The 288358-nt window shown below is 42.1% G+C and overlaps 5 protein-coding genes and 1 pseudogene across 11 annotated transcripts; 4 read left to right on the top strand and 2 right to left on the bottom strand.

Moving 5' to 3' along the window:
- Positions 1-61616: 61616 nt before the first annotated feature.
- On the top strand, positions 61617-81461 carry Ivns1abp (influenza virus NS1A binding protein). Of its 3 annotated transcripts, XM_032914616.1 has the most exons (15): positions 61621-61844; positions 66378-66583; positions 67933-68061; positions 68614-68783; positions 68899-68974; positions 70967-71140; positions 71673-71798; positions 73168-73275; positions 76638-76767; positions 76971-77195; positions 77721-77842; positions 77933-78059; positions 78139-78270; positions 78466-78639; positions 80161-81461. In XM_032914616.1, exons 3-15 carry the CDS (start codon positions 67951-67953, stop codon positions 80412-80414), a joined length of 1929 nt encoding a protein of 642 aa, XP_032770507.1. In that variant the 5' UTR covers positions 61621-61844; positions 66378-66583; positions 67933-67950; the 3' UTR covers positions 80415-81461. The 3 variants fall into 3 exon arrangements, with proteins under 3 accessions (XP_032770509.1, XP_032770507.1, XP_032770508.1); XM_032914617.1 differs by lacking the exons at positions 61621-61844; positions 66378-66583; positions 67933-68061; ... (2 more) ...; positions 70967-71140; positions 71673-71798 and adding an exon at positions 72207-72341; XM_032914618.1 differs by lacking the exons at positions 73168-73275; positions 76638-76767; positions 76971-77195; ... (3 more) ...; positions 78466-78639; positions 80161-81461 and adding an exon at positions 72201-72341 and having other exon boundaries at positions 61617-61844.
- A 5875-nt stretch (positions 81462-87336) lies between these two features.
- On the bottom strand, positions 87337-146232 carry Swt1 (SWT1 RNA endoribonuclease homolog). 2 transcript variants are annotated; one of them, XM_032914811.1, is made up of 20 exons: positions 146080-146230; positions 141486-141584; positions 140173-140259; positions 137839-137922; positions 134762-134820; positions 132701-133388; positions 128970-129029; positions 126570-126708; positions 125107-125208; positions 124074-124262; positions 122465-122558; positions 118296-118441; positions 116078-116241; positions 114059-114197; positions 110205-110353; positions 106199-106386; positions 99715-99846; positions 95890-95956; positions 90265-90329; positions 87337-88189 (listed from the first exon to the last, which is right to left on the bottom strand). In XM_032914811.1, exons 2-20 carry the CDS (start codon positions 141537-141539, stop codon positions 88060-88062), a joined length of 2736 nt encoding a protein of 911 aa, XP_032770702.1. In that variant the 5' UTR covers positions 141540-141584; positions 146080-146230; the 3' UTR covers positions 87337-88059. The 2 variants fall into 2 exon arrangements, with proteins under 2 accessions (XP_032770702.1, XP_032770703.1); XM_032914812.1 differs by lacking the exons at positions 87337-88189; positions 90265-90329; positions 95890-95956 and adding an exon at positions 98715-99606 and having other exon boundaries at positions 146080-146232.
- Positions 146233-146416: 184 nt separating this feature from the next.
- Trmt1l (tRNA methyltransferase 1 like) lies at positions 146417-177977 on the top strand. Of its 4 annotated transcripts, none has more exons than XM_032914865.1 (15): positions 146418-146885; positions 151384-151494; positions 153476-153589; positions 157210-157274; positions 159970-160099; positions 160883-161006; positions 161339-161418; positions 166040-166283; positions 166858-167070; positions 169074-169264; positions 171748-171826; positions 174002-174168; positions 175005-175067; positions 177286-177412; positions 177495-177977. In XM_032914865.1, the coding sequence occupies exons 1-15, from the start codon at positions 146666-146668 to the stop codon at positions 177742-177744; spliced, it is 2178 nt and encodes a 725-aa protein (XP_032770756.1). In that variant the 5' UTR covers positions 146418-146665; the 3' UTR covers positions 177745-177977. The 4 variants fall into 4 exon arrangements, with proteins under 4 accessions (XP_032770758.1, XP_032770756.1, XP_032770757.1 ...); XM_032914866.1 differs by having other exon boundaries at positions 151384-151488; XM_032914867.1 differs by lacking the exon at positions 175005-175067 and having other exon boundaries at positions 146417-146885.
- A 9956-nt stretch (positions 177978-187933) lies between these two features.
- Positions 187934-215895, bottom strand: Rnf2 (ring finger protein 2). Its single transcript, XM_032914989.1, has 7 exons — positions 215688-215895; positions 196907-196995; positions 194868-195028; positions 194005-194220; positions 191196-191468; positions 190117-190288; positions 187934-189896 (listed from the first exon to the last, which is right to left on the bottom strand). The coding sequence occupies exons 2-7, from the start codon at positions 196991-196993 to the stop codon at positions 189795-189797; spliced, it is 1011 nt and encodes a 336-aa protein (XP_032770880.1). The 5' UTR covers positions 196994-196995; positions 215688-215895; the 3' UTR covers positions 187934-189794.
- Positions 215896-219186: 3291 nt separating this feature from the next.
- LOC116911624 lies at positions 219187-222819 on the top strand (annotated as a pseudogene).
- An 86-nt stretch (positions 222820-222905) lies between these two features.
- Positions 222906-223650, top strand: LOC116911137 (40S ribosomal protein S3-like). Its single transcript, XM_032914988.1, is given in 2 exon segments — positions 222906-223583; positions 223586-223650. Coding segments are annotated over 2 exon segments (720 nt in total). The 5' UTR covers positions 222906-222928.
- Positions 223651-288358: the final 64708 nt, after the last annotated feature.

Here is a 288358-nt window from a genome sequence, read left to right on the forward strand (position 1 = left end):
ACTCAATGCTGAGACCAACAGCCCTGGGTCACCCAGCTCTAAGTGATAAACGTACATCACAGATCCTGCATCTGTAACTCCAGGAAGGGCCATAATACCTGGAAATCTGTTGTGAAATAGTCTGTCCTAGAAATGGCTGCATAAACCAGACTAGAACGACAGCAATATAGATAATCATATTAATGTGGAAGGGTGAAAATTTTGAGGGGCCCTACCCTAAACGAAGAACTATAGGCAACTAATGATCACTGGGAGAAGAATTCACTTCTCCCAGGAATGATCTCCCCTATTATTTGTGGGATGCAGAATAGTGAGCGAGAAAAAAAAAGTATCCCACATGACAACAAAAATGGATTCAGTAGACTATATTTATATATATTTGTGCATCATGTATACATGGACATACATATGAATGAATCTATGTGTGTGTGTGTGTGTGTGTGTGTGTGTGTGTGTGCAGCAATAGTAATCAGAAAAGGAGGTTATAAACTTGAGTGTAGAGAGACGTGGAAGGGGCTTGAGGAAGGGTAGCTGTGAGGAAAAGGGGAAAAACAATAGAATTCTATTTCAATAAAAAACAATTTTAAAAAAATATTAGAAACTTCTAGTTAAAAATGAACTCATTCATCTTGGCCTCTATGAACCTTGGAAGGTCTCTGAAACCCTTAAGTGGTTATTTTGTAAAGGTCAGTGGGAATCTCTCGTGTAGTTTGCTAACAATGTGGATTGTTCCTTTCTATACTAATTCAGGAGATGTGAATCAAAAACATCCAAAACCCTGCCCTTTTAACATCCAGCTACCCCTGTGCAGGCTGCTGCTCCCCCCACCGATGCCTCCTTGGAGTTTTGAAAACCAAGAATTCCCTTAGGTGGGAATAACTGTACACTGGCTCTGAAGCTGATACCTTGGAGAAACAAACATACTGGTGGTCTAATGATGACATGAGATATTGATTATTGATTATCCCTTGAGACAGTTGTATCTGATCCTTTTTATAGTCCTGCAAGGTTGATCTCATCAGTTACATCGTACAGAAGAAATGGTCCTTAGCGAGGTTAAATGTGCTGCTCAAAACTTTCAGCATCTTTTCCAAACGCTCTGAGGCTCAGAAGAAACTCTTCGCAACACTCCAGCAGCCCAGCAGCCCACTAGTGGGCAGGACAACGGTGGTTGATCTCAGTGCTGAGTGCTGTATTCTAGTCACAGCTCCAGAGTGGCTGAGAATTGGACATTCTGTTTCTTCACTGCTGGCCTATTATCTTGTCTTTGTTCACCATAAGCCTGGAAAGTCCAGAGAGAGCTTACTGATGTTCTACTGTAATAATCTTCCCATGAAGAGGTATTATAAAGATAAGGACTCTTAATAGAAATACTCCAGAGTATTACATCGGGCTTCATTTCTCAGGCCCTCAACGCTGTCTGCAAAGTTGGAAGGCTTAAGCTAAATACCCACTCAACTCTTCAATCCCCGAACTTAAACAATTACAATAGACCTCAGGATTTCACAATGCAAGCGGTTCTTTATGTAAAAGTCTTTTGGTTTCCGTATCAGAGATATTACCCACTTTCCACATGTTTTCCAGTGCAAACTTTTGCTTTCTTGTAAAAAACCAGTTGAGCACAGTGGGGAATCCCATGCCATCCTCAACTACAGCAAGTGCTGTACTGGTACCAAGAGTATTAAAACCTCTCAGCTAAGCTGCGTCTAGATTCCCAATCCTCGGAAACTGTTGGTGAGACGACTCAGCGGTTAACAGCCTTGGCTGCTCTTCCAGAGGACCAGGACTTGATCTCTAGCATCCTCGTGTTGTCCCATCTGTAACCCCAGTCTCAGATCTGATGCCCTCTGTGGCTTGATGGGCACCAGGCATGGATGCAAACCAACCACCCAAACACATAAATTAAGAAAGAAAGAAAGAAAGAAAGAAAGAAAGAAAGAAAGAAAGAAAGAAAGAAAGAAAGAAAGAGTAAGATAATAACTCTCTGTTGTTTTAAGCTTAAATATATACATAATCAGCAATATTCTTAGCACTCATCACTAGAATAAATGAATCCAAGCCAACTCTCAGAGATGTGAAGCCTAGCCAGAATCCTAAAACAGTATTCTGTGGATTCCTATTTATGGATCAGCAATTCTCAAAGTGGCTAAGAAGAAGTAACATGTCCCTCCCTTCCTACAGAGCTCCTAATCATCAGGGGAAGGGTTAGGTGCAACCTTAGGTCTGAACTCCAACTCTAAACTCATGGCTACACTCTTCAAGATAACTGCCCTCAATTCTCAACATCTAGGCATATTCTAGAGTCTGCAAAACACCTAAGTTGGCTTATATGTTCTGTAAGGGTGACATTCACGTTGTCTGGCCATTGCTTTGATCCTATTCTGTTGAGATTCCTTGGAATTTACCAAAAAGACCATGTGTTTCATCTTGACTGTCCAAAGGCAATCAGTCAAAAAAGATTCTAGTCACTCAACTAAGTAATTTATGTTTGGACTTTAATTAATATCTGCTTTGGGGAGGGGTGGTATTAGAGATTGAGTGTATATTGCACCTCTAGAAGACCCAGCATTAGTTCCCAGCTCCTACATAGAGCAGTTCACAACCGCCTGTAACTCCAGTTCCGAGGGGTCCAAATGCCCTTTTCTGGCCTCTGTCAGCATCCATAAATAATACTTAATTGTGATCATAAATGCAATTGGAGAGTTATTTGCCTAGCACAGTTATCCAATGCAATAAGATAAGACTCATTCCTGCTTTTACTTGTTCCAGACTGCAGGTGTCCTTGCCACAGAGTTCATTCTCTAACTTCTAAGAGTTATGAGATTGTATCTCCTAGGAAATTCGGAAGCTACACCCATAAAGTCTCCTCAACATGACTGCCTAAGCAGGAGCTGAACAAGCACAAAAACAGCAGACATGCTAACACAGAGAGCAGAAGCCCACAAGGCCTCATCCCTACACAAAGAACTACAGGCGACTACGGAATGCCAAGAGGCTGAGAGCAGGAGAAATAGTCCTCCTCAGGGAAGAGCATGATTGATTGGTCAGTGTCAAACAGCCCTGAAAGCGTACATACAAGTAACATTATACAGACTGAGCAGTTTCTTATGCATTTATGTTTTGGCTGTGAAGCAGTGATACTTCTGAACTGAAAAATAAAGTTGAATATGCACCAATAAATACTGGCTTTTAAAAGATGGCTATTGGGGTTGGGGATTTAGCTCAGTGGTAGAGCGCTTGCCTAGGAAGCGCAAGGCCCTGGGTTCGGTCCCCAGCTCCGAAAAAAAAAACCAAAAAAAAAAAAAAAAAAAGATGGCTATTAACCAACCTCCTTTCCCATTTTGTTGTAAGTCATGGGTTTAGGGTTTTGCTGTTTTTTTTAAATGTGTGCTGTTGATAGGGTCTTGCCAAGACAACATCCAGTAGGTTTTTTGATAGAGAACTTTCCTTTTTAAGTTTCACTGTTCTTCACTGCATGCATTCTTCAGTGAGCCTCAGCAGTAACAGTATTCAGTGGTTTATCATCATTTAATTTCATAACTGTGATGGTTTGAATAAGAATAGAACCCATAGGTTTATATGTTTGAACTCTTAGTCACCAGGAAGAAGCACTATTTTAAAGGATTAGAAGGATTAAGAAATTTGGAGGTGTTAGAGGAAGTATGTCACTGGGGATTGAATTTGAGGTTTCAGAAGTCCGTGCAAACCCAAAGTCTCTCTCTCTCTCTCTCTCTCTCTCTCTCTCTCTCTCTCTCTCTCTCTCTCTCTCTTTCTCTCTGTGTGTCTGTCTCTGTCTGTCTGTCTCTCTCTCTGTCTCTCTCTCTGTCTCTCTCTCTCTCTGCCTATGGGTCAGGAAGAAGAGCTCTTAGCTACTTCTCCAGTACCATATCTGCCTGCATGCCACCATGACGCCCACCACAGTGATAATAAACTAACCTCTGAAACAATAAGTAAGGCCCACAATGAAATGTTTTCTTTTGTAAGAACTGACTTGGACAGGGTTCTTTTCACAGCAATAGAACAGTGGCTAAGGCAATAACCAAAGCAAAAGATGAAAGAACTGTTGACTTTAGAATTTAATGGTTGCTGTCTTTTGTGCCATAAAACTCTCTTTATTGTTCTAGAAAAGCGTCTGAAAGGAACTGTCTCCATCTTTATCCGCTGATGGATGCCCCACCTACATCCTTCGGAACAAGTCCAGACTAAGCCGTTGAGCCACTTGCCAGGTATGAAACACTGGTCCTCAATGTCTTCGACTTTACATGTGAAGATTTGGGTTTCATAGTGGCAAAGGTCTCATCCTGGACTATATTCTATAAAGACAGAATCTCTTTTCTGATATTTCTAAGTTTCTTAAGCAAAACTTATAAAAAATAACTCTACAGCAATAGCTGTGAAGAATCAGCTGAATGAATATAGTTTGTTCCAGACGGCTCCACATCACCTTCCAGGAATCCTTATTTGCATTTTTTCAGAGAATAAACCTTCAGTCTTGGCTCCTTTTTACCTTCCACTCAGGGAGAAATGGTTCTCTGCCCACTGTGTTCCTTGGCTGAGCAAAGTTTAAAACATACATACAAGTAACATTAAACAGACTGAGCAGTAAATGGGAGAGTTTGGAGGGAGGAAAGGGAAGGAGGAGGTAACATGATTATAATCTGAGAAATAAAAGAAATAATTGCAATAATAATAAAAACACCTTATTGTTGGTTCTTCCGACTGAACTGCTCTCTGTTTCTGTAGGAACTGACTTGCTATCATTCCCACCATGAGGTAAAAATCAGATAAACCTTGTCTTGGCCACCAGAAAGTTCTTTAGTTCCAGTCTCTTTAATTAATATCTAAGCTTCATTAACCTTGAAGTCCTAAGGCTCTAGGCAAACACACAGAACCTATGCCTATTGACCGACTTGAATATTCCCTCACAGGGAAATATTTACAGAATGCCTGTCCCTTACTTAACTGTTTTACTGCATGATTCCACCCTTACCTGAATTTGCAAGGAGTTATTCCTCCTTGCCTAATCCCGAAATCCTGAAAATACACTTCATGCAGAAGAGAATGGTGCTCCCCATCCCCACTGACCTTGTGTGTGTGTGTGTGTGTGTGTGTGTGTGTGTGTGTGTGTGTGTGTGAAGATCTTGAGCTGATCCTGTGTCTCAGTGGTTGCAGCTGTGTCTCAGTGGTTGCAGCTGTGTCTCAGTGGCAGCAGCTGTGTCTCAGTGGCAGCAGCTGTGTCTCAGTGGCTGCAGCTGTGTCTCAGTGGTTGCAGCTGTGTCTCAGTGGCAGCAGCCGTGTCTCAGTGGCAGCAGCTGTGTCTCAGTGGCTGCAGCTGTGTCTCAGTGGTTGCAGCTGTGTCTCAGTGGCAGCAGCCGTGTCTCAGTGGCAGCAGCTGTGTCTCAGTGGCAGTAGCCGTGTCTCAGTGGTGGAGTGTGAGCATGATACTTCACAAGGAATCAATATCCAGCACCTCCAAATAAAGTAAATGAAGACTACCAAACGTCTTATTGCCTTCCCTTTCCATTCTGAAGTCAGGCATGCCGCATCCAGAAAATAGAGCAGTGTGTCTCTGGCTCGTTATCTTTAGCTCAGCAAACAGCCCTTGACTGACCCTTCCTGAGTACATGAGCATCATTCATTGAGTAAACAAATGTTTACGTGAATAAACAGCTGATGCAGAAGGTTTATGTCGTTGAGCTGGGAGGAACAGAGTTCAAACCCTGCCTCTGCCTCAGCTCTGAGCTGGGAGGAACAGAGTTCAAAGCCTGCCTCTGCCTCAGCTCTGAGCTGGGAGGAACAGAGTTCAAACCCTGCCTCTGCCTCAGCTCTGCTCTTCCCTTGCCAGGCTCTCTCCAGCAAGCTGCTTTTCTGAACCTCATCGTACCCCCTCAGCACCTCGAAAGGTAACTGTGAGCGTTGGATGAGAGAAGGTAGCACACAGTAGGTACTCAATAAACAGTGGCTATGTGGAGAGCTCCCTCATGATAAAGCTTGCAAAGTGAAGAAAGAGTAGGGGAAAAATTCTTACATTATCTGTAAATGTCGGGGAGAACTGAAAGTTTTTAAGGTTTAAAGTTTCCTCAGTCTGATAAAAATCACACTCTTAGAAATCAGATTTTAAGATTTTACTTGAGTTTTCTGTCTATATTTCAGATAAGCAGAGGTCCTCATGTATCATTTCCTATTGATTACATTAATGCTTTTAATTGTATCTTATTGTGCATGTGCATATGGTGTGTGTGTGAGTGTGTGTGTGTGTGTGTGTGTGTGTGTGTGTGTTTGTTTCTACATGTTTAGGAAAAGGCTGACCCACGACATGGTATGGAGGTCAGAGAGCTAAGAGGTGGCTCAGCAGGCCGGAGCACATTCTCCCCCTGCAGAGAGTTCAGTCCCCAGCATCTACACAGGGCAGCTCACAACTCTAAGAGATGTGCCTGTAGGGATTTTTTTTTTCTTGTGAGAATTAACTGAGAGGAACGACCCTTCCCCAGAGTAAGTGGCACCTTCCAACTCTGACCAATATATAAAGAGGTTTGAGAAAAAAGTGTTGCCTTTTGCCTGCTGGTCTTTACTTCTTGCTTACAAGGAATCTACTGTGTTGCTTCTGCTGCTGCTGCTGCCACTAACCTATATCTACATCAGAACCCAGATTCTTGCCCTTGCAACAGTGACTGAAGAGCAGTGGCTCCCCAAGAATCCTCCAGGCCTTTGGCCCAAGGTTGGGATTCTGGGTAATCTACCCCTCAAGGATAAATCAGTTACCAGGTTCTCAGGCTCCACACTGTACAGATGTCCAGGGTGGGATAACTGTTATGGACCAAGAATGTTAATCTAATCAATATCGTGTGTAATATATATATTCATTCTATCAGTTCTATTCCAAGACATAACAACATGGGGGCGGGGAGGCTCAAAGAGAGCAAAGAGACTAATGTGGGGGTAGCTAAGCAAGCAAACTGGGAAAACGTGGAGGGGTCTGGCCATTTCAAGCTTTGCTTTGCCGCTCTGTGAGAAGAAAACAATTGGGGAACTGTGAGCAGGGCAGTGGCATGATTTGTGGCTGTTGCTTTTATTGTGGCTGTTGGGTTTGTTTGTTTTCTGAGATAGGGCCTCCTGTAGCCTCAAACTTGCTATTTATCTAAGGCTGGTCTTGAGTTCCTGATCCTCCTGCCTCCAGCTCCCAAGTGCTGGGATCACAGCACCTGGTACCCGACTCCATTTCTGAAAAAGAAGTTACAAGGTAACAAGTTCAGAGAGTGAAATTGTCTGGCAGTGAGCCGACTGCAAGAGAAAGAGAGGCATTAAGTAGCAATCCCGTTTCAGATCTGAGCTGGTGGAAGGCTGAGCTGCTGGGCTATGAATCTGGAGAATTATGGGAGAAGATGGGATAGGAGGAGGCAGAGACTAAGCTGTCGCCTATCCCACACCCAGAGCTTGAGAGACGTGCCGGAAATTCTGAGGAAGAATACATTGATTGTTCAACAGAACAGACTGAACGTACAAATCTATCAAAACAAGTGAACAGATGGTATCACTGTTGCTTCTGCCGCTGCTGCTAACCTATACCTATATCAGAACCCTGATCTCTGCGTCAGAGGTCTGAGGTAGAGAGTCACCAAGGAAGTGTGTGTGAAGAGAAGTCAGGGCTGGCAGTTACACAGGGCACTCTGGCTGATAGATTTCCAATGCCTGGAACGTATGGTGAAATATTTTAATAGAAAAGACATGTTATCATTGCTCATCAGGAGCTACTTCTAAAGTGAAGGACTAATGCTTAACTTTACATATTCCAGTCTTTCAAGCTAACTCCCAAACTGAAGGATTGCTCCTAACATCTCCTGAGAGAAAAGCTAAGGCCAAAATATTTAAAGTAATAATATCATGGATCACAGAGATTGACTAAAGAGTCCAATAATGAGATAATTTTTTAGTTTTTATTTTTTAAATCCAATCTTAACACGAACATCAGAGAAGAAGAGGCTAAAGCCTTGTGTGTTCAACCCGTAGGTTCCTGGAAATTACCACTCGGTCTGTAATTAGCTCATAGTCACACTACCAGTCTGGGGCGTACAGGCGACAGGCCAATTAATGAACTGTTTCTTCTGTCGGTACTCTCTCTGTCTTATTGAGAAATCCAAATCAGAATAAAAATTGAATTCTTGGGAAATAGACTTTGCAGCCAGGGGAGAAAGTCTACTTTTTCTAAATACTACGGATTCACAAAATCTACCCTGTGGACAGTCTATAGTCAGAGCAGATGCCTCTGTACTCGTAGAACAAAGCAAGGGTCCAGTAAGAGAAGGAATGTGCCGCTGTCTGAAGGACCTGATTTCTGTCCCTGGTGTGTATTCGAAAGAACCATCAAGCCGTTTCTCAGCAACCTATAAGTTGCCTTCTGACCAACCCCGCGCACGCGCGCGCACACACACACACACACACACGAGTGAACATACACAAATAAATGGAATAAAAATATTTTTATATTTAAAAATAATCAAGGCTTTGGTGCCACAATTATAATCCTACCACCTTCAAGAAAGAGGCTATGGGGTCTGAACTCCAGGGCAGCCAGGGCCAGAATAAGACACCCTATCTCTCTCTTCTAATTTTTACTTTTTAATTGTTTTTGGGGACAGGGGGTTATTGTTGCTTATTTGTTTAATTTGTTTGTTTGTTTGTTTGTTTTTGTTTTTCAAGGCAGGGTTTCTCTGCATAGCCCTGGCTATCCTGGAACATGTTCTGTCGGTGAGGCTAGCCTTAAAGTCGGAGATTAAAGGTGTGCACCTCCACAGCGCCTACCACCGCCACCCAGCCGATGCTGTCTCTCAAAATAGTACAATGACAAAAAAAAAAAAAAAAAAAAAAAAAAAAAGGAGCAATACTTGGCACTAACCTCAAAGAAGCAATGCCAACCCTGTTTAGAAGAGGTAAAATAAGCTCTCTGACGACCTCCTCAGCAGCTAGAAGGGAAGTGGACAGGGGAGTGGTCAGTGCTTGATTTGTCCAAGATGCTGTTTATCTCAGACAAAAAAGCAAGCCACCATTGAAAAAGCTGATGTTCGGCCTGATAGACTCTCCCAAGGGTATCCCCGTAAGGAGAATGGACCGTGCTTTGCCCGAAGAGGACGCGCCAATCTCCTCTTCATCCACGTCCTAATGCACACTCACAAGCCTGCACATTTATGTCCATGGAGCACGGGAGGAAGGTGAGACCTGCCAGGCTCCAACACAAACAGGAAGAGAAACAGCAGAAGGGGAAGGAAGCTGGCGCAGACATCGTTGAGTCACCGTGAAGGGACAGCATCCTGCCCGTGTCTCAGCCTCGTCCCTGTCACTTCCCTCTCTGTCCCGCAAGCAAGTACAGAAAGATGGAGTCACCTTAGGTCTGGCTTAGTCTGGGGGGTGGTGGGAAATGAGTAATAGACGCTCACAGTGAGTGTCTCAGACTTCAGACCTTTATTGGTCAGTAGTGCTGTCTTCGGTAGTGCTGTCTATGTTGGGAGCTGGCTTGGCAGTTAGGAGCACTACTCTTCCAGGGGATCTGGGTTCGATTCCCATCCTGCACGTGGCTGCTCACAACCATCTGTAAATCCAGTTCCGAGGAGTTTGGCAGCATCTACCCTTTAGGCACCAGGTATGCGTGTGGGTGCACAGACATACGTACATGCAAAACACCGCAAATTTTTTTTAAAAACGCATAATGCATTCTCTCCTCTGCCATACCATCTGCCAGGCCCTGGGCTGGCTTTCGGTGCAGGGAAAAAAAAAAAATACATAAGCTTCTTATTTGGTTACAATTTCCCAAAATGAGAATGATTTGTGTCTGCTTCTAGAATTCTTTTTTTTTTTTTTTTGGACTGGCTTAACAAACTTTAATGAGACTAGTCTCCTCGGTAAGTTCATCTGTGAGCTGAATCTGTGCGGCGTCGGTGAAACTGATGCTTCCAGAATTCTGTCTCATTTGTTCTCCATAAAATTACTCTGGAGACAGAAAATACTGTTTGCTGGTACAGTGGTTAGAGTTAATTGTCAATTTAACTGAATCTTCTGTCAGCGGGGAGATAGACTCGAACTATGACTAGGAGAGATTATTTTGATTACATTAGTCGATGTGGAAAGACTCATCTTAATTGTAAAGAGAACCATTCTGGGGATCCAGGACTGTGTAAGTGGAGAAAGGGGACGCATTGTTCTCCGATGCTGGCTGCCTCCAGATCCTGTGTTGTTGCCATTGTCCGCATGAACACTGCCATTACTGTAGACAATTGTGGAAGGCCTGACAGACAGCCCGATTGAACTGCTCCCAACTTACAACCTCCAAGGCCGGCATTCTAGAACCTTCTTGCCTTATAGTCGTCACACACTCACCTTACTTGGCCACTGTGAGGACCCAACTATCTGAGAACGAAGTGCGGAACCCCAGGGCACTGTAATATCCAACCCCATCTGTGGAAATTCTAGCTTAGATATATCAAATCTGCACTCCCTTGCTTCTGAGCTCTTGGTGTATCTACGCATCAGCTAGATCCAGTAAAGAGTGGAAGGATGGTTTTCCATTGCTTTCCCTATCTCTTCAGTAGGAAATGTCATACGAACTTCAGTGAACATCCTTCTTTCCCAATAGTTGTTAAGTTCCATATGAACGGCACAGAGAAAACAGTCAAAGCTGATACCCAGGCCCTTGAATAGACCACACTTTTGGCTTGATCCTCTTACAGCGCATCATGGCTCTCTGAAGTCCGAGACAGACACTGTTGAAGACTACACCTGACTCGGGTAATACAGTCAAGTGGAATTTTGGGCACTGGCAGAATGTGGGGATCTAAGTTTCCACTGTTCCACTGTTACCTATCTGGACCAACCAGTACCGTAATGCACTGTCTCAAAACAAAAACAATCAACAAACAAACAGAAAAGAACTGACATTAAAAAAAAAAAAAAAAAAAAAAACACCAAAAAGTCAGGCAGGATCCATGTTCCTGAATCTTAGCACCAGGGAGGCCAACAGAGGCAGATCACTGGGGTTTGCTGGCCAGCTAGTCTGTCAAATCGGTAAGTTCCAGGTACAGAGAAAGATCCTGTCTCAACAAGGCAGGTAACAACTAAGAAATCCATCTAATGTTGACCTTGGACCTCTACACAAATTCTTGCACATGCACTTTCGCACACACATATACACCAAAACCAAACACACACACACACACACACACACACACACACAAGCCCAATCTGGGAAAGGCTATTTTGAACCCTTCCCAACTTCTGTGGAAATAACAAATTTAGGCTTGTACCAAGACAAGCGACCAGAATCAGACAAGTTACAGAACTTTCGATAATTCCTTGAGGAGTTGTAGAGCTGACAACACATCCATTCATTTTCTTCCTCAGAAAATCATTCGCCGGGGCATGGAAAAACCCCAAATCCAGTACCTCTGCTTTCTTAAACCAGCCCCACTGGCAGCCTGGCAGGCCAGTCTGGAAACCATGATTAATCCCTAAGTAAACAGAGAAATAGACTCTGGAGCCCAGAGGAGACAAACCTGAGTCAGCCTCTGGAGACAGTCAACTGAGCTCCCGGCTCCTTCAGGAGCGGGCTCACTCTGCCAGGTGACTTCCATGGAATAGAAAGGCCTTCTGTAGGGACAGGGTGCCAGATGAAGCAGAAGCAGGCATCGTTGTAACGGACTGAATGTAAACTGGTGTAAGTCAGGTATATACAGGGATCAGCAGGTCCACACGGTTGGAGAACTGACCATAGTGTTTGGTTTGGGACCCTGGGGTAAGTAAGGGACTGAGGTGCATATTCTACATACTGAAGTAGATCTGGCCTCCAGGTTATCCCAGAATCCTTCAGTCCCTATCTGGCATACCCTGCCACCAGCCCTGAACTTTCAAACCCAGGGTCTGGGCTGCCCTTCCTCCAGAGGCTCCTCCCTATATAATCCAAACAATTTGCGTGCTCCCTCTCCCCCTCCCCTTCCGTCCCCCTCTCTCTTCTCCTCTTGTCCTGGTTCTCCTTCTCTGTGCCTGCATCCTTTCTTCCCCCTTCCCCCACCCCATGGCGACTCCCCTGGCCTCAATCATAAGGGCCAGTGAACTCTCCCGAGAGCAGCTTCCCAAATAAACCTGACTTTAATATAATCTAATCTGGCTTGAATTGGCCCATTTCAGCAGTGGAGAAATAACCTAGGAGTGTACCTAGGTGTCTCTCCATCGTCCTCATCAACGGCTTCCGTCTTGTCCAAGCTACGGGCTATGGTTGTTGCCGCTGCTGGACACGTCCAGAACCACTTCACTTTACATAAAATACTACAGATTCAAGCTTCAGATGAAATTTCCTTGTGTAGACGATTCAAGGTGATGAAAAGAATCATTAGAAAGCATCAAAACCAATTGTGAAGAACAATTTTTGGGAGGGGGGTGTCGGGAGTCTCAGAAGGAGTTGTTTAAACCCATGATCCTCCTGCCTCAGCCTCCTGAGTGTTGGGACCAGCAAATCCTGTTCTTAAAAGCCTTTTAACCACTTGGGTCCTGGAAGTTTCTTCTCTATGTGTATGTTTAAAATGGGCTGAGGGTGAGCTTGAACGCTTGAGCCTCCATCGACCTACACCTATCAGTGCCGAGATCACAGGCATGTGCACCACCCCCAACCACAGTATTTGGTATTCCGTTCTTTCTCCTACCTATTTAGTCCGTTACTCCTAGTGGTATGTTAGCCATGTCCAGGCTAAGAAGCACAGTTCAAAACATGCAGTAAACTCTCAGCAAAATACCTACTGCATTGAATGAAATAGAGCACGGTCTCTGAGCTACAGTACAGCATAATTACAGTAGCCATTCCTTACTCAGTTTAGCTCTTAACTTTCCATGGTTGCAATCACCAGTAAATGTTAGAAAGAAAATTCTAGAAATAACTATTGATTTATAAATTGCCTATCATTCTGATAAAATCTCAGCTGTCCCTGCCTAGGACATGAATCCTTTATTTTCCCAGGTATCCACCCTGTACATTATAATACCTACCTGTATATGCTCAGCCACACCTGGCTAAGAAGATCAATTTTATCCATTTTTTTTTAACATGCATTGGTATTGAGGGTGTCAGATCCCCTGGAACTGAAGTCCCAGACAGTTGCGACCTATGCTATGTGGTTGCTGGGAATTGAACTCAGGTCCTCTGAAACAGCAGCCAGGATTCTAAACCACTGAGCCAGCCCTGAAGGTCAACTTTAAAGCTGTAGATAAATTAATGGCACTCAAAGGAGCACCAGTACCATTGCCTGGGAATTGGTTAGTAATTCAGAATCTTAAACTTTACTCCAGATTTTCCAAATGAGAAACACAGCAGGAGGCCCAGCAAGCCATGCCTTATAGAATCTCTCGATGATTCTGACAGACGCTAAATTAGAGGACCACATCTTAATCCCTGGAACTTATATGTTTTGTTTTGTTTTGTTTTTGTTGTTGTTCTTGTTGTTGTTGTTTTAGAGGAAAAAAAAAACAAAGGATCTCTGCAGATGGAATTAAAGTCCAGAGGCAGTAGTTGTCCTTGTCACCTGGGTGGGTCACTGAATAGATGAGCTGTTTTGACTGTAGTGGTCTCAGTGTTGCAATGTGTGTTTAGATAATGTAGATTTTCCCACTAGTGAACCTACAGCACATGAAGTAGTGATGCCGGCCATTCTGCTGTGCAAAGAAAGACTTTAAGGTGCATTCTTAAAGTGAAATGGATAGAGAAGAAGGGTGGGTGGGTGGGGATATGTGTTATAGTTGCTAGGATTCACGGAGGAACAAGTTACCTGTCCATGGAAGTCTGAAGGGAAAAGGTACAGCTTGGCACTCACACCTCAAGCTGCAAAATGTGTTCAAATGCTTAGTTAAGATGAAAAAAGGCGTTCAAGCACAGGTCCAGGACTATCCGCAGTTTCAGACATCTACTGGGGGTCTTGGAATAGATTCCCCCCACAGGGAAGAGAGGGCTGTTGATGTTCTCAGATATCACAGTGGGCACCTCCAGGTCTGATTCTGGTGTTTTAGGTCAAAGGGTTTAGCAGAGGCACAGTCATAACAGAAGCAGGGTTGGTAGAAAAAGACACTTCAAGGGAGGAAGTAGGGAGCAAAGGCAGTTTAGCTCATCTGCCCTACAACACAAATAGGTTTTTTGTTTGTTTGTTTGTTTGTTTGTTTGTTTGGGGGAGGAGTTCCCCTCTCCCTTTCATGCACTTGTGTGTGACCTGTATGCACATGTATGTGCGTGTTTGCATGCTTGTACATGTGTACAGGTACAGCTGCACACATGCATGGGTGTGGCACATGCTTGATGTTGGGAATCTTCCTCCTTCGTTCTTCTACCTCATTCTCTGAGGCAAGCTTTCCCAGTGAGGCCTAGAGCTCATCAATATGGCTACTCTTGCTAGTCAACTTGCTGTGGGATGTCCTGTCTGTCTTCCAAGGCTAGCCGGAATTGCAGGCTGGTTGCCACACCTACCTAGCATTCGGTTACGTTCTAGGAATCAAAACTCCAGTCATGCCGCTTAAGCAGCAAGTGCTTTAACCACTGAGCCATCTCCCCAGGGCGTAGGTTTTGGGGTGGTCATTTGCATGGCATGGATTCTTTTGGCTGTGTGTGCTTTTCTGCACTTGCCTGTATCTGGCATGTGTAGTAACATATACAACTTCATGCACTGCACGTCTCATTAGCATCTTGAATCTTTACCCAGGGGTGTGTATTTTAATGTTGTAATGAGCCGCTGGTCACCTTCAGACACTCTGGGGAGCTCCTGCACCTGAGTCAGGGCCAGATTTAGTCAGCCCAACGGGAGATTTCCCAGCCCTCCTCTTCTGCAGCTGGTTCCTTTTGTGTGCTAATTTTGAAGCTTCAGGCAAAGCAAGGCTCAGAGCCTCACTCAGAGTCCTGTAACCTGCCTCTCTCCAGTAATCATGATTACCACTGGGGCCACCCAAAGAAGCCCAGGTCCCTGGACACAGAGTTGTGCAACAGTTGTCGATGGTTTCTCTGTTCTGCTGTTCACCTCGCATCACTCACTTAACTTCTCTAGGCACCTTTTTTCTTATCCGTAACACAATTTGTTTTTTAAATTTTGCTCTGTTCATATAGTAGTTACGTGAATTAAACGAGAGTATATATACGCGTGGGCCTCCAGTGCATCTGAGACACTCTACATATGAGACAGATAATGCATTTGGATGTTCCAGAAAGCTTTTTATAAACTTGGCTGATTTATCAAATAGCATATGTTATGTATATAAATTCTTTCCATATTTCTTATGAAGACTTCTCTCATGAATAAAAGCCACTTTCATTTCCCCCAAACCATTTATTTGTCTGTATTTGCCACTCGATTTGAGTTTGCTAACTTATGCAAATGTGTTCCCTAAGCAAAATACCTCCTGTTTTGTTTTTCTTTGTTGACTGTCATCAAAAGAGTTAGCTTCCTTTCCTGTGGAACTATTTATCATACGAAAATCAAGGTCATTAAAGGTCCTCTCTGATGCCAACCTCACTTTAACATCAATGGGAAACTGCACTAAACAACAACAACAGAAGCACTTTAGACGTGGCAAGCTGTACTCAGCACGAAGGAACCACTGCTTTTAGTGTCCTGAAATAACAAGTATAAGAATCCAGCATAAATGCAAATATTTTAGCCTATATTTCATCTTCCTTACTTCAGTATCTATTCGCGTCTTACAGTTGCTATAACAAATTACCACAAACTTTGTGGCTTAATGTAGCCAAAAATCATTTTTCTCATGATTCTAGAACCCAGAGATTTGAAACAAATGTTTTTTTAAAAAAATTTTTTTTCACTTTATGTGTGTGTGTGCCTGCTTGTCTGTGTGTGCACCACTTGCACACAAGCAGGTGCCCACAGAGTCCAGAAGAGGGGATTGGATCTCCTGGAACTGGGATGATGGGTAATTTTGTGCCTTCTAATATAGATACTGGGATGCAGAAAGAGAAAGACAGAGAGACAGAGAGACAGAGAGAGAGACAGAGAGACAGAGAGACAGAGAGAGAGACAGAGAGACAGAGAGACCGAGAGACAGAGACGGAGAGAGAGACAGAGAGACCGAGAGACAGAGAGAGACAGAGAGAGAGAGACAGACAGAGAGACAGACAGAGAGACAGAGAGAGATGGAGAGAGAGGCCAGCCAGGGCTGAGCAGTCTCTCCAGGCCCTTGTAATTACTTTCACTGGGATGAAACCAAGGCGCTCACAACTGCATCTGCTTCCCTTCTGTTCCCTTTCAGCTTCTGGTGGCTGCTGGCTTTATTCAGCTAATGACTGCGTCACCCAGGCTCTGCCTCCCAGGTAACAATGCTTCTTCGTCTTCAACATATTATCTCCCTCTATACCTTATTATGACAGTTAAGGCCCACCCAGGTGACGAGGGTCACTACTGTCTCCAGACTTTAATCCCATCTGCAGAGATCCTTTATTTTTCTTTCTCAAAAAATAAATAATAAATAAATAAATAAATAAATAAATAAATAAAAGTATTTATAGGTTCCAGGGATTAAGATGTGGTCCTCTAATTTAGCGTCTGTCAAAATCATCGAGAGATTCTATAACACATGGCTTGCTGGGCCTCCGGCTGAGTTTCTCATTTGGAAAATCTGAAGTCTAAGATTCTGAATTATTAACCAATTCCCAGGCAATGGTGCTGCTGGTCCTCCTTTGAGGACAAAATTGATCTTCTTAGTCAGGTGTGGCAAAGCGTGCCTATAATCCTAGTACTTAGGAGTCTGAAGCAGAAAGATGGCAGCCTCAAGACCACTCGTGTGCGTGCGTGCGTGCGTGCGTGCGTGCGTTGCTTCTTGCTTAATTTTCCCACTGCAAACTGTATGCTGCCAACTCTTGTGTCTACCTCTGTATGTGTTCACATCAGAGCTACTAATAAAGCGTTGTCTCTGTTGTCTTTCAGATACTGACAGCTTTCTTCCCCCCTTTAGACGTGTGCAGTGAGACAGGTCCTAGTGGCTTAAGTAGTGCTCCAGCTGGTTTCTGTGTAAGGACAGGATAATTCCTACAACCTGGTGCTCAAGCACCATGGTATTAGTGTAATCCATACCACCTCCTTGTAGCTAGCCTCTTTGGGACTCCCCAAATATCCTCTGCATGCCTCTCCCAAAGAAGAGACTTCCTCATGTCCCTCAGTCAGAAAGATTGTCTCATGTCGTCTGTCTTTAGCGAACACCCCTTGCCCAGCTGTTGGAATAATCTTCTTGTGTGATGTGTAAAGGTCGTCTTTGTATTATTCAAATGTTGATTTCTGTACCAGCCGAGAGCTGAAAACTGTCTGGACTTTGGTCTTATTATTTTTGTGAAACATCACCTGTCTCGGCGTTCTGTAAACACTCTTCTCCGTCACCTTCTGATTGGGTTAATAAAGAACTGATGACGTATAGCAGGACAGGAGAGGAAAGGTGGGGCATCGGGTAAGAGATAAGAACTCTGGGAATGAATAAGGCTCAGGGTTTCACCAGCCATCAGACAAGGAGGAAGGACCAGGTACAGGGACTGAAGGAGCGGTGACAACAGATCACATGGCAGAATGTAGATTAGAATAAGTGGGTTAATTAAGTCACCCGGGCTAGTTAGAAAATAGCCTAAGCCAAGGCCTGAGCTTTCATAAACAAAAATATGTCTGCGTGTTGTTACTCGGGTGCTGGCAGGTCAGAGGCGTCCAGCAATGCTCAGCAGAATCCTGATGTTCCCTAAGGCCCACCGCGTCTTCTTAGTCTCTCTTCCTCCGATCAGTATAGTCCTGCCCTCCACACAGCACTCTCAGGAACACTCTGGCAATAATATCTTCTATCACGAATCATAATTAGTCCTTGATTGACTATGAATGTCGCGGGGTAACATTCATGCTCACTTAACTTCCTGTCTTGTACAGCAGGTGAATCTGCAAAAAGAATGATGTCTCTCGTTTGGCATCTCCTCTAAGCTCTTTGCCGCTGTTGTGCACACAAAGGCTGTGGTTGTGTCTTTGCTTTGGTATGGGGACCGTGTTCCATACTTCCTTGGGTGAACACCCCCTGCCCCATTTTGCCTTTGGGACTCTGTTGATGCCTGTCCATTGAAGTACTTCCACACAAAATCCATCTTCCTCTCTGGGTCTGTCACAGACATGAATTCTTTTTCTAGGATTTAAAAAATAAGTCTCTAGAGAAAACAGACTCCTTTCTGTTGAGTTGTGAAGCTGGGGATATGTTTGCCTCTTGGGAGAAACAGGCTAGAGGGCCTGAGGGACTGCAATCAAGGGGGAGTACTGAGATTGGAGATGGGAGTCCTGCTACTCAGAGTTTCGGGCTATTTGCCTCCTTCATGATTTCTTCCTGTGAGCTAATTAGACTGCCATGGAGCCTGCTCTGGACTGTCGGGTTCTGCCTGACAGTTCTTGCATCTATAGGTCTCGGTAATAATTCATGCACGGGTTAAAGGGACTGGTTATCCTTTAAGACCTTCCTAAGTACTGCCTTCAAAGTCCTGAAAAGCTAACCCCCACGGCAGGGGCCTCTGAGCTCTTCCATATTAACATATGCCCTCTGACCCCTTCCATATGTTATGCCCTCTGACCCCTTCCATATGTTATGCCCTTTGACCCCTTCCATATGTTATGCCCTCTGACCCCTTCCATATGTTATACCCTGTCCAGCCCTCAAAGCTATTAAGTATGACTTACCATTTATAAACTTAATGGTAATGTCTGGAAAATATTTCTGCCGAAGTCCTGGCCAACATTTTTACTTTGATAACTAAAAAGCTCATGGAAATTAGATTGCTAAAATTCATTAATACATGTACAAAACTTCAATGAGTTTTTTTTAATTAAAAATCCAAACAGGAGAACACAAATATCCCATATAGAATAGTCCCCCTCGAGTGATTGAAAGCTCTGGGCAGAGAAACAAATTTAAAAGATTGCAGAGACGCATGCCAAATGAGATCTAAGCAGACGAATGCAGCACTCCCAACGCCTGTCTGCTCAGAGGCTGTTTGGGTTTGGGCAGAGCCTGTTAGCCGGACTGTGGATCAAGGCTCCTCAAGCTGCATGGCCTCGAACTGCACATGCCTAGAGGGGTACCAGGCACCAGTCTTCTGCACCGTTGCTGTCTTAGTCTACATGCTTGACTTCGGAATGAATTCAGAGTAGTCTCTAGGAAGGAAATCATGAAACAAGCATCTGCAGCTTGCTGGTCTTCTTTGGGACCTGCTGAAACTTAAGGAAAGGCTTTGGACTTAGTCTTGAGTCTCTCCTTAAAGAATATTCTCAAGGCCAAGAACTTCAATTAGGAACTGAATGACTCAGGAGCGTCCCCCTTGTGTTACCTCTCAGGATCAAATTGCAATTGTTACCAATCTTTACAGTGTTTGAACACTCACATAAAAATTCCCGAGGGTACCCTGAAGGGAAAGGGGCAATTCCAACAGCACTCCTGAAACTCACATCTCTACAGTAACACCAGCATCAGGCACCAGCCTCTCTGTAGCCCAGTCTTTGACGTTATTGTTGATTTGACTTGGGCTTCAGTTTTCTTGAAATAGGTTTTGTAGTACGTAGCCTAGGCTAACCTCAAGCCCAACCCAATCCTCCAGTCTCAGCTTCCTGAACGCAAAGATTATAGACATGGGCTGTCACCCGTGGCTGCCCTCCCATCCTTGCTCATGAGGAACGTAATTCTCCAGCCGCTAGTTCCACAGTCTTGTGTGGGCTGTGGTTCGCCAGCACACACTGGGCAAGGAGTCAGCTGCTGAGCCATGTCCTCTGCCTTCCCAGCTCACCCTCTAGAAATTAAGTAACTCTGACAGACGATGTTTCTTCTGCCTGAAACATTCATTTGCTTCTTCATTGCCTTTCTCTCCTTTGTCATTGCCTGAAAGAAAAAAAAATGCCTTTTTACATTTCACGTAGTGTGTGTGTGTGTGTGTGTGTGTGTGTGTGTGTGTGTGTGTGTGTAACCTCATGACCATGCACGTTCTACACTACACATGTGGAAGTCAGAGTCAATTCCTTCCCTCTACCTTGTGGGTTCCAGGAATCCAGCTCAGGTCTAAAGCTTGGTAGCAAGCACCTCTACTAGGTGAGCCTTCTGGATGGCCCCGATTTCTACGCTCCACCATGGATGCTGAAAGGAACAGTTTGCTCCTGCCCCGATTCTCAACTCATCCCAGCTCACGATCTTTCCCAGGCTTTGGGCGCCATCGTTAATAAATCTCTTCTAAAGATGCTTTTTCCATCAATCTAAATGTTTAGATGTCTCTAAAACAATAGACAAAAGCCAATAACTTCCTATAATTATTCCTAGTTAAACATTCATAGTACATGTGGAGGGTGCATGTTACGATGCCAACACAGGGAGGTAGGGGGTAGAAGAGTCAGGAGTTCAAGAACAGCCTTGGCCACACCATGAGTTTAAAGCAAAGTGGAAACTCCACACTGAGGACGGCAGAGCCACACTAGAAAACCCCTTCTGGCACCATTAAGGGGCCATAGTAGTCAAAGTCTACTTGTGCTTGGCAATTCGTGAAAAAGAAACTTACATCTTGCCTAAGATTCCTCTTCAGTCCTTTGTTTCAGGAGCTGGTACCCAATAGAAAGCTGTAGGAGGTAGCCACCGGTATCCAAGGACACCTCTGGAATGTCCCGCTGTTTTACAAATTCTACCTGTGCTTCTACATTCGCTCAGCTACAAAGATCGAGGTAGCAGCCGAACCACTTTTACCTCGAATAATAAATTAGTGGACTTTCTGAGTTTTCTGTTCGTTTGAGAGTTGAGAAACATGTGACATGTGGCGAGAGAAACGATGAAGTCCCAGGGGAACTGGCTGCAGACACCAGAAACTCACCCCAGCAGAGATTTTTGAACATGGAATCCATCACCCCTGCAGAGCATACGCTGTAGCTGCATGTATGTATCTGTAGAAGCCATTCCTTACCTTTAGTGAAAGTCCTGTAAACACAGACACGCCTGCCTCACATGGGTGCTGAAAGGACCAGTTTGTTCCTGCCCCAATTCTCAACTCATCCCAACAATAGAGCCAGCTTACAAGACAGGGAGGGGTTCTCCACCTGTGAGTCATGACCCCTTGGGGGGGTCACATATCAGATATCCTACACATGAGACATTTACATTACAATTCATAACAGTAGCAAAATTATAGTCATGAAGTATAATGAAGTAATATTATGGGTGGGGTTTACCACAGCATGAGGAACTATATTAAAGGGTCGCAGCAACAGTGGGAAGGTTGAGAACCACTGGTATAAGGCACTGGTTTTGCCACACTCTCCCTGACCATTACAAGAATCAAGGGAAGGTTCTGGAGACAAGGAAAGACCCACAAAGTCTAGAGTACCCAAGATCACAGCACAGCCCCAAGCCTGCCCCCCAATAACCCGTCAATTCTGAGCATATCTGCAGTCACATCAAATATCTCACCCCAATACTCTCTAAGTTCAGTGGGTCTGTTAGCTTCCTGATCACAGCAGCTAGGAAATTCTCACCACTGCACAATCTCCCACCACTATGTGGAAGGAGAGAGACAGAGAGAGAGAGAAGGGGGAGAAAGGGGAGAGAGAGAGAAGAAGAGAAGAGAGAGAGAGAGAGAGAGAGAGAGAGAGAGAGAGAGAGAGAGAGAATTTAAGGCATAATAAGGTATAGCCAAGCATGGTGATACAGACCTGTAGTTTCAACTTCTTGAGAGGTGAAGACAGGAGGTTCACATAAGCCCTAGTTCAAGATCAGCCTAGGCAACACAGTAAGACTCCCATACCAAGAATAAAACTCTAAGGTCCTTCTTATATAATGAGCTGTTCTAGGACATAAACAGTCGTATAGCTCTACACACTCCAGAACTCGGTCTATGAATTTTCTTCATTTACATTCTAACCTTTCCATCTAAAACATTTTAACATAACACTTCAAAACTTAGGGACTTTTAGAAAACTGCTACCTGAGCGGTCCTGTGTACACTTAACTACCTATATCAGTTTCTCCATTGCTAGATGCTAAAATCCTGTGCTGAGATCTTAAAACATTAAAGTTTACATTTTCTTCCATCACAAACATTTTTTTTCTTCCCACATAAAGAAATTATAATCAGAGCTTAAAAAATGCAATAGCTAGATGCAGGCACATTTTGGTTGTTCCTGTTTTGTTTCTAAGACAGTCTCACGGAACTTGCTTCAAACTTGGGTGACCTCGAACCCCTGATCCTTCTACCTCTACCTCTCTGGTACTAGAATTACAGGTGTCCATCATGGTGCCTAGCTTCCCAAGCTCAATTGTAGAGTAAAATTATTTTTAAGTGGATTTCCTACTTTAAAAAAAAAAAATCAAGGTACTCAAACTATACAATGCTGTTACCAAAAAGAGCAAATAAATGTTACTTTCCAGTCAAAACAAAGAGCCTGATGGCTTTTTAGTCTGAGAGGTGTGCCTTTGTGTGCTCTAGTTTGTATCGGATGTTTAGTTTGTATTCTGTGAAAATAATGAGTGACGCTGTGATACAGTTTTGTATTTTAGGAATACTAAAAACTCTAAGTTGGGAGCAAAGCAAACTTGTGTCGGTTGACATGATTTGCCTCTGATCTACACTGTTATCCATTTTATACATCAGCTGAGCAGAAGCCACTGGTTGCTAAGCAACATCTCTTCTCTCACTGGCCAGAAATAGAATACATAGAAGGCCATTTTTTTTCAAGACATAATATACACTATGTAAAGTTCTGTTTGCCCAGAACTGTCATATTAACTTCGTAATAATTCTGAATTTATTTGATCTCTGTATCTGAGAGTAACTACACGCTTGTCCTTCCAGGACCTTCTTGCTGCTGAAAAGCTCTGAAGAATTATAAAAACGAAGGGAAATGTTTTTCCTAGAAACTGTCAACCACCAACTAGGTTGTATGAAACCAGATCCCATCCAAAGCAGTAATACTCCTGCACCCCTGCCATCCCGCACTAAAACGTCACATGTCACAATCTGGGACACCCTCTGAGTGCCATTCACTTTGAACTCTGTATTTTTCACAGAGAAAACTGTTGGTGGCTACTGGACGTTTTACAAAGTGCTGCTGTCCTAAGGTCATGCTACCTGTCAGTTCGCGCTGAATTTTGTGGGTGGGGAAGAGGCAAGAGGACGCAGAAGACATGGAGCCTGTCTAGATGCTCCTGGGCCCCTCAGCTCATGAGGCTGCAAGTGCTCACCACTTCAATACTCCGCCTATTGCCTAATCTCCTCTCTGTCTCTCTGTCTCACAGAGAGAGAACGAGACAGAGAGACAGAGAGAGACAGAGAGAGACACAGAGACACAGAGACAGACAGAGACAGAGATTATATTTGGGAGTTCATTTTGTTAACAACTTTGCAACATTAGTTTCAGTTTTGTTTTTTGGGAGCAGGGACTAAAGGCATAAAGACAATCCAACAAGTAACTGTCAAGGAAACACACAAGAGTGGTGTCAGTTCAGAGAGAACTGAACTCCTGCTAGACTCATCTGCCTGTGGCCACACGCTGTGCTTACTCAAAATAGATCACATTACAGAAGTTTCTAGGGACTCTAAGTCAATACTACTTTGGGGGATTGTTTCCTTTTTACTGTATAGTGGGTTCTTTTAATTGTTGTTGTTTTAAACTTGATTTATGATACAGATATAGTGACATGTTACACATGCCTATAATCCCAGCAGAGGCATGAAGATCAGGAGTGCAAGACCAGCCTCAAATACATAGTGAATCTGAGGCCAGCTTAGGCTATAGAGAAAACCCTCCCCCTTTAAAAAGGGGGGGGGGAGACAAATGAAATAAACAAAAACCTCAACTCAGCATACAGAAATAAGTAATAATACAGCTGGAAGATAGCTCAGCAGTTAAGGCTGCTCGTCCAGAGGACCTAGGTTCAATTCCCAGTACCCACATGGCAGTTCCAAGTGCAACTCTAATTCCAAGGGACCCAACACCGTTTTCTGGCTTCTGTGGGCACCAAGTACACATGTCCACAAACCTTCATGCATGTGAAACACCCATATACATAACAATAGTAATAATACTAAGCAACTTTCTTTTTCTTAGCATATAAAGTGAGTATCATGTGATTATGAAATTATCAATTGTTCTGAAAGGGTCTGATGAGTTTGAGAAGACCTGTGGTCAGTGGAAAAGTAGACCATGTGAGGAAGACTGAGAAGTTACACTATTCAGTGTGTGTGTGTGTGTGTGTGTGTGTGTGTCTATCTGTCTGTCTGTCTGTCTGTCTCTGTGTGTGTAAGAGAGAGGGGGGAGTGGGTGTAGGGAAAGAGAGTATGAGTGTATACCATGGCATGCATGTTGGAGTCAGAGGACAACTATAGAAGTTAGCTTTCTTCTTCTACTCTGAGGATTCTGAGGATTAGGACATCAGTGTTAGTAATAAGTGCTTTTACCTGCTGAGCCATCTCGCTAGCCAACAGACTTTCAACATCATCTTACTCTCTCTTTGTAGTATCATTGAAACTTTGCAAAACAAGAACTGGGGGTGTAGAAACTACACCATGTACTTCACACACAACAGCATTCTGGGTTTGTCCGCAGCAACAGCAAAAGAAAGAAATAATAAATTCACTTCCTTAAAAAATGTGCTCAGGCTTTGAGAGAAGTATCCTGAGCGAGGCAGGAAGCAGCAGGAGCCCAGTGAGAGCCAGTGAACCCTCTAGTGCCAACTGACGTGAGATCCTGAATCCAATCAGAGGCTGATTATCCCCAAACCTGTGGATGTTCCATAAACCTGTGCTTCTCAGTTGCTGACCGGATACCAGAAAAACACCTAGAAGGGCCGGCACCTAGGCATAGGCAGGTGAGAGAGGATAGGCCTGGCCAGTGATCCTAATGAGGAAGACTCGGATCCTGTGTGGGCTGATGAGAAGATTTAGGAATCTGAGGTTAACGGTCACAAGTCCTGTATCTGAAGGGAAGGGGACAGGTTCAAACACAGCGAGTCTCACGTAACTCGAGCACAAGTGTAGGCAGACACAGCCCTCGGGGAGCTCCAGGCTGACCTAGCTAAGGAAGGCTGTGGATGTAAGACCAAGAAAGTTCCTTAGTGTTGTGAACATGAGGTCTAGTCTACAAAGAAGACCGTTGGGACTGCCCAGGGAGGAGTACACCAAGAAACAACACCAACCTTCTATGTCTGGTGACCTTGGTGATTCCATGAGTCACTCACTGATACACAGAAATCAACAAGTTTTGCTTTGTAACTCAGGCTTGATTAGAACTCAGTACACAGCGCAGAGTGGCTTGAACCTGTTGATTCTCCTCCTGAGTGTTAACAGTGTAGCTGTACAGTGAGCTTTAGTTAGCCAGACAAGAAGTACGTGTCTGAATTCACAGAGAGCACTAGGGAGGTGGGGCAAGACATGGGAGGACTGAGAGCTAACTTCATTACATAGTGAGGTTGAGGTCAGCCTGGGCTGCACAAGAACTTGTTCCCAAAAAGAAAAGAAAAGAAAAATAGAAATTGTAGGCCAGTGAGGTGGCTTATGGGTAGAGAGTATGCCGTGAAGCCAGATGACCCGGATTCCATCTCCAGATTCCATATGGTGAAGAAAAGGACTGCCTCCCACAAGTTGTCCCCTGACCTCTACATGCAATATGTCATCCATGCGTGTGCCAGACACACACACACACACACACACACACACACACACACACACACACACACGGGGTTCGTCTGGTGCTGCTATGTATTTATTCAAATGCTAAATACTGGCCCCCAAGATCTTATTGCCCCCGACAAGGAGATCCTCATGGATACCAAATGATGCTATGTAAATCTTGCCCCCCAAGTTATCCCTGATTGGTTAATAAAGATGCCTACAGGCTGGGCTGGGCAGAAGAGAGGAGGTGGACCAGAGGTTCCCTGGGGCTTAGGGTCTCAGGCAGGGACCACAAGGAGATAGAAGATGAGAAGGAAGGAGTTGGCAGGGATAGTGTGGATCGAGAGCACATGGCCACGGGGGTTAGCCTGCTGGAGCAGGGGCAGCCCAAGTGGAACTCGGGGATTTTGACAGGGAAGTAGACAAAATAGCATAGAGGACTGATATCTGCACAACTCTAGTGCTTTAAGGCTTATTATAAATCTAAAGGTCTCTGTCTTTTATTTAGGAACTAAATGGTCTGAAGTGGGGTGGAAATCCCTAATAGATATTTGAAGGCAAGAAGGGGGGTTAGCAACCCCCAAAATGATAATTACCATAACACAGTAAATAAATAAATAAGTAATGTAATAAAGCAGTTTTAAAATAAACATTCTAAAAGCAAACTGTATTCACTGAAGTTTTTATTCTTGTACCGGCCAGCTCTCCTCCCTCGCTTTGGACTCAGTGTAAGGAGGTGTTTGTTCACTTACAGTCCAGACAGAGATTATTTTCTCCTTGATTATTTCCCCCAAAGGAGGTAGACATTCAAGGTCAGGAAAAATGTAAATAGGGCTGGGGAAAGGTTCCTAAAACATTGTACAGTTAGAGTCAGCTTAAGAAGGAAAACCACAAATGCACTAATTAATCTCGGTTAAAACCAGGTCTTGTTCAAACCAGGTATAGCAGTTTGGTTACATCTGCAATCCCAGTACTAGGTAAGCAGAAACAGGAGATTCACCACAAGTTTAAAAATTTAGGACCAGCCAGGACGATAAAGAAAGACCAGCTATCAAAACAAAGCAAGAAAACCTCTCACCTCGTTTTTCTATTTCATCCCACACCCTCCATGCTAGACACACAGGACAGACAGACATGGTCCAAGTTCCCACACAGAAGAGGAAGCAGATACCCAGGCCTGAAAGGGCAGCTTAGAGTAAAAGTTGTCTCACAGATCAGGAAGAGGGCTCAAGGCCAGGGACTGACCATTAGGACAAAGAGAAGGAGAAATGCTTCCTACAAAAGGCTGCAGTGAGAAGCAGAATATGATGGATACACCTGTTACCCTGGCATTTGGGAGGCAGAGGCAGGAAGATCAGGAGTTCAAAGTCACCCCTAGCTACTGACCGCGCTCAAGGCCAGCCTGGGCCCCAGGAGACCTTGTCTCAAATAAGTAACTGATAGTGCAATGAAGCTGTGTCTGGAGGCATCAGCACAAAAATTCCAAGGAAAATAAGTTTGGGGCCCTGGTTAGGTTCTGTGCGCCTTTAATCCCAGCAGACAGACAGAGGGCTGTGGATCTCTGGGGGAAGCCTGTTCTACATGGATAAGTCCCAGCTGTACCAGGGCTTCACAGTGAGACCCTGTTCAAAAAGAAAATAAAAGGGAGGAGGAGGAAAGAAAAGGAGAGGGAGGGGGAGAGGAGGGAAGAGAAGAGAGAAAGGAGAAGGGAAGGAAGGAAGGAAGGGAAGGGAAGGAAGGGAAGGGAAAGGAAGGGAAGGGGAAAGGGGGGAGGGGAAGGAAGGAAGGGAAAGGAAGGAAGGAAGGGGGAAGGGAAGGGAAGGGGAAAAGAAGGAAGGGAAGGAAGGAAGGGGAAGGGGAAAGAAGGGAAGGAAGGGAAGGAAGGAAGGAAGGAAGGGGAAAAGAAAGGGGAAGGGAAGGAAGGGGAAGGAAGGAAGGGAAAGAAGGGGGGGGAAGGGAAGGGAAAAGAAGGGAAGGAAGGAAGGAAAAGAAGGGAAGGGGAAGGGGGAAGGGAAGGAAGGAAGGAAGGGAAGGCTCAGGAGATGGCACTTGCCACCAAACCTGACAAAGTTCCATTCCTAGAATACACATGGTGGGAGGAGAGAACCAGCTCCTGCAAGTTGTTCTCTGCCCACCACAAGCATGCTATGGCATGTATGTAAACACACATGCAGAGAGAGAGAGAGAGAGAGAGAGAGAGAGAGAGAGAGAGAGAGAGAGAATAAATGTAGTTTTAAGAAAGAAAATAAGCTCGAGTTTCAGAGTTAAAACTGACAATATGTACAAAATCCCAGGAAGACAAGGGGCCCCGGCGTGCTGGAGGTCAGAGAGAACTCCTCGTCCTGGAGATCTGGCAATGAAGATAGCACAGGGCCAGGCCTCTGAGGGTTTTTATTTTATTACACTGGAGAATTGGGACTTTATCCCAAGAGCAAGCAGGTGCTGCTGGAGACACTAGAAGGCAACGGAATGTGCTAGGGATGGGGACATTTTGGGGTGAAGACTACACCGATCTGTGAACATAAGGACAGATATTTAGAGTGTAATAGATTGAGCTGGCTTGGTTGGGGGTGGGGTTGTAGGTTCTTCTCCAGGATCCATGGCTTCCCCAGCCCGGGTAGCTGGCTAGATCTGCAGTACTAGGGCATGATTCCCCTCCTGTGAAGTGGGCCGTAAGACCAATTAGTCATTGGTTACTGCCAAAAAATATACAAAATGACTACAGTGGGGTTGGGGATTTAGCTCAGCGATGAGCGCTTGCCTAAGTAAGCACAAGGCCCTGGGTTGGTCCCCAGCTCCGAAAAAAAAAAAAAAAAAAAAAAAAAAAGGGTTGGGGATTTAGCTCAGCGGAAGAGCTTTGCCTAGCGCGCAAAGGCCCTGGGTTCGGTCCCCAGCTCCAAAAAAAAAAAAAAAAAAAAAAAAAAAAAAAAAATGACTACAGTACCTACGGCTCAAGGAAGTGGGGTAGAAAGACTGTAAAAGCTAGAGGATTAGAGAGTCGGCTAGAGACTGGGTCTCCTAGGAACCTCCAAAGTGACACCCTGAAGTGTCACCAACAAGACGGCCTAAACATGAGCTGAAGAAGGACAGCAGCACACGTGCTAGAGTGGGTGGAGGAAAGCCCGTGAAGCCTCAGTTCCATACAAAGCACTCCAGGCAGATAACAATACTGAATTGGAAGACACGGGCTTTCCCTAGCAAGAGCACACCAGCTAGTTATCCAATACAACGGCCCCGAAAGTGTGCGTGCATCGTATAGACTGAGCAGGTCACATTTAGAAATACATAGACGTACACGCATGTAGCAATAATTAATGGGGGGAAAAGGCCATGAACTTGAGAGAGATAAAGGAGTAGGAGATGGGGGAATTAGAGGGAAGAATGACAGGGTGAAATGTAATTACATTATAATCTCAAAATAAAAGAAACATGTTTTTAAAAAATAGAGTGAAAAATGATTGTGGAAGACGTTCACAGTCAATCCCAGGACTCCACGTCATGAGCGCACACAGTACCCACCCACCCCCTCACATGCCTCACACAAATACAGACACACACAAAGGGAAAAGATCACTGGGTGGGAATGCATGGAAATATTAACGGTCATTATCTGCAGATAATGGAATTGTGGGTTATGAGATAAATTTTTTATATTTTCATAAGTGCTCAGTTGCAAACAGATATTACTATTGTGATCCTTGGAAATTCTATTTAAAACAAAATAGCTCCCCTATCACTTTGGCAGTAAGCATGTGAGAAGGAGGAAGGTGGGAGAGAGGGGGAGGGCGAGGAGAGAGGCAGAACTTTGCTGTCGCCCCTGCAAAGGAGATGTAGTTAGGAAGGGTGGCTGAGGAGTCTTCAACCTTGTGTTATCATAGGGTGTAAAATTGGTGTTTTCTTCTGTTCCTTTTTCCACGTGAGGAAGGAGGCCGAGGAAGAGAGAGGGAAAGTGAAGAGAAGTGAAATAGTGGAGGGAGGGAGGGAGGGGAACGGAGGGAGGGAGAGCGACTACCCTGGACACAAGCTTATTTGGTAGCAGTCGATCAAGGTAAGTCTCTGGATTCTAATCAATCACCCCCCCTTCCAGAAACAGTCCCATCAAGCCCTAACTCGGACCTTATATATTCAAGAACCACCCAGTATTTAATTCGTTCTTTTCAATAAAAAACGGCAACTAACCTGTGAGTGGAAACACACCTCTGATTTTATTTATAAAGCTATTTCTAGTGAGATTTAAGTGAGAAGGAAAGACCCACCTAGAATGTGGGCAGCACCGTCGCCAGGGCTGGGATAGAAGGCTGAGTAAAAAGGAAAAAGCCAATGGGGTCCCGCCCTCCATCCCTCTCTACTTCCTGACTCCAGGGGCAAGGGGACCAGCCACTCCACACCCTGGCTGCGAGACTCCTGCCACCATGATGAGCTGCACCCTCAAGCTGTGAGCCAGGCAGGAACTTCTTCCTTGAGGAGCCCATCTTGTCTTCCTTCCTTCTGAGCTCCTCTCTTTCTTCTACTCTTCCTTAAGTCTGTTAGAGTAGATATAAAATCTTGAGCAACCCTCCATAAAAGCAAACTCCCATGAGTCTTCCTTCAGTAGTTTCTGTGGGGTGTATTGTAACACCAACAAGAAGCGTCACGAAACCTCCCCTAAGAGGGAATACATGTAGAAGGCGACCTGTAATTGCAATGGCAGAGATAGTGAATGGCAACGACAGTTCTCGGACGTACACTTTAGTTCCTGGCTTCACAAACAGAATCCGTTAACGTGTCTTGGAAAGTACATAGAGATGCAATACAATGAGCTGTAGAATTTTCCTTTTGGAGAGTTATATCCATGCTATCTATGGTAATATCTTTTTTAAAGGATGGTGTTCAAAAGCAGACAACTATTGAAAAGGACAGTTCTTTATTTGAAAGGAAACATTAAGAAAACGTGCCCAAATATCCTACCATAAATGCTGTTGGCTCGGTACCTGGCCGTGCCCTGCCTGGTGCGCAGGCGCACTACCCCTCTTGCTTCCTCTTGCATCACCATCTCCACCTGGGTGCTTCTTGCTGCGTACCGAACCTTCCCAGGGAGGCCTTGCGCCTCTGCTCTCAGAAGTAAGTCTCCGAAGGGATGTTTATCTCTGGTCTACATTCGGCTAGCTTTCGCTGGTATAATGAGAAAAATAGTCTTTAAGGCATACTCTAATGACACAATACAGACGCCCAAGGACTTCAAAGGGCTTAAGATAATTAGTACACATGTCACTGCTCTACCTTAGATACAGAAAACCTGAGGAACAAGAAATGGAAATGCTTTAATCATACGCTAATTGAGAAAAAGCGACAAGCCGCACTGTAAGTGCTAAATTAACAACCTAATTGTCTCCCCCCACCCCCTGCATTTCATTGTTTTTCATGTATATTAAGGGAGGCAGAAACTCTAACATCTGTCCTAATATTTGGAATGGAAAAATGTCACAGGAGCATTAAAGTCCCTTGGAAATAGCATCTTTGTGTTGTGATTATAAAATAAGATGACATCAACTACACTAAATGCAAACAAGAATGCAAAACAAGTTTTGAATATTTCTCGAAGTGCATCCACTAGACAAAGCCCTGTGCCTTCCTTTACAAGCCCTTTCCTCCTCCTATGCAAAACGCTCAGGCAGGGCTGGGTGTGGAGCTTGGTCCTGACCTTCCTGACCTGCACTAAGTCTTGAACCCTTGGGGATTTTCCTTTAGCATTTCTCAGTGGGTGTTTGTTTGATTTGACTTTTTTTCTTTCCTTTCCTTTCTTTCTTTCTTTTTTTCTCTTTCTTTTTCTTTTCTTTTTGAAATAGAGGAGTCTCACTCTGCAGCCCAGGAAGGACTCCAACTTGAGAGCTCCCCTTCTCGGTGTTCTGAATCCTGGGATGACCGTTGTGGAACACCAGGCCCAGCTTCCTTTGGCATGACGGTGTTAACGTGTTAACAGTTCTAGCATCAATCTACTCCAGACAGAAAATGGAGGTGGTTGGGTGGAAGAGACATGGGATTGCACACAGAGCATATCCATGGCCTGCTGTTTCTAAAAGTCTTATTACCTAGCCAGTCACAGAGAAGGCTAACTAGCCCTGCTTCGGAGAATAAACTCTAAATGTTAAGTGATCAGACCAAAGCAACAACATGACCAAGGTCTTTGGATCGCAGGACCAGATGTTAAATAATGGTATTAAACGCACCATTTCCCTTGCCTGCTTGCCTCCCGCTCTTCCATCCTTCCTTCTACTTAATCAGATTACTAGAGGTGAACATATTGGCTTATGGAAGAGTTAACATTCACTCACAGTCAAGCACTGTTACCTGGAGCAGAGAACCCACACTAAGAACAGGAGCAGAACAAACGTTCCCAAAACCAAAGGACCTCTGTCTCACACACCTCAGAGTCCCGTCACCCTGAGATGACGCCCCAGCCAAAATCCAACTCAAAAGACCTGAAACTGACTTTCCAATTGTCTGCAAATTGCATTTTTTATTTCCTTTTCTTGCATGCACACATACCTACGTGTGCCACACCATGTGTATGAGGACCAGGGGACAATTCTCTTCTTACAGCATGGAGGACCCCAGGGCTGATCTCAGGTCTTCAGCCCGAGCAGCTGGTGCCCTTTACCGGATGAGCCATCTTGCTTCCGCCTTTCTCTTCCTCATTTTCAAAAACTTGAGTGCAATTATGCCGGCTGCTTTTGCCTCCAGTGTGTTCCTTTACCCTTTCCTGCTGAGCTGTGGGCAGGGCCTTCAAGTCTGCTAAGTGTATAACGAATTCACACACGCACTTTTATTCCTAAAGACAGGAACTCTCAACCCTGAGTACAGCTGACCGAAAGGTTTTCAATCGAGTTCTGTGCCCCTCGATTCTAATTTTCGCCTGAAGAGGACTGTGCAGAAGACATAACTTTAAAGGCGGCACAGCCTTCATCCCAGTGCCCACTAAATGTTCTTCTTCAGTTGTTCACCTTCGGAAAGGCCTAAGGGTTGCTCCAGTAAGCACTGAACACATCTTACTAATAGGCCTGGCCTTCAGGATGGATTGTGACAGCCGTGATGTCAGAGGTACAAACACTATGTATATAAACAAGGATTCTGCTGGTCCAAAGGTTATCCCGGATGACTGTTCTGTACTTTCCCATAACCACTGCTGCCTTTGATTAGCCTAACTATAAATAAAAGGCAAACAAAAAAGTATTAAAGCTAAGTGCACTCTTTGCTCCTCATCGCCATCCCTTCCGATTGGCCTGAATCTAATTCCCCAAAGTGCTCATTTCCTACTGTGTGTCAGGCACTAAAACAGATCCTTTGGTAAACAGAGTAGGCATCTTTTATAAGAAAACAATGCTTTGAATGGGCCCGTAAACTGGGTGTGGCAGTTTACACAGCACTCTGGAAGTCAAAGCAAGAAGATTGCTCTGAATTTAAGACCAGCCTGGGCTACAGTTAGTGTGCACCGTGACAGCCTAGGCTACGGAGTAAGACCATCTCCTACCAACAGACATCCAGAACGAGAGAGAACTTTTGTTGGTAAAATAAAGCAGAGGGACGATCTCCATCACAAAGCCGACATCGGAGTAGAGGGGAAAATAGGATATGGAAAGAAGAAAACATCTCGGCAGGCTGACAGGATGCTGCTTTAAATGAGGTGGCATCACTAACGTGACATTTGAGAAAACTGATAGAAATGGGTGAGCTGTGTAAGCATGTGGGAGAGGGGTTCCAGAGAGAAGGAATAGCAAGGGCCAAAGTCCCAAGATGGGAAGGCTCTCTGCACCGTAAGATGCTGGAGAAACTAAATAGCAGGTGAGTGGTAGAGATGGGAGGCCGTGCAGCACTGAGTGGGCACTTCAAGGACTGGAGTTTAGTTCCGAGAAATGAAGAGGGCTTTTGGAGGCTGTTTGATGGCTGAGGGACTGATAGTCCGCTTCTTAGTACTCTCAAAGCATTGAGTGTAGAACTCCCCATAAAGGGATGTTCCCCAGACCTCCCTGAAGAAATCATTCAGGAGTGAAGAATCTGGTAATGATGTGGAGAATTCCCTCTAAGAATAAAGGAGAAACGTGAGTCAGAGCAGGCCAGAGCAGCCACCAGCTGGTAGAACAGAGAAGGAAGTCGGAGGCTTCGAAAGGCACCACATTCACCTGCACCCCGCCTACCGAGTGGGATGAGAGGAATATCCTTGAAGAACTTTAAGCAAGAGAATGTCAGGATCTACTCAAGCTTTTGTAAAGATTACTCTTACTGTAGCCCTGGCTAACCTGGAACTCACTCTGTAGACCAGGCTGGCCTCGAACCCAGAGATTCTCCTGCTCCTGCTTCCTGTGTGCTGAAATTAAAGGCGTGCTCCACCACAGCCCAGCCTGTCTCTTGTGTTTTTGTTGACCTCTTCGCCACCTATTTATGTGTGCTCGCTGACATACATGCAAATGTGTGGCCAGGTATGTGCCGCAGTCTAGAGGTCAAAGGATAACCTGACCTGTGGACGTTGGTTCTCTTCATCCACTCCATGGATTTTGCAGATCTAACTCACGCCATCAGGTTTACCAAGAGAACCTTGCAAGCCATCTCCCCAGTCCTTTTTGGTGCTTTCTCTATATAGCCTTGGCTGGCCTGGAACTTGCTACGTAGACAAGCTAGCCTCAAACTCATGGCAGCGATCCTGAGTTAGGCAGCCAAGGGCTGAGCTTCTGCAATGAGAACCCAAAGTCAGCTGCACGCTTCACTTCTTTTGTCTTTAACATGGGTTCTCTCTGTTTACCAGACTGGCTGGTCTCAAAGACATGGGCCCACGTGATCCTCTGGAGTACAGGGGACTGTCACCAAGCTGAAGGTCTCCTCTCTGTTCTGGCGTTCTCAAAGGAAAGATTCCAGCGGAGAGATACAGACAGCTCGCGCAATGGTTTGTCTAGGGAAACAGAACAAAGCATACACTCCAGAGACGCACTGGGCAAGCCGACCCAAAATGAGTGGAGCAGTCCATTGAGTTCTGCTCTGTGGATTCCTACTATTTTATTTGTGTGAGTGTTTGCCTGGAGGTGTCTGGGTACCATCAGCATGCATGGTCCCATCAGACGCTGCAGGAGCACATGGGATCCCCTGGGATTGGAGTTACAGATTTGTAACTCATCATGTGGGGTCCGGGAGCCTAACCTGGGTGCTCTGTAAGAACAACAGATGTTCTTAGCCATCTCTCCAATCCCCACTTTGTCGATTGTTAAAGGTCTTATGAATATTCATGAATGGATAGCATATCTATGGTAAAGTGACCCTTTTCCCCTCCTGAATTACAATGTACCCATTCTTCCACTTAGGGTGCTTTCCCAGTGACCCTCTTGAACAGCCAAGGAGGAGAATTCAAAGCCACAGGGCAAGTGACAGTATACTGAAAGCAGAATCTTTTAAAGAAATAATTTTGTAGTGTCACATGTGTATTGTTGTAAAAGTTCCAGGGAACTTTATTTTCTGGTTTAGCAAAAAGAACCCAGCTGAAGAACCTCAAGGCAGATAAACCACAAAGGGACATGCCAACCCTCGGGAGACACGGGTGCCAAGATCAGCACCAGTACCATTCAGTTTCCCCATCCAACTCCCTTCATAACCAGGAGACTTAGCTACCCAAGTGCAGTTTCTGTGGTTCCATCACATCTAACTCCCCACTCAAACAGGAAGACACAGTTACCAAGACGCATGTGCAGTCTCCTTGGGTCACCTCATATCTAACCTGTTGTGTGCCTGCCCATCTCACAGGAGCATCCCCGTGATGCCATATCTAGCTCAGGTTATTTGTACAACAGACTAGACTGTGTTTTAATTACCTACTATGTCTTTTATGTACTATAGAACAAGGCCTTACTATGTAGTCCAGGCTAGCCTTGAGTCTGAGATTCTTCTGCCTTAGGTTCGTGAGTTTCCTCGAGCGCACCACTTCATCCAGCTTAGGCAATTATCACAGGCCATAACTGCAGGCTATTGATAACTCACCGATCCAGGGACATTGAGCAAGCCTTAACAAAAGAAAAGAAAAGAAGACGCTAGAGAGATAGCTCAGAGATCAAGAGCACTTAACTGCTCTTGGAGTGGACTAGGGTTCAGATTTCAGCCCAGCAGCTCACGACCACATGTGTTCCAGTTCAGGAAATCTGATGCCCTCTGGCTTCTAAGGGCCCCTGCACACACACACAGAGTGCACATAAGTTTACATGGGCACACACACATACAAATAAATCTTAAAATCTGTGAAAAGAAGGAAGCATAGCTGTGTGCCTACATATTTTAAGTGACGGATTTTGGTTCTGTGTAAAAGTACATCCAGAGGCTGGCAGTTCTCTCATTAGAAGAAAGTGCTTATTAAAGTGGAAGTGTGGTACAATCCTGTTACAGCTAGTGCTGGCTGTGGGACTTGAAAGGGGAGAGAAACACATGGGTCTGGTCCCTACTTAGTATGTATGAAATAAAAGGAAGAGTGAAGGGGAAGCCCCAGATACCAGTGGATGTTGGCTGAAGACGAGAAGATGGGCTGCATTGAAGATATCGAAATGGAGACTTCCATTTTAGAAGGCATGATGAGGCTGGATATTAAGATCTGGGTGTGGTCCCTACCAACGCTAAAAATAATTTTTGAAGAAATTTGTGCTAAGTCCATAATATGTTGGAGTCATTCCACATAGTGTTTGGGGACAGATTTTTAAACAAACAAACAAACAAACAAACAGAAAACAGCCAGGTATAGTGGTACATACTTGTGTACTTGCAAACTCAGCACTAAGAAGACTCAGGAAGGTAGGAGGGTCAGGAGTTTGAGGCTAGCCTGGGCTACAAAGCAAAGTCAGGACATTCTTGGCTACATATTGAGACACTGACTGTCTTAGTCAGGGTTTCTATTCCTGCACAAAACATCATAACCAAGAAGCAAGTTGGGGAGGAAAGGGTTTATTCAGCTTACACTTCCACATTGCTGTCCATCACCAAAGGAAGTCAGGATTGGAACTCAAGCAGGTCAGGAAGCAGGAGCTGATGCAGAGGCCATGGAGGGAAGCTACTGGCTTGCTTCCCCTGGCTTGCTCAACTTGCTTTCTTAAAGAACCTAAGACTACTAGCCCAGGGGTGGCACCACCCACAATGGGCTTGGTCTCCCTCCTGATCACTAGTTGAGAAAATGCCTTACAGCTGGATCTCATGGAGGCATTTCCTCAAGGAGGCTCCATTCTCTGTGATAACTCCAGTTTGTGTCAAGTTGATACACAAAAGCAGCCAGTACAGTGTCTCAACACACACACACACACACACACACACACACACACACACACACACACACACACACACACAAACAACAACAAAACAACAACCCAGAATAATGTTCCTCATCTGAAATTCATTTCTGTTTGCTTTTGAGGCAGTCTTACTGAGGAAACCAAGACTGTCCTTAAACTCAGTTTGCATAGCCGAAACCATCCTCAAACTCATAATCCTCCCGGGGAGAGGCATGCATGCGCCACCAGTGTCTGTGGGATTTACAGGAGCTCCAAGGTTGACAAGAAGGAGTTAGGCTCTCATTTCATTGTGTGGATTCAGGAACTGAAGCAGACTTGGTAGCCAAAGCGTTTACCCGCTGAGCCATCTCGGCAGCTCCTAGGGGCAATCTTAATTAGAGTTCAAGTCACCTGGGAACACATACAGACAGACAAGCAGACAGACAGACATACAGACAGACAGAAAGTTAGGACATAATGATGATAATCCAAGAGAGAGGGAAGGAAACCCTGAAAGAAGCAATTTCATAAGGACCTTTTCCTGACTGGTAAAACCGTAAAAACCTCAGATATAAATGGGAATCATCAATCCTTGAACTAATTATAAGCACAGTGGGGTCCTGCAGAGTTCCTTTCATCTGGACCTGGATGATACCTGGAGCCCCACAGTGGCTGACTGACTCTGCTATGTGCCTCAGAGAGTGATGGCTCCTGTTTGCCCGTGCCAGAGTGGTGACTGCAGCTCCCAGAACACACGGCCTGGAGAGGGAGTTGGGAGCTAACCTTGTTGGACTATCCTTAAGGGACTTGTCTGAAAGGAAGAGTTCTTTTCCTTCCTTTATTCTCCCTCCCTCCCTCCCTCCTTCCCCTCCCCCCTTTCTCTTTCTTTGTTTCTAACTTCAGTACAACTTGCTCTCAGCATTGAACTTGACGTGAAAACAAATTCCGAGCGGTGCAACTTCTGGAAACGCTTAAGCCACACACCCAAGCCACACACATTTTCAGTATGTACGATCCAGGATCCGGGTAATGTGGCTTTAAAAGAAAGGCACCGAAAAACCAAAATAAATAAACACATCACAAGTATTTCAAAACACATTTTTTTTTCTTTCAGGGCAGTTGTGCCCCTACTGTTCTGAAGTCTCACTGAATACACACTGTAAACAGAATTTCTTGTCCTTGATCTTACAGTAAACACCGAGGAGCTCTCGGTCCTAGGGCGCTGACTCCAGAGGGCTCCCAGAAAAGGAGAGACCAAGCAGTTATATACACTTACTCTGCAAATGGATCATCAGGTCTAAAATGATAGCATCTTGGATTTTTGTACACGCAAATTTCATGAACAGAAATTATTTTAAAATCTGTAAAGAGATGTGCATCAGGAATATAAGTGAAGAGACGTCAGTGGCACCTGCCATTGGATCACATGACATCATTCACACTCAGATGAGGAAGAGCTTCAGTGGGGACACTGTGGATCGATCCTCTGTGCTGTCTGCCAAGGTCGCCAGTCAGTATGTTGGAAGGAGAGCTGAAACTCTTCAACACTTGTCATTCCCAAGTTTGTCAAGAGCAATCCAGTGACCAAAGGCCAATAAAGCATCAAGCATTGTGTGGACTCAACAGAAAAGAGGACACGACACGCCACAAGACACACACACACACGCACACACACACACGCACACACACACTATATTATAACTGTCTCTTTTTAAAGATAGCAGGGCAGGGCGGTGCTGGCATATGCCTTTAATACCAGCACTTGGGAGGCACAGGCAGGAGGATTTCTGAGTTTGAGGCCAGCCTGGTCTACAGAGTGAATTCCAGGACAGCCAGGGCTACACAGAGAAACCTTGCCTCAAAAACCCAATTAAAAAAAACAGTGGTGAGGCTGCAGGTGTGGCATAGTGAGAGTACATGTAAAGTGTGCTCAAAGCCCCAGGGTTCAATCCCAAGCACCCAAAAGAAAGGTATAGGTAAAATACATTCTATATTTATGAAGATGAGCAATAAAATGCATTATTGTGTAAAATGAATGTATGATGTGGTTAATAAAAACATTTTTTTAAAAGTAGCCCTAGCTGCTACTTAACAAACATCATGAGAGTCTGTCACTGCGAACTATCTTTCTCACTCTGGCTCAAGAGATGATAGTGTATAGAACTACTGACCTAAACCACACCAAAACTGTGGGGCTTGTCTGACCCTGACTTTCGGAGAAGTCAAGAGAGGAAGAGAGTGGAGGAAAAGAGTTGACACAATATAATGGGCTTTGCTACTTTGTTTCCTTGTTGTACAAGCTACTGTTTAAAGCTCACTGCCTGTGTCACTCAGCCTTGTACCTCCGTTTTTCAGATGGTGTTGACTGGTGAATTCCAAGTTAATCTAATTCAATCCCTGAGCTAAATGTGTTAGATTTCTCTGTTCTGGCGCCGCCTATGGCAATCTGCATGCTATGCAAAACCACTGAATAGTACCTGGTTTTTAAATTCTATTGTTAACATTTTTAATTAGGTCTATGTGTGTGGGTATATTCATGTGAGCGCAGATGCTTCCCGAGGCCAGAGGTGTCAGATCCCTCCAAAACAGGAATTACGGGTGGTTGTGAGCCACCTGATATGGGTGCTGGGAATTGAACTCAGGTTCTCTGCTAGAGCAGTAAGTACTCTTACCTGCTGAGCCCTCTCTCCAGTCCTGTTCCTGATTTGCTTGCTTGCTTGCTTGCTTGCTTGCTTGCTTGCTTGCTTGCTTGCTTGCTTGCTTACTTGCTTGGTTAATTGGTTAATTGGTTGGTTGGTTGGTTGGTTGGTTGGTTGGTTGGTTGGTTGGTTGGTTGGTCAGTTGGTGACTGGTTTGGTCTGGTTTTGGAGACATAGTCTCCTATGGCTGGCCAAGGCTGGCCTTAAATTTACTATGTATCCAAGAGTGATCTTCCAGCTTCTACCTCCCAAGGGTTGGATTACAGGCCTGTGCCACCACACTGGGTTTTACATAGTGCTGGGGATACACTATGGGTTTGGTGCACACTAGGCAAGCCCTCGATGGAAATCCATTCCCAGCCCGTGGGTAGTACATTTTAAGAGACAGTGGAATCTCACTCTGGCTTCTCCTCAACTTCCTAGCCCTTGTCTCTCCAGAAAGAACTGAAGCAAGACATACAGGGTGCAGGAGCAGAAGGCAGAGTTTATTACCAATTAAGGGGTGAGACTGCTGTCCCAGTGGTCATAGTTTAGTCAAATTTTACCTATTTCTTAACTTTCCTGAAATAGCTGTCCTGAGGGGCGTTTACCTGTCCAGGTAATTGACAGGCCCATATTGACTGTTGCGGATGTGGCCATAGTAGAGAGCCTACTGTGGATAGGAATCTTATACGGTTAGGGCTTTTGGAACCAGCTTGAGATAGGAATCATTTAATGACTGTGGAGGGGTATGACTCTGGCCTCTCCTGATCAGTAGAGCCCTGAAGTTACTGCCCAGGCAGTTGACTGTGAGGGAAAAGTCCATCATGTCCTCCTCCCAGCCTACTGATAACTAAGCGGGCACCTAACAGAAGCACTCCAGCAATTTTTTCAGATTTTGATTATTTGCTTGTTTTAATTTTTTTTTACTGGACTAAGAAAGAAAAAAAAACATCTGTTCTCAACATTTTTTCTTTAATTTCATCATTTCCTAAGGCAAAACTGAAGAATATTTAGCAGCCACTTCTAATTTCTTTCCAGTGCATTTTCTTCAGAGCGATAGCTGGCATTTCTGTACACTCCTCATACATGAAAACGGTGCTGGGCCATTGGGGGCTTTGGCTCCTGGCTTCTGGTCACTATTCAAGAGACTTCTGACAACATATTGGTGGGTATCTTCTTCTTCAGAGAGACTGGAAATTTTGTTCATTCTGCTGTAGCCCTTCTGGACCCCAGATGACACAGGGGCCAGTATCTGTCAGCTCAGAAATGGCTTTCACCAATGACAGGATGAGACCTCTCAGACTGACTAAAACAGCGTTTCTCACATCTCTCAACCTGTGGCTTGCAACCCCTTTGTGGATCACACATCAGATATCCTGCATTTCAGATATTTACAATGCGTAACAGTAGTGAACCTACAGTTATGAAGTAGCAACGAAATAATTTTTTGGCTGGAGGTCACCAGGACACGAAGAACTGTATTAAAGGGCCCAAGCATCAGGAAGGTTGGGAACCACTGGAGTAAAACAATACATCTTCAAGTAGACATGTGCTTTCTCTCTCCGGGTCTCCCTGAAGGCCCCTTACTCAATATCAGACACAGCAAGCAGAGGGTGAGGGCATCCTGCTTCAAGGGAAAATGTCCTTTGCTATTCCCACCATTGACTGAGGTCATGTAGCTCCCTGTTCATTCTTTTAGACCCAGGACTATAGCAGCAGCCTGTGTGGTCAGAGTGGAGAATTGATGACCACTGTCCAGTCAGCTTCTGACAGAAGATGCTCAGGGCCATCTCGATGTTGCTGGAAAGGAGTTTGCTTTCTTGCTTCTGCTTTGTTTTTGTTTTTATATAGTTTTTGTTTTTAGACAGATTCTCACTTCATAGCCCACACTGCCCTCCAATTCATGGCAGAAGCCCTGCCTCAGTCTCTTAAGTGCTGGAATTACAGGTTAAAAAGCATGAGCCACCAAGCCCAACAAATAAATCAAAAATATATGATTGAAAAACATAATAAAGATTTTATTTTAATTGGAAATAGTATAATGAAGTACTATTCCTTTTTGACTCAAAAAGATAAAGGAGAATACATTTAGTAAAACTATACAGAGACATAATCCTCTGTGTGTGTGTGTGTGTGTGTGTGTGTGTGTGTGTGTGTGTGTGTGTGTAGTATGTAACATGCACATATTTGAGGCAGAATCTTGCTGTGACTCCCTGCCTAGACTTGAATTTGAATTTATAATCTTCTTGTTTCCACTTCTCTAGTACTGAGACTCCTGGTTACATCTAATAACTTTTATTGAGACAGAAGCTTATCGTGTAGCCCAGGCTAGACCTTGATCTTTCCACCCTTCCTCCCATTAGCAGCATGAAACACCCTTACTTAGATTGGCCAGTGTGATGATTTGTATATGCTCAGCCCAGGGAATGGCACTTTTAGAAGGTGTGGCCCTGTTGGAGTAGGTGTGGCCCTTTTGGAGTAGGTGTGGCCCTGTTGGAGTAGGTGTCACTGTGGGCGTGGGCTTTCCTCACCCTAGCTGCCTGAAAGACAGTCTTTTTCTAGCAGCCTTCAGTTGAAGATGGAGAACTCCCAGCTCCCCCTGCACCATGCCTGCCTGGATGCTGCCATGCTCCTGCCTTGATGATAATGGACTGAACCTCTGAACGTGTAAGCCAGCCCCAATTAAATGCTGTCCTTATAAGAGTTGCCTTGGTCATGGTGTCTGTTCACAGCAGTAAAACCCAAACTAAGACAGCCAGCTACTGTTTTTTTTTTTTTCCTAAAGAGAAATGTTTTTTGTTTCTTAAAATACTTATGAGTAATTTGAAAACAAAGTATATCTTTGTTTGAGACAAGGTCTGGTGTTGTTCAGGCCTGCCTAGAACTCCTGATCCTCTCCACAAGTATGGACCACCACACAGAGCTCAAATGATCTCTTTTTCAAAACAAACTCTACTTTTAAGTGTTGAGCAAGATTATTCATCAGGTAAAGGTGCTGACCTGTTCAACCTCTGAACCCCACGTGGTGTAAGGAGAACACCGATTCCTACAGATTGCCTTCTGACCCCCCTCACATGTGCCGTGCATGCACACTCTCCAAGCACACGTACAAACAAAATAAATGTTTATAAAACATTTTAAAATAATTGCTGAATTTTTAGTTCTAGTGAATTTCAAGCAAAAACTAGAAAAGAATGCAGTCTGAACTCCAAGTCATTGTTTTTATGAAATATTACATCTAAGTAATCTAATATCTTTTAAAGATTTATTTTATGTATGCAAGTACACTGTAGATGTCTTCAGACACACCAGAAGAGAGCATCAGATCCCATTACAGATGGTTGTGAGCCACCATGTGGTTGCTGGGATTTGAACTCAGGACCTCTGGAAGAACAGTCAGTGTTCTTAACCACTGACCTATCTCTCCAGCTCCCATCATCTAATATTTTACATATCCATATATAAACACTTTACACACACTATACATATATATTTACATTATATATATTTACACTATATATATAATATATATATATATTTACTTATGTAGATACACATACATATGCATGGAATGAAGTCCTTTCCAAGAAGCCAAAGCTTGGGGTTGTGGATTTAGCTCAGCGGTAGAGCGCTTGCCTAGAAAGTGCAAGGCCCTGGGTTCGGTCCTCAGCTCCGAAAAATAGAAAGGAAAAAAAAAAAGAAGCCAAAGCTCCTTACAAGTTAGAGTCCCACAAAATATCGAAGAAGAAAACGATTCATGACACTTGTTAACAACAGTAAAAGCGGAGTGCTCAGGAGGAGCCGTGGCAGGAGAGAAGAGAGACTGGCTAACTCCAAATGTAAAGAAAAGCGAGGCCTTCCAGCCAACGTGAGCATCTAGGGATCGGCTAATGGATAAACGTGGCTACGAGAAAGCATCAAGGAACATGGAAGTTCTGGCTAAAGCAAGGGAGCCAGGGTCTTGCTGAAGGAACAGGATGGTGATTGGATGTTAGATGAAAGTGGACAAGAAAGGCCACTTCTTGGTCACTTCAGTGGTCAGATTTTGAGGGTGACTAGACACTGAGGCGGGGATTCTCGATACACTCATTCGAAAGGATTTTTACTAAAGCTAGGCTACCGGGGGGTGGCCAAGGAAGGGGCCTATCAGGCTGAGTAGAGATGGATGGAGACAGGGTCAGTAGTGCATGGCTCTGGAAAAGGTTCTGCAGTATCTCCCTCGATGAAGCTAGAAGCTACAAATGGGGGATGACCCACAAAGGCTGTAGCATCCTTTGGAATCTTCCCTTTTATTCACAGCTGGCCCTAGTTTAGATAACTAGAGGCGTCTGTTTGGTAGTGGGAGAAAAGCTGCCTTTAGCACTATGACTGTTCTAGTCTGGATCCTGAGTTACAAGTTACTAGTTCAGCTACAAGACTCAGGATGAGGCAGGCAAGCATAGGGAATGGCTTAGCAATGGAGATTCCACTTGGTTTGGGCCATACATGCAGCTAGCAACCTAGGACCCGCATGTATATCACACACATATGCATCCCTCTTTTAACCTGGGACCACACAGCATATAGGCAATAAAGAACGTTCCAGTGGTACGCTGTCATGTGCTGTTTGAGCTCATTGAGAAGCTGACTCTGGAAGCAGAATTGTCCCCACCTCATTTCAGACACTCGTCTCAAAGTGTCCTCCAAGGCCCCATGCCTGGGAATGGGCTGGTTCCTCTAACTCCGTGTCAGGGAAGAAAGAGAACAGCAAAACAGCCCCAGTTAAAACTTGGTGTCTTTAAAAACATCAAGGAAATCGAGGCTGGAGCTATGGCTTAGTTCAGTGGTTCTCAACCTGCGAGGTCGTGATCTCTTTGGGGTGGAACAACCTGTTCACAAGGGCTGCGTGTCAGATAGTTACATTGTGATTTATAACTAGCAAAATTACAGATATGAAATAGCAACAAAAATAATTTTGTGGTCCGGGTCACCACAACGCGAGGAACTGAATTAAAGGGTTGCAGTGTTAGGAAGCGCGAGATCTGCCGCCTTAGCTGTTTTCCTGTACTGCTCTCACAGAGGCCTCACGCTGGATTTTCAGCACCGGTGCCGGGAAGCTCACGACAGCCTGTAACTGCAGCCGCGGCGACCTGACACGCTCTTCTGGACTCAAAGGCACCTGCCCTCACACATGTACCTACCGCCTCCCAACATGAACATGATTTAAAATACTTTTACAAAGCAAACACGCAGACAGAGGTAGATTCTTTCCAGCTATTATTCTTTCTCCTGTGGTGTAAAAGTACCCACGGGAGAGAGAAGTGGAGGGTCAGCCTTGGCGTGCTCATCCAGGGAGAGAGAGCCCAATCTGGATCTCTAGCTGGCCATATCAAGGTTGCCGCTAGTTTTCTTTTTCTTTTTTTCGGAGCTGGGGACCGAACCCAGGTCCTTGAGCTTCCTAGGCAAGCGCTCTACCACTGAGCTAAATCCCCAACCCCTGCCGCTAGTTTTCTGCTGGATGTTGCGAATGCCTTATTAATGGGTTATCTCTCGTCTGTTGTTTTATTTCACCTGGGAGCCTTGCCCGCTTGGCTTTGCCTAGGACACTCCATGTGGAAGGATGTCCAATGGGCTGCTCTCATCAGGTTTCCTCAGCCAGTTTCTGCTGGCTGTTTGCAAGCCGCTGGATCTGATGGTACTGCCTTTCTGCTCTTTCTTGTTCTGTGACTTAGAAGCCCATCCGAAGGGACACTCCGCTCCATCTGAGTCTATTGAGAACTCCAGCTTGTCTCAATGGGACTTCCCCAGTGGATGTTTTCAGCCTCAGATAAAGTATTTTTCTTTATCTCTCACGGGGCTTCCATTCTTTTATTTTTGGCTTGCTATATACTTAATAAACTCATTCAAAACTAGAAGCACGAGTATGGATATCATAGATCATTCTCTGGACTGGACAGAACACAGATTTTTTTTTTTTTTTTTTTTTTGAGATCTTGAACTCTCTATGTACACCAGGCTGGCCTTGAGCTCACAGAGATCTACCTCCTGAGGGCTGGAATTAAACGCACACACCACCACACCCACCAGTCTCTTGGCAAGGCTCATCCTATTAGAAATGCGTTGTTACCCACCAGTGGGGTGTGCCTGGTGAGTGAGGAGCATTTTATACCCAGCTTCACACACCGCAGTCTGCCCGAATCTGAGTCAATCCTGTTTCACCGCTGAGTAGCATCGTAAGCAACTAGAGAATTAAACAAAAACAAAACCAATAAATGTAGAGAAAATGTAAAGCAATGCCCTTCGGAGAGCGTTTGCAAAGTACCTAGTCGGTGGTTACGGTTCTAGACTTGGTCGGAGAGCCTGAAGTGGAACGGAATTCCCCGTGTTCCTTTCTCATTTTGAGTGGACAGACTTCAGAACCCCTGACTATGCAACAGAACAACTTCCTTGGACCTCCATTTCTTCATATGTTTGATTAGGAAGAGCAGGGGCTGGGAATAGAGGATGAAGATGAAAAGGATTTTCCTTTTAATGGGTTCCAGTTTTTTAACTAAAGAGTAACTGGTGTTTCCTCCAGAGGATGCACGATGAGCTCACTAGAAAAGCTGGGAGATGCTGATTCACGGGTAGGATAAAGAAGAGTAGGGTGGGTTCCCACTCTACCCTCCGAGTGAATACAGCAACTCCCCAAGGTGTGTCACAGAAGTGATCTGGAATTCCTGTGGTCACTTTAAAAATGTATTTTAAATACATGTTATTTGTGTGTGTGTGTGTGTGTGTGTGTGTGTGTGTGTGCATGTGTGCACACTCATGTGTACTTAGAATCTCTTGCAGTCCAGGCTGGCCTTGAACTCACGATGTGGCCAAGGATCACTTTGATTTCCTGATTCTCCTGCTTCTACTTCTTCAGTGCTCAGATTTAGGTAACCAAGCCCAATACCTTGTGATGGTGGGGCTCCAACCCAGGGCTTTGTATGTGCCCAATGAGTAAGCTATCTCACCAGCCTGCAGTAAAGTTTTGACAAAGTTACACACTAATTTGTGTGTATACATGCCATGACACATGTGGAGGTCAGAGGACAGCTTTCGGGGCTCAGTTCTCTCCTCCATCTGGGTCCCAGGGATCAAACTCAGGTTGTCAGCTTCAGTGGCCAGTTCCTTTGGCCACTGAGCTAACTTACTGACCTCCCGCACTGATGTCTTTCCTTGGCCAAGTTAAAACTAATTTATCTGAATTTCTGAGAAGACAAGATTATAGAGACAGCAGCTGAATTTCCCGAAGAGGTCAGTTTCGACTGACATGATAACGCGTTCCATCTGCATTCATCCTTACACCCAGAGCAAGTAACTATGCAGATATGAACAAGTTGGTAGACTTTGTTATTTTGTTATTTTGTCTCCTTGTCTCTGTCTTCAGGAAAAGTGCTCAAAGCAGCCTGTCTGCATTTGTATCTGCAAATTGTATCTGCTGTGTCCAAACTTCTTTCTGTCTATAAAACCAGCCACTTTCATTTGCTTGTGGAGATATATATATACTGTTTTATGCCATGAAATGCCTGATTCCAATACAAGAGTGAGGCCAATTAAGACATTATAATTGTGCCTTTGACTCCACAGATGTCTGAGTAATGTTGCTCTTGGCATCTCATGCCCTCGGGCATCTTTTTCTAGGAGTTCCTGAGATTCAGTCTATGAACAGTCCAGTTGAATTAAAAGCCATCTTCTTCTCAATGAAGCCTGTGTATGTAACTGAGATGTGTGTAAACAAACACAGACCTTCCATCGGGCCAAGTTCCTTAAACCGTCATCCCGCTTACTCTCAAACCTCAAAGACTTCCATTCAACTGTGTGTATAGTTGTAAGTCAGCTGTTGAGCTCTCTGTGTTACAAAGGATCTGTCCTGATCTGTCTTCATCTCTTATTAAATACCGAATCCTTCAAAGCGCAGGGCTGTAGGCTTGTGACATTCAGCTCAGCCGGTGTTGGCGAAGAAAGTGGTAAAGTGGCAGATCAGATGAGACTCACCTTTCCTGTCAGAAAAAGTTCAAAGCCATGCCTGTCACCTCACTTCTGACTATGAGAAGCAGAGCCTGTGGCAGAGAGTAGGGGCCAGCAGTGCTGTGGCATGGTTTGCCTTGCTCTCTCCGTTCCTGGTCCTTCTCAACAGGTCTACACCCCCTGTTCCCTATGCTGTGCCCCAGAGGTGTCTACCCTGGAGCAAGCACCCCAAAAACTTAGGACTCAGTGGGGCACAGCTTTCAGTGGGGTGTGTGTGTGTGTGTGTGTGTGTGTGTGTGTGTGTGTGTGTGTGTGTGTGTGTGTGTTCAGGGTCTTCAGAGAGGTACAGGTGGCTGTAGCATTCTCCTCAGGAAAAGGTTACAAGAAGACAGGCAAGCTGACGATTTGAGCATTGATTTTTTTTTTAATTGTCCATGCCTCTGAACCCCAAGTTTAGTTTGAAGACCACTCCCTCTGTCCCCGCTCACTGACCCTAGCTGAGCTTGAGACATGCCCAGGCAAATGTGACTGCTGTTTTGAGCTTAGACTTCAGGTTTGTTGGCTATGTACAGTGTAGCAGGTCACATATACCGAATACGTATTTCTTCCTGAAGATCTTTTATTTTTAAATAGGGGTTGTCTTCTGAAGCAGGTGTTTATAGATTCTTGACATCCTAATCAAAGAATTGCAATACAAGTGCATACAGATTGCAAAATAATGAGCACATTTACTCAGGAGCAAAGTCCAGATCAGGTGCGTTGTCAGTAACAGCTGCTACCTGTCTTCTTTATGGGGTTTCAGGGGAAGGAGGGGCTGTTTGGTAAGGGGTGCGATCTGGGCAATTCTATATTTCGATTGATGGGTTTGGGCAATATAACTTTTTTTTCTGCTGTGCATGTTTCTCCCCATGATGCATCTGATTTTTTTTTTTTAAAAAATCATACATATTCTCAATTAAGCATGGTCAAAAAAAAAAAAAAAAAAGACAAATGTACTGAACCTGAAAAGGTTCATTCAGAGGACAAAGTTTTCTTTATTGCATATATGCTTCAAACCAATCTGAGCTGGATTGTGCTCCTGTGCCCATATAGATCCTGGAATATTTCTGCATAGAAAGTCTATGAAAGGAGAGTCTATGAAAGAACACACCACCATTTTCAGCCCCTTGTTTCCAGTAGCATCCCTCTCTTTGAGGCTGTTGACCATTCGGTGGACTTCATTCCATAGACTACACCAGTACTATTTTCTAGCTCAAGAAAGAAATTTCACTTAAAAATATATTTTATTGTTGTTGTGTGTGTGTGTTATTGGGGGTGGGGTGAGAGTGTACAGTAGCACACTTACGGAGATCAGCAGACAACGTATGAGAGTCATGTGAAGATTCAGAACAACTTTTGAGATTTGGCCCTCTTCCTGACACCGAGTCTGGGGATGGAGTTCCAGGCTTGCTCAGCAAGCACTTTTACCCACGGAGCCACCGCACAGGCTCCATGACAGCACAGTCCCCAGCTCTTTACATTGAGAACTTCATTAAGAATTTACAGTCCTGCGTGGCCCAAGGAATTCAATATATACACGGCAAAAGTGAATGAGTTCTCCAGGAGAAATTATTACATATGAACGGCATAAAATTGGCAGGTTACAATGTTCTAAGATGTGCAGACTTCTTTGCAAAGGATTGTTTTCTGTGTGGCCCAGTGAACTTCTGCAAACTCAGAATTTCTTGTCTAACCAGCACACAGAGGCTCTCCCACACTCAGTTTCTAGACCAATAGAGTCATGAGGCTCTGCGTAGTTTTTGTAGTGACGTTTTTAGGCCTCAATCCAGATGATCAAGTGACCTCACATACATCCAAGTAGAATTTAGAAAGGACATGAAGTTATAAATGGAAAGCTTACTGTCACTTCCTCTCATGAGGCTAATATGACAACACAGGGGCACCCAAATTAACAACCTGCTTCCCTACTTCTCAGCCTAACACCCTAAATCAGCAGTTGTGACCCCTTTGGGGGGTCACAGATCAGATATCCTGCATATCAGACATTTACATCACAGATTCATAACAGTAGCGTGATTACAGTTGTGAAGTAGCAATAAAAATGATTTTATGGTTGGGGGACGTAAGGAACTGTATTAAAGGGTGGCAGCATTAGGAAGGTTGAGAACCGCTGTTCTAAAGCAACCTTGCAAACCAATTACAATCAATGTCTGCATCAAGTTTGCAGTTCTAGGGTTAAATTAAATCACACACACACACACACACACACACACACACACACAAACACATTATCATATACAATCCACAGATAAGACAATAAAGAGCTAGAACTGTGTGTGTGTGTGTGTGTGTGTGTGTGTGTGTATGTGTGTGTGTATGTGTGCACATGGAGGCCAGAAGTCAACTTTAGCTGACTTCATCAGTTGCTCTCCACCTTAATTTTTGAGACTGGGTCTCTCTCTGATCCTAGAGTTCATGGATTCAGCTAGACTGGCATGCAGCAGCCTTGGGAATCCTCCTGCCTCAGAATCACCAGTGCTGAGATTACAGGCATGAAATTTGGTGCACCTATCTTCTTATGTGAGTACTAGGATCTGAACTCAGGCCCTCATGCTGCCCAGGATGTAGGTTACTGAGTTACCTCCCTTGACCCTTTGCTTGTTTTGGTGGAACAGGGACTAGAAGCCAGAACCTCAAACATGCAAAAGTCTAATTTGGGGAAGGCTTTTGGCTGTTCATTTGATAACTTGGAGGCAGGGTCCCATGTTGCCCAGGCTGGCCTCAAACTGATGTCCTGAACTTCTGATGAACCAATTCCCACCTCCCAAGTGCTGGAATTATAGTGTTTGCCATCACTGCCAGTTTATGTGGTGCTGGGGATTGAACCAGGACCTAATCAAGCAAGCACTTTACCACTGAACTATAGCCCTACCCCTGGGGAAACTTTTTGAGCATTCTGAATATTATTTCTGGCACCAATGTCACAAATACAATGATGACATCCTTTACATGGCTTCAAAATTCCACCTCCCTTTGTTTAAACCACATACCATAATTTAACCCCATTTATAAAGGTTTTGACTTAAGAAATGCCTTCAGGTGGACAGTAGGGAACAATTCTCTGAGATGAAAAGCCTAGTGTCTCCCCACATTTTCTGTTAGGGCGGCCCTTAAGATGTTAGTTTCCTTTGTGTTTATGGTAAGTACTAAATGTTTTCATTATTTATTGGGCTTATCTAACCTTGGGAGCTATAAAAAGTAATCATTACCTAGATGTTATTAAATATTGACTGGTGTCCTTCAGAACTATAGAATTACTGATCGGTGATGGATAAGCACCATGGGAAAGGAACTCCAGATTTTCCTTATAGAATTTCAGAACCTGAGTAAAGAATTTTAAGGACTGGTAATGATCAAATGCCCTAGTCTAGCATGAAAAAAAAAAAAAACACAAAAAAACAAAACAAAAACCCTCGGGGTATTACATGTTTTCGGTTTGCTGCTGTTTTCTTCTTTCTTCCTGGTACTGGGAATTGAACAGAGAGCCTCATGCATGTGAGACAAGCCCTGTACCACAGAGCAACAGCCCTAGCACTCACATTACTATGATTACGTTCAGAAGTCCTGCAGAAAATAGACCTGGTCACTTGTGTCATGGTCAATCTTTCAGGGAATGCTGGTTTTTTGTTTGTGTCTTAGTTAGGGTTTCCATTGCTGTAAAGAGATACCATGACCAAGGCAACTCTTATAAAAGACAACATTTAATTGGGGCTGCCTTACAGATTCAGAGGTTCAGTCCATCATCATCAAGGCAGGAGCATGGCAGCATCTAAGCAGGCATGGTGCAGGAGGAGCTGAGAGTTCACCATCTTCAAACAAAGACTGGCTTCCAAGAGGCTAGGAAGAGGGCCCACCCCTCAGTGACACACTTCCTCCAACAAGGCCACAGGTATTCAGACAAGGTCACACCTTCTAATAGTGCCAACCTTTCGAGCCAAGCATATTCACACTAGCACAGTTTGTTAAAGAACACGCTTTGGGAAATATATGCTTAACACATTACCTCCACTAGGGAAAAAGCTTAAAATGTGAAAGGTCAAAGAGGATGGGCATCCAATACCTAACTTCAATGTGAAGATACTCTGGTTCTTTCACAGCCCCGCTTCTTGCCCCTCCACCCTACTCCCTATCTACTCATTCACAGGGTCAAGGATGATGCCTTAGCAACCTGATGGTTCTAAGGAAGGAAGAATCAGTTTTCTTTAAGTGTGTGGCTCCATTGGCTTGCGTGTACTCGTGAATCCATAAGCATCACACATTGGAATAGATGTGTTATAAGAGGAAGGAGAAAGGGGGGAAAAGGGGGGTAAGGAACACAGAATTGGGAGGGGTGAAGGATGGGATTGTGATGGCTACTTCTGGTTGTCAACTTGACTACATCTAGAATGAACTACAATCCAGAAATAGAGGGCACACGTGAGATCCAGATCTGGAGGCATAGTGACTATGAAAAGTTTAGGTCCAGGCAAGGTAGTACACACCTTTAATTCTAGGAGACTGAGGCAAGCAGATTTCTGGGTTCAAGGCCAGCCTGGACACAGCAAGTTCCAAATCTCTAGAGAACCTACAGAGGCAGAGGCAGGTGGATGGATCTCTTTGTGAGTTTCAGGCCAGCCTGATTTAGATGGACTTCCCAGATGGTCAAGGATACACAGTGAGAGTCTGTTTCAAAAACAAAACGAAAACAAACCAACCGACCTCCCAGGCAATAGTGTTGCCTGCTTTTAATCCCAGGAGACAGAGGCAAGCCAAACAACGAGTTCAGGGCCAGCCTAGAACAGAGCAAGTTCCAACCCCAGGCTGGTGGCACACACATTTAATCTGGGCCATACTTTCTGCTGGAGGCCTACATAAGGACAGTGGAAGAAGGAACACTCTCTCTTCTTGCTTGCACTTACTTGATAGCACATCTATTGGGACCTACTTCTTCAGGATTCCAGCTTATACAGAAGACCAGCTGAAAGACCTAGTCTCGTGGGACTGAGCAACCACTAGAGTCTTGAACTTCCCATTGAAATCTGCCCATGGTTGGGCTGGTTGGACCGCAGAGTTTAAGTCATTCCAGTAATTTCCTTTACTATATAGAGACATTCCATAAGTTCTGCGACTCTAGAGAACCCTGAATAATACAGGGATGTATCTAATAGGAGTTGGGGGGAGAAGTGTGGGTGAATAATATTAAAATAAATTTTATTGTATGCATGTATTAGATTATCAAAAAATAAAATGTTATATTAATCAACAAGAATTAAAACTGAAGGCTCTCCCTCTCCCCCCATTTAGGACCCCATCTTGCTGCCTGTGGTATGATGCTATAGCGCCTTTAATAAAGCTCTCACCTGAAGGGCAATTCTATCTCACCTTCCCTTTTACTGAAGTGTAACATCTTTTATTTATAAGTACTTGCCGCCAGTGCCTGGAATTGGAGCTGGTTTTGTTTCCCGTCAGCGCCCCATCATGGCTGCCTGTGGCCTGATGACTTTACTAATTAGTAATTCTAATGAAATTCTAAAAGGGAAAACAACTATTCCTCAAGGTTTAAAGTAAAAAAGAAACTACCAGAATAGCCTATCTCGGAGAATACTTGGGTTTTAGAAGAAAACGAGGGAAAATCCCAGACAGGGTATAGTTGTCACTTGAGACTGTACATATAGCAGATCACAAATTATCCTGGTGTGTTTACATATCCATGGGATACCGGTATCTGCTAGTGAAAATATTTATTGTAATGGCAAAGGGGAAAAGAAATATTGTATGTATTTTTATGTGGTGTAAATTCTTTGCCTGCTATGTCTTGTTTGCATATGTCACTGTACCTGAAAGTCTCTTAACTGTTAAAGATTCCTGTAAGAAATACTGCTTTAAAGAAACATGTGGTAGCTGGGCAGTGGTGGCCCACGCCTTTAACCCCAGCACTCTGAGAGGCAGAGGCAGACAGATCTCTGAGCTCAAGGCTAACCTGGTGTACAGTATGAGCTCCAAAACAACCAGGACTACATCAACCTGTCTTGACCCCACCCCCAAATAATAAAAATATCAATATATATTACACACATAGATACATACACACATATACATATATATATACTATATGTACACTATATAATAAAATACAAAAACTGTAAAACTAATTAAATGGACTAATATGACGGCTCAGAGAGTAAAGGCACCCACCGCGAAGCCTGAAAACTCTAGTTTGATCCAGAGAATCCCTATGGTGGAAGAGAATTATTTGTCAATCTAGCAAGTTGTCCTTTAACATTCACATGTATATCATAACAAGCACACAAACGCACACATATATCTAATACTAGATATTTTTAATATATGTTTAAAAAACCCTGCCAGACATGGTGGCACATTCTAGGAATACCAGCATCAGGAGGTAGAGGCAGGAGGATCAGAAGTTCAAGGTCAATTCTAGGCCAGTCTAGGATACATGAGCCCCCTGCCTGTCTCCCCCAGACTAAGCACAAAACCCTACAAGCACTGCATTGAAGGTGACATATTCCACTATGTTACAGGGGATGGCTATTTAATTCATGGTCTCTTTAAAATAAGCACAATGCAAAGGAACTCATCTCATGGCATTTTCATACATATGTGTTGTGACACTTACTGTGCTGAGTTCTTACTCATTCCCTTTTCTGGTCTCCTTCCTGCCCCCAAACTGTGTCCCATTGTCCACCTTTCCCCCTCCTTTAAGATCTCGCTCAAACACATATTAGTAGAATTAGAATCTAGATTCTCCTCACAAGGAAACACGCAGCATTTGTTGTTCTAAGTCTAGCCTGTTTTACAAGCTTACTTTACATCCAGATTTCCGGGCTCATCCATTTTCCTGCAAATAAATATTCTTTCCTGTGTCAACCTGGAACTCAACAAAATTCCCACCCACAAGAAAAACTTTAATTTTTACCTGCCCTGCTTTAATCCATGACTAAGTATGCTTTTATTCTTTGTACCCAGTCTTCCAGTATAAGTTTGCTCACTTTGTCAAAATTATGAGCAATATTTAAAATCGTTTTTAAATGTTTGAATTTCATCCACATATGTAATGAATTTTAGTTGTTTTCTTCTCTATTCCCTTCTCTCTGCCCCTTCTCCCATGGGAGCCGGTGTCCACCGGTTCTCCCCTTCACACCTGCTCTCTGTGCGACCAGTATTGCCCACACTGAATGCCTGCATCGACTGTTTCGTTTTTCCTATTATAAGTGCTTACTGAAAAAGGGCCACCTTGAGAAAACCTCCCCAGAAAGAACGTAGCTCCTTTGATGACAATATACACATAACCGGTTAGGAGGAGAAAGGGCATGGCTAGACTGTTAAACTGTAGCTGATGGAGAGCCAAGTTGGTTGCCTGGTATAAAAAAAGGAACAACAAAGCAAACAAAAGCAAAAGACACTGATTCATGTTAAGTACAAGCCACTGGCCCCAGTGGTGGCTGGATTCCGAGGCAGCACCCTGGGCCCAGGCCTGCCTGTCTCTCAGTGTTTCTTCCCTCTCTGCTGGGACAGGCAGGATTCTGTAGCTAAAATGTGCTAGTCCGGAGAGAGGAGGGATAGAGTGTAAACCAGTTGGAACAGCTCCTATGTGACCAACTTTTCAGCTGTTAAAGCTCATAGTTTTGAAGAAAAAAAAAAAAACAAAAACATGTGAAGAAAGCATGGAGCTATCAGCTCTTATGACTACCTCAAAGTTTTGTCATGGATCAGAACGGGGAAAAAAGTGAGAAAAGGCTTGCCTTTCTAAATTGTTTATTTCAAAGCCCGAGGCTGTAACCATCACAGGGGACCCGGTGACTTTTCATCAGAGCCACCTGCAAATGGCTTAGCGTGTGCTTGTGAGACAGAGTCAATAGCCAAGCAGTCCCTTGCACAGACATGGTTACCTCTTGCTAGTTTCCCACAAGTGGTGTGGGCCTCTAAGAACCAAAGGGCTGTGGTATTAAAAAGGGAAATAAATAGATGGAACAGAAACAGAACGGCAAGCAGGAGGCCCACTTACCAGTCTGTTCCTACATGCTTTTGCTTTACACAAGGTGAAAGTTTGCTTCCTCCGGTGCAGAGAAGTCTACAGTCCGCCAGTCCAGAAAAGGCACACAGCGGCCCAAGGTCACTGGGAACTGAGCCATTCCTATGGCACTACCTCTGCTCATTCTTGTGAACTCATGGTCAAAAACAATGACTTGACAGTCTGGGGTGACGACTGCTCATGCCTGTAATTCTAACATTCCAGTGCCTGAGGCACTGGGATTACTGTGACTTTGTGGGCTGCAGGCATTGTTTCGAAAAAGAGTGAGAAAGAAAAAAAAAAAGAATTGACCTCAAACTTTTAACCTTAACCAGGAGGGAAGAGTATGCTTCTGAAGGACACTTCCATTGTTAAGTCCTCACACAGTGCTTCCGTTAGCAAAATTAAGTACAAGGAAGAGTGGGAGGTACAGCCTTCAGTAAAGGAGAATGGAAGAGATAAAGGCAAGACACGCGAATGCGTGTGCACACGCGCACACACACGCACTTGCACACACGTGCACACACGCACACAATCTCCACTCTTTCTTAGAACTCCAGACCCTCCCACTTCTGCCTCTAGAGTACCTGAATTACGGGTGTGTGGCGCCTTGCCGGCCTCACACCATTGCACCATGTTTCTGTCGAGAAGGATGAGAGACAGACAGTTGGGAAGGAATGCATTTCACTTCTGTCTTAGTGAGGGCTTTACTGCTGTGAGCAGACACCATGACCAAGGCAAGTCTTATAAAGGACAGCATTTAATTGGGGCTGCCTTACAGGGTCAGAGGTTCAGTCCAGTATCACCAAGGCAGGAACATGGCGGTGTCCAGGCAGGCATGGTGCAGGGGGAGCTGAGAGTTCTCCATCTTCATCTCAAGGCTGCTAGTGGAAGACTGACTTCCAGGCAGCTAGGGTGAGGGTCTTAAGCCCAAGCCCACAGTGACACACCTACTCCAACGAGTCCGCACCTCCTAATAGTGCCACTCCCTGGGCCAAGCATACACAAACCATCACAACTTCATAATTGGGTCTCTGAGGATATCAGTTTTAGAGACACAGGACTAGAGGGGGCAGAAACCCCTAGATTATGCTATTGTGACTTTACTTAAGTATTTGGAAAACTTGGCTCTCACGATAATGGGAAAGATTTCTTTCGCTTGCTAGCCTGACTCTGCCTCTGCCTCAGAGTGTGGGATTACAGGTGTGCACTGACATGGCCAGATCTAGTACTGTGTGTTTGCTGCCTTCTTCCCCGAGTTGACTTCAGATAACAGGAAACAGTCTAGGAGGAGGAAGAAGAATGTTATAACCCAGCAGCTCTGGCCTTTCTGATGTTTCCTTCTGCAAAACTTCCCTTGCTGAGTGGTCAGTTTACACTAGCAACGGCTGCTTGGTTGCTGTAACTGAACCGTATTGTGTAACTCTCATCCATTGAGTTAAATGAGATTGCAATAAAAGGTCTCCTAGGACTAAACCGTGAAAATCATGCTACATGTTAACATAATTTTGTTTTTACCCTTGAGTCGTGACATTAAATCTCAGTATGAAGATTGTATCTTCCTTATTTTCAAGAATCAAACTGAGGGGGCTGGAGAGGTGGCTCAGTGGTCAAGAGCACTGACTGCTCTTCCCGAGGCCCCGAGTTCAATTCCCAGGAACCACATGGTGGTTCTCAACCATCTGTAATGGGATCTGATGCCCTCTTCTGGTGTGTCTGAAGAGGGTGCCAGTGTATTCATATGAAAATAAATAAATAAATAAATAAATAAATAAATAAATACTGAGTAAACAGAATGTTTTTCATGCTGGGCATTGGGGCACATGCCTGTGATCTCAGCACACGGAGAGTGGAAGCTGGAAGATGTGGACTTCAAGGTCATCCTCAGATATATAGCAAGTTTGAGGTCGGCCGGGCTTGCATGGGACCCTTCATTAAACAAAAAGCAAAAACATGATACTTAGGGTTTGGTTTTTTTTTTCTTTTTTGCTATAGAAAGCCTACAGTTGCAGGGCAGAACATAACACTTGTGGCCATGTGTGAAACAAACGGCAGTTTTGAAGGATCTACCACTGAGAAAACATGAAGAGTTTTATTTTGTGTTATTTTCAGAGACAGGCTACTAGACAGAGACAGCCTGGAACTTACTATGTAGCCAAGAACGACCTTGGGCTCACAATCATCTTCTCTGACCTAAACCCAGAGCTTTGGATAAGCAAGGTGGGTACTCTATCGACTGAGCTATATTCTAGTCCTAGCAGGAAAAGCTTTAATTCCTTAGAAACTGTTGAAAAGGAAGGAAACTGTCAGGGCACCCTGAGGGTAGGAGACTTGAGGAAACTTGAGTGGATTCCAAACACTTTAGCAGTAATGACTTCAGAAAACTGTACGAGGTCATTGCCGTCTCCTCGGATACAGTAGTAACCAGTAAAGATAATCCGGAGCTAAAACATTCTGATGTATACATAGAGAATTTTCTAATCATCAGATTCACAAATAAATAAATGGAACAGTTTGCTTCATTCTGGAGGAGGACGAGATGGTGCCAGGAAAGTGGACTCTGTATAGCAGAGAATGCATATACAAGAAACGATATTTTAGAAAGGCGCCAAGTTCTCAATTTCTATGCCTTACAAATCATAACAATTTCCAGTGACCTACTTTAATGGGAGCATGGAAGCTGGAGGACTTTCCCCTAGGCTTCTTGTGCCTCTTTTTTCAATACCACTGTTTTGTAGTTCTTGCTCTTAAGATTTCATTCATGTGTCCTGAAAATACCTTCAAGGGCCAAAGAGAAGAAGAAAAAGTAACAGAGGAAATTGAAACATTAACTGCAAGGAAGGAGAAAAAAAAAAAAGGGAAAGCCAGTCACTCAGAATACAGGAGAAAACTGGATTGGAGGGCACAAGCGGTTCTCTGCCAAGTTGCACTGGTAACCGCTTTCACTAGGAACAGGACAGACAGAAAATGCCAGCAATTGATCAAAATAATGTCACATGGCACAGACGTTTTAAGATGTCAACAAAAGCCCAACTTACGGTTAACGATGACTAATTTATTAAGCATCGGAATTGCTAAGTGGGTAATGTTTAACTAAATCAATCCGCCACGATTAGCACTAAGGAAGAGAGGTGCAGAGTTATCTGAGGGAAATGAATCAGGTTCATCGACTTAGAGCAGTAAGAAGGGGTCTACAGGAGTTTTGTTTTTATTTTTGTTGTTGTTTTTAACTTCACTGTGGGGGAAAAGTTTCTAGGATGCTTGTCAAATGTTTTAGGGCCCTCTACCAGAGATTGGAAGTCATCAGCTGTAGGGCAGGGTTTCTAATCTTAGTACGATTCTCTGCAGAGTGAAGGGATCATTTTGTTCTGAGCACACTGAGACATACTGTGTGCACGGAGCTGTTTGGTAGTATTTCATGCCCTTGATTAATAGTAGTTAGGACTTACCTCCTAGTTGTCTTCAGACATTGCAAAAGGTCTCCAGGGACAAAGTTAAGTCCCCTCCTTTGAAGATTACCTGTCTCCGGTAAAACCTAGAGACTCATTTGCCTTGTGTGCAGTCTCTCTTCTAATTCATGTTAAAGTTTCAGCTCTCAGTGCCTCTGAGCATGGCATCATTTGGGAACATTGTAGTTGCAGCTAAAATAGGTCATACTGGAATACAGTGGCCCTTACTGCAATATGACAGATAAACTCTTAAAAAAAATGAAATTGGATGACAGGCATGCAAATGGAGAAAATGTCAAATAAATATTAGAGTCCAGTGTTGGTAGCATGTTCCTGTATTTCTAGTACTTGGAAGGCTGAGACAGGAGGATAATAAGTCCAAATTTCTCTCTCTCTCTCTCTCTCTCTCTCTCTCTCTCTCACACACACACACACACACACACACACACACACACACACACACACACACACACACCCCGTTGGAATTAAGCTGCTGAAGTCTAGTAACTGAAGTAGTCTACAAGAAGCTAACTGCATGGCCTGGAGCAGATTCTTCCCTAGTGTTAGAGGAAGAACCTCTGGCTAGTCCCTTTACGTCAGACTTCACTTCCTATAACTGAACACAGACATTTTGTCCTTTAAAACAGTCTGGTAATTTTGTTACAGTGGCCCTGGGAATTAAGTACATTGAGAATAAACAAATCACTGGTCAGAGTTCAGTATGAAGCAAGATCAAAAAGAAACAATGAGGATGATTTTGTTGCCAACACCTAACTTATCTGACACAAAAGATACACTCAATAAACTAATAGTGAGCACTTTTAGAAAAATCTGAGCGCATGTGTTTGTGTGTTTGCAGTGTTAGAGATGAAGCACCCTAGGGTTTTAGGCAAGCACTCTACTGCTATGTTCTCAGTCCTGAAAGCAACGTTCTATCCTTTGTTCCTGTTAAGGACATAATGCAAATTATCATTTATGGTGCACTTTTCAACTGTCAGGGGCTGTTATTCAGACTGAGATGCCCGAGAGACATAGTAGGTAAAGGCAAAAATGCGCCGACTCTGATCGCACTGTAGCTTTAAGAGAAGTGTTGACTGTTTCAGATTACAAAGACGCTATTTAGTGTAGAGCAAGTAGGACCATGTGTCCAGCAGGCCAGTCATGTGCCTGTCCCAAGTGGGCAGTTCATATTCTCTCACTGCTAGAAAGAGCTCAGTAATCGTGTTCCCTAATAGTCTCATTTGTAACACCAGTAATGTACCATCAAAGAGAAATGTCGGGTGGCAAATGCCAGTCTCTTTAAGACGCATAATCATACCAGCTGACACCTCAGTTCCTACTTCCTCCTTTTGTTAAACGGCAACAAAAAAAGAAGTCTCCTGGCCTCAAGATCTTTTTTTTTTAAAGTAATGAAGACCCCCCCCCAATTTCTATTTCCTACCCCCTAAGCATCATTAAAGACGGGTGGGAAGCGTTGTCAAAGAGCTCCAAGAAATGTCTACAAATTAAGCGAGGTGATCAAAGTTAGGTCTAGACTGTGTAAGTGCCCTCTATAAACCGGCATAAGCAGGCCATCAATCTAAAAAGCTTTACCTAGCTCAAATATGTGTCTATTTATACACGTTTTGGATATAATTTCACCAAATCCCCTCATCTTCAATCAAGGAAACTTTCCAGGGTGTGCTTCAGAGTCATAAGAAGTGGATGAATCCCGGCTTAAATCACATTTGACCTAAACAGGCTGCCTCCTAGGGACAAGGTGGGTGGATGATAGTGCTTGGCTCCCGGGTTAAAAGGCCCCAGGAGGTAGAGATGAGGACTAACAATTCTCCAAGCTACTTTCTTTGTCCAAAGAAGGCAAGACGTCAGGAACTGACAAAAAGTAGAAGTGAACATGTATTTTATGGCACACCGATAGTATCTCTTTAACCTTTTCCACACACTCACTGAATGCTCACCCAAAAAAGGCCAAAAGAGGGGCTGGCTGTTCAGGCCCTCCTCTGACTCATCCCTTCTTCCTCCATTCTTCTCGCCCCTCCACCTCCAGGGTAAGAACCTAATGGCCAACTACTGTCGGGGGACCCAACAGGCAGCTCCAGTCTAGGCTGGTTGCCTAGAAGTCAGTATGACGCTGAGAACTCTAATCGCCACGTCGGATCTCTGGAGAAGGCAGGGCAGGTGAAGGAGGCTGGAGAGAACCAGTTCCTGGACAGTGGAAAAAGGGCGAAGCGAGGGTGTGAGGCTTGGGAGGGAGTGCGCGCGATAAGTAACACTAGGAGCGGTCCGGCTCTCCGGGATCACCTTGCGCTGACCTAGTTGAGCAGGGAAGGAAGGAGGGGGCGGCCGAGGAAAAGAGTTATGAGGTGGGCGGGGCTCTGTCCGGGGGCGGAGTCCGAGAGCGGGATCTTCCCGGGAGCTCGCCTGTGATTCGCCCAGGCATTCGAGCCGGAAGCGGCCGGGAGGCGTTGGCGGCAGCGCACGTGGTGACGTGCGAGGGAGTGCGGCGCGAGCGCGCGCGGCAGCGGCAGTGTGTTCGGGACGCGCGTGGAGGTCGGTCGCTCGGAGGTGCTGGGCGCGTCGTGGCGGCGGGCGAGTTCCTGCGAGTACCCAGTGGTCTCCCTCTGCCCGCAGCCTCCCGACCGGTCGCCCCGCGCCCCTTCCAGCGCCTTCCGCCTTCAGCCCGTCGAAGCTCTGGAGATGAATTTCGCCATCTCTTCAGAGATGACCCAGGTACGCGCTATACGCGGGCGCCGCGGGAGGAAGAGGGCGGGGTGGGAAGATGGTGGCTGTGCGGAGAGGGAGTCCCGCTGTCCCAAGAGGAACGGGCATCGCCGGGCTGCGTATTCGTGCGGTTGCCGGCTGGCGGGGTACGAGCGCAGTGGTCCGAGACCTTCCCCCGCCGGGGCGGGGACCGTTAGGCTTCCGCTTTGGGTGACGGAGGTCCCCGGGACCTTGCCCAGCGGACAGCTAGGAAGGATGACCCGCCGGATAAGAGCGGCGGCCACCGCGGACTGTGGGCATCATTTCCCGCTGTCAGGAGCGGGTGCCGGCTGCGGTTCGGGGCTCTCCGTGCTAAGACTCCCCGCGGTTGGCGCGTGGGGACACGGAGCCGCCCTCAGAGCGCATCGGTTCCAGGGGTTAGGCGTGGGGTGGCACGGAGTCCCCGGTCGCCGTGGACCGCGGGGTCCTTTGTTCCAGCTCCACGTTGCCCGCTTTTCTTGCCAAGCGCGGGGAAAAGGAGGCGGGAGGAGCGAGGGAGCGGCTGCCCTGACGTGTCAGCTCTGAGTGACTGCGCCGGTGGCCAATCGGGGACGGGGGTGTGCGGGCGCCTCCTTGTACCCGCCGAGAGCGCGCCCCAGGCCTTGCAGCGCGGGGTCCCTGGCGCGCCGGGGCACAGGCTCCGTGTCCTCCGAAAGAAATTGGTGGAGAGCATGCTTTTCGTCCGTTCACCCTTTTTTTGTGAAGGACCTGGTTGTAGATTCCCTGATAGGCAGACGTCGGGGAATGTCAAACTGGAGATTAACGTAAGGAAATCTGTACACGCACAACACACACACACACGCACACATTTTCACCTTTCCCCTCAATACGTTGCAGAAAAATTATTTCGGAGAGCAGGCATTTCAATCAAAAAGAAGTCGGTCAGCCTGAAAGGGAACGTTTTATTTAATGTCTGTCAGTAGTGGAGGTTAGTTAGAACACCCCGATATCAAGTTCTTGGGAGTTTTGTTGTGGTCTGCTATTTTGGCAATGCACCATAGGTCTGGAAGTAAGAGTACACAGATGCAGCAGGGACTAGATCACCATAGCCATATTTTCTTTAATTTTGACACCAGTGGTTGATTTAAGAAAAAAAAAAACCTGAGAAAATAGCTTCAGGTTGAATCCTGCTAACACTTTAATATCTTTAAAATGTTAAAGGACTTATTTGTAAGCCTGAATGTAAACAGTAACTGGGTAGAACTGGGTTGAAACCAGTATGCGCTCTAATGCCACCTAGCAGGTATTATATCAAACCTGCACTTTGGTGGCCTTCCTCAGATTTCCTAATATGTGGAATCTCGGGTTAATTAATAGATTCCCGTTTCTGTAGCCTTTGTCTTAATTTATAGTTGACTTCTAACTTTGTCTTTTCCAAGGACAGTAGTTCACAATTTATTTTAGGGTTATTAGTGGGAGGCTGACCTTGTTTTTAAACGGTAGGATTTTGCATTTCTTGTTTGGATGTTTTAAGTGCCGTATAAATGTAATTTTTCAAATAAGTTTCTTTGAATGTCTTGGCCAGTGACACTAATGGGACTTATCCCAAAGCTTTTCTTTTTAGCTTTTTAGTAGTGTGATGGTATAATCAGATGCTGCAGGTAGGAATTCTCAAAGGCTGAGTATATTCCTACCTTCTGTTGGTATTAAAAGTATTATTGGAGTGATTTCTGGAATTTTACTTCTCTTGTGTCAGTAACCACTGTGTTAATGTTTCTAGCCCTACAACAGTGTTCTTTACACTTTTGTTGTCAACCTGGATATCCAAAAGGTACCTCAACATTAGAACATCCCAAACCCGGTTCTTTTTTCTTTCCTGCTTTTCTCAATCTAGCTAAATCAATATCTAAAATTTAATCAATATCTAAAAATGACATGTTGCCAGCAGCACCCATGTTAAAATATCTTAAGTCCTCACTCGGTGCCTTAAAGATCAAGCCAGCATGAGTGTATATAATCTTCGTTTAAATGTCTTGTGTGCATGTTTTTTCCAGGCATGCATCCACCACACTCCTCCTCAAACACCCCTTCTTAAAACCTTCATCTGTCTCCATACTTCGCATTGTTTAAACCTTAAAATAAGATTTCCTCTCTCCACAATGTGCCATGTGAAACAAAACAGCCAAAGTTTCTGGACTATGTGAGCTGTTGTGCCTTCCCTTCCCCTTTGCCTGAGCTGGTTTTTCTGCTTTATCTGCCTCTGCAGTGTTAAGGCTGCAGAACTGAACTAACTCCATTTTGTTCTAAGCATTTCATTCCAGTCTGTCTGCCATGTTTAGTATCATAAGTGTTTGCAGCTCAGTGGTTAAGTGCTTGCCTGTTATGAGTGAGGCTCTGGGTTTAATCCAGCACTGAGGAGGGACTTCTTAAATTACTTCATAATTGACTTCCTTGAAAAAAATTACCTTGAAACTTAAATATTTGTGGTTTACCTTAGCAATGTTTTAAAAATGTGATGTTTCCTTCTGCTTAGTGGAGGGTGGGAAGTGCTGTGCTGTTTTCGCAGCTCTGTAAGACCTGCTGGATTATATTTCACTTAAGCTAATCTTCTGGGCTATAGTAACTCTCGAATTCCAAATAGTAAAAGCAAGTCCCCTATCTTTCATGTCTGGTACTGACCTCACTAAGAAACTGAAATGTGTTTAGCTGTATATATTCCTTTTGACCCTAGTTTCAGTCATAAAAATGGACTGGTTCAAACTTTTTTTTTAATACAAAAAGTAAATTTTATATTCTTAAATGCCTTTGGGATGTTTGAGCCTTGGTCTGAAGACAAAATTTCTTCCCATTTAAAAATATTAGTTACTGTGCTTGAGTTTTAGGTATGAAATAAGAAATGTGGAATTTGAGGATACTTTAAGTTTAAAAAAAAATTGTGTGTAGATATTTTGTCTAAAAGGCATCTGATATACCCAAACTTAGTGAAAGTGAACATGAACTTTGAAAAACAAGTTTGTATAACTTAAACATCATTTGGACTTGGGGTAACTTTTTAGAGTTGTAGCTACAGTGGGTAGGTGCTACCGATGAAGGCAAAGTTCATATTGGGATCTTTTTTCTAGACAGTCTCATGTAGCCTCAGTCAGCCTTGAAACTATGCAACTCAAGTTGGCTTTGAACTCTTAATCCTACCATCTCACTCCCAAGTGCTAGGAATACTGGCTTGTGTGCCATTGCATATCCTAGTAGGCAGAGAGTCAGATAAAAAGACCTTATTTCACAAAATGCAAAGCCAGATTGTAAAGTACACATTGTATAAGCGCATATGTCAGACATTCTCTACAAAGCTTTTTTCTTAAAGACTATAGTAATTTTACCCCCTCCCAAGTAAATCTTTTAAGATTTATTTATTATATATGAGTGCACTGAAGTTGTTCAGACACACCAGAAGAGGGCATCAGATCCCATTACAGATGGTTGTGAGTCACCATGTGGTTGCTGGGAATTGAACTCAGGACCTCTGGAAGAGCAGTCAGTGCTCTTAACCACTGAGCCATCTCTTCGGCCCCCAATAAATCTTAAGTTAGAACATCCAAGCTATCAAAATAATAAACATTTGGCCAGGAAGTTGTCTCTTCTAGAGGACCAGGTTCGATTCTTAGCATCATGTTGCTGATCGCACTGTAACTCCAGTCCCAGCATATTCGGTGCCTCTTTTTGGCCTGCAGGCATTACACACCTAGTGAACAGACATTTACATGCAAAACTCAAGTTTAAAATTTTATAAATCTCCAGTGTGTTCTCTGTACATGGGATAGGATTACCTGTTTTCAGAGAACATTTGTTTTGCTAAAGCTAGTTTTGTAAGAAAAAAATATAAATTGTAAAGCAGAAGAAATGAAAATAACATGATAGGGTGATAGAGTTGATAAAGTTTTTGCTTTTAAGACAGTCATGCAACACAGGCTGTCCTTAAAAATGAACAAGGCAGAGGATTTGCCTAAAAGCAGAGCACAGAACGTAATTGTGGACAGTCATGCATATCGTCAGAGTTTGGGGAACACTGCTTCCTAGCCCTAGGGTACTGGCCAAGGTTTGAGAAGGTCACCTATCAGAAGCTGGCTTAGGGGTTTTCCAGCTAGAAAGGCAGCAGGAAACAAAGGCCAAGCACACTTTGGGGAGTGGGGTATCTGGCTTATAGAGGTACATGTGTCTGGGAAGAGTGCCCAAAGGTGGCTTCCTTCTTCTAGAGTAGACCTCTTGTGTTTGCAGATTGGTTGGAATCTAATAGAGTTTTTAGAGTTAATATTTATATCTGTTCTTTACTTCTTAGGCTAGCATATCCCTCTTTAACAATGAGAAAGGATTTTTTTAAAGAAATAACTTTGAGTAATTGCATGTTAAATAAAAAGAAGTTGTTTGTAGTTTATGGTTTTTTAATGTAATGTGAATATTTTTTGCCTTTTACCTCAAAGGTTGACTTATTTTGTATGACCTGTTCTACCTATATGAATGGCAGACTGATTCTTCTGAATATCTAACTTAGATCTGCTATTTTTACAGATTATGATGCATGATTATCACAGAAGAAATTCATGTCTATAGCTTTTAAGGACTTGATTACATCATTTTCAAGCCTGATAGTTTTGGAACCACCATTAAAGCCTAAGACGTCTACCTTCACTCAGCCACCTGTCTTCACACCATAACCAAGTGCTTTGTTTCAACACTCCTTTGTCTTTCGACACATTTCTCTTCAGTAATAGTTGGTAAGTGACTATTCTTCACGTCTAGCAGTGACAGTGTTTGGGTGTCTTGTGAGCTGGCTCAGAGGCAAAAGACACTTTTCTGCACAAGCCTGGCAACCCAAGTTTGATCCCTGGAAACTCCTCAGGTGCTAAGGTGGAAGGAAAGAGTGGATTAAGCAAAGTTGCCTCCAACCTCCCCACACAGTAAGGCTGGGGCATGTTTCCCCCACCTAGTAATAAATGCCCTTTTTTAAGACACAGGCTTTCTGAAAACTGTACTGAGGATAGACTGATCTCAAGGCTTAAAAGGCAAAGAGATCCCTAACCATTTGGATATGAGAACATTGTTTAAAAAATTTATTATATGGTGTGTGTCTGTTTGTCTTGGTTCTTTCCTTTTACCATGTGGGTCCTGGGACTTGAACTCAAGTCCTCAGGCTCGGTGGTAAGCACCCAACCTGTTAGTACCCATCTTGCAGGCATCTAAAAGGCATCTTTATCATTTGTTTTTAAATTCTTTAATAAAAATGATTTTTTTCTTTCCTCCCTTAGTATTCCTTTTTGAGTATTTTGGCTTTTAAGTTACTTTAAACTGAAGTCTTATACTACTATTCTTTAACTGTGTTTTACATAGTTACTAGTTTTATAAGTTAAGTTGATAACTTGTTCTGAAAACAATAGGCTGGAGATGTGGCTCAGTGGTTGTAGAAAATGGTATCTTTACAAAGAATTTGTTTTTCCAGGTTAGGAGTACATGCCTATAATCCCAGCCCTCTGGGAAAGGAAGGGGGATTGAGGAGTTCAGGGCTAGTCTCAGCTGCCTTCTGAATTTAAGGCCAGACTGGGCTATAAGATGTGTCCAGTGCACATTGGTTTGTTTTTGAGAGTAAAGGATGGACAGAAGCCAAGTCCAGGAAAGTGTATGTCTCTTAAGCCACTTGCTGTAGGTTAGGACGAGAAAATATTTGATTTTCCTCCCTTCAGGAGGAATGTGTGTTAGACGTGGAAACCAGGCTTAGGATGAGATACTCACTACTGGATGATGGAGTACAAAGCCTTAGGGTCGAAGTCAGGATGAAAACCTAAGTATCCTGAGCCAGTGTTGCTTCAGCTAGGATTTTGTGTGCTTACGTTTTTTGATATATTGGTAGGATAGAATTTGGGTATGAAGATATGGTTTTACGTTTGAAAAAAAACACATACATTCTTTTTTGAAACAGAATGTTTAGACCAGGCTGGCCTCAAACTTAGAGATCTACCTGCCTCTGTTTCCCAAGGGCTGGGGTCAAAGGTGTGACTCACCATACCCTGCTTAGAGATTTTAAGAGCTTTTACATGTAAAGTAACGTAGCTTTCTTTTTTCCGTTTAGCCAAATTTATAAGGAAAAATGATTCCCAATGGATATTTGATGTTTGAAGATGAAAATTTTATTGAATCTTCTGTTGCCAAATTAAATGCCTTGAGGAAAAGTGGGCAGTTCTGTGATGTTCGACTTCAGGTATTTAAAACTTAATTCATGGCCTTTTGTTACTAAAAAGGTAACCCATAAAAGCCTTCAGTTGTATTTCCACCTCCAGGCAGGCAATTAATGAGATCACTAAGTTTTTTGAGATCTTATTTTTTCTTTATGTGTATGGGTGTTTTGCCTGCGTGTATGTCTTTGTACCACATGTGTGCCATGTCTATGGAGGTGAGGAGACATGAGCCCCTGGAACTGGATTTACAGATGGTTGTGAGCTCCCATGTAGGTGCTGGTCCTATGGAAGAGCAGCTAGTGCTCTTAACCATTGAGCCAACTTTCTAGCTGTGAGATGACCTTTTCCTTTTTTTTTTTTTTTTTTTTTTTTTTTTTTTTTTTTTCTTTTTTTTTTCGGAGCTGGGGACCGAACCCAGGGCCTTGCGCTTCCTAGGCAAGCGCTCTACCACTGAGCTAAATCCCCAACCCCGACCTTTTTCCTTTTTAAAGACTTTTAACTAGAAATGTGAACCAGGAAGCTGGTGTGTTGAGTGCAGTCAATAAGACGTCTCATTTTGGTTTTTGTTATTTCAGGTCTGTGGCCATGAGATGCTGGCACACAGGGCAGTCCTGGCTTGCTGTAGCCCCTATCTATTTGAAATCTTTAATAGTGACAGTGACCCTCATGGAGTTTCTCACGTGAAGTTGGATGATCTCAATCCAGAAGCTGTTGAAGTCTTGCTGAATTACGCATACACTGCTCAGTGAGTATCTTCACGTGAACCAGAAGATTAGAGAATGCCAAGTATCTGAATTTAGGAAATAACTAAAAAAAAAAAACAAAAAAAACCCAAACTTTTTTTATTTTTTTTTAAATAGGTTGAAAGCTGATAAGGAATTAGTGAAAGATGTTTATTCTGCAGCAAAGAAGCTGAAGATGGACCGAGTAAAGCAGGTAGAGTGTTACACGTCGCAACAGTTGTAGATGGGTAGGGTGCTCTGTGGGGTTGGGATATAGAAATCATCATAACATTTAATTAGGCCCAAGAGTTAGAAATTCTGTCCCTTCCCGTCACAGCTGAGCCTGTTGTTTGCTCCTTGGGCTTTAGTAATGTAGAAGGGTCACCTGTCCTCTTGACTGACAGTCTTCTTTGGAATAATGGCTATGCCAGAGTCAAATTAAGTTACAAAATGCTACATCTCTTTGATGGATATGTTTATTTGTGACAGAATGTTAAGTAGTGTTACTTATATTGTAAGATCACTACACAGAACTGCAGCTTGGCCGTGACATGAACCTTCCTGACTTGAGCATAACTGAGCTCAGTTTCAGAGTTGTTGCGTTTGCCCTAGAGCAACTGCAAACTAGTCCATAAGGGATTAAAGTGGTGTACTGACAGTGTCTGACAGACAGATTCCTGTATGTGTATGTTCTACACATACGGAAAGTGCCCGCACAGTCCAGAAGGCACTGAGGCTCCAGGAGCTACCTGCCTGAGGTGGGTGCTGGAACCCAAACTTGGGTCCTGTGGAAGAAGTTAGCTCTTAGGAAAGCAACAAGTCCTCTTGCCCACGGAGCCATTTCTCCAACACTCCTAGTCATATAAGATTTTTAATCAGAGAAAGTGGCTTTGAATAAGGACCAGCAAGCTAATATTTTCTTAAAAGGGCCAGGCTTTTTTAAAATAGAGTTTTATAAGGAAGGGCTCTGTGGCTTCTGTATGTAATCTGCTTTCTTAAGGTCAAGTAACAGAAGTTTGACCAGTGGTTCTCAGCCTTCCTGATATTGCTGTTTGCTATTGTCAGGAATTATAACATAAATATTGATGTCCAGTGGTCAGTGGGTGACACTAGGAAGAGGTAGTTTGGCCTTCAGAGGGGTCGCCACCCACGGATTGCGAACTGCTGAATTAAGCAGTTTGGACAGACAAACTGCCCCACAAACCTAAAGCACTTGTTGCTTTTGTTAGCAGCAAAGTTCAGTTCTGAGCACTCAGATGGTTCATACCACGTGTAATTGTGGTTCTAGAGTGTCTGATGCCCTCTCCTGGCCTCTGCAAACACTACATGCACATGGTGTATTGTATAGGCACACATGCAGGCAAACACCATGCAAAATGAAAGTAAATGAATCTTTAAAAAAGAATCCTATGAGTCTTTTTTTTTTTTTTTTTTTTTTTCCGGAGCTGGGGACCAAACCCAGGGCCTTGCGCTTCCTAGGCAAGCACTCTACCACTGAGCTAAATCCCCAACCCGAATCCTATGAGTCTTAAGATGGTTTAGCAAGTAAAGCTGCTTGCTGTGTCAGTCATGGTGACCTGGTTTATAACGCATGTAAAAGGTAACCCACTCCGCACGGTGTCTTCTGATTCCAGTCATAAAGCATATAGACACACTGAATTTTAACAGAGGTCCTATGCTGTACATACAGTTTCATAATTCCAGCTCCTTCCTATACAGATATTTTTCCAAATGTATTTCCGATTCTCTCTTGCTACTTTCCACGTGCTGTGCACTCAGCTTTTCTACTGTAGAGCTCCATTTATCCCTAACCTCAGAAAGCTTCACCTGATGCTACTGTTGACACCTAGACCCCGCACTGCATTGCCATTTGTCACATTTGCTGCTAAACAACTTTGTATGCCACATCTTTGCTGTTTCTCATTTGCTTTTTGTTGCTTGGCTTTATTTTGAGACATACATCTTGTTATGTAGCCTGGGCTGGGTTTGAATTTAGATTTCTCTTGTCTCAGCCTCCCAAGTGCCCCAGATTCTAGGCCTGTGAGCACCACCGTGCCCAGCTGATGTCATCATGTGTCCATGTGCTGTCCCCTTGTTTAGTTTGATTTGATTTCTAGATCATTTTTGTATTTCACACAATGTTCACGTATTGACATTGAATATTCAATAAACTGTGCAAATGTTGACACACGTCTTTCTTCCTAAGGTCTGTGGGGATTATTTACTGTCTAGGATGGATGTTACTAGCTGCATCTCTTACCGGAATTTTGCAAGTTGTATGGGAGACTCCCGTTTGTTGAATAAAGTTGACGCCTATATTCAGGAGCATTTGTTACAAATTTCAGAAGAGGAGGAATTTCTTAAGCTTCCGAGACTAAAGGTAAGGAGTAGTCCACGTAGGCCATACAGGTCAAGTAATGTTCTGTAGTTTCAGGCACAGTGTTTTGTCAGGCGAATGAAGGTTACGATCAGTAATGCTGCTACTTCGAAGTGACTGTTATTCTTATGTAATGGGTTTCTGCTTCCCTGTTTGTTTATTTACTTTGTGGGTCACTGATTTCCTTCCAAATTAGAGAAAATTGATAAAATAAAACGTTTTTGAGAATTTAAAAAAGTGTACAATGTTAACCATATTCACCTCTAGATCCATACTCAATTTCACGTCCTCTCAAACTTCTTTTGGCCCTCTGTGCTGTTTGTTACTGATGGATATGGAACGATCCACTAAGCTAGTGGGCCGACCAGGAACCACAGCTTTAAAGACATGAAGCTGTCAGCTGTCTGTAGCACCTCAGCTACATTCACACAGTTCATGACCCCTCCCCAGTGAAACTGAGCATTTAGCTGAGAGCTAGAATTTCAAAGCTGATGTGGATGTCACTGATATTTGTTTGATTTATTTACAATTCTAGTTGGAGGTAATGCTTGAAGATAATGTTTGCTTGCCCAGCAATGGCAAGTTGTACACAAAGGTAATCAACTGGGTGCAGCGTAGCATCTGGGAGAATGGAGACAGCCTGGAGGAGCTCATGGAAGAGGTTAGTTTTAAAGTAAATGGGATCCAGCAGTTCTTACACATTATTTTTGCTATAACATGAAGGATTCCCTTTCACTTTTATTTTATAACCATGACCCTAAAGAATTTAAATTTTGCTATAGGTACCCCTAAGCTGAGAAACAGGGGGGGTGTCCAGGTGAGCTGAATGAACCGTTCAGTTTGGTCTTCTGCTTTTCTTTTTTTTTTTTTTTCCTTTTTTTTCTTTGCTTATTATGTGCTGTTAACTTCCTTTAAAGTAGCATGGAACTTGCTTTAGACATGGGAGGTGGTACTGACATTTTCTGTAGATTCTTAATTTTTCTTCACAGGTTTTTGCTTTAAGTTTGACAAGTAGGTAAAGCTTCTAATGGTTGTTCCTCCCCGTTGGTTTATCTCCCCATAGGTTTATTAACAAAACTAGGATCCCCAAGACTGAAGAACCGAGAAGAAACCTCGAGTGTATTGACACGTAAAGAAGCAGCAGTCCTGCCCCAGTTCTCCTAAGAAAAGTCCGCTGTGGGCAGAGAGCGATGATGATTTAATGGTGTTTACTCCTTTACAGGGTTCTTACCTCTAAAGCTTTGTGTTTTCAATGGTGTTGTTCTTACATATAGTCAGATTTGGGGCTGTTTTTAAAAAATACACAACAAAAACAAAATTTGATGGCAAAGTTGGGACTAGTCCATGTGTTGGTTGAAGCAGTGGAATAGTTGAGTGTATCACTCCACAGAACCCTCCACGCTCACTAAAGCTAACCTGCTCTGTCAGGCCTTAGTCCCTGCCATGACTGCCTTCTATAAAGGCCAGCAGATGCTCTTTCAATTCTGTGACTTCCCGTGTGGGAATCAGATGCAGTAGTCATGTATTTGCATCTGTGCAGGAAGAATGCAGTTTGCTTGACTTTTTGCATTTGTTTTTTCTTTATGTGTTTTCTTGACATTACCTACAGGGGAGAAGTATGTTTATTTAAACAGTGCCATTTATCTTCAAAGGTGTAAACCATTCCGTGTTTTATTGTAAATATGTGTACTTAAGAATCTATGTGTTGTACTATACCTTTTTTCTTAATGTCACATAATAGAAGCTCTGGAAACAATGAAGATTTCTTTCAAGCCATCAAGCCAAGGACTGACTCTTCAGACAGTATTAGAAGATTTTGTATTTGATCTTGATTTTTGTTTTGTTTTTTGTTTTGGTTTCGCTTTTTACATTTTTACTACTATGACATGTTTTTCTTTGCATCGGGATCCTGCCAGAGTAAGATGTCAAGACGCACACTGGAGGTTACCTTGAGGCGGTTGTGTAATCTGCGTACTAGCGAGTAGCCATGGTGACAGTAGCCACATGGGTGTTCTGTTGCTGTTTTGCAGGTTCAAACCTTGTACTACTCAGCTGATCACAAGCTGCTTGATGGGAACCCACTAGATGGACAGGCTGAGGTGTTTGGCAGTGATGATGACCACATTCAGTTTGTGCAGGTACACATTGCACAGTCTGAGGTAACCTCAGGTTAAAATTTAACTGGAGAATTTTATAGCATTCTTAATTTTCCTTTAATAAAGGAAAGTGGACGAATTTTATTGTTATAACTAGACAGAGAGACTTTTTGGGGAGAAAATAAGCATTTTACAGCTTGCAGCATTTTTGCCACACCAGCAGAAGCTGACTCAGCATTAGACAACTCCATTGACACCTTTTCTCTCAGAATAGGTTCACAACTAGTAATAAGGACAGCAAAAAACCAGTGTATTAGGCTTTTGTTAATTTGGTTAGATTTTTAAAGGTCATGTGTAACATATATGATTATTAGGACCAGTTTTTAAAAAGATAGTTGACTTTGATTGCTGATGGCTGTGAAAGAAATTTTGGCTATGTAATTACTATGTAACATTTATGAAGTAGAAATAGTATCATGATTAATAATAAGTTTATATAATGTTGAACTCAGAAATGGTCGATCATTTACAGTGTGATCTGGATGTTTCTAGGCAAAATGTATTAAGGCAGTATAGTTTCCTTGCTGATTGAGTTACTGCTGTAGCCTTTCATTAAACACATACTTAAGTTCAGATACAGTTTTAACAGTAGAGAACAAACATGTGAGGTGTGTGAACAGTTTTAACTTACAGACACTGGCAGCATACAAAAAGAAACACCTTCTGTTTCTGTGTGTTAAAGATCAAACCAGTGCTCTGCGTGTAGTTCATGCCCTTCAACACTGAGCGACACCATAGCAGCCCCACAGTCGTGAATGTCACAGTGAGCCACTCACTAACCATTCTCTTACTAAGAAAAGCAACCTGGAGCCTTCGTCTTTTCAAACACTGCCTAACTTGAGACACAGACATATTTTGCCTATATTTGGAATTTCTATAAAATAGTCATGTAATAAGCATTCTTCTTAGATGGCCTTTAACTCAGCGTTGGGAAGGCATGTGCTGGAGAGTAATCCCAAGCCACAGTGTTTCCTTTAAAAGCTGGCTCAGTGGTGACGGTGTACTGACCATGTGCTTATGTTATCCAAATGGCAGATGTCTGGTATCCCAAGACAGTAATAGTACTTCTTAAAAAAACTGGGGACTTGCATTGGCCAAAAGCCGTGTTTGTATTTCTACTTGGAACATCTGTGGTTGTTTTTATCTTTAATTATAAATACTGTAAGTTAAAGTAGCCTTTTTAATGGCAGAAGATTAAACACCGGCCAGTGGCAGGCTGCGGTGCTTGACATGAAGTCACAGCGTGTGTAGCTTCTTTTACAGGACCTAGCAAGGCAGTACCCAGTTCTGTCTGAGAGGAGGCTCCTGCCGTACGAGGGAGGGCCTGAGGGAGCCGGTGGGATGAGACGTGAGGTGAAGGTGGCACAAACACAGGCTTGGGATTTAGAGGATTAGCCTTAGGTGAGCAGAAGATTATCCATGCACGGATGCTGCTTTGTGATTGGCAGGCTAATCTGGAAAAGGAAGCACGTACAACTGACACTTTCTTATGGGCGGCAAGAAGGATTTTTTTTTTTTAATTTTGTGTTGTCAGGATGAAACCTAGGGCCTTTGCATATGACAGACAAATGCTCTACCTGAGCTACATACACAGCCAGGAGAATTAGACAAGAATACTGAGTGGAAAGAGTGTAATTTAAAAAGTCGATAGAAGAGATGTGGTAAGTTATATTTCTAGTTGGCATTCGTTAATCGTAGGAAATGGCTAATTGTCAGGTAGATGACACTGGGCTAGCAACAGATTTGCATTTTTAACTTTACAAAGTTGGCTTTTTTTTTTTTTTTAATGATCAGACACAAAGGGTAGATTAAAGCTTGCAAGAGCAGTTTGTAGACTATTTGAGGTAATAGTTTTTATGTTTTCAACAATGATGAAAAGTTTAATCGAAGGATATGGAGGAAAAAGGATCAACTCCACTCATCTGTGCCTACACATAGCTCTCCAAAGGTTGAGGGTAGGTCTTATTAGTGGTATAGGACGGTTTGAGAATGAGAGGATCATGGGAATGTGTGAGATGCTGACCTTTCTGTCTTGCTAAATATTGTGAATAGAGACCATGGAGCAGAAAAGGTCATGCCCTAGATTTCAGGGATGAGGAAAGGAGATAGAGAGGAAGCCTGGGAAGAAGGAATGCAATTAGAACCTACTCGAACTGTAAAAGCCGCCTAAGAAGAAAATGGACGTCAAATAAATTAGATCTTCTGGAAGGTGATACAAAGATAGGAGTAATTCTGTTTATGTAGGAGGACATGAGAAAAATTGTGTATTAGGTGTGTTTGTTAATGCCAGTCAGTAGTCTTTAGTGTCGACCCCATTCATGGTCACTCTCTGAGTTACAATTCGTATGTTAGAGCAGTCTTATTGCTGTGAAGCCTCTTTAGTATGTAAGTTTTGTCTATTTCATATTTTGTGATACTTGGGACTCCTTTCCACATATTGAGGTGAAGATTTTAATGTATCTTAGAGTTTTAAAAAAAAAAATCAGAATCCTTTGTTGCTTTTTTTATACTAGCAATGCAAGTTTCCATTAGAAACTACTTGTTTATGCCGTCTGTCCCTGGGGCCCAGGTTAAGTGGGTGAGCAGAGTTTGCAGGTGCTGAAGTGTGGTGCCTGTCCTTTCACGGTAGACATTGCAGACTCAGTGTCAGGCTCTGATTACACCTAGCACTCGGGATTCTGTATGATCCTTTCTCTTGGAAGTGGCAGGGGCTGAGGCAGTTGAAGGCAGTAGACAAGAGAAGCTCATAAAAAAGCACACTGATGCTCGAATCCTTCATTACCATTGCCGTGTTATAGTCCTGCGAGTGGTTCTTTAGTATTGCTCATTTCTGATTATGTGTGTGTTTAGCTTTCACAGTATCGATAAGTAGCCCTAAAATAAAATGCACATGCTTCTGATTGTTACTTCCTGTAAAATGCTTTCAGAGATTGGCAGAACCTGTGCATACTGACTCTTTGCTGGCATTGTGTGAAGGATACTATTCTAGACAGTTTAGTTAGGCTGAGTTTCTTACACAGAGCAGCTGAGAGTGTTATTTTCTCCTTCCCGCTCCCATATTGAGAGATCATTGTGGTATTTCATCTGTGCTGGATTGTGAGTTGTTGAAATTGATCTTCTTCTGAGCAGCCAGTTGTGTAGATGGAGCCATTTCATTTTTAAGTGGCGGTGTAAGTGTGGCAGGACTTTGTCAGCTGGAAAGTGTTGGTTTGTGTTCGGTTCCGTGTGCTGTGTAGGTGAAGGCACTCCGTGTCACCGGCAGTTGTTGCACAGTAGCTCAGGAACAAAGGTGCAGCAGGACTGCTCTCTGGCTAGGTTTCTGTAGCTGCCTTTTGATTTTGCAGAAAAAGCCACCCCGTGAGAATGGCCATAAGCAGATAAGTGGCAGTTCCACTGGATGTCTCTCTTCTCCAAATGCTTCAGTGCAAAGTCCTAAGCATGAGTGGAAAATCGTTGCTTCAGAAAAGACTTCAAGTAAGTTTGTCTTCAGTTTATCTACTTGTAAGGATAGTTGTCAGTTTAATACTTTGAGACTGAATAAGGAAAAACTCGGAGCAATAGCATATGGAAAACCATAGCAGAAGTTCCGTTCTGGAGACTGGAGTACAATTTAGAATTCTCTGACCACCCCACGTGTTAATAGTTCCATGGTAAACACGGAGCTCTTGTGTTCACAGATAACACTTACTTGTGCCTGGCTGTGCTGGATGGTACATTCTGTGTCATTTTCCTTCATGGGCGGAACAGTCCACAGAGCTCACCAACAAGTACTCCAAAACTGAGCAAGAGTTTAAGCTTTGAGATGCAGCCAGATGAGCTCCTAGAAAAGCCTATGTCTCCCATGCAGTACGCACGGTCTGGACTGGGGACAGCAGAGATGAATGGCAAACTCATAGCTGCAGGTAAGAGCAGAGCAATGTGTGTGATAGACAGGCCGATAGGTGGGCATTTATATCAACGTGCTGCATTTCAAGACAGAAATAAACATTGATACTGAATATGCCTAAGTTTGGTTAGAAGTCGTTGTTTTAAATTAAATGGGAGTGGTGTGCTAGACCATAAACCCAAGGCCTAGGGGCTGCTTGCTAGGCCAAGTGCTATAGTACATCCAGTTAGACTACAGAGTAGATAAACTTGTTTGTTTTCAAGCCAGAATAAGCAGTTTGCTCATATACATAATGAATACTGCTCCTTGACTGTTAGGAACATTTAGTTAAATACCTTTCTCGCTAGGTACATTACCTAAAGGCATCCTGGCTGGACCTGGTGACCAGCAACATACTTTTTAATCTTAGCACTTGGGTGGTGTTATAAGAGGCTCAAGCCGTAAGATAGCCTGGGAGACATAGGAAGATGCCCACTGTGGGGGAACATCCAGCCATTCTGATCATGTTTCACATTTAAAGCAAACCTACGTTTCTTGCCAGGTGGTTATAACAGAGAGGAGTGTCTTCGAACAGTTGAATGCTATGATCCACACACAGATCACTGGTCCTTCCTTGCTCCCATGAGAACACCAAGAGCCCGCTTTCAGATGGCTGTGCTGATGGTTAGTACAGTGTGCTCAAAACAGTCCTTTAGCTTGTCTTTTTCCTTAGCACCACCCAAGGGAAGTTCTCACTTATCACTTTTGACATAGGGACAGCTTTATGTGGTGGGTGGATCAAATGGACACTCCGATGACCTGAGCTGTGGAGAGATGTATGACCCGAGCATTGATGACTGGACCCCTGTGCCAGAGCTGAGAACTAACCGTTGTAATGCAGGTAATAATACTCTCTAACTAACACAGCCAGGGTCTATTCATAATACTTGGGTTATTAACATGCTTTACACCTTTCCTAGGAGTGTGTGCTCTGAATGGGAAACTGTACATTGTTGGTGGCTCTGATCCATATGGTCAAAAAGGTCTGAAAAATTGTGATGTATTTGATCCTGTAACAAAGTCATGGACAAGCTGTGCTCCTCTTAACATTCGTAAGTTGGTCTCTTTATTTTGTTTTGTTTTTTTTTGGGGGGGTGGGAGTATGGTTTGCCTGAAACTTTGTGTAGCCCAAACTGGCTGGCCTTGAACTTGTAGTTCTTTATAAACCTGTGAATTACTAGATTGCAGTACACACTTAGAGTTCTGATGGCTTTAATAATAATCCTGGTTTGCTTTAATTTTTATAGGTAGACACCAGTCTGCAGTTTGTGAACTTGGTGGTTATTTGTATATAATTGGAGGTGCAGAATCTTGGAATTGTCTGAACACAGTAGAACGATACAATCCTGAAAACAACACCTGGACTTTAATTGCACCCATGAATGTGGCTAGGCGAGGAGCTGGTGTCGCTGTTCTTGATGGTGAGTGTCCAGGTTTGGAGAGGTGAATAGTACAGTGGCAAGAGTTAGCTCCCTAATTCCAAGAAGGGTCGCTCACACACTTTTAAGTAGATTGCAGGGACTGGCAAAATGGCCCAGCGGGTAGAATGCCTGCCTTTTTGGCAGAAACCCTGAGTTGGATCCCCAGAACCCATGTAAAGGTGGGAGGAGGGAACGGACTCCACATAGTTGTCCTCTGACTGTGTGTGCTATACCATGTGCATACGTATATGCATATCATACACAAAATAACTATGAATCATTTCTTAAATGTTCAGATGTATTCTGTTTCTTGTGGCATAAGGGGGATTAAGGATTTTCCCCTTAAGTGTCTGGTTAGTAACCTAAATATATTCTTTCACCCATCTCTTGGGTGTTCTTAACCAAGTTCCAAATTTCCCTCTGTGAGCTGTGCCCATAATTCAGTCTTAGATTTTGAATCAACCTTTTTTTTAGGATAGTAACTTGAAGAATTTTATTTCAAAGCATAATCTCTCCAACAGTTTTGTTTGGTAGACACTGTCCTTTCACACAGTCTTTATTGATTGCTTTATTGTCTGTAGAGTTAGTTAACATCATTTGAAACAAAGCTGATCTTAGCAAGACTTTGTGCCTCAGCTAGTGAGCGAGGAAGGATGCTGGGAGTAGGAACCCAGACCTTTGTGAGCCCTGTCCGTCAGTGTAGTTATGGCTGTATTCATGCAAGCGGGCGAGTGATACTCAGAAGAGAAAATACTGAAGCTGAAAATTAGTAATCTTTTTTCCATTTGTTGCTGAAATTTTTGTTCTGTTTAACTATTGAGTATGTAATTTGCAAAAATCATATGGTGATGAAAGCTCTAGCTAGAAGTTCAGCCTTTGGTCTGTTTTCTGAACTTTTTGTGGTGCCACTTTAAGCCAGGGCCCCACTCTTACTGGCTAAGTGTTCTACCATTGACCTGTATTACATATATAGCCCTATTCTTACTTTGAATATATTGAACTATGATGGCTTGTCACTTAACATATTTAGGCAAGTTTCTACCTTCTTTGTAAATTCTCTTAATTGTTCATCCATGAAATGATCACACTATGTGGTCATCACTGTGGAATTACTATGGAACTGTGGGAGATGTATTTAACATGGTGCTGTTTCTGCCCTTCTCTCCTGTAACTGCCTAAGTTTCTGTAGGAATGGATTCTTTTCCATTTAACTCATCTCCATGGTTTCCGGTATCCTTGCCACAATTACACACACCTTTTCTTTCTTTTTGTAAGATAAGGTTTCATTACGCAGCCCAGGCCAACCTCATATTAATAGTCCTTAGTCATGGCTTTCTGAGTGGTGACATTACAAGCGTGTGTTACTATACCTTGCCTACATAGATATTTAATTACAACTTTTTTTTTTTAATAGAATGGACAAACATTTCTAGTTAAAATGCATTCATTTTGGGGGGCTTTTTTTTTTTTTTAACTTGTTTTCCGAGGCTTTTTAGACTGACTGTCTTGTTTCTCTTTTAGGAAAACTGTTTGTAGGCGGTGGCTTTGATGGTTCTCATGCCATCAGTTGTGTAGAGATGTATGATCCAACCAGGAATGAATGGAAGATGATGGGAAATATGACTTCACCAAGGAGCAACGCTGGGATCACAACTGTAGGGAACACCATTTACGCAGTGGGAGGATTTGATGGCAATGAGTTTCTGAATACCGTGGAAGTCTACAACCTTGAATCAAATGAGTGGAGCCCTTACACAAAGATTTTTCAGTTTTAACAAATTTCAGAACTCCAAACTAACAGGCTTAGTGATGTAATTGTGTGTAGTAGAGGTACACTTGTGAATAAGGAGGGTGGGTGGGGTAGATGTTGCTAACGGCAACACAAAGCTTCTGCATATTGCATATTATTAAACATGCTGTACATACTTTTTGTGTTTGGAACGGAATGCAAAGATGAAGGTCTGTTTGTGAATTCTTAAGACATCGTTGGTTATTTTACTTTTTGAAGGTTGATACTGTAAAAGAATAAACCACAAATTGATTGGGAACATCATTTTAAGAAGTCCCTGCTCCTCCTCATTTGTTTTGCCGATTTGCACATTAAATGACTCTTCCCTCAGTTCTGTCTTAAGAGACGAGGGGTAGGGTTTACACGTAGGCAGTTGGGTTTTTAAGGGCCCCTTTTCAATAACTGGAACACTCTATAACAAGATACTTATTTAAATAGATAACAATGACTATTTTTGTTTTTATTAAAAGAAAAGTTCACATGCCTACCAATATTTAGTCTTTTATGATTACATTTTTATAACTTTTTATATTCTCAGCAGAGTGCTTTATCTGTTGAAGTAAAATGTGACAGATTCACGTTATCAAAGCAGAGTGGCAGAGGAAAGGATGCAGAGTGGGGTGTTTCTTTTAAATGCTCAGAACGCAAACTTAGCATTTGCCGCAGCTGTCCCTTTTTCTTTTCTGTTTGAGAGTGCAGTATCGATGTTTATTTGGATGGAGTTGAATAGTAACAGTAATAATTCAAACCCAGGTTTGATGAATTACTGACTTACTGAAACATTTAAACTGTCTTTATTTATCACTAACCAAACAATTGTAAGTGGAAGCCTTTGATTGAAACAATTAAACTGTACTGGGTTTGTGACTGCACCCCTTTTCAGAAGTGTTTTGTTCAGCTTTCTTACTCACCTGGATTGACTGGTTGGGGTGACTCGGTGTCTGTGTAGTGCTACACCTAATTTATGGTGCCCAAATGAGCAAATCTAATGCTTGCTGCAGATGCAAACACATTAAAGGTACTTTGCAGTAAATCCTTGCACTGTGGGATTTAATGTTCAAATGTTTGTCACTCACTTCATTACTTACGTGTGTGTGTGTGGGGGGGTTGTTTTTCCCTGTAAGGATGAGTTTACAGTATTAGTGGGAAATACTCATTTGCCATATTTGAAGTAAGGGATGGTGTGAGGTTTGTGTTTTACATAAACTGAATCAGCGAGCTGGCATAAGATGACCGGAAGTGGCTGACTTGGGATGTGAATGTATTTTCTTCAAATGTTAGATTGGTCCTTTACCACCTCATTTCTCTGGTGTACAACCACCAAGAAAGAGAGGCAATTCACCTGCTTTGTAGTTCTTATCTTACCCTGGTTTGGCAGGTTAGCAGATTTGATGCGCCATAATGACTGTATGATCAGTATTCTGTTCAGCCATGAAATAGTTTGAGTCGAAGATCTTTATCACTTTTCACTGCGTAAGGCACGTGCTTCATTGAAATGCTTGATATGGAAGTTTGCTGAATTCACTTTTGGTGACAAAATAGGAATAGATTGCCTAAAAGTGTGCTTTTAAAGGCGCTGCGATGACCTATCTCAACCCAGTGCTCGGCAACCAGTTTGTGTTTACATCTAAAAGCTGCGATCTCTTCAGCGGCTGTCTGAGCGGCTGTCTGCATACTCGTTAAAAATCAGAGGATGGGGTTGGGGATTTAGCTCAGCGGTAGAGCGCTTGCCTAGGAAGCGCAAGGCCCTGGGTTCGGTCCTCAGCTCCGAAAAAAAAAAAAAACAAAAAAAACAACAACAACAAAAAAAAAAAATCAGAGGATGTTTTACCATTATGCAGTGGAATGACTTAAAAATATTGGCAATAGCACATTTGTTAAAAAGCCCTCTTCTGTTTAAAGGTGTATGCAGCAACTGCTGGCCGTGTCTCCAGTCCAGTTCTACACTTTTTGATCATTTGTAACAGTTCACAAATTTAAGAAACTTAAAACTTCAAAGTATTTTGCATGAGTATTATTTTTCCTTTTCAAGACAAGGTCAGGATCTCTAACCTGGCCTGGTGCTTACTTTGTAGATCATGTTGGCCTCTAACTAGAGTGTGTGTCTCTGCCTCCCAACTGCTAGAATTAAGGGTACACAGCCCCCACACCCAACTGAGCTTTTGTTTATTATGACTTTTAATGTAATATTCTGATGTTTAGAATAGTTTGCCACTACTCAAAGTGTTTTACAATTCTTTAACGATAATCATCTTAGGAAAGGTAGAATGCAAGAATCCTGTTTTTATCTAACCTTCAACAGCTGTGGAAGGAGGCAGACACTAAAGAGTCCAGGTAAAACAGTGCCGTAGTTGCAAGGTTAGTTCAGGAGTAACAACAAAAGCTCTTACTAGAGCCTGGATTTGAAGGATCTAAGTTGAGTCTTGAGAAGGGTATGGGTGACAACATATGTTAACAAGAATGGAACAAGGCATAAAGTGAATTAACTGAGTCAAAAAAGGGAAATTAGAATGAATACCAAATCTTTAGTAAGACCAAACATCAAGACCACCATTAGAAAGTTCACTGTGTGGAGGATACAAAGGAACAACTGCCATCAATCAAGTTAATTGGAAGTTAAAACAATAGACTTGAGTGGCAGGTGTTTGTGCAATGGCCAATAAAATACTGGGTTTACAGTGGCACACACCTTTAATGCCAGCACTGAGGGGGCAGATGTAAACATAGTTCCAAGCCAGCCAGGGCTACATAGAAAACAAAATCCAACTGTGTGCCAATACTCATTTGTTCTGCCTGTGACCCTGAACCCTGCTGCCTAATTGACAGCAATAAAAACATATTAAAATACTCAAGTTGTTAGAACATGCAGACTTCCTAAGGTACAGGAGGAACTGCAAGATCCAGTAGGCACTTTAAAAAGTACAGTTCAGTAATACCTAGGATTAAGTAAATACTTTGGCAATTTAAATAATCACCAATGTAAAAGTAAAATGGGATTCCTTTCCACATAAACCTGTATGTGATTAGAGCTCCCCAAACTGAAAGTCACAGTAGCTTACCAACTTGCCAATGATACACACTATAATACTGTAGGATAAGAAGATGGTACTGACTGCAAACACCGAGAAGTAAAAATTGCCCTTGTTTTGACAACACTTACTAAAACTGGGTCCATTCAAAGATTAGTATGGCTCTACACAATGAATCTTTAGGAGGACACTAAAAGAAGTATGAAAACCTTGTATTTTTAAAGAGCAATGAAGTTAATGCCACCTGTTTAAGAACACTGGACTGTTAGCAGAAGGCCCAACCTTTGAGAATATCTAACAGCCTAGCTGAGCGTCTGAGTCTTGGCTTCTGCAGACATGTCAACACAATTTTTCCCAATACAATCAGTCATTTAACCCACCTTTGGCGGGTCAGTCTTAACGCATTTCAACTGCTTGGCCTTGACTTAGGAAAGTTCTTGAGCAGTCTTTAACTAGATGCGGATCACTGTACAAGGTACTTCTCCATGGCGAACACTGTTTCCAGCAAGTATTCATGAGGCTGGCAATCGGGGAAACTTTGCTTTGCTGTGATGGCATTTAGGCTTTTCACTTCCATTGAAACAATCTAGCTACCACAATTCCGTTTTTCTACTTGGTACAGCGTATTCTATTTAGGGCAGTGACATAGCAACTTTTGATGCCATACGGCCTGACCACACGTTCCAAAAGCACACCTATGGGAGCATCCTGGATGCTGCTGGGGTGGACATCTCCCAGGTAGCTAGATGTCAAACAATTAACATATTTTAAATAAGGTGGAGAAACAAGTGAGGGAAATCTATATCCCTGTATGAAACGCTAGCTTCCATGTGGGCAGGTACCTGTTAAGCAGTAATGTAAGTAGAAAGCACAACACACAAGTCTCCAGTTCTGTAGCATTATGGAAAAGGGGAAACAAATAGCAAACTTACTGGGCATAAACCCCAAAGTGGGGCCTTGAATGAACTGGTTAATTACATGGTTGTGCATTCAATAAAGCTCACAGTAATATACAAAGGAAAATTTTTCCTAGCTAACCCAGAAAGTAAAGTAGGCTTAAAAAAAAGGGTAGGACAGATCTATATTTTACCTTGGTAAGGAACCAGTTACTCTAACGGTGGAGGCATCTGTACTGAGCTGATAGTTTAGCTAGTAACCGTTAGTTCACAGCAGAATTGCAAAGGTTGAGAAAAGATTAAAACTCAGTAACATTAAAGATGAAACTGGGAGTAGGGTAAAGTTGGTAAAGTGCTTGCTTAGCATGCAGGAAGACTTGTGTTTCACCTTTAGCACCTTACAAACTTAATGTGGTGACAAGCCTACTGTAATGCCAGCCAGATGGAAGGGGATGGGCGTGTGTGTGTGTGTGTGTGTGTGTGTGTGTGTGTGTGTGTGTGTGTGTGTGTGTGTGTGTGAGATTTGAGTGCCTTCCATGTAGCCCAAGCTAGCCTTAAACTAACAGCAATCCTGCTTCAGTCTCCTGATCCTGAAGTGCTGGGATTAGTTGTGCAACACACAGATTCACGGTTATAGTTATTCAATTTTATGTGTGAGGGTGTTTGCATGTATAATGATGTACCAGATACATGCTGGAAAGAAGTGGGGTTTGATGCCCTGAAACTGAAGTTTCTGATGGTTGTGAGCCATCTGTCATGTCTTGTAGCTGTGGCTAGCCTCTGGAAATAACTATGTAGATAGACCAGGCTAGTCTCAAACTTATGATCTTACCCTATCCTTGTGAATACTTGAACTGTAGGCATAAGACACCATACCTAACATCCGTGGATATGTGTGTGTGCGTGTATGTGTGTGTGTAGACTAGGGGTCCTCAAGGACTGAATTCCTGTCACTTCCTGAGACAGATTCACTCTGAACCTTAAGCTCACTGATTCAGCTAGACCATGTCCAGCAAGCCCCAGGATTCTCCGGGCTCTGTTTCCTTCCCACTAGCATTCATTACACATACGCACCATTACTGGCTTTCTCACCTGGCTGCAGGAATCATACTCAGGTCGTCATGTCAGCATAGCAGGCCTTTTCCAAATACCTAATCCTGTTTCATATAAAGTAAAATTCTATACTGGAAAGCTGGCTTGGCTCGGGTTAAGAGTATCTCCTGCTTTTACCATGGATCCAGGTTTGATTCTCAGCACCCATGTGTTGCCTCACAACTCTTAAGTACAGGTTCAGGGTATGCACGACCCTCTTCTGACCTCTGTGGGTACCAGACACCTGGTATACACAGAGAATGGTTAGTTATTATAAACACAAAACTTTTTGAAAATTCCATGCTTCGCTATTTGGTACTGTTTTATGAACTTTTCCAACCTAATCTATTTCCTTCCTAAGAAAGGATACTTTTTTGGGCCAAGGAAAACTGACTAAAGGATACTCCACTAAGACTTGCAGTGGACAACTACAACTGCAGATTAGAACTTCATAGATCTATTTCTATTTCACTTTATGACATTATGGGTCTTTCTCCTAGAAGATCATCACAAAATAGATGTGAGCACTACTTTCTTGATATTTTGAATGTCATCTTAACAGAGAACAGGTTTCTCAGTCAGCTCATATTTATGTAGTGTTTTGGCCAACTCTCAGAGTGTGTTCACATTCCCAACTTGACAACTTCCTGGCCCACCTGGCTGCTGGAATACTTGTCAGCCTTGAAACATGATAGGCCAGGATGAATGACCTTCCCTACTGGATATGCAGACAGATCTGTACCCTCCAAAGTGCTACTCAGAATACTTGCAATTTAGAAACGGGACAAGCTAGCCACCCTGTATTTTTCATTGTTCTTGGATCTTTTGCTCATCTACGTACTTGAGTGACTGAAGCTCCATGCACGTGAGACCACACTATCCTGTGTTTAATTCAGTGTGACCAGTTATGGTAAGCAAGCGCTGACAAATTGACTACAGGTTCTACCTCTCCTTAGACTTGAAAACTCTGGTGTGCACTGGGTAACACGCCACTTAACAAATTCAAATCATTGCACCTCTATTAGACCTTGGAATGTACAACAAAAAGGCACTGTTCTGGCATAAAGTACCCTGAAATACCGCCTTCCCCAAGGGATTTATTTAAGACTATATGTAGCACATTAAAAAATATCCAGGCTAGGGGGTCAGGGCAGGGACATAGAATTCAGTCTGTATAGGCCTGCCATGCTGACGTGAGGTGATACCTGCACCCAGGTGAGAAAGCCAGTAGTGGTGCATACGTGTAATATTAGTGCAGAGGAAGCAGAGACAGGAGAATCCTGTTCACTGAGGGACCCTAGCTCAGGAAGTGACTCAATCACACTTCACCTCATTTTTGAGATAGATTCTGTCCACTAAGCTCTGGGATCTACCTGTCTCTGCCTCCACAGCCTGAGGATACAGGCAGATGCTGCTATGCCTGGCTTTTAAGTGGCAGCTGGAATCTGAGCTCAGGCCCTCATGTTTTCACGGCAAGCACTTTCCTCAAGTCAGCATGGTGCTGCCTTCCTGTAATGCTTGCCTTATGGAGTCCAAAGAGGGAAGACTACCACAAATTTAAGGCCAAACTGACCTATGAGGCCAGCCAGAGTAATGCAATAATGCCCTTGTCTCAAAAACTGAGGAGGAAGACTTCCTGACATGCTGAAGCTTCCAGCTGCTGCTCATGGCTCTGCTGGACAATCGTGTGTCCACAAACCTTAATGTGGCTTTTCTCACCTCACAAGCATACAGCTGAGCAGTGCCTGTACCAACTACTACTGAATGTCCAGAACTAGTCTTCCTACTGGAAAGACTTTTACAATCACACCTTATACTCATTTCAGAGACAGTATCTGGGAGTAAACTGAAAAGCAAAATACTACTAAAATAAGTTATTTATTGCTGTTTGAAAAATAAATTAACATTTATTATAGAATATCAAATTTGATTTCATCTAATATATTAACAAAAGCATAATACACTCCAGTAAACAAGGATTTCCAACTTAATGTGTAACTAAGTCATTAAACACTTGAGTTTTAGGGCAAACAGCTGCCACTGCTGTTTAATTCCCAAAATCCACACTGCTTCACATTTAAGGGGAAACATCTGAGGGGCTCTTCCCTACTGAAAACACAGAAAAACGACATCCTCAAAGCAGCTACAGAGAAGGTGCTAGTTCAAAATTCTACTTCATGTCCCTGCAGGAGCTGGTGGGTTTCCCAGCAGTCTTATGTAAGTGACAGTTGGTCCACGAAAGCAGCCATGTGGAATGTGGAAGCATGGTCACGTCTTGAGTCTTAGGGTTTGGCAGTGTCTGGTCATGTGCTCACAGTAGGGTTAGGAAAGATGCTAAGGCTGCAGGCTGCTGCCTTGTCACAGTGATCCTGCCTCAGGGACACTGAGAAGACGGCTGTCTTCTCCTTGAGGTAGGAAGCATTGTCAGCTCCAGGAGAGCTGGGTCCTCAGTTATACTACACTGGATTCAATGAGATGCTCAACACAACATTTTGGTTTATGTTATCTATGAAAGGTTTTTTTTTTCACTTCTTCTAGGTTTGGTTCAAAAAAAGGAACCAGAAAGAAAGTTACTGTGTCACTCATGAAGACAGATGTCATTCCTCCTGTGAACTTAAGTCCTGCTGTTGAGCATGCCTTCACACCATCCTCTGCTTTTGGCCTCCATGTAGACAGAGGCACTGCACTGCTGCATGGTGTATTCCATCTCAATCAGTTGGCGGCATCCAATGGTTAATTTTTCCCTAGGGGATAAAGAAGTGGTAAATCACCACAAGACAATCAGGAATCCCAGAGGCAGAGGAAGGCAGGTATCTGTGAGTTCTCAGGCAACCTGGGCTATGTAGTGAGTTCCCAGTCTAGCCAGGGCTGCACATCCTGACTCAACAACTATTTATTTTTAAGTGTATATATACATGTATGTCTATGTGGGTTTATACTTATGAGTATAGTGTGCAGAGACCAGAAGAATGTGTCAGATCCTCCTGGGGTAGAGTTATTGGTGAGAAGCCCAAGTTGCATGCTGGCAGCTGAACTCCAGTCTTCTCCAAAAAGCAACATGACTTCCTAACCTCTGAGCTATCTCTCCAGCCCACTACCTACATCTGACTCCTGGGCCCACACAGAAGGAAGGAAGTGATTCTCCAAATTACACTCCACCTTTACCATGTGTACTGTGATACACCACATACACACATACACCACGTAATCTTTAAATAAACAGTTCTACAGCTAGGTGTGGTGGCTCTTGAAATTGGGTGGGTAAGCAGGTAAGAGGATGGAATATGATCAAAATACATTGTATGAAATTCTCAAAAGAATAAAATATTATTTATAAAAATTTTGGCTTTGAGTTACCATAAACCTATTTCCAATATTTAAACAAAATTAGTTTTGATTTTTCTGCCAATTCTTCACAACTAATCAAAAAAAAAAAAAAAAAAATTTCAGAAGAGCCTTGTACAAGGTTCAAAAAACAGAAGAAAATGTTTTCTTATAGATTCTAAAAACCAAAATTATTAGGAAGGTCTACATTCCTACCCTTGGTCATTCATTCTAAAATTGAAAACAAGCTAGCAGAGATATCTTTCAGTAACTGAATGTATTTCTCTATCCTTCCTTTTTCTTCTCTACCCTCAAGGTTAAGAGGGGCTCCTCTCCTCTTCAGCCTGGTGGCACTGAATTCCTTCATGCGTCAGTATCCTGATAGTGATCACTCCTATTATTTCCTGAGGTGAATTGTCAGTACAGAAAGCTGTTCATGGTGATGGAACTCTGCCGTTCCTTTCAAGACTGTCTGCAGGGCAGATAACCAGCCTGACCTCCTGTTCCAGCATCTGCAGTGAGTCGTCTTCCCTGAGAACCATTTCTCGGCAAGGGGACCTTCACAAACAGAAGCAGCACCCAATACAGTCTTGGATACTTCCTAACTTCAAGAAGGTTCTTTCCTGAGGTCTATAAAAGCCATTTATCTGAGTCTAAGTTACAATGAAAACTATTTCTATTTTCTTCCTCTGACAGTCTAAGTTGCCTAACGTGGCTTAAATCTGTGACCTTCATGTCTCACCTTCTAAGCATCTGAGATTATAGGCATGCACCACCACACCAACCTAACATCCTAAAGTTCTGAATTCACACAGCACAGATAGGATACAGCCCACATGAACAAAAGCTCTTTACAGTCTTCAATAATCTATAAAAAGAGATGGTGGTTCATATTCATATTCCAATTATCAGGGAGACTGAGACCAGAGGACTTGTTGGCTCTCACAAATTCAAAACCAGTCTGAGCAATATAGCAAGACCTTGCTTCAGAATAAATAAATAAAATTGTATATAAAATCATACATGAAAGAATCTTGAAGTCAAACATGTGAAAACCATTATAAAAACTATATGGCTGATAAATTAATAGGGCTTTGCATATATGAAATATTTTGCACTAATATGGGTTGAAAAAAATCAAGAGGTTAGGGAGATCACTTGAGGAAAGTGCTTGCCATGAAAACGTGAGGGCCTGAGCTCAGATTCCAGCTGCCACATAAAAGCCAGGCATAGCAGCATCTGCCTGTATCCTCAGGCTGTGGAGGCAGAGACAGGTAGAACCCAGAGCTCAGTGGACAGAGTCTATCTCAAAATTGAGGGAGAGAGTGACTGATATCCACTGCTGGCCTCACAAGCTTACACACATACACACATACACACATACACACACACACACACACACACGCACACACCCTAAGAAAATTGCTTCATTCTCCCACAGTGATAGATGGTAAAGTTTGTTAGTGATATCTCATGTACATACAGATGTGCTTACCGATACTCAGTCTGAGAAACACAATCGTAAAGTTCCTGGGCAGTGAATCTGACATTTTTGTTTACCTGAAAAGAACCAAGGTGCAGTTATTAATGAGATATGTTAAAGTGAATGAGCAGGGAAAGTACAGCTACAGTGCAGCATACCGAGCAGAATCGCAGATCCACTCACTGGCTAAAACACAAGTGAGGCAGTAACAGGAAGCTCAGTGAGCGAGCACAGTGTTAACAGCAAACCCTGTGCAAGCTTTAGTCCTACTTTACAACTCACCTACTCATTGAACTGGAAATAGTAGACAATTGAGTACACCTGAATGCAGTGCAATTTTTGATTTGAAAGCAGATTACTCGGGCATTCCACTGGACAGAAAAAATACTTCTGTAAGCTACTGAAAAGGTCTGATTTGGAGGCTGGAGAGATGGCTCAGTGGTTAAGAGCACTGACTGCTCTTCCAGAGGTCCTGAGTTCAATTCCCAGCAGCACATGGTGGCTCACAACCATCTGCAATGGGATCCGATAGCCACTTTTGCTGTGTCTGAAGACAGCTACAGTGTATTCACACATATAAATAAATAACAATTGTTAAAAAGGTCTGATTTAAAAAAAAAAAAAAAAAGGTCTGATTTAGGAAAAGGTTGAATCACACATACTTCTGTCCCTCTGTCTTCCCTTTGCTCACATTCATTCATTCATTCATTCCTTTTCTTCCTCCCTCCCACTTCCTTATGATTCTAGAAATTACACTCAGAGCTTCATGCATGCTAAACAAATGCTCTACTTTAGAGCTATGCCCTAGTCATGGACATTTCTGAAAATCATTTTTTTAAAAAATCTGTTATAACGCAGAGACATAAATTATAAAACCATAAATGTAAAAGTCTATCATTCAAATGTTGCACATCTGAGATGCAAAGTGAAAGAATCCTTTTTGAAAATTTTCTTTATCATTAGTATGGGGATATGTGTATTAGTGTGGTGCATTTATGCCATGGTGCAAGTGTCAGAGGATAAATCTGAGTCTTTAGATTCCAGGGATGAAACTCACATCACCAGACTGCATAGCAAGGACTTTTGCGAGCTGAGGCATCTCACTAGTACTAATGCAGCGATGTTCTATTCTCTATGTACGTGAGTCACTGGTCTGGTTCAAGGCCTCTATCTTCTGCTACACCATCAATACTACCTCTCACTGGGACTCCTCTTAGACAGCCCACTGTTGCCCTGTGTCGTGGAGATGTGGCAGCTTTGGATCTGCAGGACTGGCCCCTCTCACAGGCTCCAGCAGCTCCCAGATGGCGTAGGGGTTAGAGTGAACCAACTCCCACGGCCTGGATCTGGGCCTGGGCAGGAGCGGAGTTCTTCAGTCTGCCAGCTCTCCCTCCACAACTGCCCAAGGGCAGTTCATCCAAGTGCCTAAGCTTTCATTGCATATCATATATATAAATATATATATCGCACAAATGGCATTGGCAAATTTTTATGACGCTCAGAAACTTTAATTTAGACCAGCCTAACAAAACAGGCCTCAACAGGTACAGAAAGATAGAAATAATCCCATGCGTCCTATCAGACCACCACCGGCTAAAGCTGGTCTTCAATAAGAATAAGGAAAGACGCCCACATATACATGGAAGTTGAACAATGCTCTACTCAACGATAACCTGGTCAAGGAAGAAATAAAGAAAGAAATTAAAGACTGTTTAGAATTTAATGAAAATGAAGGCACAACATACCCAAACTTATGGGACACAATGAAAGCTGTGCTAAGAGGAAAACTCATAGCTCTGAGTGCCTGCAGAAAGAAACAGGAGAGAGCATCTGTCACCAGCTTGACAGCACACCTAAAAGCTCTAGAACAAAAAGAAGCAAATACACCCAGGAGGAGTAGAAGGCAGGAAATAATCAAACTCAGAGCTGAAATCAATCAAGTAGAAACAAAAAGGACTGTACAAAGAATCAACAGAACCAAAAGCTGGTTCTTTGAGAAAATCAACAAGATAGATAAACCCTTAGCCAGACTAACCAGTGGACACAGAGAGTGTGTCCAAATTAACAAAATCAGAAATGAAAAGGGAGAAATAACAACAGAATCAGAGAAAATTCAAAAAATCATCAGATCCTACTACAAAAGCCTATATTCAACAAAACTTGAAAATCTGGAGGAAATGGACAATTTCCTAGACAGATACCAGGTTCTGAAGTTAAATCAGGAACAGATAAACCATTTAAACAACCCCATAACTCCTAACAAAATAGAAGCAGTTATTAAAAGTCTCCCAACCAAAAAGAGCCCAGGTCCAGATGGATTCAGTGCAGAATTCTATCAGACCTTCATAGAAGACCTCATACCAATACTATCCAGACTATTCCACAAAATTGAAACGGATAGAACGCTACTGAATTCCTTCTATAAAGCCACAATTACTCTTATACCTAAACCACACAAAGACCCAACAAAGAAAGAGAACCTTAGACCAATTTCTCTTATGAACATCGACGCAAAAATACTCAATAAAATTCTTGCAAACCAAATCCAAGAACACATCAAAACAATCATCCATCATGATCAAGTAGGCTTCATCCCAGGTATACAGGGATGGTTTAATATACGGAAAACCATCAACGTAATCCACTATATAAACAAACTGAAAGATAAAAACCACATGATCATTTCATTAGATGCTGAGAAAGCATTTAACAAAATTCAACACCCCTTCATGATAAAAGTCCTGGAAAAAACAGGAATTCAAGGCCCATTCCTAAGCATAGTAAAAGCAATATACAGCAAACCAGCAGCTAACATTAAACTAAATGGAGAGAAACTTGAAACAATCCCACTAAAATCAGGGACTAGACAAGGCTGCCACTCTCCCCTATTTATTCAATATAGTTCTCAAAGTCCTAGCCAGAGCAATCAGACAACAAAAGGAGATCAAAGGGATACAGATTGGAAAGGAAGAAGTCAAAATACCACTATTTGCAGATGATATGACAGTATATTCAAACAATCCCAAAAGTTCCACCAGAGAACTATTAAACCTGATAAAAACCTTCAATAAAGTGGCTGGGTATAAAATGAACTCAAATAAATCAGTAGCCTTCCTCTACACAAAAGAGAAACAAGTAGAGAAAGAAATTAGGGAAAAGACACCCTTCATAATAGTCCCAAATAATATAAAATACCTTGGCGTGACTTTAACCAAGCAAGTGAAAGATCTGTATGATAAGAACTTCAAGCCTCTGAAGAAAGAAATTGAAGATCTCAGAAGATGGAAAGATCTCCCATGCTCATGGATTGGCAGGATTAATATAGTAAAAATGGCCACTTTACCAAAAGCCATTTTACCAAAAGCGATCTACAGATTCAATGCAATTCCTATCAAAATTCCAATCCAATTCTTCATAGAGTTAGACAGAACAATTTGCAAATTCATCTGGAATAACAAAAAACCCAGGATAGCTAAGACTATCCTCAACAATAAAGGGACTTCCGGGGCAATCACTATCCCTGAACTCAAGCAGTATTACAGAGCAATAGTGATAAAAACTGCATGGTATTGGTACAGAGACAGGCAGATAGACCAGTGGAATAGAACTGAAGACCCAGAAATGAACCCACACACCTATGGTCACTTGATTTTTGACAAAGGAGCCAAAACCATCCAATGGAAAAAAAGATAGCATTTTCAGCCAATGGTGCTGGTTCAACTGGAGGTCAGCATGTGGAAGAATGCAGATCAATCCATGCTTATCACCCTGTACAAAGCTTAAGTCCAAGTGGATCAAGGACCTCCACATCAAACCAGATACACTCAAACTAATAGAAGAAAAGTGGGGAAAAATCTCGAACACATGGGCACTGGAAAAAACTTCCTGAACAAAACACCAATGGCTCTTGCTCTAAGATCAAGAATCGACAAATGGGATCTCGTAAAACTACAAAGCTTCTGTAAGGCAAAGGACACCATTGTTAGGACAAAACAGCAACCAAGAAATTGGGAAGAGATCTTTACCAATCCTACAACAGATAGAGGGCTCATATCCAAAATATACAAAGAACTCACGAAGTTAGACTGCAGGGAGACAAATAACTCTATTAAAAATGGGGTTCAGAGCTAAACAAAGAATTCACAGCTAAGGAATGCCAAATGGCTGAGAAGCACCTAAAGAAATGTTCAACATCTTTAATCATAAGGGAAATGCAAATCAAAACAACCCTGAGATACCACCTTACACCAGTCAGAATGGCTAAGATCAAAAACTCAGGTGACAGCAGATGCTGGCGAGGATGTGAAGAAAGAGGAACACTCCTCCATTGTTGCTGGGATTGCAGACTGGTACAACCACTCTGGAAATCAGTCTGGAGGTTCCTCAGAAAATTGGACATTGAACTACCTGAGGACCCAGCTATACCTCTCTTGGGCATATACCCAAAAGGTGCTCCAACATATAACAAAGACACATGCTCCACTATGTTCATAGCAGCCTTATTTATAATAGCCAGAAGCTAGAAAGAACCCAGATTCCCTTCAACAGAGGAATGGATACAGAAAATGTGGTACATCTACACAATGGAATATTACTCAGCTATCAAAAACAATGACTTTATGAAATTCATAGGCAAATGGATGGAACTGGAAAATATCATCCTGAGTGAGGTAACCCAATCACAGAAAAACACACATGGTATGCACTCATTGACAAGTGGATATGAGCCCAAATGCTTGAATTGCTCTAGATGCACAGAACACATGAAACTCAAGAAGGATGACCAAAATGCGAATGCTTCACTCCTTCTTTAAAAGGGGAACAAGAATACCCTTGGCAGGGAATAGGGAGGCAAAGTTTAGAACAGAGGCTGAAGAAATGCCCATTCAGAGCCTGCCCCACATGTGGCCCATACATATGCAGCCACCGAACTAGATAAGATGGATGAAGCAAAGAGGTACAGGCTGACAGGAACTGGATGTAGATCTCTCCTGAGAGACACAGCCAGAATACGGCAAATATATAGGCGAATGCCAGCAGCAAACCACTGAACTGAGAACGGGACCCCCTTGAAGGAATCAGAGAAAGGACTGAAAAACAGAAGGGGCTTGAGACCCCATATGAACAACAATGCCAACCAACCAGAACTTCCAGGGACTAAGCCACTACCCAAAGACTAAACAGGGGCTGACTCTGGGCTCAAACTTCATAGGTAGCAAAGAATAGCCTAGTAAAGGCACCAGTGGAAGGGGAAGCCCTTGGTCCTGCCAAGGGTGGACCCCCAGTGAATATGATTCTTGGGGAGAGGGAGGTAATGGGGGGAGGATGGCGAGGGGAACACCCACATAGAAGGGGAGGGGGTGGGGTTAGGGGGATGTTGGCCTGGAAACTGGGAAAGGGAATAACATTTGAAATGTAAATAAGAAATACCCAATTTAATAAAGATGCAAAATAATAATAATAATAATAATAATAATAATAATAATAATAATAATAAAAATTTAGGCCAGCCTATACAAGATAGCAAGATCCTGGCTCAAAAGAAAAAATTCTTCATTTCAAGAAAATATCAATAGCAATCTTGTCGTATTTATTTATATTCAAATATATAATATATAAATAATATATTTTTCATACCTCATACTTGATTAGGAAGTTATAGAGAGTCTCAACATCTTGGCAATTACTATTAGGAGCCAAAATCCTAAAATAAATAAATTAATAATAAATTAATAAAAGGACCATAAAAATTAATTTTAAACAAATCTTTAATTTTCTCCTTCAAACATTTATATGTTATTGATGTTTATCAAGTTTATCAAAAGGTTTTTCTGTAATTTCTTATGGGTGGGCATTACCACAACATAAGGAACTGTATTAAAGGGCCACAGCATTAGGAAGTTTAAGAAAACCACTGATCTAGAAGTAGAAAAGACACACTGTGAATAAAGTCAAACCTCAATGAGTAAATCCCTCTAACTCAAAATAAGAAAACCTTTATTAGTGACCAAGCATTCTGTTCATGACAATTAATTCACATGCTGAGAAGTCATCTCTAAAACTCCAACTTGAAGTTTTTAAGGTCACTAAAAAAATGTTTTGTTTCAACAAACCAGCAGAATCTAGATACAAGTAGGCCAGAGTGCTGTCACTGTGTCAACTGCTCCTTCTTTGTAAAGACAGGGTCTGGCAGTACAGACCAGTCTGACTTCAAGCTGGCGGTCTCCTGCTTCAGTTCCCTGACTGTGGCTGTGAGCCACCACACCCTGTGCCACTGAAAGAAGAACTTTTATAAATAATCTTGCAAGAGTTCAGTTATCCCAATATCACACTTAATCAAAAATACCTGCTAATAAAATAAATAAATTTTTAAATGTAAAAGTGACTAAGCACTAGTGGATCCAAAAAGATGCTGTGATCATAGCCCTCCTTAGTAATAAGTCGTATATGGTGTACCTGTCTGTGCATGGTACAAGGTATTTCAAACCAAAACTTTAACATGTGGAGGTTTTAAAACAATTAGTAAGAACCATCTTTTCTTAAAGCCTAGAACAGGTTTGATTTTTTGAAATCATATTTTATGATTAGGCCTATACAGTCAAACTTATGTTAGTTATTATTTGTCCCTACAACTAAATATAACTTTAAAAAACAGGAAAAAGGTCATCTAAAAAGAGACAGCCTCAAGGTCTGGGAAAACGGCTCAACAGGTCACGCTGCTTACTGCACAAGCAAACATGATGATCTGAATTCTGCATGACTGCACATCTGTCCCTCCAGTGCTAGGAGGTATAAACAGGTAGATTCTGGGGCTAACTGACCAGCCAATCTAGTCAAAATGGCAATCTCCAGATTCAGTTAAAGACCCTGTTTCAAATAAGATGATTAGGAGCTGCTGTAGGTACTAGGGGCCAACCCAGTTCCCTGTAGGAGCAGCAAGAGCTCTTAACCACTGACCCATCTCTCCAGCCCTGAAGTTTTCATTCAAATGTCTAACGACTAGAACGAGCACTGGATAGCTCAGTGGTTAGGAGCACTGACTGACTACTCTTGGGAGAGGAGTCAGGTTCAATTCCCAACACCCACGTGGCTGCTCACAACTGCTGAAACTCCAGTTCTAGGAAATCACAAGTCCTAGCCTCCATGGCCATCAGGCACCCACATCTTATATGCAGACAAAATACTCATAGATATAAAAGAAATACAATAGTGAGATGATGATGATGATGATGATGATGATGATGATGATGATGATGATGGTGGTGGTGGTGGTGATGACAACTTATGCCAGGCCACTATGCCCATAATTCCAGCACTCAAAAAGCAATGTCAAAAAACAAACAACTAAACAAACGAACATGAGTTCAAGGCCAGGCTGGGATACCTATTGAAATCCTGTCTCAAAACAAGATGAAACAAAACGAAACTTTGTAATTTTGGTAGTTTCTTTTTGCTCAGTGAATGATGGGATAAGTAATGTACTTTTTATTCACCCTGTCTCTCAAGAAATTAAAAAACAAACAAACAAACAAGGATAGAACAGACCACAGCAGAGAATTTCTTAACTACCAGTGCACAAATCCTCTGGAAAACTTACTAAAATTACAATTTCCTTTCTATATAAAATATGTATGGACATTTTTTTTTTCTTTTTTTTTTCGGAGCTGGGGACCGAACCGAGGGCCTTGCGCTTGCTAGGCAAGCGCTCTACCACTGAGCTAAATCCCCAACCCATGTATGGACATTCTTATTTAAGTAAGTTTAGATTAAGACTGCATTTTTATCAAGTTCTCTTACAGACAAATTGCAGAGTTGGTTAACGATACCACTTCCTCATTTTCAAAGCATAATAATCTATAAAACATTGAAGAATATGCTTCCTACTTATATCTTCCCTTGAGACAGCATCTCTTGACATAGCTCATGCTGGTCTTAAAGTCATGATGTATCCCAATGTCATCTCGAACTTGAAATTCTTTTGACCCAGCCTCTCAAATACTAGCATTACTTTAAAACAATCCACAGCTTAAGTTTATAAAGCAATTAATATGCTAGTGGATGTAAAATGATTTCAAGAGGTAACATACATACCATGCAATATTTCCAAAGCTTTTTTGATCAGAAACACTGTCAAGAAACTCTTACATATGCTTAATTTATAAATTAAATTTCATTACTGATTATATGTAAAAAGACACAATAAGTGTGGCACTCAGTTATTTGTGCTTTCAGGAATGCTCTAGCAATATTGAGATGCACATCCAGCACATAAGAGAGTACTACTGCATCTTTTGGTGGTGGTGGTGGTGGTGGTGGTGGTGATAAAGGTAGTGTTGGTGTTATGAGACAGGATTTTTCTGTGTGGCTATGGCTGTCCTGGAACTCAGAGATCCATCTGCCTCTGCCTCCCGAATGCTAGGATTAATGGTGTGCACCCCACCCCCAACCCCATCCTAGCCACTGCTGCATCTTTCACGTGACTGTTTCCATGTTGGAGTCAGAGGCTGCACTGCCTTTATCTTCAGTCCCTGGTACCTCGTATGACGTCAACTCCAGCTGGGGCTCAGGAATGTCAAGTAGTTGAAGACAAATTTAGATCCTTGCTTTCTGCATGGTGTTGTAAAGCATGGTTTTATACACCCAAGTGAGCAATAGTCACTTTAGTATTTATTATTCTTATTACTTGAAGTTAAAGGATTTATTGCACATAAAGACAGTATTTGGCTCATGTTAGGATCTACCATGTTTTAATTCACTATTAACTTAATATTGGCAAGACTTTGATAACTGTTTATCCTAAAAACCATTTAGACAAATTATGGTTCAAAATGAGATAAAATACCCTTTAAATATTAATAATGAGATGAATTTTAAGAAGCTATGAAAGGAAAAACTATCATTTCCTAAATATAACAAATATTTAAATCACACATGTATAAAAATCTCAACAATAAGACCATATTGTCTCTCACAGTGTATTTCAGTTTGATGTAAAACTGTATCCGAGGAATTAAATTCTGTTATAAATTAAATATATTTGTTTTAGAGGAGCAGTGATAATTAGCATATTTCTTCCGTGCGCCAATGTGCTCAAATGTGCCTGGTACTGTCCCAGAAGCTGTAATATAAAATAAAAACTCAGGAAGTGAGTATCTAATATTTTCTTTTCCTATAAAAGGAAAAGGTAGAAACATTTTGTGTTCTAAACTAGAAATCCATATTATCTACAGGAAAGAAAGGTAAATCTAAAAGCCAACCACCTGTTAGGTGCAGTGACATACACCTTCAATCCCAGCACTCAGGAGGCAGAGATAGGCAGGTCCACACCTGACCATCCAAGGTTGAATAGAGAGACTGTCTCAAAAAAAAATCCAATAGTTTATAACTTACTGAAGACTTCTAACAGACCTAATTAGGCTGATAAATACAGAAAAATAAAATTTAAATTTAATACAATGTTACCTTTGAATTCCTTCAAGAATATCCTTCACAGCCACCATTAACTTTTGAAGATATATAAAAGCTTCTTCAAATGATGCTATTTTTGAAGTTGTCAGGGTTGAACTTGAGTCCAGTGTTTGAAATACATCTGTGCTAAAAAAACAGAAAGAAAAGGGGTACTCGCTTAGTACTTGTAGGTGTTTTCATTGATGACATATAAAAAGTAGTACGATGACTGATCTTGTGTGACGCTTGTCTGTGTGAGGTGGAATCAAAGAACGGCATGAAAGAAGCCTGGGCGAGCGTCCACGCAAGGGGTCCAGCCACACAGCACCCACATTTAACTTAAAAGAATGGATATACAAGGCCATTTCACTCTAAAAGGCCTAAGGGATGGAGGGGAAGTAATACTAGTAACATATATTCAAGTCAATTCCCAAGAATATAAAGAATTTGGTATCTAATTAAATTAAAAGCTGGAAGTTTATCCTTGTAAATTAATAATTGCAATAATCAATGAAACCTTTAATGTCTATTCAATAAAATACTAAGACATTTTTTAAATGTTTATGCCCTATAAGGATAAAAATAAGACTAGGTACTGTGGTGCATGCTTTAATCCTAGCACTTGGGAGGCAGGAACAGGCAGGTTGAGAACTACTGGCCTTAGGCCTCACTCAGTATGGAGCTCATCAGAAAGAGGGCTCTGGCAGACGTGAGTGTAAAGCTAAAGAGGGCTAGATCAGACTGGGCCACGCCTCCCCATGAAGACAAAGGTGGGACTGACTGCAGAGGTGCATTTGCTGGGCAGGAGTGAGGCTGGCCACTGGAAGACAGAAAGGCAAAGAGCAGATTCTCAATTAGCACTCCCTCCAGTCTTTTGCTTTTCCAGTTTTGGGCATTCATAACAGTTCTCAAATTGTTACTGCTTCAAGACATAGAGTTTTGTGGAGATTCATTATGGTACCTCTGGGAAACTATTCACATGCCTAGAAGCAAAGGCAGACCTACAGAACATTAACATCAACTCCAACACCCTTTACGTAGCAACATGAAAAGACACATAAAGCCGAGCGTTGTGGCACACACCTGAGATAACGGCACTCTGGAGGTAGAGGCAGGAGGATCTCTCTGAGTTTGAGGTCAGTCTGGTCTACAGAGAGAACTCCAGGACAGCATGAGAGAGCTTGTCTCAAGAAAGAAAGAAAAAAAGAAAGAAGAGAATAAGAAATAAATAAAAAAAGAAAGAGGAAGGAAAGAAGGAAGGATGGATGGATGGATGGATGGATGGATGGATGGATGGATGGATGGATGGATGGATGGATGTGTTAAAACAGTCTAAAATCTAAGTCATGGAATTTCAGAGTTCGTAGACCTTAAAGATCAAACTGAGTTTCTGAAAGACTAGATGGTTTCCCCAAAGTCATTGCCTTTACTCTCCCATAGAAACTGTGGTACAGTTTTAAAAGTAAAAACACTAAGCCAAGGTGGTGGCGCATGCTTTTTATCCCAGCACTCAGAAGGCAGAGACACGAGATCTTCCAGGCCAGCCAGAGCTATGCAGTAAGACCATGTCTCCCCTACTCCCCACACCCGCAAAAAAAGTAGCAAAATATTTTTGTTTACTTTTATACAAAGTATAATGTGAAAATATAGACTAATATTATTATTATTTTTTTTTATTAACTTGAGTATTTCTTATGTACATTTCGAGGTGTTATTCCTTTCCCGGTTTCGGGCAAACATCCCCTTCCTCCCCCCTTCCTTATGGGTGTTCCCTCCCCACCCTCCCCCATTGCCGCCCTCCCCGACAGTCTAGTTCACTGGGGGTTCAGTCTTAGCAGGACCCAGGGCTTCCCCTTCCACTGGTGCTCTTACTAGGATATTCATTGCTATCTACGAGGTCAGAGTCCAGGGTCAGTCCGTGTATAGTCTTTAGGTAGTGGCTTAGTCCCTGGAAGCTCTGGTTGCTTGGCATTGTTGTACATATGGGGTCTCAAGCCCCTTCAAGCTCTTCCAGTTCATTCTCTGATTCCTTCAACGGGGGTCCCGTTCTCAGTTCAGTGGTTTGCTGCTGGCATTCGCCTCTGTATATGCTGTATTCTGGCTGTGTCTCTCAGGATCGATCTATATCTGGCTCCTGTCGGTCTGCACTTCTTTGCTTCATCCATCTTGTCTAATTGGGTGGCTCTATATGTATGGGCCACATGTGGGGCAGGCTCTGAATGGGTGTTCCTTCAGTCTCTGTTTTAATCTTTGCCTCTCTCTTCCCTGCCAAGGGTATTCTTGTTCCCCTTTTAAAGAAGGAGTGAAGCCTTCACATTTTGATCATCCGTCTTGAGTTTCATTTGTTCTAGGCATCTAGGGTAATTCAAGCATTTGGGCTAATAGCCACTTATCAGTGAGTGCATACCATGTATGTCTTTCTGTGATTGGGTTAGCTCACCAGGATGATATTTTCCAGGTCCAACCATTTGCCTCACGAATTTCATAAAGTCGTTGTTTTTTGATAGCTGAGTAATATTCCATTGTGTAGATGTACCACATTTTCTGTATCCATTCCTCTGTTGAAGGGCATCTGGGTTCTTTCCAGCTTCTGGCTATTATAAATAAGGCTGCGATGAACATAGTGGAGCACGTGTCTTTTTTTATATGTTGGGGCATCTTTTGGGTATATGCCCAAGAGAGGTATAGCTGGATCCTCAGGCAGTTCAATGTCCAATTTTCTGAGAAACCTCCAGACTGATTTCCAGAATGGTTGTACCAGTCTGCAACCCCACCAACAATGGAGGAGTGTTCCTCTTTTCTGCATCCTCGCCAGCATTTGCTGTCACCTGAGTTTTTGATCTTAGCCATTCTCACTGGTGTGAGGTGAAATCTCAGGGTTGTTTTGATTTGCATTTCCTGATGACTAAAGATGTTGAACATTTCTTTAGGTGTTTCTCAGCCATTCGGCATTCCTCAGCTGTGAATTCTTTGTTTAGCTCTGAACCCCATTTTTTTAATAGGGTTATTTGTCTCCCATGGTCTAACTTTTGAGTTCTTTGTATATTTTGGATATAAGGCCTCTATCTGTTGTAGGATTGGTAAAGATCTTTTCCCAATCTGTTGGTTGCCGTTTTGTCCTGACCACAGTGTCCTTTGCCTTACAGAAGCTTTGTAGTTTTATGAGATCCCATTTGTTTCTTGATCTTAGAGCATAAGCCATTGGTGTTTTGTTCAGGAAATTTTTCCAGTGCCCATGTGTTCCAGATGCTTCCTAGTTTTTCTTCTATTAGTTTGAGTGTGTCTGGTTTGATGTGGAGGTCCTTGATCCACTTGGACTTAAGCTTTGTACAGGGTGATAAGCATGGATCGATCTGCATTCTTCTGTTGACCTCCAGTTGAACCAGCACCATTTGCTGAAAATACTATCTTTTTTCCATTGGATGGTTTTGGCTCCTTTGTCAAAAATCAAGTGCCCACTGCTGCGGGCCGGGATCCGCGGGTGTGGGACTTCGACTAATATTATTTATATAATTCCTTATCAAGTCACACTGAATAATGAGGTGGTTCAAATCAAGAGTTTGTATAAAAGCTGCAATCTACCATCAGAGTCATTAGCTTCAACGATATGGAATAAACTACTCAACTGGTTAGGTAGTTTATAGAAAATTATCAGCTGCCAAAAGCAGTTTCTTTATTGTTTTGTGTGTGCGTGGTATTAAGGAAATTCTGAGTCACTGAGAATAGTACTGAGGAAGGTAACAAGAAACTGCACTTATAAATCATTTTGTAAACGCAAACATTCGTATTTAAACAGTGCTGAGAAGCTTGAGTGATAATTTCAGTGAAGCCTTGCTTTGCTTTGTTGTTTTCAAGACAGGATCTTCTGTAGCCCAAGCTGGCCTCCAAGCCACAACTATTCTATCTCATCCCTCTGAACAGGAGGATAACAAGACTGTGTCACCATGCCCAGGGAAAAGATTTTTTTTTTTTGACCTGAATTAGCAGTACAAAGCACTCAATATCCAATTTCCTCATAAATAGACCACAAAAACCTGACCTGATAGGATGTAAGTTCGAAACTGCATTATTATCAAGCCACAAAAATGATGGCATTTATAGCTGTGCATAAGAACCTGACTGTTTCTTTTCCTACTGCTATAATGAAATAGTCTGACAGAAGCAATGTAAAAAGGGAAGAGTACTTTAGCTCACAGTTCCTGGTAGAGCTTGAGGTGGCTAGTCACACCACACGCACTGTCACACCACACGCACTGTCACACCACACACACTGTCACACCACACGCACTGTCAAGCAGAGAGGAAGGCGTGAATGAATGCACTCAGCTCCCTTCACTTCAGCCATCCAGAGCCCAGCCAGGACACAGTGCCGCCCTCAGCTGGCAGGTCCTTCCACCTCAGTGAAGCAACTAGGATAGTACTCCAAGGCACACCCAAAGGCCCACCACCCAGACGAACACTAACCATAAACATGGTCTATTAGCTTTGTGTAAGAATATTAACCAGACCTCCAAATGAACATTTTTATATTAAAGAATTATATTCAATGAGTTCCAGTGCAATTGTGGTAAACAACTAGACTTGTGGAAAAAAAACTAGACTAAATAAATATGTACCGTTAAGGCAATATCAACATTGTCACTGACTGACATGCTATTACATAAAGTCTACTATCCAGACTAGCAGAGATCTCCAGCATGCAATACAAATGCATGAGTATTATATAGTTCAATGCCTATGCTTTCGAATGTCTTAGATAGGGCTTTGTATTTAAAGCAGTCTTCTTACTTCCTATATATGGTAGCTTTCTGTAAACAAGAATTATCTGATTAGTCAAAACATCGAAAACATGTAGACTAGAAAAACAAACTGATTCATAAAAAATTATTAAATCCATAATATAATCTTCAGTTCACACAGCTGCAGTTATCTTTTTAGTATGATGGGTTAGAAAGCCAAATAGCAAGTCATAAATTTGTTGAAAAATGTTTAATTATGGTAAAGGAGTTTTAAAAAAATGAGTCCTGGGCTGGAGAGATGACTCAGTGGTTAAGAGCACTGACTGCTCTTCCAGAGGTCCTGAGTTCAAATCCCAGCAACCACATGGTGGCTCACAACCATCCATAATGAGATCTGATGCCCTCTTCTGGTATGTCTGAAGACAGCTACAGTGTACTTATATATAATAAATAAGTAAATCTTAAAAAAAAAAAATAAATCCCAAGAATAAAGACAAATGGGTAGAAAAAAGAGAACTCAGATGGGAATAAGGCCCAGAAAAATACGCAACATAAATATATGCTTGTGTAAGATTTTTAAATAATTGGATATACAAGTAAATAAATAAAAAATGAGCTCCTAATAGCCAATGTTGTAACAACCAACGGAGAACAGGTATTTCAGTAGACTGCCACTATGCTCTGGTACTTTTAAAAACAAACATTATCTTAATCCAAAAAATTAGTCACACTAGACCTTGAACCAGTCACACTACATGGTAATTAATTACATAAAGATAATGGGTTTGGGTGCTGGAGAGATGGCTCAGTGGTTAAGAGCACTGACTGCTCTTCCAGAGGTCCTGAGTTCAAATCCCAGCAACCACATGGTGGCTCACAACCATCTGGGATGAGATCTGAAGTCTTCTTCTGGTGTGTCTGAAGACAGCTGCAATGTACTTAAATATATATAATAAAAAAAAAGATAATGGACTTGGGGAAAAGTGTAAGTGTTTCTCTATTTTAAGTTATGTAAGCTATTCTAATAGCACCTTATTTGAAAAACTACTCAAAGGAAATGTATTCCAGTGTCAGAACACCTGTCTAAACTACAACTGGTCCCAAACACTGGGGAAAATAAAAGGAGAGGAAGATAGCAAAATGACTTAACAGGTAAAGACACTTGCTGCTAACCTGAATTTGATCACTGGAAATCACACAGTAGAGGGAAAGAAGCCATTTCTACAAACTGTCCTCTGACTGCCACGCTATGACACTGCCACGCCCACATAGATATAACATAAATATAAAATAAAAACTATCCAAGAATGATCTCTATATTTCTTCATTTCAGAATTCTAAATTCAGTGTTTTATGTTTACAGACTACTGTAATAGTATTTACCCTTTTAAACAACAGTATTTATTCACCTTTAAAACTCTTATGTGAATTTTCTATAACCCAAGAAACTTTTCTCAAGTTATTTCCAGTTTAATTACAGATTTGCAACTTCCTAAACTGTTGAATCAATCTAAGTGACTTGTTCTAAGAGTAGTGCTTAGATATAGAAACTTTAAAAATGTCCAGGTAATTCTGATGTTTACTCCTATTTAACCTTAATATTTCTAATGTACCAATTTGACAAGAGGCCCTTAGTATGACAATCTAGCACAATAAACTTATAACCCAAACACTGACTTCAGTGGAAATGGTAAGAACCGAACCCATCTATAAAAAGCAAACATATAATGACAAAGTTGAATGTCTTGAGAATATAGTACCTGTTCTGATATATTGAAGTCCAAACGTTCTCCAGGACAGACCAGATTTCTTGATGCCTGGTGAACTGGGGAAGATGAGAATCCAAGAAAACAGTGACTTCTTGGTTATGAAGCTTCATCAAAGAAGTGTCTTCCTGCTTTTTACTCACTGTGCTTTCTGAAGAGTTTGGCTTAAGTTTTGTCTTGACCTGTGACATAGAATGACATAAATGCATAGCAATCCTTCACTAGCAAGTGAGGAAACAGATACCAGTTCTCCAGACATGCTGGCCATTCCTTTTCTTTCTTTCATATGTACAGAATATTCCTACAAAAGCATTAGACTTGGAAAAAATATTTCCCTTTTCTATTTAAATCAAATATGCTCCACTTATTTACTATACTGTCCAATATACTGTTATGGAAAGAATTACATAAAACAGGATGATTAAGTAGGGAGGATGGAAGAAAAGGGTAAAGAAGGAAATCTGGAGAGGGACTACTAATACTAAAATCCATTTGAATCCATATGGAAACCCATTACTGTAGAAGCTTCCTCAAATACATACATATATGAAAGGACTCTAAACAAAGTCACCAAGTAATCAGGAGACAATACCCCAACTAAACATCTTATGCCACCAAGTACAATCTCCAATGCTAGGAACAGGTTACACTTTGTCAACTGTTGGTCAAAGGAGCCCCATGGGAACCCCACAATTATTGCCAAGGCTATTAATTATCCTCCACAACAATGGTAAGGCGCTACTGCTAAAGACGACATTTACCTATACCACGGAACATAGAGAAGGTGTGCTGATGCCTAACTAGAGCCTTCACGACAGGGACTAGACTCAAGGCACTGGAAGGTACACTGCATGCTAGCACAGGAGGAAGGGAATCACTGGCACAATTGTGACACAAAGGTTATGGGAATAACCAGCTACTTTCTGATCGGATTTAAAGCCCATTCCTAAGACGGAACCCATTTCTGATCCTATTAAAGTGCTCAAGAACCGGAGACTAGACAGGTCATGGGCCTAGGGAAACCCTAGGACTATTGTTCTGCTCAAAGAACAGCAGCATAACGTGATGCTCAGGGGCACACTGCTGTGCCCATAGCTCAGGGCCTTGCTCAGCCCTCATCAGAGAAGGGTCTTCTTGCACTGGATGGGAACTAACAGAGACCCACACTGAACAAATGTGCAGAGAGTGGAGACCTTGGAGCACTCAGCCCTAAATGGGATTCGTCATCAAAGCCCTCCCCTCGAGGTTCAAGGATCTACGTGGAAGAGGAGATGGAATAACTCTAAGGCCAGAGTTGACAGATTACCCTTAAGAAACTGCAGACACAAGACATGAATTCAGAGACATTGGCAGCCCACACAAGACCTGCACAGGTCCATGACAGATGGGGTCCCTGCACTAAGGGATCATGTGGACAGAGGCTCTCATAACTAACCAAAAAGCTATTGGCAATTGATACCTGCATATAAAGACAAAATCAGTTTCCCCCAATGGAGTCTCACTGGTTCTATTAACCATACTTTAAAGCAGACCCCAATGCCCAGGAAGAGTTGGCCAACACAAAACAAAACTTTACTTCCCTAGGGTTAAGTTTCCACGTTATAAAAGGATAGGATGAGTTCAAAACTTATCAGTAACTCAACTTCATGTCTTACTATTTTTGTTTTGAAATGTTTTAAACAAAATACCTAACACTATAAATAGTAACAGTTACTATTTATGCAGACATACTATATACAGATCTTTAAAGGTTTTATATTAGCTCACTAAATCCTCATGAATACCCAGAGCCAAACCCTATGAAGCAGAAACAATTCAAATTTTTAAGTGGAGGAAATTAAGAAATAGAAAGATTAAAAAACTTACGCAACATTGTAAGATGTCTAAGAAAAATTTGATTCTCAGCAATATATGAAGGAGGTTATGACCCCACACTAAGTACACAGGTTATTACCATTCTCTATTTTGTAGGGCAGAAAGCAAAAGAAGATGTTCTCATTTTGCCTGTTTATATTAAATTATGAACTTAATAAACATAAACAATGGACCTATATTTTTTCCCTGAAATTAACTCTGTGGCAGTGCTGGGATGGAACTCATGGCTCTCCCACTGAGCTACAGCCACAACCCAGACAGCTGTTTTAACCACCACAAACATTTAAAACTAAGCATTCACCTATGTCTCCTTTGCTCTGACTCTTAAATCAAGAGTACGCACAATCATTCATGTGGGCCTTTTTTCTTTTTTAAATAAATATTTACATAGCACTTACTATTTGCAAGGAACTAAGTTCTTCAGTAACTTGCCTCATTCTTATGGGAATTCTAAATTAAGAATTATTATACTTATTTACTTAATTAAGAATTATTATTACAAATAGGGGTAGTTTAAAGAGTCAAAGAATTTAAAGTACTAGAGGCAAAAAACAAAACAGCAACAAAAACCCCACAGGTCAGGGTCCTGAACATGTAAAATCTAAAACTCAACAACAAAATGGCTTTGAATTATTCTAATGTAGCGGTTCATCAGATGTTTCTGGTGTTTGGAAAGCTAACAAGACATGGATTTTTTTTATCCTTTTCCTCCTTCCACCCCTTTTAGATAGCTTAAATGGGGCTAATTAACTGTTTCATCTTGGGTTTCTCAGAAACAAATATTCTCAATAAATTATTCTTAATGAATATTCTTGATAAATTAGAATACCTAATTAGTCAAAACTAATTACATGTAATATTTTCAAGTTCTATTAAGATATATTATTTTGGGGGTTGGGGATTTACCCAGGTGGTAGAAACCTTGCCCAGCAAGCACAAGGCCCGGGGTTCTGTCCTAAACACCAAAAAAAAAAAAAAAAAAAAAAAAAAAAAGATATATTATTTTGGAAAAATGTATTGTTTAGAGACATAATAAATATTTAAGACATGTATCAAGGGCTGGAGAGATGGCTCAGTGGTTAAGAGCACTGACTGCTCTTCTAGAAGCACTGAGTTCAATTCCCAGCAATCACATGGTGGCTCACAACCATCTGTAATGAGATCCGATGTGTGTCTGAAGACAGCTACAGTGTACTTATACATAAAAAATAAATCTTAAAAAAATGTATCCAATCTAAATGACTTATACAAACAATTCACAGTAAAATATATGTTAGGGTTCAGTATGTGTCTCAGTTAGCAGACACTCTGGGTTAGATAATCAGCACTTCAGAAACAGAAATGATAGTATTCCGTCATAATCCCAGTATTCAGGAGATAAGGTAAGAGGATCAAGAACTTAACATTATCCTTGGCTACATAGCAAATCTGAGGCTAGCCTAGGCTACATGAAACCCTGTCTCAAGAAAAAAAAATCCAAAAAACTTACTTTTTGTTCTTTTAAATTATTTTATGTGTATGAATGTTTTGACTGCATGCATATATGTGTACCAGGTACATGTCTGGTACCTGAAGAGGTCAGAAGACAATGTCAAAACCCCTGGAACTGAAGTTAGGGATGGTTGTAAGCCACCATGTGAATGCTGAGAACTGAAACTGCATCTTCTGCAAGAGCAACAAATGCTAAGCCATCTCTCCAGCCCCTCGTTTTTGTGTGTACAACTTTCTCTCGTCCATAAATGAAATAATAAAAAATTCAACAAGAAGAAAATAAAACCTAAAGTGTATAGTGGTATATCCATAATCTCTATACTACAAAGTCCCAAAAAGGAAAAAAAAAAAAACATACATTTGAGACTAGGTGAACTACATACACAAATTCTATCTCAAAAAATAATTGAATAAATCAATAAATACTTCAACTATTGTGACACAACTTCTATAGAAGGTGTATGTTCCATAACCTCTAAGACTTGCCTATATTTCAATGTACTTGGTATTTACTCAATGCCTTAGAATACTGGAGTAAGTCAAGGTGACAGAATCCCTTTATGTTTGACCACTAAATTCATGTTTGGAATGTATGAGATAAACTACTCTAAATAGCAGTCTATGGGTATCTCACCTCTGCGAGTACTTGTAGTAGTTTGTTTACTTGAGCAAAGGTCTGGGGAAGAATTCCATCATAATTTGACCTTGTACTGAAGGCATGTAACAAACTTTTAGAATCCTGAAGCAAGAATTTCACTGTTGTAAAATCCACTGCCTTATTTGCTGATAAGAGAAAAATTAAGAAAAAAAATGAAAGAACACGCATACAACACAACAATCAGTTCAAGCATTCATCAAGTATTAATTTTACAATTTAAACAGAGTAGACATTTACATATGCATGTCAAAACTAATATGTCTCTCTGGTATAGAAAGCAATAATTGAACACATTTATTCATAGACATTCTTTAGTAAAAAAAGGATTAATCACAAAACAAAAAGCCCAAGCACAGAGTTTTCAAAGCTGAAATTGTCTCACATTCAGAGGACTATTATGAAGGAGTAAATCACATGTCAGAGGCAAGCATGTACGTCAGATGTGGCTCCTGCCATGGTCCAACAACTATCATGTAGCAACTTGAAATTCTATCACATGTAAAACAAGATTTATTGAAAATGGTATGTTATTTCTTTGTACACAAGAGTTTAGCTAATAATCAAAGACTTTGGACAACAATAAGAAACAAAAGAAGCTAAAATTTGTAGAGTAAGATAACATACCATAACAGCTTTCTCTCAAGAGGCTAAAATACTTCCCCCTAATTCCCAAGTTACTGGTGACAATCATTTCAAAGGTCTGAAAGTGATTTTAAAAAGCAGTGGTACATGCCTACAATTCCAGTACTCCAGATGCGGAGGCAGGGAAATCACTACGAGTTCAAGACCAGACTTGTCTACACAGTGAAACAAAACACATTTGAAAACAAAAAAATAAAGTAAATGTCTACTATCACAAAACAAATGAAAGAAAAGATATATCTTTCCATCGTTAAAACATAATGATAGGGCTGCTTCCAAAGGCAAAAGCATCATATGTTCATGTTTGCTTTGCTTCTGTTTTAACATTCATGGTTTTGGAGGTTTTTTTCCCACAGACAGACAGACAGACAGACACACAGACACAAGCACAAACACTCACACACACACACACACACACACACACACAGAGACACTCACAAGCACAAACAGACAGACAGACACACACACACACACACACATACACAACACACGCACACGCACACGCACACCAACCTCAGGTGTTTTTCCTCACAGGTGCTTTTATATATTTGGTTGTGAGCCTAGCCTTTAACGGCTGAGCCATCTCTCCAGCCCTCACAGGTGCTTTTAAATCAGGTCCCTCACTGGCCTGGGGCTTGCCTAAGTAGGTTAGGCTAGCTAGCCAGCAATCCCCAGAGATCCATGGTCCTCTCTCCTAGCCTTGTATACAAATACATACCACTACTGCACCTAGCTTTCTTACAGGAGTTCTACGGATTGAACTCAGGGCCTTATGAGTATGTGGAAGTACTTCACTGACTGACCTATACACTCACCTCTAGAAACTACTATATTTATACTTGAACATGGCTTTCCTTGGCAAAGTGAGTTAAAAATGAATAAAGCATCCCTGTGTATCACACAGAAGAATTTGCTCATGAGATTCTGAAGAGTCAAGTAAAAATTTTAAAATAATTTTTAAAGGTTGGAGATATGGTTCAGCTGTTAAGAGTACTTGTACTTGTGAAGGACGAGAATTTGATTCTCAGCACCTGTATTATGGTCAGCAACCCTGATTCTAGTTCCAGGGGATCTGGTGCCCTCTTCTGGCATCCATGCATGTGTACAGAATGACCAGGCAAAATATCCATAAAAATAATAAAATATTTTTTAGAAAAACATTTTGGGCTGGAGAGATGGCTCAATGGTTAAGAGCACTGATTGCTCTTCAGGAGGTCCTGAGTTCAATTCCCAGCAACCACATGGTGGCTCACAACCATCTGTAATGGGATCCAATGCCCTCTTTGGTATGTCTGAAAATAGCTACAGTGTACTCATATAAATAAAATAAAATAAAAATAAAAAAGAGACATTTTAATAATTATTCAGTAATTCTTTTTTATTTCATACTTGGCTGAGCTATTTGGCAAACCTCAAGTTTGACATCTGAGACGTGAGAAGCTATCTCAAAAAAAAACTAAAAGAGAAAAATGGTGTTTGTTAAAATTCTGAAGAAAAGCAAATTAAGGATGAATTCTATGCATATAAAATAAAAACAAAAAATTCATATAGAAACAAAGTCAAAAGTTAAGCCAGTCATTTCTAAATTCTTTCCCATGAACTGATGCTACAAGGACATTAAGCTTGGTATACTAAAGTCACAACCATGTACAATGGACACTGCTATTCAAAGACAGTAAACAAAATTATACATCTTTTTTTAAATTTAAAATCGTTTTTAAAGCTGGAAATAGTGGTGCACACCTGTAATCTCAGCACATAAAGGGGAAGCAGGAAAAATATGGGTTCAAGGTCATCCTAAGCTACAGATTGAATTCAGGGTCAATTCACAACAAAATCTTATCTCAAAACAAACAAAATTACCTTAGAGGAGTTATATATTCTCCACAAGTCACTAAACAAGAGGTATCAGATTTATCCAGATCAAGAGCCATTAACTAGGCACCCAGTGCCTGCAAAAATAATTTTCAATAGAACATACAGACAAGCCAGGCAGTGATGGCACATGCTTTAATCCCAGTATGAGGAAGGCAGAAGCAGGTGGATCTCCCTCCTGCAAGAAACAACTACTAGCCATCACCTTTTGGTTACATGTAAGGGTAGAATACTGCTCATCCTTAAGAAGAGAGCCATGCAATAGCAGCTAGGTAAGAATTTTTGAAACCATTTATCATAATGGTATCACTGTTAATGTTTCTAGACATTGTGAATATATAATTTTTATTAATACTTTAAAGACCGCTCATGGAGCTGAAGAGATGACTCAATCAATAGTTAAAGTATTTGTTGTGCAACTATGAGGACCATAGTTCAAATCCCCAGAACTCTTAGAAATGCTGGGTGAGTGTGGTGAGCAGACATTTGTACTTCTAAACTCAAAGGGATCACACAGCAAGTTGGCTAGCAAAGGAGACATATTGATAAGCTCTGGATTTGGCTGATTCCTCACTTTCCACCTCATATTTTGAGACAGGGTCTCAAAACTCTGAACCTGGAGCTAGACTGACCAGCCAACAAGTCCTGGGATTCTGTCTTGGCCTCCCCAGCATGAGATCATGGGCACAAACTACCACACCTGGCTTTTTCAAATGGGTGCTGGATGAAATCAGTTCTTCATTCTTGTTTTGCAAGCATTTTACTGACTGGACATCTCCCCAGCCTTTTTAATGTTTGCATGCCAGTGTGTGTGCACACACACTGCATGCATGTGCACATGTGTATGTTGTGAGATGCCTATGCATGCATGTACTTGACACCCTGAAGTATTCCTCAGTTGTTTTTCTCTACTTTATTTTTTCAAACAGTATATCAACAAACTTGGAGCTCTAGCTTAACTAGCTGGCCCTGAAATCTAATGATCTCCAGCTCCCAAGCAACAGATTAAAGCAACCGCCACACCCCGTCTTTTCTGGGCTCTGAGGATCTGAACAGTGTCATTATGCTTATATAGCAAGTACTTTACCTACTAAGCCATCTTTTCATCACATTTTTGGTTGTTTCTTTGTTTGTTTGTCTGTTTTTTACAGAGTCCAAAAATAGTTTAGGCTGGCCTTGCACTCACTATAAATAGAAGTATACCTTGAACTCCTGATCCTCTTGCCTCCACCTCCCAAGTGTGAGGACTACAAGCATGTGCCACACACTAGTACCTTAACCAACTATTGTGAAAGAAAAGACAAGACTCATACCTTTGGAGAGATTGTCATATAGGCTCTCAATAGTTACAAGCAAGTTATTTTCCATAACTAATCCAAATACAGCCAGCCAATGCTTTTTAAAGCACTGTAATAGATTTATTAGAGTCCATGGTGGTTTCAAATACAGCACCTAGAAAACATTACAGAATCATTATCTACTGATTTATTTACCTATTATGAAAACATGCCAAGGCAGGAACTTCTATACCTCTTCCTAACAAAAATATAGCTAATCAGACTATTTTTAAATTAAGAAGTACTAATCACAATTTTAAACTGTAAGTCTATTACAGACTGATTTTATCAATATTTTTGACTTTTAGTACACAAAAAAAGCAAACTCTAATTAGTGAAGTAGCATAGTTTTAAACCAGAAAGTTACCTCAACCTACCTTTTCTCAAATTAATGCTTTTTAAAATGTGTGTAAGTTTTTCTATATATATGTTTGTGTACCTGGTCCCCTCAGAGGTCAGAAGAAAACATCAGATTCCCTAGAATTGGGGTTAGAGTTATGGGTGGCCATGTGGACAGTGGGACCTGAACCTTGCTCCTTTGCAAGAACAAGTGCTACTAACCATGTAGTAACCACTCTAGCTTTTCAATCTACTTTTCTATATGGTCCTTTCCATAATCAAAATAATCTAAATACTTCTTACTACCAGAGGAAAATTTAAATAGAAAAAAATAATCAAATGGTACTATAATTTGCTACATTTACAAAGACATAATTATAGACAATTGATATAGATATACTTATAAATATAGATATTTATAGATAATACAGGAAGATGTCAATGCCTTTTTCTGAATTATTCATATTTATATGAAATGTCCAATTTATGCCAATCTTCCAAGATCCTTTTTATTATTCTTTATTATTTTTGGATCAGCATTTGATCATTAGGCAGAAGATATATCACACTGGCAAGTTTAGAATCTTGTTGAATAGATGGAATAAATACCTCAGCTACAACTAATGGGCTGTAACATTTCTCCTAGCTACAAATGTGAATTTGAAACAAACAATAAACTAAGAAAAAAAATCATGCTTGCTATATGTGGTGTTTCATTTAAATGTAGAAAAGGCATTAAGTTAAAGAAATTCAAAATTCAAAATGTCTTCTTATAATGTTTTACTCTCATATTTATATGACATAAGTCAAATATACAGACATTTTACCAAATATTTTGACTGATTTAAGCTGAACAAGTATTGACTGTGTATTTATTTTATTGGAAACAAGCTCTCTTGTATCTCAAGCTGCAACATAACTAGGGATGACCCTGAGCCCCTGGTCCTCTTCTCTCCACCTTCACTCCTAGGACTGTAAGCAGAAGCCACTACACACGGTTTATGTGGCACTGCAATAAACCCTGGAGCTCCATGCATGCTAGGCAGCCATTCTACCACCTGAGCTACATCCCTCGCCCCTGTGAGAGACATTTAGGGATTCTATGACATCAGTGTATAAATATTCATAGTATATGCACACAACTACTAGCTAATTCAAAAGAAAAAATAACTATTAATTTAAAAAACACACTCTTCACATAAAGTACCTCCTTTTCTTCATTTTTTCCTAAATATATCTACTTTTGCTCTATTCAAAGTAAATAAATACTGTATAGTCCTAACCTTTAAGAAATGTTCATATAATTATCAAAAGGCAGGCAAGATGGTTCAGCATATTAAGGCATTTGCTACCAAGCCTGACAACCTGGGTTTAATCCAGAGGACCCACATGATAGAAAAAGGGAACCAATTTCTGCCAACTTGTCCTGATTTCCACAGGAGCACCATGACAAACGCATGCTTGCACACATATACACTTATGCACATACATACACAAACACAAAATATATAAGCCAATTTAAAAATTTCTGTTATAAAATTTAGAGAAAATGTGAGATATGGATTACTGTAAAGCTTTTTAATTTACAAATACCTTCTAAAATAACAAATCATCAATAAGAGAAAGAAATCTCAACTAATACAGCTAAATAGATACCTCCATCCAAAGATTTCCAAAAGCAATTTTCATTTCTGTTTCTAATATTGAAGATAAAGCTGTCCCGAGACATTTTTCAAGGTCACATATAATGCGTTCAAGTAGAATGGACAGTCCAGAATTTGTAGATTCTTCCTTAGAAGTCTCTTCTGTAGGTGGTACTTCTGTAAAACAAAGTTTCCAGTGTTACTAAAAGAGGAGGTTATCTTTGGTTTTGTTTGGGGGGCAAGATTTCAGGCAGTACATGCAAGTTTCAAAGTTACAATATCACTGAGGATGACCTTGGCCTTGGGGCCCACACTTCCCAACGCTAGAATTACAACCATGCACCGCCATGCCAGGTTTGTGTGAGACCAGGATAAAACTGAAGGAAGAGATGCTAGTTCTAGGAAAGTACTTTCCAGTAAGCTACATTCTCAGTCCACACTTAGAGTTTTTATTTACCAAAACAAACAAACACCCTAAAATTTTTTTTACTCAAATAGAAATATGAAGGGAAAATATGTTATTTTAACTAAATTCAGTGCTATTATTTTCTTTTTGTGTGTGTGAAGCAAGTGGTTTTATTTTATATTGCTCATCTCTTAACATTAAGGTACTGTTTTTAATCAAAATAAGGGTTGGACAGATGATTCAGAGGTTAAGAGCACTGACTGTTCTTTAAGAGGTCCTAAGTTCAATTCCCCAGTAACCACGTGGTAGTTCACAACCATCTGTAATGGGATCCAATACCTTCTTCCGGTGTGTCTGAAGACAGCAGCAGTGTACTCATACAAATAAAGAAAATGAATAAATCTTTAAAAAAAAAAAAGAAAAAAATTCCGAAATAAAACAATCAAACAAAAAGCCCATAAAAGAAGGAAAGAAAGAGAGTCCATTTTGTGTTAGCCAACTACTCCTGGACTCTAGTCGATAGATCCAGTGAGACTCAATTGGAGAAAACTGATTTTCTCTTTTCCAGCAGGTTATCAATCACAAATAGTTTCTTGGTTAGGGGAGGGACTTTGTGTTCACTCCCTTTCTCAGTGCTGAGATGAATTTTATTATTTTCAAACAGAAGAATTATAAGAATGTCTTGTTTTCTGTTTGTTTTTTAAATACCTAGCAGTTGTACCAAAATCGGTGTTCTTTCCCAAAACAGAACATTATTTCAATCCATTATCAATAAATATTTTAAAATTACCAAAGTTTCTGGCTTATCTACATTCATGCCATCCTCTTTCAAAATAAGCTTTTATTAACTCAGTTGTTACCATTTCATTAGTATTATACTTTTATATCTAAAAATAACTGCAATTTTCTTATGGCAAAATTCAAATATTAAGTGATTTTTCTCTCTACAAATACCAGCTAAGGTTTAGGATGACCATAATATAATAAGCAAACTAAAAGTTTACTCTTAAAAAACATAAATAAAATATCATGTAATTCCTCCCCAAAACCATTCTGAATATCATAACAAAGATATTCCCAAAAAGCGAAGGAAGCATTAGTATTTATACAATTACCTATAAAAATATATCTAATGCAAAAAACCTCAACAATTTCTTTCCCCATAAAGAAGAGGCCAGAAAAGGTAGAAAGATCTCTGAAGCTAGAATTCTACATGGTTGTGACAAATGTGAGCGCTGGAAATTGAACTTTGGTATTCCTAAGCACTGAAGGGAAGTCTTCTTCTCACAGATGGGAAAGTTAGAATACATTTATAAATAGTGCCGTGCAATGTAACAGTCCATCAAATATCAAGTCACAGAATAGATTATTCTAGTAAGAAAGCAGCACTGCCCTTATATTTCTTTAGTTTAAATAAAAAAAAAAACTACTAGAGTTCTATGATATTTGCTCTTTCTATATTAACTGGGGGTTAGGAATATGAAACTCATTTACAAAAGCATTAGTAAGTTCCACTTGAAGAGACTATTTCCAGTCTCGTGGTGCTAGTGCAGGTCTTTGATCCCACACTCAGAAGGCAGAGGCAGGCAGAGAGATTCCTTTGAGTTCCTGGCCAATAAAGTCTACAGAGCCAGTTCCAGACAGCCAGAGCTACATGGTCTCACAGAACCCCTCCCCCTACTTACATGTATTCATTTAATATACATAAGCAAGTGTTCTAAATTTATTATTCTAATGTACAAGATGAAAATTTGTTATTAGTTTCAAATGTTACCAAAATATTAGGGCATAAGACATACCCAATTAATCAGGGTAAAAATATTACCTGCTTTCAACTGTTGCTTAGAAATATAAGGCTGATGACACAAATCTGTGTTCAGAGTTAAATTTAATATCTCTGTATCCAGCTCTTCTTTACTGAGTGATTTTACACCACTTATTAGGCCTTTACTTCTTAAATTTCTATCATCCCTAAAGATGGGGTTAGGAGAAAATACAAACATTTTAGAAGATCAACTATATGTCAATACAAACACACAGGCCAAGATTGATGACTAATTATCAATAGAAACATTAAAATGGTTAAAAAGTCTAGAAATGAACTTGATAAAAACGTTTTTATGGGATTGGAGAAGTCACTCTCCAGGTTAAGAGTGCTTCCTGCTCATCTCGAATACATGGGCACGGGAGAAAATTTCCAGAACAAAACAGCAATGGCTTATGCTCTAAGATTAAGAATCGACAAATGCGATCTCATAAAACTGCAAGGCAAAGGACACTGTTGTTAGGACAAAACGACAACCAACAGATTGGGAAAAGATCTTTACCAATCCTACAACAGATAGAGAACTCAAGAAGTTAGACTGCAGGGAGACAAATAACCCTATTAAAAAATGGGGTTCAGAGCTAAACAAAGAATTCACAGCTGAGGAATGCCGAATGGCTGAGAAACACCTAAATGTTCAACAGCTTTAGTCATCAGGGAAATGCAAATCAAAACAACCCTGAGATTTCACCTCACACCAGTGAGAATGGCTAAGATCAAAAACTCAGGTGACAGCAAATGCTGGCGAGGATGTGAAGAAAGAGGAACACTCCTCCATTGTTAGTGGGTTTGGAGACTGGTACAACCATTCTGGAAATCAGTCTGGAGGTTCCTCAGAAAATTGGACATTGAACTACCTGAGGACCCAGCTATACTTCTCTTGGGCATATACCCAAAAGGTGCCCCAACATATAACAAAGACACATGCTCAACTATGTTCATAGCAGCCTTATTTATAATAGACAGAAGCTAGAAAGAACCCAGATGCCCTTCAACAGATATCTACACAATGGAATATCACTCAGCTATCAAAAACAATGACTTTATGAAATTCATAGGCAAATGGATGGAACTGGAAAATATCATCCTGAGTGAGGTAACCCAATCACAGAAAAATACACATGGTATGCACTCATTGATAAGTGGATATGAGCCCAAATGCTCGAATTACCCTAGATGCACAGAACACATGAAACTCAAGAAGGATGACCAAAATTTGGATGCTTCACTCCTTCTTTAAAAGGGGAACAAGAATACCCTTGGGAGGGGATAGGGACGCAAAGTTTAGAACAGAGACTGAAGGAACACCCATTCAGAGCCTGCCCCACATGTGGCCCATACATATACAGCCACCAAACTAGATAAGATGGATGAAGCAAAGAAATGCAGGCTGACAGGAACTGGATGTAGATCTCTCCTGAGAGGCACAGCCAGAATACAGCAAATACATAGGCGAATGACGGCAGCAAACCACTGAACTGAGAACGGGACCCTCGTTGAAGGAATCAGAAAAAGGACTGAAAAAGCTTGAAGGGGCTCGAGACCCCATATGAACAACAATGCCAACCAACCAGAGCTTCCAGGGACTAAGCCACTACCCAAAGACTATACATGGACTGACCCTGGGCTCCAACTGCATAGGTAGCAATGAATATTCTAGTAAGAGCACCAGTGGAAGGGGAAGCCCTTCCCCCAGTGAATGTGGTTTGTTGGGGCGGAAATGGGGGGAGGGGGGGGAGGGGAACACCCATAAAGAAGGGGAGGGGGAGGAGTTAGGGGGATGTTGGCCTGGAAACAGGGAAGGGGAATAACAATGGAAATGTAAATAAGAAATACTCAAGTTAATAAAGATTAAAAAAAAAAAAAAGAGTGCTTCCTGCTGCTCACAGTACCAGATGCTCCCGCCTCGGAGGGCACCTGCACTCATGTGCACACACCCAACATAGACATATGCACATATCCATAATTAAAAATTACAAAAGTAGAACTTTTTTATTTATTTGAAACTTCTATAAACTTCTCTTTAAGCACTGATGTAGTCCACAATTTTTATATGATGCCTTTTATTTTCCTTCAGTATTTGCATATGTTTGCTCACGCGTGCATGCATCCTGTGCACAGGTACCCACAAGGCCAGAAGAGGCTGTCAGACTCCCTGGAGCTGAAGTTGTAGGTAGGTGTACGCTGCCAGTGTCAGGCTGGAAAGCAAACTCAGATCACTGGGAGAGCAGTGCACTTAGCGGCTGACATCTCTGCAGCTCCTAGACTTCATCTTAAGAAACAAGGGGGGTGGGGTAAGGTAAGCAAAGAAAGCCATAACAGTACTTTCTGGGATGATGGAATGTTTTATATATGAAGAGAAATATGAACTATATACCACTGTTAATTTGATAATGCTGAGTTATTAAATATTTGTGCATTGCAATGTAAGTACATTTTTCCTCAAAACAAAAGTCTATGTAAAAATAATCAAGCTAGATAGGGAGTGAATAAAGATTTCAAGGACAGAAAGAGCAGATTCCTACTAACTGCTATAGCTATATTAGGATTTAATTCCTCATTCCCTTCTGGAAAAAGGAATGGAGTCTAGGGCCTCGCGGGCGCTTGTAAGTGCTCTGCTACTCAACTACATTCCAAGCCTCAGGAATTTATCCTTCTTCACTCCCAACACTGTTGGGACTTCCCATAATGTAAATCTTTTTTTAAAAATGAGGACGCACCATTTTAATTTAGAAGAATATGGGCAGCAGGTGTGGAAGTAGAAAGTATGATAGTATCAAAAGTAGAAAAAAAGCATATTTAAATGTGGGGATGTGGCAGGGATTTAACAGAGACCCAAGAGAACAAGATTACTGAAGTATGTAAGAACATAATGTCGACAAGGCTCTGCACAGGGCTCTGGAAACGGATAAAATGTACTTTTCATTCACTTAAAGAACAGGTTAAGAGAAACCAAGAGCTCTTTTTTTCTAATGATGCCTGATTTCAATCAAATCAACCTGGAGCTTTGAAGAATCACATGAACTAGAGATAATAACTGAGGCTGTTAGCTGCTTTAAGATAATAAATCTAAGTAAAACACTTAAAAGAATCCACACTACTGCATTCTGATTCCAGATCCCCTCCCTCCTTTCACCAGGGGTCTGCCTTCTCACTTACTTTCTCCTTTAAATAAAACTTGTTTTCCAAACCTTCAAAGAAAAGAATGCATAATACACTATGATGCAGAAGTTTTTCCTATTAGTACCATCAACATCTGGTAACTGTAACAACATCATTATCCAGACGACCAAATAGACGTATCCTCACAGTAGGATACGGATAGATGACTTATACATTATACATTATCTTCACGTCAAGAAAAGTCACGTTGAGTGTGGCAGCACACGCCTATATTCCACCACTCAGGGCACAGGACTACTCAGCGGGCTCTTTGTGAGTTTGATGCCAGCCTGCTCCACATTTCTTGCCAGGAGATTGTGGCACAGGCCTTTAATCCCAACACTCGGGAGGCAGAGGCTGGCCAGTCTGGTCTATAAAACCAGTCCCAGAACGCTAGGACTACACAGAGAAACCCAGTTTCTGTGAAACAAAAAACAAAAACAAACAAAAAAAATCTAGACCAACCAGGAATACATGACTACAAGAAACCCTGTTTCAATTAAACAAAAATATGACCATGTGCTAGGCACCACCCTAATCCATTACATTCGCTACCTGACAAACTGTATGCAGCACAATTCTACTGTTGATTAAACACAGGAAAGCTACGTTAGGAAAGCTGCAGATTCATATAACCGACAACTGAAAGGCCTAAGATTCTAGTCCAAAGTTACTGCAAAAAAGGTACCCATGATATAATAAAACATAAGCTACCCTCCATTTGTATATGAATCAACTTCTTACCTCATACAACTAAAAAACTCTTTAAGACTTTGACACCAATTTTACCCTTCCTCTCTCAAAAGTATTCTGAATAGCATATAAATTAAACTAAAATAAAATTTCACCTATTCCTCTGGAATCACATATCATAAAAAAATAGCTGAGTATGATTAGTAGTAGATTTACAAAATAATTATTTGATCACTGAGTTGGTAAATATAATTTCTAAAAATTCTTTGCCATAAGGTATTATTTTCAAAAAGCAAAATGACCATGAAACTCACGTGCACAGAATAACAAGAGAACACGGGAATAATTCCTGGTACTGAAGACAGCACTTTAATACTCGATCATCATTGTTCTCATCACTCAATCCATCTGCAAATGTAGCAAAGCAACTATTAGTAAGTCCACTAGAAATCTAGATAGAACTCATGCTTGCAATTCCTGTTTTCAAGAGACTGAGACAGGAAGATTGCTACAAAATCAAGGCTAACCTGGACTAGAGTGAGACCCAGGCAATGAGGAAAAAAGCTGGGGTTGCGACAGGGTAGGCTGGGACAATAGCTCAGTCAGTAAGTGCCTGTTTCAAGAAGACACCAAACATCAACCTCTGGCTTTCTCAGTCACAGAGGGGTGGGTGCATGTGTGCATGCGCATGTGTACATGCACATCATAAAAATACACCCACATAAATATAGAAAATAAATCTGATGTCACCTGGTTACTGTAGGCATATTTACAAATTAAAAATATCTATGTTTTGAGGCAATGCAGCTAGCTACCCTGGTGATAGATACATGCATGTCACTATAGATTTCTCCAAACCCATATAACGTAAACTAGTTAAAGATGACACATCAAGGTGGGCTCACTGATTTTAATGCCCTTTTTCCTTCTTGTTTTTCTGAGACAGCGTCTCTCTGTAGACTTAGCTATCCTGGAACTTACTATGTGGAGCAAGTTGGCCTCAAACACACAGAGATCTGCCTGCCTCTGCCTCTTAATTGTTAGGATTAAAGGCATGTGCCACCATATCTGCCTATAATATATTTCTTTTTCTGGTGGAGATATTGATTATAAGAGAATTATTATGTATTGGAATAGAAAGGGTAAGAAAAATTTCCATAACTTCTGCTCAATTTTGTTTTAAAACTAAAACTTGTCTTAGCATTTATTTTTTTAAATGTATCTGAAAGGCAGAAAACTCACTAAATAAAATGAAGATGCAAAACAATGTCTAAATAACTCTGACAGAAATGTGATCTGAGTGCTAAAAATCTGACTAGAAAGCAAAAGCTATGAATTCTAGTTTCAACTCACCACTCAAATATTATGAATATATAATTGCATTCTGCTTGAGATGTTCTCAGTTTACAAGGTGTATAACTAAATTTCTTGTGCCTTCTTTTTCTTAATTTCTAAAACACTGCAATTAGAGAAGTGCAAGGGGAACAAAAAGACAAACATGGCCCCTTTGCAGAAAACACACAAAAGGCAGAAAAGGAGGGAAGGGTCTGAGGAGAGAAGATAGGAGAGGGACAAGAGAAGAAAAAAGGTTAAAAGGGAGAAGAGGGAGAGGAAGCAATCGAATGGAAATGTAAATTACAAAGAGAGAGAGATGGGGATCCAAGAATTCTATAGCATAGCCAAATATGACCAAAACTGTATCATCACCCTGAGAAACACTAGTATATGCAGCCTGAGAAAGTATAGGAAACACAATAAAACAGAACCAAGGATTCCCAAAACCACCCATAAAATAAATTACAACATTCTTTTCATTCCACAATCTAGACCCACACACTTAATTTTTAAATCCCTTTCTTCTAAAAATAAGTAAGCACACAAACGAATCTTTATCAAGGCATGCCCACCACGCACAATACTCACAAAGTTTTTGGGAGGCCAGCTGTAATGACTGACCCCACAGCTTTCTATCTTGGCTTTTGAGGCTGTCGTTGATAAAATGAATTGCAGGTACAGCTTTATGCTGGACATGTTTTAGTAATTTTCCTGCCTTCATACGATCGAGCTCTTGCATAACCACCCAAGGAATTATTAACACAAGTGTGTCAAATCCTAAAAAGTAGAAAGATTTTTTTTTTTTTTTTTTTAGAATCTAACATGTATTGAGCTACTAAACAAATTTCTGTAGAAGTCAAAGTTTGAAAGTACAGTCACCAGGCCACGGAGATGCCTTGGTGGACAAGTGCATTTGCTGCCAAGCCTGATGACTCACACGGTGGTAGGAGAAAGAGACTCTGTAAGTTGTCTATGAGTTGTTTTCTAACTAACACACACATCCTGTGGCATGTACATATTTACACACACACACACACACACACACACCACAAATAACACAAATAAATTATATAACTAAAATATGGAATTTAAAGAGGATCTAGGATTGGACAGATGCTCAGCAGATAAAAGAACTGGCTGCTCTTCCAAAGGTCATGAGTTCAAACCCCAGCAACCACATGGTGGCTCACAACTATCTAAAATGGGATCTGATGGCTTCTTCTGGTGTATCTGAAGACAGCTACAGTGTATTTATATAAAATAAATAAATAAATAAATAAATAAATAAATAAATAAATAAATCTTTTTATAAAAAGGATCTAAAAGCCAAAAGAATGCTAAGAATCTAAACATTAAAAATTATCAGATAACAAAAAGAATGAATTTGGCAGACATGGCTCTTATAATCAAAATTTACAATGCAAACTATTTCACAATAAACAATTATAAAATACAGTAAGTGCCAACTAAAAGTGTGTTCTAGATTTCAACATTCCATTATTAAAGGTATCTTCTTAAAAACTTCAGATGCTAGAGTATGACTGTGAGAAATCCAACTGTGTTAATATAAAGTTATCAACTCAAAAAAGAAAATCAGAATCTGTGAACAGTTTATAAATACCTGGTATTTCTGTCGTCTTCAAAATTCTAACAAATTTGAGATGATTCATCAGAATATTTGTGTCAATAACAATTAGAAGCTTTTTGTCTGAGGCAGTATTTGCTAGAGAAGAGAAGAGTTAGTATTTCACCACACCTGATAGTAATAAATTATGACTACATTTGGTATCACAGAAGTACAGATAATTCTTTTAAATTTACAACCTGTCTTGTAAGCTTACTGTTTTATAAGAGAATCAACAATAGGATTCTCAAGCTGCTGCCTAACTGGCCCATCACTTGCTGCCATGTAAATTCCAGTCAAGGGTTCCCTGAGGAAACCCACAGCTTTGTTTAAGCTGGGGAGACTGGGCAGGGGAGAAGGACTTGTCTAGGTCAGAGAGAGTAAGGCCTGGTGAGGCAGAAATGCAGGAACAAACAACAGCAAAGCCTATAGACCTACCCATAGGAAGAAGTCCTTTAAACAGGACTACAAAATTCATGTTACTTTAATTCTTAAGGAAAAAAAAGTTATCATACATTCCCACACCAGTAAACTATCATAAATTATCTGGGGATATATTTTAATCACAAATTGACCTGTTCAGCAGTAATATGGTTCTAAACCCTGCCCTGCATCCCTGGTAGTTATGCACTCAAAAAGTATAAATTAATTTTATTATATCTTCAATAACATATCACTGAAAAACTAAATATGTATAAAGGAAAGAAAATATATAAAAATAGGAGCATTATTTCATAGGACCCATGTGTAGATCTAGTTATTTCCTACCAAATTATATAGGAAAATGCTTGGAAATTTGTAAAATATGAGTATTTTAAATATGGACAAAAGATAGAACTATAATTTTTACAGAGAAATCAACGTAGAATATTAATCTTTCTTATTTATCTATTTATTTACTTGTCTATCTATCTATCTATCTATTTATTTATTTATTTATTTATTTATTTATTTATTTTTACTTATTTTGAGACAAGGACTATATAAGACCACATAGAACAGGCTGTCCTGGAACTCTATGTCGTCGTCCAACATGGTCTTAGACTGTTAATCCTCCTGACTCAACCTGCCAAGTACTGGGACAAAAGTTATACACTACCATGCCCAATGCTTTGATTGCTATCACCGGTTCCCAGTAGTTAAAATAACCAAAACTTAATGATATCAACAAGGAAACCATGAAAACAATAACTTTAAGCAAACTGTCTATCTGGTCAGTGCTTTAGAGATTAAAAGAACTAAAAGTTATAAAAGCCAGTGCATAACTTCATTACTTCTTGGGAAAGAGAAAGTGTCTGATGGTCTAACAAGATAAGAGACACACCATTCAAAAAAAAAAAAAAAGAGACACACCATTCTGACTTAAATAAGCACATTTTAACATTTTCATCTGTACACTATAAACTCTGAATACTGACACATCAATTCTTAGAAGGCAGAGATCATAAAAATTAACATACAGAGTATATTAGCAGAAGAATGCACATCATCCTCCACCAAGTCAATTTCCATACTCATTAGCTCCCCAGATGGTGGACCCGCAGGTAAGTCCACACTCTTCCCCACGCGTGCAGCATGAAGCTCTTCTACTATCTGCATCTAAATTGTAAAAGACTCCAGTGAAGTATCTGAGTTACTTACTGCAGATATTTAATAAGAAAAGAAGCAATACAACACAATAACACCTTACAGAAATACAGACAACACAGTAAAATATGGACTAGTTCCTTTCTGGAGTCTCAGGAAAGCAAACTGTTTTACTCCTTAACAACTTAATTTACCCATCTATAAAGAATATTAAATTTTACCTATTTTCTTTAGGAATTTTTGTTATGTTTTCCTGACACAAGGTTTCTCTATGTAGCCCTGGCTCTCCTGGAACTTACTCTGTACACCAGGCTGGCCTTGAACTCAGAGATCCACCTGCCTCTGCCTACTGAGTGCTGGAATTAAAGGATTTTATTTATTTATTTATTAAGATTTATTTATTTAATATATGTGAGTACACTGCAGCTGTCTTCAGACACACCAGAAGAGGACATCAGATCCCATTACAGATAGTTGTGAGCCATCATGTGGTTGCCGGGAACTGAACTCAGGACCTCTGGAAGAGCAGTCAGTCAGTGCTCTTAACCACTGAGCCATCTCTCCAGTCCTGGATTTTATATTATTAAACTAAGTCATATGAAGTTCCTTATATAAAACCTACTATCCAGACCTCTAAATAAGTTCATTCTTGTTTCTCTTCTCACCTCGAAGTACTTGAGTCAGCTTTCTCTTACTGAGTGTGAGCTGGGGCTATAGATGAACCACAGAAAGCTTACCCTGCATGTGTGAACCGCTCTACTCAATCCCTAGCTCCACTAAAAGAACAAAAATGTCTCATCCATTGCCCCTGAGATTTTTAATATTGTTTATCAACCATCAAAAACTAAACACTAAATCTCTTATTATTTATTGATCATATTTCACTTTAAAAGTTTAATTTGTACCAGGGAACAAAAGAGTGCTTGTTCACAAGTACCTTTACCCACAAGCCATCTCCTTGGCTCTGAACTATAAATCTTAAGATCCCTTTCATTTTAGAAGTATCTCTTATGATATCTTGATATAAAAAACTTAAAGTATAGTCTGGGAATGGTGGTACACACCTATAATTCCAGCACTCAGAAGGCTGAGGCTACAAGATTATGAATTCAAGGCCAGTCTTCTTCATACAACAAAAAGAAAACCAGCCTGAGTTACAAACTGATAAACTGTCTCAGATTTTAAATTAAAGAGGAGGAGGAGGAAGAAGAGGGAGAAGCGGAGGAGAAAGAAGAGGGGGAGGAGGAAGAGGAGGAAGAGGAAGAAGAAGGAGAGGAGAGGAGAAGGAGGGCTGGGGAGATGGCACAGGGTTAAGAGCACTGACTGCTCTTCCAGAGGTCCTGAGTTCAAATCCCAGCAACTACATGGTGGCTCACAACTATCTGTAATGGGATCTGATGCCCTCTTCTGGTGTGTCTGAAGACAGCTACAGTGTACTTATATATATAATAAATAATTTTTTTTAAAAAAGAAACAAGAAGATATTCTCTTTAAATCAGACATAAACAGTCTCCCATCAAGGGGCATTGACTCTTAAGACAGAAAAATATAAATAACTATTATAAATAAAGATTCTCAAGAAAATAGAAAATGCTAGTGAATTTTAATTACTAAGACAACATAAAATATACAGAATAATTTTATGAAGCTAAATCAGGAAGAGTCTAGGTAGGAAATGAAGCACTAGGAGAATAAATACCGTGAACTTTGATCTTCACTCAGTAACATGAGTAGAAAAATAAAGACATGTAGGTGCTGCATTGCATTTTGGCAACTCTAGGTATATACACTCAAAAGCGTAACATTAAACCAAAATAAAAGCAAGAGGTAAGTAAACGTAAAGACTTCTCCCAGTATATATTTTTCCAATGCTAGGATCAAACCCAGAACCTTATATTGCTAAACAAGCACTTTACTGTGTACATCCCTAGCCCCAGCAAATGCCTTTGATGACCTAATTAACTCTTACAAACTGAACTTCCTGATAAACCACAGGATGGATAGGATTTTTATGGAGTTTAAATAGACATTATGTTCATACTGCTAAGGTTTTTACAGACATTTTACTAAAAGTAGGAACTACTTAGCAAGGCACCCTGGCATATACCTGGCATATTCCAGCATTCAGGAGGCGAGGCCAAGACAGGAGAAGGATCACAAGTCTGAAATCAGCCTGGGCTACATAATGAGACCCTGCTCCACATCACACCCCCCCAAAAGAAAGAAAGACCGAACTTTGAATTTCTTTAAAATAATCAAAGTAAATCGGTAACCTCTTCATCTGTATCTTGGATAGTCTCAGATGACACTGAAGAACATGGTGTTTCAAAACTCTGAAATGAAAAAGGGTTTTGAGTCAGGCCTTGTATAATGTATAACAGCCTCTCTGAACTCAAGTTGTCAGCTATCAGAACTGGTTATTTCTCCTCATCTCCCCACCTCTTTGTGTGTGTGTGTGTGTGTGTGTGTGTGTGTGTGTGTGTGTGTGTGTGTGTGTGTGTGTGTGGGTGTGGGTGGGTGTGTGTGTGTGTGTGTGGGAGGACAACTTGGGGAAAGTCAGCTTTCTTTTCAACTACGTGGGTTCCAGGGATCAAAACCAGGTCATCAGATTTGGTGCCAAGTGCCTCCATCCACTGAGCCATGTTGTCAGCCCCCACCACACCAACAAACAAAAATGTCTCTAGACATTAATAAACACCCTGAGGGATAAAACTGCCGCCATATGAAAAATCACCTCTAGGAGAGAAAAGCCCTGTGCTACCAAGTCATAAAATATGAGTCACACTCTTTAGGACTTTTATGGTCATTAAAATACTCATCTTTCATTAACAGAGTTATATGCTACCCTAAGGAATATCCATCATAAAAATAAACAAAGAAGCTTTAAGTGGCAGAAAAAGTTATTCAGAAATCACTTAATTGCTTCACAGACCTAAAGTTCACTGAGCTATTTCTTAAAGTGACCTAACCTCACAACTGGAGAAATCTAAGGACTGTATTACAGCTAGAGAGAAAAGGCAAAAAACCAGAGTTGTATTATACACAATGAGAGCGCTAGAGGGAAGCTTTGTTTTGTCTTCTAAAAGAGGGTGAAATATCTTTTCACAAACTCCAACTCTGTGCCAGCACTTTAATATAATATTTATAATTCCTTCTCTCTTACTTTAAAATTTATTAAAATTTCTTAAGGTTTTTCGAAGAAATGTCAAGGAAACCAGAACAATGAGAACAGCTCGTTAACTAGACTTTCTAAGTTCCTGTGATCTTGTTTAGACTGGCCCTTCCTGGTGCTCCCTAACCCCCGAATTACCTCCAGAGAGGTCAATGAGTCTATCACATAACAATGCAGGAAATTATGCTAACTGTCTGAAATTTCCTAAGCCTATTACAAATGTGAACGGTGGGCATTTTACTTATGCTGCACCTCACCAAGCTTTATTAAATACACTGAATGAGGTCAACAGTTTTATCTGGAGTCAAACTGACTCTAATGAGAAAACATGACTATCTTGCTTCCCTGATTACCTCAGTGCCTCTCTTCTAACTACGAAATGCAAAACAAAATGCTAGACTTTACGGTGGGACGGTCTTAGTTATTGTTCCATTGCTATGAAGCAACACCATGACAAGTCAACTCTTATAAAAGAAGCATGTAACTGGGGGCTTGCTTACAGAGTCCTAGGGTAATTCACAATCATCATGGCAGGAAGCAGACAGGCACAGCACTGGAGCAGCAGCTGAGAGCTACATTCTATCCACAGGCAGCAGGCACACATTGGGCCTGCTTGGCCTTTAGAAATCTTAAAGCCCATCTAGAGCAACACACTTCCTCCAACAAGGAAATACTTTCTAATCCTTGCAGTTCATCAGTCCGGAACAAAGCAAATATGTGGGTCTATGGGGCATTCTCATTCAAACCAGCACAGATGTAACATCATCTCATTATTTAACCCTGGATTTCCATCCAATACTTCTCTTTCTGTCTCTGTGTGTCTCCTCTTTTCTTCTGCTAAATGCAGAACATGCTAGCCTTGAACTTGTGACAACATCCTGCCTCAGCCTCCAGAATACTGGGATTATATAAGCATGCAATGCCATAGACTCTGAGAGTTTTTGTTTTGTTTTTAGGACAAAGTCTAGTGTAGCTCCAGGCTGGCCTTGAATTCACATATAGCTAAGAGTGAATTCCTGGAAATTCCTGAACCTCCTGCCTCCACCTCCCAGGTGCTAGGATTACAATCGTGTGCTATTACACCCAGATTTTAAAGTGCTAATGTTATAATATTCTGAATTTCTAAAATTTCTCTTAAAGGTAAATAATTTTATTCACCATAGAAAAGATCAGAGAAAGATTATTAAAGTGATTCACAAATATCAATGTAATCTGGAAGAAAGAATGTACCAAGGTTTCTAGCCTGGATTCTGTTCCTGTTGTGACACAACAGAGGCATCAAGATTAGTACATGAAAGAAGCTCACAGAAAGACTGGAAATGCATCTCTACCAGGTTACATGTAAGATCAACACATGCACAAGAAAAGCTTGTGATATACAAATATGGGAGAAGGTGGTCAGAATCCCAGGGGACCGGGGCTTTTGAGCCTTGGACTTGTGCTCTGTAGCCTACTTCCATTCTCAGGACCACCATTATATTTTTTAATAATCAGTCTTCATTCCTGTAATTATCAAAGTGTACAATTCTTTGTTCCAAGACACTAGAACCAAGAAATCTCAGTGGATACACTGTTATTCATATAAACAGTGCAATACCCTCTGCCTAGAATATTTCTGCTTCCCAATTCCATTCCATTCCACCTTCGCCTGAGTAATCTCTACCCATTCTTTTATTCTCAGTATAATGCTGGTCTCTCTAGCCAGTCTCTCTTAAGTTACAGTGTACTCAAGTTGTATTATTCTTACATTATACATCCCAATATTAAGTGAGAAGTACTTTATTATATTTAAAGAACTTTCTCTCCTAACATGAGTAAGTCTTCTAAAATCAAGACCATGTGTCTCTTACAGGCTTTTGTTTTTCAGTGTCTAAACAGCAGAACAGAGAAAGTGATCTGTTAAAGAAATAAGCCCGTTAGAATTCACCCCTGCAGGCTCGTCTACCTGAGTTTAGAAAAGCCTCAGAGACTATTACTGAGCTCATGTCGAAGGACTATGGGAACTGACTCTCTGCATAACCACATTCCTTTTTGTTACTAATACTTAACATCTGCCGTGAAATTGAAGAACAGGGCAGCAGTTAGTTTCACAAAGCCTTGCCAAAGATAGTATATAAGGAAAATAAGTAGGAAAAGAAGTCTGAAACATGACACGGACACACACATAGACCCAGGAATGGCTAGCTCTCACCATGGGCACAAGCACAGAGGTACTCCAATCTCTGAAAGTGCACCTATTATAATATTATATATTATTACTATGTATAGTAATTACCATATACTATATATAAATGTGTACATATACACATGCATACCCTGGGTAGAATATGATTCTAATTTAAATGTGATAATGCAATGCACAAGGCTGTATGTAGAACCACATGTAACAGAGCACCCACAAAAAGACCAGAAAATCCACACTAAAATAACATGGAAGTGCACCTCTGTGCAGTGGGTAGGAGTTGAACAGCTCAAGTTCATCTCTGCCCTGGCCAGCTTCCTCTCTTGGAAGTGTCTCTTCTAATAAATGTCACTGCCTAAACAGCATTCTTTCTGAATTAATTCTCTCCTTTTGCTTGTCTACTTGTCTCTGTCCAATTCTTTGTCCCACAGCACAAGAACCCAGATATCAAACTATGATTCCAAAACCAAGTGGTATCAATATTATCCTTACGAAGCTGGAATGATAAAGAATATACAGGACACGGATACAATATCTGCATGACTGAATTAGAATCAGTCCTCTGTGATTATCACTAATCACAGAAGCAACGAAAACCTGAGTATTTTAAATACTTGTACTAAAACCAAACCCTTCATTTTATACATTACCTGGGCACAGTTTTCCTTAGAATCTGAACCATTTGTTTCTTGGTGCTCGCGATGGTACTCTCTTCTCCTCTCACAAACAGTGTGCTTATGTGTAGACTCTGAAAACAAGTTTTCAGTTTTGTGCCTCTCCAGACTTAATGACACCTGGTGACTCTGCAAGTGTTCCTTCCCCTCCTGCTTACTCTTTGACTTACTAGAATCCACACTAAAGATGTTTTCTTCTGCAAGCTTCTGGAGGGCACTAGAGGATTTTTTTGGAATTTTGAAGCTGATCTTCTTTCTTCCTGACTCAAGTGGTTCCTTGATTATATTGCTGAAATTATAATTCTGAGGAGGTTGGTTTTTCGTGCATTTCTCCAATTCTTCAGAACTGTCTTTATTGTTTTTTTCTTTCTTGAGCTCCTTCATCTTCTTCTGAATAAGTAAAGAAGGCCAATTCTTTTCCTTTGTCTGGTCTTCAGCTTTAGATTTCATATCTTTGGTAATTTTAATAAGACTACGGCTTTTTATTTCATAATCAAGCTTACTTCCAATATTTGTCAATTTACAATCTTTAAGTTTAGTATCTTTAGTTCCATCTGATGAACTACTGTGTAAAGTAATTTGGTTACTGTTTAAATATGATGCTACTTGGGTCGAAGAACTGAATTTTGGTCTCTTTTTAGGCATGCCAACTTCTACATTCAATCTATAAAGCAGCACAGAAACTCAGGTTAGTTATATTTGTTGAACATTCTGTGGCAATGTGTCACTACCTTAGAGTTACCTAGGCTCATTCTAAACTTCTTAGAAATGTGAGAAACAGGGCCGGAGGCTCAGTGCTTAAGAGTCTGTACTGCTCACGAAGAAGTTCTGAGTTTCATTCCCAGAACCCACATGGGTACTCATAACTGTCTGAAACTTAATGTATACATTACTTTTTATATTTATCCCCATTATTAACAAAAAATTCCTTAACTATAAACTTTGAAATTTTTATCCAAAGAATGAAGAAATTAAAGAAAACCAATTTCCCTGTATCTACTATCATTCTTTACATCTTTAATTGCAATCACATGATGGTTAATTAAAATAATTTTAGAGTCATATCTATAATTTGGAAAATTATGTATTTTCTCACAGGTAAGGTATAAAGATAATCCATATGATTTCTAAATTAGCTTCCCAAGACTCTACTAGCAATATAATAGTTATGTATCTTATTATAATTAGGTATCAAAACCAAGTCCCTAAAGTGAATAAAAATCTATACTGTGTCTGAGTGCATTTATACAACAGTATTGATGAATTTTTTACTTAACTTTTTCTTAAACTTCTAGTAATGATATTACCAGAAATATCTGTATGCAGAACAGTACTAATCAAAGTAAATACAAGGTTTTCAAAATTTAAGTATTTTGTCCTGGGCCAGCAAGGTAGCTCAGTGGGTAAGGGTACTTGCCACCACCATGTCTGACAACTTGAGTTCAATAGCTAGACAGCACATAGTGGAAAAAGACCTACTCCTCCACAAATATACCATACCCAGGCACACATACATACCCCTAACACAAAATAAATAAATATAAAAATAATTAAAATTTAAGTAAACAAATACTTAATCCTGATGTTTATCATGGTAGTTCAAGGTAAGGTAAGAAAATCTTGAGTTCAAGATCTAACCTAGGGGCTGGAAAGATGGCTCAGTGGTTAAGAGAACTGACTGCTCTTCCAGAGGTCCTGAGTTCAATTCCCAGCAACCACATGGTGGCTTACAACCATCTGTAATGGGATCTGGGATCTGATGCCCCTTTCTGGTATATCTGAAGACTCTCAGTGCACTCACATACAGAAATAAATATAAAAAGAAATCTAACCTAGGCTACATGGCAGGTTCCAAGCCAGCCTGATCTACATGGATAGCAATGGATAGCAACACCTGTTCCTCAATTCCAAGGGTGTCGATACAGCCCAGTGCTTGCCTAGTACTCGGGAGTCCAATCCCAAGTATTAAAAAAGCTTTTCTTAGTCTAATTCTGAGCCCAAACTGTAAAAAGATGTCAAGAAAAAAAGAGAATTTACCTTTTCATACTGTGTTTTCTGTTTGTATTATAGTATACAATGTCTGTATCATCTGGTTTCTGAAATTAAAAAAAATTATTTAGAAAAATATAAATTGTGTGCTGTTGTTGCAGTTATAGGGAAGAATGGAGAACATCTGTGTTTATGAATAGGCTGCTATAATAATTTACTTAATCTTTCTAATCATCTTGGAGCAGACATTATTTTCTTTATTATAGACAAAGCACCCAAAGCTTACACATTTTGGCATCTTTCTTTTTTTTTAAAGATTTTTATTTATTTATTTATTTATTTATTTATTTATTTATTATATGTATGTAGGTAAGGACACTATCATTGTCTTCAGACACACCAGAAGAAGGCATCAGATCCCATTACAGATGGTTGTGAGCCACCATGTGGTTGCTGGGAATTGAACTCAGGACCTCTGGAAGAGCAGTCAGAGCTCTTAACCGCTGAGCCATCTCTCCAGCCCCTTGGCATCTTTCTGATCATCACAGTGAAGGTTAGTGGCACTGCCATGATCTGAAACACATCTGTCTAACTCAATTCCACCATCGCATCTATGTGTTCAGAGGATCCAGATACAAAAAGTTAAAGGGGACATAAACAGTATGTACAGCTGGCCTAATTATAAGGATATAACTAAAAGTAGAAAGTAAGCAACGGGAGTGGTAGGGTGTCTAAATAAAATTAAAAAGAAAGAAAGTAGAGCAACAGTATGTGCTAAAAGCTCAAATGTCCACCATTGAAAGATGGGAGATACTCATGGGAAAATGTAAGCAAAACATATGGGAAAACTGAAAGCAGTAAGTGATATGAATTCAGCAGAAAAAAAAATCAATCAGCCCAGCTAGAGAGGGTAGTGAGAATTCTGGTTTCTTTAAAAACCCAGTTGTTATGTGATTATACTTTTGTTTTAATCCCAGGCGTGGGAGAAGAGGATGCTTTACAGAAGGTGACTATGATTTGTCTCTGGCACGAGGAGGCTGCTGGTTCCTGCTGCTGCAGTTGGTCAAGTGGATGTGAGCAAAGAAACCAGAAGATTGGACTTGCTCCCAAAGAACTCAACACCCTTAATCATCAGGAATCAGTTTAAAGAGGTCTGTACCCCCTTTCTCCCTCTACCTGGTATTGGGGGTTGGAAGGGGTTGAGGAAGAATAAAGGTCGGAAGGGTGACAGATATAAGAAGCCATTAAAGTTAAGTCCTTAAAAAAAGTGCATCTACAAGAGGGAGAGGGAATCTGTCGAGTACAATGGAGAGAGAAACAAACAGTGAGGAGGGGAGAAATTAAATAGTTAATACTGGACCAAATTTAATTTGGCAGAGGACGAATAAGACTGGGGCTGGCAGTGCATACACTCAGTATGTGGAAGGCCTCTGGTCTGATCCCCAGCACTAAAAGACTGATACAGAGAACAATAAATTGAAACAAATTTAATCACAATCATGTAGCACATTGTATTTCAATCAATGACAGACCACACATGTAATAGTGGCCCATGATGAAACTGGAAAAGAATGCATAGCTGCAAAAAGTCAGGAGAAAAGGAAACCTCAGGAAAATACAAGCAACTCCCAAGAAAAGCGGAAGTTTTTGCAGACCTCAACAAGCTACATAAAAGCTTTAAAAAACAGCCTGCAACACCAAATGGTTTCCATTAATAAAGAATGTTTATGCTGCAAGCCATATATTGTCAAATATATGATGACAAAAGAAGACAACTACAAACCCATCTCTAAAGATGATAGCCCTCAAAACCAGTCTCAGGCAAGTCTGTGGAGGTCTGTGCAAAGAAAGCACTAACATCACAAGAGACAAGAGCGCCCGCCACGTGCTGTCACACCTGCCAGATTCTGACCCTAACCTTGTGTGGAAACTGGCAATGTCTATGTCTGTGTATCTCCATGTGTGTAAGTTTTTAACCAAAAATTTTAAAGAAAAAATTTAGGTTACATAGAAAAAATTCATAGAAAAATACAAAAAAGTATTTTGTACATTTAATAATGTATCTTTTAATCTGTTATTATTGCAAATGAGTCAAAAGGCTAAGTGCTAAAGTTATAAAGTGAAAAGGCTACATTAATTTAAGGTTGATCTATTATTGGAAAAATGTTTAACTACATTTAATATAACGTAAGTACATAGAATTTTTAAACTTTAATATAGACAGTATTGCACAAGGCATTCACTTACTCACTACTTATTCATGTAGAACAAGCTCTAGTCTTACAGTGTAAAAATACCATTTTAATCTTTTGTAACCTTTTTATACTATTTCCTTCCTTCTCCTTCCTTCCTTCCTTCCTTCCTTCCTTCCTCCCTTCCTTCCTTCCTTCCTCTTTCCTTCTTTCTTTGGAAATAGGAATCTCGCTTTATACCCCAGGCTGAAGTATAGCTATAACTAACCTAGGCTAACCTCAAACTTCCAGCAACCATGCCTGCCATAGCTAAGACTGGAACTACAGGTGTGACCTAGCACTGTGGAAGTGAAGACAGTGCCTCCTGGGAACTCACTGGCCAATCAGCAACCTTAGTAAGAGACTCTGCTTCAGAAGAAGATGAGAATGACTGAGGAAGATATTCAACACCGGCTTCTTGCCTCCATGTACATATGCACACACTCATAGGAACAAAGAAGTAAAAGACTAATATATTACTTGTGGCAAATAAAAAGGAAAAACAAAACATTAGTTTTTCTATTGGTTTTCACAAATGAAGCATAATAGGAAACAATTATAGAAGAAAATACAGAAATGTTATATTATAAACCTTCTAACAATGCATTAAAACTTTACTATGTCCAAATATACTGACTGTCAAAGCCTAGTCCCAATTACTTGAAAGAGTTAAACAGAAGGACTGATTCATTCATCCAAGAGTTCAAAGCTCAGCAAAATAGTAAGAGTTAATCTCTTGAAAAAAAAAAAAACTTAAGGGTTGGGAATTTAGCTCAGAGGTAGAGTGCTTGCCTAGCAAGCACAAGGCCCTGGGTTCAGTCCCCAGCTCCAAAAAAAAAAAAAAAAGCCTTAAGAAAAATAATATTCATTGAGTTATGGTGTCTGAGCACTTACCAGTTTTCTCTTCTTGGTTGAAACAGGCTTAACATAGTGTTCTGAACTAGTAGAACCTGCTGAGATTTCTCCCTCTTTCTTGTCCTAAGAATGTCATTCAGAATAAAAAATGAATGGAAAAGCACAAAACAGAGCATGACTTAATCATGTCAGTTGACATTTTCATTTAAAAATGAGCTGAGAGCACTGAGAGACACAAACTTTAGTTAAGAAGGGAGGCTCAACTAGAAGGAAGAGTGAAGGAGAAATGATATCCCTGGGTGATTACACCAGAGGTGAGATAAGTACGGTGAGGTAAGAACATAGTGAGATGGTATTGTCTCTGTGGGATTCAGTCCATAAGACAAACCTTATGTCCCATTTTCAATGGATCTTAAATGTAAAAGGCTTAAGACAATGTTGTTTGAAGTACCTACTATTTTACTAAAGATATAGCAGACCATGAGTTGAGTCTTAAAAAAATAAAATAAAATAAACCCTAAGTTCTTACTTCCATAAAGGTTAAACCTAGTTTAGAAATATAGAAATACCTACTCAGTTTAGAATGTTAGATAATGCTATAGATGAAATAAAATAGAGAAGTTGGACAAGAAAGGTGAAGAGCTTTAAGTTGGAAGATCTGCAACTTTTAAACAAACGTATTCTTAAAAAACTCCACTGACAAGCTGAATGAAGAAGACCAAGTAAAGAAACAAGGGCTGGGAATGTAGCTCAGTTGGTAGAAGGCTTGTCTAGCATATCCAAGGCCCTGTGTGCGATCTCCAGCAACACATACACCAGGCAGAGCAGTACACATTTGTAATCCAAGCACTCAAGAAAGGAATGGTAAAGTAAAGAGAGGACAGTGGATAGCCTTCTCGGTCCCAGAAGGGGCTTTTAACATGAGGACCCACAAGAAAGCACAGAGCCAGGACACGATGTATCCTGACTCACTGTATAGGAAGGACCATATGGGCAAAGGCAGAGGCAGGGAGAAGAATTTAGAAACCAGTGGAATAACTAAGGAAATCAAGTTCTTTGCTAAGATATGGTAACAGCAAGAATGGAAGCAGTGAGACTGAATATGTTAAAGAGAAAACTGACAGAAATGATTCTGTCACATACCAAGTGTTTGCCTAAAGCAAAAGAATGGACTGTAGTTGACTACATTAGGAAAACTGAGTTTGGGTACTTGAAAGGTTATAGCTTAAAAAAATGTAAATAAAAAGGCTGGGTTAGTGGCACACCCCTTTAATTTCAGCAACTGGGAGGCAGAGGCAGGTGGATCTAGGTTCAGTCAACCTAGTGAGTTCCAGGAGAGCCAAGGCTATAGAAACACCCTGTCCAAAAATAAAAAGGGGGGGGAGGGGTAAAAAGAGGGATACGGGTAAGAGCTGTGTGTACTGATGCACACCTATAGCCCCAGCTCTTAGGCCAACTAAGACAGGAGGATAGTGAGTCTAAAGCTGGATTGTGCTGCAGTAACAATGCCCTGAAGAGCCTGCTTCAAGAAAAAAATATATGGAGGTGTTGGGAGCAGCCTCATGTTGGAAGCAGTCTTCATGTTAGATCAGAAGCAACTATACTTTAGCCTTATGTTAGATCAAAGCAGCCATAGCTAGCCTGCACCTGCAGTTCTGCTTGAACTCAATAGATAGAATAAATCTGGTGGTCAGGTCGCTTAGCACTGGTGGTCAGGTCACTAAGCAACCCACCCTACTGTTCCTCCCATTGACCAATTTACCCAGCCAATATCCTGGTCATCGAGCCAGGCTCATTCCTTTGTAGTTACCTAGCCTCTCCCCATATCCTGCTTCTACCGGTCTATCTTCTGCCTGAAGAAAATTAAAAATTGTCAGCTTGATCAGACTTGCTGTCCATTCTTCGCATCTCTTGTCCCCCATTCTCTCCTAGGTGAACCTCAGACCCTGGTCGACTGCCCTGCGGGACGGGGCATGGAGGGACCAGCAAAAGAAATCTGAGAAACAGTCACCAAGAAAAAAGAAAAACTAACAAAGCAAAGTATCTCAGAAGTCAAGTGTGAAAAGTGGGTCAAGGAAAAGGTGTAATCAACTATAGCAAACACTGCAGGGATGTCAAGGCAGACTGCTCTCCACAGTTAACAGTGGAGTTAACAGAAACCATTGCCAGTCTTGAAGAAAGCACGTACAGAGGAGTAAGAAGAAAACTACTAAGTCTCAAATCTGTGATTTGCATAATAAAAGTAAATATCTCGTGGATCTTCAATAAAGTTTCACATCTCACTGTAACATTAAGGCACATTTTTTTCCATTAAGGCACATTTTTACACATTTTTTAAAAAAAGGTATCAGATCAGCAAATTAAAATTCTTACTTCATCAAAAGTTGGTGAAGAGGTAGTCTGTTTTTTCTGAGACTTTTCTTCCTTTCCACAAGATTCTTTGATAGACATCTTTGGAAACTAAAATAAACATTCAAAACGTATTTTAATACAGTAAAAATGTATCACAAGCCATTCTTCACTTAGCTAAATAGGGCTGAAATTATTTTCATCTTCTTGATACATCCAGCACAGCATAAGCTAAACTTAGACACAGACTGCCTTAGAACCTAGGTTTGCCCTTGATGGAAACTTTAAAGGCCCTCTGCGTAGCAACCACTCCTCATCATTCTCAACATAGAGCTCTCTCACTGTTTCACTTGTCTTTACTCACATTCTCTTGCTCTTTCAGGTATCCAACAACTTTTCTGGAATGCTCCTTAAGGCAATGCCTCTATCTCTGCCTTCTCCTTTAAGCATGAGATCAGCATTTTTGGCTGCCTAAAAAATTGCTGACTTTGCCCTACCTACACCTGAAAACAGATTAATCATAATTCTTCATTTCTTAATACACTGTCACACACTATGTGATATTTCAAAGAAACTGCATACATTTTTCTATGTCCCAGTTTCATCTTCTGTAGAGATAACTTACCCTAGAACTTGTTTAAGGAAGCAAAGAGTAAAGTAGATATAAAAACTACTCTGAGGATGGTGAGATGGCTCACTAGTCAAAGTGCTTCCTGCACAGCCTGATGAGTAAGTTTCATCTCCTCATCCATGGTAGGAGTGTCCTCATCTCCACATACACTGTGACACACATGCTCCCACTCTTATGCATACACAGTAAGTAATAAAAATGTTTAAATACTTTGCACAAGGTTGTATTTAGTTGGATCTAAATAAATACCTATATTGTTGGCTTTCTACCAGACCTAGAGTTCCTTGAAAAGTGTGCTACATTAAAAACTTAGGTTTTCAGCCACAAGTTCTCAAAAAAAACTTAATAGATAAAATACGCCTATAATCCCAGCACTTCCAAGGCTACAGCAGGACATATCCTAGGGCAGACATAGCTACATAAATTCTTCAGAGTAAAACTTTATTTAAAGAACAAAGCAAAAAACTGGAGAAAATTCATGATTGACTGGGTGAATGAATGTGTGATTTCATTTTTCTCAATGTATCAACATTTTTATTCTGAGATATTTCCAATTCTTTCTTAAATCACAGGTTCTCTGTCCATTTCTTAACCCAGTTTTACTTTTCCAGCCCTGCTTTAGACCAAGTAAATACCATTCACTAGACAATAACCAAAACAAAACAAAAAAATCCAGAAAAGAAATGTAAAATGAGTATAGCCATACCTTATGGTCATAAACAGTCTCAAGCTTGTGGGCACTGGTAGTACAAAGCAGCATCCTGTGCTGGGATACAGTAGCCAAAGACTGGAAACATCACCAGGTCTGGTGGGGCAAGACAACATGGAAATAAAGTCCAAAGAATAGGTTAACAGCTGGCAGTGACAATATGAACAAACTCTATAAGCCAAGTAATTTCAATTACTCTTGGTCATTTATGATCTAAACAGGTAGAATTGTATAAAATAAGATCTCCCATCATTCAGGAGGCAGTGCAGGCTACATAGTGAGAGACCCTATCTCAAAAAAAAAAAAAAAACAAATAAACAACAACAACAACAAAAAACAAGCCAAATAAAATAAGATTTAATGAACTTGAATAAAAGAAAAATGCTAATGGGGTGGTGGTGGGGACCTTAAAACTTTAACACGTAACAGTCAACAAACTTCTAAGAACCATCTCTTAAGTACCAAAAATGTTTGCCTTCAAAAATAGTTTATGGTTAACAGCTGAATTCATGCTAAACCTCTGGCTTTTTTTTTTTTTAAAGATTTATTTATTTTATATATGTGAGTATACTGTTGCTGTCTGTAGACACAGTAGAAGAGGGCATCAGATCCCATTACAGATGATTGTGATCCACCATGTGGTTGCTGGGAATTGAACTCAAGACCTCTGGAAGAGCAGTCAGAGCTCTTAACCACTGAACCATCTCTCCAGCCCAAGCCTCTGGCTTATAATAGTCTTCTTTTCTCTTGTCTAAAGGATTTCATTCCAGCAGGGTGAAAGGCACAAGAGAAAAAACAAATAAATAAAAACATTCCAACCTGCCATGATGGTTCATGCTAATCTGTACTATCAACTACTTAAAGGCTGAGGTCAGAGAAACTGAGTCCAGGAATTCTAAGTTCTCAAAAAAAAAAAAAAAAAAAAAAAAAAAAAAAAGGAATAAAAGAACAAAAAGAAAATGCCCCGCAGACCTGCCTACAGGCCAGTCTTATGGAGGCACTTTTTCAGTTAAGATTTCCCTCTTCCCAGGTATGTCTCCAGCCTATATCAACTTGACCTAAAATTAGCAAGCACGGCATTCATGTGTGCTACAACATAGTTTACATTCATACAAGGATGAAATTCACATTTCTTTTATGCAGACTAGCAAACTAACTTAGAACTTACAGTGTGAGCAGTTCTCAAGATTCCAACTTCTTAACTGTGAGTTACAACCCTATTTTGGCAACATTAAAAAGTTTGTGAACACACAGACTAAAAAGTTGAAAATCATGTGTAATGAATCCTAGGTGTTTCTGGCCATCCTCTCTGGCACTATCTCCTGTGACTTCACTGCAGCCTTGAACACAGTATATGTGCACTTTTAATTTCACATGCCCACAAAACCCCCAGGAATGCTGGCTGAAATACCTTGACTTGTATTCATGACTACTGTATGTCATGAACTGCAGTGTTCTTACTGGACATGCAAAACTTCTCTGCTCTTATAGAAACATATTAATAACAGCTTGAGTACAGAAAACGAAGAGCTTTAAACAAAGAAGTTTAGTATCTTCCTATAGCAATTCTTCAGCACGTAAACATTTAATTACTGTATCTTTGGACTGTGTTGTCTTAGAATGTATGCGATATGCTGTTTGAGTTTCTGGTTGTACTTTTAAAAATATTTTTTAAAAATTGAATTAATTTTAGTTTGAGAGTAGAAAAAATGTCCAACAAATTCTAAAATTATTTTAGACATACTGCTGGTATATATTATTGTTTATGTGAAGCAATGTTCTCAGCATTGATGATTATAAAACCAAACTATCAATCAATCAACTCTGAAAAGTTGAAGATTTTCTTGCAGTATCAAATATTCAGATTTATCAAAGATTTACTTCATTATATAAAAATAAATAAGCACACCATCATTAGCACACAAACTTTTACCTTTAATGGTAAAATTACATATATAAAGAATTACTTTAAAATAAATTTAAGATTTTCAGAAACATTTGATTTGTATATATTTTAAATCCTTATAACCCTGGGTCCAATAAAATCATTTCAATTGAAAAGGGATCAAAGGTCGAAAAGTTCTAAAAAGTCTTGCCATAAGATGGCTCGCCCAAAACATTGTAGCCTTTGGTACCATAGCACTTATAATATCCTCCATAATAAACAGGGCTAACGTGTATAATCAAAATCACATTTTTTAAAGATTTATTTTATGAATATGAGTGCTCTGTGTATACCTGCATGCCGGAAGACGGCATTGGATCCCATTACAGATGGTTGTGAGCCACCATGTGGGTGCTAGGAATTGAACTCAGGACCTCTGGAAGAACAGCAAGTGCTCTTAACCACTGAGCCGTCTCTCCAACCCCCAAATCACATTTCTATTGCTATAATAAGAACCATGATTAAAAGCAACTTGAAGAGGAAAGGGCTTATTTCACTAACATTTACAACACAGTCACTCAAACAGCCCAGCAAACAAAACCAAGTTTCTGGCATGTGAGTAACTTTGAAGTTGACCCTTGTCAAGTCTTTACATGACAGTGGACCTTCCAGGTAGCATCAATGTATCCTCATTAAAGACCCAAAGCCTGATACACCCAAGAAGTTCATTTTTAATTCCTGATCCAGAAAAACTGTGGAAATTATCTTTATTGTAGCTTTTAGATATGAGTTAACAGCTGAACATTGGTGAACGACTTTGGTGCCAGCACTCCTAGAGGCAGAGGTAGTCAGATCTCTGAAGGCCGGCACGGGCTATAGTGTGTTTCAGGACATCCAGATCTACACTGAAAAACCTTGCCAGAAAAAAACAAAACAAAAACAAAAAACAAAAATATAAGCTAGTTTATGCAGTAATGCAACTGATGCTTAGAATACTCTTTTAAATCTTTAAACTGAAAATTCCTTCATGCTTAGAAATTCTGAACTAAAATTGCCACAGAATCCCCATGCTAACATTTAATCTGTTTTCTAGCTGATGCTAAATAAGGTTAAAATATTGAGTCAGTCAAGCACTCAAATTAATCATTTACTCTTTTTATAAATTTAAAAAAAGCACTGAGGATGTCTTTTAGTGATAAGATAGAGTGCTTGTTGTACATACCCAAAGGGGAGAGTGAGGGGTGAGGTGGTGTGTTCTATAAGTTAAAAATAACACGGGGTTGGGGATTTAGCTCAGCGGTAGAGCACTTGCCTAGCAAGCGCAAGGCTCTGAGTTCAGTCCCCAGCTCCGGAAAACAAAACAAAACAAAACAAAACAAAACAAAACAAAACAAAAAATAACACCATTTCATTTTCATATAATATTTATTTATGTGCACTGGTGTTTTGTCTGCATTCATATCTCTGGGAGGGCATCAGATCCCCTGGACCTGGAGTTACAGACGGTTTCAATCGGCCACGTGGATGCTGGGAATTGAGAGTCCTGAGCATCTCTACGGTCCTAGTTAGCATTCCTATAGATTGTAATAGGTGCTATTGTCTCACTTTTAATTGTTAAATAGTCAACTCCCCACATAGGAATACTAGTCAGGAGAGGCAATGCTTTCAAAGGCCTTTAGTTGTCTTGTGATGCCAGGCTTCCGACCTTTAAGCCTGGGCTGAGGAGCTAAGCAAATACTTTACCAGAGATAAGTACATTTGCAGCCCTTAAGGGCTTTCGAACTTGCATAAGATTGGTGGGGACAAAGTTTACGTTAAACTGGGGAAGGAAAAAACACCTTCAAACACTCCAACTAGGAAGGGCAAAGAGAGTGCAAACTTCTAGACAACATTCCAAAGTGGCAAACAATCACACACCGCCTCCTACGGTTTCCCAACGGGGGGAAAAAACCACACCTGTGAGCAAGCTTTATTAACTCGGAGTGCGAGTTTTGTAGCTGGGAACCTTCCCTCCCGCCTTTAACATTCAAGACAGTCCCAAGCAGGGCAACCTGCAAGAGAGTTCAAGTTGGGGTTGTCTTGGTTTGTTTGGTTTTTTTTTCTTTTTTTCGTCTGCTCCAATGTGCTTATTAGAAATAAAGAGAAGAACAAATAAGGCTTCGGTGATTAACAAGTCCAGGATATATCCTGAGGCGCAGAGGATTCCCTGGTCATATTCCCCGAAATTCATCAAAGTGTCCCCAAGTGTAGACCTTTGTTAGTAAAAGCCTTAAAGAAAAAAAAAATCAAAATAGCAAAAGTCTCCCACAACCACACCGCGCTTATTCTGGTAACGTTAAGGTTGTAGCAAAATTGAAAAAGTGAAGAGTGATCGGTACACAAGTGTGAGGAAAGTTGTGGAGAGCAGAGCCAGGACTCTACCACACGGGGCTGACAGAAAAGCGCTTCTGGGACTCACAAACTGCCTAGACCCACCCCCTCAGAAGCCGCCATCCTTTCCCCCACCGCCTCAGGTCCAGCTGGAGCAACCTGGCTCCCGGCCACATACTCCACAGAGCGGGCCGACCGCCGACCAGCCCACGGAGTCGTCCGGCCCAGACCTCAGCTCGCGGGTCCCGAGCCGGACCGGCGTCTGGGCACCTGAGGCCAGTAGTGAAAAGCCGTCGCCCAGCGAAACGCCCACGCGCCCCGAGTACCCTAACTTACCTGCGCCCTCGGCAGCAACAGCGACAGCGACAGCGACAGCGGCGACTCCCTAGTCCAGGCGGCTGCCAAAAGCGCCTTCCCACAGCCCGCTGCACACTGGGAAATGTAGTTCTGTACTCCGACCCCCAGCCAGGCGCCGAACGCTCCAGGCAATTCTAGAGTTCTCTGAGCTCTCTGTGTGTTTCCTCCAAGGACCGGAACTGAGCACCGCCCAGGGGGCGCGATGGCTCCTGGGTATTGTAGTCTTATCTCGGTTCGGTGGCGGCCACTGATGCAGAGACGTACAGAGGAAACGGAACTCTTTCTCCTCATTGGACACTGTCCGCGACACGCTTCTGCGCAGTCTGTGTTGGCTTCGTAACGCCTCGGGGAAGGGGAAGCCGGCGAAGGCTCGAACCGCTGCCTCTGGCTTTCAGTTTTTCGGCTCGCAGGGTTGGGTCACTGACGCTTCGCCGTTTGTCTGTGGCTCGCGTACAGCCTTCCCAATTGCTTCCCCGCCCTTGGATCCAGCCCTGTGTGCATTAACGTCTATTATCCCACTCCGCCGCGAGTCCCCTCCGCGTCCCCTGGCACGGAGGCCGTAACTATGGAGAATATGGCGGAGGAGGAGCTGCTACCCCAGGAGAAGGAGGAGGCCCAGGTCAGGGTCCCGACCCCGGATTCGGCTCCGGTCCCAGCTCCGGCCGCAGATACGGCTCTGGACTCGGCTCCGACGCCGGACTCGGCTCCAGCCCCAGCCCTTGCCCCGGCCCCGGCTCCAGCCCTGTCCCCGTCCCTAGCCTCTGTCCCCGAGGAGGCTGAAAGCAGTAAGTGCAGACGGCCTGATCTCTCTGCCGCAGAAAAGCGAAAAACCATGCTTCGCTGGGGAATAGGGGAGGCCCTTCTCCAAGGTGGTTTTTAATGTGGAAAGGCAGATTTAGAGAAATGGGAGGAGGAGGAACCAGAACGGCAGGTAAGAGTAAAAGGAGTATAGAATGGAAAGGGATACTTCCATAAACCTCGAGGACATCATCGTGAAGGATATGTGAAGGCCAGGCGTGAGGCAGATAAAAATAAACAATGAAATTAGTGGCTGTGTCCGTTAGTGTCTTTAGTAGTTTCCATCTCAACCCAGGCTACAGTAGTTAAAAAAACTTTCCACTGTGTTACAGTAATGGAGGTGCTAAGGTCATTTAGAAACAACCAATTTGTCAGTCAGTACTTACACACACTGGTGGATTTGTCATATTTCTGTATTATATTTTACTCCCAAGAATAGGAAACCCATGTCTTGTATGGAGAGGAATATGCTAAATACCAATTGAGCTTTGTACTTCATTCCAAAGGAAGACGATCGTAAAAGCTTAATAGCCCATGTTTTTATTCTCTGAATGTGTTTATACGAGTTCTGAGGGGTATGGTTTATTGGTTCACATAGGAAACATAAGACTGATAATTATTAGCACTTTAAGTATCTTCTAACACTTTGTACAGTGGGCCTAAGAAAAATTCAACAAGTTCTTTCAACAAATCTGTAGTCCATTAATTAATTGATCTTTAGACTCCTTCTGAATTATCACTTATGAGAAATTAATTCATATTTCTAAGCCAACTTGGGGTTAAATGTACATAAAAACAGTCATAGTCTAAGAGAATTATTTTGTGGTTCTAAAACCACATTGAAGAGTAGCAGGACTGATCACAAGGACAGAAGTCAGCCAGGAGGGTTCCTCATCATTTGGGGTCACAGCTCTTAGTGCAAAACAAGGCCTTTTCTCTCTCTATTTACCTACAACCTTGATGGGTATGGACTGTTAAGGGAGTAACTACTGCCCTCCTGATTATGTTAAATCAGAAGCAGTTCAGCAGTTTGGGGAATGCTTCTTCACCTCCTTACTACTTTAATACTTTAAGATGTCCAATGGGGCATAGTGGCCCCACATGGTATGTATGCCTGTAATCCAGAGACTCAAGCAGGAGGGCTGGTAACTTAGAGATCAGTCTGGACTACCTAGGGAGACGGTATCCTAAGTGTTAGAGGAAGGGGGTTGGAACCATCTGCATATATATGCTAAAACTTACAAACGTGTAGTGTGAAGAACGTGTGCTGTTTAAACACACCCTCAGCACTTGAAAATGTTAGTCCTTTGAAGTCAGTCATAGCAAGCCGTGCAAGAGGAAGATGGTGACTCTCTGATCTAGAGTTGAAAATTGAGGAAAAAGTAACAGAAGTTGTGAAAGACCTTCCTAGTATATCGGGTTCATCTGATTTAACAACAAGTTTGCCTTCATGATTATCACTACGTTATTAAAAAGAAAGCGAAGAACAAGTTGACTGTTCAAGTACGGAATGATATTACCATGTTGAACCAGAAAGGATTTCACAGATACAAAAAAGAATTTTCAGACAGGTTTTAAAGTTTCCCTTCAATAGTGGACTAGATGGTTTTCAGTCTTCCTTTTCTAACTGAATAGGATCCTCCTCTTATATTGTGCTGCCTAACAGAATAATTCAGTATGTAAACCTTTCTGCAGCGTTATAGACCCTGTTGCACATACACACACGTCTGATCTACGGAACAGAACCTTTTGAGATGTCAAATGTGGTAGTTTAGTTTGTATAAATGAATTCTCTTTTGATCATTACTGTCAGCTAAAAACCTAGAAGATAGTTTGGGGGATTTTTTGCCTATACTTTATTCTAAGTTTGCAAACAAGGCTTAGTATATGAAGTTAATCAAGCAAGCATAGCGGCTCAGACCTGTAATCCCAGCATTTGACAAACCGAGGCAGGAGGATAATGACTATGAAGCCAGCTTGGGCTACATAATGAGTTCCAGAAGAGTCTTGGCTATATAGTGAGCTCCTCTCTCAAAAAAGAAAAGTATGAAGATAAATAATACAACAATGTTTGTCACTCTTTGCTTTGCTTAGAAAACTTATCTTTTGAGCAGAAGTGTCTGATGGTGTTAGACTCCAGAATTCGTGATAAAAATGTGCTAGCTACCACATTCAAAAAGTCTTAGTGGTTTTTAAAAACTAAGTATCCTCAGTGGCTGCTGAGTACCAGCTCCTGAACTTGACACTTAGGCACCAGAAAGATGAGTCATATACAACTACTGCCCTTTTATTGTTTACTGTAAGAAAGGCCATAAAGGACAAAGATTATAATGAGGGGACTGAGAATGAATGGGAGGAGAGGCAGGATGAATGATGGCATCATCAGAAATGGAATTTAAATTCTTAAGGCTTTACATTACTGAGCATATTGACTGAGCCCTGAGATTCGTTCCATGTCCTTTCTCTTTGGGGTTGCTTGCCTGTGAGTTAGCCTCACCTGGGCTTATGCATTCCAGTCCCCACCGTGTAAATATTCCTTTCCTTCCTTCGGAATGCACTGCATTCAGAACTCTTCATCCTTGGAAGAAGCAAGTCGCAGTTCTATCTATCTCCTTTTCTGCACTTCCAACGTTTTTGAAAGAACAACCACACTGGTTTTCTGTGTTTGTTTTCCACTTGGTCATCTATTGTCTGCAGTTTTTAATGCAAGAAGCTGGGCAGTGGCGGTGCACACCTTTGATCCCAGGAGGATCTCAGATTTCTAGAGCAGGCTGATCCACAGGGCCAAGTTCCAGGACATCCAGGCTTACACAGAGAAACTCTGTTTTAAAAACAAAACAAAATAAACAAAAGCAAAGGATGACGGGAGACTACCTACTAAATACAGTAGTCTTAATCTTTCTAGCTTTAGCCTTTCCATACTTAGGTTTTGTGTATTTCTTTCATATATTATTCTCCTTTGGCTTCTCTGTCTCCATGGTTCTCCTATTCATTCATTCATTCATTCATTCATTCATTCATTCCTGAGCTCCAGACACAACATTTCAACTGCCTGTTGGACACCATCACTTTGAGTAGTACATAAAACATGCCATGTTGAAAGCCAAATTTCCTTTTTTCTTGCCCTCTACCTTCCTACCAGAAAGTCCCTCCCCTTCTTTGGCTGATGGCACTGTTTTTCAGAGCCACGTAACTCAGAGTCCATCTTTACTTTGCCTCCTACCCATAGCTCTCATAACCCAAACCCTCTTCCTTCCCCCCACTTTCTCTTCTCTGGTACCTTTCCATGATGGTTTTCTCACCTTCCTGGTTGCTGCTACAGCAACCAGACACTTCCCTGAAGCATTCACATTCAAATCATTTACTCCAGCCAAAGCTTGAAATGACTGACCATTCCCCAGAGAATAAAGTCTGAGCCAACCGGAACAGAATTCCTTACCATTTGGACTTAAGCCTCACTTTACCTGTGTACCTCTACCCAGCCTACCCACCCCCAAATATTACCTTATAGACAAGGGCCGTGGTAGCTGGAAATTTTATACCACCAACTTCTTGTTCATGAGGTTACTTTTGAATTAATGAGACTAGTCACCAAGTCTACTTAATTGAATTTCTGTTCATAGCCTAAGTCATGAAATTGTATTCATGATCTATATTCTCGGCCACTTGTTAGAATTAACTGGTCCAGGGGCTGGGATTTAGCTCAGTGGTAGAGCGCTTTCCTAGGGAAGCGCAAGGCCCTGGGTTCGGTCCCCAGCTCGAAAAAAAGAACCAAAAAAAAAAAAAAAAAAAAGAATTAACTGGTCCTTCCTTGGTATCATTGCCACCTTTATATCTGATACTCATTTCATTTTACCTGTTACAGTTAAAAATTAAAATGTTAATCGCTCACATGTAATTAAAATTCTTTGAAGACACAAAACAGGCATTATAACTCTCAAACTATTTTGTACAGGATAGAAACTTTTGTTTTCTGGTTTTTTTGTTTTGTTTTGTTTTGTTTTTGACATGGTCTCATTTATCCCAGGCTGACTTTGAATTTATTCTGTAGTTAAGGACAACTCTGAACTTCCTGCCCTCTATATTTGTGTGCTAAGATTACAGGTGTGCACCACCATGCCCTTCCCCCTCCTTCCCCCCCTTCATGTGGTACTAAGGATTGGACTCAGGGCTTCCTGGATGCTGGGCAAGCATTCTACCCACTGAGCTACGCCTCCAGCCCCCAAGCTAGAAACATTTTCCATGGAATTACCTTGACTAGATAAAATTTGAAAGCTCAAAAGTACACAGTAGAGTTTTTCTCTGTAACTTGTTGCATTCTAAAGTACACTTGCCATTTTCTAATCTAAACTGTAGCAGTCCCCGTGAGGTAGTAGACTATAGGAAAGAAAAGCATAAGCTTCAGCATGGTGTGAGTAACTAAAAGTGGAATGGGGGAAATTGCTAAAACAGTTTTCTGACTCTTAAATTTTTTTTTCTTTTCAGAGAGACACATCTCAATTCAAAGGCGGCTTGCTGATCTGGAGAAGTTAGCTTTTGGGACTGAAGGAGATGTTGACTCTGCCAGTTCATTGAACTCAGATAATCTGGGTACAGGTATTTCTGTGTTTGGGGACACACATACAGGCACACACAGGCACAGGGCACGTGCACACACACAGATACATGCACAGACACCAAGATGCATGTGTGTGCACACATACACACTCACATACACACTGAATTGCTATTTTGCCCCTTTGATTTCTTTAGCTAAAGTGCCATATCTTTTTAATTGTCATTGTTCCGTTTTTTATTTTTATTTTGAGACATTCCTTTAACTTCTAACAGGTCATCATTTTTCAGCTTATGAAAACAGTTTGTTAAGAATAAATCTGAAGTAGAACAGTAGTAAAATAATCATTTTCATAGTTAACAGTTTCATAGTTAAGGACTCTGTTGCTATAAGGTGGTAATTGAATTAGCACAAATTTTGGATATCCTAAAACAGTGTTTTAAATAACATAGCTGGGACTGGAGAGGTGGCTCAGTGGTTTTGAGCACTGGCTGCTTTTCCAGAGGACCGAGGTTCAATTCCTAGCACCCATATGATGGGTCACAGCCATTACTCCAGTGCCAGGTGATTCAACACTCTCCTCTAGCCACTGTAGGCACCAGGCAGTGCACACACATCCGTGCAGGCAAAACATGCACACTTAGAATAAAAATAAGTAACATAGCAGTTAAAATCCCCAGCATAAAAGGGCGGCAGCATAATTGGTATACTCCACTGTCCTGCCTCTGCTATTCATTTTCCCCCTTCTCCCTCACCCTTCCCCACTTTGTCCCCCTCTTCTCTCTCTCTCTCTCTCTCTCCCCCTCCCCCTCTTTGTCTCCCTCTTTCCCTCCTCCCCCTTTGACATGCATGTCAAAGACAGTCCTTTCCTTCCATGTGAGTTTCAAACTAAGGCTTTACCTTAGTGAGTGCCTTTACCCACTGAGCCATCTCCTGCCCCGCTCTACTAATCTAAACACTTAGTTTTCATGTTTGTTTAAAATTGGCAATGTCTATACAAAAATTAATTATACTTGTATTCTATATGTGAAAGATTTATTTATTGAATAACAATATCATTATTGATTTGTTATTTGTATATTTTGTAGCTTTAAGCTTAAATTTGAGGCTTTAATTTTTATTTGTTTACCTGCTTATTGGCGGGGGCAGGGCAGCAAGCAGTGTGTGGGTCCCGGGCATTGGACACAGGTTATCACACTTGGCAGCAAGTAGATGTCTTTACTACTGGGCCATCATGCTAGCCTGAGATTTTAACTCTTGAACACATTATCAGAATTATTATTTAAAGTATACTATATTGCTGAGTTAATGCTCTATTTTGATGACCCATATCGGTTTTTTTTCCTTCAGAGATACTTCATAAGTAAGGAAAACATGAAGGAAGTAATTCAGAAATTCAGGGTGTGGTGGTTTCACCAGGTTCCTGGTCTCAGAATAGCAATGTATTACATTTTGTCTTCTGTTTTTCTTACCCAGTCTTTCGGCTGCTGTTGTCCCTGCCAGAGTAGTAGGGAAATAGCACAGTAGACACTTGGGCACCTCTCCCTGGCCCCTGCCCTTCTAGAAGTGCCATATTGCTGGTTTTCCACTCTAAGGTGCTGAGTAGTGGTCTCTCTAGCAAAAGTTTAGCTGAAGAGAATCTCGCTTTCTGAACTTCTTGGTTCCTACTAGAAACAGCTGTCATCTGCTAGCCACAGATCGCAGAGTTTCAAAGCTAAAAATAGCCATTGTTTAAATGCTACAGTTCTCATGAAGGACATCCAGGATCAGAAACAAGTATTTTCTTCTTACAGTTAAAAAGCCTTATCTAGGGGTTGGGGATTTAGCTCAGTGGTAGAGCGCTTGCCTAGGAAGCGCAAGGCCCTGGGTTCGGTCCCCAGCTCCGGAAAAAAAGAATCAAAAAAAAAAAAAAAAAAAGCCTTATCTAAGGAAGGGGTGATGAGTGTATGGGGAGGCTCCCTTTTACTGTGTGGCTGATGCAGGCATTAACAGCTGATGGTCTGTGCTTTTCTTCCTTTTAAGAAAACATTCAAACTTGCCCGCTGTGTCCTAAGGAAAAGTTCAGAGCTTACAGCAGTCATAAGCTTCGTCGACACCTTCAGAATCTACACTGGAAAATCTCAGTCGAATTTGAAGGTTGGTGTTTTCTGCTTACCAAGAGTCATGTACGTGAAGTGAACATTTGTTACTAGCTTTGGAATGTTATTGTAAGCATAGTCGAGTATTTTCACCTTATATTATGGTGATTTAATGTCCTACAGCCGTGTAGGCAGTAAACGTGACATTTAGTTCAGTAGGCATTTATTAGACATCTGTGACTGTGATATATTGGGCACTCTGACCTGGGAGTCCCTGTTGCTTTTTTAACAATGCTTTAGTAATCTTGTAGGACAGCTACTGTTTCACCTATAATTTTAAAGACAAAGTAATTGTAGAAAAGCAAGAAAATTTAAAAATTGGATATTAATATTAGAAAAAAGTCAATAGTTGGAAATTTCAGCATGTTGATAGAATATAAGACAAATATTCAGAATTACAGCCTTTACTATAGATAAATGGAAATTATTAAAAATTCACTGCTATGATGACAAAAATGATGTAATTCACGTTGAGAGGCAGCAAGGTATCACAGTTTCTGTGGGAAAAGATAACGCTTCGTCTTTTATGTTTTAAATACACACATTTATTTCTTGTAAGTGTCTTAGCAATAAAATTACCAATAGACAAGAGTAGAGACGGTGATAGATGTGTGAGGTATTCATTCACCGTGTTCTTGGTGACAAAAACTCAGAGTTAAAAGGAATATTGACTGTACTGTGGGATGTGTGTGTGTATGATATGCATATGTATATGCCATATATATGTATACATACATACGTATCATGTGTATTCAGATATACATATATACATATACATATACATATACATATATATCATGTGGCCTCTTAAAAGAATACATTCTCCTTATTGTAGCAAACACTGAAGCTTTTATTTCCACAGTAAACTGCAGTCTTAGTAAGGTGCTACGCTGTGATAAAACAGCATGACCGAAGCACCTGGGAGATGACAGGGTTCTTCATCTTACGACTGTAGTCCATCATCCAGGGAAGTCAGGGCAGAAGCTCGAGAGTAGCCCGAGGCAGAGGCCACGGAGGGTGCTTTGCTCCTGATAGCTGGTTCAGTCCGCCTTCTTACAGCACCCAGGCACCACCTATAATGATAGGGCAATCCAGTGAGAGCGTTTCTCATTTGTGGTTCCCTCTTCCAAAATGACTTCAGGTTGACATACACTGGCCCGCACAGCCACTAATGGAAGTGGCACTCTGTGGGGCAGATTTTTTTAATATTCCATTTGTGTAAAACTGGAAGTCCTCCCCTCAAGAAAAACCTCTGAATACCTAATCTAATACCTAAATATGTATGGAAATCTGTACATACATACACACACACACACACACACACTCTCTCTCTCTCTCTCTCTCTCTCTCTCTCTCTCTCTCTCTCTCTTAGACATGTGTATCCATACACACTCGTATATAGTTAGGTGAGGTAGAAGTTGTTGACTGTGTGGACCAGTCAACATCCTCTCACTGAGTTAATGATTACCTGGGATGGAAAAGACATTTTCTTTAGTAGTTCAGCTACTAGTAAGGTGCCTATGCTTCTGAAACCAACCCTCACCTACCCTCCTATAAATAATAGTGAAACTCACCAGATCATAAGTCTTTTTTCAAAGAGATTTGAAAGTAGAAGCCGGTCTGGTTGGGCGGAGGCCAGGGGACCAGCAGGAGTGGGTGGAGATGAGATATGGTAGTTTCTGTCATAGTTAGCAGGTACTAAAGCAACTGGCAATAGTTTAAAGGGAGATAATGCAGAAGGAAATGAGTAATGTGAGGAAAGCCGCAAATGCTTGGGTTTGGGACTGGAGTAACTAGAGAAATGGAGTTGCCCCTTATTGAGCCAGTGGCAACTACAGTCAAAAATACGGGAAGTAGGCCAGGACCAGCTTTAGGCATAAGCCGTGATGCATCAGCGTGAAGACATCCAATATCCTGTAAGCCTATGAATGTGAAACTTAAGGGAGCGGTTGGCGCTAGAGACACACATTTTGGAGATGTTAGAATATAGGCAGTGTTTAAAGCCATGAGATTTAACAAGATAACCTTGAGTATATGTATCAGTAGAAAAAAGCCAGCCGGAGCAATACACAGTGGGAGAAATGGTGTAAAGCGTCAGAGTAAAGGGGAGATAAGGTACAGGCTTTTGAGTCGGGGAGACTAGAGCTCATTTTGTAAGCATAAGAAAAGTAAAGAGATTTGACTTAGGAAAACGTATAGGGCGTGAGATATAGCTCAGGGCTAGAGTAGTTCCTTATCATGTAGATAGCTCTAGAATTTATCTCTTAGAATACCCAACAAGAAGAGAGGAGGAGGGGGGGGAGGGAGAGGAGGGGAAGGGAGAAAGAAAACTGAAGAAAAATAATATGGGAGCACAGACTGACTTTAACTAGTTCCATAGCTAAGAATGACATCATTCTCTTGCCTCTGCCTCCCAAGTGCGGGGTTTACAGGCTACACAATACCCAGTATTTTGAGAAATGAATTTTAAGATAACCAATAATCAATTAAAATTCCTTAACAAGCATTTAGAATTAGAGGTCTTAGCATCAAGAGTAAGATAGGAACTAATACTGTAACTTGAGATTCCTTCCCATAAGAGATCCTTGAAACCATAAAAAATTAAAGTTGTCAGAGAAAAAAAAAGAACATAGCCACCATCCAATCCAAATAATCAACACCCAAAACTAAAAATAATAAATTCAAAAATAAAGTAAAAAAATTTTAAAGGTGGGAAAAAAGCAAGGTTATTTGCTATGGTTAGTGAAAAAGCATGAAGCAAAGAAATTGAGCTTCAAGAAGTTAAATGGCATGGGGTTGGGGATTTAGCTCAGTGGTAGAGCGCTTGCCTAGGAAGCACAAGGCCCTGGGTTCGGTCCCCAGCTCCAGGAAAAAAAAAAAAAAAAGAAGAAGTTAAATGGCTTAAAGAACAAGCCATCTCTTCAAAGCTACAATTTGAACACGGGTCTCCTATCTGTTTATACTGATATATCTGTCTCATTTATAAGACAAATGTTCTTCAAGTAATTATAATGTTACAAATAGAATAATAATCCTAATTATTCTTTTTTTCTTTTTGAGACAGGATTTCATTATACAGCCCTGGCTGACCTGGAACTCACTATGTAGATCAGGCTGGCCTTGAACTCACAAAAGTGCACCTACCTGCCTCTGCTTTCTGAATGCTGGCATTAAAGGGATGTGCCAACACACCCGGTGACCCTAATTATTGCTAGAGAAGTAGAAGTTAACCTGCAGCACTCAGTGCCAGTAGGCTATGTGATGAGTAATAGTAACCATCAGTAGGCTGTGTGATGAGTAATGGTAACCATCAGTAGGCTGTGTGATGAGTAATGGTAACCATCAGTAGGCTGTGTGATGAGTAATGGTAACCATCAGTAGGCTGTGTGATGAGTAATGGTAACCATCAGTAGGCTATGTCCTAAGTAATGGTAACCATCAGTAGGCTGTGTGATGAGTAATGGTAACCATCAGTAGGCTGTGTCCTAAGTAATGGTAACCATCAGTAGGCTGTATCCTAAGTAATAGTAGCCATCAGTAGGCTGTGTCCTAAGTAATGGTAACCATCAGTAGGCTGTGTGATGAGTAATGGTAACCATCTGGCCATTCCCGTTCCAGGCTCCAGGATGTGCATCTGTCACTTAGCATGCCGGCCAGTGAAGCCAACAATTGTTGGAGATCAGGTAACAGACCCTAGATCCTTATCTTCAAATTTAGTTGACTTTAAAAAGCACAACTTTTATTTGCTTTAAAACTGTACTTTGAGGGGTTGGGGATTTAGCTCAGTGGTAGAACGCTTGCCTAGGAAGCGCAAGGCCCTGGGTTCAGTCCCCAGCTCCGAAAAAAAAAGAACCAAAAAAAAAAAAAAAAAACTGTACTTTGCCAAAGACCAAGAATCTATTGGTTTAATATTAAAATGTACATGTTTAGCAATATGGTTTCTACTCTTGTGTAGAATACACAGAACTTCATATTCACTATGTAGCTGAGGGTGACCTTGAACTCCTGACCCTCCCGCCCTTACCAAGGGCTGAAATGATAGGCATGTGCCATGATTTCCATTTATACAGTATTGGGAGTTGAACACGGACTTGTGCCTGTTCATCAAGTACTCTACCATCTGCTCTACACCGGTAACCCCGTTTCCTTTCAAATACTTAGCTCAGTGCACAGAGAAAATACTGTTGATCTTCTCTCTTTTTTTCCACTCTATTTTATGTGTGTTGGTTCTTTGCCTGCCTGTGTGTCTGTCCCGCTTCCATGCCCAGTACCCATTGAGGTCTGAAGAGGGCATCAGCTCCCCTGGAACTGAAGTAACACAGGTTTGGCTATAGGCTACCATGTAGGTGATAGGAACCAAACCTGGGTGCTGCAGCCACTGCTTTTACCTGCTAAGCCACCTCTCCAGCTCTCATTTTATAGTTCTTTATTTCAGTTCCACAAATTATTATTATGCTCAAAATGAAAATTATCCATTAATTAAGATGAAATTTTTAAATAGATAATTTTTTGCTTTAGTAATCAATTTTGATGAAGGCCCTTCTGATATCTGAGAGCTACCTTCATTTTTCAGTTTCATATTCTCTTTCCCTCTGTTCTAATTTAACTTTAACCAGTCAAGAGCCTGAGGTTTTTTGTTTGACTCTTGATTTTTGAGGTGGTGTCTCAATATGCAGCGTTGAACTTACTCTATAGGCCGGGATGAAGTACATATCTTTATTATTAAGATCTGTTTGGCCGGCCTGGAGAGATGGCTCAGTGGTTAAGAGCACCGACTGGGGCTGGAGAGATGGCTCAGTGGTTAAGAGCACTGACTGCTCTTGCAGAGGTCCTGAGTTCAATTCCCAGCAACCACATGGTGGCTCACAACCATCTGTAATGGGGTCCAATGCCCTCTTCAGGTGTGTCTGAAGAGAATGATAGTGTACTCACATATAGTTAATTAATCTTTTTAAAAAAAAACAACAAAAAAAAAGATCAGTTTGACCAACAGGGAATGCAATCTGTGAAACTGTTTTAGTGATGCTATCCAGAAAGCAGTTTGTTAAATTCTGTATGTAGATAGTATGTTTGTGTGTGTTTCTCCGTGTGCATGTATATGTAGAGGTCAGAGTTTGACATTGGTGTCTGCTTCTGTTATACCTCACCTTATTTGTTGAGACAGAGTCTTTGACTGAACCTGGACCTACATGATTCAGCCAGGCTGGCTGACGGCCATTGATCACTAAGGATCTGCCCGTCTGTACCTCCCTGTACTAGGATTAGAGTAGCACAACAACATACTGGCTTTTCAGGTGCTAGGGATCCAAGCTCAGGTCTGCATGCTTGCACAGCGAGCTTTCTACCCTCAGAGCCAGTTTCCTATCGGATCCTCATTGTTAATTTCTCTTTTGAATCTTTCTTTCGTCCTTTCTCTCTCTTTCTAATAATCAAATGGGAGACAGAACGTATCCTTGAGCTGTACGTGTGACCCCAAAGCTTAGCACTTGCCCAGCATGCATGACGTGAAAGCACAACAGAGACCATCCAGGTGTTTTGAATACAACCGCCATTTATTTTAAGAAACAGTGGAGTGTTTTGATTATCTGTACTTGCTGTGTGTCACAAAGTAGGAGGTGCCAGCACTAAAGACCACTGGGGTGGAATAGTCTTATGTCCAGCTATAAGAAATAGGAAGCTAGGAACTCTTTTAAGTGCTTGTGTATGTGTGTGCACACACATTCAGAGTGAGAGAGCGTGCTCTTCCACAGTGCACCGGTCTAGGCTGAAGGACAACTTTCGGGAGTCAATTCTCTCCCTCCACCACGGATTCCAAAGACCAAACTCAAGTAACGAGGCTTGCAGGGCAAATGTCTTACCTGCACCGTCTTGCCCACAGCCCACATTCCTGAAAACAGAGTTCTCATCGTGTACCTTATATTCAAACGGGATACTAGACCGGGCATGAGAGTGTCCATCTGTTTCCACAGTCACAGATTTGGTAACTTAAATTTGTCATGGTCATATCTTGAAATTGGGTTTGGTAGAATATTTATACCAAGAAGTCTACAAATCCTTCAGATCAGGACTTATTTTCTAAGAACACCAGCTTAGCTCAGCAGTAGCAGGACTGTTAACTTCATCCCATCAGTAAGTGTAAAATCACAGTACAGCCATTTACTGAACAGAAGGAAGGGAAGAACTAGATAAGCTGATTTGTGGCCTGCGTAACAAAGCGTATAGAAGTCTCGCTAGCGAAGTCCTCCTTTCAAAGATAGCCAGGGAATTACCGTCAGCTTTTACACTGTTACGTCCACTCAGTAACATACTGCAGCGTGAAACTTGCGTTTGTTAAGTTTCCCTTAGTAGCCTGTCTAAATCAAATGCTCTATTTGATAGATATCCAGTAAATTGGGAGCCCATTATCACTGCATCATTTGTTCAGCTACAATCACCAGAAGGACTGACATGCTAGGGCATGTTAAACGCCATGTGAACAAAGGAGAAACTAAATCCAGGTACATTTCTGGTAAGTTAAGTGATCTCATTAACATATTAATAATTAGGTCTTTAAACAACATGGCCTAGTTATTCTTTTTAGACAGATAAACAAGTCAAGGATATAATTATTTTTCTGAATTATACATGTCTTATTTCTTTCATATTTAAGGTATATGTGCATATGTTTTTACATCAGTATTCCATTTGAGTTTGTGGCTAAAGGATTGTAATATATACTATTATGAGAAAATGGGGTTCATGAGGTTGGTAATGTGTAGAGGTCCTTCTGTGCACGCCTGAGAGCCAAGTTCCATCGCTGGATCCACAAGCTGGCAGGGAAATTGACTCCCACGGCCATTCTGACGCTCTATATGTTCAGAAAACACTGATATTATTATTCAGCCAGCTAACAGAAAGCAAGCATATAAATCCTCAATTTCTATAATATTATAAGACACTCCACGGCCAACCTGTGATAGCATAATGTATACTTAAACTTAATAAATCATAAAAATATCTTAGGATCCTGTGCTATCTGGTGGTATTGGGGATTATAATACTGATATAGTGATATGGTGCACAGTCAGAATTTCAGTGAATAAACTTCCTTGCACTTACCAAATACATACGAACTACACAACTCTTTCCACAGAAAGTGAATAAATTTGTCCTATGGTTTTGGTTTGGTTTGGTATAGCTATGAAACTATTTGCTTTATCACAAAATAATAAGGTTTCTTTTTAAAGAGTGTTGTGTTGGGTATTTAGCTTTTTTTCAGTTACCTTGTAATAATCTTTTTCTTCCATTTTAGCTTCTACTGCCAAATCATCTAATGAAGTTCTGAAGGAGACAGACACAGATATACAAGTTTTTCCTAACTACTCTATTCCTCAGAAAACAGACTCATATTTTAATCCCAAAATGAAACTAAATCGGTAAGGTAGATTGAAAATCATAATAGAGTTTTCAGATGTACCTCTCGTAACTTCCGTGTTCACATACATTAAGATTAAAATAATCTGGTTTAACGTTTTCTCAAAATGTTTCTTTTTTGTACCAACCCAGTTTTTCAGTCAGACTAAAATAAGCCCAACTTCATGTAATTAAACCCGGACAGATTGGCGGATAAGTTTTATTAAATATATGAATGCTTGTTAACTAGAATTCAGTTAGATTCATAGTTTAACAAAACTGTTGATTTGGGAATGTATACTAAGTAGATAAGTATGTTCAAAATCCGACAGATAATTTACTCCCTTCTTTCTAGTCAGATCATATTCTGTACGCTGGCTGCTTTGGCTGAGGAACGAAAACCGTTGGAGTGTTTAGATGCCTTTGGAGCCACTGGTAAGTAAAAAAAAATTAGTTTTTTTTTTTTTTCCCCAAATTTTGACCAGATGGATGTCTGTGTATCAAATGCAGTACCATCAGAGGCCAGAAGAGGGCACCAGATCCCCTGGAACTGGAGTTAGAGATGGCTGTGAGCCACAGTGTGGGTGCTCGAATTTAGCCCTGGTCCTCTGGGAAAGCAGCCAGTGCTCTTAACTTATAGGCCATTTTTCCAGTCCCTTTATAATGTCTTTTTGTAGAAAACTTAAAAGAAATATAACAAAATATAAGGATATCACGTCGTGAGCCATACATGGTGGCACATGTCTTTAATCATCCCAGCACTCAGAAGACAGAGGCAGGCAGATCTCTGTGAGTCTAAGGCCAGCCTGGCCTACACAGAAAATTCCAGAATGGCTGGAGCTACAGAGTGAGTTCCTAACCAAAAAAAAAAAAATCCAGGAAAAGAAAAATTAAGATCCAAGGTAAGATTTCCTGATTTTTTTTTAATGAAATTTTTCAAAAAGATTCTCTACAAAAGTAAAGAGTATAATGAATGAATTCTTCCTATGTGTCACTTCAGTTCAGATTTCATCAGATTTCATACATTAGTCTCTTTAGTCAAATTAGTTTAAAACAAACGCTGGACATAGTATTTTATATAAATAATTAAATTGGATTGCTTAAAAAATAAGACTTTTCCCCACTGAGGCAAAGTATCGATGTGTGGCTTTCAACTCCTTGAACTCTTGATTCCCCCCACATGCTGAGATTACAGCTCTTTCTCCATACTCTGCTATAAGGAGTTTTTTTAAACTTCTATGAATACGCTGTCGCTGTCTTCAGACACACCAGAAGAGGGCATCAGATCTCACTACAAATGGCTGTGAGCCACCATGTGGTTGCTGGGAATTGAACTCAGGACCTCTAGAAGAGCAGTCGGGGCTCTTAACGGCTGAGCCATCTCTCCAGCCCAGGATTGTTTTTAAAGTAAAGCTATAGTAACATTGTTATACCTCAAAAGTAGAGACTAATTCATTGATATCAACAATTATTCAGATATTTAAACAGTTTTAAAAATTCAGATCACAATCCAAAGTGTATGTATTTTCATTGTTCCAAATCCAAGTCTCTTCTTTTTTGTTGTGTTCTTTTGAGACAGAGTTTTACTGTGTACACTTGGCTGACCTGGAACTCACTATGTATCCAAGGCTGGCCCAAGCTCACAGAGATTCTGAATTCCACCTGCCTCTGCTGGGACTCAAAGGCATGCACCACCATGCCCAGCTAAGTCTCTTCTTAATATGGTCTCCTGTCATTTTGTATACGCATGTATACATGAGAATTATTCATTGACATAATCAGTTTTTTGACATGTAGTTTCTGGCCATCTGGATTTTTATTGATTGTCTCGCCATGGCCTCTGTAACATACTCCTATAGCCTGTATTTTTCAAATTGTTCTGATTCTCATGTGGCTCAGGCTGGCCTTGAACTGGCTATACGACTGGGTATGACCTTCAACTCCTGATTCTCTTACCTCTACTATCCAAGTACTGGGATAACAGGCATATGCTTACCATGTCTGATAGGAAGGGAAAAAATGTTTTGTGTTTTTTAAACAGGATGAAAGCCCAAGCTAGCCTTGAACTCACAGAGATCCATCTGCCTCTGCTCCGTAAGTGCTGGGATTAAAGATGTGCACCATCATACCTAGCCAGAACATTTTTCGTGAAGAATATTTGTTCACTATAATCAGGTGATAACTGATAACTCTTTTTTTGTATTTTTCACTTATTTCTGATTATTATGAGAGAGAGAATGTATGTATGTGTGTATGTATGTATATTCTGAAGACAACTTTGAAGAGTTGGACCCCTCATTCCGCCATGGTTTCTGGGAATCAAGCTCAAGTAGTGTGGCTTTCAGGACAAGTGCTTTTTCCCTGCTGAACCAGCTCCTCAGCCTCTCCGTGTTTAGACACCATTGCCTGGCCTTCAGCAGTGTATGTTGTTTTGGCTTTCTAGGACCCAGTCTCCCTCTGTAGCTCAGGCTGGCCTAGAATTGTCTATGTAGCCCAAGCTGCCCTTGAGCTCCCGATCCTCTTGCTACGTCTCATGGTGCTAGGGTTCTAGCCATCGTGCCCATTGCTAGTCTTCACTGAAATTAAAATCATTTTTCTCAAAAGACTTTTAACAATAGAGAAAAGGAAATAGAAACAAATTTTCTGGAAGGCCATTTGTGCTCATCCCATGTCTGCATAGAGACTAATGGAATTACCCCCTTGGGACGTGTATACCGAGAGAGAAAGCATTTGTAAGATGCTGCTGATGTAGTTAGAGCATGGACTTTGGGGCTGGAGTCCCTGAGTTCAAGTCCTGGCTTCATCACATCCTAGTTTATGACCCTAGGAAATTGTGTTTGACTTTTTCATGTATAAAAGTAAGGGTGCAGAGAATAGTATCTGCAGTATTGGAGATTTCAACCTCGATACAGTTAGAAGTCATCACAGCAGCACCTCTTACACAGGAAATGCTATAGAAGTGTTAGGCTCCATCTTCATTGTTTTATTAGTAACGTAACCGTCGTTATCATCTTTAGTAATGTATCCACTTAAAATGGCAGCAGTAATGAGGCAATCTTTTTAAGCTGAGCCATTTAAATGTGCACTTTGAATTCTTTTGTGTGTGTGTATGTGGTGTACATATGCATGTGTACATGTGCATGCACGTGTGGGGAGGCCAGAAGCCGACACTGGGTGTCCTTCTCAACCACTCTCTACCTTACCTTATAGTCCGGGTCTCTCACTGAACTTGGAATCCTATCTCCACCTCCCCAGAGTTTGGATTATAAATACTTATGGATATTAAAGACCAAAACGCACATCCTAATGCTTGTACACAAGCATTTTACTGTTTTTTATTCATTCCTTCCACCACTTTATTCCATATCAAATTAGGTTTATTGTAACCTGGGTTTGTGTGTGTGATTTGTTCTGTTTTGGAACAGTGTGTCACTGTATTGCTCTGGCTGACGTAGAACTAACTCTTTGTATACCAGGCTAGTCTTGAACTCACAGACATCTGCTTTCTTCCCTCCCAAGTGCTAGGGTTAAAATCATATCCCACCATGCCCAGCCTGACTTCTTTAACTCACAGCCTTTCCCATTCTACATCGACCGGCTTCATGGCAAGTGTATTGCAATGGCCTCTGTGTTTCCAGTCATTATCCACTGTGTCATACTTAGCATTGCCTAACAGCCATTTCTCTGAGTTATTTATGGCGATGTTACTTCTCAGTGGAGAGAGAGCATGCATCTTGATTACCTTAAGTCCAGAGAGCTCCACCACAGTTTAGTGTCACTTTCATAATATGATCCTTTCCTCAAACTTACTGCCATGTTTTTCTGTACACATTCTTTTAAAATATGCAACTAAAGTTGATTCCGCAAGAGGTTTATTAAACACTTTTATAAGCCGCTGTATCTGGCAGCATTTCTGTTTTGGCTTTTCAGCTATCATCTGGAAATCAGACATCCTGGACCAGCGTCATTAAAGTGGCTATCAGACAGCACAGTCGCCAGGACACTTTTCTTTTTAATTTACCTTGAAAATTGTTAGCAGTTATGTGACAGTCACTTTGCATGTTTGTTTCCCTAAAATGACATTCTTAGTACTTGTCCCACAGGTTTATTAGGAGAGTGAAAGAAATTACACAAAGTCCATCACGCAGTAGCTAAGATTTCATTTTCAGTTGTGAGGTTTCCTGTGAAGAGCATGTCAATAATTCTGATGGTGTTAGAAACCCCTGTCAGTGGGGCTGACGTCACCATCTCCAGTTAGTAAATGTTCTCATGACCTTCCTGAATGTCCTGAATGTGCCACTGCAGCCTGACTCTTACTGCACATACAGAGGCATTCCCCTTACTTCCCAGTGGTGCTCGTGGATGCTGCTGGCAGATGTGGGTCGGGAGGTCACTTCTTCTCTACCTCACTTTATTACTGTGCATGTTACTGTGGGAGTGCACAGCTGTGGGAGGGGCGCAGGACTCCCGAGAGTTTGTTCTCTCCTTCCACCTTGTGTTCTGGGCCCAGCTGCTCCAGGAACACTTCCGCCTCCTGAGCAGTCCCATTAGCCTGGAAGTTCTGTCCCATATTTATGGGAGCTAAGCATAGTGCCTGCCTATAATTCCTGCACACAGGAGACAGAGACAAGAGAATTAAGACTTCATGGCCAGCTGGGAGTGGTGGCAAATGCCTTGATCCCAACACTTGGGAGGCAGAGGCAGGTGGATCTCTGTGAGTTCAAGGCCATTAGTACCAGGATAGCCAGGACTATAATCTTCCTCCAAAAAAAAGAGGAGGCAGCAGCGGCGGCCAGCCTGGGCTATCCAACAAGATCCTTGTTCAAGAAACATTGTCTTTGTTTTTGTCTCTGGTGTTTGAGGGTAAACTTGAGCAGCAAGACTTTGGACTGTTAGCACACTCGTAGCATACTGTACAAGGAAGTGTGTGGCGGGGGATGGCAGTGTGTGTGAGTGGCTGTGTGTGTTGCTTATAAAACATCTACCTTTTCAGTGATTAATTATAATTTAAATTTCTTTAATTTAAAGATTCATCTTCTTCCCTGTTTCTCCCAAGGAATAATGGGATTACAGTGGGCAAAGCACCTTGGAAATGCAGTCAAAGTTACAATTAATGACTTGAATGAAAACTCTGTGACTTTGATTCAGAAAAACTGCCACTTAAACAAATTGAAAGTGGTGGTAGACAGCGAGGAGAAGGAAGAGGGTGATGGTCTTGAAGACGGCAGCACTCCGGGGGACATCCAGGTGACCAGGATGGACGCCAATGTTCTGATGCACCTGAGATCTTTTGATTTTATGTAAGTGAAGAGCATTGGTCAGACACCCACAGAACAGATCTGCTGGAGGTGGATGCTTTAAAACTAAAGAAGGAAGGGGTTGGGGATTTAGCTCAGTGGTAGAGCGCTTGCCTAGCAAGCACAAGGCCCTGGGTTCGGTCCCCAGCTCCGGAAAAAAAAAAAAAAAGAAAGAAAGAAAAGGGAAACTAAAGAAGCGTGTGGTGGTTTATTTTAATATAGGCCTGAGAAATCCAATAAAAACTTCAGACTTTCTAGGAATGGACTCTTCCTCTTAGGCTGATTCACTTCTGTGTGTTTGACATGTCATAGACTATTTAATATTTACTTTTAAGACCTAATTAAGTATTTAAAATAGATTTGCAAAGTACCTTTTTTCTCTCAATTTTCTAAGCAGTCAGTTCCTATTAGCCCAGGCTGTCTTCAAGTTGGAAATTCTCCTGCCTCCACCTCTTGAGAGCTGGGATTCACACCTGCCTTGCAAACCCTGAGTCCATGAAATATTATCATGAGAAGTGATACGGTTCTAATTCAGCTCACTGATGTGGTCTTAGATGTGCATCTCTTCCTGTTGTAGACACCTGGACCCCTTTGGAACATCGGTGAACTACCTCGACTCTGCGTTCAGAAACGTAAGGAACCTTGGCATAGTGTCAGTGACTTCCACAGACATCAGCTCCTTGTATGCCAAGGCACAGCATGTTGCCCGGCGTCACTACGGATGTAACATTGTCCGAACAGAGTATTACAAGGAGCTAGCGGCCAGAATTGTCGTAGCTGCAGTGGCAAGGTACCAGACTGCCAGTGGTGACCTACTGTGTTTACTGTGACTCGTGATTTTGAGTGCTAATACTGCGAATGAGTGCTTATTTTTCAAAATACACATGAAATTTTTAATCCTATATCCCTAACATAATTTTAATTTGACTTAGTGGTTTTAATTTTATGGTTTTTTAATCATATATTCATTTACTTTGTGTGTATTCGTATAGGTGCATGTGTGGAGGTCAGGGGATAACTTGAAGTAGTTGGTTCTCTCATCTACCTACCATCATGTAGGTTCTGGAGATCAAACTTAGTCATGAGGCTTGCCAGCAGCCACCCTCACCACTGAGCCATTTTAATGGCCTATATTCTTGTGTTTTGTCAAATCTTTATTTAAATGTTTATATCTGAAACATGAAAAAGAAACAATAAAAGTGAAAATTAATTTTAGACCTGTCTTAATTTAGTAGTTACAAGAGTAGGCAAGAAGGTAGCAACATAAAAAGGAGAAACAAAAATTCTTTTTAGACTTACAAGCTATCGTTTCACCGTCAAATAGTCTGAGTAAAATGATGGCTTCTTACTTGACTCTGAAATTAACCCTGTAAGGCAGGAGGGTCTTTCTGTTCCCCTAGGATTTCGGAGATGTTGAAATGGAGGAAGACTTATCTACTGCGTACAGAACTTTATGCTACTAGAAAAGACTCGTGTGTGTTTGTGTGTGTGTGTGTGTGTGAGAGAGAGAGAGATGGGGGGGGGGCTGTCTCACCACATGCATGCAGGATCCTGCCACAGTCAGAAGAGGGCACCAGATCCTCTGGAACTAGAGTTACAGGCAGTTGTAAGCCACCATGTGGGTGCTGGGAAATGAACCCCAGTTTTCTGCAACAGCAGCAAGTACTCTTAACTGCTAAACCATCTTTCCGCACCTACAAAAATAAGTTAATGCAATTTGACACTGAGAGTATCAGTAATAGATGGTCAGACAGTTCACTTGCTAATGCAAACACAAGTTCTGTGGCACTTAGGTGGAAATCCTCCCCTCAGCATAGTAATAGGGCATTAGTCTGCATAGTCTCCAGTGAATGGTCAGGGAGCAAAGCCCTAATACAGAGTCCGCACATGATTCTTGCAATATATCCTTAAGAACAAATTTGGAAATGATGTATCTTACAGAACTTAATCCAAAGAATCTGTAAAACGACTAGAGGAAGGGGCTTTGACTATGTTTCAGTAAATAGTCGGCAGCTAGCATATAATTTTGCATATGGTCAGTACGGTCATAAATATAAATGGTTTGGAAGAAGCTTTTCTAGGAAAAGATAGATTAAATTGTAATCATGATTACAGAAAAGTCGTGTTGAAAGCCCCAGTCCACCCATAGTTTGCCTCCGCGTTAGCCCAGTCAGCACAGTGCTCTGCACAAAGGGAGAAGAGCCGTCGGGATAGCTTGAGTTTTGTTTTGTTTTTTGTAGTTTAATGTATTTTAATAGCAAACTTACAGGAACAGCAAGACAACATTAAAAACATACTTGCATGTAGGACAACTCCGTTAGAAAAGTATAGTAAATGGATGGACTCTACTATAAGATAAAATGTTATAAACACCATTTAGTTGCAGTCAATAAGAAATTTACTTATTTTTAAAAAAAAAATCCAAATGCTAGTATTGTCTAGAAAGTTTTAATTTGGGGCTGGGGATTTAGCTCAGTGGTAGAGCGCTTACCTAGGAAGCGCAAGGCCCTGGGTTCGGTCCCCAGCTCCGAAAAAAAGAACCAAAAAAAAAAAAAAAAAGAAAGTTTTAATTTTAATTTAATAATTTTATAAAATTTATAATTGTTATAAAGTTGAACTGTTGAAATGTGTTCACTGAAACATTTTGCTTGCATCAATGCTTTACACCTTGCATTTATATTAAAAATTCACACACAAATGAACGTGGAGAAACTGCCAATACCTGATTCTGTCTCCTATGTTTCCACTCGCAATCAAAAAAATTTTTTTTCCTCGTCTTGTTTTTTTTCACAGAGCTGCAGCACGGTGCAACAAAGGTGTGGAAGTGCTGTTTGCCGTGGCTCTGGAGCACTTCGTGTTGGTAGTTGTGAGGGTCTTAAGAGGGCCCACTTCAGCAGACGAGACGGCCAAGAAAATCCAGTACCTGATCCACTGCCAGTGGTGTGAGGAGAGGATATTTCAGAAGGACGGTAACATGGTGGAAGGTGAGCTGCGGCTCCTCTGGCCTGCACACTGCATATCAGCACCCCGCGGACAGGCCTGCGTCACATCCCAGTTGTACGTGCAGTACCGTGCTCTCAAAGCGCTGCTGGAGACCTGGACTGCTCTTGCCCCGCCACTTACTGAGACATTTAGAGATAACATAGTTTTTCCACTATCAACTAATCTCAGGAACATCAGTCAGGTTACCTATGTAACTATACTATTATAAATTATTAATTTTATAAAAAAGTATTTTCATGTTTCTGGCTAAGCATTCATTGAGTCCCTGCTGTATGCCAGGCCTTCGGACATAGCTGCAACTCTTAGAGACAGTTGTGAGCTTGTGTGAGTGCTGAGATCAAACCCAAGTTCCCTGGAAGAGCAGCCGGTGCTCGGAACTGTCGAGGTTTCTCTTCAGCCGCTGGATGTGAATTTGTTAAGAACTCTTTACAAATCAAAGTTATTTATCCTTTGCTGTATAAATTGCAAGGTGTTTGTTTATTTGGTTTGGTTTGGTTTCTTCCCTCAGTCCACTTGGCTTATTTATTTTTAGTTTGGTTGTGGGTTCTTTCCTGGGGTGGAGGGCGGGGACTTGGTCGGTTGATTGGATTTTGCTCATGGTAAAGTTCCCTATGTTCTGCCTTCTGTTTGTGAAGACATCCCTGTCCCTAGGTACTTCCCGGGTGGGCAGGTTTTATTGACTAGGCCAGCTCTTGTCCACCAATAGACGATGTACTCTCCGTCTTATACTAAGCCCTCCCTACTTGACACTGTTTCTGGTTTCCTGGTTTTTCTATGGAAGGGTATTCATAACCTCTACCACACCGATTGAAGCATTTTAGCTGTTATTTTTTGATAGTGTCTTATATGTCTCAGCCAGTCATGACCTTGAACTTTTTTTTAGCTTTTGTTTGTTTTTATTTACTTATCGTGTATCTATATATGTGGTTTGCCATGGCATGCATGAGGCGATCAGAGTTCAACCTATGGGAGTCAGTTTTTTCTACAAGCTGTGTGGGTCCAAAGAGATCCAACAGTTGTCATCTGGCTTGTCACCAAGCTGGCCATCTCACTGATCCATCTCACTGGCCTTAGCCTTGAACTTCTGACTGCGATGCCTCTCCCTTCCAGATGCTTAGATGTAAACCTGCCTGGTTTCCGAGGTGCTTCAGATGAAACGTAAGCTTTTGTGCCAACTCCGTGAGCCTTCTACCAGCTGACCCACACCCCAGCCCTAACAGTTTATTATGCTAGGGATCAAAGCCAGCCAGGCAGCTCACCAACAGAATTTCTCTTACCCTATTGAGTAACAAGATAATATCAGATAGACTAGAACTGATTGATCTTATCAAACTATTCCAAAAAAGTCAGTTATCTAGGAATAACCTGGAGTTAGAGGAATTTATTTGAAGGGGTCTTTTTGATTTTTTTCAAGACAGGGTCTCACTACATTATGTAGCTCTGCTGGCCTTGAACTCACTGTGTAGACCAGGCTGGCCTAAAGACATGCATTACCATGCCTAGTAAGAGGTTCCCATCTTGTTGCTTTGGTTTGGTCTTTGAGACAGGGTTTCTCTGTGTATTCCCCATCTTTGTGGGAAGTTGAACATTACTAATTACTACCAATCCTGTTTTGAAAAGGGGCAGAGTGATGGTGGTCATGGAACTGGACTTGCATTGTTGTTATTGTTGTTTGTTTGTTTGTAACAGGACTTTTCTGTGTAGCCCTGGCTGTTCTGGAACTCCCTACAGACCAGGTGGCCTCAAACTCAGAGATCCACTGCCCCTGCCTTCCTAGTGCTGGGATTAAAGCTGTGGCCACACTGCCCTGCTGTAATTGCTATTTTTAATGATCATATCCACTATCTTAAATCAAAAACTGTTCAACAAAAATATTCTGTTAGCTATTCATGATCTGAATTCTGATTTATGAGTTAAATCATGGTACACATTAAAGACGTTCCTTTGTAATAAATAAGACAGTGGTATTACTCACTAGTCGCCTTTTTAAGATAAGCTGTTAGGTCTCTTTCCTCCCTTCTTCTTCATCCTGGTAAAGGTCATTCTTGCTGCAAGAAGGGATCTTTGGGACCCTCCAACTGCTCCCTCCATCAGTGTCATCTCTCCAGCTGATGCCTTAGCTCTCGCTATGTCTGTAAGGGAGTCCAGCAGCCTGAGCTAGCTTCTGAGCAAAAATCTTCCTGCTTTTGTCAACATATCCCATTTTCAGTTAATTCCCTCCCCATTGCTCAACACTGCAAACATTTCTACCCAGAACTGGACATCCCACTCCTTTGTGATTGAGGTTTTTAGCAGTACCTACCTTCAAAGAGTCTTAAGGATTAAGTTTTCAACTACATATAAAGTTCTTTGCACAGTGCCTGGTACATGTTAGGTCCTCAGTATATAGTCATTAATATAAGTTATAACACATTTGTCATGTATCCTGTATATATACACATAAATACATCTTTTGTTTTTACAGAAAACCCATATAAACAGCTGCCCTGTAATTGTCATGGGAGCATGCCTGGCAAGACAGCAATAGAACTCGGGCCTCTGTGGTATGTACCTAAATACAGCGTTCAGTTTGACTTACTGGTTGTCAACTTCGGAACTCTGAGCAAATAATTATGACTCCCCTTCTGAGAACCTGAGTCTTTTCAGATTTCTCTCTAATAGTCTGAGAGGTAGTAGGATGAAAGGTAAGCTGGTTCTGCAAACTAAATAGCTTGTTTCTGAAGAGTAAGAAAGAGGCTATTGGATTTGTCTTTGAAAGAAGGTGCCTCAGAGGAAGAGATGTCCCAGCATGGCCCTCGCTGCTTGTGTAGAAGATGGATGTTGTTTCCCTGGACCCATGTCAGGTGGCTCACAGCTGTCTGTAACTCCAGCTCCAGGGGACCCAGCACCCCATTCTGGCCTCTGTAGGCACCTGTACTCCTGTGTCATTAACACACACACACACACACTCACTCACTCACTCATACCTTACCTCATTCAAAATACAATAAACCTTTTATTTTAAGGGAGGGTCTCATACAGTAAGTAGCTCGGCCCTGGCCCCTGGCCTCAAACTTGCTGTGTTTTGTCTGCCTTGGTGGAACTGGCCCCTTGTACCACTGCACCTGCCAGGCTCGTGGGCCCCGGAGCCTTCTGGGATCCTCTCCTCGCTTGCCGTGAGGCACCAGGATGGTATTTGTCCCTCACAGACATGTGAAGAGTGTGGAGCCCTCGATACCTTCTAGTACTTTCTTAGCTTTATCATCTCCCACACAGCCGTTCTACTCCCTGGTTACAGAACCCAAACTGACTGACAGCTTGCTGCCTCCAGAAGGATGGACAATCTGGGCCGCCAGCTTCCTCACTTTATGAGCGAGGAAATTATGGCATGATATTTTAAGTGCTTGCTAAGACTGACCAGAATAATAACGATGGTGATGATAACGATTCTCACTAGGCAGCCAGAACCAGAATTCCATTTTCCTTACTTCCAGGCCAGAGTCTTGGCTGGAACCCCTGACTTTTCACTCAGAACCATTGTCCGTGTCCTTACTCTGATGCAGAATCCTTCCCTCTCTCCCCACCTCAGCTCAGGTTATACATCCCGTTTCAAGTCTCTGCTTAGTGTTTCAGCAAAAATAATCTCTAAATGTCCTTTCATAGTCCTTTCATTTATTCTCACTATTTAATCTTTATGTATACTACTTTATTGTTTACTGCTCAGTGAAGAAACATTGTGCGAGGCACGATACGTAGGCTGTCTCATTCCTCTGACAAGTTTGTGAGTTGTCTTTCTGTAAAGGAGAGGTGGGGCCTGGTGTTACAGGCCATGACTCCAACCACTCCCGAGCAAGAGATCAGAAGGTCCAGGCCTGCTACACAGTGGGGTTTTAGCCAGTTCAAGGCCAGCCTGGGCAACTTGGTAAAACTGTTGGAGAAGCTATCAGATAAAGGGAGGAGGTAGAAAAAAATGGCTGAAGAGACGGATCAAGTGCTACAGTACTTGTCTTACTTACGTACATAAAGCTCTAGGCTCAAACCCCAGTCCTTAATCCCCGAGGTGACTGCGTAGCTAGTAGATGGAGCCAGCCAGGCTTGGAGTCCAGGCTTTTCTGTCCTGGAATTCATTTTGTCAACTCTGCATATGCTGCTCAAGTTAAGTGGAAGCATTTAGCCTTGATCCTTTTGAAACAGCCTCAGTATGTAGCCTCAACTAGTCTGAAACTCCCTGTGTAGAACAGGCTGACCTTGAACTCACACAGATCCACCTGTCTGCTCCTCAGTGTTAGGTTTAAAGATGCGGCGGCGTCCTGGACCGTTGTACACTGCAGTCCTCACAGAGCCCCAGATGCAGAGGAACCGTTACTGGCTGGAATACAGACTGAAAGCTCGGGCTTTGCATTGGGTTCTGCTTACACTTATAGAGTTTTACAGCCTTTCTACAATCAGGGCTGTCCTTCCTGTTTGACTGTGTTCTCCAGATACCCACTCTGTTTTTCATAGTACTCTGCAACTTATGAGGGACAATAAATTCTTGTTGATTTTATGTGAATTAAATGTTTTCACTAATCTTAACTTACAGAGCTAAAATAATTTTTAAAAGGGGTGAGAAATTAGTAAATAAATAAAGCTAAAAAATTCCTGAATTTCAATATTAGTCTATCCCATAATTTGTTATATGTTTTTGTTGTGTAATTATAGAAAATATTTTTGTAAGAAAATAAACATTTCTTTTCCAGGTCAAGTTCCCTTTTCAATACTGGATTCCTCAAGAGAATGCTATTTGAATCTATTCATCATGGTTTGGATGACATTCAGCCCCTAATAAAGACATTGATCTTTGAATCAGAGTGTACTCCCCAAAGCCAGTGTTCAGTCCATGCACCTTCAAATACCAACAAGCAAGGTAGCTTGTTAGATTATTTATCCTTGGTGTTATAATGAAGATAATATAATAATCTGCTTCACGTAATCCTTAGTGAGTCTAATCATAGTTTGTTTGGTTGTTTTTTTTTTTTCCCCTGGAGGCAAGATCACATATAGCCCAGGCTGGCCTTGAACTCCTGATCTTCCTACCTTTATTTCCAAAGTGCTGGGCACACACTGCAACGCCTGTCATTCCTCTGTAAACTTTCTACTCATCTATAAAGAAAAATTGTAGCTAATTGTAGGAGTGGTGTAGCCAGATATTTTGGTAATACCCATTGAAGTGCAGAAAATCAATTTGCATATCACTCAGTGAAGCCGGTTTTTACTCCTTAGATAGGGCAGTATCAGCGTGCCTGGCTATTGATAGAAGGAGTAGGGGCAGACTAGTCTTTTCATAATGAAAAGAGCTTGCTCTTACACACATCAAGTATATCGTTTTTTGTCTTTGTTTGAATGCGGGCTCTTTGCTTAGCTGGCCTGGATCTCAGAGATCTACCTGCCTATATCGTCCATGTGCTGAAATTAAAGGTGTGTGCCACCACACTCAGTCTAAAACAGTGTGTGTGTGTGTGTGTGTGTATGTGTGTGTGTGTGTGTGTGTGTGTATGTGAAAGTCAGAGGACAGCTTTACGTGGGTTCTGGGAATTGAACTCAGATCACAAAGCCTTTACCTGCTGTGCTATCCCAGTGGCCCAGGAAGTTAAAAATATCACTCTTGTATATTCAAAAATGTAAACGGGAGTCTAGTTTTATTTAAACATTAAATTGTTAATGTCATCTATAAATATGTTCCCCCCCTTTTTTTTATTTTAGAAGAAAATGGTGTATTTGTTAAAACCACCGATGATACCACAATAGATATTTACAGTGCACAGGGTATGTATATATTATAATATGTAATCATGATATGCAATTAGGTATCAGTACAGTCTAAATGTATCTTAAATACAGGTTTAAAAACAATATACATAGCATTAAAGCTTGTAATTACAATATTGCAGTAGTAGTTGCTTCCTTTAACTGTTCCTCTGCAGTGGAAACTTAGAATTCTTGTTAGAAGTATGGGTTAGCTGGTTTAGCTGGGCAGTGGTTGCACACGCCTTTAATCCCAGTACTCAGGTGGCAAAAGCAAGCAGATTTCTTGAGTTTGAGGCCAACCTGGTCTACAGAGTGAGTTCCAAGACAGCCAAGGCTACACAAGGCTACAAGGCTACACTGTCTCAAAAAACAACAAATATATATGATTTTATTTTTAAAATTATTTATATATATATATATGTATGTATTTACATACCTTTTTTTAATAAAAATCACGAGGCATATGCATTTAGCACACTTAGCTAATTTAGTAGAAAGCAAATCTCTGAAAACGGTAACAGTGCCCTGAGAAGTAGAGGCCTGACCTAGCAGCACCGCTGTGCTGGCCTCTGTACCCCCTCTGGGAGCCCTGTTCTGCCTCACTGTGTTGGTGCTGGAAACTTCAACAGTTTCTTCATTTTCAGCAGAAATGTCTTACATCTCTTTAAGAATAGAAGGTAAAATATAAATATGTTTTAAGCATTTTAAAACTGTAAGGTTTTCTTACATCTATGTTAAAAAAGTGGACCTGACCTCTGTGGGCTGTTGTATAGCTGTAGTCCTTCATGTTTATATAAAGACTATCGATACGACACAGGCAAAAGGAAGATCCATGTGCTGCGTCTAACAGTACTGAGGCATTGTGTTAGATTTCTCCATTGTAGGCCTCTTTGTAATTTGTTGTACATATGGGTTTTTTTTTTTTCACTATGATTTCACATTGATTTCAAATAACAATATAATCAAATTTTACTTATCTGGTTTAATTTTACTTTGGGAGTCCCAGGTTGCCATTTCATATTATTGTAAAAAGGAAATAGTTCAACCTTTTTCATATATCTGCCTTGTAATTACTTATTTTAAGCAGATTTCATGTTTTTCCTCCAGGAATAGCATGTGAGGATAATCAATAATCAAGTCTTAGCTGGGTCCCATGGCGCTCCTGTAGTGCCACAAGGAAGGAGACTTGGCAGGAGGCTCTGTTGAGCTCCCAGCTCTGAGACTAGCCCGGACAAGAGTAAGGCCTATCTGATTTACAGTGTAGCAGGCTGAAAGTTCCAGTCATATTTCTTTTAATATTTGACGTCTCAATGACTTTGAGTGTTTATGTGTGCACACGTATGCCTTTTGGAAAGGTTTGTTGCTGGAATAACTTGTTGGCTCCTTCGCTTAAGATGAGGAGACCAGTGCTGTGTTGAGAGCGAGGCAATGCAGTCAGTTGGACTTTTTTATCAGTTGGTTGAGCTCTAGAAACCTGTGCAGTTTCAGTTCCTGTCTGCAGTTCCTGTCATTCACTCAGGCTCTGAACAGGGGCAGTCAGGGTGTTGTGTTGATTTATAAGTACTTATTTTCGGTTACATATGTTAGGGGAAGGTACATGTGCATGTGAGTGCAGATGCCAGAGTCCAGAGGAAGGCACTGGATCCCTTGGAGCAGTCAAGAGCAGCTAAGAGCCACCATTTTGGGGCTAAGAACTGGCTCCCAGTCCTTTTCAGGAGTGGTGAGTGCTCGTAGCTCTGAGCCGTCTCTCCTCCTGTTTCACTTTGGTTTCTTTTCTTGAGAGTTTCATACATGGCGGCTATGTTGTTGCCTCACACTCTTTGAAGACTTACCCATGTATCAGCATAGAGCAGTCAGGTATTAAGAAATGTCAGTGTCCCTAGGAATGTAGAGTGTAATTTAGGGAGAAAGGGTTTGCACAGACACAGGCCTGCATACAAGAAACAAAGAAAAAGAAGGACAGACTTCGTAGGCTCGAGTGGGGGCGTGTGGACCACAGTGTGCAGTAAAGGAATCGGCCCGAGTTCATAAACAGGAAGGGGAGACAGTAGAGGCTTAAAGAAGGTGGAAGGAAGTTCTGACCAAGAGCAGGTGGATGGAGAACATGAAAGATAAAAAATAAAATAAGGATCAGGAAAGAAAGCAGGCCTGAGAAGCAGGAGTTAGTTCCTTTAAAAAAAAATAAACATCCATTCCATCTTCAGTTGCTAAGAGCGTGCTTGTGTGTGTCTTCCAGGCAAGAGAAAAAGTAATGAGATGGCCATTAACGTAGCCAAGAAACAGAAGACGGACGCCAGCACTGCCCACCCTCCCTTTTATTACAACATCCACAGGCACAGCATCAAAGGGATGAACATGCCGAAGTAAGGTGGCAGCACATTTATCCCATATTGTCATAATTTAAGTAAAACAGGAGAGCCTAATAACTTTCTCTCTCTATTGCAGGTTAAAAAAGTTCTTGTGCTGTCTTTCCCAAGCAGGCTTTCGAGTAAGCCGGACTCACTTTGACCCCATGGGTATCCGTACCGATGCCTCTCTGACACAGTTCAAGTCCATCCTGTTGAAGTACAGCACCCCCACGTACACTGGAGGACAGTCAGAAGGTCAGGTGCCTGCACCTGAGGACACAGTGACCGACCGGGTGGAGCTGTCCGTGAATGACAAAGCGGAAGTGAGTGGCTGCCGGAGATGGTGACTGCAAGAGGGTTTCTTCTCAGGGTTCTCCATGATGGCCCAAGTCTCTGTACGGCTGCAATCCTTTTTTATTCTTTCAATTTAGTGAGATAAGATAAAAAAAATTTAAAAAGCACTGTTTTCATTCAGAAAATTCGCTGTTTCTGACTTGGCTGGTGTGAGAGCGTTGCTTTTTAAGTTTTTATTATTTTAAAGAAAAAAAGAAAAAAAATTAATAAAAACATTTGAAGCCAAGTTTCTGTTATTTTGGTTTTTGGTTTTTTGTTGTTTTTTTTCCGGAGCTGAGGACCAAACCCAGGGCCTTGCACTTGCTAGGCAAGCGCTCTACCACTGAGCTAAATCCCCAACCCCGAAGCCAAGTTTCTGACTTTGCCCACACTACTTACAGTTCAGTAATTTAGAAATTTTTCACATGTATTTCTTGGAAATTGGAGCATATAATAAGAGTTGTCCTTACCTTCTCTGATACCGAGAGTAAACCTGGAGGCTCAGGCTCTCAAGGAACTGGACTGCCAGCCTGCGTCACCCGCCCAGCTCAGCGTTTATTCTTAACATCACTACTGCTGTGTGCTATTTTTTCCTGTGTACAACACAAAATAAAGCTGGAGTCTTTTATAAACAAAAATGACCTGTATGAAATAGTGAGAATGGTCTTCAAGATGATTTACTTAAAATACGATTCTACAGTATCTTCCTACTTTTGAGAAATCATGCTTCTCATTGGTCGTCTTCCTTGTGGTGTTTGAGAAGTGCAGCGCTTGCCTGCTACTATATTTTTACAAGTTTGTCTTCGAAATGACTAATCCTCAGAGTAAGATGTTTATCAAACCAACTGATGTCATTCTTACAATAATGTCACAGAGATCCCAGAGATGTGACTAATTAGACAGCTTAGGTGAGCCTTAGCTGCCTCAGGTACGCAGACACCAGAGTACCTTAGCCACGCCCCACTCAGAAGGAAGACCAGCCATCGCAAGAGCCGCAGGACAGGGCTCAGCAGTTGTGTCCACTGGCTGTTCTTGCCGAGGACCCAGACTCTCTTCCCAGCCCACAGCCATCCACAGCTCTAGTTCCAGAGGATCTGATGCCCTCTTCTGACCTCAGAGGGCACTGGACACACATGTGTACGTACATACATTCAGGCTTAATGCTCATGAAATCAGGTTTTTTGTTTTTTTTGTTTTTTTTTTTTAAAGGAGGGTGGGTTGGCTGAGTAGGTTTTATTTTGGGGGTTATACATACATTTTTGTGTAAGCAGCATTGGATAACGTAAGGATTAGTAGGAAAAATCTTGTTTCCATTATAAATGTTCTTGTATTTAAAGAATTTAGAATAAAAGACTTGGTATAAAATTTAGAACACTTTTAAAGATTAAATCTGTAAAGTATTCCTCAGGGGAAGCTTGGGGAGAGGAGAACACAACAGAAAATGCAAGGAGAAAACTGGGTTGTGGGGAAAGAATGAGAGGAATTCAGCATTAACCTGGCAGAAGTAAAAAAGGCTCTTGCAACACATTCCAGAAGGGTTTTTCACCTTAAGTAATACAGTGTTTTTCAGTACAGTTCGAGGCTGGGTGAGATGCAGGTTCGCTTCTCCCACAGTTTTATCCAGTTTCAGTTACAAATATGCTTAAAGCAACGTACTTTTTAAAATACTTGTATGTAACTGGAATGGTGGCTAGTCTTCAATTCCAGCACTCGGAAGGCAGAGGCCAGGGAATCTCTACGAGTTCAAGGCCAACCTGGTCTACAAAGTGAATTCCAGGACAGCCAGGGCTACAGAGAAACCCCTGTCTTGAAAACATAACAAAACACCACCGACCACACTTGTATAATCTTTAAAATTACTTGAGAGCAAGTCAGCAAAAAAGCACTCACCTATCTGATTCAATTCAAATTTTGTTAAGCTGAATATGTCAATATCAAACTTTGCTAAATATTCATTAGCCTGATTATTCTGATCAAGGTGGTGTTGAATATTACACAAAAAGCCACTTTGGTGGTGGTAGTGGGGTAGCTCTTACTTTAGGTTTTTGGTTTGTTTTCTGTTTTTGAGACAGACTCTGGATGTAACTCTGGCTAAGTAGATCAGGCTGGCCTCAAGAAAAATCATGGGTTATGAGGTAGGGTTTATGAATTTGTCACAGAGTAACTCACCCTTCTAGTAAGGTATTAAAACGGTCACAGCTAAGACAGCAAACGTATGTAAGGGGCTCCTTGAAGTCTGCACTCATTCATCGAGTCTTGGAAAACTCCCACTGCTGTTCTCAGGTCCGACTCTTCCCTGTCTGCCCCGTGACCCCCCACAAGAGAACAGTTTAAGCAATTTGTAAGCTTAGCCATGCCTTTCCAAACTATCTTGGCCTAAAAACTACAAGGTGATTAAAAAATGAATATCCATCATTAGGAAATGAAGTTTTGAGACTGGAGAGATGGCTTAGCGATTTAGGGCACTGACTACTCTTCCAGAGGTCCAGAGTTCAAGTCCCAGAAACCACACGGGATCCGATCATCTCTTGTGGTGTACTCATGTACATGAAATAAATACATCTTTAAAGAAAAGGAAATGAGGCTTCCCATCCCAGGAAGACGCTTTGAAGAGTATCTAACCAATGTTATCTGCTTATAGTGCCATCGAGTACGCTAGTGCTTTAACCCTTTCCCAGTCTGAAATGCCCAAGGGCAATTCCCTGGAGATTAGACTGATGGTTTAATGTTAATAAACTGAGCTGGGCATGGTGGTACATGTTTTTTAATCTCAGCATTTGGGAGGCAGAGGCAGACAGATCTCTTGGAGTTCAAAAGCAGCCTGCTCCACATAGTGAGTTCCCAGCCACCCAATCAAAACTTCCAAACCCTGTCTTTAAAAAAGAAAAAGTCGGGGTTTGGGGATTTAGCTCAGTGGTAGAGAGCTTGCCTAGCAAGCGCAAGGCCCCTGGTTCGGTCCCCAGCTCGAAAAAAAAAAAAAAAAAAAAAAAAAAAAAAAAAAAAGTCGGGCTGGAGAGATGGCTCAGTGGTTAAGAGCACTGACTGCTCTTCCAGAGGTCCTGAGTTCAGTTCCCAGCAACCACATGGTGGCTCACAACCATCTGTAATGGGATCTGATGCCCTCTTCTGGTGTGTCTGAAGACAGCTACAGTGTACTTACATACATAAGATAGGTAAATAAATCTTAAAAAAAAAAAGTCAGGAAACGGTATGAGCTATCTGGAATCTACAAATTTCTTCAACCTAATTTCAGGTTGAAGTAGAGTGGGAAGAGGAGGACCACAGGGAAAACTTACCAGGCAAGGAAACACTTGGAAATATTGTCATTGCTTGTGTTTATGGAGGAACACTGCGTCATTACAAAAATAACTAACCTGAAATGTTTTTTTTTTTCTTTTTTCTTTTTTTCTGCGCTGGGGACCGAACCCAGGGCCTTGCGCTTGCTAGGCAAGCGCTCTACCGCTGAGCTAAATCCCCAACCCCCTGAAATGTTTCTTATTCCCATTTCACAGATACGGGATATGAGGCAAACTAGTGTAGTAACTTTCTCTTCTAAAACTGTCAAGCACATGAGCCAAGATCCAACCCCTAGGTGGGTCCTGTGCTTTTTTTTTTCCTTTTTGTACTTGATAACTTAATTCAGGCATTACAAAGTAAAAGGGCTGCATTGGACGGACACAGACGATCAGTAGAAACTTCTGGAACAGAATTTTGATGTCAACCACCATCTACCATGCATTCTCCATTAATGGAGATGGATCCTCCCAATCATGTTTTCTACTCAATAATTTATGCATCTGTGGGGCAGATTTAACTTCCTTCTTGTTTTCTATGGCCCAAGTTTTCTAAGGACTTCATAGTAAAACCTCTGCAAACGAAATCCTCTGAAAATATCTAGTAAACTCCTGCTGCCCGTTAACCAGTAGAAAATCTCAATACACTCGACAAGACTCCGGCTTCAGTATGTCAATCTGTAAATGTTTTCTAGTGCATCTTCAAATATACAGCACTCTTTTTCACAGATTAAAGCATCAGCCCCTTTATATGGAGAAGATACTGGTCAAAGAGCTGAGCTAAAGGATTTTGCTAAGGCACAGAAAAACAGTGACTTATTGTCTTTTGTTTTGTTCTTACTGAAACAATATGTAACATTCTAACAGATTAATTCTTTAAAGAAGAAATACATCTAAGGTGTACTTTCTAAGTAGAATGTGATGGCTCGCTTGGCCCAGGGAGTGGCACTATGAGAAGGTGCAGCCTTGTTGAAGGAAGTGTGTCACTGTGGGGTGGGCTTGGAGACCCTCCTCCTACTGCCTGAGGATGCTCAGTCTGTTCCTGGCTTCCTTTGGGTGAAGATGTAGAACTCAGCTCCTCCTGCACCATGCCTGCCTGGATGCTGCCATGCTCCCGCCTTGATAATGGACTGAACTTCTGAACCTGTAAGGCAGCCCCAATTAAATGTTGTCCTTTATAAAACTTGCATTGATCATGGTGTCTGCTCGCAGCAATAAGACCCTAAGGCATATACACTAATAACTCTCATTTGGACCAACCACTAAACTAAAGACGATTTGAGATACTTGACCAGATGTCTTCAGGGCTCCCTAGACTACTTCTTATACTCCTGGGGGAGTGTCATATCAGCTGCTGAGAGGAGGCAGTGCTGGAGAACCTCGGGCTTTCCCAAAGGCATAGATGCCATTGACTAAGGACTTATTTACATGACCTCAAGACTCCCCTCACCCTCAAAACTATGAGGTTGTGTTTCAAGGTTGTGGAGGGGTGGTCAATGTCTGGGCATGTCCTCTCGTCTGTTTTTCTCTTTTGGTTTTTCAAGACAGGGTTTCTCTGTAGCCCTAGCTGTCCTGGAACTCCCTCAGGCTGGCTCTGACTCAGAGAACGACCGGCCTTTGCCTCCTGAGTGCTGGAACTGAAGGTGCGAGCCACCACCTCCTGGCTACTTCTAACTGCACCTTTGTCATTCTCTGTCCCCCACCCCATTCCCTCCTCCTCCATGCTTCAGAATCTATTTGCTTAGGCCTTACACAGAAGTGAGATTATGCCTTGGCTTTTCTGTGGCTTTGTCACTCACTTAACTGTGGTACCATCCAGATTCACATGTGTTGTCCACAGAATAACTTTCTTCTGGTGTTCCAGGGTGTGTGTTCACATTCATTCACCAGTAGAGCACCGTAGCCAATCTTACCTGCCTTGGAGTTCATGTTATCAACCTTTACAAGATAAACTAATGCATAGCTGTAATCTTAAATTATGCATTATTTCCATGCCCTTGACATAGAGAAATTCATGTGTCAGAACAGTCATTTGCTGGAATCAGCAAATAAACTCAAAGCAGTCAACTTTTTTTTAGGAGTTACTAATTTTATTTTGTGCTTTGCCTGCATGTCTGTATGTAAACTGTGGGCACACTTGAAGGTCAGGAGAGTGTGGATCCCCTGGAACTGGAGTTGTTGAGCCATCACCCGGATGCTGGAACCCAAAGTCCTGTGCAAAGCCAAAGGCTCTCCACCACTGAGCCGTCTTACCTGCCCTTCTGAGGGCAGTGTTATAAATGAATATCCATCATGTTGACTTGTTTTGGCTACGTGTATGTATATGCAACCACATACACGCCTGGTGCTCAGGGAAGTCGAAAGAGGGCCTTTGATTTCCTGGAACTAGAATCACAGATGGTCGTAAGCCATCATGTGGGTGCTGGGAATCCTTTACAAGAGCAACCAGTGCTCTTAACCACAAAGTCTCTTCAACCCTATCATAGATGTTGAAACAACATGGATATAACTTGATAATGTTGTTTGTAGTACTGTTTATTATCTTAGTCGGGGTTAGTTAGAATCTGACTTAACCCCTTGTTAAAACATTTCTGTATAGTATTCCTGCCTCATGGGATGCTTTCTCTGCCGTTCAGTGAAAAAGCAAAAACTTCTGTTAAGGATAAGCAAATACATGGACACACTCCAAGACGGGACAGATACACAGATACATTCTTGCCAGCAGATTCAGGTTCAAGCAACAGACAGGGAACAGTGGAAGGCAGGGAGATCCAAGCAGAAAATACATTTCCAGAATTGCTCTTGGTTACATGGTGCCAAGGGTTAGGTGTTTGTAGGGGTTTCAGTAGGAATGGCTTCCACAGGCCCACATACTTGAAAGCTTCGTCACCGGGGGATGGACCATTTGATAGGATTAGGATGCACTCCTTGGAGTAGGTGTGTCACTAGGGTAGGCTTTGAGGTTTCTAACCCTGGCTTCTTTTTGCCTGTGGATCAGTATATAGCTCTCAACCATTTCTCCAGCGCGAAGCCAGCCGCCGTGCTTCCTAACATAAGGGACTAAGCCTCAAGTCCTCAATGAAATGTTTTCTCTTTAGTTGCCTTGGTCATGGTGTCCCGCTGGAAAACTCCACTAATTAAGGCCAAAGTTCACCATGATGGGATAGCCTCTTGTCTGGGTGCACTATGGACCCTTTCAATAGCAGGTTTTTCCTCTGAACTTGTCTGGAAAATTCTAAGACCCCATACACACCTCTACCTGAGGAATGTCATGTAGCTACCATTAGATCACAGAAAACAATTTCTTTCCTCCTGACAAAACCAGTTCAGCCAGCCCCTGAGATTCCTGAAACGATTCCCTATGTTAATGAAGTATTCCAGGGATCCTAATCCCCCAGCCAATGACCTTTGTCTATCTCCAATGTCCCTAACCTCAGTCCCAAAAACATAAGCCTTCAATCACCCGAAGTTGATCTGCCTACTACTGATTGTGGTCCTGGTGTGGTTTACTCACTTCCAAACCCTGTTCGAAGTCTCTGCTCCCAAGAGTTGGGAGACCCACAGTCTCTCCTCACAGTAATAGAACAGGGTCTAAGACAGTGTTCTGTTTCCTTAATTCCTCACATTGATAACAGCTTACTGTTAATGTGCTCAAATCAACCAGTGTGGTGCTCCATGTGAGGAACTTTGAGGTCATGTAAGGAATCTTTAATGTGGTTAGTCTGTGTATCTTGGTGCTCAAGGTGAGGATATTTCTATGGTTTTCAGATCTACACATTGCTGTCTACTTGATCTTAAGATTGACCTTCGAACTGAAAAACACAAGTCTATGGTTTAGGCCACCTGGCTTGCTCTATTGTGTTTTGTTACAATTGTCTTTACATTATACAATCTTGCCTACCATGAGGATGGCCAAGTTTCACTTTTTGTAGAATAATTTTAGGCATAACATTTTTTTCTTATTTTTCTGTTTAGCCTTTAAAATGCCATTCACTACCTCTCCATGCCCATGGTATAATGGGACACTGCTGGAGTCCTCAAATGTAGATACCTTTTCTCTTACAGGCAGCAAGTGCGTGAGGGTACGGTCTACTAACTCAGTGTGAATGTGAAAGTTGTGGTTTTTATTGTTGTTTGGTCCAATCTTAAAGTTTCTGGAAGTGAATTCTCCAAATACTCCCTACCCATTTTTGAATTCACATTCTGTTTTAGCTCACCAATAGCAACCCTACGTATTGAGACAGGGTTTCTCTATGTAGCTGTGGCTGTCCTGGAACTCGGTCTGTACACCAGGCTGGCCTTGAACTCAGAGACCTGTCTGCCTCTGCTTCCTGACTGCTGGGGTTTAAAGGCATGCACCGCCACACCTGGCTAAGTCATTTAGTTTTCTATTGTTTGTGATTGAGTGGCATTTTCAACTTGCCTGTCTTCAAATTCACTATTAATCCTAGTAATTTAAGGTTCCTCCCCCAGCATAGCTGTACCCTACCATGCCTACCAGTCATTTCGTACTGTTACTGACATGGAAAAATAGCTTGGCTCAGAGCAGGGTCATGCTGACCACCTATGTTCTGAGGTTTGCTAATCCTAAGAGATTCCACACCGTAAGCTCCACTTAGGGACTATCAGGATAAAGGTGTTATAACTGTTCTGTCCACCTAGCCAAAAGAGCTCGAGTCAGCACTGGGCAGCGCTTCCCACTCCCGAACATGAACACACTGGAGGGTTTGCGTTTATTACCTGACCCTGGGTCACATTTGTGGTAGTAGTCTCTGCTTCCAAGTCTGGGCTTCATCCCTGAACTACCTTGGGTTGGAGTTTGGTAGCACACCTAAACTCTTAGGGCATGCAATCCATAAACTACCCCTGCTTGACTGAGATCAGTGTCTGAATGCTTTGTGCTGTGATTCCCAAACCTCGTTTCTAGACAGGGTCACACTACATAGCTCTGGGTGCCCTAGAACTTGTTATGTATGCCAGGCCTAGAACTTGAAGTTACCTGCTTCTCCCTCCTGATTACTGGGATTAACAGCCTAGAGTCACTGGTTCCCCCTGCCCAACCCCTTAAGTGTGGACCTGTATGAGTTATATGTTCTATGTGAGTGCAAGTGCCTACCATTATCCCTCGGAAGATTAGAAGACCTCAGATCCCTTACAACTGGAGTTAAGACAGTTGTGAGCTGTATCGATGCAGCTACTGTGAACAAAACCAGGGTCCTGTACAAAACAGTAACCTCTCTTAACACTGAGCCAACTTCTTACCCTGGCCCTCATATTTTTCAACCAAAGTGTCTCAGGATTGTCCTGTCTATTGGTAATTTCCTATTTGGCAAGTCAGTTCTCTGTATTTTCATGACTTTTGTATGCATTTGTTGTAAAGGACCACAGAAGTCTGTCTGCCTAGTGTATCGGTCAGTTACCATCTGGGCAGATTCTGCTCAAATAGAGCAGTTGGTTTTCATAGCGACCTCTGGGAGACCACTTATGTTCTTAAAATTGTCAGGAGCCTTTGGTTAATTCTAGGTCTTAGAAGACATTCCTGAACCTTCCTCCCTAGGCACCTGTGGCCTTCGCACACAGACACAGACCTGAGTGTCCGCTCACATACACACAGTGTGCAATACCTTTTGTTAACATGACACAAACTGGAGCCATCAGGAAAGTGGGGACCTCAACTGAGAACCCAACTCCATAGTGGCCTGTCAGTGTATTTGGAGAGCATTTTCTTGACTAAATGTTTATGGAGAGCCCAGTGACTGTAGGTGATGTCAGCCCTAAAGAGATGGTTTTAGTTGTATAAAAACTGCAACTCGAAGCCAGGTGTGGTGGAACATGCCTTTAAATCCCAGCACTAGGGACGCAGAGGCAGGTGACTGAGAGTTTGAGACAGTCCAGGACATCCAGGGCTACAGAGAAACCCTTTCTTAAAAACAAAAATACCCAAACAAAGAGAAGGCTCAGTGGAAGAAGTGATAGAGGGATGGGCAGAGGAACTATGTGGACTGAGTACTTAGTGGGTAGTTTAGGAAGTGTTGAAAACAGATAATTCTATCATATACGTAGACGTACATGCAAACTGCCACTCAATCCCACCCCAGGGGTGCGTGCGGGTCAGGGGACATGTTAAAGTGAGTATTGTGGTCTGCTCTTAGCATCCCATGACTCAGGAGACTGAGGCAGAGGCAGGAGAATAAATTGAGCATCTACACCCACCATGTTTGGACAAACAAGGACAGCCACAGGCGGAGGCCTTTGTCATACAGAGCGGCACCTAAGTCTCCAGTAGGAGGCACCTAAGTCTCCAGTAGAAGGCCCCTAAGTCTCCAGTAGGAGGCACCTAAGTCTCCAGTAGAAGGCACCTAAGTCTCCAGTAGGAGGCACCTAAGTCTCCAGTAGAAGGCACCTCTTCCAGCCCCTCAGTACTTCTGGCACTCACTTGGTGCCAAGCTGGATTCCACCCCTGACCGGGGCTCACTGCGGCCCCCGTTCCTCAAAATGGTGCCTGGGTACATAGGAGTTTGAGAACTACAACACTCATTCCAGTCCCGCTGTTTTCACCAGGAGAAGCATAGGCTGGGGGACCCCTATCCTATCCTAGACCGTGTTTCACCTTCCCTGAGACATTGGGCAGGAAGAAATCCAGCCTAACATGCCCAAGTTTTGCATCTAGGTGACATGTCGGCAATCCGGCATTCCAGTGGTGAGTTGGAAACACAGACCAACAGGTAACAGTATTTCTTCTGCTATCAACATTCCTCTTCCAAATCTAGCTACCACCCCTAACCCCCCAACATCACACACACACACACACACACACACACACACACACACACACACACACACACACACACTGCAGTTAATGTTCTACCAATTACCTATATATTTGGCAAAGGAGTACACATCTAATAACTTCAACTAAACGATGTAAAGTTTATGTACTCCCATAGACAGATAAAAACATATGTATAGTCACAAATAACTTTCTGCTTAGATAAAATTTCAATTAATAACCACAAGAATTTAATTATTTAATACAACTACTAATCTAATGTCACCAATAAAATCTAAGCAATCACATCACAAAACAAAGAGTTATATTCAGCAAACATGCATTAATAATCTATACAACTTAACGTTACCCCAGAAAAGGAACTGGATATAAAAGTTTGTATAATTTTTGGTGGTTTTCAAATCTTATGGCACAGATTACCCAAAAAATTGTAAAAACAGATTTCAAATATTTTCAATAAAATGGTAAAAAATTGAGTAAGCCTTTAAGTTTTCATAGTTGGCTCAAGATTAAAGCATGAAGCTGGCCCCAATCTGTCTAAATGGACAGAGAAATAGTTAAAATGACTGACACTTTAGTTACAATGGTATTGGAAGTCTCTTCCTTCTATCAAAACCCCTCTGGGTTAAATTTCCAATGCAAACGTGTCGTTGTAAATACTGTGAGAATATAAACTTGGAGACATATGTAGCATCAGGACTGTGGTTCCCAGACTATCAACACTTTCTCAATACAAAACTAAGGATACGTGAATGGCTACCCAACTGGCTGACATTCTTCTACAGAATTGTCTCATTATATGTCAACGCAATGTTCACACTCCATTACCCTGCTTCTACAGAGTGTAATCAGCAGAGCACTAACTTTATAAACACATGGCAGCTCAAAATGTAAAGAACTCTTCAAACAAAGCCTTTCTTTTCCATTTTTAACTCTGTGTCATGTTATTCTTGAATTAATAAGAAAAGTGAGGGAAGCTTTGAACAGACCTTGTACTTTTCATCAAGGCTAACGTGCAAAATGCTCCATAATCTGGTACTTTAATAGAGAAAAGCATCAAATACACATAAAGGAACAGTAAAATACAGAAAAAAAGAACTCTCAAATGTACAGAGGAATACATATATTTTCACCAACTTAAAACTTTTCTTTCTTCAGTGAAATCTGTAAATGAACCATATTCTCAAAGAACTTTGTTCAACTCTTCCCCAATGACCAGAAATTCTAAACTTACAGTGAAAACACATGACAAAAACAAAACATTGCATGACAATGGACACCAAGTTCATAAAGAACTTCCTTTTAAATGAGATACTATGTAAGAAAATACCATGAAAATAATAATCCTATGAGAATTGTTTTAAGCACAGTAAATTTGAGCCTTGGTCTTCATGAAGATACTACAGTTTGTATAGAAAACTATAAATATACAAGACTCCAAGGGAAAAAAGTCAGAATACATATTGTCTAACATTCTTTAAGCTAAAACCTTTTGAAAGGGGGAAGATGGCTGATGGCCAACTGAACTGTAAGCCAGGTAGAATCCCAGTACTTGGGCAGGAGTATGACTCCACAGTCAAGGCCAGCCTGTGCTACTCAGTAAGTTCCAGGCTAGCCAGGGCTTTAAAATGAGACCCTGTCTTAAAAGATCAAAAACTGGAAGGAAAAAAAACAAAGAAAACAGAACTGTGAAAACCTCCTAGGTCGAGGAGTCCTCCCTAAAGGAACCACGTTTATTTTCTATAAGCATATAACTTAGATATACGGTTAAGAGAGTGGGGAGTCCTGAATAACTAGAGTCCCTTCCAAAAAGTATTGTCTTTAAATTAAGGAGACATTAATCTAATAGTGTAAACAAGTCTGGCTCAGAAAGAAAACTGAACATATCCCAGATCTGTCCATAAAAGTAACGATGGTACATCTTTAATATTAAAGGAACAGACTATAAAAAGTCCAGTCTCGGAATTGATTTTTTAAAGGCTCATTTGTGCTCCTTGGTGGGTGCATAATAAAGTTCCATGGGCTTGTTCACTTTCCAGTACTTCTCACTGACCAATTCCAAAGAAAACGAGCCATTTAAAACCTAAAACAAAGAGAGAGAGGGGCAAGATTATGAAAATGCATGGTGCTCAGTAACAGACTAAACGATACACAGAAGGCCACAGGATCCTGTGCAGAGCAGAACAAAGGGCAGCACCAAGTCCTTAATGGCTGCTTTTCTGAGGGCCTCAGGGTTCCTGCTCCTGACAGACCCCACCACACCACCTGGTCAAGCCGCTCAGCAGTCACTGACAAATACTCACAGTGAACTGGCCACTGGCTGTAGCTATGTAAATGGTGTACTGCTTCTCACTGGCTGTATCCAGGTTCATCTGGTTTGACTCTCCTTTGCTTCGAAGCTCTTCTAAAGCTAACCTCACAGCCAGGTACTTGGATAAGTGATCAACAGTGGCATTGCCTGAAGTCTTTATGTATCTAAAAAATAAAACATCAAACATTTAATTTGTAGAGTATATTAAAGTTCCTAAATCATGGAGCCAAAAAGCTATGTAAAACATATATGTTCCAATTATTGCAACAAAAATCAAACCAACACACAATGTACTTAAAAAACAAACAAAACCAAGCAAACCTTCCAACCTTAATTACTAACATTTGTTGGCTGCAAAAAGAATATTAATAAGAGTAAATTGTTTGTCTTAAGAATTAACATTTCTGCTGGGCATGGTGGCTCATGCCTTTAATCCCTGTACTGGAGAGACAGAGGCAGTGGATCTCTGAGTTCAATGCCAACCTGGTCTATAGAGTGAGTTCCATGACAGCCAGAGCCTCACAGAGAAACCAGTCTTGAAAAGCAAAGCAAAAAAAAAAAAAAAAGGAAGAGGAGGAGGAAGAGGAATTAACATTTCTGACTTTGAAAAAGTACCGGGGTTGGGGATTTAGCTCAGTGGTAGAGCGCTTGCCTAGGAAGCGCAGGCCCTGGGTTCGGTCCCCAGCTCTGAAAAAAGAACCAAAAAAAAAAAAAAAAAAAAAAAAAAGTACCGACTGGGATTTTTTGTAAGCAAGGAGACTACTCAATTCCTCATTCAACAAGTGTGTGATGCTTAGCTGCACTCGCTGGCAGGCACTAGCTCACCCTGGCCAAGTATGCAAGTCAGAGCATCTTCTGGATTAAGTTTTTCATCGCCTATGAGATTTGTTCCTTTGTGAAGAATACAAAGAGGGAGGGTGGGAGGGAGAAGCAAACAAGCAATCCAGGCAGGAGTATACTCAGATTGGACTCTAAACTAGGATGGCACATAATGAATTCACTTCCCACACAAGCCGTTCTGTTATAGTAACCTTGTGAAACCAGGAGATCTGGAACAGCTCCCACACTGACCTGGTCTGTGCGCTGTCGTCCTTCTCCATAAGAGTTGGGTGGGGCCTGAATACCAACTCAATCTCACTGGCACCATCCATCACTGGATCGATTGCCACTGCTGCATTGTTGTTGTCGAGTTCAAGCCCAGAGTCATCCGAGGTCTTGGTCCGTTTGTTACTGGGGCCGGCTTCCTGATTGCTGTGTGTGGACGCATTACTGCAATGGGAACTGTCGCCATTATCTTCTGCTCCGCTGCCATTTTCAATCTGCTGCTTTTTGCCTCGCTGTAATCTAGTTAAGATGGGGGAAGGAATAAAGCTTACATTGTGATCTTTAGGGCTTCGGGCTTGTTTAACTGTTATTTTAATTGTATGTGTATGGGTGTTTGTGTTTGTAGCACACATGTGTGTAGTGCCTGCAGAGACCAGAAGACAGTGCTGGATTCCCTGAGAATAGAGTTACACACAGAGTTACACACCAGTGCTCTTAACCACTGACCCATCTCTCCAGCCCCGAACTTTAGAATTCTAAAATTTAAAAAAAAAAAAAAAAAAGTACAAGAGAGAAAATTTGATGAGCAAATTTGGTGAAATACATTGTCATCATTTCCCTCATGACCCTCAGAGATCTAGACGGCTCCTCAGGAGCCAGAAACAGCCAACTCCTGCAAGATAAAGGCAAGCCTGATCTACAAGAGCAAGTTCCAGGATAGCCAGGGTTACAGTCTCAAAAGTAAAGCTAAAAAAGTATTCAGTCAGTAATTATTATTCAACAAATAAAGACTAGAAGAATATTATGTGATCTCACATCTATGAGGCATCAACTAGCAGGTAAGTTAGGAGCCAGGCAGAGTGAGCACAACACCACTACATAACAGATAGGAGTTCCTGTTTTACAAAATGAAAAAAAAAAATTCTGGAACTATTAAATAAGCTAAATAAACTCTATTACTATTTACATAGTTAACATACTTTGTTAGATGTTTACTATAGTTTTAAAACATAGAAAAGCCCACATGAAGGAAAAACCAAAAGACTAATTCAATGCAACAACGAACCATGTGGAGCCAAAGCAAAGCTAACGTGACATGCTATAATGGCAGCATTTAAAGAATGATGTTCAGAGACAGGAAGTCGCATCTAAACAGGATGCCTGTCCTGGGCAATATTTTACAATTAGTATATGAAGAGCAATAAATACACACTTAAAGCCAGCCTATACTATCCGGTGAGTTCTAGACAGACAGGACTATATGATCAGATCCTACCTCATGAAAGAACAGAGATGGGAAGGGGGACGAATAAATTCTTAGCCAAAGCACGTAAAACATCTATATGGAAGCATTTGAAAAAGTCCAAGTGGAATCTAGACCCCAAAGCTGGGGACACACACATCAGAATGTACATGCAGTGGAGGCAGAGTAGGCAGGAGGGCTAGGAATGGAGTGCTAAGATAACGACAGGCTCAAGAAGGTAAAAGGACTGCATTACAGGAGCATCATCTGAGACAGAGCTAAGCTGAGGAGCAGCACAGAAGCTACAGTGTGCTTTCCCAGCCATGAGCCTGTCACACAGACCAGGCCACTCAGATGGCAGCAGATAAGGGTGCTTATGGTCACCTCACAATCTGGGTTCCATTCCCAGGATCTACCTGAACCGGTGCCCACAAGCTGTCCTCTAATCTTCATACGCGGGTCAGAGAAAACCAGAGACTATCTACAGAAGCACTTCCCAAGGATACCTGCATCCTCATGAGACCGACACAAACCACTATTATGTCCTTACAACTCAGGATTGTGCTGGCCTCTAAGAAGTGTACTCGACACTTAGCACTGTGCCTCACTTTCAGAAATACAGTTGTCATTCACAAATGGGACTCATCTTTAAATTACAGCACAGGGGGTTTTGACCACTGGACTTCAATATCACTTAGAATTAAAAATGTATGTGAAGGCTCCAACTACTTCCTCTGTTATGAGACTGAAGCCCTGAGATAAAAACCTTTTCGAGATCTCCTGCTATTGAGTCTGCTATTGATCTACAGCCATTTAAACCAATGGGCCTTTTACTAGCATCTCTTATTTGGAAAATTATCCCTGAAAACTGACTAGACTGGGAGATAAAAGCAGGAAAATAGAATAGCAGCAGTAAGCCTGGTTCTGATAAAGTCTTCACACTGATATACTACTTCTGAAACACATTTTAACTATCCAAGAGAGGCCAGCTATACACACCTTTAGTCCCAACATTCAGAGGTCAGGAGGAGCAAGGCAATCCCTGTGTATTCAAAACTAGCCTGGCTTACAGAGCAAGTCTGAGGTAAGCCAAGGCTACATAGTGAGACATTGTCTCAAATATAAAGAAGACTCTCTGAACTATTGAAGAGGAAATAAATTCAGTCTAGAATTCAGCAGTCTAGCTTAGATATGCACGGGTGGTAGGTAAGGCCTGAAGTTAGATGGCACCATCTGTAGACCAGCTAGTATACTGAAAGCTGGACAAGTAATAAGGCTGGTAACACTCCACTTGTATTTATTCTATGCAGAAGACGCACAGAGGATTGTTTTTTACTCATCTATATTGGTACGTGTATGCATGTGTGTGATGTATGTCTGAGTGCGGGCACACGTATACAAGTCAAAGGATAACTTTTACAAGTTGGTTCTCTGCTTCCATGGGGATTCAGTGATCTCGAAAGCCCAAGATTCTAGTATTTAAATGCAATACTCTGGAAATATGTACAACTATTTTGTCACTGAGTTTCATCTTAGAAAAAAGTGAGCCCATTATCTGATACGTATTGTCAGTCCACCTCTGCCCCCACGTGCCTGTTCATGGCCTGTATCTTCAGCCCCTCCTCAATGCTGTGGCTGAGAGCCTGCTGATTGTTGTGCTTGTTGATCCTAGCTAATACTCTCTCTTGATGAGCTTCATACTCATCACGGCTCGGATAAATCTTGCTGATGAGTGCATCAAAATTTGGATCTGGCCTTAGTGATCTTTTAGAAACCAGTTTTTTCCGACAGGTAGGGCATTCTTTGTTGCTAAAAAAAAAAAAGAGACAGAGAAGAAAATGTAAACATGACAGTATTGTTGTGCTAAAAACAAAAACATCTAATTTATAGTTATTTTTACTATCACAAAAATGTAAAATGGTTACCTAAACTCTCCTTGAAAATCAAATAAACAAGTCATTCATGACTTCTGAAACTTAGCTGATAGCACTTGGGGCAGGGGCGAGGAGGGATGGGGAGACAGATGCCTGAGAGCAGTGCTTGGCGGCTGAGCACTTGGAAGGCTGAAGGAGACTGCAATAGAAACTCAAGGCAAGTGTGAACCACACGGCGAGTTCCAGACTAGCCTGGGCACAATGGAAGAAAGAACCTGCCGGGGTTGGGGATTTAGCTCAGTGGTAGAGCGCGCTTGCCTGGTAAGCGCCAAGGCCCTGGGATTCGGTCCCAGCTCCAAAAAAAAAAAAAAAAAAAAAAAAAAAAAAAAAAAAAAAAAAGAACCTGTCTTAAAACAAAGAGAGAAGGGAACCCTCTAATAATCAAAACCTAGACACCTAGACTCTACACTCTTTAGGAAGGGTTCCAGTTGTCAAATACTTATAGGCAACTTCTTTCTCAAGCCCCAGAAAGCATTGCTGTGCTACAGTACATGGCTCCAGTAAGAACTCACTCCAACGTACCCACTTCTAAGGGCCGTGATAATGCAATCCGCACAAAACCGATGTAAGCACTCCTTTGTGGTCATGGTGTTCTTCAACATATCCAAACAAATTGGGCACATTAACTCACTGTGTAGACTTCTAGGTGAGACCACAATTTCCAAGCCATCTGTTATTGCCTCCTGTAAAAGAGTAATATTTAATCTTTTTATTATTGACAAACTCAAACATACCCAAGTATTGAAGATCATAAACACGAACATCACCCAAGTCTGCACCAAGTTCAGCTCACAGCCAACTTAAATACACAGTCGATTTTGTCCTAGCTAAAATATTTCTCCAGGCTCTTGAACCTGCATTTCTTAAACGCTCTTAATGCTAAAAGGTGTCTCTGTGCAAGGAGGGGGAGGGGGTGTAGGAGAGGGTAGGAGAGGGTTAGAGGAAATTATCCTGCCTGGTTTATGTAGTGCTGGAACTGATCCATGACTTTTGGATGCTAGACAGTCACTTTTATTAATTGTGTTACAAGCCCAGAATTATAAAACATTTTGAGGAATACCATGAGTTACTTAACTTATAGAAAATGTTTTTAATTTTCAAGATGGAAGCATTCCTAACTCTACATCTTGGAAGAAAACAGTATTTAATAAAATCAAGTCACACAGCTAATCACTATGACCAGGACTACTAAGGACTGCAACCTGAATTATAAGCTTTTGGTCAGGGTATTTTATAACAGAAATAGAAGTGAAATGCAGGAACACAGCTGCAATGTAAGCATTTGGGAGGCAGAGGCATGATGATCAAAAGGTTCAAGGTTGTCCTCTGCAACAAAGTCAGTCTGAGGACACCCTGGGAAATGAGACTGTCTCAAAATTGTTTAATTCCATCTAAACAACTAAGTTTTAATAGTTTAAAATATATCATTTAAAAAACCACCTTTGAACCTCAAAAAGTCTAATTCTAAAGAGAAGTTTTATTTAAAAAAAAAAAAGTGGTCAAGCAAATCAAATATATGCTTCTAAGTAACTAAGGTTACTTACCCAATTTCTAAACGTGAAAGCCTTTGGATGAAATCAGATTTTATCCATCTCCCCTAGTTCTCATACCTAGTTTAAAAAGTACTAATAATCCCCAATAGTTCACCTACTTTTCAGACTCCTGCTGGCACCTTTGCAAGTCCAATCCAAGGGAAAACATACAACGAATAGCTCTGAGCATGCTTGTCTCGAGCCCCCCACCCCTCGGTTCTAGTCCACCTTCTCATGACAGTGCTTGTCCGTCCCAGCCCCTGCCCCACTGGCCCCGTATTTGTTACTGCAAAGGAGGCTTTCCCTTCATTCAGTTTCTCATACATGTCATCTTATGAATATTGAGTTGTTTGATCTCTAAATATTTTGCAAGGTAAGGTCACACTAGGTTTATTCAGTATTGTTTCCCTGATGCCTAACAGAGGCTGGTATGGACCTATGAGTTTGTAATACCTTTCTGTAGAACTACTTTTTGAGATTCAAAGGTGATTTTTAAATGGTATATTTTAAACTATTAAAACTTAGATGCTGTCTTTAAAAAACAAAACAAAAACCTCAAGAGCTGGAGAGATGGATTAGTGGTTAAGAGCACCATCTGCTCTTCCAGAGGTCCTAAGTTCAATTCCCAGCAACCACATGGTGGCTCACAACCATCTGTAATGGGATTTGATGCCCTCTTCTGGTGTGTCTGAAGACAGCTACAGTGTACTCACATGCATAAAATAAATAAATCTTAAAAAAAAAAAAAAAGCCCAAAAACTTATGTAGATGCTGGGGTTGGGGATTTAGTTCCGTGATGGAGTGCAAGTGCAAAGCCCTGGGTTGGAGGACTAGGGTGGGGGGATTAGATGCTTTTATGGAATTAAACAGAAAATATAGCTTTGTTCAGTGAAATGTCAGTCAAACATGATGCAGATGCTGTTATGTAAGTTTATTATTACTGCTAAGTTCTCTTTAGGTCTTCCTACTTTACATAGACCTATTTCCTTAATTAATTTCCCTATTTCCATATAGCAGTCTGTGTATTACCTGAGGTGTTCGTTGTAATTCGTACAAACTGAGTTCCCATGTTTTGCTTAATGGTTGAGTTCCATTTGTCTGCACAGCCTGAGACATCTCTAGGAATAAAAACAAGATGAAGTTTTAGTATTTGAAAAGGAAGTGCTATGCTCTAAATCTATGTATTCCCCAAACTGGTATCCAAACATTATACCTTAGAAAGCGATACTTTAAAATACACCCTCCAGGCTTCAACATCTGAGAACACTCGGGAAAGAGCAAGATTTTTCTCTGACATTACCTAAGTCTACGAAGGGATTGGTTCTGTCAAAAAGGAGCACAGTGCTTTTCAATATTTTTAAGGAAAAAAAATAAATAACCAAATGCCACATCCCTAACCCAGAGGAACCTTGCCTGGGTTCCTGCTCATTCCCTCTCCCTAAAATATATTCACAGCTCCCCTAAAATATATGTATCTTCCTACTTCCCTTTCTGCACCACAGACCCTCCTTTGAAGTATGTTCTTTCTCTTTTCAGTCTGCCTACTTTGTTTCGGCTGAATCCATCACTGGGAAGGTTTAAAAAAGAAAACCTAAAACTCCAATGTATTAGGAGGTGAATCGTATCAGACAGATGCCCTTTGGGGCAGTCCATTAGCTACATAAGAAACTCTAGCTTCACTGGTCAGGGCAAAATAATCAGCCACATGGAAGGCATTAGGAAAATTCTAGACAGCTTCATGTCATAATCACCAATATAGGATCACTATTAGGAGAAACTTAGCTTCCAACTTCTATCTGGGGAGGGAAAAGAAGTATGCTGTGTATGTCCCCAATAATTCAACTTTCTGGGGTTTACCAAATGATGGGCTTCTGCCCAGTCTGTCTCTGAAATGCTAACATGAACCAGGCAGCGCAGGAACTCTCAAGACAACTCAATAGAAACACACATTCCCCCTTCTTTGTCTCAGCAGAGAAACAGTGGATGAAAATAATCTCGGTTCCTTAGCTTCTCTCTGAGGCAGGAAGCAGTGATATAATATATCTGGGGAATAAATGCCTAGTCTTGCCCCACTTCAGTGCTGAGGGATCTGAAATACCCTTCCAGCTGTCCAGGACAAACAAAGCAAGATTAGAACAGACCAGAGAGGCCCCCAAGTCTTCTCTTGCAGGAGCGTCAGCCGTAAAGACTGAGAAAGGCAGCATCTTAATATGATAAAAGAACATCAAGAAACTACACAGAGAAACATTCCAAAAAAGGGAAGATAAATCACCAGTGAATGGCTCTGCTTAACTGACACATGACTTAAATACCAGAAAATTAAAAATAATAGAAACATGCTAATCAGACTCAGGAGAATAATGCACAAATGACATGAAAAACTCAACAACGAGAAAAACTAAAAGATAAAATATCTGAACTAAACATTTCACAACAGCTGGTTATATTAAGCAAGCAGAAGAAAAGAGTCTTCTCTTTTAGCATGGGGTATGAAGGAAGCAGGAAAATTCACAGGACACAATGGAGAAAACCAATAGCTGCATTATGGAAGCTCTCAAAAGGAAAAAGAAACCAAGAACAAAAGCTTTTTAAAGATATGCCTCTGGTCCATAACTGCCTGATATGCACTGCTATTCTGCCATGTCTAGGGCAGAATGACACTCTTCTGTAACCTTAAGTCAGAGTAATCCTTCTGCTTCATTTTCTCAGACATTTAGGCCACAGTGACACAACTAACTAAAACGGTACCAAGGAATCAGGGCCATTGCAGTAATAAGGCCTGTTAAAAAGGATTAGTTAGCATCTTGGAATTGGTTTGTGGGAGAATTCTGGAAAAGATTAGAGAAGCTTGCTAGGAAAAGTTTCCACTAGTATAACTTGAACTTCATGGGTAAATTTTGTATAAACTCAATGTTCAACACCCCCATAGGAATGCAGAGAGCAAAGGCAGAGCTCACAAAGTTTCAGATTAGAGAGCACTCACGTTCCATTGAAAGAACACTGCCTACAATGTCTATGGGTTTAAACTATTAAAGGCAAAGTTTTACACTGACAAACTAGTGTGGCAGGGAAAATTTCAAGACACCACCATTCTGCATCTGTTATTGCTGGCCATTTTTATTTTTTAGCTGAGTTTACAATGACAGAAGTCAAAGTAGAGCAAAAGATTTATCTGCTCTGAAAATAAAGATGTGGACAAGGATGGTGTGCATGAGCCAGGCAGGATCCTGCAATTCTGCAATCCTGCAATCCCAGTACACAGAAAGGACTGCAAATTCAGAGGCAGGGAAAAGATTCAGTTAGCCATCAGGCCTGACAACCAGAGGTCAATCTGAGACACACGGTGAAGAGGACTCCAACAACTTGACACAGTGGCAAAGTGTACACAAATGCATGCAAAAAACAGAGAATAAGCACAAAACTAATTTTAAAAAAAGATCACTTCAGGCACTGGTGACACACACCTTTAATCCCAGCACTGGGGATGTGGGGGCAGAGGCAAGTGGATGGATCTCTCCAGCTTAGACTACAGATTGAGTTCAGAGTTCCAAGCCAGCCAGAGTGACAGTGAGACTGGGGGCCAAGTCCCCTTGGGAATGGCTGGGAAGGGCAAATGACAAATTCAAATTCAGCCTGGTCTATGCAGCAAGACCTGTAAAGGTGAAGTGGGGGTGTTGTTTAAAATTATACCATGAAAAAGGCCACACTGCGCTGATAACAGAAAAGATAACCATAGGAGTACCTTAGAAACTGACCAGATAGTACCCAATGCGGGCTCCAGGATGCAAACACTGTAAGCTTATGTGAAAGATTTTCCCTTGGGAGGCTCTGTAGTGCCATACTCCAACAAGGACAATGATTTTTTCCTCATGGTTGAGTACCCTAAGCAATCAGAGGCCACTTGTAACCATGGTCTAAGGCAGTAGTTGTCAACATGTGGGGTTGCAACCCCTTGGGGGGCGTGTCTAAGAACTTTCACAGGAGTCATTCTGAGACTATAAGAAAACAGAAATTTACATTACAAATCATAATAGTAGCAAAATTACCCTCCCACCTTGATATTAAGGGACTGAACCTTTGAACCTGAAAGCCAGCCCCAATTAAATGATATCCTTTGTTAAGAGTTGCCTTGGTCATGGTGTCTGTTCACAGAAGTAAAACTCTAAGTACAACAGAAGTTGGTACCAGCAACTGGGGTATTAATATGATAGGCCTGACCGTGTTTTTGTTTGGAAGAATGTAGATTTGGGGATTTGGAGTTTGGAAAGCCATGGAATGTTTTAAGTGGGGCTCAATGAGCCATCTTCAAAGGAAATAGGGAGATTTTGTTGCTGTCAGTGATTTAAACTGTGCAGACAGACCTGACCCAAGAGGTTTCAGTGAGGAATTTCAGTAAGTGGCCTAGGACTGGTTTTGTGATATTTTGGTGAAAAATGTGGCTACCTTTTGCTCTTGTCTAAAGAGTCTGCCTGAGGCTAAGGTGAAGAGACTCAAGATTAATTGCATTGAGAAAGGAAGTCTCAGAAACGCCCATCATAGACTTTGTTCTCTGGTTAATTCTCATGAAGAGCATTTTAAACAAGAATAGCAAGCTGAGAAAGGAAAAATATACAATATATGGTTCAGATATTAAAGGGGCACGGGGGTAGTGGGGGGGGGGTTGTGGAGCTGAATCCTGTGTTCAAGGACATTAAACTGAATTAAGGGAGTGGTGAACTTGGGGCAAGATCCCACCCAGCAAGGTTTAGACCCAGGCTCAGCAGAACAAGTCTTTAATCCCAGGAGGCAAAGGCAAGCAGATCTCTAAACAGAGTAGGTTCTAGGTGAAGAAAAACTTGGCAAGAAAATCCTAGGCAAGAGGAAATGGCTCGGTGCTTGGTTAAGAGCACTGACTGCTTTTCCAGAGGTCCTGAGTTCAATATCCAGCAACCACATGGTGGCTCACAACCATCTGTAATGGGATCTGATGTCCTTCTGGTATGTCTGAAGACAGCAACAGTGTACTCACATACATAAAACAAAACAAATAAACAATTTGCATGGTTTTAAAAAATTTTGCATGGTTTTTTTTAAAAAAAAAAAAGAAAGAAAAAGCTTAAATCCAGGCATGGTGACCACACCTTTAAGCGAAGCATTACAGGAGACAGAGTCATGCAGATCTCTGAGTTCCACAGAACAAGTTCCAGGACAGCCAAGCTTAAGCAGTGAAGAGTTGGGGGGGGACTGGTGATAATATAACAGAGTGTGCGTGTGTGTGTGTGTGTATGTGCTCTAGCCCCATCAAGCAGCAGAACTGAGCAGCTTTGGTCATGTGGCTCTGGCTTTAGAGTCAAGGACAGAAGGGATGACTGGGACGACTGATGAAGCTGGTTAGCCGTGATTAAGAACCAGCATCACTCAGGTGAAATCTGCAAGTGTTTAGTGAGAGCACAAAGAAGCAGCTGATAAACAGCTCACTAAAACAGCATCTCTGTCAGTGGTGGAACACACCTTTACTCCCTGTACTGAGGAGACAGGGCAGATGGAGTTCCAGAAGAGCCAAGGCTGCTACACAAGGAAAAGGGAAATCCTGTCTTTAAAAAAAATAAAAACTCCCAGCAGTATCTCCTAAGGCCACCTAAGTTGACAACCAACACTAGACATCAACTCTTCCCCCAGGATATCCAGAGATCACACCCCAACTGATTACTGGAAAACAGGCTGAATGCAAAATAAAGAACCTTATACTCAGGAAATAGTGGGGACAGGATTCTTTTCCTACTGTAACCAGAAATTGGCATTGACCAAAATGCCCCCTTCCCCTTCTCTGACTTCACTGAAATGCATTACCTGAATAAGCAGAAGTAATTTACCTAGGAATTAGGTAAGGGCACAAGCGATTTGCTGTAGGATGGGTGGGAGATTGTACATCACACAGAGCAGAGGACCTCTGCCAAGCATACTGGGAATTAGTGATAAGGGCTGGGGGTTTCTTAGCCTGACAACCCCACAAACACTGGGATTATTGGTGTTACCAAAGCAACACAATTGGTATTACCTTAACTATTCTAGAAATTGTATATAAACATCCCTAAGGTTTTTTTTTTTTAAAAAAATCTAGGAAATATTTTATGAAATGAAGAAACTGAGTACCAAAATGGATAAAAGCTCAGATAAAAAAGAAAGATTTAATAATAAACAGAAATGCTTTTATGTTTTGCATAGCCAGGGATTTCTGAGGAAAAAAACAAGGACCTAATACTCCAGCATCCTGGCAGGGCCACACACTTGTTCTCAAGATCTTATAATGAAAAGTGAATGTACCAAACAAAAACTACTCTAGAGTAGGGCAGGGAGCTTCTAGGACAGCAGAGGTGAGAGCTAGAAGGCACTGTACCTTCTTTTGTACCTCTCAGACCTAACAGTTACTAGTGTGTGGCTGTCACAGAGGAACTTCTTAATGCCTGAAGCACAAACACCCTCTTTAAGTGGTATCAAGGACGCAACCTAAACCTAGGGTCTTTCACAACTAGGCAAGTGTTCAAGAATTCTGTCATAGGCACATCCACAGCTTTGGAAAAGGATCTACAGGGATAAACAGCTTACAGGGTCATTAGCAAAGTTTACTGAGATGCTCATATGAAGTGCCTAGCATATTACTACAACTAAAAGATGTAATCTGTTCTATGTATTTCAGTTTTAAGTATTAAATCTTTGCCCTCTGACATGTAACCCTTTCCTAACTCACCAAGACTTCACATTAAACCTCCTTCAAAAGGAGTAATTTATTTTTGGAAAAAAAAGATACTTTATATAAAACCTTTGGTGATTTGACCTGTGGCTTGTAAAAAATACCACTGAGGGGCTTGGGACATGGATCACTTGGCAAAAACGCTTAATACGCATGAAACCCAGGGCCCAATTAACCAGCACTACATAAATCAAACATGTGGACCCACACCAGTACCCCCAGCCCTAAGAAGAAGATCAGAACAAGGTCATCCTTGAGCTCCACGGGAAACTGTAGGCTTGCCTGGGCTCTATGAGACTCCATAAAGTTTAAAAAGAAAAGCTGATGGGCTGACTCGAGACTGCTTATTGGAGACATATTCCATAACAAACAAAAGCTGCCGTGGCAGGCTTACCCATCCTCTATAGTGTGCGGTTTAATACTAAACGTAATTCTTAGACACTTAAAGGGAACAGAGACGCATGAGAGACAGTTACAGCTCACATTTCATGTCAGAGACTCTTTCTAACTGAAGCACACAGTTCTCAATCTTTGAGATTACGATAATACAGGCTCAGTACACTGCTGCCCAGCAGAATGACACCGGGCTAAAAAGGCAGAGAACCCAGATGGCCTTCACTTTTTAGTCAAATTCTGAGGAAACCAGTCTGAAGTGGGACCCTGGCATTGTTGGGTGAGTAAATAAGAGAACTCAGTTCTTAGGTAAGAGCCTCAAGTACTTATTTTTACAACGAAGGTCAAAGAAATGATATAAAATTGCAGATGTGCAGGCAAGAGGTGACCTGAGAACACAGACACAAGAGTTCCTAAACCGAGTAAAGTATGAACAAGAAAAACTATAGTCAACTTCTCAAGAGTTCTGTGTCTGTGAATGTTTTACCAGATGCTTTCGTTATATAAATTGTGAAATCTATTTACAACATCTGAAAGAAAGCCTAATAAGAAAGCAATAAATCACACGTCCTTTACAATGGAAGGAATCCGGGTAAATGAGGTATTACAAATGCTCATTTATACTTTAAAGAATAACCACTATATTACATTTTATAGCTTTCAAAGACATTACTATTGCTTCAAAATAACATGATTTATTCTCTTACAGGCCTGAAAGCCTTCTGCTTCAGTTCTACAGACTAAGGTGTTAGCAGGGCTATTCTTCCCCATTTTATGTTATCTACAAGATTCACACTGGAGAACTGTAGAATTGAGTTCTAAACTTTTCATCTGTTTCAATCTATGACTTTGTTTTGTATTGACCCACATTCATATCCATCCATCATAGAGCACATGGTGGGAGGGGGAGGGGCTGGCTCTGTGGAAGTACCTGTTACCTATTTCAACTCTGACAAATGCATTCCTTGCTGTGCAGCCACACCATTCAATCTTGGTTTCTGTAGTCTCAATGCCTCCTCTTCTAATCTCTTGGTGGCCCACTCTAACAAGAACATGTTAAGAATGTGCTGACATTTCAGGCCCACGTGAGTAATCCAGCATCATCTCTCCATTTCAAAATTATTAATTTAATTACACACGCAAAGGCCCTCTTTCTTAGTAAGATAACATTTTATACCTTCAGAGACTGTAATGTGTATATATATTTAGAGACAACTTTTTCAGCCATCACACCTGTCAAAAGTAACACACCAATGATAGCACTTATTCCCCACAAATAGCACTTAAAACTATGCAGCATATTACTTTTCTAGTTTTGTACCATGAAACAGATACAAGGAATTATCATTTCCACATTATCCTATTTTCCTTCATTTTTGAGATATGCTCACTTAAGCCACTACAAAACAGCTAGCTCTATTTTTAACAAGACATTCATCATTTTTATTTCACAGTTAGTATCCTTTCTGAATAAAGCAAAAATAAAGGTCACTTCAAATCCATTCTCCCATCTCTTGCATTATATTATGTAACATGTAAATGGACAAACAATTTCTTCCTTTATTAAAGCAATGCTTGCTTACAGGAGAGAGACAGTAAGATTTTTAGAAATGTACTCAAACCAAGGGAGAGTAAGGAATTCAGAGTAGACAACCCAAACTGCCATCTCTACCCTGCAGCAGAACCTGTCACCTCAAACACACCACTTTCAGCACTGTAATCTAAAGCTGTGCCTGTAAACCAGACACCAGTCTCTATAAGCTCCCAAAGACACAGAGACGGTGCTCTTCCTTTTCAACTGAAAGCGTATTGCCCAAAACATCTAGAACACGCACCTAAAATTACTGTGTTAGCTAGTATTTTTTAAAGAGTATCATTAATTTTTAATTGAATTGAATATTTCTTTTGTGTATTATAGAACACAGAGAAGAAACTATTAAGATTGACTTTCCAAATCTTTATTACCTTTCTTTTAAGTTAGTTGTTATAAGGAAAATAGATACTTTAAAGACATAGCAGTAGGACTCTGCACACAGTAGCCTACTATACTGCCAACTGTCTCTCATCTCCTCTAACGCTGACCCTACACTACACACAATACTTTATTGACGGCTCAGTCTCTATGGTTTCAGGATACAGTTATCAAGGTCCTGCAGTGGTCAGTCCTAGTGATCTCAGCCGCAATCTTATTTTCTTCCTGTCCCTTTGCCTAATGATCTTAAGTTAGCAGATCCATAGTAAAAACAGTGAGTAGACATTACTAGAGGCTTTCACTGTGACAGGAGATGGCAACCTCCAACAGTCTACTTACTGGCTAATGGACAGGACAGCCCCAACACATGCTTTCACACAATCATTATGAGGGCGCAGAGACATAGTCACATAGGGGAAGGGGAAAAAATCAGACAAGGGTCCCTAGAGGAAAGGACTCCTCCTTGGAGAAGGGTAACTGAGTAATTTACTGGAGGAGAGAGAAGCCAGGACAAGGAATAAGCAAGAACAGCCTCGAAGACAGGCACTGCTGCCCCTCCAGTGCTTGGGAAGCCACACTTACCAAGGAGACAGCAAAAATGAAGGACAGTTTAAGAAAGGTAAGAATCCTAATAAAACACCCAGGCACTAATATCCAAGGACAAGATGTGGCTGCATTAGCGCTATTACTAGTAACAACCAGTTAGGTACAACAGAACTAAAACAAAGGGTAAGGGTGTGTGTGTGTAAAAATACCATTATAGGAAATGAGTTAGAGAACTAGTAAAGGGCCCCAAACTTGTGACTGCATAGGTGTGCCGATGTTAAAGAGTAAAACAGGAAATGGTATTTTATCATTTCTATTCTAAACACATTAGTAGATGTTCTAAGGCAAGTAGACAATAACAAACAAACAAAAAGACAAAGGCACCCAAAGCAGAAAGTAATTCTTCTGTTCAGATGCTATCATCTGATATGAACAAAACTGAAAATTCCACTGAATTGTACAAACTAAGCCAATAAAGTCAGTTGATTAGAAATTCAACAGACTAAGAATGTCATAGAAGGGAAATAATACAATCCTAAGTGGGTAAGCATCCACGCACGCACCCACATATTCACACATGCACTCGGGCACTAACCCACCCAGCCCTAGAGCACTTGCCACGCACATACAAGCACAGAAAAGCAATAGCTGTATACCACAAACCTATATTCCAGTCAGCAGTAAAACACATACACAAGGCACATACAAACTACACGACATCACACAGGGACACCAGAAACATTTTAATGCAGTTACATTATATTCACACAGTAACAAAAATTACCCAATGACCCATCTCTTGGTCCTGTTGTCCAATTTTAAATGGTGCATTACTCGGGAATAGATTAGTGACACTAACAAAATTCTATACATCCAAAACAACTTTTTAAACAAGTAAAGCCAAGTGTGGCAACACACACCTGTAACCACGCTACTCAAGAGACAGAGGACTGTAACGCTCAAGACCAGTCTGATAGTAAGCTCTAGGCTAGCGGGGGTTAAGCAGCAAAGTCCCATTTCAGAAAGCTAAGAGCCTGCCATGGCCTGTGCCTTTAATCCCAGCACTCACAGCACTCAGGAGGCAGAGAGGCCTGTGAGTTCTAGGACAACTGGGTCTTACATATTAAGTTCCAAGCCAGAGGGGCAGAGTGAGACCCCGTCTCAAAAACTTAGAAGAAAGTAAATGAATGGAAAGGCAATATGTATTTACAGACTAAAAACGTTAAAAATTTTTATAAATGATACTACTCAAACTAAGTCAATGCAATCTTTCAAGATTCCAGCCCCCTGCCCCCGACCAACAAAGCTCAGGCCTGGGAAGATGGTTCAGGGTCAGAGAGTGCTGACTGCTCAGGAAGGACCAGTTTCCAGAACCTACACCAGGCAGATCACAACCACCTGTACCACTGGTCCAAGGGATCTGACACCATCTAGCTTCAGAGGGCACCTCCATTCAGGCTCACAACATACACATAAATAAATAAAATAACAAATCTAAAACAACTGAAAGTTATCCCAAAGCCCATCTCAAAATTCAAACAGAATCAGGAGACCTAGAATAATCAAATTAATACTGAGAAAAGAAAAAGTTAAAGAATTTCTATGTCCAAAATTAAACACAAAGCTGTATTACTCAAAATGATGTGAGTTGGAGAAATCATTCATAGCCACAGAGTCAAGATTATTCAAATGTGAAGGGGAGAGATGAATCTTTTCCACAAAAACTGAGAAAATCAGGTATTCACATGCATGCAGACAATGAAGCTGGACCCAAATCTTACTATACACAAAAAACATCTCCAACACTGGATTCTGCAATGCTGTGGAATGAGCTATCAAAAGTACAGACAAGAACACTATCAAGAAGAATGACAAAGCAACCTATGAAATGTAAGAAAATACTTGTAAAGTTATCTGGGAAGGGATTACTATCTAGAATACATTAAAGAACTCCGGCTAGAATAAAATTAATAGTTCTATTAAAAATAACAGGCAAAGAACTTATTCAGACATTTCTCCAATGATGTATTATAAGCAGACAAAACACTGCTGCCACAAGGTGGAGACAATCTGATAACAGGAACACTGTCACTGAAACAGGGGCGGGGACAAGCTTTCCATGCTAATGGAAGCCCAGATTCTCAGTTCTAGGGTGAACTGAGGCTAGTCACTTTAACTGAAGGTCCAGTTCCCTTATTATAGATTTATATTAAGTAGCCTCAAAAGCATTCTTTAATGCTCTGAGGAACAGAATCTGTCTCATTCTCCTGAGCTAAGATGATCTACCTTTAACTTCTTTCAACTTGTTTGAATACCCCAACAATTATCACAACCATTACCTGCCACTTTTCTTTCTAAAGCAAGCAAAAGAGCAGCAAACAACACAATCTATGCACAGAAGACAGGCATAGTAGCTCACACCCTGTTATCCAAGTGCAAGGAGGTAGCTGACCAGGAGGATCAGGAGTTCAAGAGTAGCCTTAGCTACATATGGTGTTCAAGGTCAACCTGGGCTAAGTAAGGCAGGTGTGCAGAGCATAAAGCCATAGCCAAGGCTTTCCTGCATTTTCCTCTTAAAGAGAATAATTCCCACTTCGTCTCCACTTAACTTTTAAAGCATTGAGCTAGCTTTAGATTTGCCTCACTTGGTATCCTTGGAGCTACAGACCTTACAGGGTTCTTGGTTTTCTGTCCCTGTGCAGTTTGGAGGAGTTCTGCCTAGTTTGACCAGAACCATCCAATTTTGTTTAATTCACTTCATATATCTATCCTTTTGACAAGTCCCATTCTTTACCCTTATACTTTACCTCCTAGTTTTCATTTGCCAGTAAGACTTTGTTATCTCTTCAAAATCAAAGCAAGTTATTGACCCAGTCTTGCATACCCTGTTGTCATAGCAAGAAAAACTGGTATTCAGAAGTTAGGATTTCTTGGGAAGAGGAATGTGCATTAAGGGGATAGGGATATATAGATAAAGCTCAGTTGGTAGAGTCCTCGCAGAAAACACACAAAGCCCTGACTTCAATCCCCAGAACTGCATAAGCTAGGAGTAGCAATACCAGTAGGTAGGAGATATCCAGACCACCAAGTAAAAATGTAAGAAAGAAAAAATACTGACTGTTCTGTTTCTAGAGATGGTATAGATTGCTGAAAATTATACTTGTAATAAGAGAATAAGAGAATAACCTAAGCCAGGCATAGTGATGCACACTACTAGGGGATGGCTTTGTGTATTAAGATGCTGATCACTGTGCCCAGAGACCTGGTTGCAGTCAGAATGTTAACACTGACAAGCATCTCCTGTCTCAAAGTTGGGTAAAGATTGTTTTCCACAACCTCAGACTGGTTAATAAAGCGGATAGGCAAGAGAGGAGGTGAGGGTCTCCAGTGAGGACCAGAGTGAGGGAGACTGTCACTGAGGACTGGCCATGAGCAGGGGCATCTCTCCCCATGAGAGGACAGATGGGCAGGAGCAGCCAGGACAAGATTAAGAGGGCAAGTACTGGTCAAGTCCTGGTAACAGGCTTCCCAGTCAGGTCAGAGTGTGGTTAGGGTAGGAGAGTCTGCTCAGCTATGGTGATGAGGCTTATGATAAATGTAAGGTCACCATTATCTCCATTTGGGAGCAACAACGGTAGAAAAGCCCCTGAATTTACTTCTAAAACATACCTTTAGTCCCAGCCCTTGGGGGGCAGAAGCAGGTAACCTCTGACCAGCCAAGTCTATTGTGAGTTCCAGGACAGCCAGGATTACACAGAAAAACTCTGTTTCAAAAAGCCAATAACTACAATAACAGAGTAATCTAAAAGATATTTCGATTTTAAAACTAAGAGGAAAAAGTCCCTTTGGAAAACAGCTAATAATTAAAATTTACTGATAAAAAAAGTCATATCTTTAAGACCATAATCTCAGTCTAGGGACTAATGTCCTTAGAAGTTCAAGTCAAGGGGATTTAAAGTTGTGAAGCTAGCATGGGCTACAGGCAATTGTTATAGGTAATATTTACAATGCTTACTGCTTTTTATAAAATCCCATTTAATTCCAAGAGTCTCTTAAAGTAAATACTATCCTTGCCTTCATTTAATAAATTTAGCTTAATAAATAATGGAATATTTAATAAGAAACCTGAAGCAACATAAAAGACTAACCTCACCGGAAAAATTAGAAATTTTATGAAGGTAAAATGATGTGGAAATAAAACTTTTAAAGCAAGAAGCTCCATTAGTGTGTATGTGTGTATATCAAGTATATTTTTATACATTTGTGATGTCTACTAAAGCAAAGCTCTGTATAATCCACTAGGCATGTGTTGGTGGCACTGCTGCAGGGGACAGAACAAAGTTGGCAAATGACTTACATCCTCTGCTTTTTCCCTCCTACCTCTGTTTCTTGGCTCAGGATCTCACTAGGTAGGTCAGGCCTTATCTTTACAAATCTTCCACTGGGTCAAATGGGCGGGCATACAGATACATGAACACAAACATACTCACATCAGCCAAGATCTGCTTGTAATTGGAGGAAGACCCAGAAACCAAGTAATTCTCTCCCCTCAGCATCTTTTGTAAAAGCTGGCTGGTGACTGAGCCTAGGGCATCATCTCATGCAAAAGAGGCTAGCGTTACCCCAGAGTTATATATAGTCCTAGTCCTACAAATCAAGTCTCTCACCTCCAACTCTGAAGCTCCTATTACATATACTACCTTCTGTGATACTAGCCTTCTAGAAGCCATCTGGCTAAGTTCCAAGACAACCCTCATATGCTGTATTAAATTCTGCATAGAAAACAGTGTAAATAATGAGAGTTCAATGCAATTATTGGCATGAAGACATATATTCTTTAAAAAGTAAATAACTGAATTCTAAATCAATATGGTGTCTGGTGGAAGAAACAGGCAGAAAGTCAAAGCAAAGCACTCTATACGATCTATACATTTCACAATAGCTAACTGGTAACAGGCATCAATACAATAAGGGAAGAAAGGAGAGCTCATGTTAAAATGTCAAAACAAATGAGGAATTTGTTTTCTCTTCCAGAAATAGCATTAATTAAGAAAGAGGTAAGAGCCTAGACAGAAGCCACTGAAAGCTGAAGAGAAGTGTAACTGAATTGAAGGCTTCCGGCAGAGGTGTGGGAGGGAAGGACTCAGTCCTACTTAAGGGGCAGAACACTGAGAGTTTGATCACACTCCAGTGAATACATAGAAGCACAAATTGTACTTTTTTAAAATCTCGTTTTTATTTTCACTTTCTTTGGGGGAGGTGACAAGGGGGAGCAGACTTGGAAGGACTGGGAAGTGAATGAGCTAGGGGCATGATGGGAAACTCCCAGAGAATCAATAAAAATGTTATGTTGAAAAAACCAATAGCCACTGGTTCTGAAATACAGCCAATCCGAAGTCTAAGGCTGCTTTCTATCATTTGCTGGGGCTGTGACTACTTCAACTAACTAAAGTGAACTGCTATATCCAGAAGTGTCTCACACTATTTTTGAATGACCTTGGAAGGGAGAACATAAAGTGCACAAACATCTATATACATAGTACTAAATTTAAAGTACAAGGAAACAAGAGGTTTTATAATTTGGATGAATGTGGCACAAAAATACTTAATAATGTGACAAAATTGAGGTAGTTCATAAAAACAGCTTTCATAGGAATTGATGGAGACAGAAAATAAAGATGGCTTTTGATAAGAACCTAAGAAAAGTAATACTAGTCATTAAGCTTAGCTCAACAGACAAGCAGCTGGTTGTCTGCTATGTATGTCCTTTGGGCCCCCAAGCCACACCACTCATCTGTTACTGCATTTCACACACTGTACAGTAGTCTGTGTCATGCCCACTTAACCTGAACTCCTTTAGGACAGAGCCTTTAATGTATTTTTTTAATTCTAATTCCTAGCAAAATGATCTGGCACACAGATGATGACGACTGCTTTTGGAAAGGGGAGGGGCATGGTTTCCTACTAAGGCATTGTATTTTACCACGCACCACTGTCTCAACTCTAACACCACCCTCCTAAAATATGGTCTATGACAGCAAAATAAAATCATTCACCCGTACTTCACGATTCCTGTCAGTAGGGTTTGTTAGGTAGTAAAATGGGGATTGGAAAACAGGAAAATGGCTCTTCTGGGTTGCTGTTAGTTGAAACTGTCAGTAACTGGCTCTAGCCGCAAGCTCCTTTGGGTATTTCCAGACCCAGCATGACATGTCCTATAAACTAGGGGCTGACTCTACCCCATCCAGCACCAGCCGCATGGGCCCTCTTCTCAGAACCACTGCCAACATTTCCCTTTCGCCTTCATGCCCATCCAACCAACCTCCTAATAGTAAATGTTGTTCTTGGGCTGGAGAGATGGCTCAGTGCTTAAGAGCACTGACTATTCTTCCAGGTCTGGAGTTCAATTCCCAGCAACCACATGGTGGCTCACAACCACCTGTAATGAGATCTTAAGATTTTAATCTTTAAAAAAAAAAAAACCGACAAAATGTTGTACTTAACTAAAATTTTTAAAAGATTTACTTATGTATTTGAGTGCTCTATTTGCATGTATGCCTCCTGCATGACAAAAGAGGGCATCAGATCCCATCCGAAGATGGTTGTGAGCCACCATGTAGTCACTGGGAACTAAACTCTGGACCTCTGAAATGGTCTTAACCTGAGTCATCTGTCTAGCCCTGAAGTTTGTTTTCTTTACTGGGACTCAGTACACTGCTTAACAGTCTGTGTACTACATGCATGCAGTGTTAGCAGAAGTCAGAAAAGGGCACCAAATCTGCTAGGATTGGTGCTACACCTCGATGTGAGCCACCTTGTGGGTCTGAGAATCACTGAAACGGAAGCGCTCCATCTCTCCAGTCCTCTAGACCTAAAGTAAATCTGACTGCTCTCTTCTGAGATATCTTGCAGCTTCAAAAAATTTGAGGTTATTTTATAAAGTCCATTTTACAAAAGCTGACTTGACATCAGGCATTTGTTTCTGTTAAGATGAAGCATAGAAGCTACTGAACTTGTTTTCCTGATCCAAGCTCTCCACTTTTGGCTGTTGTTCAAACTGGCCCAGAAATGCCCCCATAACCATGTAGTGTTCAAGGAAAGAAATCGCCATCTTTGCAGTCTTTGCAGTCACAACACTAGCACAGACCTGAACTCATTGGTTACTTCAAACTGACTGTCTTCAATGCTGGGGACTAAGTCCAGGGCCCTGCACACTAAACACAGCCTCCACCATTAAACTATGCTCTCTCTCAACAGAATCTACATTAACACACCACTGACTATGAATTCTAACTTCTTCATTAAAAAAAAAAAAAAAATGATCCCACGAAGGCTGGGCACAAGCCTATTTCCAAAACTCAGGAGGCAAAGGCAACTGGATCTCTAGGAGTTCCAGGCAAGCCAGGCCTACATAGTGAGACCCTGTCTCAAACAAATAAATAAACTCTGCTCTACAAATAAGCAACACATCTGCTGAAAGTCAACGACAGAAATTCTTAAGACTTTTGAAATCGGCTCCTTACTTTACTTAGCATGCCCTCGCTAGACATTTCAATCTGAAGTTACCTTTTAAAATAACTTTTTGCTATTAGAGTCAATAAAGTTCCACAGAAGCAATTCAATCTCGGAGCGTGTGACAGCAGTAGCCACCTTTCCTGGAATCGCTGGTAGCACACTGCAGCTCAGCTCCAGGTCACTCTACCAGACTCATCCAGACAAGTCCACTTCAGCTGCCAAATGACACCACAAAGCTTTAAAAAAGAATCGAGAGCACGGCCAACTCTTTTGGAGTTTTTCTACTCAGGCCAAAACGGTAATGGGCCACCCACCTTCTCAGCATCTCCAGTCAGGGATCACTACCTAGCTAGCTCCTGACACAGTAAAGCTAGTTTCTAATTAAACACCATGTGTTTCATTACAAATTCAAAGTATCTGTGTGAAATCACAACCTATACTTCCACTCCACACACCCACATATGAAATACTGAAGACCCACAGAATCCAGGTCCAGTGTTTAACCTTTGGGGGTGGGGGGTGGGGGGAGACTGGGGCTCTACATAGTTCCAGGCTGGCCTAGAACTGAGATTGCCTCTGCCTCTCAAGTGCTGGGATTAAAGGCATGTACCACCACATCCAACTGAGTGTTCAACCTTTTGACAGTGTGACAAGACACTGTCATCTACAAACTTGCTAGGTCCTATTCCTAGCCAATCTTGGAACCTATGTGCCCAGGTTGGGCACACCCGACATCAGAAAACTAAGATCGGTAATAGACTAATGAAATTCCTGTATTTCTATGTACTCTCCCTGGGCACTATCTTGAATGATCCACAGAGAAAACAAAAACAAACAGCAAAGCCCACTAACGTCTGTAGTGTGTTATATTATTTGTTCTAATTTTAAGCTTTCTGTGCAGCATATTAGAGGACTACTATCTTATTTTCCAAATACAAAGACTCTCCTTCATAAAGTCTCCATTTAGAGGTTTGGATTTTGCATTGTTGTCTGTGCTTCTTTGAGACAGCCTCATAGAGCCCACACTGCTCTTCATGTAGCCCAGGATGGCCTGTCTCTGCTACTAAAGGCGAAATTAGAGCTATGTGTCTAAAGTCTCCAACTTAGTCTTCATTCGTAACTAATATCAGGTGTCCGTTTAAGTAAACTTGGAAGAGGTAAAAAGACATATTTGGGGTGATGCCTAGCAATGGGAATGTTACATATTTACCAGTTATTTTACTAAATGGTAGATTAGTTGTTACCATCAAGTCTTTAATAAAGGATACCTGTTGTGGCAAGTAGAAATGTTAGAGGGCAAAGAGGTATTTCCAGGAGTAATATTGCTGCCATTTAAGTTCTTTATAAATCAAAGGTTAAAAGTTCAATTTAAGACACAAAAGGTAAGCCAGTTGTGTTGAATGTCTATAATCTTGTCACTGGAGAAGCTGAGACAGGACGACTGCCTTAAACTAAGAATTTAGTATGAGGTCAGCTTGCCTGGACTATACTGAATGGGTCGCTGGCAAAAGTTAATAAAAATAAAGCTCAAAACCCGACATCTGACTTGTTAAAATATCCAACAATTACAAATTATTAGCTACTAATTCCATAGGTACTCCAGTTGATCTTCGCGGAACTATCAAAAAAAATTTTAATGCATGACTTATGGTCCTTTTAATTAAAATATCGGCTTAAATTATTTGACATTATGTCTCCTTTTTGCTTAATTCAAGAAATAACCGCATACCAAATACTTAAATGCCTATCTAAGCTTTTTCACACACCGCATAGAAAGTCTGACATTTCCACAAAACATCACAAGGCATACAAACTTCCGACAGCTTCTTAAAAAGACACCCAACGGGGGTTCGGGGACGTGAATCGGTAATTTGTTTAGGTGGGCAAAATAATAAAAATGAACCTCAAAGTTTCCAAGACCGATTTTTTTTTTTTTTTTTTTTTTACCAACAACGGTATCTCTGCGAGTAGGAAGGCGATTTCTGTAGCAGGGAAATAATTCTAACAACAAGGACCGGGGCTGGGGAGCGGACAGACAGAGAGGGGACCTGGGATTTCGGCAAATTCACCCCGGGTCAAAACGCGAAGCAGCCAGCAGAACAGACGGAGCCGCCCCCTCCCCCAACGCCGCCTCCAGGGTGAGCCCGTGGCTCGCGGAGGCAGCAACAGATACTCCGGGGCAGGCGGCGGCTCTCCAGGAATGTGGGGCCGTGAGGGGATCCGGAGCCCACCCCGGTGCCAGGTCCCGAAGGGAGGAGGGTTGTCTGCCCCGGGCGCCCCTCCCCGCCCCCGCGTCGCCGACCTCCGGGCCCCGCGGGCAAGCCCAGGGGTAAGTTCGCCTAGGGCTCCGGAGCCGCCCTCGAGGCCCGGGCTGCTGTGAGGCGAGGGTGGAGCGGGTGCACTTCCCCGGAAGGGCTCCGGACGCCTCGCCAGCCTGGTGCTCACGGGCCGCGAACAATGAGCCCTCCCGGGCGGGCCGCGAGCGGCAGAGCAAGCGGCCGGGGGCGGCGGCGCCATCGCCTCACGGCCCCTCGCGGCCGCGGACACACACACCCCCAGCCCCGCCGTCGCTCGGGCCGCAGCCCGTCCTGGACGCCCCCCTGCCACAGCCCGCCGCCCTCTCACACGTCGCCAATCCCGCCTGCCCGGCTCACCGGCTCCTGCCCCAGTCCGGGGCTGCGCTGGCCGCGGCCGGAGCGAGACTCGAGGATCAACCGCCGGTGCCGCCGCACAATATGGCGAGCCTCGGCTTCCGCAATGGAGCTCGGGAAATACAACAGGGGCCGCTCAATATTCATGAGAGACTGGGGAGGGGGGAGCCGGCTCGGCCGGAGCTGCGGGGAGGGCGGGAAGGAGCGAGCGAGCGAGAGAGCGAGGAGGCGGAGGCGCGGGACGCGGACGTGCACCGCGCGGGGAGGCCCCTGGCGTAGGGGAGGGGGCGTGCCTCGTGCAGGCCCGGACCTTCAGGCCACGCCCACACCCTGGCCCTGGCCACGCCCCCACCCGTGGCCACAGCCCGCCTGGCGCCCCCAGCGCCAGCGCAGCCCCCAGCCGACGCCTGCTGACTTGGGCGTCTCCTCTCTGTCTGCTTTCCCGTCCTGGAGCCTTTCTGGGCCTGCCTGTACCCACAGGTTGCGCCTTCCCGCCCGCTGCTGAGGTTTCCATTTAGGCTTCCAGCTCCGGACTCCGTCCTCATATACATCCCAGCGCTAGAAATCCACAGGATTTCTACTGCAGAACTTTCCAGACTTTGGGTCTCGCGGCATACAAAGCCAGCAAGATCTAAGGAAAGTGACCTTCAACTCTGGAAGTAGGCGCCTGGTAGTATGTTTCTACAGATTCCCTTGTTGCTGTTTATATTAAACCCCTTGGCGCTTTCAGTATTCTGAACTTGAAAATATGAGTAGCTATAGATAATCCCCCCTCCCCCAAAAAATAACAGCCTACAAGAAATTACTCGGCACTTCCTGCATTTAAGTTTTGAGCTAAAGAAGTAACAAGTAAAAAAAAAAAAAGTTCTCTTACTTTAAAATGCTGCATTGGTCATGCTCTCTTGGAAGGACAATCAAGAATAGCAAAGGATAAATGGGAAGGCACTTGGCACTGCTGAAATTGGGCAAGATGGCTAATAGCTTCCAGTAACGTTACTGTGGTATTCTTTTGTGTGGCTTAAAATGTCTTTCCTATTGTATTATTCAGCGTTTTCTATAAAAACAATTAATAGAATAAATATATTAAATGTAATATATATATATATATATATATATATATATATATGGAGGGGGTTTATTAGAGTGACTTACAGGCTGTGGTCTGTCTAGTTCAACAGTGCTGTCTCCAAACTGAAAGGCGGAGAACCTATTAGTTTTCAGTACTCAAGGCTGGATGTGTCAGCTGGTCTTCAGCCTATGTTGGAATACAAAGAAGTAGGTTTTAATATCAGCAAAGTAGTGTCTCAGCGGCAAGAGAAAAAACCTTGCTAGCAAAAGTGAGGAGAAGCAGGCACTAAGCAAAAGCTTTCTCCTCCCCCTTCCTTTTATGTAGGCTGCCACGGAGAGGAGAGCGTGGCAGAGTTAGGGTGGGACTTCTCCCCCTCAAATGATCCAATCAAGAAAACATTCACAAGTGTGCTCAGTTGTTTGGGTTTTGTTGATTCCAGATGTGACCAAGTTGAAACCCAAGATTGGCGCTCACACTTACTGTCCACTCTAGCAATTTAAAAAGCCCTCCAAGGTTAAACTTTCCCAGGGATGTGAATAAAAGCCAAAATAATCCCGAGTGCTCTGTCCCTCTACCCTCTGGAGATGGGTAGTCAGGAGCAGACACACTGTCCTTCCATCAGAGCAGAATGTTCACAATTTAGCACCATTCTTTTTCCCTCTAATTTTCATTTCGTGTAGAGTATCATCCTGCAGCTAGACATGGTGTGATGTCTACTCGAGGTTGTCACTTTGACTATATCCGTAATAAACCACAACTCAGAAATGTAGGGCACACCTGTGATCCAGATCTTGAGGCTCTTTGACAGCATCTACGGTTTTGATCCAGATCTCAAGGCAGAGTGGTCCTTAAAGTTTAGGCCCAGGCAAGATGGTACACGCCTTTAATTCTAGGAGTCAGAGGCAAGATCTCTGAGTTCAAGGCCAGGCTGGGACAAAACAAGTTCCAAGTGAAGGACAGCTTAGGTCCAGTATTTTTTTAGTTACTTATCAGTACTATCCAATTTCTAATGGGATTAGGTTAGCATTACTTCTAAAGTCTCTAGGGGAAATATTTTCATCTTTATTTATTTATTTTTTTTAAAGATTTATTTCATGTATGTGAGTACACTGTCGCTGTCTTCAGATGCGTCAGAAGAGGGCATCCGATCTCATTACAGATGGTTGTGAGCCACCATGTGGTTGCTGGGAATTGAACTCATGACCTCTGGAAGAGCAGTCACTGCTCTTAACCGCTGAGCCATCTCTCCAGCCCCATATTTTCATCTTTAATCTGGGCCTACATAATGACAATAGAAGTCTTCGCTGCCCACTTGCCAGCACATCTGTCGGAACCTACTTCTCCAGGATTTAAGCTTATACCAAAGCCCAGCTGAAACACCCAGCCTTGTGGGACTGAGCAACTACTGGACCCTTGGACTTCCCACTCACAGCGGCCTGTTGTTGGGTTAGTTGGACTGCAGACTGTAAGTCTTTACGATAAATTCCCTTAATATATAGAGGCATTCCATACATTCTGCAACTCTAGAGAACCCTGACCAATGCATGTGGCGATGCACACTTGTAATCCCAGCATTCTGGAGACTGAGAAGGTTGCAGACTTTTTGCATAGCAAGACCCTGTCTCAAAAACAAAGCAAACCAATTAAAAACCAATATCAGGACTAGGAGTGTGACTCAGTTGCTAGGGCACTGGCCTAGCAAGCACAAAGCCTTGCGTTTGATCCCTAGCACTGAGTAAATCCCTGTTTGGTGGCTCATGCTCGCACCATGGAATCTAGCCCTAGGTGGTAGCAGGTGGAACAGAAGTTCCAGGCTACAATCAGCTACATAGGGAGTTTGAGGTCAGCCTGAGACTTACGAAACCCTGTCTCAAAATGAAATCCTGAAATGACATTTTTAATAAATACATCAAAAGTGACATCAATATTTTAAGAATATCACATTAGCACTGTATGTACATGTGATAGGTGGATGACTAGATGAACTCTGGATAAAAATATTATTTCCCCCTAGAGGCTTTAGAAGTAATACCAATCTGATCACATTATAAGCTGGGTAGTACTGATGAGTAACTAAAAAAATAATCACCTCTTTAGTGGCTTGATCCTATGGTTATATTACAGAATAAGATTAGCTTCCCTCAGCTAAGCTCTCCTGAGCACTTAATATATGCTAACAACTTTGTTAAAAGTTCCGAGAATACACTATACAGACCTTGAAGAAATAAGTCTTGTATTCCTAGAGCCCAGCACAGTGCTTGGTACTCAGTAGCTGCATGAGAAATATGTGTTAAGATAATGAGAGATGGGGATCCTTGACCTCAGTGCGTACAGGAGACAGAGTAGCCCACATGTGCTTGATTGGCCTTGACTTAATTAACAGCAAAAGAAAGTGTCCCTAAGACTGCCTGCTATATGTCCATCTCTTCAGCCATGCTTCAAACAGCTCATTGTTACCAGCTGCGTGTCGCCGCTCATCAAACAATTGGTAGAGTCAAAGGCTCTTCCTTTTTCTTTATAAAAACAAAACAACAAAAACCCAGGCTTTATTCTGTAGCCTAGGCTTGCCTGGAACTCACTCTATAGCTGAGGCTGGCCTCAAAATTGCAGTGATCTTCCTGCCTCAGCCTCCCTAAGAGTTGGAATTTCTGACATGAGCCCAGACGCATAGCTTACTTCTTTTCTGTAGCTTGCAGATATGATGCCTGTGGTTCAGTAACTGTCCCAGACATAGGGTTTGGAAATGGGACAGCTGAGGCTCAAACCTGGGTCATTTAACTCCAAGTGTAAGACGCTCTTTGTATTAAAGAGAAATGATAGAATGAATATATATAAATCACACACGCGCGCGCACACACACACTCCTAACATGATATATGTGGGATTTATTAGACTGGCTTACACGATGTGGTCTGTAGTCTGACAGTCTTATGAAGTAAAGGCCCAAATCTGGTAGTCATTGAGTCCACAGGGCTGGCTGTCTCAGTAGTTCTGGTTTGGCAGTGGAGTTGTGCTTGATTCCTGCAGAACTGCCAGTCTTCAGTCTACAGAGGAATCCTGAAGAAGTGGATTCCTGCCAGCAAGAACTTGTCAACAGGAGTGAGGACAAGCAGGCAAAAAGCCTCGCCCTTTCAAGTCCTTCTGTGTGGGCTGCCACCAGGTGTCACCCAGATTCAGGGTGGGTCTTCATGCTTTAAGTAATCTATTTTTTAAAATTGCTGGCAGTGATATCATACACCTTTAATCCCAAAACTCCGGAGGTAGGCAGAGTTCGAGGCCAACCTGGTCTACAGATGCTACACAGAGAAACGCCGTCTTGAAAAAATAGGAAAGAAAGATCCCTCATAGGAGTGCCCAGTGTCTTGGGCTTTGATTGATTCCAGATGTGGCCACCTTGACAATGAAGATTAGCCATCACAGTCTTCATTGAGGCCGCACTGCCCTCAACTCTCCCCGGGGGTTTTGCTCTTTGTGGTGTGTGCGTGGTTTACGAGACAGATAGACATCTCTACAGCTATTCTTTCTTTTTTTTCTTTTCTTTCTTTTTTTTTTTTTTTCTTTTCTTTTTTTTGGAGTTGGGGACTGAACCCAGGGCCTTGCGCTTCCTAGGCAAGCGCTCTACCACTGAGCTAAATCCCCAACCCTACAGCTATTCTTTCAATCATCAGTGTGGTTACTTTTATATTTATCTACTTATCAGGTTGTGTGTGTGTGTGTGTGTGTTGTATACGTGTGTGTACAAATATGTCTGCAGAGGTGCCTGCCCATGAATACATTGTGGAGGTCAGAAGTCATGTCTTGTGTCTTTCTCTCGCACTATCCACTTTGTTTTTTGAGACAGGGTTTCTCACTGAACATGGAGCCCACTGTAGCATGGCTGCCTACCAAGCCCAAAGAACCTCTTGTTTTCATTTCTCCCTCTGTCACTGGAATTACAGGTTTGGTTTTTTTGTTTTGTTTTGTTTTTGTTTTTGTTTTTTTTTTTTAACATAGGCGCTGGGCTTCATTGTTTGCACAGCAAGGACTTTGTCTATCTCCTCAGTTTGGTCTGAGGAGCTAGCAAGATAGTTTAACAGGTAAAGAAGCTTGCCACCAAATGACCCGAGTTCCATCCCCAGCACCCATATAGAGGGATGGAGAGAACCCACTCCCTGAAATCCTCTAATAGCCACACTTGCTCTGTGACAAGCACATGTGCACACACACGGAAGATAAATAAATAAATATAATAAAAAGCTAGACATAATGCAAATATAACAATCCACTGACAGGAAACCAGCAGGTTTTGTTTTTGTTTTCTTAGAAAACTTGGCTTAGGAGACTAAAACAAAATTAAAAATAAAAGGCGTGCAGAAGACTGGCATAGCTTGGAGCTTACCCACTTACCTATGACTGTACATGTCATCCCTTCTCTGAAAGAACCAAGTTAAGACGGTAGAAAGGCCCAAAGAGACCTATAATCCAAAGTGGCTTCCAGAAGCAGACAATTCAAGATTTATCACCCATTCGACTAAAACCATATCATTCTAGCCACAAGACTTAGTCAAGTTTTTCTTGTATTTTAGCATAGGGAGTTTCTGTTTTTAACACTCCCCTTGGACTTGTAGCTCTTTTCTAGTCCCAAGACCACTGAAATAATTAGTGCTACTCTTATGTACAAAAATATTCATCTTAAAGGAACTAAACAGACTAAATGAGATGGCTACTGCGACAGGCTTTGGGGGAAGATGAATCAATATTGCTTTTGCTTCCCCTGGAGACCTGGAATGGTGCTTTACGTGTCCCAGATGTGACTGTTTCTGCCTCACATCTGTCAGAGCATTTTATTAAAGTAATGAACTAGCATGTGTCTGAAAGGCCCAAAGAATGAATTAGAGGTTTTATTTTGAAGCCTGGTTTGGTGGCACATTCCTGCAAGACCAGCTCTGGGAAGGCAGAGACAGGAGGATCACCACTATTTCAAGACCAGCCTGGTCTATGTAGTAAATTCCAGGCCAGCCAAGACTCCACAGAGGACCCTGCATCAAAAAGAAAATCAAGCCTTTTGGCTGAGTGACAGACACTATGTCAGTCAGCAAGAACAAGTGCCAACAAAAAGTGACAGGAAGGGAGCCAAGAAGAAAATGGTTGGTTATTGTCTGTCTCTCTGTCTCTGTCTCTTTCTCTGTCTCTCTCTGTGTCTCTCTCTCTCTGTCTCTGTCTGTCTCCTTCTCTTCTCTTCTCTTCTCTTCTCTTCTCTTCTCTTCTCTTCTCTTCTCTTCTCTTCTCTTCTCTTCTCTCCTTTTCTCCCTCATGCTCCCTCCCCTTCCTTCTTAAAAAAAGGGTCTCTCTGTAGCCTAGGCCATCATGGCACTTGCTCTGTATATGGCCTAGATCCACCTCTGCCTCCAGTGTATGAGTGCCAGGATCAAAAGCATGCAATACCACCACTCTGAATCTTTTTTGCTTTTGTTTTTTGTTGTTCTTTTGTAACAGGTTGTCTGGGAACTCCCTATGTTAACCAGGCTGGCATGGAACTCACAAAGAGATCCACCTGCCTCTGCCTCTGAGAGTCTGAGATTAAAAGCACATGTCTCCAGACCCAGCTGATCCATTTTCTAAGAAAGATTAGTTTGATGTGAAAACCCCAGCTAATTCAATATTAGAAACATTAGACTCAAGGAATCAAAATTGCATGTGATGGCCAGGAGGATTATTTGTTTGAAGTGAGCCTTGCCTCAGGACAGAATAGTAAAGTTGCATTTAGAAAGTCCAAGCTAATTCCTGAGGATGTTCAGGGCAAAAAGCCCTCTCAGACTAATTTCTGTGGGCTTTGGCTGTTACCCTCAACATGATCAAAATATGGCAGACCATGACTGAAGCTCATATTGATGTCAAGACACCCAATGACTGTTTGCTTTTCTGTGCTGCTTTTACTGAAGAAAAAAAAAAAACAAAACAGTAACCAGATACAAAAGACATCTTATGCCCCACCAATATGTCTATCAGATCTGGAGGAAGAAGATGAAAATCATAACTGGAAAAGTACAGACAAATGACTAGAAAAAAACATGGGTGATGAATTGATTACAGGCCAAGCATGATGGTGCATGCCTGTAATTCCAGCACCTGGGAGGCAGAGGGGAAAGAAATAGAAAAGGCTCTTCCTTTCCTTTCAGCAGCGTGCGGCAGCAAGATGGCGGTACAGATTTCCAAGAAGAGGACGTTTGTAGCTGATGGCATCTTCAAAGCTGAACTGAATGAGTTTCTCACTCGGGAGCTGGCTGAAGATGGCTACTCTGGAGTTGAAGTCCGAGTTACGCCGACCAGAACAGAAATCATTATTTTAGCCACCAGAACACAGAATGTTCTTGGGGAGAAGGGTCGTCGGCTCAGAGAGTTGACTGCAGTTGTCCAGAAGTGGTTTGGCTTCCCTGAAGGTAGCATAGAGTTGTATGCAGAAAAAGTGGCCACAAGAGGTCTGTGTGCCATTGCCCAGGCAGAGTCTCTACGCTACAAACTTCTAGGAGGGCTTGCAGTTCAAAGGGCCTGCTATGGTGTGCTTCGGTTCATTATGGAAAGCGGGGCCGAGGGCTGCGAGGTTGTGGTGTCTGGGAAGCTCCGAGGACAGAGGGCCAAGTCCATGAAGTTTGTGGATGGTCTGATGATTCACAGCGGAGACCCTGTTAATTGCTATGTTGATACTGCTGTGGGCCATGTTCTCCTCAGACAGGCTGTGCTGGGCATCAAAGTGAAGATCATGCCGCCCTGGGACCCAGGTGGTAAGATTGAGCCCAAGAAGCCTCTGCCTGATCATGTGGAACCTAAAGATGAAGTCTTGCCCACCACCCCATCTCAGAACAGAGGGGTGGGAAGCCAGAGGCACCCGCCAGGCCTCAGCCAGGGCCTACAGCATGACAGGGTCTTCGCAGCTGCATCTGGAGGCTGGATGTTGACTTGTAAAGACGTTTAATAAAAGCTTGAACAAAGAAAAAAAAAAAGAAATAGAAAAGGCTCGCTAGTCTACCTACCCTTTTCCGAAGAGTCTTCATTGGAAAGTAAAAATGCAAACCCAAGTTTTGATTGGGAAACTCACAGAGCTCATGGTAAAGATGGCTGCTGGAGATGTCAGGGCTAAAGTCGAGGGAGCCAACGGATACGAACCACCAGTCCAGAATCTCTATGAAATTCAAATGTTTCTTAGGGACATATAAAAAGTCCTATTTGTGATGGTTTGTTTCTGGGAAAGAAGAAGGGGAAGGAGGGGGAAAGGAGAAAGAAGGGAGAGGATGAGGAGGAAGAGAGAACAAGAAGAAGAAGAGGAGGAGGAAGAGGAAGAGGAGAGGGAGGAGGAGAAGGAGGAAGAAGGAGAAGGAGAAGAAGAAAGGGAGAGAGGAGAGACAGAGAGAAGGAACAAATTGTCAGGTGGCCAGGTGCTGGTGGTTTATGCTTTTAATCCCAGCGTTCAGGGAGGCAGAGGCAGGAAGATCTCTGAGTTTGAGGTCAGCCTGTTCTACAGAGCAAGTTCTAGGACATCCAGGGCTATGCAGAGAAACCCCATCTTGAAAAAGAATAACCATTAAGACTTGTTTCTTTGTGACCACTTTGTAACCAGTCAGTTAATAACATATATTAGTGTGAGAGAGTGTAGTATCTACTTTCAAATATAAGCTAAAAAATGTTAGTAATTTCTAACTTTTGGTTTTATTTCTTTCTTTTTTAAAGATTTATTTCTTATGTATACAGTGTTCCACTTACATGTATGCCTGCAGGCCAGAAGAGGGCATTGGATCTCCCTACAGATGGTTGTGAGCCACCATGTGGTTGCTGGGAGTTGAACTCAGGACCACTGGAGGAGCAGACAGTGCTCTTAACCTCTGAGCCATCTCTCCAGCCCTAACTTTTGGTTTTCTAACATGTAGAAACTATTACATCAAAGAAATCTCCTCAGTTGGGTTTTTTTTTTTTCTCCTTCACGTCTTTAATCCCAGAGGCAGGCGGATCTAAGTTCAAGGCCAGGTTGGTGTAATAGTGAGTTCCAGGACACTCATGGCTACCTGAGACCCAGGACGGTTGAGGGGAAGGAAGGAAGCCTTTGGGTTGTTTACTTCCTGAGCTTAAGGAGCTTCTCTGCAAGATGGAATGTCTCACCTCCCTCAGGACAGCATATTCTTTCAACTTCTTTACAAGCTGTCCTCCAAGCTGGATCGTTTATAATCCTAGAAGAAACTGCTGTATGACCCCAGCCTGACGTTCTGTTACGTGGTGTAGGTATACAGCTTTAGTTCCCAGACTTCACACTCTTGAACCTCATCCAATCGCCGCCTTCGTTTGACCATTCTCTGGAATTTGAAAGACCACTATGCATCTGCTCTCTATGCAGTTGCCTTGTCTTCCACACGGCCCAGTGCTTAACTCCTTGTCAACCTGGTCATTCTTTGACTTGGCATGTGTGTGTGTGTGTGTTGCGTTTGTCTTCATATGTGTGCTAATGCATGTGTCTGTACATCCATGTAGAAGCCAGAGGTTAAAGTCAGACTACTTGGGATTTCATACATTTACACGATGTATTATGATCATATCTACCTGCCATTATTCCCACCCCCAAAGTCTACTACTTTTTCCTCTCTGCTCTGGACTCTTCCAGGTGCCTCTGGATGTGCTCTCTCTCAGATCTACAACGAATATCTTCCCCTCGTGCTGTCAGTCTATACACCCTAGTGCCCTATCCAACCCTGCCACTCTCCCAACTTCACGACCTCCATTTTTTGTGTTGACATCAATAGCCCCAAGTTCAATTGGTGTTGCCCTTGTGCATGGATACAGGACCATCCACTAGGGCACAGGCAAGCTACTTCCCCAAAGGAAAATTAATCTCTTTCTCAGAAACCGTCAATTGCAATTAGCTCCTTCCCCAGGGGTGGAGGCCCCTCCGTAATCCATGCTGGAATCCTGATTAGCCTGGTCCCGCGCATGTATCCGCAGGTGCTGTGTGCGGCAGCCGTGTCACACCCAGAAATCCGCCTCAACAGCCATCCTCGTCTGTCAGCTCTCACATGCTTTCTGCCTGCTCTTCCCTGATGCTCCCTGAGCCTTGCACAAGGAACTTAGTGTTGGCAATTCATAGTTATATTTCACACTTTATCCATTGCGGGGAGCTTTTGGGACCGCTTCTCGGAATTTGGCATCAGGCTAGGACAACGAAGTAGTCTCAAGGCAGGGGACTGTATTATACTCCTTGTATCTTGGTCATCCTGATAAACCCCTAGACACTGTGACCACAGGACTTTATTGCCTTGGTTTTTTTTTTTTTAAGGATTTATTTATGTATTATATATAAGTACACTGTAGCTGTCTTCAGACACACCAGAAAAGGGCATCAGATCCATTACAGATGGTTGTGAGCCAACATGTGGTTGCTGGGATTGGAACTCAGGACCTCTGGAAGAGCAGTCAGTGCTCCAGCCTGTTTATTGCCTTGTTTGATTACTTTGATTATTGCCTTGTTTGTTCCTTGACTACTTTGTTTATGCCTTACAACTGACCATATTCTTTGCATGTACCTAGAATGATATAAAAGCAGATTGGGAAAAAATAAACCTGCTTTAGCTTCTGAATGTGCTGGAGTCATGTTACGGTGTTGTCTAATTGTCTTTTTCTCTTCAGTCCTTGCTCCCTCCCTTGGAAACCCCGTTGGCTGACTGAGCTGGCTTGGTCAATCCATTGGACATTTGATCAGATATGAGTCTGCCTTACCTGCTACCGTAAAAAGAAGCTTCTCTGACCAAAGTTAACAGGAACACAAATCTACAGATACACACATAAATATAGACATTTTAGAAAGCATGGTGGTTTGAATGAGATGTTCCCCATAGTCCCACAGTATTTGAATATTTGGTCCCAGTTGGCAGCTCTGTTTGGGGAGGTTTTGGAGGTGTGGCCTTGTGAGAGGAAGAGCGCTGCTAGAGGTAGGCTGTAAGAGTTGAAAAACTTACGCCATTTCTAGTTCACTCTGTCTACTTCATGCACGCTGTGCAAGATGGGAGTCCTCAGCTTCCTGCTTCCGCCACTTTGCCGTCACATCACTTAGCCCTCTGGGACCACAAGCTCAAGTAAATGCTTTCTTCTATCGATTACTTTGGTCGTGGTGTTTTATCGCCGCAATAGAAAAGTAACGACTACAGAAGCCAGTTTGACAGCATGGCTACGTAACACCACAACATCATCTACTTGAACTTTTTAAACGGGGTCTCTTACTGAGTGTCGAGCTGGCCGACGGACTAGAATGGTTGGCCAGGGATCCTCCTGCCTCCGCCCACCAGCACTAGGATACCAGATGCTCACCTGAATGGGTGCCGAGGACCCAAACTCAGGTTCCATGATTGTGCAGCACACTTTACCCGTGCAGCATCTCCTCCAGCCCTGCCTCTCTTCCGCGTTCTCCCTGTTTTCCTCTCGGCTCATTCTAGCTCTAACAAACTTTCTGTCCTCATATTTGCTGGGCCTCAGCATATCTTTTAGATCGACCTCGTGGAAAGCTAGATTTGACCCTCAAACACAGAAGAAACAACCGGCCTACGAGGCTAGATGGAAGCCACCATCCAGTGTGCTTATGCTGAGAAAGAGGATTGCCCCGGTGAAGTTAAGTCTGAAGCAGGATCTCTATTTCAGTTTCACTTAAAGCTTGTTCTATGCACATCGCACCATGCAAATGGATTGTTGCCCACTCTTACGAAAACTAGCTGAGCCTCAGTCACAAGTGGCCAACTGTTCAGAACATGTTCCAGTGAGGCAGGAAGGCTGTGCAGCTGGGCTATGTCTGCACTTCCTCTCCGGGTTCTGTATATTATTCCATTCTTCTGGCTATGAATATAACCCTCCTGACTGGGGCAGTGGAACACTCTGAACCATTTTCGGTCTAGACTGATGTCTGACTTGAGAACTTGCAAAGAAAGCCACTTGAAATCTGCAAAAGGACGTTTGTTGCAGCTCCCCTCCCCCCTTTAACATGGCATGTGGAACGTCCCAGATAAATGCAGCAGATGCATGTCACATTTGGGGCATATGGTTTGGGGACTAGCTCATAGATGACTAGGGTTTCTATTGTTTCAATGAACACCATGACCAAAAGCAAGTTGGAGAGGAAAGGATGCATTTGGCTTACACTTCCACAGCACTGTTAATCCTAGAAGGAAGTCAGGACAGGAATTGAGATAGGACCCGAACCCAGAGGTAGAAGTGGATGCAGAGGCCACATGGGGGTGCTGCTCACTGAATTGCTTCCCATGCTTGGCTCAGCTGCTTTCTTAGAATACCCAGAACCACCAGCCCAGAGATGACTCCACACTCTACAGGCTGGACCCACCCCCTGTCAATCACTAATCTAAAAAATGTCCTCCAGGCTTGTCTACAGCCTAGTCTTATGGAGGCATTTTCTCAAGAGGTTTCCTCCTTGGGGTTGGGGATTTAGCTCAGTGGTAGAGCGCTTGCCTAGCAAGCACAAGGCCCTGGGTTCGGTCCTCAGCTCAAAAAAAAAAACAAAACAAAACAAAACAAAAAACAAAAAGAGGTTTCCTCCTTTCAGATAGTTTGTATGTCAAGTTGATATAAGACTAGCCAGCACAATATTCAACTACTGAATATAGTTGTTACCCATCATGGTTAAGGACATACACATTAAATTAAATCTTTGCTACTGCAAAATGGAAATACAGTTTGAGGTGTGCCCTTTTTTCTCTTCTCTCATAGCAGTTATAAAGCACTAAGTCAATTATCACACTAACAGGAAAGGGCCTAGGGCCATCAGAGGCCTTATCTCATGAAGGTGAAAATTTTTAAATAGTTATTAAAAAGTAATTGGACAGGGCTGGAGAGCTGGATCAGTGGTTAAGAGCACTGTCTGCTTTTCCAGAGGAGAGTTCAATTCCCAGCAACCACATGGTGACTCACAACCCTCTATAATGAGATCTGGTATCCTCTTCTGGCCTGCAGGCATACATGCAGACAGAAATCTGTATGATGTATTAATAATAAATAAATATTTTTTAAAAAATAAAGAATCAGATAAAGTAAATATTGATAAAAACGAAACCTAAGAGGAAATAAGAGATACATGACTGGTCCCAAGAGAGTGGAAGTCTTCAGATCATTATTAAGAATTAAATGGGGGCTGGGGATTTAGCTCAGTGGTAGAGCACTTACCTAGGAAGCGCAAGGCCCTGGGTTCGGTCCCCAGCTCTGAAAAAAAAAAAAAAGAACCAAAAAGAATTAAATGACTGGGTGTGCATTTAATCCCAGCACTCAAAAGGCAGAAGCAGGGAGATCTCCCTGAGTTCAGCTTGGTCTACAGAGAGAACTCTATGACATCCAGGAGCTACAGAGTGACACAGTCTCAAAAAACCAATAGAACAACAACAACAACAACAACAACAACAATGAAATGGAAATCTGGGCATTTGAGCACAGTGGCACAGGCCTGTGATACCACCACTTGGAAAGCAGAGGCAGGAGATCCCCTTCAAAGCCAACCTGGTCCTTACAATTAATTCCTGGCCAGCCAGGGCCACCAGGCAAGACTCAGGCTCAAAATGAACCTCAGCAAACCAAACCAATAAAATAGATAAACAAATGGGATAGGCTGACAGCATAGACCGATAGTGGTGTTACTTCCTAGGAAATGGAGGTTTCCCTCTCTCTGTTCTTGGTCTTGTTAATAAAATAATTTGGAAGTGAGCATGGAAGGAACTTGAGAACCAAGTACCAGGGCAGGCAGGCTATAAATTTCATCAGTTGCCAGGATGAAGGAGATACAGAAGAGAGGACACAATGATTTTAAGAAAGCAAACAGTGGGCAGCACCATAGAGCTGGTCCTGGTGGCATAGGTGGAGAAAGCTGGCCCACCCCTAGCCAGGGCAAAACAGGAATGAGCAAAATGGGGCAGCTGGCCCTGGTGGCAACCACACAGGAGAGCTGGTGGGCTGAACAACACAGTCTTCACCCAGGCCCTGATCCAGGACTTCAAGTTGGCTCACCCAACATCTACCTCATCTATGACCTACTGGAGTTCCGTGTGTAGGGCTGGTCCTGCAGCTCCAAACCCACAGGATCTTCATGACACAGGGTAACAACAGGAGCCCCCTGAGGATCCAGCATTGTTAGTGTCGCAGAAGCCAGAGGCCTCCAGCTGCTCCCATGACTCATTGCAGCAAACATTTGCAAGTAAAGCTGTTTGGGCAAAAGGGAAACTGGGACCCACTGTGACACAATACAGTTTCCAAAGGGAATTGTTGTTTTAATTTTAACTTTTTATTTTCTTTTAGCAGACAGATTGCAAGAGCAGAGGGCAGAAATGAAGGGACAGGAAGATAAATGGGATTGGGGTGCATGATGAGAAATTCAGAAAGAATCAATAAAAAGTTTTTTAAATGAAAAGAAACAAAGAAGCAAACAAAGCAGGCAGATTCAGTAACAAAAATCAAGTAATCATGCCAGCCAAGCACCTACATGGCAGAAAGTATTGGGGCCTCTAGAGAAGAACAATTAGAAAAGTCCAAAGTGCCCAGGCTTTGGCCAGTATTTAGGGGAGAGAAAAAGGAGGAAAAAAAACAGGAAGAAAGGAAAAATGCTAGTGTTTTGAGCAGCTCAGAAAAGCCCGCAGGACACATGACGGAAGTTCTTCTGGAGACTGTATCAGAGCAAAGAGACAACTGTTTTATATCACAAAGAGCCCAGTCATTCTTTCCATTCTCTTAGCTTGACTTCAGGTAAATAATTTTCCTATGAGGTGGACTCCTGATCCCATGATTGATTGACAGGCCCAGCTGGATTAACTCTTAAAAGAAGAGACAATACAATGTAACTTTAAAAGAGAATTATTTATTTTATGTATATGGGTATACTGTTGCTGTCTTCAGACACACCAGAAGAGGGCATGGATTCCATTACAGATGGTTGTGAGCCACCATGGGGTTGCTGGGAATTGAACTCAAGACCTCTGGAAGAGCAGTCAGTGCTCTTTACCCCTGAGCCATCCCTCCAGCTCCAAAGTAACATTTTAGTCTTCACAGGAGACCAGAATGGCATCTCTCTACCTAGGACCAGAGGATTCCATTCTTTCGACCAGAAAGAAAGAGCTTCCCCTTCATGGACCTCAACAGAGCCGGGGCACCGGCACCTTTCACAGGATAGTTGAAGGTCTAAGGAGTGGCAAAGCCAAGGCTTACCTTTCTAGTGTTTAGAGGGAAATGGGAGGTGGGGTCCACAGGTTCAGTGGCTTCAAAGGCTTCTGACATGTTGGATACTCAAGAGTTTAGACCCTAAAATCATCCAGGAGCCAGACCAGGAACCAGAGTCTTCCGGCCTCCAGCATGATAAGGCCACAGACATTTCTAGCTTCGGGCCATGACAAAACCAGACCTACTGCTTCGGGGCTGTTGTAGGATTCTAAATGAAGAGATGACCCTGAGGCTTCTTCAGGAAGACACCATTAATGTTCATGCACTGGCTAGAGAGAACTCTTGTTTGTAAGAGGAAAACTAGTGAGCAAGCAGTTCAGTAAAACAGGGTTTTAAATAGGATATTGGGGGGGGGTTCCTTTTTGTGGTTCATATGCAGTTACATACATTGTGACAGGGATCTTGGATTACCAAGTAAGCAGTGTCGGCTAGAATGAGAGGGGAGGGCGGGGCTGGTTGTGCAGTGTGGCCTATCTTCACGTATGCAAAGAGAACTCTCCAGCTTGCAGGTAGCCCGGACTAGACGCTGACCAGCCCACGTGGCTGTCTCCAGTTTTTCTTCCTCTTAGCCCTCTGGGGTTCCCTCCTCCCTCTACTAGAGGGTCTCTGCCCTAAACTGTCTGTTCCACTCTATCTCCCATCCTCATTGTGTACACTTAGCAAGGGCTCTGGGACAGAATCCATAGTGCCAAGAGAGAAAAGACTGGAAATTGATGTGGTTAAAACAAAGGAGATGGGAGTGGGGTCATAGTTCAGCCGGTAGAGGGCTTGTGTAGCACTGGGTCACGTCACTGCATAAAAACTGGTGCGGTGACACCACATGCCTGTCATCACAGCCACAGGGAAATAGGACAGGAAGATCAGATGTCTAAGGTCACCCTCAGCTACACAGAACAGTCCATGTTAGCCCAGTCTGCATGACACTCTGTATTTAAAAAGAAAATGAAGAAAGAAGACAAAAATACTGCACCACAGTCTTGAGGGGACCCCAAACAAGTTTGCTGTGTTTACCAATTTGGAGACATTGATCTGAGAAGAACGAAAAGGTAATCATGAAAAAACAAGATCTGAAACTGCCCACACCAATAATCATCGCCGTTACTCAGATAAAGACTGACAAGACAGGCGGGGTCCTTTGCCTCAGTTGCCCCCGGAGAACCTAAAGCCTTAAATACAGGAATGGGTTCAACGGTCAGGGCTGGATAAGAGGAATAATAGAAGATTCATCGATCCGGGAGCACTGTGCCAAGATTTACTGGCGAAACTCTGGCTTGGCTTACAATTTAATTAAGAGACCAGAGAGCTGTAAGAGTTGATATGATAATAAAAAGGGGAAGCTCGCAAAGCTTTACATGACGAAGCTGTGTTTTATTTACTAGATTAATTAATTACTTTTCTATTGCCGTGGTAAGACTAATTGACCAAGGCAACTTATAAAATAAAGTGTGTAACTGGGTTTATGCTACCAGAGGGCTGGAATCCAAGATAGAGCAAAGGCACAGTGTCAGGAACAGCTGAGGTCTCACAAGCAGAGGTGTAAGCAGAAGACAGAGAACGCACTGGGAAAGGGGCATGAGTCTTGCAAAACCTCCAGTGACATTCTTACTCCACAAGGCCACATCTCTGAATCCTCCCTAAGCAGCCATAAGCTAAGGGCCAAGTTATTCAAGTGCCCAAGAATTATGAGGGATATTTCATGCAAATCATCACATTTACTTACATGTTTTGTGGGAATAGATACTGTTCGTCTTAGTTAGGATTTCATTGCTGTGAAGAGACACCATGACCAAGGCAGACATGGTGCTGGAGGAGCTGAAATCTCCATGTCTTGATCCAAAGGCAGCTAGAAGGAGATTAAGGATTGTGGGATGGTGGGCTGTGAAAGGTACCCTGATTCCCAGTCGAGATAGGTCGAAGCCCCAGGGACCCTAAGGTGCTTCCAAATCTCCCAGGAGATCAGGCCCCTCTCACGTAGCTACAGCCCCCTACGGCCCCCTGTGGGGAAGTTTGAGACAGATCAGTCATGTAGGGCAACGCCCCAAGCCCCTCCTCCACAGGTGAGGATGTGACCTCACAGTCATAGAATCAGGACCACACCCCCAAATATGTAGATAAGGTATTCCCTAGCTCTCAGGCCAAACCAATAGGAAGTACCTGCTGTCAGACACTGACCCATCCCAAAACCATATTTTAAAAAATTACTATTCAGAAGGGTTAAAGGTGTGCAGGAATTACTCCACCATCTGAGAGAGCTTCTGTCATAACAGCTGTAACACCACCACTTGGGGAAAGAGATCCGAAATCCTGACATTGCTGCCAGAAGCTAGTCAGTCTCCTGCTACCTGGCCAACCTCCTGGAGCAGCCAAAGCAGCAGCAGGGGAGGTGGACGTGGAGCAGCACCAGCAATGGAGGCGGCAGAGGCAGTTCTCGCTCCCTGCACGAGTTCTCTCCCTTTCACCTGAACCTGCACACCTAGCTAGACCAGAAATCTCTGTGTCCAGTACGAAGTCCAACACTGGATCACACTGGCCAAACTTGAGCATATATCTGAGGCCTCGAAGCCCTACCTCTCCAGTGACACACTTCCTCTAACAAGGCTACACCTCCTCCAGTAAAGCCACACCTCCTTATAGAGCCACTTCCCAGGGACCAAGCTTATTCAAACCACCACACTATTTCAAGTTGGAAAGAAAATTGCCCAATCTAGCATAGGAAAAGAGGCCTGGGCACCCTTCAGGCAGTGTTAATTGGATGTGCTAAATGTGAACCAGTAAGTTTGCTGCTTAATGTGACAGGGTAGAATAACCAGCTGGGCTGCTGGTGGGAACAAACTCTCTGTGTGGTAACCAGACATAAAGCCCAGACGTTAGCTCATAGGAAGAACCAGGAGGTGCCACCCAACTATTGAACTAGAGAATTCCCACTTGAGAGACGTTTGATAACTTGTTATGAGACATTAAGGAAAGATACCCCTCTGAAGGAAAGAAATAGAATAATCTTACGCACTGAAGAGCCTGTGCTATCTTGGGGGATGTCAGAGAGTTAGTCTAGTGGGGAAGCCAGGACCGAGAAGAAGGCCATAACAGGATGAAATGGCTCCCACGGGAATGTGCTCCTTGAGGAAAGTGAAGAGACCCATCGATGTGGAGATTCGTTTCTCCTCACATCGACTCTAGATTCTACCAATAACTGATGACATAAAGCCTCTGGGTTTGTGACTGCTGATTGTATACAATATGGAGTAATGTAGAGTAGCACAGCTTGACCCCAACAACCAGATTGGAGAAATAAAATATTCAAATCGTTTACTAAACCTTAATCTTTCTCCCTCAAAACATCCTTAACCCCACCTAATGAGAATTTAGGCTAAATACGGACCAGTGAGTAATTATAGATTCTTCAAATTGCAGCTCTTCCAAAAGAGTTATAAGGCCTGTGTGCTGTGTGTAGTTTTAAAAACACACTACCGCCTTTGCCCAGGACCGCGGTGGCACTGCCAGCCCTTCCTGGCTCCGTTCTGTTCCACCTGGTTTAGCTCTGGGATCGGCTGCCACCAGCCATAACCCAACACCCTTGAGTCCTCGGATAAAGGACACAGGCATCGTGTCACTTTACAGCTTTCCCTCTGTGGCACAATTGCTGGGTATAGATACCTCCCACCCGGAAGTTGTGCTTTTACCAATTTATATCTCCATCTCTCCTCCTTCCCTAAACTTAGTGACTTGTTCCGCCAGCCCCTGCCAAACAAGGACACAAGATAGGAGAGGGTTTTTTTCTGCCATGCTTTGGAGGAAGGAGAAGGCAGCAATTAGGTAAGGCCTCGCAGAGAGCTGCGGCCCGCGGCCTGCGCTATGGCCAGTGGCCAAAGATGTTTGGCAGGGGCTAAGTGGAACAAGTCGCTAAGTTTAGGGCAGGAGAGACAGAGACGATAAATCGGTAAGGGCACGCATTTCCAGGCGGGAGATATTTGCACCTAGCAATTGTGCCTAACAGGCAAGTTAAGGTAACAAGGCTGTGTGTGTGTGTTTTATCTGCGGATTCAAGGGTCTCCGGAATGGGCTGGGAGTGAGAGCCCTGGAGCAAAGGGGGGTAGAAAGAGAAGCTGGGTCAGGGCTGGTGATGGCTGGAGCTGAGCCGGGTGGAACAAAAGAGCAGGGAGGGGCTAGTAGTGTGGTCACTGTCCCAAGCAAAGGCAGTAGTCTTTTTAAAACTACATGCAATGCATGTATGATTTTTTTTTTTGTGGGGGGAGATCTGATTCCCCTCTTGCTAATTTATATCCAATAATCTGGTGGGAAATGCAAGGTTCTAGCATTCCCTTCAAAGAATCCCACTGATTAGCACATGGTTACAACAATAGGTTGAATCTGATTTCCCAGCTTACACACCTCTCTTTGATGGAATTTTTGTTTAGTAGACACTGGAAGATTGACTTGACCTCTGACTCATAATGCAGAGGGGAGGAGGACAGGGCAAGGGTCACAGCAGAGCAATGATCCCCTTGTTGACCTGTCACCAGAACAGGATCGTGAGAAGAGAAGGGACTTGAGGTCTGGTGACACACAGGCAAGATGTCCAGGAAAGCAGGGCTTAGTGTAAGTTTAAGGAAATAAAACTTGATAATTAAATCAAGGTATCCGAAGCCGGACCAGCTTTCTGCCCTCCTCCAGGGGAGACGGAGCTTAAGGAGAGGCTTAGTTTGTCTGATATGAGCTGAGCTTGGCAAAGGGGGGGCTTCAGTCTAGATTCTGGGTTCTAAAGTTATAAGGGGGCTAAATCTGAAGACACAGGCAGAAGTGAGATGACTTCACAACATGGTGGTGGCAGCGCAGGCCTTTAGTCCCAGCACTGGGGAGGCAGAGATAAGCAGATCTTTGAATTGGAGAACAGTCTGGTCTACAGAGCAAGTTCCACAACAGCCAGGTCTACGCAGAGGCACCTTGTCTTGGAGGGGAAAAAAGATGACTTCACAGGGATCCCATCCCCACCAAATGTTCAGTTATCCAAAGCACATAGCTTATGTGAGGTTCTGCCTCAAAAAAACAAACACAAAGCCTGTCGGTGATGGTGCACACCTTTAATCCCAGCTCTCAGGAGGCAGAGACAGGTGGATCTCCGAGTTCAAGGCCACACTGGTCTACAGAGTCCCAGGACAGCCAGAGCTACACAGAAAAACCCTGCCTCAAAAAACCAAAACAAACAAACAAACAAGCAAGCAAACAAACGGAAAAGGAAACAAAAGAAATCAGGTATAAAATAACGTTTTAAGTGTGTCTGGATGCAATTTAAGTTATCCATTATTCCCTTACCAAGAATCTACAAATATGGGGCTGGAGAGATGGCTCGGTGGTTAAGAGCACTGACTGCTCTTCTAGAGGTCCTGAGTTCAATTCCCAGCAACCACATGGTGGCTCACGATCATCTGTAATGAGATCTGATGCCTTCTTCTACAGTGTACATACATAAATAAAATAAATAAAAGTTAAAAAAAAGAATTTACAAATGTGGGGCTGGAAAGATAGCTTGGAGGTGAAGAGCACTTGCAGGTACCCACACGATATGTGAACATACACACATACACACACACACACACACACACTCACACACACATATACACATACACACACATACACACATACACACTCACACACACACATACACACACACACTCACACACACACATACATACATATACATGCACTCATACATGTACACATAATCACACACTAACAAATAAAAATAAAATCACACACATAATACTCACATGTGCACACACTCACATGCATATTCACATACACACATGCACACTCACACACTAACAAATAAAAATAAAAATAAAATAGTTTATAAACAGGCTTGGGAGATGGCTCAATGGGTAAAGATACTTTGCTGCCTATAGCTCATGAACTGAGTTCAGTCCTCAGGATCCACGCGGTGGAAGGAGAGAACTGACTCTCACAAGTTACCTTCTGACCTACATACACATGCACACATGTATGCACGCATGCTGCACACAAATACACTAACTAAATAAATACATAGATGACTAGTCTTTAAAAATGGTCTATGAATAACTCAGTAACTCACAAAAGATTTAAGATAGGACATAGATGCTATCCTCAAAATGTTCAGCATGTTCATGGGGACCCAGCCCCAGACCAAATGTGACAAGGCTGGTAAGAGTAAATAAAGCAGCAGGAGTAACTGTCCCTGCACGGTGTGCAGTATTAGCTCTAATTCTGGAAATTAGGGGAGTCATGGCAGATTCACAACTGTGCTTAGAGCCACCAGCTTTATAAAGTGTGTGCTTAGTGTGTACTTATAACGTGTGTACTTATAAAATGTGTTCTTATAAAGTGTGCATATCAAGTGCCATGCACAGTGTGCAGAGTCACTTCCCTTTCTCTCGGAAACAATCCTCAGAGGAAATTACCACCCTCATCTCCATCCCATAAACAGGAAAACAGAGGCTTGACGCATTTCAATCCTCTCCTCACTCATCTCACAATAGCAGGCAGGGAAAACCCACACCCTTCATCACTGCCTTTGAATTGAATTCTTACAACTGATGCTTGGCATCTTGAATATAGTATTCGTATTTAAATGAAAGAAGAGAAGGCCGGAGTAAGCCAAATGGTGAGTGTGTCCACTGTGCTGTGGTAAGAATCTTTGGTTACTCAACATGCTTGGGGAAAAAAGACGACTTCACAGGCCGATGGTGGTGCGCACGCCTCAGTCTCAGCACATGGGAGGCACAGACAGGTAGATCTCTGTGCTTGAGTACACACTGGTCTACAGAGTGAGTTCTAGGACAGCCAGGGCTAGAGAAGAAACTGTCTGAGACGGGGAGAAGGTTGACTTCACAAGAATCCAGCCCCACAAAATGTTCAATTTCCCAAAGCTCATATGGCCACAAAGCACGACAGCAGTCATTGGCACTTTCAAGCTCCCCACCGCCTTTATCCACAGGTCCTTCCTTCCAAGGCTCATTCGGTAGAGCTTGGAGCACAGCTCAGGAGTATTTGCCTGGGATGTCCAAGACTGTGGTTTTAATTCCCAACAACACAAAAGCAACTGTGAAAAGAGCAAAGCATGATCTGTGTTTCAGATTGCTTCTTTTGCAAGATTGTTTTTTATTTGTGTACGTGCATTCTTGTGTATGCATACTGTACACAGGTATTTGCTGAAGCCAGAAAAGGGCACCGGATTCTGTGGAGCTGTAGATGCAGTCATTGTGAGCTGCCTGACGTGGGTATGAGGAACTGAACGCCAGTATTCTGCAAGGTCAGCAGGTACTCCTGACAGCTGAGACACCCCTCCAACCTTGTGGACCATCTACTATGGTAACACAACCACAAGACTTCATGCTCGCAAATGCTGAGAATAGGAAACAAAGCCTATAGGTAGAGTCTCTTCCAATTTCACTATGTGTTATGCATTGATTTATCACCTATGGCCGGACCTTAAACAGATGTGGTTCAGATGAGAAAGAGGCTATCTGTGGTGGTCAGGGTACAGAAAAATGTCCTTTGCTGGAAAGTACAGAGGCCTCACCGGGGGAGCTTCAGAAGACCCCTTTAAAGCTGAACTGGAATTCCTCTTCTTAATCTCTAAGTTTTTAAAATTTCATCTTTGGTAAGACTCAGTTTTTTTCCCCTGAGTAATTTTTTACTTAAGCTAAAGTGAAGTATTCCCGGAAACCCAGTTCTGATATGTAAATATTAACATTTACACAATCCCCATTTGCTCAGTCTCATCTGGAACTCAGAGAGCACATAGAATTCAGCAACACATTTTTTGTCTGCCATCTGCTTTCTCTTCAACGAAACTTTAAAAACTTACTCTTTCAGGGCTTCACGCACTTAACAGGCACGGAGCCCAGCATTCATCCCCAGAACTGCATAAAGCCAGGGGTGGCGGTGCAAACCCGTGCCGATTAGTTTTGTCAGCCAGACACAAACTAGACTCATCCCCAGCGAGGGACTGACTCCACTAGAGTCTGTAGTATGGGAGGGGACAGGGGAGTAGGGGACCAATTGCTAAGTGATCAGGAGGAGGGCCCAGCTCACTGTGGATGGTACCACCCATGCTCAGGCGGTTCTAATTGTATAAAAAGACAGGCTGAACAAGCTATGAGGAGCAAGCCAGTAGACAGCATCTGTCTGTGGTTTCTGCTTCAGTTCCTGCCTCCCTATTCCTGCGTTGAGTTCCTGCCTTGGCTTCCCTCAATGCTAGACCAAGCCAAACAAAGCCTCATGTTGCTTTTGGTCAGTTTTTAGTCACAGCAAAAGGGAAGCAAACTAGAGCTATAATCTCAGTACTAGAGAAGCAGAGGAAGCTGGAGGTCTTCAAGCTTATCCACTGACACAGAGTGGGTTTGAGACTGTCTCAAAACAAACAACATGGGCTGGAGAGATGGCTCAGCAGCTAAGAGCACTGACTGCTCTTCCAGAGGTCCTGAGTTCAAATCCCAGCAACCACATGGTGGCTCACAACCATCTATGATGAGGTCTGATGCCCTCTTCTGGTGTGTCTGAAGACAGCTACAGTGTACTTATATATAATAAATAAATAAATCTTAAAAAAAAAAACAAACAACATGAAACGAACCCCACCAAAACCTCAAATTAATCTTTAGGTCACACTGAAATGTTAAAAATCATTTCAGTTTAACGATGCACACCTAAGGACAATTTTCCATGTTAGTTCCATATGGATTTCAATTACATTTATATATTTTAAAAAAACTTTAAAAATTATTACTACATCATCATCTCATTATCATCATCATCGTCATCATCATCATCATTCTCTCTCTCTCTCTCTCTCTCTCTCTCTCTCTCTCTCTCTCTGGAGGTCAGAGGACATGAAACCATGGAAGAGTGTTCTTCCCATTTTCCTGTATCCTCCTCCCACCATGCCATAGAAGTGCCAGGATGATGGACTTGAGCCACTGCACAGACGTTCTTACAGGGATCCTAGGGCTTGAATTCAGGCCACCCTAGAGTAGCAAGCATTTTACTCGATGACTCATTCCTTTCTCTATAAAGACTTATATGTATAAAATGGTCAAGTAGCACCTAATAATGTGGCTACCTATATGTCTATAAGGTACTCCAAGGTACTTCATCTGTTTAACTTTCCATGATGTGCTCGAATTTGAGCATTTCATTGCATTCTGAACACTTGTCTAGGTGCTGGAGAGAAAACATGGAGAGTAAGATGAATACACGAAGTCCTCCTTTGCCCAGGACCAGCTTGGCTTGCAGAGAATTCTTGAGAGAAGGGGTGTCTGGGAGCAGGAAAAACAAATGACTCGAAGTCAAATTGTGGGTCCAAGCTGGATCTCTCTCTCTCTCTCTCTCTCTCTCTCTCTCTCTCTCTCTCTCTCTCTCTCTCTCTCTCTCTGTGTGTGTGTGTGTGTGTGTGTGTGTGTGTGTGTGTGTGTGTGTGTTCTGCTCTGCTCTAGACAGTTTTTTTCTTGCTGTTCTAAAAAACTCTACAGTTGAGACATCTAGCTTTCTGCTTGGGACAGCTCTCTCTGCTTGTAAAAATTCTAAAAGCTCTCTGAAGAGCTCATGGGTTTTCTGACTTTTGGTCAGAATTTTTTTGCTCTTAAAAATTCTTGGATCTTCTGACCAAGTCAAAACTCCTGTTAGAAAAATTCTAAAAGTAATTCTTGGGTTTTCCAATCAAAACCATGTGAGCCCCTGACCCTCAGTCGGTGGTACTTACTTCAAGACACCGCTGAGTGAGACACAGATCAAGGCAAAAGCAAGAGTTTATTTTCCCGCGTGTCGGATCACCCTCAATCAGACCCTTGAGGTGATGACCCCAAATGGCTATTACAAGCAGTTTTTATACATTTTAGGGGTACGGGTTACCTCAGCAATGTTACAGTTCAAACTTATTGGTGAAGCATATTGACCTTTAAATCTATTGGCTAGCAAGCATCAGTCGGTACATTCTGAGAATTTTCCACTCAAGAACGTTCCTACGGGTGGAGAATGGAACTTGGCCTAGTCTTGACACAGGGCGGGTGGGTGTAAGGCTGGCAAAAGCCCTAGGGTCCTTCGTTTCCCCCCCTTTTCTTGTACAACCTCCAATCTTGGAGCTACACTAGGGGGTCTCTGGTGACTAACTCATATTCTTCAGGTCTTGTCCTCAGGGTCTCATATTGTTGGCACAGGACCATCAGATGTACTGCACCTATTCTCTCTTTTATGAAGGCTATAAGCTTGTTCAGTATGCAGGGTCCAAAGGTCAACAATAGCAGGAGAACAATTAGAGGTCTTAGTAAGGTGGATGAGGGGAGAAGTTAAACCAAGGCTCGAACCGAACCAGCCCTGACTCTGTTCTCTTTCTCTCTTCCATTTGGCTAGCCCTTCTCTCACCTTGGCCATCATCATACCCTAATTTGTACAACCTGAATCACCAGGTTTGTCCCTTTAGCCATCCGATTGCTTCTTTGCCTTTCTGAGTGAATCTGATCATTATTGGGTTACAGGTGGCATTTGCACAAGGGGTATCCCAATACCCCGGTCCCCCTGGTAGGGTCCCCAGGTCATGTACTTGATCAAGTCCTGAGAGGAGTAGGGATTCCAGTAGGTGTCTCCTGTAGTCTCACATCCCCAGGCGGCACAAGGAAACTGGTCTGGATCTCCCCATCGGTGAACTTCTGCCTAGTTTCTTCCATCTCAAGGGCAAATAAAAGTGGAGTGATACCTCTGTGTGGGGAATGCACATCCTATCACCCCCACCCCCAGCCTAGATCCCTCTTTCTCCCATATGGGCAGTTCGCTTCCACCAGCACTCCAGTCATGGGTGGGGATGTCCCATGAGTCAAGTTCTGCCGCCAGCTGGCACAGGTCTGACCACCAGGTGTTGAGGGGTTTGCAGGCAGTTAGAGAGGCAACCTCATCTCTTGTTCCAGTGGAAACTACAGTCCAGGTTTGACTGATGGGCACATAGGGCAGCGGGGGTCCCCAGTGAACAGGGTGTCTACAGGTTTCACATGGGACACATGCACCCAGGCTTCAATACCGTCCACCTTGAGGACTGTGGGAGTGGATAATAGTACCAGGAAGGGTCTCTTACACCAGGGTTCCAGCAACTGTGCCTGGTGCCTCTGGATATAGACCCAGTCACCAATCTGGAAACGATGAGGGGTTTCTGGCATTCTTGGAACACATAAAGCAGACTGTTTGGGTCGAATCTCATGTTATATTGACTGAAAGGCTTGGAGCCTCAAGAAGAGGTTCCTATCAGTGAGTTGGGATACCTCCATGGTGGACTAACTGATAGTCACTTGACCCTCTGGTCCCAGATAGAGTTCAAATGCATGTCATATGCTTGCTAGTCAATAGATTCAAAGGTCAATATGCTTAGTCAATAAGTTTGAACTGTAAGCTTGCTGATGTAACCTGTACCCATAAAAAAGTATAAAAATTACTTGTTATAGCCATTTGGGGTCATCTTCTAGTCACTAGCCATGAGAGGCTGATTGAGGGTCAACCCCGACGTGCTGGAAAATAAACCTCTTGTGTTTGCATCGAACTCCGTTCTCATGTCTCACTTGCGGGGAGGGGGTCTCCCAGTGGTTAAGACTCACTTCAAGCCTTACATTTGGTGCATTGGCGGGGAAGCCAGACCCCACTATGAGGTCGTGAGGAACGGTGGTCGGAGGAACAGCTCGAGCTTGATGTCAGGCACCAAGGTTGTCTGTCTTGCTTTTGGTTTGCTCGAGAGTGTTAGTAAGGCTTAGAGAGCCTCTGTTCTGGTCTGGTGAGGTCAAATTGCCACTGGCAGACATGTCTTAAGGTCATGACCATGGGGAGTCTGGAGGACACTTCAATCCCACCCTTCACCCCCTGGAGGAAGTTGGGAGGACTCTGCTCCATTTGGAACCTGTTAGACTCTTATACCAGCTTAAGCTGGCCCAGTCACCTGACTACCTGGTTTCTGTGCCCATAGCAGGGGCAAGCTGTCTGTGTGTTGATTGTCTTTCTCTGTATACTTGGACTTGGACTTTGACTGACATTATTTTTGGACATGGGACAGACTGAATCTACCCCATTAATTGTCCTAGTTAGCCACTGGAGGCAAGTTAGGGAAAGAGGAGAAAACTTGTCAGGAGTAGTAAAGAAGGGCAGGTTAGTTCCTCTCTGTTCTTCCAAATGGCCCACCTTCAAAGTAGGTGGACACTCGTAGGGACCTTCGATTTGCAGGTGATCAAAGCAGTAGAGGGAAATGTCTTTAGGTCAGAATCCCTCGGGCACCCAGACCAAGTACCCTATATAGTTACCTGGAAGGATCTAGTGGAGAACGCCCCCATTCCCACTTGGATAAAAGGTTTTTGTGTCCAAGACTCTTGCAGGTCCTGGCCATGAAGAAGAACCCTGTAGAGACCAACAAATCTGCAAAGACCCTTCCACAGTGGATCTGATACTGATGGATTCTCCACCCACTTACCCACCTACCATGGCCCCAGTTCCCACGGCCCCTCCTCAAGGATCTCCTTTGAGCCCTCATCCAGCTTCCCTTTACCCTCACCCCTGCCCCGTTCCTCTGGGCCCTCTTTGAGACTTTTATTTACTCATCAGTCCACCTGGGATGATATCCAACAACACATGAGAGTACTCTTCATGACCAGAGAGCGAGAGAAGATAATGCAGGAAGCCAGACACGAGGGGACCATCGATTGACCAGGCTGTCATCAACAGCGGATTTTCCCTGACTAGACCTGACTGAGACTTTAATACAGCAGGAGGTAAGGAGCACATGAAGGTCTGCCGCCAGACTCTGTTGGCAGGTCTCAAGGGGGTCACAGGATGACCCACCAATTTGACCAAGGTACGTGAGGTTAAGCAGGAACCAGACGAGTCACCCTCAGCTTTTCTAGAGCAGCTCATGGAGGCATTCCACCAATATATACCCTATGACCCCAGCAGCAAGGAGCATAAAGCTATTGTGACTATGGCTTTTATAGACCAGGCTAGTAGAGATATCAGGAAAAAGTTTCAGAGACTAGAGCCTACAAGATAAGTCGTTAAGGGATTTAGTGCAGGTTGCTGAGAAAGTCTACCATAACAGGGAGACAGAGAAGGAGCAGAGAAAGATAAAGGAAGATGAAAGTGAGATGAAAAAAAGAAAAGCAACAGAAAGGGAATTTACAGAGAGTCTTGGCTACAGCAGTTAGGGAAAACAGAGAAGAGAGACTCCAACCAGAGTCTTGGAAACCTCTTGAAAAGGACCAGTGCACACATTGCGAGGAGAGGGGCCACTGGGTCTGAGAGTTTCCAAATGAAAGCCAGGGGCAGGAAATCCCAGGCCTTGAGAAATGCACCCCCAAATTGTGAAGGTGTTAGCCCTGAGGGAAGACAGTGACTAGGGAGGACAGTGTTTGGACCCCTTTCCCAAGCCTAGGGTAACCTTGAAAACAGAAGTGAAACTGTCTTAGTTAGGGTCTTGTTGCTGTGAACAGACACCATGACCAATGTAAGTTTTATAAAAGACAATGTTTAATTGGGACTGGCTTACAGGTTCAGAGGTTCAGTCCATTATCATCAAGGCGGGAGCATGGCAGCATCCAGGTAGGCATGGTGCAGGAGAAGCTGAGTCCTACATCTTCACCTGAAGGAAGCCAGGAAGAGACTGAGCATCCTTGGGCAGTTAGGAAGAAGGTGTCCAAGCCCACCCCCACAGTGACACACTTCTTACAATAAGGCCACACCTTCTAATAGTACCACTCCCTGGGTCAAGCATATGCAAACCATCACAGAAACCCACTCAATTCTTGGTGAATACTGGGGCACAGCACTCAGTCCTCCTCCAAGCTGATGCGCCAGCCTCCAGCAAAAAAGTTCATGGGTCCAAGAGTCTCCCCAGGACTAAACAATGATCATGGACTACTCAAAGAATTGTGGACCTTGTTATGGGCCAGGTATCCCACATGTTCATGGTCACCCCTGACTGCCCCATCCCTTGCTCAGGTGAGATTTGCTCTCCAAAATGTGGGCTTAGACCTACTTCCTTCCCAAGGGCCCTCAACTGAGGGGGCCTGCTGAGGATCCTGTCCAGGTCCTTACTATTAGGCTAGAGGACAAATTGTTTGAGATCAATACCCAAAAAACAGGATATTGCTTGGTGACTGGAAAGGTTTCCTCTTTCATGGGCTGAAATGGCTGGGCTAGGTCATGCATATCTACAGGCTGTGTATGTGGAGATTAAGACCCAGGCTGATCCTATCTCGGTGTGCCAGTTACTAATGTCAGGGGAGGCATGAGAAGGAATTAAGCCACACATCTCCCGGCTCCTCCAGCTTGGGGTGTTGCTTAGTGCTGTTCAGCCTAGAACACACCACTCCTGCCAGTTAAGAAGCCAGGCACTAAAGATTATTGCCCAGTCTAGGACTTAAGAGAGGTAACCCATGATGGAAGGGCTGATATCCACCCTATTGTACCTAACTCCTACACTCTGTTGAGTTCTTTGTCACCTTCCAGAATTTGGTACACAGTTTTAGACTTGAAAGGTGCTTTCTTCAGCCTGACCTTGGCATCCCAAAGTTTAGAACACTTTGCCTTTGAATGGAAAGACCCAGAGGATGGGACCACCGGTCAGTTGACATGAACTAAATTTTCCACCGGTTGGGCTCAATCTGGTCAACTTGCTGCCTGATCCCCACCACAGCACGAATTTCAAATACTGGCAGAAGTCCATGGGTGGAGGAAAGACCTCTCTGACCTCTGCCAGGAGCCTAGGCTAAGACAGGAGCAGTTTTCTTCATGAAGGTTAGAGATGAGTGGGTGCTGCCATGGTGGACGACACAAATATCACCTGGGCTGCCTAAACCTCCAAACCCCAGCTCAGAAAGTGGAGCTACTTTTCCTTGGAACTTGGGGTCAGCAAGAAAACTAACATCACCAACCAATCAGAGCTTCCAGGGACTAAGCCACTACCCAAAGACTACACATGGACTGACCCTGGACTCTGACCTCATAGGTAGCAATGAATATCCTAGTAAGAGCACCAGTGGAAGGGGAAGCCCTTGGTCCTGCTAAGACTGAACCCCCCAGTAAAAGTGATTGTTGGGGAGAGGGCAGTAATGGGGGGGAGGATGGGGAGGGGAAGCCCATATAGAAGGGGAAGGGGAGAGGTTAGGGGGATGTAAAAAAATTTTTTTAAGCAAGAAACATCCAAGTTAATAAAGAGGAAAAAAAGAAAAAAAAGAAAACTAACATCTACATGGATAGCAGGTATGCCTTTGCCACGGCCGGCTATAGGCCAAGAGAGAGGACTGATCACATCAGCGAGAAAAGAAATAATTAAAAAAAAAAAAACAAACAGGAAATCTTGGATCTCTTGGACGCCCTGCTGGAGCCAGCAACTGTGAGTATTATCCATTGCCTGGGACATCAGAGAGAAGAGACTCAGTGGCCCAGGGCAGTAACCAGGCAGCCCACATGGCTCAAGAAGTGGCTATGCATTGTTGTAAAATTATTAAAAAGGCTGTCTTTTACCCCCACTAGATCTGGCACCACAGATATTTCCTAGATATCTTGCCAGAAGCACACATCCCAATTCCGTGGCGGCCCAGTGTCTCCAGCCACCACACAGTCTCTTAAACTTAAATCGCCACCAGAAAGAACACACAACACAATAACCTCTGATCCAATTGATAAGATACAATTGCCCACCTAAACATACAAAGCCCATACATCCATCCCTTAAGAACATTCATAACAACCTGTAAAGGTACAGCGTGGAATCTTAACGTCAGCCTCCTTGTTCTCTACCGTCTTCCTCTCTTCCTCCTTTCCGTTCCAATCTCCTCCCCTTCCCTCAAACTTTTCTCCTATCCATCCTTCTCATCCAAAGACAAGCCTCATTCTGTCTTGTACCTGCCTCACCTGTGACGTCATCCCACAGCTATGCAGGAGCCTATCCCAGTTATAGATCTGCAAAAGGCACCTGCTGAGAACTGGGATCAGACTAAGGGATGGCCTCACTTGCCCCGACCTGTGGGGGGTTCAGCGGATCCCTGAGGAAAGAATGGGGGATGGGAGGCACAAAGAAGGAGAGCAAGTTGTTGTCTGATCAGGCTCTCAAAATTTTATTTCAGGGCAATGGCTTATAAAGGCAAGCAAGTGGGAAGGTTACACAGGGCCCAAGGCCAACTCATTACCATCACCACCCTCCCAATGTTCTTTGGGGAAGAACATTCCTGAAACATTCCTGAGAACATTCCTGAAACAGAGGGTGTGTAAAGTGGGCTTGGCTCCTGGCACTCACTTAGAATATATTGAAGAAGAGAGGACATTACTAGCCACCCTATCAACTACCATCTAGAAGAGGAAGGACAATGGTGCACTCAAGAGGAAAAACTATACTCCCCAGAAAACAAGCTGAGGACTTACTTGACCAAATGCATAAATGGACCCATTTAGGAGATAGGAAGCTCATCTGAACAGTCAAGGGATCTAGAGTATATGCAATGGACCTTAGGTTTTTAGCCAGAGAGACAGTAGAACAGTGTAAGGTATGTCAGCACGTAAATGCTTATGCAGCCAAGAGCAAACAGGGCAAGAGACCTAAGGGAGAGCTGCCTGGGGTTTATTGGGAGGTCAATTTCACAGAAGTTAAACTAGGAAAATATGGTTACAAATACCTCCTAGTGTTTATAGATATTTCCTCTGGATGGGTTGAGGCTTTCCCCACCAGGCAGGAAATAGCTACCACAGTAGCTAAGAAGATATTAGAAGAAATCTTCCCGACGTACTGGGTACCCCAGGTAATTAGATTGGACAACGGTCCTGCTTTTGTTTCTAAGGTAAGTCAGGGATAGGCAGAGATATTGGGGACTAATTGGAAGCTCCATTGTGCATACTGCCCCCAGAGCTCAGGGCAGGTAGAGAGAATGAACAGAAACCTAAAGGAGACCTTACCTAAATTGACCTTGGAGACTGGTGCTGACTGGGTGGTGCTCCTTCCTCTGGCCCTGTTCTGAGCCCAGGATACCCACTACCATTTTAACCTGACCCCTTTTGAGATCCTGTTTGGTACCCCAACTCCCTTGGTGACCATTGCACCCATGATGGAGTTATCCCAACTCACTGATAGGAACCTCTTTATGAGGCTCTGAGCCTTTCAGTCAATACAATATGAGGTTTGGCCCAAACTTTCTGCCTTATATGCTCCAGGAACGCTAGAGACCCCTCACCTTTTCCAGACTGGTGACTGGGTCTATGTCCAGAGACATCAGGCACAGTCTCTGGAATCCTGGTAGAAGAGACCCTTCCTGTTACTGTTAACCACTCCCATAGTCCTTAAGGTGGACAATATTATGGCCCTGGTGCATGTGTCCCATGTGAAACCTGCAGACACCCCACTTCCCGGGGATTCCTGTTGCCCCCATGTGCCAGTCTGTCAAACCTGGACTGTGGTTTCCATTGGAACTGAAGATGAGGTCGCCTCCCTGATGGCCTCTAAACCCCTCAACACCTGGTGGCTTGACCTCACTTTTGACCTGTGTCAGCGAATGGCAGGACTTGACTCGTGGGACATCCCCACCCATGACAGTGCTGGTGGAAGCAAACTGCCCATATGGGGAGAGAGAGGGCTCTGGGCTGGGGGTGGTGGTGTGATAAAATGTGCATTCCCTGTACAGAGGTGTCACTTGCAGGAGATCCCCTACTTACATTTACCCTCAAATGGAAGAAACCAGGCAGAAGTTCACTGATGGGGGGGTCCACACCAGTTTTATCTCACTTCGTGGGGATGTGATCCTACAGAAGACACCTACTGGAACCCCTCCTCCTCTTGGAACATGATCATGGTAAAACAATTATACTACTGAGGGGCTCTACCAGGGGAACCATGGGTATTGAGATAATTTCTGTGCAAATCCTACCTATAACCCAATAGTCAGATTCACTCAGAAAGGCAAAGAACCAACGAGATGGCTAAAGAGAAAAACTTGGGGGACTCAGGTTGTACAAATTGTGATATGATGGCCAAGACGAGAGAAGGGCTGGGCAAATGGAAGAGAGAGAGCAGTCAGGGCTGGTTCGAAGCTTGGTTTAACTCATCCCCTTGGCTAACCACCCTCATATCCACCTTGTTAAGACCCCTAATTGTTCTATTATTGACCTTTAGACCCTGCATATTGAACAAGCTTATAGCCTTCATAAAAAAGGAAATAGGTGCAGTACAGCTGATGGTCCTTTGTCAACAATATAAGACCCTGAGGACAGGACCTGAAGAATATGAGTTAGTCACCAGACAGCCCCCCAACCCCCAGCATAGCTCAGACTTGGCCTGGTAGAAAATAGGTAGGTTATGGGGACCCTAGGGGCTTTTGCCAGCTTTACATACACTGCCTCAGGTCGAGATTAGGCCAAGTACCAGCTTCCTGCCTCAGGTCATCAAGGCTAGGCCAAGTTCCATTCTCCACCCATAGTTCTCTGGAGGAGCAGGGACATTCTTAAAAATCGGAAGAATGTACTGACATAGTCACCTGACCCTCTGGTCCCAGATAGAGTTCAAATGCATGCCATATGCTTGCTAGCCAATGGATTCAAAAGTCAATATGCTTAGCCAATAAGTTTAAACTGTAACCTTGCTGATGTAACCTGTATCCATAAAAAGTATAAAAACTGCTTGTTATAGCCATTCGGGGTTGCCTTCCAGTCACTCGACACAAGGGACTGATTGAAGGTCGACCCCGACTCGCTGGAAAATAAACCTCTTGTGTTTGCATCAAACTCCGTTCTCATGTCTCACTGTGGGGGTAGGGGTCTCCCGGTAGTTAAGACTCACTTCAAGCCTTACACCTCTAGCCTCTGAAGCTTTTTCCTGATATCTCTACTAGCCTGGTCTATAAAAGCCATAGTCACAGTAGCTTTGTGCTCCTCGCTGCTGGGGTCATAGGGTGTATATTAGCAGAATGCCTCCATGAGCTGCTCTAGAAAGGCAGCAGGTGACTCACCTGATCCCTGTCTAACCTCATGTGACTTGGTCAAATTTGTGGGCCATCGGGCAGCTGCCTTGAGACCTGCCAACAGAGATCTAGTAGTGACCTTGAGGTGTTCCTTACCTTTTACTTATCCTACGAATCAGTATCCCAGGACACCAGCCCCTAGATTCTTAGAAGTCAATAAGCATGCATTTTCTTTTAACACTGCATAAGAATTTAGAGATTTGCCTATCTCTGTTAAACACAGAAGATAAGATAGGTGGGTGAGACCTTGTCCTGCAATTACCATTTCTACCACACCGGAGTCTGGACTCACTGTGTCCCAGGGTGATCCTGAACTCAGGAATCTGTCTGCCTTCGTAAGCATAAATAAAAAAACTTGGCTGGGTGGGGATCTTCTGTGATCGCCACTCCCTAAATCTCTTTATCTCCTTCCTTTGTATCTTTCTGACAAGTGGCTCACAGCATAGCTGCTTTTGCTTCTAGCCCTTCATAGAATTCATATTGCATCCTTACTTTTCAAGAAATTATATATTTTTGAATCCATGAGTTTAGAGTTCTTTTCCACAGCCTTAAGGGCTGTCCTGAAGGTCCCAGCATTTACCATTTTGCTGAACATCAGCTACACCTTTATATCCTGGACCCCTGTTGTCTCTGATTATTATGGAATCATTAACATTCCTTGGAGAAATGTGAAAATATGTACAAACAAGCCTTACACTCACAGAAGCCATCAACATTCATGGAGGCCCATGCCTGTAGGTCCTGTCCCAGGAACAGGAACCATGTCATTCTTTCCCCACCAAGGCCATGCCGGAGTCCACACTCCTTTGGTTTCCCCAGTTGGTGGAACCATCGTGGAACCTTTAAGGGATGGGTCATAGCTACAGGAAATAGGCTGCTGAGGAGGTGGGCCTTGAAAGTTGTAGGCTGGCTCCATTTCCAACCTAGGCTCTCTGCTTTGTTGTCTACCAAGATGTAATAAACTTCAGTTAAAGTTCCCGTAGCAAGGACTGCAGCCCCAGCCGCCTGCCCTCTTCACTGAGGTGTTCTCTACCCTCTCAAACCAACCCGACATAAATCTTTCCTCTCTTAAATTGCCTCTTAGGCATTTTGTCATAGTGATGAGAAAACTAACTAATACAGTGTGAATCCAGGCTCGTATTTCCTTGTTCAAGAGCATGGTTGTGTGGTGTTTTGAATGAAAATGGCCCCCAGAGACTCATAGGACACGACATTACTTGAAAGGATTAGGACCAGTGATGTTGAAAGAAGTGTATCACTGGAAGCTCACTCTCTCTTCCTGCTGCTGCTGCTGCAGATGTAGAGCTCTTGGCTCCTTCTGCAGCACCATGTCTGCCTGCTGCCATGTTTCCCACCATGATGATAATGGACTAAAGTTTTGAACTCATAAGCCAGCCCCAATTAAATGTTTTCTTTATAAGAGTTGCCATGGAGCTGGAGAGATGGCTCAGCGGTTAAGAGCACTGACTGCTCTTCCAGAGGTCCTGAGTTCAATTCCCAGAAGCCACGTGGTGGCTCACAACCATCTGTAATGAGATGTGATGCCCTCTTTTGGTGTGTCTGAAAATGAGTGTACTCATATAATAATATAAATAAATTTAAAAAAGAGTTGACATGGTCAAGATGTCTCTTCATAGCATTCAAAACCCTAATGAATCCATAGAGCACTATTGTATAAACTGTGAAATGCACAGATATTATGAAAACAATTGGATTTTTAAAAACAACTTTACACACCAATGTAACCAACACCCTAATAAATGCATAGGAAATCCCCTAGCCAATAAATGCTGAAAAATGTTCATCACCTTTAGCCATCAAGGCAATGCAAATCAAAACTACACGCAGTGTCTTGGGGCTATAGCTTGGTGATAAAAGGCCTGCCTGACATGCATAAAGCCTTGAGTTCAAGCCCAGCACCATTAATTATCAATTATAAAAAGCTACACTGAGATTTCATGTCGTTTCTGTTAGAACAGCAATCATTATGAAAACAAACAACATATGCTATCAAGGGTTTGTGGGAGAAGCAGTCATCTACTGTTGGTGATTTCTCAAAAGAGAAGCAATAGAGTTACTGTACACACTGGTTTCGTGTGTCAACTTGACACAAGTTTGAGTCATCCAAGGAGTCTCACTTGAGGAAATGCCTCCACAAGATCCAGCTGTAAGGCATTTTCTCAATTAGTGACCAACAGAGGAGGGCCCAGCCCACTGTGGGTGGTATCATCCCCTGTGCTGGTAATCCTGAGTCCTTTAAGAAAGCAGACCGAGCAAGCCAAGTGAAGCAAACCAGTAAGCAGCGGCCCTCCATTCCCTCTGTATCAGGTCCTCTCTCCAGGTTCCAGCCCTGCTTGAGTTCCAGTCCTAATTTCCTCCAGTGATGGATTATGATCTGAAAGTATAAGCCAAATAAACCCTTCCCCCCCAACTTGATTTTTGTTATGGTATTTTTGTTATGCTATGCTGTGGCAATCGAAACTCTAACCAAGACACTTACCATAGGCTCCGGCTATGTCATACCCAAAGGAATAAAAGTTAGCCTACGATAGAAATATCTGCACTCTAGTGTTTGCTACAATGCTAGTCATGATAAACAAGTTACATCAGCCTGTGTGCTGAATGAGTAAGTGGATAAAGTAATATCACATTATTCTTATGATACCAATGCTTGGGTGGCTAAGGCAGAGGTTTCCATGAGTTTGAGGTCAGTCTGGGTTCTATAGTTCTAGGCTACTTTGACTGCAGAGTGAGACTTTGTCTGAAAACAAACGTACAAAACAAAACAATAACAACAATCACTTGTGTTATGGTTTTATGGCTGTGATAATACACCATGACAATGAGCAACTTGGGGAGGAAAGGGTTTATTTCACCTTTACTTCACCTTATGCTTGTAGGGAATCATCCAGTGGAATCTGGGCAGGAACCTGGAGGCAGGAACTAATTCAGAAACTGTGGAGGAATGTCCCCACTAACTGTTTTTCATAATTTGCTCTCTTTTCTTCCTTCCTTCTTTCCTTCCTTCCTCCATCCTTTCTCTCTCTCTCCTGTTTTTTGTTTGTTTTTGTTTTTGTTTTTGTTTTTGTGGGTTTTTTTTAAAGATTTATTTATTTTATGTATATGAGTACGCCATTTCTCATTTCAGACACACCAGAAGAGGGCATCAGATCTCATTACAGATGGTTGTGAGCCACCATGTGGTTGCTGGGATTTGAACTCGGGACCTCTGGGAGAGCAGTCAGTGCTCTGAACCACCGAGCCATCTCTCCAACCCTTTTGTGGGTTTTTTGAGACAGGGTTTCTCTGTGTAGTTCTGGCTGTCCTGAAACTTACTCTGTAGACCAGGCTGGCCTTGAACTCAGATATCCGCCTGCTTCTGCCTTCTTAGTGCTGGGATTAAAGCTGTGCGCCACCTCCACCACCCAGCATCAACCTGCTTTCTTGTACACCCCAGGATCCCTTGCATGAGATGGCACTGCTTACAGTGGCAGAGCTCTCCACATCAACCAAGACGACACCCCACAAACTCCCCTACAGGCCAATTCTATGGAAGCATTTTCTCAGTTACAATTCCCTTTTCCCAGATCTTTACCAATCCTACATCTGATAGAGGGCTAATATCCAAAATATACAAAGAACTCAAGAAGTTAGACTCCAGAGAGCCAAATAACCCTATTAAAAATGGGGTTCAGAGCTAAACAAAGAATTCTCAGCTGAGGAATATCAAATGGCCAAAAAGCACCTAAAGAAATGTCCAACATCCTTAGTCATCAGGGAAATGCAAATCAAAACAACCCTGAGATTCTACCTCACACCAGTCAGAATGGCTAAGATAAAAAACTCAGACGACAGCAGATGCTGGCGAGGCTGTGGAGAAAGAGGAACACTCCTCCATTGTTGGTGGGATTGCAGACTGGTACAACCATTCTGGAAATCAGCCTGGAGGTTCCTCAGAAAATTGGACATTCCACTACCTGAGGACCCAACTATACCTCTCCTGGGCATATACACAAAAGATGCTCCAACATATAACAAAGACACATGCTCCACTATATTCATAGCAGCCTTATTTATAACACTCAGAAGCTGAAAAGAACCCAGATGCCCTTCAACAGAGGAATGGATAAAGAAAATGTGGTACATCTACACAATGGAGTACTACTCAGCTATCAAAAACAATGACTTTATGAAATTCATAGGCAAATGGATGGAACTAGAAAATATCATCCTGAGTGAAGTTACTCAAACACAGAAAAACACATTTGGTATGCACTCATTGATAAGTAGATATTAGCCAAAAAAGCTCAAATTACCCAAGATGCAATCCACAGACCACATTCCTAGATGACCAAAGTGTGAATGCTCCCACTCCTTCTTAAAAGGGGAAAAAATATCTGTAGGAGGGCATATGGAAGCAATGTTTAGAGCAGCGACTTGAGGAACGGCCATTCAAAGCCTGCCCCACATGTGACCCATATATATACAGACACCAAAACTAAATAAGACTGATGAAGCTAAAAAATGCATACTGAAAGGACCGGATATAGATCTCTCCTGAGAGACACATCCAGAACAGGTCCGATACAGAGGTCAATGCTAACAGCAAACCATTGAACTGAGAACAGGACCCCTTGGGAGAACTAGAGGAAGTATTGAAAGAGTTGAAGGAGCTTGCAATCCCATAAGAACAACAATGCCAACCCACCAGAGCTTGCAGGAACTAAACCACTACCGAAAGACTATACATGGACTGACTCAGGGCTCCAACTGCATATGTAGCAGAGAATAGTCTTTTGGGGGCAACAGTAGAAGGGAAAGTCTTTGGTCCTGCCAAGGTTGGACCCCCAGGGCAGTGGAATATGGGGGGGCAGTAAGGGGATGTATGGGGGAATTCCCCTATGGGGGGAAGGGGAGTGGAGGGAATGGGGGTATGGACATGAAACCAGGAAGGGGAATAACATTTGAAATGTAAGTAAAGAAATATATCTAAAAAAAAATTTAAAAAAATTTTCCTTTTTCCATATGTCTAGGTTTGTGTTAAGTGGACAAAAACCAAATAGTATAACAACAACAACAAAAAGAAAAAAGAAGAGAAAGAAAGAAGGAAAAATGTGGCCTATTTATGCAATGGGATATTATTCAGCCATAAAGAAGAATGAAATGTCTCTTCGGGGAAATGTATAAAACTGGAGATCATGGTGCTGGAGAGATGGCTCAGCAGTTAAGAGCACTGACTGCTCTTCCAGAGGTCTTGAGTCCAATTCCCAGCAACCACATGGTGGCTCACAACCATCTTTAATGGGAATCCAACGCCCTCTTCTGGTGTGTCTGGAGATAGCGATGGTGTACTCATATGCATAAAATAAAGAAATAAATCTTAAAACAAACAAAAACCACTGGAGACCATCATGTGGAACAAAAGAAGTCAGACTCAGAATAGCAATTGCTGCGTTTTCTTTTATATAAATGTTGTTGTAAGAATATACAAAATAAAACGGTAATGTTGGTCTTTTACCTCACTGGGTCTACACCTCGGGTGCCCCAAGATATCTGCTAGATATCTTGGTGGAAACACATCCCAGCCGCACTTTCCTACACTCAAACCCCCACATAAAAGAACACACAACACAATAATCTTAGATCCAATTGGTAAGATATAATTGCCCACTTAAACATACAAAGCCCGGTACCATCCATCCCTTGAGAACATTAATAACAACCTGTAAATACACAGAGCAGAATCTTAACATCACCTGCCATGGCTTCTCCCCTCTCTCCGTCTCCACTTCTCCCCCTCCCTCCCCTAGTCTCCTCCTCTTCCTTCAAACTTCTCTCCAGCCCATCCTTCCTTCTCCTCCAATGACAGGCCTCCTTCTATCCTGTACCTGCCCCTCACCTGTGACATCATCCTACATATAAAGAACCTAGATTTTGAAAACAAATAAAAACAAATAGGAAAGTAGAGGGGCTCTACTTGGAGTGGAGAGAGAAGGGATAAGAAAGGATGACAAGGGTGAATATAACCAAGTCATTGTACTCATAAATATCATGACAAAAGCATTTGTTCATCATGTCCAGAGAGGCCCTGGGCAGCAATTTTCATTCCTGTGACCAAAACAAAACAAACTGAGAGATAATGTAGGGCTATGCCTTAGGTTATCACTGCTGTGAACACCAGGACCAAAAGCAACTTAGGGAGGAAAGGGGTCTTTCACTGGCAGTCTGTATAACATTCATCCTCAAAATCAGTGAGCACTGGAACTCAAGCAGGGCTGGAACTTGGAGGCAGGAGCTGATGCAGAGACCGTGGAGGGGTACTGCTTACGGACTTGCTTCTCATGACTGACTTAGCCTGCTTTCCTATAGAACCCAGGACCAACCAGACCAGGGATGACCCCACCCACAATGAGCTGGGCCCTCCCACAGCCAGACCTTACAGAGGCATTTTCTCAACTGAGGCTCTGTCCTCTGATGCTTCTAGCTGGCGTCACACTGATGTAAAACTAGCCAGTACAGGAGGATAGAGTTACTTTGGGTCATAGCTTGAGAGGTTTCAGTGCATGGTTACTTGGCCCAATTATTGTGACCCTCAGATAAAAGCAGAGTGTCAAAATAAGGAAGGGGGCAGAGAGAGAAAAGGGGGTGAGGATGATGCAGTCCTCACAGTGCTTTTTCTGGGCACTGTATCAGCAACGAAAGGTTTGTATAATGTGTGACTTGGTACCAGAGAAGTAAAATAAGATGCTTTGAAGTCCTGAACATGTGGTCCAGAGGCCTTTGGGACTGGCTTGGAGAAGTTTGGAGGAGAGAGAGAGAGAGAGAGAGAGAGAGAGAGAGAGAGAGAGAGAGAGAGAGAGAGAGAGAGAGAGAGAGAGAAAACCGTGCTGTTTGTTTCCTGAGCAGTTCTGTTGAGGATGCAGATAGGAACATGGGAAAGAAAAGTATATTCATGAGGACTTTGACTAGAAACGTTCTTGTTATGTTTTTGCAAAGAGCTTCTCAATATTTTGTCCACGCCCTAAGACTTTCCAGCAGGCTGAGTTTGAAGGGCATGACCTAGACCGCAGTAAGCGATTAGAAAGCTGTCCAGCATTTAGACAGTGTGTTGAAGGTGGTAAACAGATTGTGTGGTTTTTAAAGAGGTTAGCACCATTAGCTACTTTGCACCAGCTCAATTGAAAGATGGTTTGAGGCCAAAAATCAGCCAGACCCTGCCCTTTACAGCGCCAAGAGCTAACTCCTTTTAAAGTGCCCTCCACCTCCTCCACTCCCAGCCCGTTGGTTCAGGGCAATCTCTCCAATTCCAGTCCAGGTACTCAGAGGCTGCAGCCATGGTCCAAAGGAACCCTGGTACTGCTCAGGCCTGAGGCAGGCTTTGGTGTTGTCCACCGGATACTGGTTTTGCAGGCACTCAGAACGCAAGAGGTAAAAATGATGGCAGATGCTTCTACACAAATCGAAGGCAAATCTGTGCATTTCAAAGACGATTGTGGCCTGCCTACCACCAGGGATGGAAAGCTACAGTTTGATTCTGAAACGCGTTCCCAAATGCTCCCGTGTTAAAGGCTTTGTTGCCATCCGATGGGCTTTTGGGAAGTGAATGGTCTAATCAATAGATTATAAACTCATTGATAGATTCATAGTATGAGGGTGTTATTGGAAGGTGGGGCATAGTTGGAGGGAGAGGTTTACTAGAGGGAGGGGCGTGGGTCTGACTTGGAAGACACACCTTGTCTTTTGGCCCTTTGTGTAGCACTTTTAAACTTCCTGTCTGCCAGGTGTTGAGCGGCTGTGCTGTACCACACCCATCTCTCTGAGTGATGCTCTTCCTTACCACAAGCCCACAAACAACACTGACAAACAACCATGCACTAAAAGACACAAATCGGCACAAATCTTTCCTCCTTTAAGTTACTTCTCTTTAGTATCTCTTGTACGACGTCTCCTGTACACCCTCCTCTGATCCCTGTCTATAAAGAGAAGCACTCTCTGATTTCAGCCACCACAGGATAAATCATCTAGAAAGCCACAGAAATGGAACTGTACAATATGTATTCTCAGTCTTCCTTTTGGTTACAATTAGTATAGAGATTGATGATATGGCACTATGTGATTAATTAATTACACATTTTTTACCATGCAATACTTTTGTATAACTATATCAGTTACTTTTGATTCATAATCCTATTGATGGTTTTTTAAATTTGTCTCTAGCTGTTAATTCTTATTTACTTATTTTTAAGAAGTATAGCTTTGTTTCATACACTACAGTAGGGCAGCAGGCTGGCTAGCAAGTAGCATTTGCTGTTTCTGGTTTTTGATGATCAGAAATAAAGTTGTCATTGACATCTTTCTTCAAGTCTTTTTGTGGATATGTATTTTCATTTCTTTGGGTAAATACTTTAATTTTTTGAAAAACCATTGCTTGCTATTATTGTGTGTATATAGTGTGCTGTGGCTGAGTGCAGTCACAGTGGGCCGTGGCTCAGCAGACTTGGGTCCTAAGGCTTGGTGGCAAGTGCTTTTACCCACTGAGCCATCTTGCTAGGCTGGGGAAATGGTTATGAAGAAAACTGCTGGCTGAGAGGTGGATTTATAATGTGGTTTCATCATTTAAGACAATACCAACAGCTTGTAAGGATTCCACTTGTGCCACACCCTCCTTAACATTTGTTGTTATTATTTTCATTTTTAACCATTTCCCAGATGACTCATAAAGTTGAACAACTTTACATTTTTTTAATTGGACATGTCTATCTGCTCTTCCAAAATGCTTGTTCAAAATGTGCAGACAGTGAGAGACCTTGAAGCACTCAGAATGGAATGAATATAACAAGCCCCTCCCCTCATGACTCAGGGTTCTATGTGGAAGAGGAAGAGGAAGAAGATTGAATCAATACCTGCTGGGAAAGGGAAAAGTCAGTTTTCTTCAACAGAGTGGCACTGGGCATATCAACTACACAGCAGGGCAAGCCAAGTCCAATAGAAATTGGTCAACACAAAATAGATTCCATGGGGTGTGTAAGCTGGTGTGTGTGTGTGTGTGTGTGTGTGTGTGTGTGTGTGTGTGTGTGTGTGTTATGATTTGGTGTTTTTTTATTTTTGTTTTTTTAAAATCTATTTTGTTTTGACAAAGAACATGAATTTGGGTGAGGAGGATGATGGGGAGAATCTGGGAGCACCTGGGAGAGGAGAAAGAGGATAATTCAAACTTATTGTATGAAAAATTAAGAATACTAAGCTTAAATGAAACCTTTAAAATGTCTGTTTGAGGGTTTTTTTTTCTGTATTTTTTAAAATTTGAGTTGTCTTTATATTTCCTTTCTTCCTTTCTTTCTTTTTCTTTCTTCCTTCCTTCCTTCCTTTCTTTCTTTCTTTCTTTCTTTCTTTCTTTCTTTCTTTCTTTCTTTCTTTCTCTTTTGTTTGTTTTGTTTTGTGCTGGTGTTTCTCTATGTAGCCCTGGCTTTCCTGGAACATGTTCTGTAGACCAGGATGTCCACGAACTCATAGAAATCCATCTGTCTCTGCTTCCAGAGAGCTGGAATTAAAGGTGTGTACCACTATTAACTAATTTCCTAAAGATTTACTTTATTATTTTTAATTATGTTATGTGTCTCTGTGTTGTTTTGTGTGCCTGAGTGCTGGCAAAATCTTAGTAGATTAACTCAAGTATTTAACCCCCCTCCCAAAAAAAATGGAGATATATAACCACAAAAAGATATTCCTCTGGGGCTGAAGTTATAGGTGGTGTGAACCATCCAATGTGGGTTTCAGGAATTGAATTCAGGATCTCTGCAAGGGTAGTATGTTCCAATTGTTGAGCCATCTCTCCAGTCTGTCTTTATATTTTTGATTTATATTTTGATTTATAAGAGACTTATATGTATTAATATACATTCTTTGGGCTTTATGTCTTTTTCTTTTTTCTTTTCTTTTTTTTTGTTTTTTGTTTTATTTTGTTTTTGTTTTTTGCTTTTTGGGGTTTTTTTTTGAGCCAGAATAGCCCTGGCTGCCCTGGAACTTTCTATGTAGGCCAAGCTAAGCTTGTACTCACAAAAATCCACTTGCTTCTGCCTCCTGAGATGCTGGAATTAAAGGTGTATACCACCATGCCTGTCTATACCTTGATTTTTATGCAGTATTTATTTATTTATTTATTTATTTATTTATTTATTTATTTATTTATAACAGTTTTAGATTTACAGCAAAATCAAGCTGAGGCTACTGGTTACCAGTATGGGCCCCACCTCGTAAAAGCTCAGTCCTCACCACTTTCAACACCAGACACCAGAGAGACACACCCGATGAATGTGCACCTCCATCAACTGAAAACCCGAACTTACCGGGCTTCAGTCTTCCTGTTGTAGGCTCTCTGGGCTTAGAGAGAAGAGCCATGGCTGTTATATACCTTTCTTGGGCAGGGATCCCTAGAGGAATAGAACTGACAGAATGCTATGTAGACGTATAGGTATCGTGGAAGTATATATTATAGAACAGTAGGTGTACAGGTATTAGAAAAAGGGATGTACTAGGGTAGCTCGCAGAGCAGACACTCCATGTAACAACGGCCCCCTGTCCTGTGTGCTGGAGAAGCTGAGAACCCCTGACCGCACAGTTCAGGGAGCCAGATGCCTCAGCAGCCCCAATCTGACAGCAAGGGCCTGGGGGATGTTGGTGTTGGTATTTGGGATTTTGCTCATTCTAAAATTGCAATAGCATCCCATGTTTTCCTTTCAATTTGTTCAGGTGTTCTGTCCGCTTTTATTTCGGCTGCTTATTTTCCCATCATTGACCTATTAAATGTATAAACGTTCGTTATACCTTTTAGACAATGGCATTGTGGCAGACACGTAGTTTGCAAATGATGCCATACTTTTCAGTCTGTAGCTTAGCTTCTCATCCTCTTGATACCATCTTTAAAAAATTATTTCAGGTTGGGGATTTAGCTCAGTGGTAGAGCGCTTGCCTAGCAAAACGCAAGGCCCTGGGTTCGGTCCCCAGCTCCAAAAAAAAAAAAAATTATTTCAATTGTTTTGATAACAGACTGTGTGTGTGTGTGTGTGTGTGTGTGTGTGTGTGTGTGTGTGTGTATAGCTTTACAGAATTGGGTCTTGCCTTCCATCATGCAGGTCTTGGGGACTCAATCTCATGTTGTTATGCTTGGTGGCAAGCGTGTTTATCACTGAACTTTCTCACTGGCCCCATCGATGTATTTTTATTGATGTAGTTTAACAGGTATCTTGAAGTTAGGTAATGTCAGTCCACAAACAGACTCTCGATCAATACTCTGTCAGTTATTCTGTGTTTTGTATACATGAATGTATACACTTTAGGATTTGCTCTTCACTATCCACCAAGTAAACTATTGGAATTGCATTAAATCTTTAGACCACGTTTGGCAGGTTACCAGCTGAGTGTTTTCTGTCTGTCGCTTTTTTTATCCTTGAGCCTTCAGTGAGGTCTTGTTGACTACTGTCAGGAACTGTGACTGCATCTTTCATCACCCACGGGCTGTTATCCCAGCCCCAGAGGACATTAAGAAGTGGTGCCTTCGCTAGGCAATTAGATGATAAGAACCAGAGGCTTATGAATTGGATTAGCACCCTTAATAAAAGGCACCTCAGAAAGCTTTCTTGCCTACTTTTTGCCTTGTAATGATATGAGAAGTTAGGAGCCTGAAACCAAGTAGAGTCCCTTCTGAACATGAGAATTACACTTCTGCTCACTATCTATCCAGTTGCTGCTATTTAGGGATTTCATTTGTTTATTTGTCTATGTGTTGTTTTTTTTTTAAACAGGGTTGCACCATGTGGACTGACCTGGTACTCACTGTATAGACCAGGGTGGCATCGAACTTGTGGTGATCCTTCCATGTCTTCTTAAGTATTGGGATTACGGGCATGCACCACCACACCCCTCTCAGCCTATAGACTTATGTCACCAGCACATACCACTAGGAGAAATACAGGATTTCACTTAGTAGGTCTACAAGACTCAAAGAAAACATCTTTATCCCTTAGCGTGCTTGGTTTCCAGCTGGCTTCGGGGGACCGTGGAAAGCAGTTTTACCATAAAGAATAAGAGGTGACTTGTGCGATGATAAGAGGGCTTAGAGCTCACCTTTCAGGAAGGAGCCAAACCACGTTTTCCAAGCAGGCTTCAAGCAGAAAGTGCTGCAGCGATAGTGTACTAGAAGTTAGTCTTATGACAGGAATGAAGTTGTATTGAAACTATTAATGACTCGTCAGCCCCAAGGCAAGATTTGTATCACGATTTCAAACTTGAGCCTTTGCGTACCAGTGTAGAGAACCCGATGTTTTGTTAATAATTAACATAAAAACACTTTGTCTCCTGTAAGGCCGAAAAGAATGTCTGTATGGATGAAAGGGGAATAAAGAATCTTTCGATTCGGGTCCAGACTGCGCCCAGATCTGAAAGGACCCGATCAAACAGCTCCCTGCACCCAAATCCCGTGGGAGGGAGAGCTAGACCTTCAGAGGGGCAGACACTCCTGGGAAACCAGAGAAGACTACTCTCTGCCCACATTTCTGACTCTAGAGGAAAACACCTAGTGCCATCTGGGCCCCCTACGCACAGGGATCTAAGAGAAGTAGGGGCAGGCCCTTCTGGTTTCCGCCCACAGGGACAGCTGAAAGCCAGTGGACAGGAATGACTACACGTCTGAGAGCAGAACACTCTGCTCCCATAACTGGCTGAAAGAAAACAGGAAAACAGGTCTACAGCACTCCTGACACACAGGCCTATAGGAAGTCAAGCCACTGTCAGAAATAGCAAAACAAGTAACACCAGAGACAACCTGATGGCGAGAGGCAAACACAGGAACCCAAGCAACAGAAACCAAGACTACATGGCATCATCAGAGCCCAAATCTCCCACCAAAGCAAACATTGAATATCCAAACACACCAGAAAAGCAAGATCTAGATTTAAAATCACATTTGATCACGATGATGGAGGACTTTAAGAAAGACATAAAGAACTCCCTTAGAGAAATGCAGGAAAACACAAGTAAACAAGTAGAAGGAAGCCCTTAGAGAAGAAACACAAAAATCCCTGAAAGAATTACAGGAAAACACAATCAAACAGGTGAAGGAATTGAAAATGGAAATAGAAACAATAAAGAAAGCACAAAGGGAGACAACCCTGGATATAGAAAACCAAAGGAAGAGACAAGGAGTCGTAGATACAAGCATCACCCACAAAATACAAGAGATAGAAGAGAGAATCTCAGGAGCAGAAGATTCCATAGAAATCATCTACACAAACTGTCAAAGATAATGTAAAACGGAAAAAACTACTGGCCCAAAACATACAGGAAATCCAGGACACTATGAGAAGATCAAACCTAAGGATAATAGGTATAGAAGAGAGTAAGACTCCCAACTCAAAGGACCAGTAACATCTTCAACAAAATCATAGAAGAAAACTTCCCTAACCTAAAATAAAGAGATGCCCATAAACATACAAGAAGCCTACAGAACTCCAAATAGATTGGTCCAGAAAAGAAACTCCTCCCATCACATAATAGTCAAAACACCAAATGCACAAAACAAAGAAAGAATATTGAAAGCAGTAAGGGAAAAAGGTCAACTAATATATAAAGGCAGACCTATCAAAATTACACCAGACTTCTCACCAGAGACTATGAAAGCCACAAGATCCTGGACAGACCCTAAGAGAACACAAATGCCAGCCCAGGTTACTGTATCCAGCAAAACTCTCAATTAACATAGATGGAGAAACCAAGAATTCCATGACAAAACCAAATTTACACAATATCTTTCTACAAATCCAGCCCTACAAAGGATAATAAATGGTAAAGGCCAATACAAGGAGGCAAACTACGCCCTAGAAAAAGCAAAAAACTAATCATTTTGCAACAAAACAAAGAGAAGACAAGCACACAAACATAATCTTACCTCCAAATACGAAGATAACAGGAAACAACAATCACTATTCCTTAATATCTCTCAACATCAATGGACTCAATTTCCTCCAAAAAAGACACAGATTAACAAACTGGATATGTAAGAGGACCCAGCATTTTGCTGCCTACAGGAAACACAACTCAGAGACAAAGACAGACACTACCTCAGAGTAAAAGACTGGAAAACAACTTTCCAAGCAAATGGTCTGAAGAAGCAAGCTGGAGTAGCCATTCTAATATCGAATAAAATCGATTTTCAACCAAAAGTCACCAAAAAAGCTAAGGAAGGACACTTCATATTCATCAAAGGAAAAATCCACCAAGATGAACTCTCAATCCTAAATATCTATGCTCCAAATACAAGGGCACCTACATACATAAAAGAAAGCTTACTAAAGCTCAAAGCACACATTGCACCTCACACAATAATAGTAGGAGATTTCAACACCCCATTCTCATCAATGAGCAGATCATGGAAACAGAAATTAAACAGAAACATAGAGAGACTAACAAAAGTTATGAACCAAACGGACTTAATAGATATTTATAGAATATTCTATCCTAAAACAAAAGGATACACCTTCTTCTCACCACCTCATGGTACTTTCTCCAAAATTGACCATATAATTGGTCATAAAACAGTCCTCAACAGATACAAAAAGATAGAAATAATCCCATGGGTCCTATCAGACCACCACCGGCTAAAGCTGGTCTTCAATAACAATAAGGAAAGAACGCCCACATATACATGGAAGTTGAACAATGCTCTACTCAATGATAATCTGGTCAAGGAAGAAATAAAGAAAGAAATTAAAGACTTCTTAGAATTTAATGAAAATGAAGGTACAAAATACCCAAACTTATGGGAGACAATGAAAGCTGTGCTAAGAGGAAAACTCATAGCTCTGAGTGCCTGCAGAAACAGGAGAGAGCATATATCAGCAGCTTGACAGCACACCTAAAAGCTCTAGAACAAAAATACACCCAGGAGGAGTAGAAGGCAGGAAATAATCAAACTCAGAGCTGAAATCAACCAAGTAGAAACAAAAAGGACTGTACAAAGAATCAACAGAAACAAAAGCTGGTTCTTTGAGAAAATCAAGATAGATAAACCCTTAGCCCGACTAACCAGAGGACACAGAGAGTGTATCCAAATTAACAAAATCAGAAATGAAAAGGGAGACATAACAACAGAATCAGAGAAAACTCAAAAAATCATCATATCCTACTACAAAAGCCTATATTCAACAAAACTTAAAAATCTAGAGGAAATTGATAATTTCCTAGACAGATACCAGGTACTGAAGTTAAATCAGGAACAGATAAGCCATTTTAACAATCTCATAACTCCTAAAGAAATAAAAGCAGTCATTAAAAGTCTCCCAACCAAAAAGAGCCCAGGTCCAGATGGGTTCAGTGCAGAATTCTATCAGACCTTCATAGAAGACCTCATACCAATACTATCCAAACTATTCCACAAACTTGAAACAGATGGAGCGCTACCGAATTCCTTCTATGAAGCCACAATTACTCTGATACCTAAACCACACAAAGACCCAACAAAGAAAGAGAACTTCAGATCAATTTCCTTTAGAATATCGATGCAAAAATACTCAGTAAAATTCTTGCGAACCGAATCCAAGAGCACATCAAAACAATCATCCATCATGATGAAGTAGGCTTCATCCCAGGCATGCAGGGATGGTTTAATATACGGAAAACCATCAACATAATCCACTATTTAAACAAACTGAAAGAACAAAACCACATGATCATTTCATTAGATGCTGAGAAAGCATTTGACAAAATTCAACACCCCTTCATGATAAAAGTCCAGGAAAGAACAGGAATTCAAGGCCCATTCCTAAACATAGTAAAAGCCATATACAGCAAACCAGTAGGTAACATTAAACTAAATGGAGAGAAACGAAGCAATCCCACTAAAATCAGGGACTAGACAAGGCTGCCCACTCTCTCCCTACTTATTCAATATAGTTCTTGAAGTCCTAGCCAGAGCAATCAGACAACAAAAGGAGATCAAAAGAATACAGATTGGAAAGGAAGAAGTCGAAATATCACTATTTGCAGATGATATGATAGTATATTTAAGCGATCCCAAAAGTTCCACCAGAGAACTACTAAACCTGATAAACACCTTCAGCAAAGTGGCTGGGTATAAAATTAACTCAAATAAATCAGTAGCCTTCCTCTACACAAAAGACAAACAAGCTGGGAAAGAAATTTGGGAAATGACACCCTTTATAATAGCCCCAAATAATATAAAATACATCAGTGTGACTTTAACCAAGCAAGTGAAAGATCTGTATGATAAGAACTTCAAGCTTCTGGAGAAAGAAATTGAAGAAGACCTCAGAAGATGGAAAGATCTCCCATGCTCATGGATTGGCAGGATTAATACAGTAAAAATGGCCATTTTGGCAAAAGCGATCTACAGATTCAATGCAATCCCCATCAAAATACCAATCCAATTCTTCATAGAGTTAGACAGAACAATTTGCAAATTCATCTGGAATAACAAAAAACCCAGGATAGCTAAAACTATCCTCAACAATAAGAGGACTTCTGGGGGAATCACTATCCCTGAACTCAAGCAGTATTACAGAGCAATAGTGATAAAAAAAAAAAAACTGCATGGTATTGGTACAGAGACAGACAGATAGACCAATGGAACAGAATTGAAGACCAGAAATGAACCCACACACCTATGGTCACTTGATTTTTTTGACAAAGGAGCCAAATGCATCCAATGGAAAAAAGATAGCATTTTCAGCAAATGGTGCTGGTTCAACTGGAGGTCAGCATGTAGAAGAATGCAGATCGATCCATGCTTATCACCCTGTACAAAGCTTAAGTCCAAGTGGATCAAGGACCTCCATATCAAACCAGATACACTCAAACTAACAGAAGAAAAAGTGGGGAAGCATCTCGAACACATGGGCACTGGAATAAATTTCCTGAACAAAACACCAATGGCTTATGCTCGACAAATGGGATCTTAATAAAGCTACAAAGCTTCTGTAAGGCAAAGGACACTGTTGTTAGGACAAAACGGGAACCAACAGATTGGGAAAAGATCTTTACCAATCCTACAACTGATAAAGGGCTTATATCCAAAATATACAAAGAACTCACTAAGTTAGACTGTAGGAAGACAAATAACCCTATTAAAAGTGGGGTTCAGAGCTAAACAAAGAATTCACAGCTGAGGAATATCGAATGGCTGAGAAGCACCTAAAGAAATGTTCAAGGGGTTGGGGATTTAGCTCAGTGGTAGAGCGCTTGCCTAGCAAGCGCAAGGCCCTGGGTTCGGTCCCCAGCTCCGGAAAAAAAGAAAAAAAGAAATGTTCAACATCTTTAATCATAAGAGAAATGCAAATCAAAACAACCCTGAGATTCCACTTCACACCAGTCAGAATGGCTAAGATCAAAAACTCTGGGGATAGCAGATGCTGGCGAGGATGTGGAGAAAGAGGAACACTCCTCCATTGTTGGTGGGATTGCAGACTGGTACAACCATTCTGGAAGTCAGTCTGGAGGTTCCTTAGAAAATCGGACATTGCACTACCTGAGGACCCAGCTATACCTCTCTTGGGCATATACCCAAAAGATGCTCCAACATACAACAAAGACACGTGCTCCACTATATTCATAGCAGCCTTATTTATAATAGCCAGAAGCTGGAAAAAACCCAGATGACTTTCAACAGAGGAATGGATATAGAAAATATGGTACATCTACACAATGGAATATTACTCAGCTATCAAAAACAATGACTTTATGAAATTCATAGGCAAATGGATGGAACTGGAAAATATCATCCTGAGAGAGGTAACCCAATCACAGAGAAACACACATGGTATGCACTCATTTATAAGTGGCTATTAGCCTAAATACTCGAATTTCCCAAGATGCACAGAACACATGAAACTGTAAAAGGATGACTAAAATGCAGATGCTTCACTCCTTCTTTAAAAGGGGAACAAGAATACCCTTGGGAGGGTATAGGGAGGCAAAGTTTAGAACAAAGGCTGAAGGAACAGCCATTCAGAGCCTGCCCCATGTGTGACCCATACATATACAGCCACCAAACTAGATAAGATGGATGAAGCAAAGAAGTGCAGGCTGACAGGAACAGGATTTATATCTCTCTTGAGAGATGCAGCTGTAATAAGGTAAATCACATAGGCGAATGCCAGCAACAAACCACTGAACTGAGAATGAGACCCCCGTTGAAGGAATCAGAGAAAGGACTGAAAGAGTTGAAGGGGCTTGAGATCCCACATGAACAACAATGCCAACCAACCAGAGCTTCCAGGGACTAAGCCACTACCCAAAGACTATACATGGACTGACCCTGGGCTCCAACCTCATAGGTAGCAATGAATAGCCTAGTAAGGGCACCAGTGGAAGGGGAAGCCCTTGGCCCTGCCAAGGCTGGACCCCCAGTGAACAGGATTGTTGGGGAGAGGGCAGTAATGGAGGGAGAATGTGGAGGGGAACACCCATAAAGAAGGGGAGGGGGAGCAGTTAGGGGGATGTTGGCCTGGAAACCGGGAAAGGGAATAACATTTGAAATGTAAATAAGAACTACCCAATTTAATAAAGATGGGGAAAAAGAGAATCTTTTGATTCTTAAATGATTTTTTCCTTAAAAACACATATAATGAACGTGGCCTGTGTCCTCTCAAGACCCCAGTTCTGGCAGAGATGGACGTAATGAAGTCATTCTGCTGCACTATGTAAGCAAAACGCTGTGCTTTCTGAGAGGAGGGGATGGTTTCAGATAAGGAGATTCGAGCCGCCGTCCTTGAAGGGAAAGTAAGACTTTGATAAACAGAGAACGAAACATTCCAGGCAGAAGCCAAACGGGCAGATGAGCAGAGACTGACTGCCGCGTGTACTTGGGGAGTCTCCAGTGGTCTGAGATGAACAAGCTATGATAATATAAGACAAGAAGGTTATCGTCATTGCACTGCGTGGGTCTTATCAGACACAGGGCCGGGGGTGAGGCTTTTACACTGTAAAGCCCATCAAGTTTTGAAGAAAGGACACTCCGTTTCTTTGTTTGCAAAGGCGGCTGAATCTGAGATGTCCTTCAGTAAGGAAGCCAGCAGTTACGTGCAGTGCTAACCTACATCCAAAATGCAGTGTCTTGCTTCCCTAATTAGCTTCAAGGCTATCCCTCCTTCTGCCTCCATACTGTTTTGGGTAAGAATGAAAACGATCTCAACCAAGTCATTGCACCAATTCTTGACCCTGCATCAGGTTTCGTTACTCACCCTGGCTTGTCAGTTAAACTGTAAATTGGCAGATTAGTAATGATGTACAAGACGCCCCCTATTCATCAACAGCATCCTAACTCCTTTCCTGAGCCTCCCTTATGGAGGGGGAAGCTGTTTGGCCGAGTGCAGAAGGCTCCGGCCAGTGATCTATAAGTAGAAACCACGCGTGCCTCTTTGGAGCCCAGGAAGTTAAAGAGCTGGTGCGCCTCCCCCAGCTTCTCTATTTCTTCACCTACTATCAAAATTTTGGATCGGAAGCCATTATCCCCAATTGGAAGGAAGTCTGTCTGACCTACGCTGACATCTATAAGAGTAAGAAATACAATTTCAGCTAGGTGGTGGCGGCAAATGCCTTTATCCCAGCGCTCGGGGAGGCAGAGGCAGGTGGATCTCTGAGTTCAAAGCCAGAGTGACTTCCAGGATAGCCAGGACTACACAGAGAAACACCGAAAATAATTTTTTTTTTAACCAATTCACTAGAATTTTATAGTTTATCTGTTACATAGGCACAGCTATGAAGAGCTTCAGTCACAGTCGTCCATACTAGTTGGGCCGTCTTGAAAAACACCCTACAAATTTATCTAAACTTTAGAACCAATGAAACTCAAGTTCAGAGTGTGGCCACCGGCTTGCCCAAGAAAACCGCCTGTAAAGAGTAGAGAAGGGGTCATTTCAGACACAAACCCCATTGTCTATAGTAACTTTTGCCTTCATCACCTCAACAACTAGACAAAAGTCGGACAGTGACAGAACTATCTAAATAGTTCGTTTATTTAGACCTTTGGTCATGACTCAGTAGCAAACACTTATTTTGAACCGATCCCTGCCTCCACGTGGGAGGGCAGCAGTCTAGCTGGCCTTTTCTCTTAAAATTTCTTTCGACATTGTTCATCATCAGCCCTGCGACCATTATTGAAGCTTGATACATCCAACTTTATGATGTAACATATATTAAAAAGGCAAGGGAAAATTAAATTAGATGGAGTGCTTGGCTTCCCCGCTCCTGCTGCTCATTCTTCATTTAAATTCATAAGTCTCTTTTCTCCGTGACAGGGTAATCATCTCCACGGCAACTAACTATTATATCACAAAGGACGCTGCCTGGGAGTGAGAACCCGTCAGCGGGAGCTGAGCAACACTTAAGCAACAGAGACCCTATTTTCACACAAATATCTCTAATTATGATACGCGAAGGAAGAAATACATCGTTCCGTCTCCCGTGACCCCGCCCCCACCGTGCAGGCAGAACTCTTTCCGCGCAGTGTTTCACCAAAAACGCCCTGCTTTCGGCTGCGAGTGTGTCTAGGAAACGCACATCCCTAGGTTAGAGACAATGTCACCTGCCGTTACCGAGGCAAATGTGTGTCTAGAGTGAAAAGCAGGCTCTAAATTAAGCTCACACATGTACTACATGATTGATAATACAAGGCAGGCAGGATCTGTGGGCTACTGGTGGCTTATAGCCTCCCCCAAAGCTAACAACCAACACGGATCTCTTTGAAAGTGAAAGGAAGGTATAGAAACCATCAGTGAACCAGGGGTTTAATGGGTCTCAGCCTTTGACAGCACCAGGCTGGCCTTGAACACACAATCCGCCTGCCTCAGCCTTCCAAGTACTGAGATTACAAGCCTGGACTGCAACGTCCAGCACTGGATAGTAGTTCTCCTGGCCATGGGAACTTTCTCTAGGGGATTCAAAACAATGCATGCTAGGGACAAAGTCCAGCAGAGGGGTGGGTGGCTATCAGACGGTGCCAGAGAATTGCTTTTTTTTTTTTTTCTTTTTTTACAACGGTTTAATGGAACTTAAGGTCAAATAACTTTATAACCGGAACCAGTGGTACAAGTCTTTCTTTTCAGTGCTAAAGCTTTTCCCAGGGTTTTGTACTTTCTGGGCAGGCATTTTATTACCAAGTTACATTCTTGTCATGCCTGAAGAATCTGAATCTTGCCTCACTCCTTGGGTCATGATATGCACTTTACAGGAAGGTGCGTCTTATTTCCGAGCATCCTTAGTTTGGGTTAATCCTTACCCCTATCACCACTTAACCTCTACAAGCTCAGTACCCATTCCTCGGCTTCCTAGCGCTTACCCCTACTGTTGCTCTAAGGGCTCTACTCTGCCTTCTCTAAAGGCGCCTTCCTGGCTTCCTGGCTTCCTAAGCTGTACACGTAAACCTAAAACATTGAGGTTGACATCCACATGTAAGAGAGATACGCAGCGTTTATGACCTTGAGTTCCTGATCCTCCTGCTTCAGAGTCTGTGTACTGGGGTCATAGGCCTGTGCCAGCATGCCTGGGTGAGTACAAACATTTTAACTGACAGTTAGATTCCATCCAAGGTGGGGGAAATAGTCTACGACAATCATCCTTACACCTTTCCTGTGTGAGATTTATATACATCCTTATACATGCATCTTTTAAGCACTGAATACGTCTATAAGTGGGGACCCCTTCATTTGGAAATACTGCTGGTCATTCAGATAATTAAGATGTTAAAATTAAAAACTATTTTTGAGGGGGCTGGAGAGGTGGCTCAGGGGTTAAGAGCATGTCCTGCTCTTGCAGAGGACCTGAGTTCAGTTCCCAGCATCCATGTCAACATATACACACATAATTAAAAATTTCTTTTACAAATATCCATGGCTGGCCTTGAACTCCTGTCCTCCTTTCTTGGACATTCTGAGTGCTGGGATTCTAGTCATGCATCATCATGTCATGATGTCTGCATGAAAAAAAATTATTAAACTTTCCAACTGAAAAGTTGCAATCATACTTCAAGCGATAGTACAAAGAGAATGCTTTCTTGATTCTATCTCCTGGATTCTATCTCCATTTCCTATCACACACACACACACACACACACACACACACACACACACACACACTACTATTTCTTGAAATCTCTTTCCAGATGGGCACTGGAACATTATGATTATTCCCGATCTCATGGCAAACTGTCAAAAGCTCAACAATTGGCCAGATCATTGGTGTCCCAGCAGCCTTTGCTCTTCTCACTTGCTGCTAGTGTCTAATTCAATAAAGGATGTTATCGTAATTCATTGTGATTCATTTACATATTTCATTTTAACCACAGATTCAGAGCTACACTGAAAATGTTAACCAAAGTCAGTGAAGTGTCACATACCTAAGACCACAATACTCAGGAGGCAGAGACTGGAACATCGCCTGTGAGTTCAAGATGGCCTAGTCTTAATATTGAGATCTAGGTCATCAGTGCTACATAGCAAGACAGTGTCTTGAAAATTAAACAATCAGCCAGGATGTAGAAGCTCACACCTTTGGTCCCAACACTCGGGACCCAGAGGCAGATGGATCTCTGAGTTCTAGGCCAGCCTGGTCTACAGAGTAAGTTCCAGGACAGCCAGGGCTACAGAAAGAAACCCTGTCTCAAAAAACACAACAGCAACAAAGGAAGGAAGGAAGGAAGGAAAGATTGAAGGAGAGAGCAAAAGAAAGAAGGAAGGAGGGAGGAAGGGAGGGAAGAAAGGAAAATAATCAACAGTAACAACAAAATTAAGCCAGCAAGACATGATGGGACATGACAATAATGAACACTCAGATGTCTGAGGCCTGCCTGGACCTCACAGGGACTTTGTCTCAAAATTAAAAACCTATTCAGTCTCTGGAATTTATTTAGTGTAGGTTGGCAGCACTATTCTGCTAAACACCATTTGGAGATTTTTTTAAAATTAAAAGTTAAGCATTAAAATTTTTCATTGCAATTATTAGTGTGTTTTTGTATGTGTGATGTGTATGCGTGTGTGTGTGTGTGTGTGTGTGTGTGTGTGTGTGTGTGTGTGTACACTTGCACGGGCCATGGCACATGTCTAGAACTCACAGACCAACTTGGAGAAACAGGTACTTTTCTTCCCTGTGGATCTGAGGATCAAGCTTAGGTCTTCAGACTTGGCAGCATCTTTACCTACTGGGCCATCTCAATGCCCCTGTTTGGAGATTTTCTTTTGAAAAAAATTATTTATTATTTAAAACAGTTTTTAAATTTAAATATATTTTGATCATATTCTTTCCATTCTCCCAAGTCCTATTTGAACATTTGTTACTTGATTCTCCTCTTTTAGCTTCTGAGTGTAGGGGTCACAGACCTATGTCAGTGTGCTTGGGTAAGTAGTTTTATTATATCTAAGTCTAATATAATCCATATGTAAAGTTCTTTTATGGGGGAGGAGAAAAGAGCTATTATTTTTAAACTCCTTTATAGACAGGATGTCATCAAATGTTCTTGTCTATGGCCCTGGGGATGGGCATGTGCGGGTCTTGATAGGAAGAAACCAGAGTGCAGCTAATTTAAATTAGATTTAGGAAGTAAAGAAGCTATGAATGTGCAAACATACCTTATGATAGTAACTATAAAAAAGGAGGGGTTCGGGCACACCTTTAGTTCTAACACTCAGGAGTCAGAAGCAGACAGATCTCTGTGAGTTCCAGGCCAGCATGAGCTACTTAATGAGACCCTGTTGCAAAAATAAATAGCTTTCCCAAAACATTTGTGTGTATTTGGCTCTATGTGTTGGGTGAAACAAATACTTCAGGAAATATGTAAAGCTCCTCTCGAACACAAATAAGATGACTCTTCAAAGGATTCTCGAAAGTATTTAAATTGCTTAAAACTAGAAGGTCGAATTTTGTAAGTAAGTCCAATGCAATCCCATGGGTCTACTATCCTAATATTTTTATTTTAAAAAGATTTACTTTATTTATTATATAGAAGTGCACTGTCACTATCTTCAGACACACCAGAAGAGGGCATCAGATCTCATTACAGATGGTTGTGAGCCACCATGTGGTTGCTGGGAATTGAACTCAGGACCTCTGGAAGAGCAGCCAGTGCTCTTAATCACTGAGCCATCTCTCCAGGCCCCACAGTTTTGTTTTTTTTTTATCACATTTATTTATCCATTAATAAATATTGGGGGGCAGATGCGTGACATGGTGTGGGTGTGGCTGTCTGAGGACAACTTGTGGGAGTTGGTTCCCTCCATCTACCTTGTGGGTCCGAGGGATTGAACACAGGTTGTCAGGCCTGGCATAAAGATAACACACTGAACCATCTTGCAGGTCCCCAACCTCTGTCCTGTTAAGTGGCTTGGGCTGGCCTCCGATTGCAGTCTTTCTTCCTCAGTATCCCTCATGCCAGAGTGGCAGGTGAGTACCACTACGCCTGGCTTCCTAGCTGCTTAATTTGGGGTAGAGACCATTATTAACTTCTTTTCAGCCTGATGTCCCAAACAGGAAAATGGTCTACTAAAGAGGTTTAGACTCACCTTGTGGCCTGGCTGTAAGGCTTAAGGGAGACCATCTATCTGGTACGACAAGGCATCACAGAGGCTAATAAGTGTTACTTATCTCGTTATTAAGCGTATTCTCGGCAGACAGGCTGGTGACCCATATCTGCTAATTATCCAGCTAGCGTGGCCTCATCATAAGCTGACCTCCCAGTAATTTAATTTGTTTAGTTACTACAAGCTGTCGTTCTCGTTGGGGGTACCATGAGGTGTGAAATAAACAATCTGTAGCTTGTTATTTCCTACTAATGCTGATCCAAACCAGTCTCCAGAAGATTAAAGAAAAAAAAGGAAGATAAAAGGTCAAAAGGTCAAAAGGTCACTGGAATACGGAGTAACTTTTGGAGGATTTAGAGAGAATAAATCATTTCAAGACTGACGTTGATTTGAAAATGAGAAACAGTATTAGATACCACCAGAGAATCTTGTACCTTGAATAGACACAGTTTGATACTAAAACCTTGAATCTATTCTGGTTGACACTCTCATACCAGATTAATTGGCTAGGTGATTTTATTTATATGTATTTTATGCCGAAAAAATGAAGTTATCCAAGTGCTTCTCTTTAAAATCATTTCTTTGTCTTCATCATTTGTATGTGTGCCTGCCCGTGTGTATGTGTATGGGATCAGGAGTACATGTGTGTGTGAGTACCTGTGTATATGTATGTGAGGTGTATGTGTGTGGACAAGCACATCATGGTGTATATGCAGAGGTCAGAAGATAACTTTGTGGAACTTGCTCTCTTTCCACCTTGAAGTGGATTCCAAGGATCAAAGTTGGTCATTGGTTCTTCCCCAGCTGAGTCATGCCGGTAGCCCCAGCTGTTCCTTTTAGGAAGAGTTTATTGAGAACACTGTACAAGGGTCATAAGCTGGACCCAAAGTAGCGCACTGCCTGTAATATTGGACTTTTTTTTTTTCCTTTGAAGACAGACTGGGCCAAGCTGGTCTTGAACTCCCGATGTAACTGAGCTGCCCTTGAACCTCTGACCCTCTTGCCTGTATCTTCCAAGTGCTTGGATTTTAAGCAGGTACCACCATGCCCAGTTTATGTGATTCTGGGGTTCGATCCCAGGGCCTTGTGCATACCGGGCAAGCACTCTACCAACTGAGCTACAGTTGCAGCTCCTTAATCGCTCTGGCGTGCGAAACTTAGCTTTTCAAGTTTCCAGAGATGAGTACCCTTCATTAAGTGAACTCTCTTTCCTGTTGCTGGTTTGCCTTCCTGATAAAACAGCATCTTTGCTCCTCCTTCGTCCTCTATCTATCTATCTATCTATCTATCTATCTATCTATCTATCCATCCATCCATCCATCCATCCATCCATCCATCCATCCATCCATCCATCCATCCATCCATCCATCCATCCATCCATCCATCCATCCATCCATCCATCCATCCATCCATCCATCCATCCATCCATCCATCCATCCATCCATCCATCCATCTATCCATATCCATCCATCCATCCATCCATCCATCCATCCATCTATCTATCTATCTATCTTATCCATCCATCTATCTATCTATCTATCTATCTATCTATCTATCCATCTATCCATCCTATCTATCTATCCATCTATCTATCTATCTATCTATCCATCCATCCATCTATCTATTCATCTATCTATCTATCTATCTATCTATCTATCTATCTATCTATCCATCCATCCATCTATCTATTCATCTATCTATCTATCTATCTATCTATCTATCTATCTGATTTCATTTTGCATTTTCTTTCTTGCTCAGCCTATCATCTTGTGTCAGTCAGACTTTTCCTCTTTAACTAAAATGTTTGGTTTGGGCTCGTGTTTCAGAGGCTTCCGTCCACAGTCAGCTAGCTCCATCACTGTAGACCTGAGGTAGAGATGAAGGCCACTGTGGGAAGCGCTCTGTAGAACCCATTATCTCATCTCATAAGACTAAGAGGGAGCAAGAGAGGCAGTGGGGGGAAGAGGGCTCTAAGATACATCTCTCAAGGCATGCTTCTAGTGATTTGCTGCTTCTAGCTCTACCTCCCTAGGCAATGATCCTATTGTGAACCCATCACGGGGTTCTCAGCACCTAAAAGCCCATCAGCTGCAACCAGACCTTGGACACTTGAGCCCTTGGGGGACATCTCTGATTCAAATCACAATAGACCTTTATTAAACATAGCGACAAATAGGTTGATGGTGGCTTGAGGTTAGCTAAACACAAAGTTATGAGATGTGGGAAGAGATTATGTGGTAGCAGAATTGATTTTAAGGACAAAATTATCCTTAGGGAAATAGTTTGATAAGCATCATTACTTTAGAGCGGTGAGTGAGATTCTCAGTAGAGATGATGGGAGACACAAGAACAAAAGACGTAGCAATGGTGTAGAGGGTGTGACATCACGGATAAGCTCTGGAGAAACCAGGAATGCTATTCACGAAGGGTTGTCTCCTCAAGGGAGGAAATGATGACCTGTTTCCCACCCTTGAGGCTGGGAGTGCATGTTGTTAATAACCAGGTGACCTTAGCTATCTTTAAGGCCCGGTCTCACCCAAATACCCCAGAATGGGCATCCCAGACGTCCCCACCCTAGACCTTTATCCTTGACTTAATTTCTGGTCAATAGAAACTAACCTTAGGGGATGTCACATGTACTTTATAGCTCTCTACACTACCCACACCACTTCCTAGGCCCTTAAGCTATGGGACTCATTTTCATGATGGAGGTCACATGTATTTTGCAAAAGAGTTTCATAGTCTAGCCTTAAGCTTTATTGTGGAGATGGGAACGGGATTCTTGTGGCCAGGAAACGTTTTTTTCCCCTAAACCTGTACTGGACTTAAATATGTTTAAAATACTCACATGGACCATCCCCCAGCCAATCATGATGCTTGCAGGGACCCCACCATTCTGGGACTATGGCAGAGCAGAGGCGTCAGCAATCTGCTACCTAGGTAGACAGAAATTACACTGGCAAACTCTGTCTCAGGTGGCTAGGTTGGAAACCCAGAATCTGTGGAAGAATTGTAACTTCTAGGGAAAGGCTTAGATGAAGGACAGTGAGTCACATCAGTCCGTTTCAGCTCTTAACACACCAGCCTTGCAAACTGTGCACAGGCTCCTGTCGAAGCTCACACATGACTTCTAGGCACTAAGATGGCCAAGTGGCTCTGATCTCTGCTTACCACATACTTTGGACACTGACCGTTGTTTCTGACCACAGCTTATGAAAAGGTAACAGTTGTTAATTTTCAGGGTCCCTTCCCATCGGACTGAAGTGGCTTTCAGAAGATTAAAGGGATAATACCTTTCGCTCAGTCCCTCAATATTTTATTTCTCCCTCTGGTAGCCAGTCCTAGAAGATCATACTGTTCAAAAGCAGTAACAAAAAAAGAAGAAGGTAGACCAGGGTCCAAGCTTGGAAAAGACCCAAAACAACATTAAGTGGCCACCTCAGGCTGATTCTTGATACCAGCATCGTCCACAACAATCAAAACAGAAACAATTTTTTTTCGAGGCTGGATTTCACTTTGTACCTTACCCTAGCTTGTAACTCTACCTATGTAGCTCAGGCTGGCTTATTTTGCTTTCTTCAGATAGGTTCTTGTTATGTAGCCTAGGCTGGCCTCTAACAGCAACCCCCTGCTTCAGTCTTCCGAGTGCTGGAGGTACAAAAATCAACCACATAGATGCTTAGAGAAGAATTTGCTGCTTATGAAACCATGGGGAGGCAGAACGCTATAGGGCAGAGGTTACTCACTCACCATGTGAGGGAAGGACGGAAATAGAGAGGAACATCTCTTTCTAGTTGGTTCCCTTCTCTTTTTCTCCTCTATCCTTTCTTGGCCCTCTCCTCTACCTGTGTGGATGGTGATTCACATATTCAGGGCAATCCTTCCCCAGTAGCTAACCCTCATATATGTACCTGGAGGCTTGCTTCACTAATGCCCTATGCGTTGGTCAACCTAAACAAATAGATGGCTGGGATCAACCACCATAGACACGGACAGAGCACATCACGGTTATTCATTCTTCTCAAAGCATGGGAGTTTTCCAGGAGAGCCCAGACATTGGACCTCAAATTAAGCCTCAATATATTTGTAAGGATAAAGATAGTTACCATGCAAAATTACCTCTATAACTGTGGTTCTCAACCTCCCTAACATTGTGTCCCCTTGAATACAATTCCTCATGTTGTGGTGACACCTCCCCACCCCCACCATAAAATTATTTTTGTTGCCACTTTAGAGCTGTAATCTGTAATTTTGCTCTGTTATGAATTGCAGTGTAAATACCTGATATTCACGATATCTGTAGCGGGTAAGCCTGGTGCTATTTGTAATCTGATGCTAATCAAAACTAGTTGCTCCAGAGATGAGAGAGCGCATGGAGAAGCTAGCTAAATGACCAGTTAATTGTGATTGTTGAATCAAGATGCCAACAGCTAATAGCTGGGCAGAAGAAACATAGATGGAGTTTAGTTTTCCTGGGCTTGGGACTACAAGGAGGAAGAGTATTCAGGAGAGGAGAAAGGGGAAGCCGCCATGAATTAGCTGAGCCATACAGACATGGCCCTGAGGGCTGTGCAAATAACTCCGGGTTATCAATGGGAAATTAGCTTCTATCAGCATGGAGGGTAGGCAGCTGTCCAGTTACTGTGCTGCTTAAGGCGTATCGTAAATATAAAAGCTTGAGTCGGGCTTCCATCTGGGAACCCAATAACCGAAGACGGGCTAGAAACCCCAGGCTGAGACATATATATGAGTTATAGATATATAACTACAGATATCTGGTACCTGTGTCAGATGTGTGTGGGTCACAACCTGCAGGTTCAGAAATGCTCTTCTATAACTTTTTATATTTTTGACTTTAAAAAAAAATGAATTTAGGGGTTGGGGATTTAGCTCAGTGGTAGAGCGCTTGCCTAGTAAGCGCAAGGCCCTGGGTTCGATCCCCAGCTCCGAAAAAAAAGAAAAGAAAAAAAAAAGAGAGATTTAACTATTTTGTTTGTGTGGGAGGGCGGGGATGGGGCTCTGCCATCATGCACATTGAGAGGTCAGAGGTCAACTTTCAGGGGTCAAGTCTCCTTTCCCTGCGCATCTCAGTAATGAAGCACAGGCTTTCGTGCTTGGTGTTAGCACCTGCATCTGTTGAGCCATCCTCTGGCACTGTTCTTGGATGTTTTCATCAAAAGATGCAAATTCAACAATCTAGGATCTTAGTGGATGTAGTTCCTACAAGGCCCAACTATTGTGGGTAGATACTGCTGAGTGAGAAGCTTGGCTTCTTGTTTAATCACTATCATTTGGGTGGATAGGCATTTACAGTGTCCACCTGTAGGAGTTGAAAGCATCCAGAGTGTCTCATTTTATTTTGAGATAGGCTCTTGCTATGTAATCCAGGCTAGCCTTGAGCCTGTGCTGTCTCCTAGCCAAACCTTCCACATGCTGGCATTACCATTACCTCTTTACATCCAGCCAGAATGCTTTTTTATTCTGAGCGGAGGCTGCGCTGATGTCTTCTGAGGTTTCAGAATCACAAACATCAGCATAGAAACAGTCAGAAATGAATAGGTAAGTGACTCACTCGTCTGTCATAAAGATTTAGGGGCCTTGGTCTTACATGTACAGGATGTTGGTTACTTTAGTTCCAGTTGCTTACTTCTCCTGAATTCATCTGTATGGTCTCTCCAGTCTCAGCATCTCTAAATGAAGATGCTTTCCCCAACAATGCTCACTGAATCAAACTTTTGACATAATCCGGGATTTCTCTCCTTCCATCTGCATCTTCCTCGGTGATGTGGACTGACCCTGCCCCTCAGCTTCTCCATCTTCCTTTGCTTGGGCACCTATCTTGGATATGTTTCTCTAGCATCCCCTATCCATTCTTCTTTAGATGGTAAAGAAACAAGAGACCACTTATACATGTGCTATACATAGAACCTATGTTGGGGTCCAGGAGTCACCTCACAACACTGATCTCAGTGAACACTGACCTCAGTCAGACAAGGATAGTTTATTGAGCGTATGTCCCAGGACTGATTGATCAGGGCCACATTCAGGCTTGAGAGCTGAACCATAATGTTAAGATATTACAGGTCTTTTAAGCCTAAAAATATACAAATATCTGTGCCAAGTTATTCCACCAATCAGGATTGAGGGGTAGGGGGCTTCCTTAGGAACATGTCTTTGTTGTACACTTAACCTGCTCCCATTGGTTGGGGTAGCCACCTGTAGCAGGGAACCGGTCATACCTAACATGCACGTGTTAGCTTACCAGCCAGGATGTCAGTTATCCACATACATGTCTCTCTCTGCCAAGCAGGATGTCAGTTCCAGGAGGTCTTAAGAACTTAAATTTTACTTGACCCCTACTCAAAACGGAACTTCTATTCCAAATAGTTTCTTATATTGGTATAACCCTCTATCTTACGTTAGAGTCCTTTCCAGGGGCAGCTTATAATAGCAACAACCATAAAATCTTAAACACCGCTACAGGAAGTGTTGTTAAACTCCAAGCTTATTGTGGGTAACCATGGAACTATAGAACAAAGCGGTTCTATCTGACCTCTATTGTGATTGGTTTCCAAGAACATCGAAGCACAGAAGGTTCTAGTAACAGCACAAAATGGCAGGTTACACAGGTAATAGTTACATGGGTCTTCACCTTTTACCTAGGCTTTAACATTCCATCTGAGCCTAAATATTTCACCTAGGTTTTGAAACCCTGCATCTCATTGAACTGTTTGGGCAAAGCTGATGCCCACCAGATCTTCCAATCAGTGTGAATGAAACTTTCTTTCTGCTTCTCAGGTTGGTACTTGTCTAGCAGTTTCCAACTCCAAGATACCTGATGGTTCTTTTTTTTTTTTTTTTTTTTTTTTTTTTTTTTTTTTGGAGCTGGGGACCCGAACCCAGGGCCTTGCGCTTCCTAGGCAAGCGCTCTACCACTGAGCTAAATCCCCAACCCCTGATGGTTCTTTTAAATCTTCTCTGCTCCTGGACTCAAGCTGTCAGGTTCAGTCTCCCAGTTCATTTGTGTTCTTCCTTCCTTCCTCCCTGAGTTCTGTTCCCAGCACCCACGTCAGGGAGCTTACAACCATCCATAACTGCAGCTCCAGGGGATCCACTATCCTCCTGTGGCCTTTGCCAGCATCCACACTGAGGTACACATATCTACACATATACACATAGTTAAAAATTAATTAAATAAGAAATAAGATGGAAACAAAAAGGAGATGTATTTAGATTGTTCTCTGAGGAGCTCAGACTAGACATAGTCACAGAGAATAGACTCACAGTCAGCAGTGGTTGTGGAGAGGGAGGATGGATCGGCAGGCTGCTGCTTAGTGATAACAAGATTTCTGTTTGTGTCAATGAGGAAAACGAGAGTAGTGCTGACAGGTGTACAATATGGTGACTTGCACACTTAACAGTGCTTCAAACAGTTCTGTATAACGTCTACTCTACTGCGTTCGTCCTTCCTTGATGTCTTAGGGTTTTACTGCTGTGAACAGACACCGTGACCAAAGCAAAAGGACATTTGACTGGGGCTGTCTTGCAGGTTCAGAGGTTCAGTCTGTTATCATCAAGGCATTGCCCAGGCAGGAATGATGCAAGAGGAGCTGAGAGTTCCACATCTTCACCTGAAGGCTGCAGAATACTGACTTCCAGGCAGCTAGGAGGAGGGTCTTAAGCCCACATTCACAGTGACACACCCACTCCAACAGGGCCACACCTCCTAATAGTGCAGTGGCCAAGCACATACAAACCACCACACTTGTCCTTCTGCATCTTCCTTCAAGCAGCTTCCTCTTTGCCTTAGAAGCAGAGACGAGCAGCATTTGGCCCTCAGCTCCCTCTCATCCATCCTGTCTGTCCCTGTGAGGCTCTCCCTCCAGTTGGCTTGCTCTCCCTAGAAGCTGGAGTCCTGTCATTGGCGAGTATCTGGCATCTCTGAGCCGGACGCTGAGCTGGCTCAACGGTTGGTGTTTCCTGGCTGACTCTTCCTCCCGAAGCTGCTTTCCCTTCTGTGAGTCTCACCCCGTCTGTTCTCCACCAACCACAATCTAGAGCAGCACGCAGGCACATCTTTCATTCTTGGTCCACTCTCCACGACTCGGTAGTCAGAGTGAGTTTTCTAAAATGACAAGGAGGGGTCAGAGGTGTAGCTCAATGGTAATAAATACATTTGCTTAGCACCCCCAAGGCCTTGGCTTTGTTCTCCATCACAGCAGCAGCAACAACAGAATACAATGAAAATCAAATTGTAAGGTGTATTGGTCTAAGCTTTTCGTGGTCACTATGCCTCAAGATCTCAATGTTGAGATTCAGGTCAGAAGCCTGTGTCTTCCAGCCTCAAAATCTGGATCACAGGTGAGCCCTCCACTTCTGGATCGTAGTTCATTCCAGATGGAGTCAAGTCAACAACCAGGATTACCGTCACCTACAGCTTCTCTCCTCGAACTCTTTTTAATTAACTAATTTATTTTTAGATGGTCTTATATATCCCAGCGTGACCAAGAGCTTGTTAGTAGCTGAGGATAATTTTGAACTTCTTGTCCCCCTGCCTCCCCTCCACCTTCTGAGTGCTGGGCTTGTAGGTTTGCACTACCACACACATTTATGTGGTGCTAGGGGCTGCATCCAGGGCCAAGCCAGCACTCTGCCAACAGAGCCGTTTCTCCAGCTCAGCCTCAAGATCTTTTTAACAGTCTCACAACACATTCTGTAATTAAATGCTAGCTCCCTTTCCAGGTTATGGTATTGTCTGCTTCCCTTCTTTATTGCAGGGGAAGCACTTCAGCTGTTTTTCTTTTTATTAAACAAGTTACACTTGTTCCTGCCTCACTTCTTCACTCATCATCATCACCGTCACCATCACCATCATCACTACCACCACCATCATCATCATCACCATCATCACCACCACCATCATTTTTTTTTTGGCGTGTGCATGTGTGTGATGTGAATGTGTGTTCAAATGTGTATTTTGCATGTATGTAGGTACAGATGTGTACAGGTATGTACATGTGTGTGTACATGCATGTAGAGGCCTGAAGTTGATTTCTGGTTTCCTTCTCAATACATCTCCTGTGTGTGTGTGTGTGTGTGTGTGTGTGTGTGTGTGTGTGTGTGTTTTTTAGAGCATTAGATAACAGTCAATGGGTAATTGTCAATGCGCATGTTGTTTTGTATAGTCACTTCCCTTCTTCTTGTCTTTATTCCTTCAATATTAGGATAACACAGTTTTAGAAAGAAGTGACCTGATATTCCTTCCAGCTTAGAATCTGGAACAACTGCAGAAAAATAAAGTGTTGTACCAGTCTATAGTATGGTGTAAAATATTCACTCACTATATCTTGTATTCTATATAGTCACATATTTATCACATATATAGTCCACATAGATATTCTATATAGTAATATGTTCTATATCACTATATTCTATGTTCACTCACTATAGTCTAGTGTAAAACACTCACTCAGCAAACCTTTACTGAGTGACAGACACAAGCCTGGTGTAGTTAATAATCATCAGGATTAGGGTGCATGTGTTTCAACAGAGCAAACAAACAAGCAGAAACGACATCAGCACCAGCAGTGAGGGAACACAGGGGACCTGGGAGACGGCCGCTGCTTTGATTTTTAACGGTGCTTTTGCCAATACTTACGGAAACTTTGTTTAGTTTTTTCATATAGGTGCCCTCTGAATTGAAGTTTTATAGCTCTTTTAGTAGTAATCTCCAACAATTCCAGCAGTAAGTGCTATAACTTATATTGCTCTAACTTTAGTAACACAAAGGAAATCATAGCCATTAGGGCTTCAGGAATTCCTGCCAATCTGATTTAGTTCAAACTCAAAAATTACATTTTTTGAATCTAATTTAAAAAGGAGTAAGAGAGTAAGTTGGAAGTGTGTGTGTGTGTGTGTGTGTGTGTGTGAGTGTGAGCATATGTGTGTGAGTGTGTGTGAGTGTGTGAATGTGTGGTGTGTGTGAGTGTGTGAGTGTGTGGTGTGTGTGAGTGTGAGTGTGTGTGTGGTGTGTGTGAATGTGTGGTGTGTGTGTGTGTGTGTGTGTGAGTGTGTGTGTGTGTGTGTGTAGGTCATGCTTTGTAGAACTCTGATTCTCTTGCCCAAAGTTGAGCCAGCTTCCTTTAACTCTAAACTGGCATTGGTGTATAACTCAGTTGATAATCAATCAAATGTCTTGAATGAAAAGAAAATCACTTTCCAAGTGGACTATAAAAAATGGCAAATCAGTACTGAAATAAATGGCCATACGCTTTGGGAACTGACTCTTGTCACACGCTGCCAGTCAGTCACAGAAAAATGATGTCCACTTGTATCTGCTTTAACTAATCATATATAAGGACATAAGATTGTAGAATGATTTTTTAATCTCGCAAATTGTTGTAAAAATATGGTGTCCCAAGATGTCTGCTAGATACCTGGCGGAAACGCAGTCCAGCCGCACACTTTCCTACACTCAAACCCTCACATAAAAGAACACACAACACAATAATCTTAGATCCGATTGGTAAGATATAATTGCCCACTTAAACATACAAAGCCTGGTGCCATCCATCCCTTGAGAACATTAATAACAACCTGTAAATACACAGAGCAGAATCTTAACATCACCTGCCATCTTGTCCTGCCACGGCTTCTCAGCCCCTCTCTCCCTCCTGTCTCTTCCTCTCTCCTGGTCTCCTCCTCTTCCTTCAAACTTCTCTCCCCCCATCCTTCCTTCTCCTCCAATGACAGGCCTTCTTCTATCCTGTACCTGCCCCTCATCTGTACTTTACAAATTCAATGGGGAAAAGGTTCTGATCAAGTTACCTGATTCCCGAGTATGTGAATAGGCAGCTGTCTTTGGGGCAGTGGAATTAGCATCAAAATACAGATAACTTCAGGGCAAACCACAACAGCAAATAAACATTATTTAAGCCCTACATTTATCAAAATGCTCGAGAATAGGAGGGACAGATATCCCCTTCCAACTTGCTTAATCCAAGTAAAGAAGCAAAAACAAAAACTAAAGCTACAAAAGCTTAGGACGATTTACTATTTTGCAGAGCTGGATAAGCTGGGATAAAACTGAGATGTCACCAGAACATTCTTTTCTTTCAACCAGGGGCTCTCCCTCTGGTTGACAAATACCCATTTGGCACCTCAAGAGTCATCTCCGACCCACATAGCAACCTCGGGGCGTGCCAGTCTTCCTTAACTGCAATATTCTCGGGCGAGGCCGTGATTGGTCTGGGTTAGGAATAAATTACCATAATTATCACATGTAAACACTCAGGGTTCCTCACTCATTCCTCCCTTCAAATGCCATTCTGGCAGTGGGCTGAGTCTAACAAAGTTTTAAGTGGAAAGCAATCTGATTAAACAGAATCCTATTTGACACGATAGTCTTACCAAGTGTAGCCCAAGAGAAATAAGTGGTACTCTATCAAAACAGGAGAGAGAATTTAACAGTGTGGATGAAGACGGCTTTAATCAGGTGTACTTATTCATGCCATCCAGGCCTGGGTATTTTCTTTTTATGCAGACATGATAAATATCTGGACGTTTCTTTCCCACTCCACACACCATTCATGACTGCAAAACTCACCCTGTATCTTAAACTCACCATATGGAGAAATTTTATACAGCACCGTGCTGCGACATCCCTCTTCACCTCGATGAACCAGCCCCTCTGATTCCACGTGTCCTCCAGGTTCCCCAACCAATGCTTCTTCCCAGGTCTCCACCGAGGCACATCAGACTCAAAGTCAGACACCTGGCAAGCCACTTTCCAGCGACGGTTGACACCTGACCAGGAGAATTAATGAGTTGGTGATTTGTACTACAAAGAGCACAGGAATCCGTTCTTTATAAAATGAATTAAAATTAATATTAAAATGTAAGTCACACACAGTTTGTACAAGCTTGCAGTATTGAATAATTGACTGGAACTCCGGGAAACGTTCTTCTAGGACAGTAATTCATTTGTGATCTGAGAAAAGGAAACGTTTGTAAGAAATCCATGATAGTGTCGGATGACTGTTAACCGGCTTTAGCTTTAGTTTAGGTGAAACTCACAGGACTGGTGCTTTTCTCTCTGCCCGGCAGCCCCGCCCGGGCACGGAGCATCTTTGGCATCCCGGCAGGTGGCGCTCTCCCCATTCCCCCGACCCACTCCTAGATGGGTTATAGCTTGGCCTCCTGCAGAATCTGGCTACCTTGAGAGCAATATGGCTATAGCTTTCTCAGAGGAATCTGTGCCATTCTAGTCTTTGTCCGATTTGAGAATGTATTAGGCACCTTTAAAGGTCTCTAGTTCTAGGGTCTGCTATTTTTAGCTCTAAGACTTTATGTGCTACGATTCACATTTGAAAAGCACATTGAACGAATAGTTCTTAACTAAAAAAAAATATCTCTCTCTCTCTCTCTCTCTCTCTCTCTCTCTCTCTCTCTCTCTCTCTCTCCTGTTGTTCTTGTTCTGCTGTTGTTCAACTTCTCCTTCCTCCTCCTCCTCCCTCCCCCACCTCCTCCTCCTTTTTCTTCTTCTTCCCTCCTCCTCCCACCCCGTCTTCCTTTTTCTGAGACAAGATCTCACTATGTAACTCTAGCTGGCTTGAATCTCACTATGTAGACAAGGTTGGCTTTGAACTCACAGAGATCCACCCGCCTCTGATTCCCGAGTGAAGGAATAAAAGTGTATGCTACCACTCACTCACAAAAAACAAACAAACAAACAAACAAACAAAAAAAAGGAAAACCCAATTGATATCTTTCTAAAAATCAGACTCAGCTGAGCCCCATCCATAGAAGCATCATAAGAGGTTGGTCCCCTTCTGCCTGTACCTTCTTGGAAAATATTTTAGCAAGCTTAGCTTTCTATATTGTATTGTGCAAACAGTTGTTATGTTATGTAAATTCTTACATATATTATTTATGTATACACATAAAATTTCAAATACAAAATTAGAATATAGGGTTGTATGGTTCAGTGAGATGGTTTAGCGGGTAAAGGCACTTATGCAAGCCTGGAGACCCGAGGTTAACCCTTGGGAATCTACATAAGGATAGAAGGAGGGAAGACACTACACTAAGTTCTCTCCTGACCTCCAAGTAAGTGCTGTGGCCCTAGTGTGTGCACACACACACACACACACACACACACACACACTCCAGTGTACACACACATACATGTACACACAATAATATAAGTAATTTTTTAAAAAGTTTACTTTTTTTCCTTCTACTAATTTAATTCCTCCCTTTAATTTTAGACGGTGGCCACACAAGTATTGTAATAAACACATGATGAGAAAGAATCAACATTGATTTAAAAAAATAGCCAGAGTACCTTTTCATGGATGTTATCACACTGGCTTCAGTCAGAGAATATATGCTAACATGATATGCAAAATACATTATATATGATATTTAATTTTCATATACCCTCAGTTTAAAGGTCTAAAATACAGACCTTAGGAAGTTGGATTTTTGTTGGGCATAGTGCATACTTTTTTTGTTGTTGTTGTTCTTTTTTTTTTTTTTTTCCGGAGCTGGGGACCGAACCCAGGGCCTTGCGCTTCCTAGGCAAGCGCTCTACCACTGAGCTAAATCCCCAACCTGCATACTTTTTTTTTTAAATTGAAAATAAGTTTTTTTTAAAATACAATATGTTTTGATTGTGGTTTCCCTCCCTCATCTCCTCCTAGATTCCCCCTTCTAATCTCCCAATTCTACAACTTGTTCCTCTCTCTATATATAGAAAACAAGCAAATAAAACAAAGAAATAAAACAAAAACAATAATAAAACAAACAAAAGCA

Source organism: Rattus rattus, chromosome 10, assembly GCF_011064425.1.
Source record: "Rattus rattus isolate New Zealand chromosome 10, Rrattus_CSIRO_v1, whole genome shotgun sequence".
In the NCBI taxonomy this organism is placed as follows: Eukaryota; Metazoa; Chordata; class Mammalia; order Rodentia; family Muridae; genus Rattus; species Rattus rattus.

Bases quoted from the DNA above. Each gene is read 5' to 3' on its own strand.
- Ivns1abp (XM_032914616.1), top strand. From the start codon at position 67,951: ATGATTCCCAATGGATATTTGATGTTTGAAGATGAAAATTTTATTGAA. The intron at 68,062-68,613 runs GTATTTAAAACT...TTGTTATTTCAG, and splicing joins TCTGTGATGTTCGACTTCAG to GTCTGTGGCCATGAGATGCT. The intron at 68,975-70,966 runs GTAGAGTGTTAC...TTTCTTCCTAAG, and splicing joins AGATGGACCGAGTAAAGCAG to GTCTGTGGGGATTATTTACT.
- Swt1 (XM_032914811.1), bottom strand. From the start codon at position 141,539: ATGCTGCTTTGTACTACCAGTGCCCACAAGCTTGAGACTGTTTATGAC. The intron at 140,260-141,485 runs GTATGGCTATAC...TGTTTATTTTAG, and splicing joins AGACTGTTTATGACCATAAG to TTTCCAAAGATGTCTATCAA. The intron at 126,709-128,969 runs GTTACCGATTTA...TTTACAATTTAG, and splicing joins TCCAAGATACAGATGAAGAG to ATGCAGATAGTAGAAGAGCT.
- Trmt1l (XM_032914865.1), top strand. From the start codon at position 146,666: ATGGAGAATATGGCGGAGGAGGAGCTGCTACCCCAGGAGAAGGAGGAG. The intron at 166,284-166,857 runs GTAAGTGAAGAG...TTCCTGTTGTAG, and splicing joins CTGAGATCTTTTGATTTTAT to ACACCTGGACCCCTTTGGAA. The intron at 177,413-177,494 runs GTAAGGTGGCAG...TCTCTATTGCAG, and splicing joins AAAGGGATGAACATGCCGAA to GTTAAAAAAGTTCTTGTGCT.
- Rnf2 (XM_032914989.1), bottom strand. From the start codon at position 196,993: ATGTCTCAGGCTGTGCAGACAAATGGAACTCAACCATTAAGCAAAACA. The intron at 195,029-196,906 runs GTAATACACAGA...ACTCTTTTACAG, and splicing joins AATTACAACGAACACCTCAG to GAGGCAATAACAGATGGCTT. The intron at 191,469-194,004 runs GCACGTGGGGGC...CATCTTAACTAG, and splicing joins AAGATACAGGCCATGAACAG to ATTACAGCGAGGCAAAAAGC.